The following is a 280716-nucleotide window of genomic DNA, read 5'->3' on the forward strand; positions in this document are numbered from 1 at the left end:
ATTAAAAAACAGAGACATTACTTAGCCAACAAAGGTCCATCTAGTCAAAGGTATGGTTTTTCCAGTAGTCACGTATGGAGAGTTGGACTATAAAAAAAGTTGAGCACTGAAGAATTGATGCTTTTGAGCTGTGGTGTTGGAGAAGACTCTTGAGAGTCCCTTGGACTGCAAAGAGGTCCATCCAGTTCATCCTAAAGGAAATCAGTCCTGAATATTCATTGGAAGGACTGATGCTGAAGCTGAAACTCCAATACTTTGGCACCTGATGCGAAGAACTGACTCATTGGAAAAGACCCTGATGCTGGGAAAGATTGAGGGCAGGAGGAGAAGGGGATGATAGAGGATGAGATGGTTGGATGGCATCACCGACTCAATGAACATGAGTTTGAGTACGCCCCGGGAGTTGGTAATGGACAGGGAGGCCTGGCATACTGCAGTCCATGGGGTCACAAAGAGTCGGACACAACTGAGCGACTGAACTGAATTGAACTGGAGGCTTGGCCAGGTGTAAGGTCCACCTGAAAAAAGAACAGAAGTTTAACTGGCAAAAGCAAAGAAAAAAAAAATGAAGAGAAGAGAAAAACAAAGGGAAAAAAGAAAGGAGGGAGGTGTCACTTGCAGGAGGTGAGTGAGTGTGAAGGACATGGCTGAGGCCCAGGGGAAGGCCCTGGCTCTCACTCTCTAGATCTCATGCAACTGCTTCCTGGAAAGTGGGGGGTCCGACTTCATGAAGTGCAGGACTCTGATGGCAGCCCCGGGCTCCACAGCAAAGAGTCACGGGGCAGGGGTGTGGTTCCTGAAAAGGAACCACCCAACTGTAGGGTTGTGACTTTCCAAGCCGTAGTTCTCCACTGAGGGGGACATTTGGCCAAATCTGGAGGTATTTTGGTTGTGAAAGCTTGGGGGAGTACCACTGGCATCTAGTGGATGGACCCCAAGGGGTGCTGCTAGACATCCTACAAGAGACAGGACAGCACCCCAGGCCAGAGACTGCAAATAGTGCCCACAATGAGAAACCACAGGCCAAACAGATGACCCACACAAAGCAACTTGTGAGTAATTCACAAGTGTCCCGTGGGACAAAGATGGAGAAACAGGGCTCTCTGAAGTGGCTAACTTCAATAGGAAATGAAACAGGCTTTTAAGAAATTCCAACAGTGCTTTAAAAAAATAAACAAAATAAAATGTTAGGAAGCCCCTGTGCCAGGCTCTAAGTCCTGGTTTCAGTTTCCTAACTCCCTGGAGTAGGTCTGCATAGGGGTGGGGTCACACCCTGGTCCAGCCCGTGCAGACTGGGTGATCCTGCACCCACCAGGGAGCCTAGTCTGATACATGAGAGGCTGATCCCTGGATCCAGGATGAAATGAGCTGATTGTGTGCTGACCAATGACGGCTGGTCAGCTTCAGCCCTTTCCCACTTCCCTTGCCCCATGAGTCTGGGACGGGAGATGAAGGCATCTGAGATGGGGATCTCTCATCTAACTCCCTCTCTCCCTCCAGGACCAGTGGTCCGCAAGAGGGTAGGGTGTCTACACCCCAGAAACAAAGGAATAAATAAAAGCACATATTCAGAGTTTTTTGGTATTAACAGTCTTAATACCTGCTTTTTGTGTATGTTTCAGAGTGCAATATTTTATAACTAATATATTAAATTTATTAGTAAAGCAAATATGCAAATATGTGGCTTATATCTGGAGAAAAGCCATAATCAAAAACATAATTGTATCCCATTGTTCTTGGGCTTCCCTGGTGCCTCAGCTGGTAAAGAATCTGTCTGCAATGCTGGAGACCTGGGTTTGATCCCTTGGTTGGGAAGATCCCCTGGAGGAGGGCTTGGCAACCCACTCGAGTATTCTGGTCTGGAGAATCCCCGTGGACAGAAGAGTCTGGTGGGCTACTGTCCATGGGGTCACAAAGAATCAGAAATGGCAGAAAGACAAATATCATATGATATTGCTTATACGTGGAATCTAAAAAAATGGGTTCAAATGAACTTATTTACAAAACAGACTCACAGACTTGGAAAACAAACTATAGTTACCAGAGGGTAAGGGGGCAGAAGGGATAAATTTGGAGATTGGGATTGACATAGAGACCCTACTATATATAAAATAGATAACTGATAAGGACCTACAGTACAGCACAGGTAATTTTACCCAATACTCTGAAATCACCTATGTGGAAAATAATCTTAAAAAAAGAGTAGATATGCGGTGAAGGGCAGGGAAGTCTGGCCTGCTGCAGTTCATGGGGTTGCAAAGAGTCAGACACGACTGAGCGACTGATTAACAACAAAATGTGTATGTATAACTGATCCACTTTTCTGTACAGCAGAAACTAACTCAACGTGGTATATTAACTATACTCCAATGAAAAGGAATTTTTTAAATAAAATAAATATGCAAATGCATGGCTATTTTTAAGTTAATATGCTTACATGAATTAGGATATTGGGAGTACAAAAGCTCATAAAATGTTTGAGGTGCATCATTGAACACTTTTGCTTTGGCTATGGTCTATTTGTTAGCATGGACTCTGAAATGGGGTGACTTGGGAAGTTGCTCTTTTTCTTTCAATGTTTTAAAAGTTTTTAAATTAATTAATTTATTTTTAATTTTTAGCCATGCCTTATAGCACATGGGATCTTAGTTCCCCAAACAGGGATTGAAACTGTGTTCCCTGCATTGGAAGGCAATTTTTTTTTTCTTAACCTAACAGAACACAAATTTCATTCACACGGTTTCAGACTCCACTTTGTAACGACCTTTAGAAAAACTGCTGCTGCTGCTAAGTCGCTTCAGTCGTGTCCGACTCTGTGCAACCCCATGGACTGCAGCCTACCAGACTTCTCCGTCCATGGGATTCTCCAGGCAAGGACACTGGAGTGGGTTGCCATTTCCTTCGGGCTACCTTCTATCAAATTTGGGTTTAGTGTCAAAGAAGAATATCCACAGTAAAGTAAATAGGGTATGAAATTATTCCTCCCTTCTCTAACTATATAACTTTGGTGAGGCATGATTTCCTTCATAAACCTAAACAAAAATATTATAGGGAGGCAGATTCTGAACTACTGGTATGCCTGGGAAATCCTTAACATTTTTTTCAGACCAAAGGTTTCTACTCTCCCCAGATTGAAGGTCTTCTCTTGGGAACTTTTTCAGCAAAGTGGGCTTGAAGCGGCTGTGCACAGAAGGTAGGTTTCCAACAATCAGCCTGGGTCCGCCTCCATCACGGCCTTAGGGACTCACTCTACTTTGGCTGGAGTCTGCTCGGCAGACAGTGAGGGGACCCCTGTGCCCCCAGCAGTGGAAGGGAGCCTGGATTAAAGATGCTGTCTCCTGGCCAGAGATGGAAAGGATCGTTAGTTCATCAAGTTCTTCTCTTTTTGCTTTCCCACATTCCCAGGGCTGGCTGGTGTCTCAGTGCAGGAAAAATAGCAATAGACAGTTACTAGATGAGGGCGTCAGGGTGGAAATGAGTTGTTTCTCTGAATATTTGCTTGGTATGGCTTTACCTGTACCTCCCAGTGGCTCAGTAGTTAAAGAACCTGCCTGCGATGCAGGAGACGCCAGAGACATGAGTTCGATTCCTGGGTTGGGAAGATTCCCTGGAGGAGGGCATGGTAACCTACTCCAGTATTCTTGCCTGGAGAATCCGCATGGACAGAGGAGCCTGGCAGGCTACAGTCCACAGGGTCAGCAAAGAGTCGGACATGACTGAGCATGCATCCGTGGTTTTAACTATTGACTCCTCTATGTTCAATTTATTATGTTTAAAATTGAAAATATTAAAAATTATTGTTGCCAATTCAGAGATTTTAAATTAGTTTTTTAAAAAGAGATGAGCAATTCAGATTGCCAAATTTCTATCCCTCTGGACTTTATTTGTAAAAGCCAGGTTTCTCTGAAGACCGTTTTTCTTTTAATAAATCGGTAGCATCTTTCTCAAAATATCACACAGGCTGATATTCCCTCCCTGTGAAATTTACACAGTGCATGTGCTCCATATTTCCTGTAAAAGACTCAACCTTTAGCTCAATCTTTCCTTAAGCCAAATCGTCTGGTTTCAGTGAATCTTCTTTTGTTCCAGGACTGACCTGTGAAACACATTTATTCTACAGGGAAGCTTTTGAATGAATCAGTCACCTGATCCCTCCTGGTACCCACAGGCGGCTGAGAGCTCAAGGCTCCCTGTTTTCCTCCACTGTTGCCTCTGTCCCTTCCTATGCCTTTTTAGAGGCCGCTGGCTCATTAGGAAGGTGGATCACGTATCTGAGCTGTGTAAGCCCTCCTTTCAGGACACGTTTACCTGTAAAGGGGATTTGGGCAGGTGATCAACTCCCCAAAGGAATCTGAAGCCTCTACTTGCTATCCGAAGTCCCAGATCAAGGGGCCCAACTCCCTGATGTGGAGGGGCAGCCCATGGAACTTATGACGCACCAGTCTGTATCAGACAGGCAGGCATGCCTCCACCACACCCAGATAAAAGGAATCAAAGCCCTTCCCACAGTTTCAGAGGCTGGACCTCGGCTGGCTGTCTTTGGAGGTGATGTGAGCGAGGAGGATTCTGCGTGCTGGCTGGACCCATGGAAATAAGCACAGAGGGGACCTGATGCAGAAGGGAGTTCAGTGTCCAGAGCAGCAGGGCATCTCCCTTTTGTGTAGGACCTGAGGGACACATAAGGTGACCAGGGGACACTGTAGCACCAGTATCCTTCCCCCTGAGGACAGCATGAACTTTTTTTGTTGAAATAATTTCAGAGTGTGATAGTTTTCATGATGCTGAGACTATCAGCCACTAATACTGGAGATATGGCATTAGGGCACCTTTGTAAGTACCTAACCAGGAAGTAGCCAAATTGGCTTGTTTTCATGCCTAGTAAAGACAATTCAAAGGGCTTCCCTGGTGGCTCAGTGGTAGACAGTCTGCCTGCCAATGCAGAAGATGCGGGTTCAATCCCTGGGTCAGGAAGATCCCCTGGCGAAGGAAATGGCAACTCACTCCAGTCCTATTGCCTGGAGAATCCCGTGGACAGAAGCGTCAGGTGGGCTACAGTCCATGGGATCGCCAAGAGTCGGACACGACTAAACAACAACAACAAAGACGATTCACTGGACATGAGTTTGAGCAAACTCCAGGAGATAGTGCAAGACCCGGGAGCCTGGTGTGCTGCAGTCCATGGGGTCGCAAAGAATCAGACACAACTGAGCAACTCAACAATAGCAACCACAACAATTTCACAGACACGCTGAAAAACACCTGTAATGGGAACTAAAAGCTTACTTCCATTGTGTAATTTTTTTTTTCATTAAAGGGTGTGAAGTAATATGAAAATACTTGTCTTTCACCCTGGTTCCTGCCTCGGAGCTCCCGAAACCTTTATAATTTCCTGGGTGCTAAAAGTGTCTTTTGTTCTAATGAAGCAACTCTAGATGGACTCCTGGAGGCTCCTGGGTGACTGATGGTCATCACAAGCCATGATGAGAAGCTTGGAATTTTCAGCACCACCTCCCATTCTCTTTGGAAGGGAGAAGGGCTGAAAGTGAAATGAATGATTAATCATGCCCATATAATGAAGCTTCATGAAATCCCAATAGTAGGGGGTTCAGAGAGCACCTGGGCTGGTGAGCACGTGGAGGTACTGGGAGAGGGCAGGGACCCCCAGACCCCACCCCCCACACAGCTTTCCCTATGCACCTCTTCCATCCGAATGCTTATCTGTATCCCTTATCATATCCTTTTTATAATGAACCAGTACATGTAAGTAAGGGCTTCCCAGGTGGCTCAGTGGTAAAGAATCTGCCTGCCAAGCAGGAGACTCAGGTTCAATCCCTGGGTGGGGAAGATCCCCTGGAGGAGGACATGGCAACCCACTCCAGGATTCTTGCCTGGGAAATCCCATGGACAGAGGAGCCTGGCAGGCTACAGTCCATGGGGTCACCAAAGAGTCTGAAACAACTTATCAACTAAACAACAACAAATGTAAGTAGACTTTTCCTGAGTTCTGTGAGCAACTCTAACAAATTAATTGAACCCGAGGAGGAGGTGGTGGGAACCTCTGATTCATAGCTGATAGTTCAGAGGCGCTGGTAATAACCTAGACTTGTTATTAGCATCTGAGTGGGGCGGAGGGAGGGGAGTCTTGCAACACTGAGTCCTTAACCTGTGGGATCTTAAACCGTCTTCAGTAGATGGTGTCAGCACTGAGTTCAGTGGTGGGCCGCTCACCTGGTTGGGGACCCTGGGCATCGGAAACAATATTCTGTGTCTTATAATCATGGTACATGGAAAAGAATATACATGTGCAGATAGAACTGAGTCACTTGGCTCTGCACCTGAAACATTGTAAGTCAACTATACTTCAATAGGAAAGTTTCTTCTTAAGTGATGGAGAAATTTGAGTCGTCTTGATGGTTAATCTTATGTGTGGGTTGACTCCCCATGGGGTGACCAGCTCAAATGTTATTTCGGGGTGTGTCTGTGAGGGGGTTCCTGGATGAGATTAGCGTTTCAGTGGGTGGAACCTCACCCAGTCCAAGCAAACATTCCTCCCCAGTGTGGGTGGACATCACCTAGTCCACTGAGTGCCTGAATAGAACAGAAGGTGGAGGAAGGAGCCAACATGCCTGGTTGCCTCAGCTGGGAATATTGTGGGATTCCACCTATGTGAGATACCATGCATGCATGAGTGCTAAGTTGATTCGATCGTGTCTGACTCTCCACGACCCCATGGACTGTAGCCCGCCAGGCTCCTCTGTCCATGGGATTCTCTAGACAAGAATACTGGAGTGGGTTGCCATGCCCTTCTCCAGGGGATCTTCCCCACCCGGGATGAAATTGCATCTCTTCTTTTCTCCTGCTTTGGCAGGCAGGTTCTTAACCACTAGCACTACCTGGAAGCCCATGTGAAATACGTAGAATAGTCAGATTCACAGAGACAGAAAGGACAAGAGGGGTTACCAGGGGCTGGGGGGAGAGAGAGAGAGTAATTTGTTGTTTAATGAATACAGAGTTTATGTTGGGGTGATGAAAACGTTTAGGTGTAGACGATGCTGCTGGTGATACAACACTGTGTAATCACGTACTGCCAATGGATTGTATAGTTGCTGCTGTTCAGTCACTAAGTCATGTCCAACTCTTTCCCCATGGACTGTAGCTCACCAGGCTCCTCTGTCCTCCACTATCTCCTGGAGTTTGCTCAGATTCATGTCTATTGAGTCCGTGATGCCATCCAATCAACTTGACCTCTGTCATCTTCTTCTCCTTTCGCCTTCAGTCTTTCCCAGCATCAGGGTCTTTTCCACTGCTTACCTATCCATTGTTAAAATGATAACTACTACGGATATTTGATTGCAGTTATAAACACACAGAAATAGATTCTTTCAGAATTCTGGAGGCTAGAAATCCAAAATGAAGGTATTGGGGGGGAAAAGAAGGGAAAAAAGTAGGTCAGAAATTTTACTTTTTTAGTGAAGTTTATATAATCTACTTCCCTGATGGCTCAGACAGTAAAGAATCTGCCTGCAATGAGAGAGGCCCAGGTTCGATCCCTGGATCAAGAAGATTCCCTGGAGAAGGGAATGGCTACCTACTCCAGTATTCTTGCCTGGAGAACTCCATGGACAGAGGAGCCTGGTGGGCTACTGTTCCTGGGGTCGCAAAGAGTCAGACACGACAGAGTGACTTACACTTTCACTTTTTTTTGTATACAATCTACTGTGATAGAGCCAACATCTTAAATCCCATTGGAAGAAAGTGGGGTGTAAATACATGCATATCACTTCCTCTAAGATATGGGATAGATAAGACGTTCTCTTCCGCGTGCCGCTGTCTTCCCTTCACTGACTCATCCTCTGCGCCACTGGGTCTTCAGGGACCACAGCACTGTGTAAACACACCCCTCTGCTCCATCCTGCCTCTCCTTCACTGGGTCATGCCCAGGTTCAGACACCTGGGGAAGGCCTTTGGGACCTCTAGGTCTTGGGTAGCTGTTCATCTTCCCAGATGTCTTTTGGGCAAGTGGTGTGAGAGTCCCCATCAGTTTCAGGCAGCGTCCCCTTGCAGTGGTAGGAACCAGGCTAGCTATTTTATGCAGAGATAGATCTATTAGCCAATTCATGTGCTTATAGAACTTTCAGAAGGGCTACAGAAGAGGCAGCAGGTGAGTTTACCAGGAATGACTCAGAGAACTAACCCGCCAAGGGAGCTGCCTCTTTGGCATCCAGCAGAAGTCCCAGAATCAGGAGGCTTCTCAGTCTGGGAACCTCCGCCTCCAGGGACAGAGCACCCAATAGATTAAATAAACAGGTGCACCTGACTGCCGCCTCTCTGTGCCTTTAGTCCTCTTCAAAATTCAACTCTCTCCCAGCCCCATCTAATCTGCACCTCATGAATCATGTTCATAGCCCTGCTGGCAAGGCAGGCTGGCAAAGGCAGCTTTAGCCTCTGCAGCCTCTGCAGAAAAGAAAGGCCCAGCGGAAGCAGGGTGGGATGAAAGAATAAGATCACACCTGCCACACCACTTCATGGAGGTGTTGGGGGCAGTCTAGCCAGCATATCCTGACATCCTCATCATTTCATTCATTATTTATTGCCATTTATTGTACCAAGGGAGGCTTCAAGGTGGTGTTAGTGGTAAAGAACCTGCCTGCCAATGCAGGAGCCATGGTTTTGATCCCTCAGTTGGGAAGATCCCCGGAGGAGGGCATGGCAACCCACTCCAGTATTCTTGCCTAGAGAATCCCATGGACAGAGGAGCATGGTGGGCTACAGTCCATAGATTGCAGAGTTGGACACAACTGAAGCAACTTTCACTCCAATCCCAAAGAAAGGCAATGCCAAAGAATGCTCAAACTACCACACAATTGCACTCACCTCACACACTAGTAAAGTAATGCTCAAAATTCTCCAAGCCAGGCTTCAGCAATACGTGAACCATGAACTTCCAGATGTTCAAGCTGGTTTTAGAAAAGGCAGAGGAACCAGAGATGAAATTGCCAACATCTACTGGATCATCGAAAAAGCAAGAGAGTTCCAGCAAAGCATCTATTTCTGCTTTATTGACTATGTCAAAGCCTTTGACTGTGTGGATCACAATAAACTGTGGAAAATTCTGAAAGAGATGGGAATACCAGACCACCTGACCAGCCTCTTGAGAAACCTATATGCAGGTCAGGAAGCAACAGTTAGGACTGGACATGGAGCAACAGACTGGTTCCAAATAGGAAAAGGAATATGTCAAGGCTGTATACTGTCACCCTGCTTATTTAACTTCTATGCAGAGTACATCATGAGAAACGCTGGGCTGGATGAAGCACAAGCTGGAATCATGATTGCCGGGAGAAATATCAATAACCTCAGATATGCAGATGACACCACCCTTATGGCAGAAAGTGAAGAGAAACTAAAAAGCCTCTTGATGAAAGTGAAAGAGGAGAGTGAAAAACTTGGCTTAAAGTTCAACATTCAGAAAATGAAGATCATGGCATCTGGTCCCATCACTTCATGGGAAATAGATGGGGAAACAGTAGAAACAGTGTCAGACTTTATTTTTTGGGGCTCCAAAATCACTGCAGATGGTGACTGCAGCCATGAAATTAAAAGACGCTTACTCCTTGGGAGGAAAGTTATGACCAATCTAGATAGCACATTAAAAAGCAGAGCTATTACTTTGCCAAAAAAGGTCCATCTAGTCAAGGCTATGGTTTTTCCAGTGGTCATGTACGGATGTGAGAGTTGGACTGTGAAAAAATCTGAGCGCCAAAGAATTTATGCTTTTGAACTGTGGTGTTGGAGAAGACTCTTGAGAGTCCTTTGGACTGCAAGGAGTCCCAGTCAGTCCATCCTAAAGGAGATCAGTCCTGGGTGTTCACTGGAAGGACTGATGCTGAGGCTGAAACTCCAATACTTTGGCCACCTCATGCGAAGAGTTGACTCATTGGAAAAGACCCTGATGCTGGGAGGGATTAGGGGCAGTAGGAGAAGGAGAAGACAGAGGATGAGATGGCTGGATGGCATCACGGACTCGATGCACATGAGTTTGGGTGAACTCCGGGAGTTGGCGATGGACAGGGAGGCCTGGCGTGCTGCAATTCATGGGGTTGCAAAGAGTTGGACACGACTGAGCAACTGAACTGAACTGAACTGAACTGAAGCAACTTAGAACACACGCGCACATTGTACCAAGAATTCGGTGATGAGTACAGCACAGGCCCTACCCTCAGAGCGCTTCTGGTCTGTGTTACAGACTGAACTGTGTCCCCACCCACCTTCAAATTCACACTGAAGCCCTTACCCGCAAGGTGACTTTTTTGAAGACAGGTCTTTTAGGAGATAATATAAAATAACTAGATCCCAGTAAAATGTCAAGCATATCAAAGTATGCATGTTTCCCAATAAAAACTCTCCATTCTAATAGCTTGGGGTTGTTTCATGTCTGAAAATCTTCAGTGACAAGGATTAAGGAGAACCTCCTAATCGTATTTTCTGTTCTACGTTGTATTAGTCCAGTTTTTCTCTGTATACGGTTTTCAGATTTTTCAGGCCCTAGGAAAGTGAAGGAGAGGTCAGAGATAAGAAAGAGCTGATTGAAATTTAACCCAATTAAAATCTGGTTTTGATTACCTAAGCAACAGAGTTCCAGAAAAACATCTATTTCTGCTTTCTTGACTATGCCAAAGCCTTTGACTGTGTGGATCACAATAAACTGTGGGAAATTCTGAAAGAGATGGGAACACCAGACCACCTGACCTGCCTCTTGAGAAATTTGTATGCAGGTCAGGAAGCAACAGTTAGAACTGGACATGGAACAACAGACTGGTTCCAAATAGGAAAAGGAGTTCATCAAGGCTGTATATTGTAACCCTGTTTATTTAACTTACATGCAGAGTACATCATGAGAAATGCTGGGCTGGAAGAAACACAAGCTGGAATCAAGGTTGCCGGGAGAAATATCAATAACCTCAGATATGCAGATAACACCACCCTTATGGCAGAAAGTGAAGAGGAGCTCAAAAGCCTCTTGATGAAAGTGAAAGTGAAGAGTGAAAAAGTTGGCTTAAAGCTCAACATTCAGAAAACGAAGATCATGGCATCTGGTCCCACCACTTCATGGGAAATAGATGGGGAAACAGTGGAAACAGTGTCAGACTTTATTTTGGGGGGCTCCAAAATCACTACAGATGGTGACTGCAGCCATGAAATTAAAAGACGCTTACTCCTTGGGAGGAAAGTTATGACCAACCTAGATAGCATATTCAAAACCAGAGACATTACTTTGCCAACAAAGGTTTGTCTAGTCAAGGCTATGGTTTTTCCAGTGGTCATGTATGGATGTGAGTGTTGGACTGTGAAGAAGGCTGAGCACCGAAGAATTTATGCTTTTGAACTGTGGTGTTGGAGAAGACTCTTGAGAGTCCCTTGGACTGCAAGGAGATCCAACCAGTCCATTCTGAAGGAGATAAGCCCTGGGATTTCTTTGGAAGGAATGATGCTAAAGCTGAAACTCCAGTACTTTTGGCCACCTCATGCGAACAGTTGACTCATTGGAAAAGACTCTGATGTTGGGAGGGATTGGGGGCAGGAGGAGAAGGGGACGACAGAGGATGAGATGGCTGGATGGCATCACTGACTCGATGGACGTGAGTCTGAGTGAACTCAGGGAGTTGGTGATGGACAGGGAGGCCTGGCGTGCTGCGATTCATGGGGTCACAAAGAATCAGACACGACTGAGTGACTGATGATCTGATCTGATCTGATTGTAGAATATGAGCTTCCCAGGTGGCTCATTGGTAAAGAATCCACCTGCTGATGCAGAAGACATAAGAAACATAAGTTCGATCCCTGAGTCAAAGGAAATGGCAATCTGCTCCAGTATCCTTGCCTGGAAATTCCCATGGACAGAGGAGCCTAGCGGGCTACAGTCCCTGGGGCCTCAAAGAGTCGGACACGACTGAGCGACTGAGCACAAAGTAAAATGAGGTCATGAGAATAGAGCCCTGACCTTCCAGAGTCAGATAGCATGATCCAGCCCCCTCTTTTTCCCCAGACTGAGGGGGACAACCATTCTGGTTATCAACGATGTAACGGGAAAACTGTACAACAGGCTGCAGACAAGCAGACTTTCAGCAGCTGGTCCTTGACTGGGGCAGAAACAACTGAGCAGAGACCCTCCCTGACTTAAAGGAGCCCAAAGTGACAGACACACCGGACCAAATGCAGCTCTAGTGCACAGGGCAAGGATGTCATTCCTGGGGGACTGTTCTATAAAGCCACTCAGGCAGGGTGCTGTGGACTGAAAGATGACCTGTTCCCAAAAAGCGCAGGTTGAAGGTCTAAGTCTCCTTCCCTGTGAATGTGATCTTATATTCGGAAGTAGGGTCACATTTTGCAGGTGTAATCAAGTTAACGCAAGGTCATATGGGATTAGGGGCTCCTAACGCAATGACTAGTCAAGGCTACAGTTTTTCCAGTAGTCATGTATGGATGTGAGAGTTGGACCATAAAGAAAGCTGAGCACTGAAGAATTGATGCTTTTGAATTGTGATGTTGGAGAAGACTCTTGAGAGTCCCTTGGACTGCAAGGAGATCCACCCAGTCCATCTTAAGGGAAATAAATCCTGAATGTTCATTGGAAACACTGATGTTGAAGCTGAAACTCCAATACTTTGGCCACCTGATGCGAAAAACTGACTCATTTGAAAAGACCCTGATGCTGGGAAAGATTGAAGGTGGGAGAAGGGGACGACAAAGGATGAGATGGTTGGATGGCATCACCGACTCAATGGACATGAGTTTGAGCAAACTCCAGGAGTTGGTGATGGACAGGGAGGCCTGGCATGGTGCAGTCCATGGAGTCACAAAGAGTCAGACATGGCTGAGTGACTGAACTGAACTGAAGCTCCAATACTTGGGCCACCTGATGTGAAGAGCCGACTTATTGGGAAAGACCCTGATGCCAGGAAAGACCCAAGGCAAAAGGAGAAAGGTGCGGCGGGGGATGAGACGGTTAGATAGCATCACCAACTCAGTGGACGTGAATCTGAACAAACTCTGGGGGAGAGTGAAGGACAGGGGAGCCTGGCACACATGGGGTCAGACACGACTTAGCAACTGTTGAACAGCAACAACAATGCAAAGACATTTTTTTTTTAACTTTACAATATGGTATTGGTTTTGCCATATATCGAAATGAATCCGCCACAGGTTTACATGTGTTCCCCATCCTGAACCCTCCTCCCTCCTCCCTCCCCATACCATCCCTCTGGGTCGTCCCAGTGCACCAGCTCCAAGCATCCAGTAGATTAAAAATGTATTTAATTTACTCAAATGGAAGGATCATTGCTTTACAGTATTGTGTTGGTTTCGGCCATACAGAACATGAATCAGCCACAGGTATACATACATCCCCTCCCTCTTGAACTACCCTCCCACCTCCCAGTCCATCCCCCACCTCTAGGTTATCCTAGAGCCCCGCTGTGAGCTCCCTGCATTATACAGCAAACGCCTGCTGGCTACTCTACACATGGGACTGTATATGTTTCCATGCTGCTCCAAAAGGGAGATGTAGAGACAGCCACTCAGAAGAGAAGGCCAGTTAAAGACAAAGACAGAGGCAGAGCCTGGAAAGACACGGGCAGTCACCAAGAAGCGTCTGGAGTCACCGGTAGCTGGAAGAGGCAGGGAAGACTTTGCCCTTGCTGCTGCTGCTGCTGCTGCTAAGTCGCTTCAGTCGTGTCTGACTCTGTGCGACCCCATAGACAGCAGCCCACCAGGCTCCCCCGTCCCTGGGATTCTCCAGGCAAGAACACTGGAGTGGGTTGCCATTTCCTTCTCCAATGCATGAAAGTGAAAAGTGAAAGTGAAGTTGCTCAGTCGTGTCCGACTCTTAGCGACCCCATGGACTGCAGCCTACCAGGCTCCTCCGTCCATGGGATTTTCCAGGCAAGAGTACTGGAGTGGCGTGCCATTGCCTTCTCTGGTGCCCTTAGAGCTTTCAAAACAAACACGGTCCTACAACAGCCTGATTTCTGGCCTCCAGAATGGTGAGAAAGCACATTGCTGGTGTCATAAGCCTTCATGTCAGCAGCCCTTGGAAATGGATACACAGGGCAACCTGGAAAAGAGCAACAAAGGATGACACTCTTCCGGCAGTCCCTTCATAACAGAGTTTTCCTCCACTAAAAGCCAGATCGCCTAGACTCAGCCTCCCATTCACCAGCTAAAACGTTTCACTGGGGCTGCTGAACTCTGCTGCCTGGAAGCAAAGCCAGGGAGTGGCTGACTCGTATTCGCACTGCCTTCCTGCTTCTTACTGTGTGGGTCTCCCCTGCCCCTGGTAACTGGGGTCCCTCTACACTTCCTCTTGGCCAGAAGTCCTGGTTCCCCTTCATCTAGCTCCAGAGTCTGGTCCAGGGGGTGCTCAGTCGTGTCTGACTCTTGGCAACCCCCTGGACTGTAGCCCACCAGGCTCCTCTGTCCATGGGATTCTCCAGGCAAGAATACTGGAGTTGGGTTGCCATTTTTTCCTCCATGGGAATCGTCCCGACCCGGGGATGGAACCTGGGTCTCCTGAGTCTTCTGCATTGCAGCCAGATTCTTTACCACTGAGCCATCGGGAAGCCTAGCTCCAGAACGTCCCACCAAAGTCTCCATTCCTGCTCCCTCTTTGGTACCAGAAAGGTGCCTGCTTTCAGATGACACGGGACATCTGAGTTTAACATTCCCACTCCCAACAAGCCCACAAGAGTACCTGGCCCAGAATAGGTGCTCTAGAGATGCAGGTTTGATCCCTGGGTCAGGAAGATCTGCTGGAGGAGGGCATGGCAACCCACTCCAGTATTCTTGCCTGGAGAACTCCATGGACAGAGGAGCCTGGTGGGCTACAGTCCATGGGGTTGCAAAGAGTTAGACACAACTGAAGTGACTTAGCACGCACACAGAGACCCACTGAATGAAGGGTGGCCCTGCCTCTTGGTCTTCTGCACTCTGTGGGCATGAACATCAAGAGGTGCAGACAGCCAGGACTACGTGGCAGAGATGTTTTTAAGCAAGCAAATCCTGCAGTGCCTTTTAAATCACTCTTCTCTGTGTAGGGCTTCCCTGGTGGTTCACATGGTAAAGAATCCACCCACAATGCAGGAGACCTGGGTTCGATCCCTGGGTCGGGAAGATCCCCTGGAGGAGGGCATGGCAACCTACTCCAGTATTCTTACCTGGAGAATCCCATGAACTGAGGAGCCTGGCAGGCTACAGTCCATGGGGTAGTAAAGAGTTGGACACGGCTGACTAACACTTTCGATATCTGTGCAGGAGCCTCTGGTTCCCCAGAACTGATCCTTCTGCCAGGCTTGATCAGTTTGATGGAAAACGCTAGGTACCTGACCAGGTGGGCAGCCCTGGAGGGCCTCTTTCTCCCTCACATTTGCTTTCTCCCTTCCCCCATTTCTTCTCTCTCCCAGCTTTTATAAAGGGGTGTGGGCCCTTGCCCAGCCAGTGTTAGTGATGTCATCACAGAATCTGACCTGTGCAAAGCCCTTGGCCACGTTTTTGCAAGTCCACAACATAACACTAGGTGGCAGTGTTTCCACAGCTTGCTGTCCCTTACCCAGCCAGGCTCCTCTGTCCCTGGGATTCCCTAGGCAAGAAGACTGGAGTGGATTGCCATTCCCTTCTCCAAGGGATCTTCTTGACCCAGGGACTGAACCTAGGCCTCCCGCACTGCAGGCAGATTCTTTACCGTTTGAGACACCAGGGAAGCCCCCTTCACCTTGAAACTTGCTAGAAACGCTCCCACAGACGCAGGAGGTTGTTTTCAGGTATTTAAGGAGGGAGAGACCCCCCTCACAATTAGCTACTCTATCAACCAGATGATTCCTTTGACCTATGTTTTCCAATATTATCCCAGAGAAGTACAATTTGCAACTTGTGTTTTGGCAAGTTTACTTGACATTCTTGCTTTAAATCAGGTGCTTTGTGTCCATATTATTAGGCAATTAAAAAAAAAAAAAACAATGTTTTTTTAAGATCAGTTTTGCCTTTATAGAAAAGCTGATCAGAAAGGACAGAGAGTTCTCTCTTATCACTTAAAATCACCCCCACACAGCCCAGTCCCCCTATTGCTAACATCTTGCGCTGGTGAGGTACATTTGTTGTTATTGACAAGTCAATATTGACACATTATTATTAACTAAATTTAATATGGCATGACGATTTCAACAGGAAAAGCAGACAGGACTTGGTGATTGGTCATCTGGAGGGAGGGATGGGTTAGGGCTGTGTGTGTGTGTGTGTGTGTGTGTGTAACACAGAGCAGGCAGCCTGTGGGATTCCTGACTTCCTCCCTGGTCACCAGGAAGATTGCATGCAGGATGCAAATTAGAGCAGAGTAGGATGATCATGTTCGATGAGAAAGGGGAGGACTTAAGTTTTGGCCTTTTGAATTTGAAGTGTTTTGAAGACTAGCCTGTTTCTGACCCCCTAGTAATGAGCTGGGAGGAGGGGTGGGAGTGAAGGGATCAGAACTCAGCAGTAAAGCCCAGTAAGCCCCATGATCAAAAGTCACAGGTCCTGGGTCACAGAGACAGAGAGACGGTCCAGGTGGAAGGAGTCTTGTCCATTGTGTTAATTTTCCCTGCTGGTTCAAGACAACTCCCGGGGCTGAATGAAAAATGTTAGAACTTTTGTTCTGTTGGTTACTATCTTGAAAGAAAGAGAAGAAGGAAGGAAGGAGAGAGAGGGAGGAAAGAGCAAGGAAGAAAGGAGAGAAAAAGAAAAGTGTGCTCTGTCCATCTGCCATGTGGGTTGACTGAGGCGCACATTCTCACTGCAGAAGCCAGTCTGGCAGGTGTCATGGGGTGTGCCAGGCACCCGGATGGGAGCTCCAGGTGGTGTGCATTGATGCCACTTCTCAGACCTTCCTTGTTCCAGAATTTTGCTGTTATTGAAGATTCCAAATTCCTATGAAGAGAATGTGCAGATTATATTATCTAGCTTTTAACTAAATGAATCCTCATGAAAATGGACAAAGATGTCCACTGAACAAGGGCGTGAAGGTATTGCTAAGGCAGCACGCAGAGGTGGACAAGAAGGGGGAGGGCTGGCACTTCTCTACTCCAGGGATGAGCCACCGCCAGCCAACTTACAAAGTCTGAACCTTGGCAGGAGTTTTAAATAAATAAATGAACAGATTTAACCCATACATTCAAGGTCAAGGTGACACTTCACTGTGAGTGAGAAAGTAACCACTGCCAGAAACATGTGCTAGGATGAGAATATTCTGAAAACAGAAGTTGGGAAAGATTTCTATCATTAAGTGATTTTATTGCCGACAAATGAAGTATGAATCTATAAAAGCTCTCATATCTCACATTTTAAAACTTGGAAACACCACTTTCTAATATATTAGAAAGCTTCTGAGGGATTCTCTGGGTTTTAAAACCCATTTGTGAAACATATAAAAACAGAGTTTCCTATTAATTTGCAAGAACCATTCTCTGATAGCAAAGAGCATGGAAATATACTAACTGCACCTCAACAACAATAATAATAATAAACTTTTGCATACTTGGGAGATGGGGTTGAAAACTGAATATTCTGAGTTAACAAGCAGAGCACACAATACCCACTATGGTTTTCCAAAAGGATGAAGCATGTTCAATCACACTGAAATGAAGCAGGGCCCTGTGGTCCTTGACCCCAACTGTGTCTCCTGCCTGCCTTTTGTCTGTGCAAACTTTAGTCACAGAGCAAGTTTGATCAGAGGAGTGAGAAATGCGGAAACAAAGGAAACAGTCAAAAGAGACTAAATGGTAACAATGTAGTCATTAAGCGCAGTCAAGGACCTTTAGTTCCCTCTTAAGGGCTGCGGATAATATTCTGTGCCACATCCTGGGAGCTGTCTTATAGACACCAAAACACCGGTGGAGAAGCTAACTACATGACGAGCAGACGGTACCCAGGAGACGAGCTGCCGCGATTCCGAGAACTGATCGCATCGTAAAGAAATGGGGACAAGTGCACCCTGGAACTGAAGATTAGCTGCACCTGAAACGAGCTGATGCTGGTGAGACCACTGGTGACCGATTTAAAGATGACTGCTAGAGACGACTGTGTGTTTCTGCACATACCCCCCTGGCCCCTCTGTCTATAAGAGTGCTCGCTTCCTGCTTGTCAGGATGGGGCAGTGGGCCTTTGGACAGACATCCCCCTGCCTCAGTTGCCAGCGTCTGAAATAAAGCAAACCTTCCTTTCCACCAACCTGGCCTCTTTATGGGCTTTTGAGCGGCAAGCAGCCTGACCCACACAATCCTTTTGGTAACAGATTTTGGTGCTCATCTCTCAGACATTATTAAAAGTAACTAAAAGTAATAGAAGATTTTTGAAAAAACAAAATCATTTTGATTGTTGGTAAAGGCTCTGCCTTCGTTTATCTTCCAAACTAGAGGAGATGAAGATAAAAAAATACAATAGACATTTAAACCTGTGTTTATTACTCCTTTTTTCATACTTGTAAAATTTCTGTTTCTGTGTATATTTTATGATATGCATAACATGTATCATGGATAGAGTTGGGGAGACAGATAATTCACAAATAAATGTTTTTAAATGTATATAACATACAGCTTTGTTGTTGTTTAGTTGCTATATCATGTATGACTCTTGCGACCCCATAGACTGCAGCCCGCCAGGCTCCTCTGTCCATGAGGATTCTCCAGGCAACAATCCTGGAGTGGGTTGCCATGCCCTCCTCCAGGGGATCTTCCTGACCCAGGGGATCGAATCTGCATCTCCTGCATCTCCTCTGCTGGCAGGTGGGTTCTTTACCACCAGCGCCACCTGGGAAGTCCATACACAGCTCAGTAATACATTATTATGCACATTATCTGCATGTGTTTCTATATGCATAGATGAAGAAGGAACATATATTCACATACAGTATTTCATATAATATATACTAGATATTGATTGTGATAATTTTATATTACATGTTACATTATATATTAGATATAAATACTACATTTCTTTATATTAACACATATTATAATTGTCCATATGTATTTACATACTGTAATTTACATTATACTACATCTGTGTGTATGTGCAATCCTCCTACATTTTCCCAGTCTATTCACTCTCCCACCTAGAAGAATTCTCCACCTTTTCTTAACATGCCTTAAACTCTCCATGCCTCATCCTCATCCTCACTCTCAGCTGATGGCATTGCTTCCTATTTCACAGAGGAGATCAAAGCATCCACAGACAACCCTCACCATCCCCATCATCCTCACCATATCACGTCCCCAGCCACCAGCCACCAGGCATCTGTGCTGAGCTTGCTGCCTTCTTTCCACAACAGTGAACAGAAGCGAGTCTTCCATCTAGGGCCTGCCTCTACACTCCTGTTCCAGGTGCCCTCCCCTCCTATCTGCACAGAGAAAGCTTCAGAAACCCTCCCGCCCCATGCCACCCAGTCAGCGTACAAACCCAGGGTTTCTTCTCCCATGTGTAAACATACAACCAAAACCTCTTCCCCTCCTCCCACTTCTTCCAGCTCCTGTCCTATTTCTCTGTGCCCCTCAACAGCACAACCTCTTAAGTCACTTAAAGTCATTGCCTCCAACTGTTCTTCTCCCAATAGGGCATTTGTGCATGCATGTTTGGTCGCTTCAGTCATGTCCAACTGTTTGTGACCCCGTGAACTGTAGCCCGCCAGGCTCCTCTGTCCATGGAATTCTCCAGGCATGAATACTGGTGTGGGTTGCCATTTCTTTCTCCAGAGGATCTTCTAGACCCAGGGATCGAACCCTCTTCTGCATTTCCTGCCTTGCAGGCAGATTCTTTACTGACTGAGCAACCGGGGAAGCCCATTTACTTCCCACTCTTTAGGGCATTTGCTAAGCTATGCTAAGTCGCTTCAGTCGTGTCTGACTCTGTGCGACCCCATAGACGGCAGCCCACCAGGCTCCCCCATCCCTGGGATTCTCCAGGCAAGAACACTGGAGTGGGTTGCCATTTCCTTCTCCAATGCATGAAAGTGAAAAGTGAAAGTGAAGTCGCTCAGTCGTGTCTGACTGTTAGCGACCCCATGGACTGCAGCCTACCAGGCTCCTCCATCCATGGGATTTTCCAGGCAAGAGTACTGGAGTGGGGTGCCATTGCCTTCTCCACATAGAATAAATTTGATTAAAACAATGAAATTTGAAAGTTAGAATTTTTTTTTTCACTGCCACCAAGAGCACTGTGCAGTTTTATTAACCAATCCAAAGCTCACTTCCCAGGGGTTCTCAAGGTCAGCCAGCAAGCCAGCTTTGGACATGGAGGACCTTTCTCTGCTTGAAGCCGTCTCTGGCTTGGTTGCCAGGACACTCCACCTGTGGGTGGTTCCTGGATCTCTGACCAGCCTCCCTGGGCACCTGCTGACTGATGACCGAGCTCTCACTTCTCGCCTCATTCTGAGGCAGTCTCTCTGGACAGCCTCATCCTTTTACCTTCCACCTAGAGTTGCGTTCCCCAGTGCAGGACCCCAGCCTTTCCCACTGAACTCCAGACTCACTGCACAGCTGCCTCCTTGACAACCTTCCCTTTCAGGTCTAAGTGGTCTCTCAAGGCTAAGTTGCCCCATTGTGAGCTCCTGATAAATGTTTCCCTCCATAAGCTTGGCTGGTTCCCTGGTGGCTCAGATGGTAAAGAATCTGCCTGCAGTGCAGGAGATCTGGGTTCAATCCCTGTGTTGGGAAGATCCTCAGAAGAAGGAAATAGCAACCCACTCCAGTATTCTTGAGCTTCCCTTGTGGCTCAACTGGTAAAGAATCCACCTGCAATGTGGGAGATCTGGGTTCGATCCCTGGGTTGGGAAGATCCCCTGGAGGAAGGCATGGCAACCCACTCCAATATTCTTGCCTGGGAAATCCCATGGACAGAGCAGCTTGATGGGCTACAGTCCATAGGGTTGCAAAGAGGTGGACAGGACTGAGCAACTAACACACTCGAGGGCTAGAGCTAGTTCCTTCCTGGTGGTTGGGCAATCCACAAGTCTTATGGTCGACCTTGACTCCCTCCTTTCTCCTAGTGTGGTAGATATAATAACAGTCCCCCCAAAAGATTTCCAGATGCACAAACCCGGAACCTGTGACTGTGTTACCTTTCAGACAACAAGGACTTTGCAAATGTGATTAAAATTAGGAGAGGATCTGTATAGATCATTCAGGTGGACACCACAATGTTATCACAAGGGTCCTTGTAAGAGAGAGACCAAAGAGTGAAGGTCAGAGTGGGAGATGTGATGGTAGATACAGAACTTGGAGTGACACAGGGTCAGAAGCCAAAAAGTGTGGTTGCCTTTAGAACTGGGAAAAGAAAAGAAAATGCATTTCCTTCTAGAACCTACAGAAAAAGCACTCATTTTAGAAGTCTGACCTCCAGAATGGTAAAATAATTTGGGGGTGTTGTTTAGCCACCAAGTTTGTGGTGTTTTGTTACAGCATCAATAAAGAAAGAATAAACTAAGGAAATTCTGTTGTGGTGTTGGAGAAGACTCTTGAGAGTCTCTTGGACTGCAAGGAGATCCAACCAGTCCATTCTAAAGGAAATCAGTCCTGAATGTTCATTGGAAGGACTGATGTTGAAGCTGAAACTCCAATACTTTGGACACCTGATGCGAAGAGCTGACTCATTTGAAAAGACCATGATGCTGGGAAAGATTAAGGGCAGGAGGAGAAGGGGACGACAGAGGATGAAGTGGTTGGATGCTGAAATTTTAAAATAAAGAGAGAATCTTACTACTTTTTCACCACTTCAGGTCTCCTACCCTTATCCAAATCCCTATCACTTCTCACCTGGATTATTGCAGTAGCCTCCTGACTAGTCCCCAGCTTCCACCATTCTCCCCACACAGGGAACTGGGCATGTAACTCTTGAGCGAGCCATTCTGACACTCAAAAGAAAAGTCAGATCACATTAGTTGTTTTCTGGTCAAACTCTCCAGCAGCTCTCTCTCTCAATGGGAGTGAAAGCCAGAATCTTCACTGTGCCCAACAAAGCCCTTTAGGATCAGACCCTTCCACCTCTCTGACCTCAGCATTACTCATGCCCCAACCACTCTCTCCAGCCACACTGGCCTTTGAATGATCCCTTCAACAGCCTAAGCAGCCACTGCCCCAGGGCCTTTGCACTTGCCTCTCTGCCTGGCATGCTCTCTCCTAGAAATGGGGATGGCATTTGTCACAGTGAAAAGTAAAAACAAAGAATGAGTTTTTCTCTCTCCCTTTCCTAAGAACAAAGAAGACAAAGTGAACAGTGAGCAGGCCTGAATATTCCTAGATTTTTTTTTTTTTTACTTTCAGTTCAGTTCAGTCACTCAGTCGTGTCTGACTCTTTGTGACCCCATGAATTGCAGCATGCCAGGCCTCCCTGTCCATCACCAACTCCCAGAGTTCACCCAAACTCATGTGCATCGAGTTGGTGATGCCATCCAGCCATCTCACCCTCTGTCATCCCCTTCTCCTCCTGCCCCCAATCTCTCCCAGCATCAGAGCCTTTTCCAATAAGTCAACTCTTTGCATGAGGTGGCCAAAGTATTGGAGTTTCAGCTTCAGCATCGGTCCTTCCAAAGAACACCCAGGACTGGTCTCCTTCAGAATGGACTGGTTGGATCTCCTTGCAGACCAAGGGACTCTCAAGAGTCTTCTCCAACACCACAGTTCAAAAGCATCAATTCTTTGGTGCTCAGCTTTCTTCACAGTCCAACTCAAACATCCATACATGACCACAGGAAAAACCATAACCTTGACTAGACAGACCTTTGTTGGCAAAGTAATGTCTCTGCTTTTGAATATGCTATTTAGGTTGGTCATAACTTTCCTGCCAAGGAGTAAGCGTCTTTTAATTTCATGGCTGCAATCACCACCTGCAGTGATTTTGGAGCCCAGAAAAATAAAGTCTGACACTGTTTCCCCATCTATTTCCCATGAAGTGGTGGGACCGGATGCCATGATCTTCGTTTTCTGAATGTTGAGCTTTAAGCCAACTTTTTCACTCTCCACTTTCACTTTCATCAAGAGGCTTTTTAGTTCCTCTTCACTTTCTGCCATAAGGGTGGTGTCATCTGCATATCTGAGGTTATTGATATTTTTCCTGGCAATCTTGATTCCAGCTTGTGTTTCTTCCAGCCCAGCATTTCTCATGATGTATGCAGACATAGAAGTTAAATAAGCAGGGTGACAATATACAGCCTTGACGTACTCCTTTCTCAATTTGGAACCAATTTGTTGTTCCATGTCCAGTTCTATCTGTTGCTTCCTGACCTGCATATAGGTTTCTCAAGAGGCAGGTCAGGTGGTCTGGTATTCCCATCTCTTTCAGGGTTTTCCACAGTTTATTGTGATCCACACAGTCAAAGGCTTTGGCATAGTCAATAAAGCAGAAATAGATGTTTTTCTGGAACTCTCTTGCTTTTTCGATGATCCAGCAGATGTTGGCAATTTGATCTCTCATTCCTCTGCCTTTTCTAAAACCAGCTTGAACATCTGGAAGTTCACGGTTCACATATTGCTGAAGCCTGGCTTGGAGAATTTTGAGCATTACTTTACTAGCGTGTGAGATGAGTGCAATTGTGTGGTAGTTTGAGCATTCTTTGGCATTGCCTTTCTTTGGGATTGGAATGAAAACTGACCTTTTCCAGTCCTGTGGCCACTGCTGAGTTTTCCAAATTTGCTGGCATATTGAGTGTGGCACTTTCACAGCATCATCTTCCAGGATTTGAAATAGCTCAACTGGAATTCCATCACCTCCACTAGCTTTGTTTGTAGTGATGCTTTTAAGACCCACTTGACTTCACATTCCAGGATGTCTGGCTCTAGGTGAGTGATCACACCATCATGATTATCTTGGTGGTGAAGATCTTTTTTGTACTTCTTTTTACTTTAACTGCTTCTAACTCAGCAAGTCTGTAACGAAGTTTACTTTTCTGCCACCTAACTCTGCAGGATCTACACTTCACACCAATTTTCCTTTGACTCTATGCTAAATACATCCCATATCTGGTGTTTACCCTTACATTACCCTTCTCCTTGTAGTTACAGATCAGAAAGAAGGCTGCAGAGCCACTGAACTGCCAGACTCCATGACCGAGTTGCTGATGCCAGTCTATGACTGTCTTTGAAACTATGCAAGAGGAAGAAATCAAGATCCTATCACCTTTGTTCCTCATCACCGGCTCCTGACTGTGAGCTCTCTTTTTAAATAAGCCCGTAGACTCCTAATGGGCGGTGTGTGTGTGTGTGTGTGTGTGTGTGTGTGTGTGTGTGTTGAAGGGGGCAGGGCACAGTTCTTGAGGCATGAGCCTACTGTATTCCCCTCTCTGCTGGCTGAGAATTAAAGTCACCTTTCTATTTCCTCCAAACTCTCTCTGAATTTTTTATTCCTCTTCAGTAGGCAGAGAAAGCCAAGATTTCGGCCATCAACACACTCTCTCCCTTTCTTTACTCATGGTTTTCCCTGGCTGACCTAGCTGAGGTCCTTTCCTCCGTCCCCCAACTCTACACACAGTTTCTGATCCCTCTTCCTGCTGCATTGTTTGCTTCTTAGTACTTATCATTGGACAGCTTACATGTTATATTTATAACCAACAACTACATGTTTTCTCTACATATCTTCTTTACGGCCCACCCCTCCCCCTAAAAAAAAAAAAAAAAAAAAAGATCACCACTAGAAAGTACATTTCATGAGGGCAGAGGGGTTTTTTGTCTGTCCTGTGTGCACCCCAATGAGAATGGGAGCCCCCAGAGTCAAAGTAAGGGTGGGACTGGGCCTGAACAAAATGGCTTGGTGTTGTCCCTCTAGCCCTCCTCCTGGTGAGCTCCTGAATCCTGAACACTCAGTTGCTTTATGCTACACACCAGGCACTGTTAGATGTCACAGGCAAATATCATGTGGCTCCTACAGTACAGGGCGAAATCAAAGAAGGAACCCATCACAGTGGTTAAAACTGTTGGGGGAGTTTGTAATTTCCTTGGTTCTGTCCCATTGCAACAAAAATTTGAAGCAATGGATGGAGCAGTGTTACAGCCTCATGTTATAGCTCAGTTTTATTTAGAAAGTAAAGGAAAATACATTTTCGAGGTGAGTGGAGAGGGGCTGACCCAAGAGCTGGGAAGAGAAGAGAAGCCCCCTGACCCAATTTTGGCTCCTCTTCTTATATGTTCTTTTCTTCTCTCCCTGGGCCTGCCCTATGTAAATTGGGCTAGCCAGGAGGCTGTATGTTTTACCTGAGGTCCTCACTCCAGTCCTCGGACCTTCCTTTGTTCTATTTTCCCAGGCTTTTCCCTTCTTTGTCTTTTAGCCACCGCCATTCTGAACTTATTTTTCTTATTCTAACTACCTAACAGACCAGCCCAGAGGAAGGGCACTGGGGAGAGGCACCAGAGATGTCCTACCCCAACCACTAAAACAAATAATGATGACACCAGCTAGATCTCAGGACAGGCTTGCGCACACAGGTGGCTTCCCAGTGAGGCAGGGGGCAGATGGGCTCCAGGCAAGGCATTTATAATCAGCCTCCTGTTTACATTTCCTGAGGAAGGAGGCAGGTGGGCTCGAGGCTGGGTGTTTACAATCAGCTACCTGTTTTGAACTTCAAAATAGAAATAACAACAGGAACAGGGTGAATAGCCAGGCTTTGTCTCCTGAGGACACTTGACGATAACAGTCTTAGCAGAGACAGAGAGGCTAAACCCCATTTGAGTAGAAGATCAAGTGGTCACATATTTCCCCTCCTTGGGGCAAGGGAGACACTGCACAGGTACAGGAAAGGCTCCTTGGGGGTCAAAAAGGAGGGGGCACCATCCCATAATATGTGATGCTAGGGCCGTCCCATAGGCCTCTGGGCTGGCATCCATCTCGGGAAAAAGTGGTACACACATGTTGGGGAGGGTCCTAGGGCCAGCATGTATGGAAAAAGAAACCACAGAATTGGCCAAAGGTAAACAAAGAGCCAGAAAAACTGCCCTATATAAACGATTTAATCACCTCTTTACTGCTCTCCTCATTAGCGGGGAGGCCCATACCCTTTCTCTCTGGGTGTGCATCTCTGTCTTGTTTCAGTCTTAACTGTTTCTCTGTGTGCTCTCCCACTTGTTGTGCTGTGTCTCTAATAATAAACTTTGCACCTGCTTTTACAGTTTTTGCCTCCTTAAGAAATGCATTTTTCAATGGGGACAAGGGTCAGGGGGAGTTTGCTTCTAGCCTCTAACCCCTGGTGGTCTAGTGGCTAGGATTCCTGGTTTTCATCCAGGCTACCCAGGTTCAATTTCTAAGCAGGGAATTAAGATCTCACTTCAAGCCACAGCTCATAGTTGCCTCTCCGAGATCACCAGGACAGGCTTTCGAGAGACTGGGCATGAAGTGGAACAAATCGTTAATGTACCATCCGGTTCCATCCAGTTAATGGTCGAAAGAAGGACTCATAACAATCATAACAGGTAACTTATCCCTAGACCCAGCCCCTGCCCTGATTTCATACCCTAGAAACTGGCCAGAGGGGAAGAGTGATTTACCTGTTAGCCCTTTGTTAAAAGATTTTAACTCAGAAGAGAAGGGGGTCTCCAAGTGGGAGATCAAGAGTAAAACAATGATCTTTCCATGTGTCAGGAAGAGGCTGCACAAGATTTCTAACCCATGCAACACTTCTGAAAGGAAGCAATTTCCATCGCTTATCTATACCAGAGAATTCAGAGACTCCAACAAGTCAAGTGACTTCACCAGCACCACGGAGATAATAAATAAAGGACAGAACTGGAATTTAGACCAGATCTACCTGGTGTCTGGAGCTATAGAGGAGACTGTGTGGTATTATTACAGGAGTGGTCATTTTACATCAACACAAAGGGAGACATTTTGAACCATGAGCGCTCACTGAAAATACACAACGTGTGAACTTTCAAAAGTGGACACACATTTGCTTAAGTGTCCATCTCCCATCTCTGATGGCCTCAAGATGGCCCCCAATGGCAGCCTGGTTACTGGATAACCACTGAGGTCTGGTTTCCAGGACCTTCCCAGGGCCTGGCTGCGTTCTTGCCTTTGGCTACACTGAGATGCCCAACATCCTGAATTTAAACCAGCTCCATGGGTTTTGGTTAGTTGCAACCAGAAGAATCCTAATTCACATAAAATTCACACGAGTGTCAGTACTTCTAAAAGAGAACTTAGACTCTTGAGAGTCCCTTGGACTGCAAGGAGATCCACCAGTCCATTCTGATAGAGATCAGCCCTGGGATTTCTTTGGAAGGAATGATGCTAAAGCTGAAACTCCAGTACTTTGGCCACCTCATGCGAAGAATTGACTCATTGGAAAAGACTCTGATGCTGGGAGAGATTGGGGGCAGGAGGAGAAGGGGACAACAGAGGATGAGATGGCTGGGTGGCATCGCTGACTCGATGGACGTGAGTCTGGGTGAACTCCAGGAGTTGGTGATGGACAGGGAGCCTGGCGTGCTGCAATTCATGGGGTCGCAAAGAGTCAGACATGACTGAGTGACTGAACTGAACTGAACTGAAAGGCCACTGAAATTTCTTTCTAAGCTTGGAAAGGCAAAGTAACCAAATTCCTTTCTCCAAAACATGATTTATAACTCTGGCTTTCTGATTTAAAAGGCACTTAGAAGACCATTAAAAAAATAGGGATTTTTAAGGGATTAAGAAGTACAAACTATCTTGTACAAAATAAGCTACAAGGATATATTGTACAAACCAGGTGCACATAACCAATAATTTAAAAAATAACAGATTTTTAAGAGGGGATTTTAAGAATGAAACTTGAGTAGGAAAAACACTCATTTCTCTAAAATAAACAACAACAACGTATGTATTTTCATTCATTTGACAAGACATAATAATAAAACAGACACTTTCAGTTGGGTTATTTAAAGTGTTTACTCATTTGAGCGGTCTTTGGAAAAGTTTATTTTTTTGTAAAAGCAAACACTCAGAAAGTCAGCTATTTGCCTTCTATCTTAAGTTTTGAAGGGCTTTCCTGGTGGCTCACATAGTAAAGAATCTGCCTGCAATGTGGGAGACCTGAATTCAATCCCTGAGTTGAGAAGATCCCTGGAGAAGGGAACAGCTACCCACTCCAGTATTCTGGCCTAGAGAATTCCATGGACAGAGGAGCCTGGCGGGCTATAGCCCATGGGGTCGCCAAGAGTCAGACATGATGGAGCAACTTTCACCTTTATTTTTTTAAGTATCTTTCTGTAATTACCCAGAATGTGCAGAAATACCTTTGGTTCATTTAATAAGCATTCAGCAGGTGCCTCCTGCATAGAGCCCCCTTCAATTTCCAGAACAATATAGGAAGCCACCTCAAGCAAGTGTCCTGCAGCTAAACTTTCCCACATGGCAAATGAATAGGCTGCTCTATCTGCCTATAAACACAGGCATCTTTGCATAACCAGTCTGCAATCAGAGGTAAGAGACAGGTACTAAGAACACAAATAACCAAAGGTGGATTTCTCAGCACCTCTTCATCTTCTCTGTGTTTTTTAATTGTGAAGGCTGACATGAAGGAAGTATGAGGGGAGGAACATGAGTGAGAAGTGGTAGGATACACTCATTGAAACGTGCACCCATTTCAAAAAAACAAAAATCACTACAAACAACTCTTTACTCACGTTGGTTCTCCTTGAGAAACGGAATATCGCCTCCAGATCAGTAAACAAAGGATGTCAGAGTTAGCAGTGATTGCAGCCTCCCCTGGACAAGCTGGTGAGCCCTGAGGGAACTCAGGAAGGAAGGAATACCTGCCATGTAGCAGCCATCAGACTGCAGCCACTCCCCACAGTGAGCTCTGATGAAACTCAGGATGTAAAAACACAGGATGTTGGCCCTAGAGAGCTGAAGTGCTTATAAAAGGAGATTTCAGTGAGCCCACACATAGAAAACTGCTCAATTCCTTAACTTGGGATATCTGGTTTTCTTTAACTCATAATCATCTTTTTGATGCTCAGACTACCTGCCATTTGTTGCAAAAATTCTATATAACCTGGCTCCGTCCCTCATGTCCTCGGAGCAGTTCTCTCAGGGTTACTTGAGATGCTGCCTCCCAGGCTTGAAGTCCTAAAAATTCCTGCCAAATGAAACAGAACTAAACTTTTCGGTTGTGAAAATACTTTTTAGTTGACACCTTCCTCTCTGGGTATCTGAAGATTTGGATCAAATCTGCTCCTTCTGTTGCAGGAAAGGGGAACCTCTTCCAGGGCCCGAAAGGGGCCTCCTGATTAACATTCAGAAATGAATTGCCTGAGGAGACACCCATGCTGACAAAGTAAGAGACATTATTGGGAAGGGGCAGGAGGGAGAGCAGGAGGGTCAGGGAATCCAGGAGGACTGCTGTGCCACGTGGCTCACAGTCTTGGCTTTTATGGTGACAGGATTAGTTTCTAGGTTGCCTCTGGCCAATCATTCTGACTCAGGGTCCCTCCTGGTGGTGTGTGTATTGCTCAGCCAAAATGGATGTCAGTGAGGAGGATTCTGAGAGGTGGTAGGACACTTGGTGTCTCCATTTGACATTTTCTGAACTATTCCAGTTGATGGTGGCTTATTCGTTCTGTTTTCATTATCAGGACCTCCTGATGTATAATAACTCATGGGAATGGTTTCTATGGTACATGGTCAAGGTGGGCGGTTTCAGTCACTGTTTGCCCTAACACTTTGAACCAATGAGGAGGGAAGTCTCCCTAGTTACAGTCCAAAGCAGGAAGCAAGGATAGATCCTAGATTCCACTGCCACTGCTCAAAAAAGAGGAACAGCAATGAATTCCCAAAGGATGCGTTAGGAATTTCATACTGGCTTTATGGTGAAATAACTTTTAAAAGATCACTCTCGAATTTACTTGATTTCATCCTTATAAACATCCACACTCATATGTAAGCAGCCTGTTTTGCTTAGTTTCTCCCTGTGCTGTTGGCAGCTCACGTTTTCTGTTTTTTTCCCTCCTTGGGAGAGACCATTGATCACTGTTAATTTTTAGAGTCGGTGGTGAAGGGACAGGCACAGTGTCCACCTTTCTTAAAGATGTAAGATACTATAAATTTTTATTTTCTAGACAGAAAGAAGAATTGGACATTTTATTACTAAAGATGTCACCTGCAGTAGGGCAAGTAGGGTACCTTGGGTACCCAGATGTGGAAGGCATGACAGTAATCCTATTTGTGGAGAGTGTCAATGAAAAAAAGTTGCCTGTCATATCAGTAAACAAAGGATGCTGCAACCACCAAGCCATCAGCTGACAGCCACCCCAAAGGTGAGCCCTGAGGAGACTCAGGATGAGAAAGCACAGTACACTGGCCCCAGATAGCTAAAGTGCATATCAAAGGTATGATTTCAGGGAGCCCAGAGTCACTTGCATCTTCTCATACACAGAAAAATGCTCAGCTCATTAGCTTAAGAGGTCTGGTTTTCTTTCTTCAACAGCAGTAATCTTTTGATGTTTCAACTGAGGAAGGAGGTAGATGCCCCCCACCCCCACCCCAGGGTAAAGCAATTGGAGAGTCATTCCCTGTGGATCAAAACTCCAAGATGAGAATAGTAGGACAGTTAAGGCAAGAAGGCTGGGCCCTACTTGGACCACTTATTTCTTGTTCTCGAAGTCAGGAGACCTCCCTGACCACACATGGGCAGAAAAGGCTCCTTGCAGATCAAAGGGAAGTTATGTCAAGGGGTGTTCTATTCAGATGCCTTTTCGGTAAAATCCATCTTGGCTAAGAGATGTGTGTGCACACATGGAAGGATCCTGAGACATACCAAATATGGACTGTGAACCAAGTTAATCATAATGATTGACCAAAGGAAAACTCGGAAGAAATGCCCTATGAGAGTAATCCAAACTGCCACAAAGGCAAGACTCAGCAACTCAGGAACTCGCCCTGTGAGTCTGCCCATGTGTCTATCCACATGTACTGTACTCTTTTCCTCGTAATGAATACTTTACCTGCTTCACTACTTTCTGTCTTTGTGGAAACTCTTTTCTGAAAAGTTGAAGGCCAGAACCTGAATCTGTGCTTTCCCCACTGTGAGCCAGCTCAATCTCTGGCTGGGAACCCAAGCCCTGCTGCAAGTCATTGCAAGTGGAGGCCACTGAGATCATATCTCTCTGATCTTTTTTTTCAAAGACTCCTTTATATTCTGGCTCCTCCCTTATCTCATCAAAGCAGTCTCTCAGAGCAATCTGAGAGGCTGTCTCCCTGGCTGAAGTCCTTAGTATGTTCACTGAATAAAACATAATTCTCAAGGTTTAGGCTGTGCTTCCCTCCCGCCCCCCACCAGTAACAAGAGCTTCCATTATATCACTCTGATATATTGAGAGCTCTCTCAATGGACATGAGTTTGAGCAAACTCCAGGACAGGGAAGCCTGGTGTACTGCAGTCCATGGGATCACAAAGAGGTCAGACATGACTTAGCGACTGAAAAATAATAAGAACAACTTCTTGCCTCAACCAGCTCTCCCAGTGCTGGCCCTGCATCTGTGAGAATGGGCCCTGCCTGGCCAGCTCTCTCTGGCATCATTACTTTGAACTGACACCACCTCTTTCTATTCTCAATCTCCTTTCCTCTCTCTTTCCCCTTCTTTTTCTCTGTCCTTCTCTTTATTTTCCATGTCCTCTACTTTTCTCCACCATGTTTCTTTGGTTCCTTTCCTTTTTCTGTTTCCTGTAGTCCCTACAGCACAAGCTGGAATCAAGATTGCCGGGAGAAATATCAATAACCTCAGATATGCAGATGACACCACCCTTATGGCAGAAAGAGAAGATGACCTAAAGAGCCTCTTGATAAAAATGAAAGAGGAGAGTGAATAAGTTGGCTTAAAACTCAACATTTAGATAACTAAGATCATGGCATCTGGTCCCATCACTTCATGGCAAATAGACAGGGAAACAGTAGAAACAGTGACAGACTTTATTTTGGGGGGCTCCAAAATCACTGCAGATGGTGCTTGCAGCCATGAAATTAAAAGACGTTTCTCCTTGGAAGAAAAGTTATGACCAACCTAGAAAGCATATTAGAAAGCAGAGACATTACTTTGCCAACAAAGGTCCATTTAGTCAAAGCTTTGGTTTTTCCAGTAGTCATGTATAGATGTGATAGTTGGACTATAAAGAAAGCAGAGTGCTGAAGAATTGATGCTTTTGAATTCTGGTGTTGGAGAAGACTCTTGAGAGTCCCTTGGACAGTAAGGAGATCCAACCAGTCCATCCTAAAGGAGATTAGTCCTGGGTGTTCATTGGAAGGACTGATGCTGAAACTGAAACTCCAATACTTTGGCCACCTGATGGGAAGAACTAACTCATTGGAAAAGACCCTGATGCTGGGAAAGATTGAAGGTGGGAGGAGAAGGGGATAACAGAGGATGAGATGGTTGGATGGCATCACTGACTCAAAGGACATGAGTTTGAGCAAGCTCCGGGAGTTGGTGATGGACAGGGAGGCCTGGTGTGCTGCAGTCCATGGGGTTGCAAAGAGTCAGACACAACTGAGTGACTGAACTGAACTGAACGTCCCAAAAGGCAAAGGCAGTGCTGGGATGGGAGAAAAGAAGCTCATGTCCTGATTTGCCATTTGCTGTGTGTTTGCTTGTGGGAAGGTCATTCCATTTCTTTGAGCCCCAGTTCTATGAACCTGGAGTAATAAAAACTGTTTGTGAGAACCTGGTGAACTGGTTTAGGTTCACCTCATTAACTATTTAAGATCCACCCAAATAAAATTGATGTCATTACTGGAGTCATACAAACAATTCCACAGTGATACCCACTTTACAAGGGAGAGGACAGAGAGAAAGACAGGAATCTGAAATCACTGAAGGATTGGGTGACATCGTGTCTTAGTGATGACTCACCGCTTTCCACAGCCAGCTACAGGTAACTTTGTCTTCACCACTTGCCTGAGGTGGAACTTGTTCGTTTGTAACAGGGAAGAGTGAAATCTGACTCCAGGTTGGTTCTATTTCTCTTACTTTAAACTTTGCTTTTCCTTGCTTTTATTATAATCAATGGAAGGATGCTGTCTATAACTGCAAACACTCACAATGGCCTGTCTGGGTGGGAGGGAACCTGCCCACCTGTGAATGGCTACAGAAAAGAAGGAATTAACAGATCCTCATCCCAATTCTGGCCAAGCCAGGAGATATTTTGCAAGACTAATGGTCTTTTTACTTTACTTCCTCACCTCCTCCTGCTCTCTGTTCTATAAAAGAAACTGGTATCCAGACCCCAATAAGATGGTACTCTAGAGTGCCATCTTCTCCAACACCTGGCTTTCTAAGTAAAGTGGCTATTCCTTGCCTCAATATCTCATCTCCCGATTATTATGTGGTAAGCAGTCAGAGCTTGAATTCAGTAATGTTTCCTCTTTTAGTTTCTTTCCTTTGCACTTGTTGTCCAGCAGGTCCAGTTTGCTTGCTGTCAGTGGTCCAGGTAAGGCAGGATTGAAGGAGCTTGCTGTCTTAAGGGTAATGACCACACAGACCTAACCACTACTTAGCTGGGTGTAACTTTTCAAAACTGGTGTCTCAGCCACTTTGTTACCTTTTTCCTCATATCTGGCTGAGCTTTCAGTGGGTTTTTCACTGTGATGTCACCCACTCTGTGACACTCCATCTCTTCCCTCATGGCCTTTATCACAGTCTCATTTTGTAAATATCAGCTTTATTGAAATATAATTTATGTACCATAAAATTCTCCCTTTCAAGTATAATTCAGTGATGGGTGGTATATTCATGAAGTTGTACACACATCACCACAATCCAACTCTAGAGCATTTTCTTCACCCCACAAAGAAAACTTGTGCCCTTTAGCAGACTTCTGTCGACTTAAAAAATATTCACAACTGAAAGTTATCCACAGCCTAAAAGTTGAGAAACTGTTTTATACAGCAGGAATTTTTACAACTTCGAGCCTAGGAGGCAGCATCTCATGTAATCCTTGGAGAACTCATCCAAGGAGGTGAAGTCAGGAAGCCAGAGTTTTGCAACAAAGGGTAAGTAGTCTAAACATCAAAACATTACTGCTAATTAAAGAAAACCAGATATATTAAGTTAAAGAATTTAGCATTTTTTAATATATGAGAAGACACAAGAGTCTGGGCTAACTGAAATAATTCCTTTGACATGCACTTCAACTCTCTGAGGCCAGCCCCTTGTGTTTTCACACCCTGAGTTTCCTCAGGGCTCAGTGTAGGGAGTGGCTGCAGTCTGGTGGCTGTTAGACGGCAGGTATTCTTTCTTTTCTGAGTTCCCTCAGTTCAGTTCAGTCACTCAGTTGTGTTCCACTCTTGGCGATCCCATGGCCTGCAGCACGCCAGGCCTCCCTCCATCACCAACTCCTGGAGCTTACTCAAACTCATGTCCTTTGAGTCAGTGATACCATCCAACCATCTCATCCTCTGTCATCCCCTTCTCCTCCCACCTTCAATCTTTCCCAGCATCAGGGTCTTTTCCAATGAGTCACTTCTTCCCATCAGGTGGCCAAAGTACTGGAATTTCAGCTTCAGCATAGTCCTTCCAATGAATATTCAGGACGGATTTCCTTTAGGATGGACTGGTTGGATCTCCTTGCTGTCCAAGGGGCTCTCAAGAGTCTTCTCCAACACTACAGTTCAAAAGCATCAATTCTTTGGTGCTCAGCTTTCTTTATAGTCCAACTCTCACATCCATATATGACTACTGGAAAAAACCATAGCTTTGACTGGATGGACCTTCATTGGCAAAGTAATGTCTCTGCTTTTTAATATGCTTTCTAGATTGGTCATAACTTTTCTTCCAAGGAGAAGTGTCTTTTAATTTCATGGCTGCAGTCACTATCTGCAGTGATTTTGGAGCCCAAGAAAATAAAGTCTGTTACTGTTTCCATTGTTTCTCCATCTATTTGCCATGAAGTGATGGGATCAGATGACATGATCTTAGTTTTCTGAATGTTGAGTTTTAAGCCAACTTTTTCACTCTCCTCTTTCACTTTCATCAAGAGGCTCTTAGTTCTTCTTCTCTTTCTGCCTTAAGGGTGGTGTCATCTGCATATCTGAGGTTATTGATATTTCTCCCAGCAATCTTGATTCCAGCTTGTGCTTCATCCAGCCCAGCATTTCTCATGATGTACTCTGCATATAAGTTAAATAAGCAGGGTGACAATATACAGCCTTGATGTACTCCTTTCTCAATTTGGAACCAGTCTGTTGTTCCATGTCCAGTTCTAACTGTTGCTTCCTGACCTGCATATAGGTTTCTCAAGAGGCAGGTCAGGTGGTCTGGTATTCCCATCTCTTTCAGAATTTTCCACAGTTTATTGTGATTCACACAGTCAAAGGCTTTGGCATAGTCAATAAAGCAGAAATAGATTTCTGGAACTTTTCTGGAACTCTCTTGCTTTTTTGATGATCCAGCAGATGTTGGCAATTTGATCTCTGGTTCCTTTGCCTTTTCTAAATCCAGCTTGAACATCTGGAAGTTCACAGTTCATGTATTCCTGAAACCTGGTTTGGAGAATTTTGAGCATTCCTTTGTTAGTGTGTGAGATGAGTGCAATTGTGTGGTAGTTTGAGCATTCTTTGGCATTGCCTTTCTTTGGGATTGGAATGAAAACTGACCTTTTCCAGTCCTGTGGCCACTGCTGAGTTTTCCAAATTTGCTGGCATATTGAGTGTGGCACTTTCACAGCATCATCTTTTAGGATTTGAAATAGCTCAACTGGAATTCCATCACCTCCACTAGCTTTGTTCATAGTGAGGCTTCCTAAGGTCCACTTGACTTTGCATTCCAGGATGTCTGGCTCTAGGTGAGTGATCACACCATTGTGATTGTCTGGGTCATGAAGATCTTTTTTGTATTCTGGGTCATGAAGATCTTCTGTGTATTCTTGCCACTGTTGTTAATATCTTCTGCTTCTGTTAGGCTCATACCATTTCTGTCCTTTATTGTGCCCATCTTTGCATGAAAAGTTCCCTTGGTCTCTCTAATTTTCTTGAAGAAATCTTTAGTTTTTCCCATTCTGTTGTTTTCCTCTATTTCGCTCAGGACTCACCAATTCACTGTCAGGTGGCGGTTGCATTCCTGATGACTGTGACATTCTTTGTTTACTAATCTGGCAGGTAATATTCTATTTATCACTTTCCCTTCTTTATTCTCCCATTCCCTGGCAACTGCTACCTACTTTCTGTCTCTGTCAGTTAGGCCATTTTGGACATTTTATGGGCTTCCCTGGTGGTGCTAGTGGTAAAGAATCTGCCTGCCAATGCAGGAAACATGAGTTCAATCCCTGGGTTGGGAAAATCCCCTGGAGAAGGAAATGGCAACCCATTCCAGTATTCTTGCCCGGAGAATCCCATGGACAGAGCAGCCTGGCGAGCCACAGTCCACAGGGTCACAAAGAGCTGGACACCACTGAAGTGACTTGTTACGCATGCACGGACACTTCCTATTAAGGGAAACATACAGTAGCTGGACTTTTGTGACTGGCTTCTTTCATTATCATGTTTTCAATGTTCATTAATGTTGTACATGAATGTACATGAATCAGTACATCTCTTTTTATGGTTGAATAATATTCCATTGCATGGATCTACATCTGGTTTACCCATTCTTCATTTGATGAACATTCAGGTTATTTCTACTTTTTTGGCTATTGTGAATAATAGGGCTATGAACCTTCCTGTGTAAACTTCTATGTGGACACATACTCCCATTTTTCATGGGTCTATACACAAGAGAGCAACTGCTCGGTCAGGTGACAACTGTGTGTTTAAGTTTTTGAGTAACTGCCAATTTTTTTCTAAAATGGCTACATCATTTTACATTCTCACCAGCAATATGTGATCAGTCCAATTTCTCAAAACCTTCAAATGACATTCTATTGTATGAGCTATCTCTGCATGCATATCACTGTTCCTCTTGGATTTAAACTCCTAGAGGGCATGAACTGCACTGAGGCTGTAAAAATAGCAATCACAGCACAGGCCAGGTTCTGAACAAATCTCACCTGTCAGTTGGATGAACTTTTTTTATTATAATCACTTACAGTTTCAAACTAGAGGCTAGGCTTGCTTTAGGAGAAAGTACAGGTCTAATTTCACATCTTCCAAAGACGTCTACACAGAAACCCCACTTATTGCGCCCTTACAGGATACTTGCCATATATGACCTTATTTTTCAGATGAGGAAACTGAAATCCAGGCTACTCTTCCAAGTAATTAAGGGCAAAGCTAGACTTTGCTGCTGCTGCTGCTGCTGCTAAGTCGCTTCAGTCGTACGTGTCCAACTCTGTGTGACCCCACAGGCGGCAGCCCACAGGCTCCCCCGTCCCTGGGATTCTCCAGGCAAGAATACTGGAGTGGGTTGCCATTTCCTTCTCCAACGCATGAAAGTGAAAAGTCAAAGTGAAGTCGCTCAGTCGTGTCCGACTCTTAGCGACCTCATGGACTGCAGCCTCCCAGGCTCCTCCGTCCATGGGATTTTCTTTAGACCCAAATTTTCACTGAACCACATTGCCCTTTACGGTGAAGAAATTCTACCTATTTTGTAATAAAGGGGGAGGGGGCAGGGAGGAGAGGGAGAAAGAGACTTATTTAAAGACCTTTTTTTTCCCGCGTCCATAAACTCCCCAAAGGCAAGGACCAAGATTTTGTTTCTTTTGTTATCTCCTACTGTACACCTGGCTTCCCAGGTGGCGCTAGCAGTAAAGAACCTGCCTGCCAATTCTGGAGACGCAAAGAGATGTGGGTTCCATCCCTGGTTGGGGAAGGTCCCCTGGTGGAGGGCAGGGCAACTCACTCCGGTATTCCCGGTATTCTTGCCTGGCCAATCCCTTGGACAGAGGAGGCTGGCAGTCCATAGGGATGCAGTCATACACCACTGAAGCGACTTAGCACGCATGCAGGAACTCGGTTCATAGCAGTAATTCAAAGACTACTTCTGTGAACAATGATATAATGACTAATAAGCTAAAAATCTAAAAGGAGGGTATTGTTAATCGGGGTCTGGTTCAATCCCTTATTGCGCCTATATCTGACAATATACGGTAAGCATTTAACCACTTGCCAAAGGCAGCAGCCAGGGATATATCTCGCTTAAATCCCCCAAAGTTGGCCTCTGTGCCTCAAAAACGTCACCACATGGGACCCACAGAAGCGCTGCCGCTCTAGCTGTCATCCCTGTGCGCAAGACACTGCCCGGCGCCTTGGGCTGGCGTCCGCTGTCAGAAAAGCGGAACTGGGGAAGGAGCTCTTGGCCCCTAACCAACATGGCCTCTCTGAGGCTTCAGACTGAGGGCGGCAGCCTACGGATCACGTGAGGGAAGTCGCGCTCTTCTATTGGCTTCCTCTGCTGGACGGCCACGGGGACAATAACCCACGTGGGCCGGCCTTAAAGGGCCCGAGGCTGTCTCCGCTGTAGCTCTGCCCTCGGTGGCCGGCTGGGGCCCCCGAAAGGAAAGGCGGCGGGCGGGGCCCGGCGCTCTCCCGGAGCCGCGGTGACCGCCGCCGGCTGCGACGCGAGCTCCGAGGCGGCGGACCAGAGAGGCGCGCGAGGATCCCGCTTGGGGCCGCGCGGGCGCGGGGTCATGGAGGACAGCTCCACCGGGCCCCGGCTCGGGGCGGCGGCCGAGGCGGCCGAGGCGCGAGCGCAGCCTGGGTACACGCTGCGGCCCTTCGCGCCGTTCTCGGGGGCGGCCGGGCCCGACGAGGGCGGCGGCGACTGGAGCTTCATCGACTGCGAGATGATGGAAGAGGTGGACCTGCAGGACCTGCCCAGCGCCACCATCGCCTGCCACCTGGACCCGCGCGTGTTCGTGGACGGCCTGTGCCGGGTGAGGGCCCGGGCGCGGCGGCCCGTCGGGCGGAGGGCGGACACTTGTTGCCGGGACGAGGCGGCGCCGAGGTCCGGGGCCGGCCCGGGGCAGCCTCTTCAAGCTGGGTCGCCGGCGGAAGAACGCAGCGATGTCCCCGGCCACCCTGCCTCGGTCCCCCTCTGTCCCGGCTGGGGTGGGAGCGCCCTCCCCAAGATCCCGGGTCCCCGAGCACCTGCCGGGCCGCGCGCTGCCCGCCCATGGTGGGGATCTTCATAGGGGCTTGCCTTTCACCTAGGCTGGCTGGTAACCACCTCCCAGCGATGCCCCTGCCCCCCGCCCCCGGGTGTGAACTCGGGTGAGTTAGAGGGGCGACATAGCAGGAGACGATCGGAGCATGAATTAGCTGCCCAGATGGCCGGGGATGCGCGTACCCTCACCTTGAGGCTTGGGTTGTTCCGGGCACTTTACTTAACTCCTTTGAGGAGGGGTCGCTTCATTCATAGGGAGGAGGAAACAGAGACATTTGTCCGCTCGACGTTGACTCACTGTATATAAATAGGAAGGTGTCTCCTCATTCTCAATCTGTACGCCTAGGAAGGAAAGCCAATGTTTGGGTGAGGAGCCGCGGTTGCTCTTTATCCAGCGCTTGGCCAGTTTTGGTCGAATGGTGTTGGGGGGAAGGGGCCATTTGCTAGGCCTTGAGGATAGTTAGTCGGGAATCCCGATCCCTGAAAGGGGGTGGGGGGCGCGCAGGGGACACTCAGTAAAGGGGGAATTGGATTTTGTTTTCTGTTTTTATTTTCCCCTCCAGATCCCCACATTTTAGACACGTTGGAGAGTGAGGGGGCAGGTATGAGTAACAGATGGTGGTAGGGAGGAGGGATTTATTTCTGATCTGCAATCAGTGTGCAGAATAAAATGTGTACCTCGGCCAGCGTTGCAGGATAAAGTCTGCCTTTGAGAGAGATGCCCCATTAGGGGAGCAGCTATCAGAGAAAGTGCTGCTTTCGGATGCTTGGCTCTGAGTCCGTAGTTAACTGTCAGTGAACTGGAGTTGAAGGCGGCTGCCAAGAGGGACACCATTGGAACAGAGAATGGTGCCCTTAAGACCCATGTGTTTATCAGGTACAGGCCCATCTACTCTCAGAAAGGATGTCCAGTGCTATGTGCTTAGATAAGGGTCCATGCATGGTTTCTAAAGCTACAGTTGGCACAAATACAGGGTCTAACTCCTTTCACTCTAAAACCTTTTCTCTTCTTGAGGCTGAGGTCTGTCAGCATATGGAGTCTCTTACTGGTTCTAGGCTGTCATGCCAAAGGAGCAAGATCAGATCATACAAGATGCCGCTTGTGTGCCTAGCAGTCTCATAGTTTTGCAGTCTTCCCTGTGTCAGAGACCATCCTGAAATTGCTGCATCTGAAATGTTGCCCACCTTGCAAGCTCTTCACTTTAACAAATGGGTAGAGATTCTGCTTTGAGCCAGGCACTCACTGTTCTAGGCTCTGAGGGCACAGCAGTAAAGAAAAGAGCCTTCCTGTCTTCAGGACTGGCATTTTTGTTGGGGAAAACAAGACAATAAATAAATACATATGAAATAGGTCAGGAGGTGATGGTACTATAGGAAAAAAATGGGCCTTAGGAGATGGGGAGGGGAGGGGGACTGCTGTTTTACCAGAAAACGATTGGGGAAAGGCTCACTCACAAGGTACTGTTTTGAGCAGAGACACCGTTCATTTATTCTTTTACTGTTTAGTGAATGCTTCCTGTGCTTCAGGTGCTGTTTTAGGCCCAGTGGACAGAGTGGCGAACACGATGAGCTTTCTGCTTATGTTCTAGCAGAGGCTGAAGAAGGGGGAGACAGTTTTAAAAAGGGGGTGCACAGGTGGGAATCAGGCTGATGTGATAGGGAGTGGCTGAGGAGAGGACAGGGAGTGGGCTGTGCCAACCAGAGCCTAGCAGGGACACTGCGGTGGTTTTGGAGGTGTAATGAAGAACCGGTTGGTGGGGGCAGGACTGAGGCAATCAGCAGAGAGTGTTGGATGGAGGGAAGTCCTGTTGCTGGGACCTTAGGGAGGAACCTTCTGGCAGGAGCTACAGACATGGAGGGATGGAACTGAGGTGCTGAAGCAGCGAGCTGCAGGTTAAGAAGTACCCCAGCTTGCCCCAGCTTTCTGATCTCATCATTGGGAGAACCAAGCTGGCAGCCAGGAGGCTGGGGACTCCAAGCAATGCAGCTGGTAGGTGGGGTCAGGCTCAGAGAAGGTGGAGGGGGCAGAACACAGCTCTGGGATCAGTGCCGGTAAAGAGGACCTGCAGAGAGAGTCAGCCTGCAGCCCATTTTACACCGAGTGGCCCCAGAAGGCCACTCTGTACTGCTTGGATGTGGCTGGCAGGAAGAAGCTCCTCATGTAGATGTTGTGTGGTGGGCATCCAGGCAGCGGGCATAGCAGATGTGAAAGTTCCAGTGCAGGGATGAGTGAAGGCCTTTCCAGGGTCCAGTGAGGGTGGTGGTGGTGGCCGAGGTTGGATGCAGCCAGGGAATGGTTCTTTGGGAGCCTGGGAAGCCCTGGGAGGGTTTCGGGTCCTGTTCTAATTAAAAGTTAGCTGGAGAATGGCTTTGGGGAAGGAGGTTGGGTGGGCAGGAGAGGCAGCAAGGAGGCCCCTTGTGAGGATCTTAGCTTGGGTTGTCAGGGGAGCTGGCCAGGTGTTTGCACTAGGATGGTGGGGTTGGAAACCATGCTTTCTTCTCTGTTCGGGGCTCAGGAGCCTCTGAATGTGGCCTGGGGGAGCTCTGTGCCTTGGTCGCCCATCTACAGGGTCCTTCAAACCACTGGAGAGCCTTCTAGTAGAAAGCTAGTCTCTCATTTAGCCAACACCACCCCTCCAGGTGGGAAGATGCAGCTTCTGAGATTTCAGTTGGACAACTTTATCGTTTTGGAGGCCATTTTTCCTAAAGCTGGAGTGTCACCTTGGGGTGCTGTAGTGAAAATGTGATTCTACTTGAGGTTGGCGGTGTCTGACCTTTGAGTAGGCAGACTGTTAACTGTGTTGCCCACAGAGGTCCCCTTTGTGCTGGTAGTCTGGCCATGTGGGTGTCTTTACTGAGTCTGTTGGAGGGTCACCTGGGTGAGTGACAGTGTCTTAACCTGTTAAAGCTACTGTAACAAAATACCACAGACTGGTGGCTTCTAAACAACAGGAACTTATTTCACACAGTTGTGGAGGCCAGCATCGCTGGCTGAGGGCCCTCTTGTGGGTTGTAGGCTCCTCGATGCCCTCATGCAGTGGAAGGGATGAGAGAGCTCTGTGGGGTCTCTTACAAGGGCACTAATCCCATTATGAGGGCCCCACCCTCATGATCCTTAATGACCTCTCAATAGCTGATACCATCATCTTTGAGGGGGAGGACATCAGTCTATGAATTTGGGGGAAACAGGCATCCAGAGGGTGGCAGGTGATGTGAAGGAAAAAGGCTGTGTCAGTGTTCTTCCCATGTGTTCATGTCATTCTCTGACCTTCATCTTAAAGGAAAGAAAGAAATTGACCTGAACTATTAGTTCATTTCCTGGTGGCACAGACAGTAAAGAAACCACTTGCGATGCAGGAGATCCAGGGTTCAATCCCTGGGTCGGGAAGGTCCCCTGAAGAAGGGAATGGCAACCCACTCCAGTATTCTTGCCTGGAGAATTCCCTGGACTGAGGAGACTGGCAGGCGACAGTCCATGGGGTTGCAAGTTGTCAGACAGGATTGAGCAGCTAACATCATTTCATTATCGAGTTAATATTGGAAGCCCATTTTCTAACTATCACAGTTGGATCTGATGTGTAAAATGTATTTTTGTTAGCTGGATCATCATCCAGTATTGTAAATTATTTATAATCAACATGTTCATTAATTGTTTATCTAAAAAATGAAGCCATATCATCATTAATTTCAAATAATATTAGTCACTTCAAGTAATATATTAGAGAGATTCACACCATTACAAATAAATGAAAACTTTTATTAAAATAAGATCATTTTTCTGTTGTACAAATGTTTGCTTAGCATATTCCACTGCCGTATTCTTTTTGTGAACCTTTTTGCTTTTTACTGAGAAAGCAGAGCTGTGCTTTGCACCAGTAATTACCTGTGCTTTGGATTGTTGGCAGCGGTTGGCTGGTTCCCTGGAATAAGAGTTCAGTTAGTTGTCACCAAGCTAACCAGAGATTTAGAGTTCTCACATAATATTGTTAGTTTCCAGGCAGTAGAGATGGTTCCACAGAGTAATGGAAACGAACACCATGTTTCTGTTGTCTGAGTCATGAATGAATATTTGATGGACAGGCTAATTTGGATAATGCTAATCAGAAAAATTCACTCTCCTAGTGAATAAACTCACCTTTCTTAAAACAAATGCCCATGTAAGATTTGTGATACTGCCATGCTGCTGCTGCTAAGTCGCCTCAGTCGTGTCTGACTCTGTGCGACCCCATAGATGGAAGCCCACCAGGCTCCTCTGTCCCTGGGATTCTCAAAGCAAGAACACTGGAGTTGGTTGCCATTTCCTTCTCCAATGCATGAAAGTGAAAAGTGAAAGTGAAGTCGCTCAGTTGTGTCTGACTCCCAGTGACCCCATGGACTGTAGCCCACCAGGCTCCTCCGTCCATGGGATCTTCCAGGAAAGAGTACTTGACTGGGTTGCCATTGCCTTCTCCGGATACTGCCATAACTTTCCTTTAAAAACATGAAATATCCTGATAGTCATGAAAGGAGTTGGAGTGGTGTCCTTAAATTCTTTTTATTAGTGAAAGCTCCTGAGCAGCTCACGAAATGCCTGTGCCCAGGCCCCTCCAGACCAACTCCAGTCTCATCCTGGGGGTCTTGGCCTGGGAGACTCCCCAAGGTGATTCTAATTGGGAGACAAGATTGAAGATCACTGTCTAGCCAAAAGGGGTCTAGCCTGACCAGAATCGTTGTCATATCATTAACATATCCTTGAGTCATTGATCACTGGTTCCACTCTCAGCCAGATCTGTGCCTTGGTCTCCTCCAGTCCAAAATGAGAGTCAGGGCCATGCTCTGGGGCCTCCCTTCTCCTAAGTGCCATTTGACCTCGTGGCTGTAAAGCAGGATGACTGGCCATCAGCCCGAGAACCCAGCCTTTGGGACAAGAACAAGAACACCTCCTTGAACATGGGCTTGCCTCGCCTGGCCTCCGTCCTCATCCTCTTGTGCTGCTGCTCGCTCTCCTGCTGCTAAGTCGCTTCAGTCGTGTCCGACTCCGTGCGACCCCATAGAGGGCAGCCCACCAGGCTCCTCTGTCCACAGGATTCTCTCCACCAGACATCAGATCCCAGACTTGTCCTCCCAAAGCCTGTAGTTTGGTAGTAAACAAGTTATCACTCAGCAGTGATCTGATGATTGAAACGTTGGGGAGATCCCAAGTGGCACAGCTGAAGTGCGTGGTTTCCACTTGTGCGGCTGTTATATGCTTGGCCATGTAGCTGTCTGTGCCTGTCCCGAGTCAGTTTGTGGCAGCGTGCTGTCAAATGTGACACTCCGGCAGCAGAGCTGACAGTTGGGCTCCGTTGCAGTGTGGCACCCCCGCCTGCCCGGACCATTGGCACTTCTCAGCCTAATGTCATCAGCTTTCTCAGACTTGAACCGGCCTCACCTTTCCCCGTAAACCTCCTCAAGTGTGGAGAGATCTTAAGCCAATATGGTATGCTTTAGTTTATTTGGGAAAGTTCAGAATGTTCTAAGTTTAAGAAAAGCCCGCCTATTACATACGTGCAAAGTTTACAGTTATCCACCGTTTCCCTAATTTCAGAATTTCTGGCTCATGTATAAACAGAGAATATATTAACATCCACGAGGTTCTTTTGATCTCTCCTCCCTGTTCCCCTCCCTCGCAAGCATTCGATCCCCTTTTCAGCTCAACCCATCAGCACCCTTCATTCATTGCTCAAAGCACGTCTTCTTCAGCGCAGTCGTTTTCAGAACTCTTGTCAGCAACTACAGACATTTCAAGCCCCAAGACAATTACATAAGAGAACCAGAAAAAAAAAAAAAAAGGCTTTGTGATAGAACAGCTAAAGCAGAGGCTGTTTGATTCCAGTGGTAATATTTCAGGCTCTACTCCTTTTAAAAAGGCCAGCAGATGACACGGTCCATTCTTTTTGCCTACAGGCCACCCCCTGTTCTGTGCCGGCCCCTCTCCTGTCACGGTGATGGTGCTTGTGCACGTCAGTGTGTGTTGGCGGTGGGCTGGGGAGTCGCCTCCTCGGTGTATGTTTTCTGCACACAATTGTTAGGACCCGTTTCAAGGGCTGAGGAGTGCTAGTCATTCAAAATATAGTTCAGTTGCGACAGAGAATTTTGTCCTTTGTAAATACTAATCAGCACATGGAGACGCTGGCACTTAATGAAACTGTAAGTGACTCTGCTCTGTCCTCTGAGCTGCTGCTGCTAAGTCACTTCAGTCGTGTCCAACTCTGTGTGACCCCATAGACGGTAGCCCACCAGGCTCCCCTGTCCCTGGGATTCTCCAGGCAAGAACACTGGAGTGGGTTGCCATTTCCTTCTCCAATGCATGAAAGTGAAAAGTGAAAGGGAAGTCACTCTGAGCAGTGATGGGCTCTACCACGGCCATACCGGAGTGGGTTGCCATTCCCTTCTTCAGGGGAATCTTCCTGATCCAGGGATCGAACCTATAACACTATAAAAGAATGCGATTTTAGACTCCACTACTTAATGTAAGTAAAATACCTGATTGATAGGTTTACAGCAAAAGCTGTCAGTCCATATACTTCTGAACTGAAAGTTCAGAAAACTAAAGCTTTTTTTTTTTTTAACGTTGGGAAGGCTCAGTACTTTTCCTTTCATTACTGATTTCAGCAGGTGCAATATGTAGTTCCCATGTGTAATCATAATTAACACCAGAGAATGAGGTGTTTGAGGTTGGCCTGAATTCAGAATTAAAAGACAAAAATGTTATTGGATTCAGAAAGCTAATATTGGAGTTTTTGTTTTTGTTTTTTTTTCATTCAACAATAGCTTGTTTTACTTTGTCACCTTTATCATTTTTGTTAAATTTTCTGCTTTACCTTACTGATAATAAAATAGTTTCTGTTCATTTACGTGAATTGCTTTCTGTGTAATATATACCATTTCATCATTTTACAAGAACTCTATGAAATTGGTACTATTATTCCCATTCTACAGATGTGAAAACTGAGGCCAGGAGAGGCCAAGAAACCTGTCCCAGGTCACATAGTAAGTGCTGGCCCTATGATGCAAACCTGCTTTCGTGTTAATTGCTCAATCATTTCTGACTCTTTGCGACCCCATGGACTGTAGCTCACCAAACTCCTGTCCATGGAATTCTCCAGGCAAGAATACTGGAATGGATAACCATTTCCTTTTCCAGGGGATCTTCCTGGCCCAGGGATCAAACCCCAGTCTCCTACATTGCACAAAACTGGTTTTAGCCAACTCCAAAGCCTGTTCTGGAATCATCTTACAGTATGCAGTAATGCACATGAATTTTTCATATCTTTCACATCTTATTTCACCCCTAGGATAGCTCTATGAATAAAGCTCTTTTATCCACAGGAAACTGAGGTTCAGGTGAATTACAACTCTATTATTCTCTCAGCCATTTATTTATGTTTAACAGATATATTTGAGTGCTTTTGGTACATCAGTTGCAGCCCTGATGACATTCATGGGTTCAAGCAGAAGGCAGTACCCGGGTGCTGGAGCCAGACAGACCTGGATTTAAATCCTGGCTCCATCACTTCACTCATTTATTCATTCATTCAACTCATTCACTCCTTCCTTCAGTCATTCATTCATTCACTCGTTCAACAAGTATTTTTTTAGGTAATATATTGTTTGAATTTTATTTTTATTATTGTCATTGAGTTTATACATTTTTAAATTTAATTTTTTTAAATATAGTAATACATTCACATTGTTCAAAACCCAGAAAGTATTAAAAGGTATATAGTGAAAAGTCTTTCTCCAATCTTGATAGCCAGTCCTCTAAAAATTAACTATGATTTTTGGTAAATTTTCTGCTTCCAGAGTTTCTATATGCATATTTGAATATAACATGGGTATTTCACTAGACTTTCATCTCTTTCCCCTTGACACACTAAAGTTGCATATTTGTTTACTGTTCTGTATCTTTATGTTTTCCCCACATAATAGTATAGCTTGGAGATGTTTCTATAATGGTACATAGAAAGGTCTCATTTTTTCCTGCTGCATAGTATTCCATTGCACACATACTATACTTTGTTTAACCAGCCCCTCTTGGTAGATATTTGGTTTGCTTCCTTATTTTTCCTGTTACACATGACTTTTCCATGAGTCACTTCAGATGGGTGGCAGAGAATTCGTCTAGTCAAAGGGCATATTCATTTTAACACATGTTTCTCAGGGCCTGCTGTGTTCTGAGCACTATGCTGGTGGCAGGGCCCTCTGTAGGACCCCAGATGAGTCAGTCAACCTCCCCAGGCCCCCAGTCTGCCCAGTTGCAGAAGGAGAACAGTAACCCCACCCCCACAGTCTCGGTGAGGTCATTGTGAGAGGTCACAGCCCTTGGTGAATGACAGACAGCAGCCTTCCTCCTGGTGCTCACAGGCCCTGTGAGCGTGATTTTTTTTTTTTTAATTGTGTATGCTATGTAAATCGGAGAAGGCGATGGCACCCCACTCCAGTGCTCTTGCCTGGAAAATCCCATGGATGGAGGAGCCTGGTAGGCTGCAGTCCATGGGGTCGCTAAGAGTCGGACACGACTGGGCGACTTCACTTTCATTTTTTCACTTTCATGCATTGGAGAAGGAAATGGCAACCCACTCCAGTGTTCTTGCCTGGAGAATCCCAGGGGCAGGAGAGCCTGGTGGGCTGACGTCTGTGGGGTCACACAGAGTCGGACACGACTGAAGTGATTTAGCAGCAGCAGCATGCTATGTAAATACAGCCTAAGGGCTTCACGGGCTCCCCAGATGACTTAGTAGTAAAGAACCTGCCTTCCAGTGCAGGACATGTCGGTTCGATCCCTGGGTCAGGAAGATCCCCTGGAGAAGGAAATGGCAACCCACTCCAGTATCCTTGCCTGGAGAATCCCATGGAGAGACGAGCGTGGCGGGCTGCAGCCCATGTGCTCGCAAAGAGCTGGGCACAACTGAGCACACATACACACACACACACATGCAAGGGCTTAACAGATCCATAACAAACCACCTGTCCTTGGGCAAGATGTCCACCCAGACCTCCGCCGCTTCATCTATGAAGTGAGCAGGTTGAGCTGGATCAGCTCAGTGAGGTTGCTTCCAGCTCTTCCATTGGTGGAGTGCGGCCCCTTTGCCCCTTGCTACCCCATAGGATTTCCCCAGCAGGAACTGGCTCAGCAACAGAATGTTCCCTAGTGTGACCCTGACTCTAGTTCTCTTCCATCCGGCTTTCCAGCCTCGCGCCTGTAGGGGAGACAGAACCCTGCCTCTGCCTGTCCTAGGTTTTCAACTGTGACTGTTTAAGAAAAAGATGGATCACAAGAGAAAAACAGTTATTAACGAGTGCAGCGTGCATCAGGGGGGAGAACCCTCAGCACGACAACGTAGAGACTTAGAACTTGGCTTGTACAGCCTCTTCAACAAAGAATAAATTGGTAAGAGAAACAGTAGGAGGGAGGGAAGCCGTTTCAGGCTTCCAGCTCGCTGCAGGGAAGTCAGTTCATGGGAGGAAGCTGATGGGCACGTTGGCACACTCGTCCATGAGAGTCTGGAACATCTCCATTAAGAGGGTCATTTATATCCTACCTTCAGGCAGGAAAGAGAGGGAAGATGGAGGTTTCTGGCATATGTGTTTCGTAACTGCCTTCAGCTCCAAATAACTTTTATGTTGAAGAGGCATACTTAGGGGGTGACATTCTGGCTTCCCCATCCCCACACTCCTGCCTTACCCTGCAGTGGTCCCTGGGAAGCCTGTCTGCCGGTTTGTGGAAGAGAAGGTCAATTTCAGTCACTTAACGCTTGTGTCTGTAATTGGTCTTGGAAATTTCATTGCTCCAAGAGGAACCTGTGTCAGAGACACTCTACTTGACCCCACAGCCAATTCTGTCCAGTTGCCATTTGAGAGTTTGCCAAAGGTTTATCCTTACAAAGCCAGAACACTTGAGTGGAACTTTTCTTTTTTTTAAAGTTTGTCCATTACTAGGGGCTTTTCCAGATCTCCTGATAGTCATTTATTATTGACAGGGTGACTGTATGCTCCAGTTTGCCCATCTCGTCCCAGGAAGGTTACTAGTAGTCCCCTCTTTCATCTGAAGTTTGAGTGATCAATTATATATGTACTTAGTAATTATACAGTTTGTGATAAACACCCTGTTAGTGCTTACCGTTGGCCAAATATTTTAAGTACATCGTTAAATTTCATCCTTCTTGAGCCTAGTTGCTCAATTGTGTCTGTCTCTTTGCAGCCCTATGTCCTGTAGCCTTCCAGGCTTCTCTGTTTGTGGGATTCTCCAGGCAAGAATACTGGAGTGGATAGCCATCCCTTTCTCCAGGGGAATCTTCCCAACCCAACATTGCAGGCGGATTCTTTACTGTCTGAGCCACCAGGGAAGCCTACTCATCCTTCTTACAACCTTCTGTGATAGATACTGTATTTGCCCATTTTATAGATGACAACGTCTTTCTGCTGCCTTTGTGAAGCTAATCAGCACATAGAATCCCGTGGCAACTGGGCATCAGATTCTGGGTGCAGCTACAGAACCATGACAGAAAGGACCTTGGGCTCAAGCCTTCTTCATTTCTGCAGGGAGGAATCAAGGCTCAGAGAGGTGCTGAGGTTTCCTGAGGGGGAACTCACTACGTACTGGCAGAACTAGAATTTTCTCCCAGCCCGCCAGTTACACCCTTGTCTGATTTCCTGTGCAGTGATGTCCTCCCCCGCTCCATCCCCCAGCCCTCACTGAGCACTCAGAGCTGTTGTTTAGTAGGCTGAGTCGTGTCAGAATCTTTTGTGACCCCCTGGACTGTAGCCCGCCAGGCTCCTCTGTGCCATGGGATTTTCCAGGCACAAATATGGGAGTGGGTTGCCATCTCCTGCTCCAGGGGGCACCCAGGGCATGTGGATAATGAGGTGGACATCCAGAGTCTCATCGGCAGGAACAAGAAGAACTGTCACCGTGCCACCGTTAGGGGCCCCCAAAGAGCAAGGTATCTGTGGCCGGTCTTGGTGGAGGGACAGAGGAGATGGTGTCCTGAGAGCTAGTCCCGGGGCTGTTCAAACACCAGCGCCCACCACCAGGGGGAGGTCACCTCACATAAGTTCTGCCATAGAGACTGGTGGTTGCCTTAGACTATTTCTGGCATCAAAGATTGAAAGTGCATTTTCAGAGGGGGATCTCCCTCCTTGTGCTGCAGAAGAAGCTATCGTAATCATCGGTGTGTAATTGAAACCCGCAAGAGGAGAGACACCCCCTCCCCTCCCAGAAAGCTGGCCAGGGGAGGGGACCCTCCCTGCTGCTGGGCAATGGGACCCCCTTTGGTTCCAACAGGGAACAAGGATGCTGTGCCTCAAGGAGTGACCCTCCTCTTCCAGCTGCCCCGAGTGCACACTGTGACCTCCTCCGCCCCCTGCTCTGATCTGTGGTTACTTGTTCGACGGTGACTCAAACTATCAGCGTAAAGAAATACAAAGAGCACTCACTCAGATGAAGCAGGCACTTCACTGTAGAGATAAGGGCAATTTTCTGAGCTGGCTTCTGCCATTAGGTTGCTACAGAGATTAGTTTTCACAGGCAAAGCTCGTGCTGCTGCGTAGGTTGCCAGACCCCTGTGGTGACCCCTGTCCTCCGAGGAATTATCTGCTGCCCGGGCGACAGGGTGACAGTATTGTTCTGGGCTGAAGTCAGGATTTGGGACAATTTCGGTAGATCTCAGCTCTCACACAACCACCTTTCCATCCTAAGGTGCAGATCTCAGATGGTGATGGAGAACCCTCAGGTCGGAGTCAGATGTTGTTCAGTCGCTAAGTCGTGTCTGACTCTGTGACCCCATGGACTGCAGCATGCCACGTTTCCCTGTCTTTCACTATCTCCAAGAGTTTGCTCAGACTCACGTCCATTGAGTCTGTGATGCCATCCAACCATCTCATCCTCTATCACCCGGTTCTCCTGCCCTCAATCTTTCCCAGCATCAGGGTCTTTTCCAGTGTGTCGGCTCTTCCCATCAGGTGGCCAGAGTATTGGAGTTCAGTTTCAGCATCAATCCTTCCAGTGAGTATTCAGGGTTGATTTCCCTTTGGGTTGACTGGTTTGATCTCCTTGCTGTTCAAGGGACTCTCAAGAATCATCTCCAACATCACAGTTTGAAAGCATCAATTCTTCAGCACTCAGCCTTCTTTATGGTCCAACTGACTGTAAACTCCTAAAAACAGACCACTCTCCTAAAAACAGACCACTCACCAGCAAAACTCACTGGGTTACAGTTCATGAACTGGCCAGGAAACCCTTGCAGACGTCTGGCAACATTTCTCCCTCTCTGGAACAGCCCCATTGTAGATGTATCCTTCAAACTCAACCACCTGTTTGACCCTGACACAGCATTTCCAGAGCTGTTCTCATTTTTCACATTAACTCTGAATTTGTGTATTTCTTCCCAGTGATTTATAAGTTTTCAGGGCATGCTTGGACCCCAGTGTGTTCTGTTACTTGTAATTTCCTTGATATATCTTGGGAAATACCATCATCGAATGGTCAGGAAGTCTGTAACCTCCACGTTCAGAGTAGTCCCATTATTTGGAACACATTTAAGATAATGACCTAGTTCTCACTACTGTGAACATGCCTGAGATGGTGGCATAGATGAGTTGGGTGGGCGTAGAGAGGTTATATGTTTGGGGGGGTGACTTCCTGCATTTATTGGAGGGTAGCTGTGCAGAGGACCAAATAGAGTCCAATGTGCTATATCCGTGGCTTGGAATGAAGCAGTAACAGCCAGCCTGTGGCTGAGATTGTGAGCACATTCTTTATCTTATATCGTAAAACAAGGGCTGGGTGTCCTTTACCCTACTAGGATACAGCGAGAATGAAATACAGCAAGGCCATGTTTGTGATAATACTTGAAGGCAGAACATACCCTGAAATGATCTGTTTAGTCTTTATCAAGGACTTTATTACTTACTTTATGATAGAGGTTTTGTATTGAATCAGTTCAGTTCAGTTCAGTTGCTCAGTCGTGTCTGACTCTTTGCGACCCCATGGACTGCAGCACGCCAGGCCTCCCTGTCCATCACCAATTCTCGGAGCTTACTCAAACTCATGTCCATTGAGTCAGTGATGCCAATGTATTGAATAGCCATTTCACTTTTATTTCATTTTCCTTTCTTTTCCTCCTCTGTTTTCTCTCCTAGACAGCACAGGGACCACACTGGCAGGATCACCTACTTGCAGGCTTTCTTCTTGCTTGTTGTTCACTTTATTTTAATGGCTTAGCCCAGAGTGAAAGTGTGCAAAAGAGAATGCACGCATTACCCCCGAGAATGCCCACCTTCTTTATGGACAAATGCCTACGTTCCTTTAGGGCTTCTCTGGTAGCTCGGTAGTAAAGAATCCTCCTGCCAATGCAGGAGACACAGGTTCAATCCCTGGGTCGGGAATATCCCCTGGAGAAAGAAATGGCACCCCACTCCAATATTCTTGCCCGGGAAATCCCATGGACAGAAGAGCCTGCTGGGCTGCAGTCCACGGGGTCGCAAAAGAGTCGGGCATGACAACAACCTACTTTACTTTGGTGTTGTGTGTGTTTAAAAAAAAACAAAAAAACAAAGAGTCAGACACAATTGAGCAACTGAGCACAGCACAGACATGTTACAGAAGCAGTAAGATTCAGTAGTTACAAGGGTGGACTCCAGAGTAAGTCAGTCTGAATTGTGAGACCTTGGTCAAGGAAGTTATCTTCCCTGTGCTTCAGTCCCTTGGTAAAATGGGGTAATAAAAATATAAGATGAAAAGAGCATATAAATAAAGGGCTGAGAATAATAGCTTCTAACTGTTAGCAGTTTTATTTCAGTGATTACTAAAATGCAAAGACTATTGTATCTGAGATTGCTCACTGCTGTAATCCTGTGCCCAGGACAGTGTCTGCCACCAGGTCTCCTGCATTGCAGGCAGACGCTCTATCCTCTGAGCCACCAGGGAAGCCCCAATAAATATTTGTGCAGCAGTGAAAATAAGACATTAACATTATAAGGTAAGTATTGCTCTTTTAAGTTCATTAAAAGTTAAGCCTTATTTTCCCAGGAGTAATTTTAGGCACCTCCAGATGCTGCCTACATTATCTTAGCCCAGTAGGCTCTGCTGGGCTTCCCAGGTAGCTCAGTGGTAAAGAATCTGCCTTCCATGCAGGAGACTCAAGTTCTATCCCTAGTTCAGGAAGATCCCCTGGAGTAGGAAATGGCAACCCACTCCAGTATTCTTGCCTGGAAAATTCCATGGATAGAGGAGCCTGGTGGGCTACAGTCCACAGGGTCGCAGAGAGTCAGACATGACTGAGCAGACTGAGCACACAGAGGCTCTGCAGCTTTAAAATTGTTGCAAGCGCACGTGTGCATGTGAATGTGTGTGTGCACACACACCCACACCTGTATGAAATTGACAGGCTTAGGTTTTCCTCAACATTTAGGCTACTGTTGTGAAATGTATTACACCAGAAGACTACCCTGGCTTGTTATCACTTGTAATGCTTAGGAAACCATGTTTTAACGTGAATGAGTGTTGCCACAATGTTGAAAACAAAGAAAACTATAAACACTTAAAAAAATAAGTCAGTAAGATAATGGACATAAAAACCATCAATTTTATCTGAAACAAAGTCATTATTGATGATGAAAAGAAATCCTAGGCTTCTCCACACACACACATACAATCCTGTAATTGAAAAATATATTGTCATCTTTGCTGGTGAGGTTTTCCCCCCTCCCACCATCCCTCCCTTCTTCTTTCTCTCTCTCTCTCTGCTTCCCTCCCCTCCCTTCTCTCTCCTTGTTCGTAGAATGCCTTTTTGAGGACATATAGATCTTTTCAGAAATTCATTGTCATCTGCTGAATCCCACGTGCTAGCCAGCCTCTGGCCTCCTTGATAGAAGGGAGCAGGTCATTCTTTGCCAAATCTCATACAAAGGGGGCAAAGTCAACTTGTGAGCTTCTTATCTCTGAATGCTGCTGCCCTGGTTTCCACCAGATTGTGCCAGGAAAGATGACCTTCCTTAATGAAATGCATGCTGTCTGCTTAGTACTCAGTAGCCTGCTGTGCTTTTAATTAAATGAACCAGTCTTTAAAAACTTGAGTCTTATCCCCGGAGCAGCATGGCACCCACAGTCTGTCCCCAGGTCAGCCGTTCCAGATGGTTACATCATAGAGCAGCACCCGTAGGGACTGAAGATTGGATCGAAGGGCTTTAGCATGGTGTGATCTGGGCTCATAGTTCTTGGAGCGCTTTCTTTGTGCTTTCGGTCCAGGATAACTCAGTCTTCATCCAGCCTTCCAGTCAGACTTTAGCAAGAAGTTACTCACCATTGTATTTACGTCTATACCTGTGCCTGGGTGGTGGTGTTCAGTCGCTAAGGCGTGTCTCACTCTTTGCCCCCGCCCCCTGCCCCCATGGACTACAGAATGTCAGGCTTCCCTGTCCTTCACCATCTCCTGGAGTTTGCTTAGACTCATGTCCAGCGAGTCGGTGATGCCATCCAACCATCTCATCCTCTGTCATCCACTTCTCCCACCTTCAATCTTTCCCAGCATCAGGGTCCTTTCCAATGAGTCAGTTCTTTGCATCAGTTCTTCTTTGTGCTTTGAAGACTGCTGCTGCTAAGTCACTTCCGTCGTGTCTGACTCTGTGCGACCCCATAGACGGCAGCCCACCAGGCTCCCTTGTCCCTGGGATTCTCCAGGCAAGAACACTGGAGTGGATTGCCATTTCCTTCTCCAATGCGTGAAAGTGAAGTCACTCAGTCGTGTCTGACCCTCAGTGACCCCATGGACTGCAGCCTTCCAGGCTCCTCCTTCCATGGGATTTTCCAGGCATACTGGAGTGGGGTGCCAGACTAATTCTTTATAAAATTTACATTTGGTCATTAAAATAAAAGCATTAATTGAAAATATCTCATCCTTTTCTCTCATTCTGTTTCTTAGAAATAACCTCTAGGTTTTATTGTTCTCTTTCATATATAATCTATATATACCATGTGTATGTATTTATAAATATCATATTATATACACTCGTTTGCTACTTGCTTTCTTAAAATATTGGACATCTTTCAATAGACTCAATGCATTTCTTTTGGTAACTGCCATTTCTTAATAAGAATGCAATGTAATTTAACCAGCAATTCTTTTTTCTTTTTTTGTTAGACTTTTGGCCATGCCATGTGGCCTGACCAGGGATCAAACCCATGCCCCCTGCAGTGAGAGTTCAGAGTCTTAGCCGCTACAGCCCTCAGGAAGTCCCAGCAGTTCCTACTGATAGACATTTAGTTTGTTTCTAGGTTGGGTGTTTTGATTTTGTTTTTTTCTTATTATGAGGAGCATCCTTACACAGACATCCCTGAGTGTCCATGGGGGACCCATTCCAGGACGTATGGTTACCAAAATCTACAGAAGCTCGAGTCTCTTATGGTAAATGACATCATATTTGCACGTAACCTTCTCAGTGTACATGCTCTGTGCATGCGTGCATACTTAGTCGCTCAGTCGTGTCAGACTCTGCAACCCTTTGGACTGTAGCTCACCAGGCTCCTCATTCCATGAGATTCTGATGAGAATGAGGAGAATACTGGGATGGGTTGCTCTTTTCTTCTTCAGGGGATCTTCCAACCCAGGGGTCAAACCTGGGTCTCCTGCACTGGCAGGATTCTTTACCCTCTGAGCCACCAGAAAAGCCCCTACGAAGAATGAAAGCAAAACACAACGACCAAACCTTGTTGGTATTTTGAGTGATTCCTTTGGGTTGATAGTTCCTTTGGGATAATTGACATCTTTATATATTATGTTGTTATAATGTTGTCCTGGGCTTCACAGATGGCTCAGATGCTAAAGAATCTGCCTGCAATGTGGGAGACCCAGGTTCGATCCCTGGGTTGGGAAGATCCCCTGGAGGACGAAATGGCACCCCACTCCACTATTCTTGCCTAGAGAATTCCATGGACAGGATGCCTGGCAGGCTACAGTCCATGGGGTTGACAGAGTGACTAACACACAGTGTTGTTCTACTTCCTTAAGCCATCTTTTATGCCATACGTGCAGGTTTGGCATTTTCCATATGCATGTATATATTCTTCACATAGATCGCCTATATATTTGTTTAGTTTGTTTTTATGTTTTAGATTTTTCAGTGTAAATATTTTCATGTAAGCTTAAGAAATATATTAAACTATGAGATCTCCTTTTCCATTATACTTCCTTTTCCTTTCATGTAAAGGGATTGTTGTTTCCTGCATATTGATTTTGTAACCATCTGCCATACTAAAGCCTCTTATGGTTTCTTCTGCATTTTGCAGGTGTTAAATCACATCATCTGCAAATAGTGACAGTCTCGCCATCCTCTTTTTAATCCTTGTGTTTCATTCTGTTATCCACACGGCACTTAGACACTAGATTCCAGCAGCAGGTGTCATCTTTGTCTTGTGGCCAGCCCCTAGGGAAAGGTGCTGGTATTCCACCATTGACCTTAACCTTGGCCAGGCAGTGTGGTATTTAACTCACCTCTGGTATCTCTGATAAATACTTGCCTGTCCTAGACCTGGTTACAGGCAACAGACACACCCAGCTGTCTCATTGCTTTTCTCTTACCTAGCACTCAGTTCTCCTAAAGAAGTGACTTCAGCCTTTTGGCCAAAGTCAACATCTTCCAGTAGTTCACCAGACTGACCAACAATGCAAAGGAGAAGAGGAAAGCACCAGCTTTGTGTTCTCTAGGTCTCTTAGAAAACACGGATCCGTTCCTTTGGCCACACATGTGCCAGTTTACAAAAAAGGTAATATTGTAGACATCAGGGAAGTTGATACTTGTGGGCACTGTTGACAATGGAATGCCCCCAACTGTTCCCACGCCAAGACTGGAAGAGCCCACAGTGTGACCTGGCGTACTGTTGGGATTGTGGCAAACGAGCAAGTCAAGGGTATGATTCCTACCAGGACAATTCATGTCCACACTGAGCATATTAGGCTTCCTAAGAGTCTAGATAGCTTCCTGAAACATGGGAAGGGAAATGACTGGAAAAAGAAGAAAGCCAAAGGGGAAGGTACTTGGGTTCAACTGAAGCTCCAGCTGGTTCCACCCAGAGAAACACACTTTGTAGAAACCTGCAAAAAAGGAGCTTGAGCTGCAGGAACCCATTCGCTATGAATTCATGGCATAATAGGTGTAAAAAAATAAAAGGTCTCTGGACTATAAAAAACAAAGAAAAAGAAGTGACTTCAAGAACATTAAAAGCATTTTTATTGTAGTATTGTTGATGTACAATATTATGTAAGTGTACAATGTAGTGATTCACAATTTTTGATGATTATACTCCAGTTGTACTTACTATAATATATTGTAATTTTTCATGTTGTATGCCTATATTTCTATATTCCTCATGTTGTACAATATATCCTCATAGCTTATTACTTTTATACACAATAGTTTGTACCTCTTAATCCCCTATACCTTTATTGCTTCTGCCTCTGTCCCTCTCTCCGCTGGTAGCCACTAGTTTGTTCTCTATGTGGGATCAGTTTCCATTCTGTTATATTCACTAGTTTAACTTTCAGATTCCACATGTAAGTGATACACACTATTTCTGTCTAACTTAATTCACTTAGTGTTAAGTGACTTACCCTGCGAGTTCATCTGTGTTGTTGCAGATGGCAAAAATTTCCTGCCTTTTTATGGCTGAGTAGTATTCCGTTGTATACACACGCACCACGTCTTTCAAGAACACTTTCTGAACCCTGTGTCTCTGTCTGCACAGTCTGGATGCTACTGATGGAGCGCCCTGTGTTGATGGAAATCTTCCGTGTCTGCTCTGTCCCACTTGATAGCCGCTGAGCATTTGAGATGTGGGTGTGCCTGTGAAGCTAAATTTTATTTCATTTAAATTAATTAATTTAATTAGAATTAATTTAAATCATGATCAACTATTGAGCACTTAAGATGCAGCTAGTGCTGCTAAGGAACTGAGTTCTTAATTTTGCATAAGTTTATTTTTTATTTTTATTTTTTTATGTTAAGACTCTGCTGCATGGCACATGGGTTCCAAGTTCCTCGACCAGAGATTGAACCTGTGCTCCTTGCAGCAGAAGCACAGGGTCTTAATGACGGGACCACCAGGGAAGTCCCTTAGTTTAGCTGAAATAGTCTCCTGTGGCTATTAGCTCCAGCACTGGGCGGCACTGGCTCTTCAGCCCTGAATAACATGAAAGCCTAGGACGTGAACACAGAAAGGACCTGGCAGCTCCTGCTGTGCCCAGAGAGGTGGAGGCTGGCCTCACATCCTCGCACAGCAAGTTCATGAGTAAACAGAAGAAGCCAGGCTCCCTGTTCTTGTCTCTGGCTTTTCTCACTGTGCTTGACCCTCCTCTTAACTCCTCACTTCCCACGTCCCTTCTTCAAATGACAGCCGAAGTCCAGGTGTGTACCAACTTACACACCTTTGATAAACACGTCTTAACCCATTGACTTCTCCACTAAGTCTGGAGAAGTCTGGCTTTGGGGCTGGTGCAGATGTAGAATTTTCAGCTGTGTGGTCTTGCCCTGCAGGGCCAAGGCTCTCTCGTGAGAAGGGCAGGTGCAGTGGGTCCAAACACTGTGTCTGGCCTCTCTTCCAGTGGGGTCAGAACATCCTTAAACACCTGAGGATGTCTAAGATGCTCCGGCATCCTCAGGAACACTCTTTCTGTGCCCTTTCAGTTCACATTGTCTTCTGGTCCCATCCATAAAAGACTGTAAACATCGGTGCTTCCAGCATGACAGCAGGCATTGCTTCTTGCCCCTTGGCTAATCTAAACCTTAAGAGAACTCAGGTCCTGCAAGTCAGGGCAGGGGATAAAGAAAGCAGAGCCTTCGAGAAGGCCCTCAACTGGGGACTCCAGGGTAGAGGGAGGACCCTGAGTCTTGAAGGGCCCCACGGAAGGCCCTTGGGATTCTTCCCGCCTCTGCCAGCCCTTTCTTTTCCCCGGGGGTTCCTGGTCAGTCACTCAGGCTCACTGCTGGGGTCCTCCTTAGCTGGCCCCTCTAGCCATTCTTCAACGGAGGCAGGAGGGACCCACCCAGAAAGGAACTCTTAAAAAAAAAAAAAATTTGTTGTCATAGTTGATTTACAGTGATGTATTAGTTTCAGGTATATAGCAAAGCGAATCAGCTATATATATTATATACATACATGGAGGTGGCAGTTAAGTCACTAAGTCATGTCTGACTCTTGCAACCCCTTAGACTGTAGCCCACCAGGCTCCTCTGTCCATGGGATTTCCCAGGCAAGAATCTTGGAGCGGTTGCCATTTCCTCCTCCAGGGGATCTTCCTGACCCAGAGATCAAACCCCATGTGTCCTATATTATAGGCAGATTCTTTTTTTTTTTTTTAGAAAAGTTTTTTCACTCATTTATTCCTGTATATCATAAACTGCCAGTATTTTAAAACTATCTAATTAGGTTTCCAAGAACAAATCTGAGACATCCCATGTATCACAACCTTTCCTAAATATAGCACAGAGACTTCAATTTCTTGTAAAACAATGGTTCATCAAAAGGAACCATCAAGTGTCCATTTAACTAAATTTTGCTTTGCTATATTAAAATATACTAGAATTTTTCTTCTTTTTTCATTTGGTTGGGAAGGTTGTTGATAGTGATAAAAATTTCCCTTCCAGGGTTTCTGCATATAAAACTGCATTTATATGCAGACATGGATGCAGATTCTGCTAGGGATGCTTTAAAAAATTACCCAATTTAAACTCCTTAATTTGTCTAATTAATTACAAAATTATTTAACTTGAAAGGTTAAGACTTAAATTTTCAATCTAAGTTGAAGTTATTTCTTATATTGCTCAAAATGATGTAATTACAGAACATGGGCTTATCCATGGTTATGAAAGGCTGTTGTTTAAATATATTTACCAAAACAAAAACCACAACAAAAAATTAACTCCCAAACTATTTACATATGTCTTTTATGTATACACATATAAAAAACTTAGAATGGTCCTCAGGCACATATGAGTTAAATGCAAATTCTAAATTCTGATTGAGTAATGACTATGGAGATTTCCTCTAACATTTAGAAAAACTGTTCTGTAATGCTGAGGAAATAATATACCATGGTATCAAATTCTTTCCTACTGAAGGAGGCAACTACAGAAAGCTTTTATTTGTTCAAAGTAACCAGTGCTACAGATGGAAAAAAAACCAAAAAACCCAATGTAACATCCCCAATATTACTTCAAAGCAAACATATCAAACCTGATTTTCATTCAGTTCAGTTCAGTTGCTCAGTCGTGTCCGACTCTTTGCGACCCCATGAATCGCACTAGAATGTAGTTATTTCTTCACACTAATAAATAAAAAAACCAAGACCCACATTTTATATATATATATATAAATATATATAAAAGGCAGTGCAAACAATTATTGAGCCTCATCTTCTGGACAAGAATGCCAAGTTAGTCTCTCTTCATAAAAAGCAATTACAATTTGAGGACACTTCATATTTGCCTCTTTTGCCAGTACCAAGTCTGCCTCATCGGAATCTTTCCATTTCATGAGGAACATTAATTCTCCACTGCCGTCTGTGGCACCAATTATTCGTTCTGGATCAAGACCTCTGGCAAAACCTCTTGGTTCATCAGCAGCATCTCTTTTCTTCTTTGATTTGCTATCATCAGATTCACTGTCAGACAAAGATTTTCTTTTTGTTCCATCTTTTTCTTTACCAGCTTTTTGAGAATTAAATGCTTCAGTTAACTCTGGACAATCTAAATTTTCTTCAGGTTCCCAAATATTGTCTGCATCTGTAAACCCCTTCCACTTCAGGAAATACTCCGCCTTCCCGTCCACTACACGGTGGTCCGGTACTTTTTCTACTACAAATTCTTCAGGTTCTGCCTCTTCAACTATTTTACTCTTTCCATTTTGCTTCTTTCCCATTTTTTGCAATGTAGTTTTATTGGAGGCCATTTTTTTATTGCAGACTTAAAGAGCTATTATTCACTGCCTCTGAGCTGCTCTGGGTCCCAGGTCTGCGGTGTCTCCAGCCCTGCGAGCCTCAAGCTCCAATCACACCCGAGGGGCTACAGGCGGGTTCTTTACAGCTGAGCCACGGGGGAAGCCCATACATACACATATATCTACTCTTTTTTTTTTCTCAGATTCTTTTCTCATATAGGCCATTACAGAGTATTGAGTAGCGTTCCCTGTGCTCTACAGCAGGTCCTTATTAGGTACCTACTTTATTTGTAGTAGTGTGTATGTGGTGATCCCAAATGTTCCAATTTATTCCTCCCTGCCCCTTTACTGGGCTTCCCCCTGGTGGCTCAGACAGTAAAGAGTTGCCTGCAATGTGCGAGACCTGGGTTTGATCTCTGGGTTGGGAAGATCCCCTGGAGAAGGGAAAGGCTACCCACTCCAGTATTCTGATCTGGAGAATTTCATGGACTGTGTATAGTCCATGGGGTCGCAAAGAGTCAGACACAACTGAGCGACTTTCCCTTCATATGTATATATATTATCATCTTAGAAAGGCTTCCCTGGTGGCTCAGCTGGTAAAGAATCCTCCTGCAAATGCGGGAGACCTGGGTTCGATCCCTGGGTTGGGAAGATCCCCTGGAGAAGGGAAAGGCCACACACTCCAATATTCTGGCCTGGAGAGTTCCATGGACTGTATAGTCTTGGGGTCACTGAAGGAATTCTCCCCTTTCTCTGGTCATGGTCAGCTTAGCTGTTAAGAGTGCAGGACTGCCTGGGGTCCAGCCCAGCTCCACCCCTCCTTCCACGAGGCTGGGCCATGCTTCACCTGGTCTGTGCCTCGACTTGCCTGCCTGGAAAATGAGGGTGGTCACCCTCAGGGCCCCTCCCAGGGCTCCGAGTGAGGAGCGTGTGAGTCCCTAGATGGAGCGAACTCAGAGGGCCTGCCTTGCCAGGACACCCTCCACAGAAAGACATGACGGCTCTCCCCATCCTGAGGGCAGGTGACACACCCCCAGGCCCGGTCCCCCTCTGCCCCTCAGGGAACCTCTAGATGCCGACAGATTTGGGGAGCACTGCCTGGATGTACGTGGATGGCTGAACCCCCCTGGCTCCAGAAAGTCTCCTTTCCTGGTTGCATCACACATACAACCCGGCTTGGCAGAGGGGTTGGCTGGTGTATCTGACCGTGGGTCCCAGGCCCCTTGGGGCGGTTTGTCGTGCCCCCATGACCCCCACTGGAGTTGTTGGGGTGTCAGCTCCTCAGGCAGGAGGAAGGCCTGCCTCCCGGAAGCCTGATCACACCCCCCCCCCACCATGTTTCTCTTTCTTGGCCCAGGCTTCCATGGTGGCTCCGATGACCGCACCCACCCACAGAGCCTGGCCCCCACTTGCTGGAATTTGCGATGAATACATGGCTTGTGTACACTCATCGCAGAGTCAGTAATTTGCTAAAAGGTCAAACTCAGCTTGATCAGAACACAGCATATCTAGGATTCTAGTCCTTCTGTGGATGTTGCTCCATTTTTCCCCCCCCATGATCAGGGAAAAATCTTGGAGAACTCTCTTAAAAACTGGGTAACTTTTCCTCCCTCTGGGATGATCTTTTCCCCTGCCTCTCAGCACCATCCAGAGAAGGGAAATGGAGCTCCAGTGACTTGACCTACTGTCTACGCAGCACCTACTCTGTGCCAATGCCCAGAGCAAGGGGCGCACCTGGGGTGCTGAAGCAAATGCTTGTGTGGTGTGTATTCCATGCCAGGCACTGTCATACATGCTTAGCAACATGAATGGATTTCATCCTCACACAGACCCAGGCGGGAGATGCTGTTCTTGTTCCCATTTGATGGATGCAGTTGCTGAGGCCAAGGAGCCTGCTCATCACTGCACAGCTAAGTTGGGGTGGGGGCAGGACTTGAACCCAGAGTCTGGGTTCTTAACCACTCCCCCCTTACCCGACCGCGTCTCCGCTCTGGTTCCTCACTTTGCCTGAAGCCAGCATCCCTGGGAAGTACTCATTTGCTGTGAGTACTTTTTTTGTGTGAAGATGCTGAGGCCTGGAGAGTCAGTCTACAGGCCAGTAGCCTGCCTGGGGTTCGGACGCCACACCCAGCCCCATGGACGGTAGCCCACCAGGCTCCTCTGTCCACGGGATTCTCCAGGCAAGAATACTGGAGTGGGTTGTTGTTTCCTCCAGGGGATCTTCCCGGCCCAGGGATCGAAACTGCATCTCCTCCATTGGCAGGCAGGTTCTTTAACCACTAGGGCCACCAGGGAAGCCACTCTTCATGCTCCCAGTGCCCTTAAAAGGAGCAGCACCACGGCCCCTTCCCAGGTCTTCCTGGATCCCAGTCAAGTCAGGCCAGTGAGGTTTTCCTGCGATTGAAGATTGACATCGCCTAACGCAGTGGCACCCCACTCCAGTAGTTTTGCCTAGAAAATCCCATGGATGGAGGAGCCTGGTAGGCTGCAGTCCATGGGGTCGCTAGAGTCAGAGATGACTGAGCAACTTCACTTTCACTTTTCACTTTCATGCATTGGAGATAGAAACGGCAACCCACTCCAGTGTTCTTGCCTGGAGAATCCCAGAGACGGGGAGCCTTGGTGGGCTGCCGTCTGTGGGGTCGCACAGAGTCGGACATGACTGAAGCGACTTAGCAGCAGCAGTGATCACTAAGTGCGTAGAAGTCACATAGGAAAAACTGGTCAGGACAAGACGGCCTCAGACCAGAGAACGTTCCTTCTTGGGATCAGGAAACACAAGGAAGAGACAATTGGGTTGGGTTCTGTTCGCTTTTTTAGGCTCCAGATGGCCCCAGAAAGACAGCTCAGATAGAAAAAGCTGGTTGGGGATCTGGTGGATGGGTGTGGGAACAAACTGTCCCACTGTGTTGAAAGTGAAGTCGCTCAGTCGTGTCTGACTCTTTGAGACCCCACAGACTGCATCCCATGGGATTCTCCAGACAAGAGAACTGGAGTAGGTTGCCATTTCCTTTTCCAGGGGATCTTCCTGACCCGGGTCTCCTGCACTGCAGGCAGATTCTTTACCATCTGTGCCACCCCCCAACCCCCCAGCATTGTGTTGACCTGCCAACTAATCCTGGAGCTGGGAAAATGGGACTTACCCCTCCCCTACCCCCCACCCCAAATGTTCATCACCTTCTGATGCAGTGTTGTATTCAGAAGAACAGCAGCCTAAAGACTGATCCTTGGGTTTTATCAAATCTTTTTTTAGCCCCTCAATCGGGGGACAGTGCCAGCTGGGTGTGGCCATGTGCTTGGGTATTATCAGTTCAGTTCAGTTCAGTCAGTCAGTTGCAACCCCATGGACTGCAGCACACCAGGCCTCCCTGTCCATCACCAACTCCTGGAGCTTACTTAAACTCATGTCCATTGAGTCAGTGATGCCATCCACCCAGCTCATCCTCTGTCATCCCCTTCTCCTCCCACCTTTAATCTTTCCCTGCATCAGGGTCTTTTCAAATGAGTCAGCTCTTCACATCAGGTGGCCAAAGTATTGGAGTTTCAGCTTCAGCATCAGTACTTCCAATGAATATTTAGAACTGATCTCCTTTAGGATGGACCGGTTGGATCTCCTTGCTGTCCAAGGGACTCTCAAGAGTCTTTTCCAATACCACAGTTCAAAACCATCAATTCTTCAGCACTCAGCTTTCTCTATAGTCCAACTCTCGTATCCATACATGACTACTGGAAAAATCATAGCCTTGACTAGATGGACCTTTGTTGGCAAAGCAATGTCTCTGCCTTTTAATATGCTGTCTAGGCTGGTCATAACTTTCCTGCCAAGGAGTAAGTGTCTTTTAATTTCATGGCTGCAATCACCATCTGCAGTAATTTGGGAGCCCCCAAAAATAAAGTCAGCCACTGTTTCCCCATCTATTTGCCATGAAGTGATGGGACTGGATGCCGTGATCTTAGTTTTCCGAATGCTGAGCTTTAAGCCATCACCCTGCACTAGTGAAGCTGGGGCTGTTTGGGGAGGGAAGCCCGTGCTGAGCAGGAGAGAGCTACCTGCAGGTGGGGCCGGCAGGGCTGGGGTCCTGGCTCCTCCTGACACCCAGGTGCGATGCCAGCCTGGCATTTCCTCCCTCCTCCCTCCATGCCCACCCCGCTCCCTGGCCCCCATAAGCAGCACTTCTCTTCTGGATGAAAGTTGAGACATTTGGGTGAACTGGGTTGTTTTTCTCAGGTTTCCCGACTCCCTGTCATTTTTCTTTCATCTGTTGACACAGGAAGATTAGGTCAAGATGATGAGCTCTGAAAGCCTGGCAGAGGGAGCAAGGGGGTCAGAGAGAGTGTTCCCCACTTTTGGGGATTCCTGGTCTGCTGCAGCTTGCTGTGTAAACCACCTGTGTTGTAGTGGGGGTGAAGGGGAGTGGGTGGGTTAGATGAGATGGTGGCTTTTTCTACCAACTTGTGTCCACTGAGGGCCATTTGGGTTTTCATTAAAGACCCTGATGCTAGGAAAGATTGAGGGCAGGAGGAGAAGGGGACAACAGAGGATAAGATGGTTGGACGGCATCACCGAGTCAACGGACATGAGTTTGAGTAACTGGGAGTTTGTGATAGACAGGGAGGCCTGGCGTGCTGTGCTCCATGGGGTCGTGAAGAGTCGGACATGACTGAGTGACTGAACTGACCTGACCTGACCATCATTAAGATCCAAGTTGTGGGATCTTGAACCCTTTAAGTAGATTAATTAATTGAATTGGAATCCAGCGGCATTTAAATGACTTAAAACTCTGTTTAGTCTCCAAGTAGTTTGTGTTTGAAGCTCAACTTTGATTTCCATCCCTTTCTTCACATCCTCCAGGGTTTCCCTTGTCCCCAGCATCCAGGGGCGTCCCTGCATTGACCAGTCCGTCTCAGCTGCCTCCATGGGTCACCAGGTCTTTGCTCTCGCTCTTCCCTCCTCTTGGAGGAGTTTTCTTTCAGAAACCACAGCTGGCTTCTCACGTCCTCTAGGTCTTGGCTTACCTGTCATCATCTCAGAGAGCAGGTCTCTGTCTATCCTGTTTCAACTGCACACCCCCCACCCCCGCACATCTTCTGTTCCCCTCACTTGGTTTTCCTTTGTCCCACTTCTCACACACCACGTGTCTTACTTATTATTTATCATCTACTTCTTCCTACCTGCCTGTGAACTGCGCATGGATGGAGGTTTGTTTCAGGTGGTTCACCGCTATGTCTGTGTCCCTTGCTCCTAGAGAGCTGTGCGAGGTACACTGTAGGTGCCTACATCAGTACATATCAAATGAGGAAAGGAATCCTCCAGACAGATTTCCTCTGCCTGGTGTCGGCTGGGCAGCGTCCAGGAGGTAAGCCCTGGGCTCGACTCACTATTGATACCCTGCGCGTCGTAAGGAGCTTCCCTGGTGGCTCAGATGGTGAAGGGTCTTCCTGCAGTGCAGGAGACCTGGGTTCGATCCCTTGGTTGGTAAGATCCCCTGGAGGAGGGAATGGCAGCCCACTCCAGTATTCTTGCCTGGAAAATCCCATGGACAGAGGAGCCTGGTGGGCTACAGTCCATGGGTTCGCAAAGAGTCGGACACGACTGAGCGACTTCACTTTCACTTGTTCATAAGGAGATAGCTTCTGTGTCCTGGTTTCTTCTTCTGAGCCTGCACAGGTGTCACCTGGACACACATTATAAGGGTGCACCTTGATGACTTTTTCACTAAATAAGCAAATCTTTATCATCACCTCCCACCCAGATCATAACAGAGAATATTATTGTGCCCAGAAATTTCTAGACCATCCAAATCCAATGGTCCTGATCACTGTATTACACAGCTGTAATTGGCTAGATAGGCTTTATGTCCTCATGAGGACTCAGTTTTTCTTATCCATGAGGTTCCTAGCTTCTCAAGTGTAGGAGATGAGGCCTCTGGTCCTTTTGTAAGCCTCCTTGAGGACTTGCCCACAGGGACAGACCAGCCTTAGGCCCTGGCTCTGCCATTGAAGGAAGCATTGGCTAAAATCCTGTGGTCCTGGCACACCAGAATGCTTTCGGGTACTAGGTACTGGTCAGATGCTGGGTAGGGGGAGGTTTGTTAACCTGATAAAGCGTGTGTCAGGATAATGTGGAGAAAAGACTCAGTCGAAGGGTACAGTTTAGAAAGGGAATTGAGAAAGTTTTTCCTGGGTTTGAGTTCTCAGCCTCTTTTAGATCAGAGTCCTGAGGTTGCTCTCCTGTGTGGAATGCTCATCAGACATTCATTTATTCATTCACCCAGCCAATATTTTCTCAACTCTTCTGGCCATGTCCTCAGACCCAGGGGAAAACCGAGCCATGCTTTGGCCATCAGGGGATGGACCTTTGCATGGCAGAGACAACTCATCTTTTTTATTTATTAAGTATTCTAAAAGTCATTTATTTGGCTGTATGGGTTCTCAGTTGCATCATGCAGGATCGTTCATTGCAGCGCACGGGTTCTCTCACTGTGGCTGGAGGGCTTCAGAGCACGCTGGCACAGTAGTTATGGTGTGTGGGCTTAGTTGCTCCACTGCATGTAGGATCTTAGTTCCCTGACCAGGGGTCAAACCTGCATCCTCTGCATCACAAGGCAGATTCTTAACCATTGGACCACCAAGGGAAGTCCTCAGATCATTTTAAAATGTCTTGGTTATAGATTATGATTTCTGCTACAAGTAAAGCAAATGGGGAGCTGTGAGGAGCAGGGACAGGAAGGATTTAATGGGGGCCCGGAAGGTTCTCTGAGGAGATGATGTCTAAACTCAGGTCTGAGGGTACAAATAGTTCCAGGCAGGGGGGTGGCTGGTGTGGAGGCCTCAGCAGAAAGAACGGGGGACCTTCACACAGGAAGCGGGTGTGAACAGAAAGTGGTAAGCAAAGGAAAATGGTTAAGTATTGAAATCCTGAATACTCATTGGAAGGACTGATGCTGAAGCTGAATCTCCAATACTTTGGCCACTTGATGAAAAAAGCCGACTCGTTAAAAAAGGCCCTGATGCTGAAGGATTGAAGGTGGGAGGAGAAGGGGACGACAGAGGATGAGATGGTTGGGTGGATCACCGATTCAATTTACATGAGTTTAAGCAAGCTCTGGGAGTTGGTGATGGACAGGGAAGCCTGGCTTGCTGCAATCCATGGGGTCACAAATAGTCGGACACAACTGAGCCACTGAACAACAGAGTATTGAAAAGTGTTTGCTGGACTTCTGTATTATTTAGGGCTCTCCAGAGAAGCAGAACTCAGAGGAGAGATCAGTATCTATAGGAAGACCTCAGACAGTGTGGGTCCCATTCCAGACCCTTAGATGTAAAGCGAATTATTGCAGTAAAGCAAGTCACATGAATGTTTTGGTTTCCCGGAGCATGTAAAAGTAATGTTCACATTTCTTTGTAGTGGTAATAATAGTAATAACTGTGCAATACCATTATATCTAAAAAAAAATCATGCCCTAATGAAAAAATACTTTTTTGCTAAAAAATGCTAACCATCATCTGAGCCTTTGGTGAATCATAGTTGTAACAATGCAGGTCACCCCTCACAGATACTATAACAAACATAATAATAATGAAAAGTTGGCAATATTTCAAGAATTCCCAAAATGTGGCACAGAGACAAAGTGGGCAAACGCTGTTGGAAAAATGGCACCAGTAGCTTGCTGGAGGCAGGGCTGCCGCAAACCTGCCGTTTCTGAAAAAGTGCTGTGCTGTGCTGAGGAGCTCAGTCTTGCCCCGTTCTCTGTGACCCTGTGGACTGTAGCCCGCCAGGCTCCTCTGTCCATGGGATTCTCCAGGCAAGCATACTGGAGTGAATTGCCATGCCCTCCTCCAGGGGATCTTCGTGACCCAGGGATCAAACCCAGGTCTCCTGCATTGCAGGCAGATTCTTTACCCTCTTAGCCACCAGAGAAGCCCTCCCCCCCGACACAAAAAAAAAGTGCAGTCGCTTCAACGTGAAGTAAAATGAGGTCTCCCTGCTCCCATATGTAGCTTATGTCTGTATGTGAATAGAAGCAAACTAATTTGCATATTCATAGTTATAGCTACTGCTGCTGCTAAGTCGCTTCAGTCATGTCCGACTCTGTGCAACCCCATAGACTGCAGCCCACCAGGCTCCCCCATCCCTGGGATTCTCCAGGCAAGAACACTGGAGTAGGTTGCCATTTCGTTCTCCAATGCATGAAACTGAAAAGTGAAAGTGAAGCCGCTCAGTCATGTCCAACTCTTAGCGACCCCATGGACTGCAGCCTACCAGGCTCCTCTGTCCATGGGATTGTCAAGGCAAGAGTACTGGAGTGGGGTGCCATCGCCTTCTCCATAGTTATAGCTAGCCATGCCCAGATGTCAACTCCACAGAGAGCTTCCTTGAATCTCTAGGTAAAGCAGCACACAGTGCCCCTGCCCCTTCCCATCTGTCCTCACAGTTGTCTTCAAACAACTGTATAAGAGTCTAAACCATTGCCCTTTCAGCTCACGCCACTGGTATTCACTAAAGGCATATCAAAGCATGACCCTCAGATAAGACCTAATGTCACATATCTACACGAGGCTCTGGGGACTTATGCTTGGTGTGTGTTTGATTTTTGTCATTGGCATTCCGGATGCTCTTATGAAGTCTCTGGTGAAAGTTGGGCTTAGAAATCATAGAGGTTTCTTTTCAAAACAGACTGTATCCCCAGGCAGGCAGGTACTTGCTTCTGCAGTGGTTTGAGGAAGCTTGGCCTGTGAGCATTTTTAAAAATTTCTAAGCACATGATCCAAAGCTAAAAACAACTTATGATCTTTTCAGTATTTACCTCCTCTGGGCTGATGTCCTCTGCATCCTTTGTAATTTTCCCCCTGCCTGTCCCTAATTACGCCAGCTCACCTAGCAATTTGATGAACATCTTAACGGGTGTTCATATCAACAGGATTATATTTCGTAGGGGAATGTAATTTTCCACTGCAGTCAGCGATGAAAGAAGAGGAGGTCAGTAAAAGAAAACTTTTTGCAAGAAGGATGTATTTGGGGAGTTTTTCAGAAGAACACACTATAATTATGAAGTTTTATTTTTACTGAGTACAATTTTTTTTAAAAAACAATGTCTGTTTTCTTAGATTTGGTAGAAGCATCAGGAAAGAGAAGTACTTTTGGTATTGAAAGGCTTGTTTTTCATCATTATTTTGCTGTGAGGTTTTTTTTGGTGCATTCATCCTGAACAAGAGAGACATTTGGGATATTTCAGGTTAACTGAGTTTCTGATTTCTCTTCAGGTTCTTAATGTCCTCTGAGAGCCCAGCAGGGATATAAATTGAGATTTCTTGAAATAAGGTGTGACTTTTCTACGTCTAGAATTTGGGTAAAGGTGATGTTGCTCAGTTGCTAAGTCATGTCTGACTCTTTTCGACCCCATGGACTGCAGCACACCAGCCTTCCCTGTCCTTCACCCACTCCCAGAGTTTACTCAAACTCATGTCTATTCAGTCGGTGACGCCATCCAACCATCTCATCCTGTCATCCCCTTCTCCTCCTGCTCTCAATCTTTCCCAGCATCAGGGTCTTTTCCAATGAGTTGGCTCTTCACATCAGGTGGCCCAAGTGTTGGAGCTTCAGCTTCAGCATCAGTCCTTCCAATGAATATTCAGGACTGATTTCCTTTAGGATTCACTGGTTTGATCTCTTTGCAGTCCAAGGGACTCTCAAGGGTCTTCTCCAACACCACAATTGAATAACATCAATTCTTCAGTGCTCAGCCTTCTTTACAGTCCAACTCTCACATCCATACGTGACTACTGGAAAAACCATAACTTTGACTAGACGGACCTTTGTCGGCAAAGTGATGTGCCTGCTTTATAATATACTGTCTGGGTTTGTCATAGCTTTTCTTCCAAGGAGCAGGTGTCTTTTTTCATGGCTGCAGTCACCATCTGCAGTGATTTTGGAGCCCAAATATAGTCTGTAACTGTTTCCATGTTTTCCCCATCTATTTGCCATGAAGTGATGGGACTGGATACCATGATCTTCGTTTTTTAAATGTTGAGTTTTAAGCCAGCTTTTTCACTTGGCAAAGGTGAAACTCAATAAACTGTTGCCTGGGGGTGGGCAGCAGGCTGGGCATTCCAGAGGAATCTTGCAAGCTGTCTCAGAGCAGCCCTGTCCTTGGGAATCCATACAGGAGCTGGGGCCACTGCCCCCCTTAGCAGGAAGTTCAAAGAAAAGTTGTCCTGAGGTAATTGGGAATAAACAGGTAGCTCTTGGTTAGACTTCTTAATATATTTAGCTTTGTGTGTGTATGTGTACTTGTTTTGTTTGTTTGTTTGCACCAAGCCCCATGCAAGAGCTTAGTTCCCCGACCAGGGATCGAACCTGTGACCCCCACAGTAGAAGTTCAGAGTCTTAACTCCTAGTTAAGTCCCTGAGAAGTCCCTGTAGTTTGGTTTTTAATGGTCAGCCTTCAGGTCTCCACAGTGGCTGACCCGGTCACCGATTCTCTATAAAATGTGGTTAGGTTTATCAACCTACAGAGATTCAAACAACATAGAGGCTCTGGGTATTTGCCAGGGCTGCTGTATCCAAGTGCCACAGACTAGGCAGCTTAAACAATAGACGCCTACTGTCTCACAGCTCTGGAGGCTGGAAGGCCAAGCTCAAGGTGCCGGCAGCTTTGGTTTCTCCCACGGCCGCTCTCCGTGGCTTGTAGATGGCTGTGCCTTCACATGGCTTGGCCTTGTGCATGGTCTATGTCTTAATTTCCTCTTCTGATAAGGACACCAGTCAGATTGGGTTAGGGCCCACCCCAAAGGTCTCATTTTACCGTAATTACCTCTTTAAAGGCCCTATCTCCAAATATAGTTACATTCAGAGGTACTGGGAGTTAAGATTTCAACATATGAATCTGGGAGGTAAGTCACAGTTGAGCCAATAATGCTATTAGTGTGTGTGTGTGTGTATTTCCCTGATGACTAAGTGGTAAAGAATCAGCCAGCAATGCAGGAGACACACGAGATGAGGGTTCACCCCCTGGGTCAGGAAGATCCTCTGGAGAAGGAAATGGCAACCTGCTCCAGTATTCTTGCCTGGAAAATTCCATGGACAGAGGAGCTTGGTGGGCTACTGTCCATGGGGTTGCAAAGACTTGGACACAACTGAGCAACTAAGCACCCACACACAATGTTATTGTAATCTTCAGTCTCCAGCTGAAACAGAGTAGAATGGTGGTTGGAGGGTGTGAAAGAAATGGGGAGATGTTGGTCAAATGTACACACTTTCAGTTATGAGATGAGTGAGTTCTGGGGACCTAACGCACAGGATGGTGACTGTGGTTGATACTCCTGTATTTTTTGAAATGTGCTAAGAAAGTAGACCTTAAGTGTTCTCATCACACACATGAAAGGGAAGAGGGTAACCCTGTGATGTGATGGATGTGTTAACAGACTTCATTTTCAGTGATCTTTGTCACGTGTAACGGGATTGCCATCTGGGAACGACTGCTCATTTTCTTTGGGGCTCTTGGCTTCTAGGTTTAGAATTTAGCAACTGGCGAGAATCGGGGGAGAAGCAGGGACTGGCAGGGGAGGGAATTTCCTCTTTCCTCCTCTTCCTGCTTCTTCCTCTTATTTTTCTTCTTCTGTTTGAGGAAACTTTTCAAGTAAGAGAGAAGAAGGGGGTCTGAATAATCCTTTCTCAGATTGACAAGATGTTTTAAGGGGTGATACCAATGCATCTTTTGACTTTCCAAGGTATTCATTTTTATTTCATTCTGTTTTTAAGAAGTCTTTATTCCCTGCCTCCCTTGCTCCACCCCAGTCCCGAGCTCTCCAAGCAGAGGCAGTCGGGATCCTAGAAACAGCGTCCTGATTTGAGTGGGATGTTAAAACCACCGGCACCTTTCAGTTCTAAGATGCTCTGACGAAATGATGAAAGTGAAAGTGTTAGTCGCTCAGTCGTGTCCGACTCTTTGCGACCCCATGGACTGTAGCCCGCCAGGCTTCTCTGTCCATGGAGGTCTCCAGGCAAGAATACTGGAGTGGATTGCCATTTCCGCCTCCAGGGCACCTTCCAGGCGCAGGGATCGAACTTGGGTTCTCCTGCACTGCAGGCAGATTCTTTACCGTCTGAGCCACCAGGGCAGCCTGACAAAATGACACGGGAGACACAAACATGCTGGTTCCGCAGACTCTCCAGCCCGGGTGCACGTCTAGTTGCTGTTTCCCACAGAGACCGAGACAACTCTGGGACAGGTCTAGGACAAGACGTCTCTAGAAGGGTCGAGAACTCAGACTCACTGCTCAGCGTTGTTTTTTTTCTCTCTATCCTTCTAGTACTGGCTTAAAAGCTGTATTTGAAGTTCTGGCCTAACACTCCCCTCTGTCCTCCTTCCCTGTCCTGTTCACAAACATCCCATGTCGCTGGCCCTTCTCTGCTCTTCCATGGCTCACAGTGATGTTTTAGACCCGTGTAAAGATGACGCTAGCAGGGTGGTGGGAAGCTCCCAGGTCTCAGGCTTTAGACCCAAAAGGCCAGGGCTTGGGGGTCTCTGCTCCGTACAACCTCAGTCAAGACATTTAGTCTCTGTGCAGTTGGATTCTCTCATCTGTTGTTGTTCAGTTGCTCAGTCATGTCCAACTCTTTGCAGCTCCATGGACTTGCAGCATGCCAGGTTTCCCTGTCCTTCACCATCTCCCAGAGTTTGCTCAAACGCATATCCATCAGTGATGCCATCCAACCATCTCATCCTGTCATCTGCTTCTCCTCCCACCTTCAGTCTTTCCCAGCATCAGGGTCTTTTCCAATGAGTCGGCTCTTCCCATCAGGTGGCCAAAGTGTTGGAGCTTCAGTTTCAGCACCAGTTCTTCCAATGAATATTCAGTGAAAGTGAAAGTCACTCAGTGATGTCCGACTCTTTGTGACCCCATGGACTATACAGTCTATGGAATTCTCCAGGCCAGAAAACTGGAGTGGGTAGCCTTTCCCTTCTCCAGTAAATATTCAGGGAGTGGGGCAAATATGTTACATCTTTTAGGATCACAGTGAGGCTCTCACAATGGTGAGCAGCCTTAGAGAAGACTCCAGAGCCTAGCTGGGTGCTTGGGACCATGAGGAGCACAGGCGGTCACCCTCATCCCCACCCCGCACCCCTCACCTCCCCGACCTCAGTTGTTGGGAGCTTGCCCCCTCCCCCCGCTGCCTGCCTTTGCAAGCGCTGTCCCTCCAGCTGCCTTGAGCCACAGCCCATAATTCCTGCAGCCCAGGAGGACGTGTCTGGATGGGAGCCCGTCAAGTGAGCTGCAGTGATATTTGAACATGAGCCCCTATCTGATTATTCCTCAGTCATTCAACCCCAGGCAAGAATGGATTCATACTTTCCACTGCCGCCTGCGCCAGCCGGTTTCCATATCAGCCGGAGCCTCAAGAAGACGGAAGGACACGCTGTCATTCTTTCCATCCCCGCTGACCCGGCCTGCTGTCAGGGCGAATGCCAGCACGTTCGGCCAGAGGAAGTTGCATCTGTTGACCCGGGTCCGGCTGACCGGCCCCCACCGTGTCCAGCACACTTAAAGAGAGATAAGCTATCTCTGGTTGTTCTAAAGCTGGACTCTGCCTTACCTGGGAAATGATCAAGGCCTTCTCCTTGCTCCTTGGGAATTCTCAGTCAGGAGCTTTCATTTTGAGCCATCAACACTTTGGGTCTGACAATAATGCGATGTGACATTTCACCCTGTGTCCTGTGCTGTTAGTTGTAAAGAATGAGCTTGATAGCAAATTCCATATGGATTCTTCCCAAGAGCCCTGGGAGATAGATGGATGACTATTATTTCTATCTTACAGAGTAGAAAGGCAGTTTAAAGGAAAAAAAAAAAAGGAAAAAAAAACATTCTCCTGCTTGCTTGGGGTCATCACTGCAAACCAGTAGGCCCACGTGGAATTAGAGTTTACAACCCTGGACTTGCCAAACCCTCACCTTCCTGCTCCGAGCCCAGGGACATTCATTGTGGACATTCTATTTCAGTTTTAGAAAATTTCTTCAAGGGAAATGAGAGATGGGTCTATTTTAGGACCCCTGATTACATTTCATTTCATTCCATTTTCTGAAAAGCAAAGAGTTATTCATTGGCAAGCATTAAGCGACATCTGAGTAATGCAAGACCACTGTTAGGTTTGGGGTCACGGTTGTTGAATCGGTCATGAGCATTTGTTAAATACATGCATTGAGTCAAATGTTTTAAGAGCTGGGAGGGACTTGGTAATCATCTAATCCACTGGCTTCCAAATCAGGCTGCTTGTTAGAATCATCTAGAGGGTTTATCAAACATAGAGATGCCCCAGAACTACTCAGGGCCTGGGTCAGTAACCTGCCCTCTGTCTTTAGCACTGAATTTCTTTTGCTTGTCTATTTTTTTCTTTTCTTTTTTTTTTTTTACTTTTTTGCTGCACCTTGAGGCATACAAGATCTTAATTCCTCAACCAGGGATCCACCCTGAGCCCTCCTGGACCCCCAGGGAAGTCCCAGCACTGCATTTCTAACAAACTCCCCAAGTGGTTCCTAAACAGCCAGCCTGAAAGTCACTAAAGAACCCACCTTTGAGAATCACTGAGTACAAATCTTTCTTTTTCGCATTTGCCTGTTTATTTTTCTGCTCATCTGTTTTTGCTGTCCTTCAGGTAAGGAATCCAGGGCCCAAAAGCTAAGCAACCTTGCTTGGGGTCACACGACTAGGCAAGTGTCAGAGTTGGGACTGGAAACCCTGTTGTGTCATTCCCCGGGGCATGAACATAAACATGGCCCGACAGCATGGCTTGCCCAGGGCAGGTGGCCAGGGCACTGTCTGCAGAGCCACCCGGACCTCTTCTGGTGACATGTGCCCAGGCTCCTGCAGAGTCACTCTGGCCAGGATGGGCCTCTCAGAGGACCCAGTGGGTTCAGGAGATCCCTCCCCATCGCTCTGGGAGCATTGCTTGTGGGGCTGTCCAGAAGGCCTTCTCTGTCTCCCGGCAAGCCCACCTCCCTACGGCTCAGACGGGACCCACCAAGACCAGAGCAGGTGCCAGGCTTTGCCTGGAAACAGAGCTGGTCTGCCCAGTTCACCTGCTGCTCTGTGATAGCAGCCTGCCTGGGAACCCTCCTGTTACACAGTCCATTCACCTGTCATAGACCATGAGCGTCACTTGTTGGTGGCTTCCATTATATGGCCCATTTTATTTTATTAAAAACTTTTTTTCTTCCAATTTTTTTTAAATAGATAGATCTACATTTTTATTTTCTCATGGTATTTAATTCTACCAAAGCCCATTTCCATAAATAATTAAGACCTAGCTATCTATGATGGTGAGATTATTAAAAATCATCAATATACATTATTAGGTTGTCTTTCCCACATTTTTTAAAAATAATAAATGCATGTATTTTAAACTGAAGGATAATTGCTTCACAATATTGCATTGGTGTCTGCCAAACATCAACATCAATCAGCCACAGGTATATACCTATGTCCCCTCCCTCTTGAACCTCCCTCACCATCCCACCCCTCTAGGTTGTTCCAGAGCCCTGGTTTGAGTTCCCTCTCTATTTTGTTGAGATGTAATCGGCACACAGCACTGTCTTAAGTTTCAGCTGTACAGCATCATGTTTTGACTTAATACATCATGACGTGATCACCAGAATGTTTAGTGACCATCCATCATCTCATACAGATACAAAATAAAAGAGAAAAAAACATGGTTTTTTTTCCCCTTGTGATGAGAACTCTTAGGATTTACTCTTCATATATAACACGAGACAGTATGGATTATATTAATCATGTTGCGCATTTCATCATACTTGAAATGGCCCACGTGTAAATGATTGTCCAGGAGACTTCAGATAGGGCACTGGCTATCTAATTGCTTTTTTGGCTCAGTGGAGAGGTGATAAGAATACATAGTGTGGTCTGTCTCGGATTTCTAGGGGATCTGGCCAATTGTTACTCACAGCAGGAGACCTCCTAACCTATGATGTAATACATTTCTTAATTTCCTCCTGCAAGAGAATTCTGATGTCTTTCTTCCATCCCTCTTCCTTCCTGGAGTTTCTCAATCTAATATTCTAACTTATTTCCAGATCAAATCAGTGCAGTTCAGTTCAGTTGCTCAGTCATGTCCGACTCTTTGAGACCCCATGGACTGCAGCACACCAGGCTTCCCTGTCCATCACCAACTCCTGAAGTTGACTCGAACTCATGTCCATTGAGTCGGTGATGCCATCCAACCATCTCATCCTCTGTCGTCCCGTTCTCCCACCTTCAATCTTTCCCAGCATCAGGATCTTTTCAGATGAGTCAGTTCTTTGCATCAGGTGGCCAAAGTATTGGAGTGTCAGCTTCAGCCTCAGTCCTTCCAATGAATATTCAGGACTGATTTCCTTTAGGATGGACTGGTTGGATCTCCTTACAGTCCAAGGGACTCTCAAGAGTCTTCTCCAACACCACAGTTCAAAAGCATCAATTCTTCGGTGCTCAGCTTTCTTTATAGTCCAACTCTCATGTTCATACATGACTACTGGAAAAACCATAACTTTGACTAGACGGACGTTGGTAAAGTAATGTCTCTGCTTTTTCATATGCTGTCTAGGTTGGTCATAACTTTTCTTCCAAGGAGCAAGCATCTTTTAATTTCATGGCTGCAATCACCATCTGCAGTGATTTTGGAGCCCAAAAATATAAAGTCTGTCACTGTTTCCATTGCTTCCCCATCTATTTCCCATGAAATGATGGGACCACATGCCATGATCTTAGTTTTCTGAATGTTGAGTGTTAAGCCAACTTTTTCACTCTCCTCTTTCACTTTCATCAAGAGGCTCTTTAGTTCTTGTTCACTTTCTGCCATAAGAGTGGTGTCATCTGCATATCTGAGCTTATGGATATTTCTCCTGGCAATCTTGATTCCAGCTTGTGCTTCATCCAGCCCAGTGTTTCTCATGATATAAGTTAAATAAGCAGGGTGACAATATACAGACTTGATGTACTCCTTTCCCTATTAGGGGGAAATTTATTTTCCAGATGGTACTCATTTAACATGGATTCCAGTATGATGTCCTTATTGAGCTTACCTAAATTATATATATATTGAGGAGGGAGGATCATGAGGTAAGTAGACAGAGAGATACAGGGTCAAGGGCAATGTAAAATTGTCTATTTCCACCGCATGCATCTTTTTTTTTTTTGGTGTCTCTTTATTCCCATCCAGATATAAATGCAATTTTTCTGTTTAATTGAGAGCAAACATGTCAGTATATGTTAGTAACAAAAGAGTCCAAGGTGTAGGAACCATGTGACCTGAACTCTATCCTTACCGTTGTGTGAGCTTACTGCCAACTCTGTTAGCCTTTGCCCCTGCCCTTCTCTGGATTTTAAATTCTCCATATGCGGCATGAATGGCTAATTAAGCAACTGCTAAGATTTCCTCCTACTCTAGCATTTGAGAGTTGCATCTCTCTAAAGATACAGACAACACTACAAAAAGAAAACTGCACACACTTTCAACTCCCATTCAATTGTAAAAAGAAAATTGCCCATTCCAGTAATAAGACAATGAAATCAAATCCAGAGATTCATGTTTACAATTGTCTATTGGAAATTGCAAACTCAAATGTCTACAGGTGACAAGCTTGCATATAAATAGGTGAAGCCAACCATGAGCAAGTATTTTTAGGGACCAAGGAACACATGCCCTGTCTATAGAAGGCAACTTAGCTCTGGTCTCCTGCCACCATGCAGGAATGCAAGTCACCCCGTCGAAGTGCAAGTCGCCTTGTCATCCAAGAGAAGTCAGAAATCCAGACTTTTCTGTTCAGTTTCCTGATATTTAAATCTCCACAGCATACATCTTACTCTTCTGCCTCTTTGAATCCTCAGCTCTGTGTTGGTTGTCCTCAGCACTCTGACCTTAGTTGGCTCAGCTTCCTTACCCTACTTGCCACTCCTGGTGGTCTGCTAATTGGTATGTCTGGACCTGTCTGGAGGGCTGCAGACCAGGCTTGCCACCTTCCTAGGGGACCTTCCGCTCCGACATTCACAGACATTTCTAGCTCTATGGGTCCGAACCTTGTTCACGGTCTTTACTCCTGAACTTACCACCTCTCCTTGGTTCCCTCCCAACCACTCAGTTGTTTGAGCCAGCAACAGGAAAAACGCTGCTGTCTTTTCTTTCACCCTCATTTATTCAGTCAAAAGGTTTGTAGATTTCACATCTCAACATGCTTTCCATCTGTTTCCACTTTCCCATTATACCTGCAAACTGTCTTGGTTCTCAGAACACCTGTTGCCTTAGTTACTGCATCAGCCTCCTACGGTGGCGCTAGTGGTAAAGAACCCACCTGCCAATGCAGGAGACATAAGAGATGTGGGTTTGATCCCTGGGTCAGGAAGATTTCTTGGAGAAGGGAATGGCTACCCACTCCAGCATTCTTGCCTGGAGAATCCCATGGACAGAGGAGCTTGGCAGACAACAGTCCATGGGCTCACACAGAGTTGGGTATGACGGAGGGACTTAGCATGCACACACAACCTCCTATCTAGCCTTCCTGTTCTGCTTCAGCAACCTCCAGTCCACTTCTAGTCTGTTTCCCGAGAGCTTGTTCTAAGAGCCATTCCATCATCTCTCTCTTTCTTTTTTTCATCTGCTTTTACCAACTCTTCTACACTTATTGGGCTTCCCTGGCAGCTCAAACAGTAAAGAATCTGCTTGCAATGCGGGAGACCTGGGTTCGATCCCTGGGGTCGGGAAGATCTCCTAGAGAAGGAAAATGGCAGCCCACTCCAGTATTCTTGCCTGGAGAATCCCCATGGAAAGAGGAGCCTGGTGGCTACAGTCCATGGAGATAGCAAAGAGTCAGACACGACTGAGCAACTAAGCACAGCACAGCACATTTTGTTGTCGGTCAGTTGCTCAGTCATGTCCAATTCTTTGGGACCCCATGGATATATATATTGTTTATATATATATTGTTTTTCAGATTCTTTTCCCATATATGATATTACAGATCATTGAGTAGCATTTCCTGTGCTATACAGTAGATTCTTGTTGATTATCTAATTTCTATATAGTAGTTAATGTTAATCTCAACCTCCTAATTTATCCCTCCTCCCCCCACCCTCCACCACCTTTCCCCTTTGGTAACCATAGGTTTGTTTTCTAAATCTGAGTTGTTTCTCTTTTGTAAATAAGATCATTTGTATCATTTTTTAAGATTACACATAAAAGTGATATCATGTGATATTTGTCTTTGTCTGTCTGACTGAAGGGTTTACTCTTACTGTTGTACACTCTATTGTTGTTTGGTTGCTAAGACATGTCCAGCTGTTTGCGACCCCATGGGACTGCAGCACGCCAGGATCCTCTGTCCTTCACCATCTCCTGGAGTTTGCTCAAATTCATGTCCATTGGGTCAGTGATGCTGTCTAATCATCTCATTCTCTGTAGCCCCCTTGTCCTCCTGCCCTCAATCTTTCCCATCATCAGGATCTTTTCCAATGAGCTGACTCTTTGCATCAGGTGGCCAAAGTATTGGAGATTGAGCTTCAGCATCAGTCCTTCCAGTGAATATTCAGTGTTGATTTCCTTTATGATTGCCTGGTTTGATCTCCTTGCAGTCCAAGGGACTCTCAAGAGTCTTCTCCAGCATCACAAGTCGAAAGCATCATTTCTTCAGCATTCAGTGTTCTTTACGGTCCAACTCTCAGATCCGTACGAAACTACTGGAAAAACCAAATGCGGACTTTTGTCGGCAAAGTGATGTTTGTTCTTTTTAATATGCTTCTCTAGGTTTGCCATAGCTTTCCTTCCTAAGAGCAAATGTCTTTTAGTTTCATGGCTGCAGTCATTCTATGAATTTGGACAAATGGATAATGACATGCATCCACCGTGATGGTATCATACAGAGTAGTCTCACTCCCTAAAAATCCTCTGTGCTCTGCTTATTCCTCCCAAATAGGCTTTCTCCTCCCAAGTAACCTCTGATCTTCTTAAACAAAAAACTGCCTAGCACTGCCAGTGCCTAGCACAGTTTCCTTCCATGTTGTGTATTATTAACAAGTGTTTGACAAATGAATGTGTTAACAAGTCACTTAAAAACTGAGTCATAGAAGTGACCCAAAAGGGAAAGCATGGTTCATTAAGTATCTCTGCATTGTCTTCTCCCACGATGCTCTTGAGTATGATAAAAAATCATCCAACTGCAGTAGATTTCCTGCCGAGCAGCAATTAGACTTCGTGGAAATCTGCCCAGTTTAAATTTTAAAACATTCATGTGCATTTACCAAAATGTGCAGATTTCTTTAGTGTTTCTGCATTATTCTCAAGCTGCCCTTATGTCTTTCTTCTAAAGATGATAGTTGCTGGCTGGTTGGGGTTTTATTTGTAATAAAATGTATTATTCTTCCTTTAAAAGGAAGGCTCAGTTTAAGAGCACAAAAGGCAATCGGAGACAGAGTTAAAGTAAGAAGACTGAACCCCTAACGGCCGCCCACCCGCCACCACTCTCTGATTTGGAACTGGATGGTAGCCCAGGGGCTCTTTTTCTCCTTGTCACGGGCTCGTCTGGAAGGTGGACAGAGCCCTGCCCTTGGAGAGGCCCTGTTGCTGGAAAGAACGGGTCAGGGAGAGGGCACAGTTGAGGCTAGGGGTGCACATGTGAGCCTGCGGAGCTTGTGGTCTTGGGCATCATCCTTCTCGGACAAAAATGGTACAGAAGGAGGAACACTGAGCAACAGAAGGAAGAACCTGGGGCCACGTACTCGGAATCATGTTTTTTATCTTTGGGTGATTCCTAGGGATGTCTGGGCTTCCCTTGTGGCTCAGCTGGTAAAGAATCCTCCTTCAACGCAGGACACCTGGGTTCGATCCCTGGGCTGGGAAGATCCCCTGGAGAAGGGAAAGGCTACCCACTCCAGTATTCTGGCCTGGAGAATTCCATGTACTGTATAGTCCATGGAGTCGCAAAGAGCTGGACACGACTGAGTGACTTTCACTTTCCCTATGGATGTCTACGCTGCTGAGTTCATGGACATGAATCAAAGTCTTCATCAGGCTCTCCCACACATTCTGTTTTTTCTCCTTTAGTCATCCCATCTGGGATGCAGGATTGTGGAAATGTCTGGAGGGCCTTGGCTCACTCACTCACCCAAAGTAACCAGGACTTAACCATCGCCAAGATCGCCGTGGAGAAAACCCCAGCTCAGGTGCTACGCAAGCCTTGTAGGGCCAGTTCAAGTCCTCTGAGCTTGTTTCTTCACCAGTAAAGCAGACCTCAGAGAACTGTCCCGAGGATGAGTGAGCTGGCTAATTTGAGGGTCACATAGTGGCTGCTGTCTCATCTACTCTTCTGGGTCTCAGTTGGTGATTTTGGGGGGCATGTCCTGGGTTCATGGACTTATGCTTTGTTGTTGTTCAGTCACTCAGTTGTGTCTGACTATTTTGCAACCCCATGGACTGCAGCACGCCAGGCTTCCTTGTCCTTCATTATCTCCTGGAGATTGCTCAAACTCCTGTCCATCAAGTCGGTGATGCATCCAACCATCTCTCTCTGTTTCCCCCTTCTCCTGCCCTCAGTCTTTCCCATCATCAGGGTCTTTTCCAATGAGTTGACTCTTTGCATCAGATGGCCAAAGTATTGGAGCTTCAGCTTCAGCGTCGGTCCTTCCAATGAATATTCAGGACTGATTTCCTTTAGGATTGACTGGTTTGATCTCCTTGCAGTCCAAGGGACTCTCAAGAGTCTTCTCCAGCACCACATTCTGAAAGCATCAATTCTTTTGTGTTTAGCCTTCTTTATGGTCCAACTCTCATATCCATACATGACTACTGGAAAGACCATAGCTGTATCTCATAATGTTTATCTGTGTGTGTGTGTGTGTGTGTTTGTCTTAGCACACACCAAGTCCGTCCATGTTGTTGCAGATGGCAAATTTTCATTCTGTTTATCTTTATATGTTTTTATGACATAGGTAATTTGGCAATTTTCTATTAGTTGGAGAATTATAATATACAATGTCTATTATAACGGGAACAAAGAAAATTACAAGCAGCAGCAGTTATAAGATGTACTCAGGCCTCAGAGGAGACAGGGGGGGACAAAATTGAGGGAATGAATGAAGGCTTTCTGTTTGGGAAGAAGGAAGGATGCTTCTTATTGACATGATAGCAAAGGAGCCAAGTCAAGACACAGAAAAATGTTACAGTACAGAGGGGAGAAGTTGATCCAAGTGTCTTGGGCTTGATAAGCATATAAAGTGCAAGTGGAGGGTATCTACTTAGACGGAACACTCAAGAGTATGAAAAGGAATGAGACCTCAGCTGAGGCAACATCCAGTGAAGTTTAACCTAGAGGTCTTGAAGACCCAGCTGAGGTACACAGGATGTATTTGTGGTGGGACTGGTTGGCCAGGTTTTGTAACATCCGGGGCTGTGAGCAGGAGGGAGACTGATGTTTGGTGGCAAGCATGGTAACAGGACTTTGATGAGAGAACTTGATCAAGGCAAAATATTTTCATCAGTGCTGTTAATCAAGAGATGAGCTCAGTAATCCTGACTTTATCCGAGTCCCAGTGTTCTCTGTGTCCCTCCCCCAATCCCCATCCCCATCACCACGCCAGAGTTCGTCCCAGGAAGAACAGAGACCCAGAGGAAGCTGGGAACTTTCAGTCCCCAAATCTGAGGGTCTCTGCTACCATCTTTCCATTTATATCAAGTTCAAACATTATCTTTGGATCCCCATCATAAGACCAGCCATTTCTGTTTGCCCACAGAGTTTTCAGCTTGGATATAGGGGTGGAGTCCAGATAAGCCAAATGCACCCACTTTCATGGACTTTATTTATTTAAAAAAAACTTTTTTTTTAATTATGTTTTTGGCCGTGCTGGGTCTTCGTTTGACGCGTGGACTTTTCTCTGTTGTAGCAAGCGGGAGCTGCTCTCTAGTTGCTGTGCACAAGCTTCTCATTGCAGTGGCTTCTCTTGTTAGGGAACACAGGCTCTGGGTGTTAGGGCATCAGCAGTTGCGGCCCCTGGGTTCTAGAGCACAGGCTCAGCATTGTGGTGCACAGGCTTAGTTGCTCCCAGCATGTGGGATCCTCCCAGATCAGAGAGTGAAAACACCTTTTTCCTGTATTGGCAGGTGCCGGGGTCCAGCCCCGGCTGATCCAGGGTATTCGAAGGAGAGACGGCGTAGGCGAGGATCAGGAAACAACTGCTTAATTAAATGTTAATTAAGGATATAAAGAGTAATAGAATGAGGATAGCTCAGTAGGAAAATTCAGTGGAGAAAAGAGGCTGAGTAGCTTGGTTTTCGCGGGAGACCAATAAAACTTCAAGACAAGAAGTTTGCACCACTTACGTAGGCCGCAGGCGTCCTTCCATTCTCCAGAAGGAGAGAAGACACTGAGGCCTCCCCTGTCGGATCTTAGAAGCCCAGGCATAATTAGCAAGCATGGCGGGTTCTGCGCTCCAGATGGAGACTCAGCCAGAATTTAAGAGAGAGCGACATGGGGAGACCAAGTTTCGGTGAACAAGGCCTGCACTTTATTTTCCAAGTAGTTTTTATACCTTAAGTGGTGCATAGAGGATAATGGGGGAAGGGGTGGAGTCATGCAAGGACAGCAGTTCCTGGTCCTAATCGAAGCCAGGCTTTCAAACTTATCATATGCAAAAGTTCAGGTGATTTACATCATCTTCTGGCCAGGAGGCCTGTTAACATTTTAAGAAACTTATTTTTCTCTAAAGGTGATTATTCCAAAGTCAGGCACCAGCCTCCGCAAAAGCATTGGACAAAGCTGCATTCCTATAGGGCAAAGGTGAGGTGGGCTCAATCAAGAAAAGAATTAACTCAAGGGTCCAAGGTTACAAACATTGAGGCTACTACTTACATTTCTATACACCCATTATATCAATCAGTACACTGCCAAGGACACAGTAGGTAAGGGGTATGGAGACTTAGCAGCAAACATTGGCCCAACAAGTGAAAAACTCTTCACCAATACAATTTCTAATCAATGTTTTAACTACTCAAAGGAATCTGTGTTTAGACAGTTTAGAACATCTCCTGCCTCTCACAGTTGGGAGGCTCTGAACAATCACATGTGGCCAGAAAAGCCTATTCAGGCAGGCTAGAGGATTTCCAAAGGAGTTTGTAGGTTGAAACACTGTCACACCCAGGAATTATTAACTGGAGCTGTTAGCTAACTCTTTTTTCAGAGAGAGGTAGTGGGGACAGCCCCCGTAAAGTCAGAGGTGTAGGTGAAAGCACAAAGCAGCAAGTAGGCAGACTCTGGTTTGGGGGGTAGATGCTCAAGAATTTCCAGGGGGACTCCTGAGGCTTGATCCCGCCTTTGCGTATGCCGAGCCTCCTTCCTCATGACCTTTGTCATGGGTGGAGCTCCTCACGCTGGCTCCCGGCAGTGATAGAATTCCAGTTGAGCTATTCCAGATCCTGAAAGATGATGCTGTGGAAAGTGCTGCACTCAATATGCAATATGCCGGCTCCCGGCAGGCAGGCAGATTCTTCACCACTGAGCCACCAAGAAAGCTCTTTCATGGCCTTTAGAATGTTGAAGCAGGGAAAAACCTTAGAGATCAAGTGTGTTAGTCACTCAGTCGTGTCTGACTCCTTGCGACCCCAGGGACCGTAGCCCACCAGACTCCTCTGTCCATGGAATTCTCCAGGCAAGAATACTGTATCGGGTTGCCATTTCCTCCTCCAAGAAGAAAAATGACTCTTTGCGACTCCATGGACTATACAGTCCAGGGAGTTCTCCAGGCCAGAATACTGGAGTGGGTAGCTTTGTCCCTTCTCCAGCAGATCTTCCCAACCTAGGAATTGAACTGGGATCACCCTCATTGCAGGCGGATTCTTTACCAACTGAGCTATCAGGGAAGCCCAAGAATACTGGTGTGGGTAGTCTATCCCTTCTCCAGGGGATCTTCCCCACCCAGGAATCGAACCGGGGTCTCCTGCCTTGCAGGCAGATTCAAGAGATCAAGCTCAGTGGTTTTGTACTTGTCTCATTTTTGCGGGGGTGGTGGTGTTTTTAATGAAATATTTCCTTAAGATGGACTCTTCCACTGAACCTAGAGCGAAGTGCAGCTGCCCCCCTCGTGGGGCACTGTGGCCACAGACCCGCTGGATTTCCCCTTATTTTATAATTGATGAAAGGGCAGGCAAGGTCAGAGCTTGCCCGCGGGCCCTCTGTGTTCTCTTCTCTGGGCTGTCTTCCTGCCACCGAGAAGCAGCAGGTTCTGGACCTGAAAGGGCCGTGGACAGATCCAGATCTTTGACATTCTAGCCTCACAGGGATGAAAGGAGATAGGTATCTCAGGAGACTTTTAATCCGAGGTTCTTTTACTGCAGCCTCTTATGAAATCCCTTGGTTAGAAGGGTGTTAACTGCTCGTGTTCTGGCCCCACAGATGCCTGTATGCCCTTCAGATAAAGGGCAAGCTCACCCTGAAGATTTTCCAGCCTCTCATCCACAGCAACATGGGGTGCCATATTCCCCTTGTGATAACGAGAGCTCTTCTTGCAATAGGGTGATGGTTCTCTGCCTTTCCTTGGTCACCAATTGTGTTAATGATCATTAAATTAGGTCTTTGATAGGCCTGCCAGTAAAAGCAGTTTGTTGTAATTTACCAAATTAAATAAAGTGTCTTAATGATTAACCATAAAGTCATTTAAAAATTGTATCAGCCGGGACTTCCCTGGTGGTCTGGTGGGTCAGACTCCAGCTCAGACTCCACACCCCCAACGTGGAGGACCCAGTTTCCATCTGTGGTCAGGGAACTAGACCCCACATCCCTCAACTAAAGATCCTGTGTGCCACAGCTAAGACCTGGTGCAGCCAAATAAATAAAATAATAAATGTTAAAAATTTTATCTGTATTCTCTGTTGCTCTCATTGTTCAGTCACTCAGTCATGTCTGAGTCTTTGCAACCCCATGGACTGTAGCACGCCAGCCTTCCCTGCCCTTCACTATCTCCCAGAGTCTGCTCAAACTCATGTCCATTGAGTTGGTGATGCTCTGTGTAGTTTTAACTTAAAATGAATTGGTTGGCAACATTTGATTTCATAAATTAAAAGTGCATTTGAGTTTGACATAATACTTATTGTTAAATAAATGTATGCTTAATTTTTATAGAATACACTAATCACTTTTTAAGTGGTGATTTATTTTTATTTTCTGAGGAGAATTTTGTCAGAAAATCAAACTATGTTTTAGCATGTTTAAACACATTTCAGTCATTTATAAAGCAACTTCCCTCTCAGAACACTTCAAAATCATGGTTAATTTTTGTGGGTCTCTGTTAAAGTTTACAACTTGCTTGAGTCTGTGATGGGGAAAAGGATTTTTGAAAATATATATAGTTTTATATAAACCCATGTAAATCTCTATAAACAGGCATTTTCTAGTGCTTTGCTAACAGTAATTTGTAGGTCTTCTTTTCAAATTGTGTTTGGAGCAAGTTCACTGAGTACATGAGAAAATTAGAGAGGATTGTGATCACATTCTAAGGGTGTCCCTGGTTGCTCAGACAGTAAAGAATCTGCCTGCAATGCAGGAGATCTGGGTTCGATCTCTGGGTAGGAAAGATCCCCTGGAGAAGGAAATGGCCACCCACTCCTGTATTCTTGCCTGGAGAATCCCATGGGCCGAGAAGCCTGGCAGGCTACAGTCCATGGGGTTGCAAAGGGTTGGACAGGACTGAGCGAGTAACATACACACCTGCAATCACATTCTATTTTGGGGTTATAATAGTGTTATTAGGTTGATCATGTACTTCACCATACCAAATTTTGGTTTCAAGTGTTCAAAAACAGAAAGAAAAGAAACCAAATCCACTACCCTTAAAGGGTAGAGATGAGTCATCAGAAAGATGTGTTACAGATGATGCAGAAAATGTGTTATGGATGATACAAGCAATATGGAAAGTGATTTCCAAAAGAGTTTTGAGCCATAAAGCACGAAGAACGTGGACAATGTGCTTTACATATTTCAGTGGCAGAGTGTTGATTCCAGATCCAAGCCAGCCGGGCTGCTCTGCAGTCTAAACTTATTGTTTGAGAAGTTGTCATTTGCATCCTGTTCTTAGGATATTTTTGTCTATTTTCACAAGGGCTCTTACACCACTGGTACTTAAATTAATGGAAATTATGTGTGGAATGGAATGTAGTTAATGGAAGAAGCAAATCACCTAGTCTTTTGGAGAATTCTTGAGCCCGAGAAGAGCTGGCTGGATTTCCCTCCCTCCCTCTCCCAACTTCCTCTCTCCCGAACTTCTTACTTTCTTTCCTTCTTCCTTTCTTTGTTCTTAGTTTATTCCTTCTTTAAATTATTATTTCTTTACTTGATTTATTGTCATTTATCTTCTCCAGAGCATAATTTACCTATACCACCTTTTTCTTTTTTTTTTTTTAACTCTTCATGTTTAGAAAGGAAGAGGTCTTTTTCATGGTTGGGATCCTCTAGCTTGATGGGTTTTCTTTAAAATCTCCTCAGCCACCTGAGATGAAGAGCTGACTCCTTGGAAAAGACCCTGATGCTGGGAAAGATGGAGGGCAAAAGGAGAAGGGGACGACAGAGAATGAGATGGTTGGATGGCATCACCGACTCCATAGACCTGAGTTTGTGCAAACTCCAGGAGACAGTGGAGGACAGGGGAGCCTGGCCTGCTGCAGTCCATGGGGTCGCAAAGAGTCAGACACGACTCAGCGACAGAACAGCAACAACAGGCAGCACACTTCCTGAAATTCCACTCAGATGGGGGCACGTGGTTCTCATGGTGGGGCCTGGAGGACACAGGCCCTCCCTGCCCTGTGTCCTCTCCCCCAGGCTCGGTCTGTGGTTGGACCGTGCTGTGCGCTTCCGGAGAAGCAGCGGGGACCTGCTTCCCATCTCCTCCACGTCCTCAAACTCCCTTAGAGAACGTGCCCTGAGCCCAGTGACCTTTGGCTCCAGAAAGGAACTAACTGATGAACCCAGACAAGGCTGTCACCTCTCTGAGATTGTTTCTTCCCATGTAAATGGAATTAACATGTACCCAGATGAGAAGTTTTCTTCTTCTTTTTTTTTTTTAAATTTTATTTTATTTTTAAACTTTACATAACTGTATTAGTTTTGCCAAATATCAAAATGAATCCGCCACAGGTATACATGTGTTGCCCATCCTGAACCCTCCTCCCTCCTCCCTCCCCATTCCAGAAGTTTTAAAAGATAATATGTACGAGCACTGACACACCGTTGCCACACATGGGATGTGCTTACATTGTTGGTTGCTTTCCCCTCCTTTTCTTTCCTTTTCCCTCCAGCTAACCCCTCCACTCCCGTGCCTTCTCGTGTTCCATCCCAGAGGCTCGGCCTTGAGACGCCCCTGCTCCAAGCAGTGCCCAGAGGGCACACAGCAGGAGGCTCTCTGGGGTGGGGAGCAAGAGGGGTCTCTGCCTTCTGTCTGCAGCCCAGGAAGTTCTTTCCCCCCAGATCATGGTCAGATTGGGTTTCTAATCCAAGATATATTAGTGTGCACAGAGTCACCACAAAATAAAGGCAGCAGTCATTTTTTTTTACCAACTCAATGGATATGAGTTTGAGTAAACTCTGGGAGATGGTGAAGGACAGGGAAGTCTGGTGTACTGCCATCCATGGGGTCACAAACAGACATGACTTAGTGACTGAACAACTACAACATTTAAAAAAATGACTTCAGGGAAATGGGCTCTCTTTTTTGAGTCTCAGTCTTTCAGGATAAGGGAAATTCTTACACAGCAATTCTCCTAGCTTCAAAAATCAGTTTTATTCCAGAAGATTATAAGTCCCGTTTGGGATTTGGAAGGTATTTTCCCATGTGCCCCTGAAAAGGCAGGTGCAAACATGTTCTATTCTGTGGGTTCCATCCCAGCTGTCCATGAGCATAGTAACTTAGAGAAGCAAAGCTCCCTTCTGCCTAGATCCCCTCATCCTTAACAGGCCATCAGTATGGGATTCCTCCCATTAAGGTGAAAAGCGAAAGTCGCTCAGTCGTGTCCGACTCTTAATGACTCCATGGACTATGCAGTCCATGGAATTCTCCAGGCCAGAATACTGGAGTGGGTAGCCAGCTGTTCCCTTCTCCAGGGGATCTTCCCATTCCAGGGAGCGAACCCGGATCTCCCACATTGCAGGAGGATTCTTTACCAGCTGAGCCACCAGGGAAGCCTAAGAATACTGGAGTGGGTAGCCTATCCCTTCTCTAAAGGATCTTCCCAACCCACGAATCAAATCAGGGTCTCCTGCATTGCAGGCGTATTCTTTACCAACTGAGCTATCAGGGAAGCCCACCTCCTGCCCCCCACCCCATTAAGGTAAGGAGATCCATCTAAGGAGCTCCGTGTACCATAAACGTCGAGGAACTAAGATGGCACCAACACACCTTTGCTCCCTGGCATCCCTGCCATTTCCCACCATCAGATGCACATTTTAGACTCAATTACAACTTCACATCATTGTAAAGATGGAAAACAGAATTCTCAAAATTCACCTTTAAGGTTAAAACACACTCTACTCAAGGTCAAGCTCTTAACAGCCAATTGGATTATGTTGGCAAGGTCTTTTCATGGATTTGGTGGAGGGGAGGAAGTGCATCCAGTCTAGAGTGCCTTTCTCCTGCCTAACAGGAGCACAGAAAAGTGTCTAGGTTTCAGGACAGAATTCTGACTTTGGGGGTGGGGTAGGGGGACGACGAGGCATTAGATAAGGCGTCAGCAGCCAGCAGATGTGCTGAAGCAGGAGTCAGCTTTCAGTGTGCATCTCAGACTTCCAACAATAGGACCTCGGTGTGCTTGCAAAGCTGGGGCTCTGGTCCTGAGTGGAAGGCTCACATCCACGTGGACGCTGCATAAGCACATGGCCACACAAATCGGCAACCCCTCTCCTGTTTTCAGAGCCAAGCCCCTTTTATCCATCATGAGAAATTTGGTCCTGACCGTGAGACCAACCAAATGCACGCGAGACAGGCCAGTATCTAGTTCACTCTGATTATCTTCTGCCCAGTAGCAGACGGAAGTCTGGAATATAGACAAAAGAGAGAGCCGCTTTCCCTCCCCTCCCCCTTTTCCTATTACATTACTATTCCATTACACCAGCAATAGCAGCAAGAAGTAGGAAATTCCAGTGCAGCCCATACTTGCTAGACATGTCTCTGGTTGTTAAGTTTATATCCTGCAATGATTTCCCTAAGCATTTTCTCTGTCAGTAACTGGGCTGAAGTTTTCCATTTCAAAGTTGATTTAAAATTAATCCGAATGGCTGGTTACCTTTATCGAAGAGAGGGATACCTCCTAGAGCTTGTGTTCTCCATCTTTCAAGTATTCAGGATTTCCTTTTGCTTTAAAGCCCTTGGTTTGTGCCCACACAGCCTCAGATTGCAGAAACAGGCAGAACCATAACGGGGCTTGGGGGTTGCATGGGAGTGGGAAGATGGCAAAGCTATACCGTTTATCAGATTTTTAGTTTAAAGCCTTCAGGTCAAAGAACACTGACGTGAGGGTGCCTGGTGTGACTCTGACCTCTCCTCAGCTCCCTTTCCAGGTGAGGATGAGGCTCAATGGTCCTGTATATCTCCTCGGGGCCTGATGCTTTCTTACCTCTTGGCCCAGATCTGTGTGCGTGCCCTCATGCACATGAGTGCCTGGGGTGTGCACATGTGCAAGGTGTCTGTGTGTGCCTTGTGTGCATGTGTGCACACACTGGGAAGGGAAAAAGGAAAAGGAGCAGGGAAGCAGAGGCAGGGAGGGTTTGGTTCCTTGTAACTGAGAAGCTAGAGGACAAAGGAACCGTGTTGGTTTGGGAGTGGGGTGCGGAGGCAACCTGGCACTGCTTGTCTCGTAATCAGGACCTCCGCAGACCCCGGCAACGGGCACTGGCCCTGGGCCCAGGGCTTCCCCACAGTAGCTCTCCTTTGTCCACATCCACACGCCCCACAAGGAGACATGTCACCCAGACTCTCCACCCCTCCATTAATGCCGCATTCTGGGTACTCAGTTCAGTTCAGTCGCTCAGTCGTGTCCAACTCTTTGCAACCCCATGGACTGCAGCATGCCAGGCTTCCCTGTCCATCACCAGCTCCCAGAGTTTACTCAAACTAATGTCCACTGAGTCGGTCATGCCATCTAACCATCTCATCCTCTCTCATTCCCTTCTCCTCCCACCTTCAATCTTTCCCAGCATCAGGGTCTTTTCCAGTGAGTCAGCTGTTTGCATCAGGTGGCCAAAGTATTGGAGTTTCAGCTTCAGCGTCAGTCCTTCCAGTGAATATTCAGGACCGATCTCCTTTAGGATGGACTGGTTGGATCTCCTTGCAGTCCAAGGGACTCTCAAGAGTCTTCTCCAACACCACAGTTCAAAAGGGAACTCAGGACCCTGCAGTTCCCTCCCCAAGTGACCCAAATCCACTTCCAAGCTCTGTGTGAGCCTCTTTCCCCAGACCGTGGACTGAGCCACAGGTGATGCCCTGCTGGGCCGGAGGGTGGCTGGGAGACCCAGTCTCCAGAGCTGTGGACAGAGCTTTGCCACGTCATCTTCAATTCCCAACTGGCATGGGGAAGTCCCCTTGAGGTGTCACCCCAGGGTGTGGGGAGCAGGCAATGGTAGGAGAGGTCAATATTCTGTCACACTCCAGTGAGGGACACCAAGGAGTCTGAGATCTTAAATTTAAGCCAAGTACTCCTGAACTCTGTGACTCTCTCTGTCGACTCAAGTTGCAATAACACAACCCCATAGGCTGGGTATCTTATAAACATCAGAGAGGTATTTCTCACAGCCCCAGAGGATAGAAGTATGAGATCAGAGTGCCAGAAAGGTTAGGTTCTGGTGAGGGCCCTCTTGTGGGTTGCTGGCTGTTATCCTTACGTGGTAGAAAGACTGAGTGACCTCTTACCTCTTCTCATGAGTGCACTAACCCTGTGATGAGGGTTCCACCCTCTTGACCTAATCACTTCCTTAAGGCCCCACCTCCAAATACCATCACACTGGGATTAGGGCTTCCACATCTGGATTTCAGGAAGAACATTCTGTGCATTGCAATTTTTTTTTTCAAGGCAGTGATAACTTATGGTGAATGATGTCGGATTCCTGATCTCCAAAGAAGATTCAGCTTCAGGACCAGGGACCAGGTTTGATCCCTCAAGGGTGTTTGTGCAGCAGAGTTTTATTAAAGTATAAAAAGGGACAGAGCAAGCTCCTGACACAGACATCAGAAGGGGGATGGAGACTGCCCCCTCACTAGTCTTAGCAAGGGAGCTATATACAGTTGGTTATTAAGTGAAAGTGAAGTTGCTCAGTCGTGTCTGACTATTTGTGACCCCATGGACTGTGTCCCACCAGGCTCCTCTGTCCATGGGATTTTCCAGACAACAGTACTGGAGTGGGCTGTCGTCTCCTTCTCCAGGGTTGGGTCCTTCTCAGTTGGTTTTTACAGTAAATCAGAAGAATGTCTCAAGGTTGTAAATGAAACCTTAGCTCAATGAAACTAAGCCATGCCGTGTACGGCCACCCAAGACAGACAGGTCATGGTGGAGAGGTCTGACAGAATGTGGTCCACTGGAGAAGGGAATGGCAAACCAGTATTCTTGCCTTGAGAACCCCATGAATAGTATGAAAAGGCAAAATGATAGGATACTGAAAGAGGAGCTCCCCAGGTTGGTAAGTGCCAATATGCTACTGGAGATCCATAGAGAAATAACTCCAGAAAGAATGAAGGGAGGGAGCCAAAGCAAAAACAATACCCAGTTGTGGATGTGACTGGTGATAGAAGCAAGGTCCGATTCTTTAAAGAGCAATATTGCATAGGAACCTGGAATGTTAGGTCCATAAATCAAGGCAAATTGGAAGTGGCCAAACAGGAGATGGCAAGAGTGAACATTGACATTCTAGGAATCAGTGAACTAAAATGGACTGGAATGGGTGAATTTAACTCAGATGACCATTATATCTACTACTGTGGGCAGGAATCCCTCAGAAGAAATGGAGTCGCCATCATGGTCAACAAAAGAGTCTGAAATGCAGTACTTGGATGCAATCTCAAAAACAACAGAATGATCTCTGTTCATTTCCAAGGCAAACCATTCAATATCATGGTAATCCAAGCCTATGCCCCAATCAGTAACATTGAATAAGCTGAAGTTGAACAGTTCTATGAAGACCTACAAGACCTTTTAGAACTAACACCCCCAAAAGATGTCTTTTTCACTATAGGGGACTGGAATGCAAAAGTAGGAAGTCAAGAAACACCTGGAGTAACAGGCAAATTTGGCCTTGGAGTACGGAATGAAGCAGGGCAAAGGCTAATAGCGTTTTGCCAAGAGAATGCACTGGTCACAGCAAACACCCTCTTCCAACAACACAAGAGAAGACTCTACACATGGACATCACCAGATGGTCAACACAGAAATCAGATTGATGATATTCTTTGCAGCCAAAGATGGAGAAGCTGTATACAGTCAGCAAAAACAAGACCAGGAGCTGACTGTGGCTCAGATCATGAACTCCTTATTGCCAAATTCAGACTTAAATTGAAGAAAGTAGGGAAAACCACTAGACCATTCAGGTATGACCTAAATCAAATCCTTTATGATTATACAGTGGAAGTGAGAAATAGATTTAAGGGACTAGATCTGATTGAGTGCCTGATGAACTATAGACGGGGGTTCATGACATTGTACAGGAGACAGGGATCAAGACCATCCCAGTGGAAAAGAAATGCAAAAAAGCAAAATGGCTGTCTGGGGAAGGCTTACAAATAGCTGAGAAAAGAAGAGAAGCGAAAAGCAAAGGAGAAAAGGAAAGATATAAGCATCTGAATGCAGAGTTCCAAAGAATAGCAAGAAGAGATAAGAAAGCCTTCCTCAGTGATCAATGCAAAGAAATAGAGGAAAACAACAGAATGGGAAAGACTAGAGATCTCTTCAAGAAAATTAGAGATACCAAGGGAACATTTCATGCAAAGATGGGCTCAATAAAGGACAGAAATGGTATGGACCTAACAGAAGCAGAAGATATTAAGAAGAGGTGGCAAGAATACACAGAAGACCATATGAAAAAGATCTTCATGACCCTGATAATCACAATGGTGTGATCACTCACCTAGAGCCAGACATCCTGGAATGTGAAGTCAAGTGGGCCTTAGAAAGCATCACTACGAACAAAGCTAGTGGAGGTGATAGAATTCCAGTTAAGCTATTTCAAATCCTTTAAAGATGATGCTGTGAAAATGCTGCACTCAATATGCCAGCAAATTTGGAGAACTCAGCAGTGGTCACAGGACTGGAAAAGGACAGTTTTCATTCCAATCCCAAAGAAAAACAATGCCAAAGAATGCTCATACTACCGCACAATTGCACTCATCTCACACGCTAGTAAAGTAATGCTCAAAATTCTCCAAGCCAGGCTTCAGCAATATGTGAACTGTGAACTTCCAGATGTTCAAGCTGGTTTTAGAAAAGGCAGAGCAACCAGAGATCAAATTGCCAACATCTACTGGATCATTGAAAAGCAAAAGAGTTCCAGAAAAACATCTATTTCTGTTTTATTGACTATGTCAAATCCTTTGACTGTGTGGATCACAATAAACTGGAAAATTCTGAAAGAGATAGGAATACCAGACCACCTGACCTGCCTCTTGAGAAACCTATATGCAGGTCAGGAAGCAACAATTAGAACTGAACATGGAACAACGGCTGGTTTCAAATAGGAAAAGGAGCACATCAAGGCTGTATATTGTCACCTTACTTATTTAACTTATATGCAGAGTACATTATGAGAAATGCTGGGCTGGAAGAAGCACAAGCTGGAGTCAAGATTGCTGGGAGAAATATCAATAACCTCAGATATGCAGATGATACCACCCTTATGGCAGAAAATGAAGAAGAACTAAAAAGCCTCTTGATGAAGGTGAAAGAGGAGAGTGAAAAAGTTGGCTTAAAGCTCAACATTTGGAAAACTAAGATCATGGCATCCGGTCCCATTACTTCATGGCAAATAGATGGGGAAACAGTCTAAACAGTGATAGACTTTATTTGGGGGGGGCTCCAAAATCACTGCAGATGGTGACTGCAGCCATGAAATTAAAAGACGCTTACTCCTTGGAAGGAAAGTTATGACCAACCTAGATAGCATATTCAAAAGCAGAGACATTACTTTGCCAACAAAGGTCCGTCTAGTCAAGGCTATGGTTTTTCCAGTGGTCATGTATGGATGTGAGAGTTGGACTGTGAAGAAAGCTGAGTGACGAAGAATTGATGCTTTTGAACTGTGGTGTGTGAGAAGACTCTTGAGAGTCCCTTGGACTGCAAGGAGATCCAACCAGTCCATCCTAAAGGAGACCAGTGCTGGGTGTTCATTGGAAGGACTGATGCTGAGGCTGAAACTCCAGTACTTTGGCCACCTCATGCGAAGAGTTGACTCATCAGAAAAGACCCTGATGCTGGGAGGGATTGGGGGCAGGAGGAGAAGGGGACGACAGAGGATGAGATGGCTGGATGGCATCACCAACTCGATGGACATGAGTTTGAGTAGACTCCGCGAGTTGGTGATGGACAGGGAGGCTTGGTGTGCTGCGATTCATGGGGTTGCAAGGAGTCGGACATGTCTGAGCGACTGAACTGAACTGAACTACCAGATCCACTCCCACAACATACATTTTAAGGTAACAGGATTAGAACTAGCAATAGCAAGATCTTACCAGACCCACTCCCACAAAATACACTTTAAGATGGCAGGATTAGTCTGAAGATCCTTAAGGTTCATGTCCTGGAGCAGGATACATTGTTGTTACATAATCATTGGTTCAGAATTTAAGGAAAGTTATATCCTGGAGCAAGATGAGTTGTTTTGTGTGTAATCCTTAGCTCTGCTTAAAGAAAATGATGTTGCATATGACTCAGATGTGGGAATGTAGAAAAAAAAAGTTTGTCCCTTTCTCCTCTTTGAGAGCCCCAGACCCCTTTCTCCTCCTCCTCGGGGCACCGGATTTCTCATCAACCAACCTAAGAATTAACTCTCTCAGTGAGAAGATGGAAAGTATTTAAAATTTATTATTGATGTATAATTTCTGGCCATGTAGGTACATGGTATGTGGGCCAGCATTTATTCATGGAGGCAGCCTGCTTCAAACCCCAGCGCTGTTAATCTTGAGCTGCTCTGGAATTCTTCACACAGGATTTGGAGGCCTAGGGTCTGGGAAGGACTTTCCATGGCCAGAAGCCATCTGTGTGGGCCACCTTGCTGTGCCCAGGCCCACCCATGTCTATACCACGCAGCTGCCCGGCCTCTGCACCTGGGAAAGGGCAGCTTCCTCTGTCCCCAGGCTTCTCGCTTCATCTTTACACAGCTCTAAAAGTTTCCCCGTCTTTGAGGCCAGCTCTTCCCATTTACACTGTGGAATTATCTAGAACATTCCAGAAAGGTGGAAGGTTAGGCAAGAAACGGAAAGCTCCCCAATGAATGCAGTAATCAGCCTTCGCTGCCCAGGAGACAGGTTGCAGCTCCCCTGAGACAATAAGCTTGGAAAGCCTTAAAAATAAATTGCTAGGAGAATGAAGTGGAACAGGAAGACATACAAAACATAAGCTTTAACGTTTTGTTGTTAGATGCAGCATGCAATTTTTCTGATAAATTGCTTTAAAAGTTTGTGAACGCTCTCAGTTTCTGTTGTGACCTCATTGCAGATGGGCGCTGTCCGCAGACCACACATGCCAGTCAACATGAGGTCATGTCACTCACTCTGTGGTCCTGATCAGTGCCATGCATGCATGTACAACAGTGAGCAAAAATCTAGACACGAGCCTGCCCTTACGGAGCATCAGTCACATACAAGTACACAGGCATTGTGGAAGGAGACACAGTGAAGCCCTTGGAGTAAAAAGTCCTGTCATCTCTCTGCGGCTAAGATTTATTAAACATAAGTGGCAAAACTTTCAGAGAGCACATAGAGGAAAGACCATCGGATTCATCTAGCGGTGCCCTTTCTTCAAATGGCAAAAGTTAAGGTGTCAGCCAGGAAGAGGTCCTAGTGCTATGTGGTGGGGTCCTTTCTAGTGCAGGCAGTGTTTTCTTTTTTTAAAATTAATTTATTTGGCTGCATCAGGTCCTAGTCGCAGTTGGTAGGCTTTGTTGCCCTGAGACATGTGGAATCTTAAGGACTAGGGAAGTCTTTAGGCAGTGTTTTCTGATCTGTTGTAATATGTGACACACACACACACACACACACACTCATGTAAGTGATCACTATCAGAGTGTCTTTCCCCTACTATGACTGTCTAACTGGATAATATGGCTGTTTCCCAGCTGCTAAGCCCCAGCATCCCAGTCACCATGTAAATGGCGCATCCGTCCAGATTTGGGGCAGGGGCTAGGCTGAGAGGCACTGCTAGCCGCCTCTGGGAGACCCCAGCTGTGCAGTGTTTTTCAATCAGCGTTTCTCAAACTGTCTCTGAGGATGACCTGCTTTGTTTCAACCTCTTGCCAACTAATAAATAGAATATAATACAAATGAATTACTAGAAGTATGCACGGGAAGATAGACAAAACACAAGCCGTAATGTTTTATTGGTGGATGCAACAGATGGGCAGTTTTTCTGATAAGTTGCTTTAAAAGTTTCTAAACACTCTCAGTTTCTATTCTGACCTCATGGCAGATGGGTGCTGACCACACTTGGGTCGCACTATCCGTAATGGCAAGCAGGGGTCAAAGTTTGGACTCAAAATTGTAAACGTGTATTTATCATTATGAGGTTTTCATTAGCTTCTCAGAAAAAAAGAAAATCAATGAGTATCATATTCAATTTGCATTACTCTATAAATTTCTGAAAGAGATGGGAGTACCAGACCACCTGACCTGCCTCTTAAGAAATTTGTATGCAGGTCAGGAAGCAACAGTTAGAACTGGACATGGAATAACAGACTGGTTCCAAATAGGAAAAGGAGTTCGTCAAGGCTGTATATTGTCACCCTGTTTATTTAACTTACATGCAGAGTATATCATGAGAAATGCTGGACTGGAAGAAACACAAGCTGGAATCAAGATTACCGGAAGAAATATCAATCACCTCAGATATGCAGATGACACCGCTCTTATGACAGAAAGTGAAGAGGAACTAAAAAGCCTCTTGATGAAAGTGAAAGAGGAGAGTGAAAAAGTTGGCTTAAAGCTCAACATTCAGAAAACGAAGATCATGGCATCCGGTCCCATCACTTCATGGCAAATAGATGGGGAAACAGTGGAAACAATGGCTGACTTTATTTCTGGGGGCTCCAAAATCACTACAGATGGTGACTGCAGCCATGAAATTAAAAGACGCTTACTCCTTGGAAGGAAAGTTATGACCAACCTAGATAGCATATTCAAAAGCAGAGACATTACTTTGCCAACAAAGGTCCGTCTAGTCAAGGCTATGGTTTTTCCAGTGGTCATGTATGGATGTGAGAGTTGGACTGTGAAGAAGGCTGATCACCAAAGAATTGATGCTTTTGAACTGTGGTGTTGGAGAAGACTCTTGAGAGTCCCTTGGACTGCAAGGAGATCCAACCAGTCCATTCTGAAGGAGATCAGCCCTGGGATTTCTTTGGAAGGAATGATGCTAAAGCTGAAACTCCAGTATTTGGCCACCTCATGCGAAGAATTGACTCATTGGAAAAGACACTGATGCTGGGAGGGATTGGGGGCAGGAGGAGAAGGGGACGACAGAGGATGAGATGGCTGGATGGCATCACTGACTCGATGGACGTGAGTCTGAGTGAACTCTGGGAGTTGGTGATGGACAGGGAGGCCTGGCGTGCTGTGATTCATGGGGTCGCAAAGAGTTGGACACGACTGAGTGACTGATCTGATCTGATCTGATAAATTTCTTTGAAAATCTTTTCCGATGAACAAAGGCAGCGTTTTACATAGTTGTGATCCTTAATTAGGTTTTTGTTCTGCTTTTATTCACTGGCCATTTTCTCACATGTGTGTGCCCGGCACTGCTGCTTGGGTCCTGGCCCTCCTTGCCTCCCACCTGGTGGCTGTCCTAACCTCCATGCGGCTCTCCCCTCTGACCCCTGTTCCCCATTCAGGTCAAGCTCTGCGAGGTGCCTGGAGTGGTCTTCCCGAGTCTCAGGCCTCATCTTGTTCCTTTTAGTGTCCTCCCAGTTCTTTTAGGATGGTGCCTACGTCCCTCCAAGGCCTGATCTGGCCCCCACTTGCCTCTCCAGCTTCATTTCCTTAGACATTTCTCTATCATGAACAGCTCTGACCTAAACATCTTCATACCATTTGTCTTTTTTTTTTTTTAAATACACTAATTATGCGTAGTTGTGTCTCATGCTTTGAGAGCCCATGGGCTGTAGCCCACCAGGCTCCTCTGTCCATGGGATTCTCTAGGCAAGAATACCAGAGTGAGTTGCCATTCTCTTCTCCAGGGGATCTTCCCAACCCAGGGACTGAACCTGTGTCTCCCTCATTAAAGGCGAATTCTTAACCATCTGAGCCACCAGGGAAGCCCAATATACTAATTATTTCCCCCAAATGAAACCATAGAGTCCAAGATCATGGACCTTATAAACATAGTTGGTTACATATTGCCAACTTGTTTTCCAGAAAGGCTGAGCCCCTTTTCAGCGAAAACACCACACATCCTGAATTTCAACTCAAAAAGGTGGGGCTGATATTGGCACCAAACTGTTTCACACCAGAGCGTATAGTGTATTCTTAGGTTTCTAGTGAAGTGTGAAGTGTTAGTCGCTCAATTGTGTCCGACTGTTTGTGTGTGTGTTTGTCACTCAGTCGTGTCTGGCTGTCTGTGACCCCATGGACTACAGTCTGCCAGGCTTCTCTGTCCATGGAATTCTCCAGGCAAGAACACTGGAGTGGGTTGTCACTCCCTTCTCCAGGGATTAGCCTGGGTCTCCTGCGTTGCAGGCAGATTCTTTACCATTTGAGCCACAGGGAAGTCTTAGGTTTCTAGTAGCTCATGTCAAATGCAGTGCCTTTCTGCTTTGGATGTTAGTTCCGAAAAGGCAGGAGCCTGTTCTCCAGCTTTCTTTTCCCCTGAAAACGGTGGACACCCAGTCAATACACGATGGCAGTGGTGATGACCGAGTCTGAGGCTGAAGTGAGTAGAAGTTAAGATAAAGGGTTTGTTGAAGGAAAATGCCCTTCCCTATGTGTCCAGCAGAGGTGAAGCTAGAAAGTAACAAAGGTAGCCAGGCATGCTGGTGGCAGAGGTTGACAAGGATGCGCCATCAACAGCATCTTGGGTTGTTTGGGTTAAGAATATCAGATTAATGTGTGTGCTCATGATAATAGTTCCAGCACTGTGAGCACTTTACACATCTCCTTTACAAATCCCCACAACAACTGTGTGAGCTAGCATACCTTTTTATCAATGAGAAACTCAAGCCCATAGAGGTGAACCCGCTTGCCCGAGGTGGCAGGTGCACAGTCCTGAGAGTGAAGCTGGGGTTCAGTCCTGGGTGGCCCCAACACTACCCTGAGACAACGCTGTGTTGAACTTCTCCATATGTCTGCCTTGTCATTCTTTTTTGTGTTTATTATTGTTGTTGCTGTTATTCTTATAGAAAAGTCACAAATTCAATACAGGCAGCTTTTTTTTCTGAGCCATTTGAAAATAGTTGCCAACTATGTCCACCACCCCTGCCTACAGTAGAATATCCCCTAAAACAAGGACATGCTGCCGAATTATCACAATGAAACTGTAGGGATCAGGACATAAACACTGATATATTGCTGCCGTGTAATCCTGAGACTCCGTTCAGAGTTCTGCACTGGTCCCCCATGGCAGCCTTTGGATCCTGGTGGAGCTCACACGTGCCCAGTTGGTTGTCTGAAGTCTTGAGTCCACTTCGGTTTAGAACGGCTCTCCCATCTTTCCTGGACCCTCAGGACCTGGACACTTTTGATTTGTCATTTCATTGAATGACCATCAGTGTGATGTTTCCTCATGATTAGATTTCAAGTCTCATATCTCTGTTTTGGGTTTTCTTTTAAGTACAGCTCAGCAGTGTTCAGTATACTGACGTCGCTGTGCAGAGATGCTGCTGTCCTAGACATTTCGGGTGTAAGAACCCTGCAGGAGGGTGCGGGCTGTGCCTGCACCGCCGTTGGCCAGGCCTGCTCTCCCAAAGATGCGCTCCCTCTGAGCTCTGCGGGCCTCCCCAGGGCCTGCCCCGGGCCTTTCTTCCTGTGCCACCCGGTTGTCTAGCCTCCCCTAGAAAGTATGCTTTCCTAGGAATGCCTGGCCCATAGTAAGCATTCGTCCAGTGATGGCCAAATATTCAGAACGCTCGGGGGTAATTATGGCGTATAGAGCCATTGGATTGTTCAGAAGCACGAGTGTGTTCCCAGACTGCTGTCACTGTGGACGTGATCAGGGCTTAAGGAAGTCTTTATTGATTTACAGCTAACATGTGACCTTCAGAGGTTACCCCAGTGGGAAACAGAGCAAGACGGTTGTTTTATGTGACTTCATAATGGAATTCACAGAGCGCTCAAGATTTCCTTGAAGCGCTGGTTCTGCCTGACATCACAGAAAATATGAGGCCGATCTGGGAGTGGCCCGCTTTGGTTAATGCAGTCACATTTAAGAGGATGTAATGGAGTGTAACACTAGTGTACTGGAATGACACACGGTGTGGAATTTTCTGGGTAGATCCTTGAATTGAAGAAGATAGGATCTTGAGCCTGTGAAGGAACCAAACCCTGAGCCTGTGGAAAATTCAGTGGGCCAGGAGCCAGTCCGGTGCGCCCCAGCTAGTTTGAACAGTAAGACCATTGTACCCCTCCCCACCCACCACCGATGTGGGGCCAATGTTGACAGAATAGTTCCGAGTTAAAATTCAGCTTTTATTGGTGTCGACACGGTATGAATTCCTGTTTAGCTTCTTTTCATAAATAGATGACTCAAGTAACTAACTTGTATGTAACCTAATCCAGGAAGAGGTAAACATTTTCCAGAGAGAGCTCATTCTTGAAGTTCTGCTGTCAGATATTCAAACTAGCCATGTAGCACTAGCAACAGTATTTTATTATACTCCTGGAGGAAAGGAAAACTAGTCCAATGCATTTTTGTTTACATACAGAGCATCAGAATGGTACTCAAATAGGATACACAGGCAGATCACTATTTTCTTTCTTTCTTCTTTTTGTAACTTTTTTAGTTTTTTTTTTTTTTTTTTTTCTTACCGAGTGGCATGCAGGATCTTAGTTCCCTCATGAGGGATCAAATCCATGCCCCTTGCATTGGAAATACAAACCCTTAACCGGAGTGCCAGGGTAGTCCCTAGATCATTATTGTTGACATCAAAAATAGTCCAGCCATGACTTACAAATACACTTTAGGGATTTTTTTTTTGGTACTAAAAATAAAAGTTTTAAAGTAACCAAGAAGAGTTTCTTGGTGCTGGAGAAAATGGCATGCATTTTATCCCATATTTACACCGATCATGATTTCAGCACAGCATTCGTTTATAAGTATCCTCAGAGAAGCTTTGCTGGATGTTACTCTTTTTTGTTTCGTCATTTCACCATTCTTATTCACCATGTAACTTCACCCAGGCTCTCCCTGTGCTCCCTAAACAGATGTATCCTTCTGATGTCTTTGGGAAATGATGTCAGTTTTTCTGATTTTTCGACATCTTGTTTTTGTTGTCACTTCAACCAGATTTTCTTCTGGTACATTTCAAATTATTACATTAACTATTAAAATTATTAAGGAATTGCAAAATAGTTTCTATTATAAAACCTTGTTTTCATTCTTTAAAACTATTCGACAACCTTCCTTATGGAAAGATGGTTTTTAGTAAGTGGATGTCCTGTGAAAATCAACAGCCTTGAGATGAATATCAATATGGACCTTGTCTGCCTGCAGCTGTTCTTGCTCATCAGTTTTTATTCTTATTCACTATTACCTGTCTCTTCTAAGTACGAAAGATGGAGAAATGGTAAGGACTTTTTGAATTCCTACATAATTCTAGGTTGTAATCCTTATATCAAGTAGTTCACAGAGGTTTTTTAAATTTTTATTTAAATTTTTATTTATATAAAGGAATATATATATATTCCTTTTTAGATTCTTTTCCATTGTAGGTTATTACAAGATGTTGAGTATCATTTCCTATACTCTACAGTGGTTGGTTATCTATTTTCTGTGTAGTAGTATGTATATTTTAATCACAAACTCCTAATTTATCCTCTTTCGTAATTGTAAATTTGTTTTCTATGTCTCTGAGTCGACTTCTGTTTTGTAAATAAGTTCATTTATATAATTTTTTTAGATTCCATATATAAGTGATACCATGTATTTGTCTTTCTCTCTGACTTAATTCACTTAGTATGATCATCTCTAGGTCCATCCATGTGCTACAAATGGCATTAGTTCATTCTTTTTAGTGGCCAAGGAACATTGCTTTGTGCATGTATACCACATCCTTATCCATACATCTACCAGTGGACGCTTAGGTTGCTCATGTGTCTTGGCTATTGTAATTAGTGCTGCTACGAACGTTGGGGTCACATGTATCTTTTCGAATTAGAGTTTTCTCGGGATTTATGCCCAGAAGTGGGATCACTGGATCACATGGTATCTCTATTTTCAGTTTTTAAGGAAACTCCACTGTTCTTCACAGTGGCTGCACCAAATTACATTCCCACCAACAGTGTAGGGAGGGTTCCCTTTTCTGCACACCCTCTCCAGCATGTATTGTTTGTAGCCTTTCTGATGATGCTGTGAGATCTCACTGTCTGGTGTGAGGTGATACCATGTGGTAGTTTTGATTTGCATTTCTCCATAGAGGAGTTGTTTTGTTTTTAATTAATGTATTTATTTTAATTGGAGGCTAATTACTTTACAATATTGTGGTGGTTTTTGCCATACATTGACATGAATCAGAGACACACATGTCCACAGAGGAATTTTAAAACCAGCCCTCATCACAGAAACTTCCAGCCCCTTCCAGTGTGGGTGCTTCCTCACTAGCCCCTTCATGGGCAGCTTGCATCTGTGCTGACATGTGCCTTTGATGAGCCAACACCTTCAGACTAAAGCATGCTTGTCAGGATCACAAATCACGCACCTCTCTTAACAGTTTAGGCTGATCTGGGGTTTGTGCTAGAGTGCTCAAGAATGCCTAGAACCTGACATCTTGGATTCAAAAATAAATTTAAGGAAAATGTTTTAATGGTCTTAACTCTTAGCTCAGTTCAGAACCTGACATGAATGAGCTCACCAACCAACGTCACCTTTAAGACATGTTTACTGACTCACCACAGAAATCTGAGGACATGTGTATATACCTCAACTAGGCCTTTTTTGGTACTGTCTTAAGGATTTACAAGAGCGTGTCTTTGGTTACAGCCATCCTGGGTAATAACAGTCAGAGGGCATGAACGTGCATGTTACATGTTGCCAGTAGGAGCTTCATGACCTTAGGCAACCGATCTGAGCTCACTGAGCCTCGTTTCTGCAAAAGCAAGAATAATAAAATCCTCCTCTGTATCACTGGAGGATTTCAGGCAACTCAGATGAGTTGGTACCTGTGGCGAGACTTGTGAAATGCCAAGCATGGGTTGAATGTAACTTAAAATTGTTATTATTCAGAGCCGGCATAATAAACCGGAAGTTGGGAGCTGTGTTCTCAGAAGGTGGTCAGGCCCTTCTATGGGACCCGGTTCTGGATGTTTCGACTGGCTTAATCCTTGGAACAAGGGAATATTTGACAGAGTGGCATCTGAAGCATTAAGCTAACTAGACCATTACCAGCAGGACCTTTGTGCACCTTACAAACAAGTTCTTTATCGTCTCCCTGCCTACGGAAGTTATAGAACCGCGTACATAATAGGATTCAGTGTGGAGCTTATTAGCTTGAACTTGTCTGAACTCATGTTCACAAGCCTACCCGCCCCTATCTAGAGCAAACAGGGTCAGATAAAGAGTTCTTACAAAAGAATCCTGTGCTGTGAATCAAACACAGATCACGTTTAACTTCCTGACACTACTTAATTTTTCGGGCAAGTTTTCTTTCTTCTTCCCCCACCCCCTTATCCTGACCTTGGATGAATTTTCCAACGGTTCCTGGAATAAGAAGGCTACATTCATCCATCTTTGCATCCTCACAATTTCCAGTGACTCTTAATAGAAATTTCATGCAGCTAGGCTGACAGTAACTTATGTTCTTTTTTTAAAAAAACGATGATGATTACTCGGAAGCCTATTTTTAGTATTCAGGTGAAATGGTTTTACAGTGCTCCATTAGCATAGCTATTAATACACTTGAGTGTTAATGTCTCTGCTTCCCTTCCCCACAGTTTGTCCTGTTCTGAAAGCTGAATTATGTTCCAGGTGATGGATGATCTTTCCTGTCCCTGCTATCATCCCCCTGGAGCTCCTTTACCATTGATTTTGCAACAGGTGGGCCAGATCCAAAGAGGTGAAATGTGCTCCCCAGCGTGGCATAGCTTGTTTTTGCCGAAGCTGGGGCCAGAGACCGAAAGTGACTCCTGGACCAGTGTCCTAAGATGCCATCAGTTCAGTTCAGTGTCCAACTCTTTGCAACCCCATGGACTGCAGCACGCCAGGCCTCCCTGTCCATCACCAACTCCTGGAGCTTACTCAAACTCATGTCCATACAGTCAGTGATGCCATCCAACCATCTCATCCTCTGTCGTTCCCTTCTCCTCCTTCCCTCAATCTTTCGCAGCATCAGGGTCTTTTCAAATGAGTCAGTTCTTTGCATTAGGTGGCCAAAGTATTGGAGTTTCAGCTTCAACATCAGTCCTTCCAATGAATATTCAGGGCCGTTTTCCTTTAGGATGGACTGGTTTGATCTCCTTGTTGTCCAAGGGACTCTCAAGAGTCTTCACAGCTCCTTGGAAAACCAGAGTAAGACCTCGGCTCTTCAAAATCCTTACAACAGCCAGGTTTTCTGTAAGAAAAGGATATAACATTCTGATTGTTAGAAGTTTGATGTTTAACTATTTGGAGATCCTAAAGGAAAGCAACCCTGAAGGATTGATGGCATCAGTGGCTATGAGTTTGAGCAAACTCCGGGTGAAGTTTGCTTCAATGTTTGCTTCAAGTTCACCTATTCATGGTGAAGGATAGGAAGCCTGGCTCGGTGCAGTCTATGGTGTTGCAAAGAGTTGGGTACGACTGAGTGACTAAGTGACAGCCATTTGAAGATTAGTGTCTAATGTTTCACAGTCCACCCTGCCTTAATCTTAAATAGAGATGAAAGGATTTTTTTGTTTTGTTTTTGAGAATTTCCTTTCTTGGTAATTCTTTTTTTTTTAAAAAAATATATATTTGTTTTTTGGCTGAGCTGGTCTTTGTTGCTGCTGTGCAGGCTTTCTTGAGTTGCGCAGAGTGGAAGCTACTCCCTAGTTGCAGCATGCAGGCTTTCATTGTGGGTTCTCTTGCTATGGAGCTTGAGCTCTAGGGTGAGCAGGCTATAGCAGCTTCGGTTCCTAGGCTCTGCAGTGCAGGCTTAGTCTGTGGCACATGGGCTTAATTGCTCTGTGGCATGTGGGATCTTCCCAGACCAGGGATGGAACTCATGTCTCCTGTATTTTAGGCGAATTATTTGCCACTGAGCCATCAGGAAAGCCCCTTTTCTTGGCAATTCTTGGTAATGCCTTTCCTAGCTGATTCCAGCTCATCAATCAGTCTGAGCTTTACTTACTGTGTGTTGCCGTAAGTGGAGGTGATAAGATATAAAATTTTATATAAGATATATAAATTTTTATATAAAAGATATAAAATTTTATGTAAGATATATAATTTTTTATATAAAAGATATAAAAATTTATATGATATATAAATTTTATATTTTATAATATAAAAAACAGCAAGCCCAAGGCCTGCTTTCTTATAGAAGGTCACTGGCCTTGGAAACTTTTTGATGATTTTTTTTTTTTTAGCATGTTCTTTTGTTATTCTGTCAGGGCAGGGAGCCAGCATGGGATAACACCTGCCCTGGAGTGGCCAGGTGTCTTGGTGAACTGTCAGCGGCATTAAGAGAATCAGGCTTTTTCCATCAGTAGTTAGTGGGGCCACAGGCATCTCCTTGATGGCTTGATCTTGTCAACATGGTCTGCCGCCGGGTATAATGGATCAGTCTCTGCTATTTTAAGAATTCGTGTCAGGCCGGGTACGATTTCATTGTCGCTTTGCTTCGGATCCTGATTCCAAGTCAAACATCCAAGAGAATTACGCCTGGCGTTGTAGCCTCGGTTCCTCATCTGTGAGAAAGCAATCTCGTTTTCTGTCCCAGAGAAGCCTGAGGATGAAAGAGCAGGGGCCAAGTACCTGCCCCCCAAACCTGGTCTGTAGGAAGCTGTAGCTTACAGGAGCTGCTGTTTTCCTGCCTCTTCATCATCACCACGGTCGCTGATGGGTGCCAAGGTGATCAGCATCATCTTCTGCTGTGAAAACCAGACACTGCCTTTCTCATCTTTTAAGTACATCCAAGTGTCAGTCGCCCAGTCATGTCCCACTCTCTTCGACCCTATGGACTGTAGCCCAACAGTCTCCTCTGTCCCTGGGATTCTCCAAGCAAGAATACTGGAGTACCCAGTATTCTTTTTCAACATGGTTTGCCATGTTGACAAGGAGAAGTACCCAGTTCCCTTCTCTGGGGGATCGTCCCAAACCAGGGATTGAACCCAGGTCTCCTGCATTACAGGTAGATTCTTTACTGTCTGAGCCCCCAGGGAATCCAACGTGAAAATACATCCAATGTGAAAGTTGTTGTAGTGTTTTTTCTTTTAAAAATTTATTCTGGAAGTTAAAAAACTCACCACTTGATCCATGCTAATACGCATCTTAATATGTCACACAGTTCAGTATCTTCCCCAAGTTTGGAACAAAATTTATGGTGATTTGTAAAGCTGTGTGCTGGGCTTTCCAAGTGTTGGGTTGGGTTTTTTTTTTTTTAATAGTTATTTGTTTATCTCTTTGGCTGTGCCAGTCTTAGTTGTGGCACTCGGGATCTTCTGTCTTTGTTGTAGCATGTGGCGAGTGGGATCTTGTTCCCTGACCAGGGATCGAACCCAGGGCCCCTGCATTTGGGGTTCAGAGTCTTAGCCAGTGGACCACCAGGGAAGTCCCTCGGTTGGGTTTTATTTCCAGGTCTCTTCGTGAGTCTCTCTCTGACTTGGGCAATCACATGATCTGCATCAGTCTTTCCATAGGTGATATAAAAGCAGGTTGCCCCTGCCATACCTCATTGGATTGTTGTGGAGGTTATGAGTTAATGTCTTTGAAGTGGGTGGCTGGAATGAGTCATGCAGGTATGAGGTGTCCACGTGGCTTGATGGTCAAAGGGATGTCGCCCTTACCCGTGGCTCTGGTTTGATCCTCACAGCTTTGAAGTACCATAAAGCATCCAGTGTTTGATCAACTGTGCAGTAATAGCATCCTTCTCAGCATTGACCTGAGACCTTTTGGGTCACGTGACTGACCTGACCCAGTTCTGATTGAACCCAGTTCCTACACAGTAAGAAACAAAAACTTTGGTTCTGTTATGTCCTCCTTCAAAAAATGGGCTGAGATATTCCCTAGTGCCTATTTTCCAGCATTTTGAAGATTGCTCTAAATCTTTACCCTGTTGTCTGTTTGGGGCTGCTAGGTCAAGTTGTGTCCAAGAAAGTTCTGTTGTATACTTTGTGTCAGAGTCTGAAAATTTTCACTGGAGACCTCACTATCTTGAAAAATTGCTAAAAATATAAAATTATGTATTTTCAATTTGTATGAATTATACATTTTATTACGAAAGCCTTCTTATACCATGTCAGTTTACAATGAGTGCGTGTGCGCTTAGTCGCTCAGTCCTGCCCGACTCTTTGCAACACCCTGGACTGTGGCCCACCAGGCTCCTCTGTCCTTGGGATTCTCCAGACAAGAATACTGGAATGGGTTGTCATGCCCTCCTCCAGGGGATCTTCCCGACCCAGGGATCGAATCTGCATTGACTGGCAGGTTCTTTACCATCTGAGCCACCAGGGAAGCCCCAGGTAATGCTGCCCTTATCTTAAATCTCTTATCAATTCTCTGCTACTTTTTAAAAATAACTTTGTATTTATGAAGATTTTCAAACACGTGCAAAAACAGAGTAAATAGTCTAATGAACCCCAAGGACTCAGCTCATCACCCAGTTTCAGCAGTGATCAACACATGGAATCCCCCCTTCCCATCCTTACACCTCAGGGTAGTTTTAAACACACCCCCTAGTTTCATATCATTTCAAGGATATGCATCTCTAAGACATAAGGAGTCGTAAAAGTTCTTTCTTAATATCAAATATCGGTTCTGTATTCGAATTTCCCAAACTGCCTCAAGAATCTGTTTTTGTACTTATCGTGTTTGGATCACAATTCAGATAAGACAGACCCATTCCACTTGGTTGATATTTTGTAACATCTGTTAATATCTGGGTTGTTTGTCTGGAAGAAAGTCCCTTTTAGACACTTCTTGGCAATAGCACACTGTTAGCACATCCCTTTATGCACCTATTTATCGTGAACTCATAGATCTGAGCAGTGGTCAAGTTAGAGTGTTTGTTGGTTCTGTTTTCATTTTCGTGAGCTGTCCTGTTACTGCTGCCCATCAAGAGGCGCACTGTCTTGTTGCCTCCCCTTTTGTGTGTCAGATCAGTCCGTCCCTGAATCGCTGTGTGGTCAGTCTGATCCAGCTTCTAAAATTCCCCATCAGCTTTTCACCTCCTGGTTTTAGCTGCCATTCTTGACCCTGGCCTCCTGAGTCATCGTTTCATTAGCGCTTCAGCACCCAGTGCATAACTTTGAAAGATTTTTCCAAATGTGTCCCTCAGTGGGTATTAGACACATTGAATGATTGTCAACATGATTTTTTTAAAGAAAAAGTGATTGCCTGATTCAAAATGTTTTCACATCTTTATATAGAAACACACATATTTTTCGGGTTGTTAACTAGAAAAATAAATATAATTCTAAGTCTCAAAGATAGGAGATGAGTATGGGCTTCCCCAGTGGCTCAGTGGTAAAGATTCCCACCTGCATATGCAGGAAACTCAAGAGACTTGGGTTCAATCCCTGGGTCGGGAAGATCCCCTGCAGAAGGAAATGGTAACTCACTCGTGTATTCTTGCTGGGAAAATCCCATGGACAGAGGAGCCTGGTGGGCTACAGGGATCGCAGCGAGTCAAATGTGACTGAAGCAACTGAGCACAGCATGGGGCCTGAGAAATAATTAGTAAAGAGTTGGCTTATGTAGTACAAGCCATAAACTCCAATTAAAGAGTTGAAATGTCCATTGTTTCTGAGGGTTTTGGTTTTTTTTTTTTTAGAGAACACAAGTGATTTTAAAGCATTTATCTTCCTTAAAACACAGGGAAATCAATTTAAAGTACTCCACATTCATGTTGATGTATGGCAAACACCAACACAATATTGTAATTATCCTTAAAAAAGTTCTAAGTGCCAAAAAAAAAAAAAATAAAAAATAAAGTTCTCCACACTAAAGGAATAAAAAATAAAGTACCCCATGTTCCTTCTGTTAATAATGTAAAAAAAAAAAAATCAATGATTAAATAGTGCTGTTTTCTTTAAACAAAGCATAATGGTGATCCCATTTTACAAAACATAAGGGCCTATACTCCTTTTAAGAGCTGACTCATTGGAAAAGACCCTGTTACTGGGAAGGATTGAAAGCAGAAGGAGAAGGGGCAACAGAGGATGAGATGGTTGGATGGCATCACTGACTCAATGGACATGAGTTTGAGCAAACTCTGGGAGATACTGAAGGACAGGGAAGCCTGGCATGCTGCAGTCCATGGGGTCACAAAGAGTCAGACACAACTTAGTGACTGAAAAACATGGGCTTCCCAGGTGGCTCAGATGGTAAAGGATCTACTTGCAGTGCAGGAGACCCGGCTTCAATCCTTGGGTCAGGAAATGCCCTGGAGGAGGGAATGGCTACCCACTCCAGTATTCTTGCCTGGAGAATTCCATGGACAGAGGGGCCTGGTAGGCTGCAGTCCATAATGTTGCACAGAGTCGGACACGACTGAGCAACTAACACTATACTCCTTCTCATTCTTTTACATCTTCATCTTGATTTCAGACCTCTTTTTGGTGTGAAAATATTCCTGATTTATAGCTTACTTGTTTCATAGAAAGTAGATCCGATTCTAAATTGAATTCAGGAACTTTTGATCACGAGCCCAGGACTGTGTTACAGCCTCATCTCCTGGAGTGTGTGGTGTCCTTGTGAAGCCCAGAAACATGGGTCCATCTGATGAATTTATGACCAGAACTTCATCTGGGTCTTAGACTTAAGATTATTAAATTGTACCTAGGTCTCTGAATTTTATATATTATTCCACTTTTTATGTGGAATAACGTTCATCAGAATCATTTCAGGAAATGAGAAAAGTAGGATATGGTTATGAGTCAACCTTGGAAAACTACAGCATGGAATGAATTAGTCAGAAGAAGGGTTTCAGTGGCCAACATGAGCTGTGTGCTATCAGGAAGTGGTGTGACTTTCCATGATTTTATGTTCTGCAAATCACGTGGCATAATGCTCCAGACACCTGGAATCTTTTTTTTTTTTTTTTAAGCCATAAGTTTTGAGATAAAATTGAAAAATACCCTGGAGTGAAAGCACAGGCCTTCAGTAGTTGGGCCTCCCTACTGACAGCTCGAATGGGTTTCCACCCCAGTCCCACTCCGTGGGGGATACAGACATTCACCTGGAAGCCCTTTGGGTGAAGCCCTTTTGGGTCAAGTCAGAAAAGCAGTCAGTCTTGACAGAGGCACTGCTACTGAGGGGTGACCTCTGTCCTTTTGTCTCTGATACTTTTTTTCATACTTAGTGTAGCTGGTTATTAAGCAATGTCATTCATGGTCAGCAGGAGAGTTGCTCTCCCAGTGCTGTTCTGTGTTTTGGAAGGGTGCTCTGAAGTTCAGAACCAGGCAGTGTGATCTGGCCTTCAGTCATCCTATTTAAGGGCAAAGGGAACCTTGAGGAAATGGAGTGGATTAAAAGTTTGGATCTTGTAAGTTTCGTAAAACTACCTCGCTAGAGGAAACTGTTGAAAACGGAGTCAAAGAGTAAAACTAAACACAGAGATAAGTCAGTTTGTGGTTTTATTGGCAATAGAAGTCAGTTAAAGACAGTCGAGAGTAATCAAGTCACCTCTGTCCTCTCTGTTAGGCTTGGTAGGTACAAATAGCATTCAGTAATTACAGCTTGGGAGATAGATATATAGAGAGATAGAGATTCAGAGAGAAATAGAGATATCTGTATCCTCCATTAGTTGCTCAGTCATATTTGACTCTTGCGACCCCATGGACTGTAGCTCGCCAGGCTCTTCTGTCCATGGGTTCTCCAGGCAAGAATACTGCAGTGAGTGGGCTGCCATTTCCTTCTCCAGATATATGTACATGAATATATATATATATATATATTTTTTTTTTTTTTAAATCAGCTGATCTAGTGGAACAATTCACTAAGAATAGAGCCTACGCCTGACTGCTCAGCTCCCATTGAACATCAGTGAGACTCCAGTTGACTCTGTTGCCCTTGGCAACCTGAATGATAAACATTCCTCTGGATGAACCCTGTTAACCAGGTTTGCCTTGTTTGCCATACGTGGCCACCTGGCAAGATTCCTGTGGAGAATCACCTGACCCACGTTAACTCCAGGATGGCTCCATGTCCCTGTCACGTGGTATCGCTGGTAACAATCAAACCCTCTCCCTCCTCTTCCAGCCTGGACCTTGCTGTGTGCCACAGATGGATACTGAACAATCTCCCCTGAAATTCACACTTGAAAATCCTAGACCCCACCCCCATGTGACAGGATTAGGAAGGGGGGCCCTTGAAGAGGTGGTCAGGTCAGAAGGCAGAGCCCCCATGAATGGGATTAAGTATTGCTGCTGCTCAGTCATGTCTGACTCTTTGGGACCCCATGGACTCTCACCCCTCAGGCTCCTCTGTCCATGGGGTTCTCCAGGCAAGAATGCTGGACTCTCACCCCTCAGGCTCCTCTGTCCATGGGGTTCTCCAGGCAAGAATGCTGGAGTGGTTTGCCATTTCCTTCTCCAGGGGATCTTCCAGACCCCAAGGATCAAGCTCGCATCTCCCTCCATTGGCAGGCATGGGCAAGCAGATTCTTTACCACCCTGAGCCACCAGGGCAGCACAAATGGGATTAGCGCCCTTATAAGAGAGACCCCAGAAGAGCTCCCCGCCCCGTCTACCACAAGGACACACTGATAAGATAGCCCTCCATGAACCAAGAATGGGGCTCCCACCAGACACCAAACCTGCCGGCACCTCGATCTTGGACTTCCCAGTCTCCAGAACTGTCAGAAAATAAATTTCTGCAGTTTCCAAGCCATCCAGTCTATGGTATTCTGTTTTAGCAATGGAACAGACTAAGTCAGCAGGTGTGGGTGTCACCCGGGGACCTTGTGAACAGGCAGACTCTGCTTCGCTGGGTCTCAGGTGGGGCCTGGTGTTCTGCATGTCTCACGGGTCACAGCTGAGGCCGGTGCTGCCCGCTCAGGGCCACCCCGTGAGTATCCAGGCCATCCAGGGCAGCATTGCATAAATGAACTCTGTCTGCAGAGTTAGCAAGAAGCCCAGCCCCAAAGGGTGTCATCCCCTGATGCTAATACCTACAGAGCTCTGTGTGTCCACAACCTCAAGTCTCTTGACATGACATTCATACCTCCCCCTGCAGGACTGGGAAACACCCCATGATGTTGGAACTTCACAGGCACGTGGCGGGCGTCTCCTGCTGGCCCTTCAGCCAGCATCATGTACTGCCCGCCATGCTCTGAGCCACACGCATGGTTGTCTGCCCCGGACTCTGCCTGTAAAGGCCTGATAATTCCTTCCCTTTCTCCAGTGACCATACTCTTTCTTAGTATGAAGAAGATTTCTAGAACAATTGGTCGTCTAAGTCTTCTCATGGGACCCATGAGCCCTACTCTTTTTTTTTTTTAATCTATTTTTAATTGGAGGATGGTTTATAGTGTTGTGTTGGTTTCTGGCGCACATCAGCATGAATGCTGCTGCTGCTAAGTCGCTTCAGTCGTGTCCGACTCTGTGCAGCCCCATAGACGGCAGCCCACCAGGCTCCCCCATCCCTGGGATTCTCCAGGCAAGAACACTGAAGTGGGTTGCCCTTTCCTTCTCCAATGCATGAAAGTGAAAAGCATGAATGAGCCATATATATATGTATATGGTATACATATGGTATACTTATGTCCCCTCCCACTTGAACCTGCCTCCCACCCACCCTGTCCCACACCTCTAGGTTGTCACAGAGCACCAAGTGGAACTCCTTGCATCATATAGCAAATTCCCACTGGCTGTTTTACATATGGTAATATATATGTTTCAGTGCTCCTCTTTCAATTCATCTCACCCTCTCCTTCCCCCACTGAGCCCACGAGTCTGTTCCCTATGTCTGGTCTCCTTTGCTGCCCTGCAAAATAGGTTCATCAGTACCGTTTTTCTAGATTCCATATATATGCATTAATATACAGTATTTTTCTGACTTCTCTCTGTATAACACAAACTCTACTCTTAATCTTCATTCTAAGATTTTTTTTTTATTACATCCCCTTTGTCTTCATCCACCAATGTACAGGGCTCAGAAAGTTCAGAAGGACGAGAAAGCATTTCAACTTTAGTGGCCAAGGGAGAAACGCTGGACATTCTACCAGTGACTATTTGAGAGGTTTAAGAATTCCTTAAGGCTGATTTAAAGAAAGAAAGAAGAAAGAATGGTCTCCAGGGAGGCCCCCACCCTAGGCCCTGCAGAGCTTGCTGTATTTCAGAGCCACCCATTGTCAGAAGGTGGGTTTTGTGTTTTGGACTTGCTGACGAATCGTTAAATCACAGTATCAGAGCTGCTTTCAGCTGCCTCTTTCTCCCTTGATTGCTCCGATGGAAATAGATTGAATCTTTCATTGGTTATTTTATGACCATGGAATTTTCAAATAAACCAGCAAATCGACATCATTATTTTAAGATCCTAGGAAATATGATTCAGGGTTTGTCATTTTTTTCCAAGGAAGAAACTGTTATAGATATTTTCTGCAAGGGTAAATTTCTGTGACTTTTCCAGTTAGAAGCTGGCCAGCAACCTTTCACACAGCCCGTTTGAAAAGAAGCAGTGTTCAGAATGTAGGAGTAAAAATAGTTACTCTTGGCTTGCACGCACCCTCATGGATGGCTTCCCTTGGTGTTATGGGTGCCTTTGAAAGCCTTGCCTCTGTTTTCCTTGGATCTTTGTTTAGGAAAAAAAAAAAAGCCCCATTCCAAATGATTGCCAAAAATGTGGCATTTGAAAAGGCAAGTGTAATCACTGTCGTCAAGTTGCCTGTCTTACTTTATCAACATCACAGAGTTCTATGGTTTTGCATGTATGTCTTGACTTAGGGCTTGGTCCTGGATGATGGCACGATGTGAGTTCCATCAGATACACAGCAGAGCTTTGCACACACCACTGAGTGTGTCAGAAGAGAGCTGGCTGTACATTCCAGTGGTGACATTCCTGTCCAAATGGTTTTCTTCCAGTGCCTTTTCCTTGAAAACATTCAGGCAAACTGTAGATAGGAATTTGTGCTTCTAAAGAGACTTTATATGAGGATTTTTGGTAAGAGTGGTTATATGGTTGTGTGTGCATGCTCAGTCATGTCCGACTCTTTGCAACCCCCTGGAACTGGAGACCACCCGGCTCCTCTGTCCTTGGAATTTCCCAGGCAAGAATACTGAAGTGGGTTGCCATTTCCTCCTCCAGGGGATCGTCCTGTCCCAGGGATCGAACCACGTTTCCTGAGTCTCCTGGGCGGATTCTTTACCACTGGCCTGGGTGACTCAGACAGTAAAGAATCTGCCTGCAATGTGGGAGACCAGGGTTCAATCCCTGGGTCAGGAAGATCCCCCGGAGAAGGGAATGGCTACCCACTCCAGTATTCTTGCCTAGGAAATCTCATGGAGAGAGGAATATGGAGGCCTACAGTCCATGGGGTCGCAGAGTCAGACATGACTGAGCATACATACAAACACACACACACATACGCACACACACACACACACACACACACCCCATATCCCTAGCTCTCTGAAGGCCCCATCTCCAAATACAGACACATTCTGAGGTTCTGCGGGGTTAGGACATCAACACAGGGATTTGGGAGGGAATCCAACTCAGCCCATAACTAAGGTCTTTGAAACTGCAAAATTATTTCTTAAACTTGGATTCTTTTGTATTCTGTCCACTCTTTTTCAAGAATGGTCCTATCAGCATCTCAGCAGGGGGATGGCAGATCTGGAATTTTACCCTGGAAGTAAGAATTGCAATAGCAACCTCATTCTCCAAGTGTTATTTCTGGTCCCTGAGGAGGGTTTTACTCTGGGAGAAATGGATTAGGATAGACATCCTGAATGCTCCATGGGTAACAGCATGGACCTCTGCCGCTTCAGAGTCCCAGCTGTGCTTCCTCCCTGCTCCCTGGCCCACCTCGCCATGGAGCCTGCAGGACTTCTGGGGGTCAGCCCTCAGACGAACCCCTGGCTTCTGTGCCCAGGAGCTCTTGGGGTCAGTGCGGGAGGTCAAGTCTACCCTGGGGGCCCTGCCAGCTCCTCCAAGAACCACAGTAGAGTCATATCTGGGTCCCGGCAGTGCCTGGCCTGTGGCAGATATTCCCCGAATGGGTGAATTTGAGAAACATGTCAGCCATGGGGGCTACTGACCTCCTTGTCCTCGGTCACGCCCTCCACGCCGCCCAGTCTGTTTAGCAGCAGAGGATCCCACTCGTGGAGTTAACCATCACCCTTTGCTTTGGGTAAGTTGGGAGCAAGGCAGTATGGAGCAGTCCTGTTTCAACCTGGGCTAGAGGAGAGAGTATTCATTTTCCAAATCTACCTCCACAATTGGTCCTCTGGGGGTCTAGCTGCCCACCACTAACACTGATTTTGAGCAACCACAGCCTGTCCTGTAACAGTTACATCTTTAAACCACCTAAACCACCAGATGCCAAAATGAACACTGTTTTGAAGAAATGAAGATAATAATTACACTGAGTTATAGGCTGTCCGAGAAAGTGCCATAGGGGCAGATTTCGCCATTTTGAACATAGGCTACCAAAACCATGACTGCTGGGCGCCTGACTCTAGCCTTTTGCCCAGAAGCCTCAAGAGCCACTGACAGCCTGAGTCAGAAAACGCCAGGACCCAAACAGGGCAGGCATGAACATGGCACATTAGTCACTGGCCAACACAGCTTCCTTTCATTACGTAGGATGGATACCGTAACGCGCATGTGTAACAGAAGAGATGCGTCAGACACACCTAGTGGGTCACATCACCGCATCCGGCAAACGAAATCTCACAGTCCCCCTCCCGGCTGTTGACAACAGGGCAGTTCATTTGGCAGTGCCAGTCAGCAAAATCACCGAACCTAGACAAAATAAGAAACAAGCTCACAGAATAAGCACAGGGAGGAAAAAGCATGCATTTTTTTGCAATCTCTTTATCCTGTGATAGTCCTTTGCTTGAATTTACAATATAAAACTTGGAAGAAAGTTTTCTTTAGATGACACCTAGAGAGAATTTGGGGCTTCCCAGGTGGCGCTAGTAAAGAACCTGCCCGCTAATGCAGGAGACCTAAGAAATGTGGGTTCGATCTCTGGGTCAGGAAGATCCCCTGGAGGAGGGCATGGCAACCCACTCCAGTATTCTTGTCTGGAAATCCCATGGACAGAGGAGCCTGTCTGGCCACAGTCTATAGGGTTGCAAAGAGTCGGATAGGACTGAAGCGACTTAGCACACACACAAGACAGAATTTAACTTTCTTCTGGCAGCCCACAGCATTAGTAGATTTACTAAAAGATACAGACATTCATAACAGCTTTTTAAATTATTATGAGTAATATTTTTCAGTGAAAACTTTTATTTCTCATCATGTTTAGCAAAATATCAATTGTATCACACTATAGAAGACAATGGCACCCCTCTCCAGTACTCTTGCCTGGAAAATCCCATGGACAGAGAAGCCTGGGAGGCTGCAGTCCATGGGGTTGCGAAGAGTCGGGCACGACTGAGCGACTTCACTTTCACTTTTCACTTTCCTGCATTGGAGGAGGCAATGGTAACCCACTCCAGTGTTCTTGCCTGGAGAATCCCAGGGACGGGGAGCCTGGTGGGCTGCCGTCTCTGGGGTCGCACAGAGTCAGACACGACTGAAGTGACTTAGCAGTAGCATAGTTAAAGACAAAGATTTTGATGCCATAATAGTAATTAAATTATAAATACATAAATGTTGTGTTAAAATGTACTGTGCTTGACTCGCTGATGTAGAGCGTGAGCTAGTGGTAACCAGTGGGGCAAGGGAAGGGGGATCGGGCAATATAAAGGTAGGGGAGTAAGAAGTACAAACTATTAGGTATAAAGTAAGCTACAAGGATATATTGTATAACACAGGAAACAGCCAATATCTTATAACAACTATAAATGGGATATAATCTTTAGAATTGTGAATCACTATGTTATACACCTGTAACATATAATATTGTACAGCAACTATACTTCAGTTTTAAAAAAAAATACTATGCTCCTATTTCAAACCTTTCAATAGTGCATAAAATGTAAATCCTGAGCACGTACTGACTTAACCTGTTTGACCACTTTTATCCTTTTGAAGTCTGCACTTTCCAAAGTTTACATTTGAAATCTCAGCTTTCCCAGTCTTAAGAGGTCATTCCAGAGCTTTTGCAGGAATCAGAGAGATGTCATTAAGAGAACTGACTTGACTATTGTATGTTTTTTAAGAAATCTGAATCATCCAGCTCACATCTAACCTTGCAAAACAAGTTCCCTATGTAGTTTTGAAAGCAAACAGTACCCTGTAATTAAAACACATTGAATGTCTTAATCCAGTGTTTCTCACAAAGTGGTAAAGTGTAGTTCTTAGGAACGTGAGCTTAGAACCCATAGACTTCGGTTCACAATCCTGGTTCCAAAGCTGACAGATAGGGAGTCTTCTTAGCTCAGTTGATAAAGAATCTGCCTGCAATACAGGAGACCCTGGTTTGATCCCTGGGTTGGGAAGATCCCCTGGAGAAGTAAAAGGCTACCCACTCCAGTATTCTCGCCTCGAGAATTCCATGGACTGTATGGTCCATGAAGTTGCAAAGAGTCAGACACGACTGAGCGACTTTCACACTTCACATAAATTAATCACTTGAAATTTCTCACAAATATGACTGACTTAAATTAGACACCATGAAAATGCTACTGAGTCCACTCCAAATAATTAGCTCATCTCCCCAAGTAAAAAACTTCTACAGGAATATGGTAGTGAACTGTACGTACTAATTTGCTTCAGTCATGTTCAAGTCTTTACAACCCTATGGACTGTAGCCCTCCAGGCTCCTCTGTCCATGGGATTCTCCAGGCAAGAATACTGGAGTAGGTTGCCATGCCCTCCTCCAGGGGATCATCCTGACGCAGGGATTGAACCTGTGTCTTTTATGTCTCCAGCACTGGCAGATCGTACTTCTGTAATGAAATTCCACAGTCTGGATGGCTTAAATAACAGACATGTATTTCTCACAGTTCTGAATTCTGGGGCGTCTGGGGTCAGGTGCACACATGGTGCAGGTTCTGGTGAGAACTCCTGAAAGCCCACTGGCGAGGCTTGAAGGTGATTATCTTCTTGCCATGTCCTCACGTGGCAAAGAGACAGCAAACTCTGGTCTTTGTTCCTCTTGATAGCTTTTTTTTTTTTTTTCTTTTTTGGCTGCACCACATATATTGTCACCGTGCTTATTTAACTTATATGCAGAGTACATCATGTGAAATACAAGGCTGATGAATCCCAAGCTGGAATCAAGATTGCCAGGAGAAATATCAATAACCTCAGATATGCAGATGACACCACCCATATGGCAGAAAGCAAAGAGGAACTAAAGGGCCTCATGATGAAGGTGGAAGAGGAGAGTGACAAAACTGGCTTAAAGCTCAACATTCAAAAAACTAAGATCATGACTTCTGGTCCCATCACTTCATGGCAAATAAATGGGGGAAAATTGGAAACAGTGGCAGGTTTTATTTTCCTGGGCTCCACAATCACTGTGGATGGTGACTGCAGCCACAAAATTAAAATATGCTTGCCCCTTGGAAGAAAAGTTATGACCAATCTAGACAGAGTATTAAAGAGCAGAGACATCACTTTACCAACAGAGGTCAGATCAGATCAGTCGCTCAGTCGTGTCCGACTCTTTGCGACCCCATGAATCGCAGCACGCCAGGTCTCCCTGTCCATCACCAACTCCCGGAGTTCACTCAGACTCACGTCCATTGAGTCAGTGATGCCATCCAGCCATCTCATCCTCTGTCGTCCCCTTCTCCTCCTGCCCCCAATCCCTCCCAGCATCAGAGTCTTTTCCAATGAGTCAACTCTTCGCATGAGGTGGCCAAATACTGGAGTTTCAGCTTTAGCATCATTCCTTCCAAAGAAATCCCAGGGCTGATCTCCTTCAGAATGCACTGGTTGGATCTCCTTGCAGTCCAAGGGACTCTCAAGAGTCTTCTCCAACACCACAGTTCAAAAGCATCAATTCTTCGGCCCTCAGCCTTCTTCACAGTCCAACTCTCACATCCATACATGACCACAGGGAAAACCATAGCCTTGACTAGACAGACCTTTGTTGGCAAAGTAATGTCTCTGCTTTTGAATATGCTATCTAGGTTGGTCATAACTTTCCTTCCAAGGAGTAAGCATCTTTTAATTTCATGGCTGCAGTCACCATCTGTAGTGATTTTGGAGCCCCCCAAAATAAAGTCTGACACTGTTTCCACTGTTTCCCCATCTATTTCCCATGAAATGGTGGGACCGGATGCCATGATCTTCATTTTCTGAATGTTGAGCTTTAAGCCAACTTTTTCACTCTCCACTTTCACTTTCATCAAGAGGCTTTTTAGTTCCTCTTCACTTTCTGCCATAAGGGTGGTGTCATCTGCATATCTGAGGTTATTGATATTTCTCCCGGCAATCTTGATTCCAGCTTGTGTTTCTTCCAGTCCAGCATTTCTCATGATGTACTCTGCATATAAGTTAAATAAACAGGGTGACAATATACAGCCTTGACGAACTCCTTTTCCTATTTGGAACCAGTCTGTTGTTCCATGTCCAGTTCTAACTGTTGCTTCCTGACCTGCATACAAATTTCTCAAGAGGCAGATCAGGTGTTCTGGTATTCCCATCTCTTTCAGAATTTTCCAGTTTATTGTAATCCACACAGTCAAAGGCTTTGGCATAGTCAATAAAGCAGAAATAGATGTTTTTCTGGAACTCTCTTGCTTTTTCCATGATCCAGCGGATGTTGGCAATTTGATCTCTGGTTCCTCTGCCTTTTCTAAAACCAGCTTGAACATCAGGAAGTTCACGGTTCACGTATTGCTGAAGCCTGGCTTGGAGAATTTTGAGCATTACTTTACTAGCGTGTGAGATGAGTGCAATTGTGCGGTAGTTTGAGCACTCTTTGGCATTGCCTTTCTTTGGGACTGGAATGAAAACTGATCTTTTCCAGTCCTGTGGCCACTGCTGAGTTTTCCAAATTTGCTGGCATATTGAGTGCAGCACTTTCACAGCATCATCTTTCAGGATTTGGAATAGCTCAACTGGAATTCCATCACCTCCACTAGCTTTGTTCATAGTGATGCTTTCTAAGGCCCACTTGACTTCACATTCCAGGATGTCTGGCTCTAGGTCAGTGATCACACCATCGTGATTATCTGGGTCGTGAAGATCTTTTTTGTACAGTTCTTCTGTGTATTATTGCCATCTCTTCTTAATATCTTCTGCTTCTGTTAGGTCCATGCCATTTCTGTCCTTTATCGAGCTCATCTTTGCATGAAATGTTCCTTTGGTATCTCTGATTTTCTTGAAGAGGTCCCTAGTCTTTCCCATTCTGTTGTTTTCCTCTATTTCGTACATCTAGTCAAAGCCATTGTTTTTCCAGTTGTCATGTATGGATGTGAGGGTTGGACCAAAAAGAAGGCTGAAGTCTTCAACATATGAAATTGGGGTGGGGGGTGGGGGAGATACAATTCAGTCCATAGCAGAGGGAGAGATACTTAGTTTTATCTCATTCTCCTGGCCCTTTCACGACAAATTTTTACTTTTTCTGCTGGGACTTTTCCCAGATTTTCTGTATCTGCTGGGGGTGTTTGCCTACATGGCAGGTAAGGGTCTAAGTGTGGAGATGATAGATCATCCAAGAAAGCTTTTCTTTTGGCTCCCCTGGAAACGTCCAGATCTCTCAGGGTCCCTCGTGCCTGGCTCAGGTCCTGAGATGCCAGCTGCTAGGGACCCTAGTCCTTCCCTGACACCATGGCTCCTTGGTTCTAGGAGTGGCCTGCCTGCAGCCTGGTGGCAGCCTTTCTGTGACTCTTTTGGTTCCAAACAAAACACACCACCCAAACCCACTGTGCTGCTCACTATGTGGATGTTTCGAAGCAAGGATCCCAACAGAGAAGGCTGTGGGAGGCGTTCATTCATGCAGACATGTCCCTGTAATCCAGAAGGCCATTTTTACTAAGTCACGCACTTGTGACTCATCATTTCTCCACCTTTTCAATTTTCCAGATAGGACATTGCAATGGGGCAAACGATTTATGCCCTTCCTGTTTCCCCTCTCAGTGGGAAAAAAGACACTCTTTTTCCATATCTAAAATGGAATCGAACACTTATTGTAACATGTACATCTCAAGGGAAAACCCATTGCTATTTTGAACCTGCTTCCTCCTATTCTTCAGTTCCTGGAACAGTAGATGTTGCTTATGTCCCCTGACTTCTACTTACTGAACTGGAAGGTTACAATAACTTAGTTGCTTATTAGTGTTTGAGGACCCTGTGTTTATCTTCAAACTACAAAGACAGTTTTAAGCTACAGGTGGTTTTTCTTTCATGTTCATGTGTGGGCCACCTGCAGACAATTTGTGAAGAACTGACTCATTGGAAAAGACCCTGATGCCGGGAAAGATTGAAGGCAGAAGGAGAAAGGACAACAGAGGATGAGATGGTTGGATGGCATCACAGACTCAATGGACATGAGTTTGAGCAAGACTCGGGAGTTAGTGATGGACAGGAAAGCCTGGTGTGCTGCAGTCCATGGGGTCACAAAGAGTCAGACATGACTGGGCGACTGAACTGAACTGAACTGTAGACAATATATTGGCATTATTGGGATTCTTTTCAAATCTTTTAATGCTCAATTATTGCAGTAAGTGCTTTGTAAGTGAAAGCATACTTAGATTGAAGAAAATAAAATGGTTTTTATGTTTAAAGCAAAACCAAACCTAATGGAAAGGAAGAAACAGTGAACAAGTTACTGAGTCAGGATTTTTATGTCATGTCCTCTTAGAGCCAAAATTTAGTAAGTTCTCCGCCTGCTGGCAAATGTTTGGAGCCGGAGGTTGTTATTAGGCAGAGTTTTGGGGGATTTTTGAATGGAAAAAAGTAAACTTTTGCCTGGTGTGATTTCTAGGCATTTTCTGAGTCACCGAAATGTTTGTTGTTATCCGTTTTATTTCTGTAAGTCACTTTCTTTTACCACTCTTCTGATGATCCAAGAGCATGTTGTATCTCTGAGGGATGTCATCTTATTCAAGATGCACTGAAATCTCCCAAGTTTTCCATGTGTTCAACCAAGCAGTTGAGACTTGGACAATATCTCCTTTGGACCCATTTGAAATGACATGTTCCAAAGGAACTCTCTGTTAAAAGAGGTCATTGTTTCCTGAAGACTCTCAAGAGTCTTCTCCAGCACAATACAATTCTTTGGCATCCGTTCTTCAGCCCTCAGCCTTCTTCATGGACCAACTGTCACATCCATACACAACTACTGGAAAAACCGTAGCTTTGTACTAAAAAAAAAAAATCATGAGTGTAAAAGTCCTGAGAAATGCTTAGACAAGCCATAGGCTCACTTGACTCTTAGGACATAAAGGATCTTCCCACTCAACACCTGCCCCCCCCCAATCCTTCACAGGGGGGCAGACTGAGTGACCTCATCTCTTTTCTCAGTGTTCTTTCACCCGTGTCCCACATTGCAGCAGCTTTCATCAGAAACCACAAGGAGCCCGAGATATACTTCCTCATTTGCAAAATGACCTTCTTAGTCAGGACTCAGATCAGTTCTCAGTGGGGACCCACACTCTCATATGTCACCAGCCCAGCCTTTTGTTGGAAAATATGAAGCTGCAGTTCAGATAGTCTTCCAGCTGGGCTTCGGAAGGGTGGGGGACACGTGCTGACCAGGCCTGCTGCCCACCATGCAGTGCTGTGGTCTCCCCACCCCAGAGCAGGAAGCAAACTTGAGGAGACAGTGAAACAAAGCCAGGGTGTAGGGGAGGGGTGCTGGTCTTGTGACTTTGCTTAGCTCTTGCCTCCTGGTTTAGTTTGTGCTCCACTGAGAAGTCAGGGGGTGCTGCTGAACCAGATTACAGGCACCCCCGGTTGCAGGTGCAGGGCAGGGGAAAGGTGGTCCCAGCGGCTCTCACACCATTGACGGGGGGCCGGAGGAGAAGCTTCGTCCACATATCAAATGCCTCCATCTTATCTCACTGCCCCCTGGCCTTCAGGGATGTGCTGTGGTGTTCACATGGCACAGCCTTATGAGGCTTCCCCGCTCCCACCCAGTGGTACCCTGGGCTCCCCTTCTGCACGTATCACTGGCGCTGCTGTTGGCTAAGACGTAAAGGATAGTTCTCAGGGAGTGAGTGCTAAGTCGCCTCAGTCATGTCTGACCCCTTGTGACCCCATGGACTGTAGCCCTCCTGGCTCCTCTGTCCATGGGATTCTCCAGGCAAGAATACTGGAGTGGGTTGCCGTGCCCTCCTCCAGCGGATCTTCCTGACCCAGGGATCTGATTGGCGTCCCTTACGTCTCCTGCATTGGCAGGCAGGTTCTGTACCACTAGAGTCACCGGGGAAGCCCCCCAGTTCTAAGTGAAAGTCAAAGTGTTAGTCACTCAGTCATGTCCAACTCTCTGTGACCCCATGGCCTATAACCCACCAGACTCCTCTGTCCATGAGATTCTCCAAGGAAGAATACTGGAGTGGATTGCCCTTCCCTTCTCCAGGGGATCTTCCCAACCCAGGGATTGAACTCAGGTCTCCCACCATTGCAGGCAGACTCTACTATCTGAGCCACCAGGGAAGCTCTGATGGAAAGTGAATGTTTCCAGAGAGCAGGGCAGTGTCTCCTTCACTTGCTCTCTCTCAGGGACTAGCATGGCTCCTCCTCAGAAGATGCTCAGCGAAAAAGCTTGATGAATGACCGAGGAAAGGAACCCCAAATCAGATTTTCCTCCACTAATTTACAAGTTTTAAAAGTGCCAGGTATCTTTTTCTTTCCTTTTTTCCCCCTAAATTCCTCTTTTCTGTTCAATATTTTGGAGTTTACAGAGAACACGATCATGAATTCATTCAGTCACTCAGTCCACAGAGAATCTGAGCAGTCTCCCGGGGTCTGGGACCTGGGCTGGATGTGGCAGGCAGCAGGAAGATCACTTTCCAGTCCTAAACTCCAGACCAGTTACCACTGTCAACGTGTGCTAGGAATGAAAAGGAGTGCTTAACAGAGGACTCAGCCATGTCCAAGGGGCAGCATCTCTGAGGAGTCATGTTTCTGTTGTTTTTCATGTGGGACTCAGACTTGGAGCAGACTCGGGAGGCGGCCCAGCAGAGAGCTGCCTGGATAAAGGTCCTGAGATGTGAAGACCCGGCCGGGGCAGCATCCATGAACCAGGGCAGCGGCCAGAACTGGCCTGCGTCGTGGGTGGGACTTGCCCCAAGGGATGGCAAGAACCACTTGTCACGAGGCTGGGTTTTTCTCCTGAGGGTGAATGGAGGCCATAGGAGGGCTCACAAGGAGAGGACGGGTGGGTTCTTAACACCTGGCTTGGGAACATCTCAAAGAAGAGTGAGCCGTGGTGCGTTCTCTGAGGCTCACCTTCCAGCATCCTTCCCCCATGCCTCCTCCTCCCTGTGCTCCAGGTCCCATACGCAAAGCACCCTGCAGCAAACTGGGCGGAGCTTCCAGCCGTCCCTTCAGATAAGCAGGCTGCCCTTTTTATTGTTCAGTCACTCGGTTGCATCTGACTCCTTGCAACCCCCATGGACTGCAGCATGCCTGGCTCCACCGCCCTTCGCTATCTCCTGGAATTTCTTAAATTCACTTCCATTGAATAGTGATGCTCTCTAACCATCCCATCCTCTGCCACCTCCTCCTTCTCCTCCTCCTTCTGCCTTCCATCCTTCCCAGCATCAGGATCTTTTCCAATGAGTCAGCTTTTTGCATCAGGTGGCCAAAGTATTGGAGCTTCAGCTTCAGCATCAGTCCTTCTTCCAGTGAATATTCAGAGTCAGTTTCCTTTAGGATAGACTGGTTTGATCTACAGCATGGCCAAAATGAAATAAATAGGTTAGAGAAAGATAAACCATGTGAACACTAATCAAAAAAAGACAAATTAGAAAAGCTGGGAGAAGTGAGAAGGGTGCAGAAGGATGAACTGGGGGAAGATGGAACCAGGGACAGAGGCAGGACAGGTGCCCCCACCTCCGTGTCCCTGTGCCAGGCCCTTTCCTGAGCCCTGGGGTGTGGCTTTAACAACCTCACAGCCACCCTAGGAGGTAGGCCCTGCTTTTATAGTTTGGGAAACTCAGGTCAACTTGGCCCTGCTCGCAGCCTCTCAGAAGATGATGTGTGGTCCTGCCTTCCCTGGCCCCACTTCCCTTAGGACTTTCCTTCGGTGGCTGTTTTATGGGTAATAGCTCCAACTGCCCTGAACCGTTAGGTGAAGGGGGAAAGAGAAGATTTCACGGCCCCCCTTGTCTGGTATTTGCAGAATGTCTAATGATCTGTCTGATATTCCACCTGAAAAGGGCAAGTCTGGAACATTGTGTGTGTGTGTGTGTGTGTGTGTGCTTTTTAAAACTTTTTCAAATGCAGCAGAGGAGCAGAAAGACCCTTGGAATATATGCTAGGACAGCTGCAGCTGATGCTTACCACATCTGAAGTTGCCCAATCTCTGCTGGGTGGGCCCCTTGTGGACACCAGAGGTGCTCAAACTTGCGTGTGCATTCCAGTCACCTGGAGGGCTTGTTAAAACCCAGAGCTTCTGATTCAGTAAATATATTCTCCGCTGTGTAATGAAATACCACAAGTGGAATGGCTTAACTCAACACCCACTTATTAGCTGGGAGGTCTGGAGTCAGAAGTCAGGGTGTGTAGTCAAGAGTCGAGGTGTGGTGCGGCCAGCTTCTCTGCTCCAGGTCATGCAAGGCTAGCATCAAGTCATGGGTGGGGCTGCCTTCTTTTTTGGAGGTCTGGGGAAGAATCTGCTTCTGCAGACGCTCAGATCCCCATTTCCTTCCAAGGCCACCCTCTCCCCTTGAGGCAACTTACATCCTGACCCCTTCCTCTGTCAAGCCAGTGGCAAGGGATCTCTCTCACATGTCAAATCTCTGACTTCAGAAAGAGCCTGGTCTCTTCTAAGGGCTCAGCCTGGCTAATCGCCCTTTCACAAACTGTGTGGTGTGACACTGGAGAGGGAAATGGCAACCGACTCCGGTATTCTTGCCTGGAGAATCCCATGGACAGAGGAGCCCGGCGGGCTACAGTCCATGGGGTTGCAAAGAGTCATAAGCCAATCATGGGTAAAACCCATCATGGCCATGGTCTTGGAGACAATGTTATGCCTGGTGTGTCCACCGGGGAAGGGGGACAGTGAGCCATTTTAGAATTCTGTTTGGTACAGTAGGTGGGGCAAAACTGCACTTCTAACACATTCCCAGGCAAAGAGATGCTGCTGCTTTGAAAGTACGTTGTGAGAGCTACTTACTTAGGCTAATTGTACCACCTTTGGCTTTTGTAGTTGTTGTTCAGTCAATAAGTCATGTCTGACTCTGTGACCCCTATGGGCTGTAGCACACCAGGCTCCCCTGTTCTTCACTGTCTCCCAAAGTTTGCTCAAACTCATGTCCATTGAGTCAATGATGCCATCCAGCCATCTCATCCTCTGTCATCCCCTTCTCCTCTGGCCTTCAATCTTTTCCAGCATCAGGGTCTTTCCCAATGTGTGGGTTCTTTGCATCAGGTGGCCAAAGTAGTGGAGCTTCAGCTTCAGCATCAGTCCTTCCAATGAATATTCAGGACCGATCTCCTTTAGGATGGACTGGTTGGATCTCCTTGCAGTCCAAGGGACTCTCAAGAGTCTTCTCCAGCACCACAGTTCAAAAGCATCAATTCTTCAGTGCTCAGCTTTCTTTATAGTCCAACTCTCACATCCATGCATGACCACTGGAAAAACCATCGCTTTGACTATACGGACCTTTGTTGGCAAAGTAATGTCTCTGCTTTTTAATATGCTGTCTCGGTTTGTCATAGTTTTCCTTCCAAAGAGCAAGTGTCTTTTAATTTTATGGAAGCAGTCACCTTTGACTTAGACTGTGCCTAAGTTACAGAAGAGAAAACTCAGTTTTACGTCTAGAGGTAATATTCAGAATTTATAGCAACTAGGACCTTGTGGGCACTGACCAGTCAGAAAAGACATCCACCAGTCAGGGCAGATGCTGTCGGTGTCTAACCACTGTGGTCTTCCTGGGTGGCACCCACTGATGGAGGAATCCCAGCAAACGAGGGCTGGAGTCTGTGCTTATATCAGAGCTGGGACTTTGGCTACTCCACAAGCTAAGATTAAAGAGGAAATGTCCCAACAATGCTAAGACAGGAAAAGAGGACTCAAGAGATGTCTTACTGATTCCAAGATTGATTCATCTTCAGTTGATTCATCTTCTTTTCATTCTATCTACTCCATGTTCTATAATGTCCCTCAAGATTAAAATCCGGATTCGTTTCCTATTTCTGCTGTAACAAACTACTACAGTTTTAGTGCCTGCAACCACACAGGTTTATTATCTTACAGTGCTGGAGGTCAAAACGCCAAAATCACTCAGTGGGCTAAAATCAGGAGTTGGTTTCCCTGCCTTTTATCAAGTTCTAGAGGCAAAAGCATTGGTTCACAGGCTCACATCACTTCGACCTGCTTCCATCATCATTTCAGGGTCCAACTCCAACCTTCCTGCCTCCTTCTTACTGTCCCCGGACAATCTCAGGGTCATCTCCCTTGTCAAGGTCCTCAGTTTAGTCACACCTGCAAGGTCGCCTCTGCTCTGTAAGGTCCTGTGTTCAGAGTCCCAGGGATTAGGACGTGGATGTCTTTGAGAGGCCGGTCTTCAGCCTGCCTCCCTATGCAAGGCCCAGAGTTACGTGGATCACAACAGCAGACACTTCCCTAGAACTTCTTCTGTGCCAAGCCCTTTTGAGACATCAGGTCACGACTGTCACAACCACTGTATGAGGCCGGTTCTGTTGTTATGATCCTCCTTTTACAGACAAAGAAACTGAAGCACATGGGAGTGAAGAACCTTGTCCAAGGTCACACAGCTGAGAAATGTCAATGCCAGGGCTCCAACCCAGACAGCCTGGCTCTAGAGTCCATGCTCTTTCCCACTCTGTTACATCCTTCCCGTCCATGGCCAGGTAAAAAGCAGCCACTTTATATAAATGATGAAAAACCAGAGTCACCTTCCCAACCTCAACCTCTAACCTAACCATCCATCCTCTGCCTCTCCCTCTGCCTGTGAAGGATCCTACTCTCAGTGGGAAAGCAGTCCATCGGTTCGGTCTTTCCTTCCCTGCCATCCAAGTCAAATCAGTTACAGAGACCTGGCCACCTCCACCCATCTCTGAAACATTCTTCCAGTTTCTATTTCTGGGAAACAAACCACCCCGCACTCAGTGGCTTAAAACAGCAGCAGTCGTTTATTTTGCTCAGGAATCTGCAGTTCTGCCGAGGTGACTCTTCTCGCCTCCACATGGCGTCTGCTGGGTTTGCCTGGCTGGATGCCGGGGAAGCCACTCCAGATGCCACACTCACACGGTTGGCAAGTTGTGCCAGCTCTTGTTTGGTAGCTCAGCCAGGGCTTTGGGCCAGGGGCCTCAGTTCCTCTCCACAGGCTGCCTGGGCTTCCCGACAGCATGGTGACTGGTTTCCAAGAGAACAAGGCACGAGTGCATGGCCTTTTATGCTCTAGCCTCAGAAGTCATGTGATGCCATTTCCACCTTATCGCATCTGTGGTTGGTGTTCATTCACTACGTCGTGTCCAACTCTTAGCGGACTGCAGCCCGCCAGGCTCCTCTGTCCATGGGATTCTCCAGGGCAGGAATGCTGGAGCAGATTTCCATTCCCTTCTCCAGGGGATCTTCTTGACCCAGGGATCGAATCCAGATCTCCTTCTTTGCAGGCAGATTCTTTACCATCTGAGCCACTAGGGAAGCCCCTAGTGTCTGTTGAGACTCTCACAAAGGCTCACCCATGTTCAAGGCCAGAAGAGACGTAACTGTCCTCTTGGTGGGGGGATGACAAGGTTCTACAAGAGCATGTGGGAGGGAAGGTTTGTGGCAGCTCTCTTCAGAAAATTCCATCTGCCAAAAATGTCTTTATAGTAGCTCTCTGCATCCTCCCCACACTGATGGATACTGTATTCAAAAACCCAAGATTGGGTCTGTGAACTAACAGAAGATCTTATCTAATAAGTTCATTTATTTTGATATTTTTACCAAAATATTAAAAATGTAGCCACACGTACTGCATGGTTGTTTTGTATTTTAGAAATAAATCAAACTAACAAAAGTAGGATTTCCCGAGAAATCCAGGACATCAGGCTAATAAATACCAACACTTAACCAATGCCATTCCAAAATACAGGCACTCAAGTTTCTTCAAAATCACACTGTGTATGTCTTTAATAAAAAGCAACTCCTTTTTTGAGTTCGCATGATTGTGGATGAAGAAAATGTTAACTTTCCTAATACTTTTGATGCTTTCAAACTGTGGTGCTGGAGAAGACTTGAGAGTCCCTTGGACAGCAAGGAGAGCAAACCAGTCCATCCTAAAGGAAATCAGCCCTGAATCTTCACAGGAGGGACTGATGCTGAAGGTGAAGCTCCAATACTTTGGCCACCTGATGCAAAGAGCTGACTCACTGGAAAAGACCCTGATGCTGGGAAAGATTGTGAGCCGGAGGAGAAAGGGACGACGGAGGATGAGATGGTTGGATGGCATCACTGACTCAACAGACATGAGCTTGAGCAAACTCCGGGAGACAGGGAAGGACAGGGAAGCTTGGTGTGCTGTAGTCCATGGGGTCGCAGAGATTTAGACACGACTGAGCCACTGAACACCAACAGTCCTTATATTCAGGTAGTAATGAGAAAATACAAGGCTATATCCTTTTCCTTCTCATTTAAAAATCTAACCCTATTTTTAAGGCCTTAACCCACAGGACTTTCCATAGCTGGGCTAATTGGGTATTGAGACAGGATCATCGCTGATCCCTGCCTCCACCTCCAATACCCTGAGTTTTCACTGCCTGCGACACAGTTGGCTCATGTATATTACCTCATCACGAGAGCTGCAGTCTCGTCTCACAGGCTATGATGTTAAGCCCCTGTAACGGCAGGAACTGTGTCTTAGGCTTCTGAACCCCTCACAGAGTACTGTGTGTGTGTGTGCCTGTGTGTTGGTCACTTAGTCATGCCCGACTCTTTGAGACCCCATGGACTGTAGCCCACCAGGCTCCCCCGTCCCTGGGATTCTCCAGGCAAGAACACTGGAGTGGGTTGCCATTTCCTTCTCCAATGCATGAAAGTGAAAGGTGAAAGTGAAGTCGCTCAGTCGTGTCTGACTCTTAGCGACCCCATGGACCGCAGCCTACCAGGCTCCTCCGTCCATGGGATTTCCCAGGCAAGAGTACTGGAGTGGGTTGCTATTGCTTTCTCCATAGTTTAGTGGAGGAAACCAATTAAAATGTGATCAAGGGAATTCCCTGGCAATCCAGTGGTTAGGACTCCGAGCTCTCACTGCTGAGGGCCTGGGGTTTGATCCCTGGTGAGGGAAATAAAATACCAGAAGCTGTGAGGTGCGGTCAAGAATATGTGATAAAGACTAAACACTGGAGGTTCCCGGTGTTATGAGACTATGTGGTAGGTGTAATTTAACCCAGCCATGGAATCTGAGAAGGCTCAGTGCAGATCCTTAATAAATGGTGGTTGAACGATCAACAAATGAGGAGTTTTCTTCAGACAAGGAAATCTGTTCTTAACTCCAAACAGCCCACACAAGATGCTGCTCAGCGAAGATGCTTGAAAAATAGTGTCTTATCTGCAGGTAGGGAAACACCTGCTGCTGCTCAGTCGCTTCAGTCGTGTCCGACTCTGTGAGACCCCATAGATGGCAGCCCACCAGGCTCCCCCGTCCCTGAGATTCTCCAGACAAGAACACTGGAGTGGGTTGCCATTTCCTTCTCCAATGCGTGAAAGTGAAAAGTGAAAGTGAAGTCGCTCAGTAACGACCCCATGGATTGCAGCCTACCAGGCTCTTCCATCCATGGGATTTTCCAGGCAAGAGTACTGGAGTGGGTTGCCGTTGCCTTCTCCAGGGAAACACCTAGCCCTGGGAGAACCCACCGGTCCAAGGAATTTTATGCTGTAACTGACTTGCTGCCTGGAATTTCCCTCTTAGTAATGCATTCACTTGTGACTGAGACTTTGATCTTCAGAAGTTGATGATTAAATCCAAATTCTCGGGCAGGTCTTATACATTAAACAGCTGTCATTGTGAACACAGTCACGGGGAAAGGTTTATTATGTAATTCCAGTCAAAGCTATGGTTTTTCCAGTAATCATGTATGGATGTGAGAGTTGGACTATAAAGAAAGCTGAGCGCTGAAGAATTGATGCTTTTGAACTGTGGTGTTGGAGAAGACTCCTGAGGGTCCTTTATACTGCAAGGAGATCCAACCAGTCCATCATAAAGGAAATCAGTCCTGAATATTCATTGGAAGGACTGATGTTGAAGCTGAAACTCCAATACTTTGGCCACCTGATATGAAGAACTGACTCACTGGAAAATACCCTGATGCCAGGAGAGATCGAAGGTGGGAGGAAAAGGGGATGACAGAGGATGAGATGGTTGGATGGCATCACCGACTCAATGGACATGAGTCTGAGTAAACTCCTGGAGTTGGTGATGGACAGGGAGGCCTGGTGTGCTGTAGTCCATGGGGTCGCAAAGAGTCGGACATGACTGAGCAACTGAACTGAACTAAGTCTTGTTAGAAGGGAGATGCAGAAGGCAGGATTGTCTCAAGAAGAAAGGAAAAGATTGGATGTGATTCTAGAACAAAAGGACAGAGGGGAAAAAAAAACAAAAATGCAGCTGAGGAAGCAATAGGTGTGGAGACTTGGCAGGGACAGGAAAGAGCTCTGTAGTTTTGCTCTGAGAAGACATTGCCCTGGGGGACATTTGAACGACCTGGATGGGAGATCTTTGCCCCACAATCAGATATTCTGTGCTGACCATACTGTGGAGCCTACAGAACGTGTGAGGTCTGCTCAGCCCAGCGACTCACACTGTGGAGCCAGATAGAATCACAGGACCCTGTCCTGGCCAGTGCATGGCCTTGATTCTGGGGAGACAGGCTCAGTCCACACACTTGGGACATTTCACCAGCTAAAGAGGGCTGGCGGGAGACCTTATCAAAGGTAAACAAAATGAACATTTTCTGGTGAAATCTGTTTGTTAAAGATATTTAGATTAGAAATGGGATTCTTCCCACAGTTGAAACTTCCAAATATTAATGAGGTAAAAATACAAGGCTTGGGAATAATGAATTAAAGGTCATGACACCAGTGCATGCATGCATGCTCAGTCACTCAGTCGTGTCCAACTTTTTGTGACGCTATGGACTGTAGCCCTCCAGGATCTTCTGTCCATGGGATTTTCCAGGAAATGGGTTGCCATATCCTCCTCCAGGGGATCTTTCCAACCCAGGGATTGAACCCGCACCTCCTGCATCTTCGGCATTGGCAGGTGGGTTCTTTACCACTAAGCCTCCTAGAAAGTCTCAGGACACCAGACTGCTATGTTAAAAAAAATAAAAGTAGATTTCCTCTCTAACCTTCTGCCTTACTTAGTGTATCTGTTAACCATGGTCCTTAACCCAATATTGATATAGAACAGATAGTGGGGAGTGGGGGAAGAGAAAAGCCTTTTTTTGTTACAAAAATAATAAATGTGCATTGTAGAAATTCTAATAAGTCCGAAGAAGCGAATAAAAGAAAGCACTGCAGTCTTTCTTTTCATCAAGATGAAGTCACAACAGTAAACACTGCTTTGAAAACTGAGGTTTTTTCCCCCTCTAAATAGCAAGTTGTGAACATCTTTTTTATGTCATTAAATAGTTTTCACTTCCTTCCTGTGAGGTATGAGTGGCTCTGTAGTATACTGCTGAGGCTGCTGCTAAGTCGCTTCAGTCGTGTCTAACTCTGTGCGACCCCACAGACGGCAGCCCACCAGGCTCCCCCATCCCTGGGATTCTCCAGGCAAGAACACTGGAGTGGGTTGCCATTTCCTTCTCCAATGCATGAAAGTGAAAAGCGAAAGTGAAGTCGCTCAGTCGTGTCCAACTCTTAGCGACCCCATGGACTGCAGCCCACCAGGCTCCTCCATCCATGGGCCTCTCCAGGCAAGAGTACTGGAGTGGGGTGCCATTGCCTTCTCCGGTAGTGTACTGATACAGCATATTTATTAGCTGGTTTCTGATCAAATGATTAGTTTGCTCTAGTGTGTTATTTGCATAAAGAACAGTGCAGAGAATGTATTTTCATTGAAATTTTTTCCCACAGCCCTGAGGATTTCATTAGGACAAACTCCCGGGAGGGATTCAGGGTTTTGGTTGACTTGGTTTATACTCAAAGTTTAAACTGTTGGGTTTACTACAGTTCACTTGTGGCTTCCCAAGTGGTGCTAGGGGTAAAGAACCTGCCTGCTAATGCAGCAGAGATGCATAAGAGATGAGGGTTCAATCCCCAGGTCCAGAAGATGCCCTAGAGGAGAGCAGGGCAGCCCACTCCAATATTCTTGCCTGAAAAATCCCATAGACAGGGGAGCCTGGCAGGCTACAGTCCGTAGAGTTGCAAAGCGTTGGACATGACTGAAGTGACTTAGTTCATACAGTTCACTACCATATTCCTTCAGAAGTTCTTTACCTGGGAAGATGAGCTAATTATTTGGAGTGGACTCAGCAGTATTTTCATGGTGTCCAGTTTAAGTCAATCATATTTATGAGAAATTTCAGGTGATTAATTTATTTGAAGTGTGAAAGTTGCTCAGTCAAGTCCAACTCTTTGTGACCCTATGGACTATACAGTCCATGGAATTCTCCAGGCCAGAACACTGGAGTTGGTAGCTTTTCCTTTCTCCAGGGGACCTTCCCAACCCAGGGATTGAACCAGAGTCTCCTGCATTGCAGGCAGATTCTTTACCAACTGAGCCACGGGGGAAGCCTGGTTTGTTGGTGGGTTGAGGGACACAGTTACACACCCAGATCCCTTCAGGAGTGATGGATTTGTCCCCCAGCTGCCCTTGTCAGTTGCCCCCTTTTAGGGCTGGGTTCAGCTGAGAGCCACCTCCCTAAGTCCCCTCCTTCTCAAGGTACCTCCCATCCCAGAGCTGACCAATGCGGGGGGTATCATGGCCCAGGCCTTCTGCTCCAGTGAGGGTCGTCCCATTTTCAGAACTCCCCACAGGGTCTGCAAGGCTTCCACTGGGACCACCTGGTAACTCCACCCTCCCTCTGCCCAGCCTCTCTTTCTCCCCTGCCTTTCCCCTCCCCTCCCACCCCTCCCATCTCCTTCCTCTCCCTGGGTGTTGATCACCAAAGAAAGTGAAAGTGAAAGCCACTCTGTACTATCTTACTCTTTGTGACCCCATGGACTATACATACAGTCCATGGAATTCTCCAGGCCAGAATACTGGAGTGGGTTGCCTCTCCCTTCTCCAGGGGATCTTCCCGACCCAGGGATCAAACCCAGGTCTCTCACATTGCAGGTGGATTCTTTACCAACTGAGCCACCAGGGAAGCCCAAGAATACTGGAGTGGGTAGCCTATCCCTTCTCCAGCAGATCTTCCCAACCCAGGAATCGAACCAGGGTCTCCGGATTCTTTACCAGCTGAGCTATCATACTCCCTAACAAACCTCCTGCACAATAACCTGTGTCTCAGAGTCCAGGAGCAGCCAGTGACTGTTGGGGTTTTGGTTGGTTGTGGGGGGGGTTGGTTACAGGAGCAGAAGTAGGGGCTCAGCCAACCCTGGCCACAGATCGCTGAGTGTGCCATGGAATTTCACCCCCACAAGGGGAGCGCTAGCAACACCGCAGCCTCTGGGGCAGCTCACACTCAAGGATGAAGTCAGGCTCCCTCTTCCTAAGAGTTCTTTTCACATAAGAAGATGGATCAAACTGTATCCGAGAATCTTACAAGACCACTTTAAAACACTGTCTTCTCAAAAGGATCTTTTGAAACGTATCTTTAAAAGCCTAACCCTGAGAATACCCGGATCTCAATCTACCTCTAGATCGTCTTTCTAACTCGTGTTGCCGAATATCAGTGGTAACCAAAACCTTCCGTCTCCATTCATCTATAAACCAGTTCTGTAGAAATCCATCAGTGCTGATTCTCAGCCGTGCCATGCACCTCCCTGGTATGTCCCAATCCTGTCTTCCCTAACAATTGCTAAAGAAACCAACTGTGGTTTGTAAACGTTTGCGCAGAATCTAGGTCATCTCCATACTAGCATCCCCACCATTCACTTGCATAAGAGTATAATTTCAGGAGTGAAGAGAACATACTGCAAATGCCCAGGGAGTCACCCCTAGAAATGCGATATGTGTCAGTAAAAAATAAAGAATTGCTGTATAAGGAGGAAGGGACGTGTTCTCTCTGTGTATTATTTGGAGTAATTATTTGACATAGAACATTTTGAACCTGGGGATGTGGATGGGTAAGCTGCTTTGTGTGTCCCTACCTCTCAGTGTCTGGCTCAAAGCAGGTGACTAATCTATTTTGATGACTTACTAAATTAAGCCAGAGGCCAAAAACTCATGCCTCTGGGGTCTGGAGCATGGAGCCGTTGGTATTTGAAGAGCAGGGGCTTAGCCACGGGTTCGGCCATTGCCACATGAGCGTCTGGGCTCTGAATTGCCACATCTTCCTTTTTTTTAAAACAAAAATTTTATTTTTTATTTTTTTAATACCAAAAACATTTTGTGTTGGGGTATAGCCAATTGACAATGTTGTGATCGTTTCAAGTGAACAGTGAAGGGAATCAGACATACATATACATGTATCCATCTTTCTTTTTTTTAATCCCCCCCGAAAAAGAAATTATATATCTCTGTGAAAACTCCCAATTTTTTAATATTGGCAACTAATAGTTTTATTTGGGGGAAGGGCGCTGCCAGTTCACAACCAGCAAACTAACCTGCAGGAGAAAAAGCAGCTCTTACTTTTCAGACGCTCTGGTGTAAAGAGGGGTGTGCAAATTTCAAGTCACTTGACAGAAACACCCCAGCCTTCCTAATGAACAAGGTTGGCATGACTGTCCTTGTTTTTTCATGGTGACTGTCAATAACCAAGATGTGATGACTTGTTTGTCCTGTGTTTATTGTTGTGAAGTCTGTTTTGAATCATTGTGATACCCACACGGAGGTGACAGGATAGACTTCCACAGGCGACTTATCATCAGATTTTAAAATAATCCTCGATGATGAAAATGCGAAGTGTGAAAAGACAGCATGTTCTGTGGTCCCCTGGGTAACTTCCCAACAAAGTCATGGAAATGGGGCCTGTGGGTGGTAATGGAAAGAGTAGGTAAGAACACATAATGCTTTTCTCTTCTCCCTCACTTGGCAAAACACGATTTCTGAGCTGAGATCCTGAGATTTAAAACCAGGTGCGGATACAAGCTCTGCGAAGCCAAGTTATTGAAAACTGAGTTTTCTCTCTGTTGTTAAAGATTGACAGATTTCGGTCTGACCTCATTCCTTCCCCCTTAGTCTCTCTTGACCTTTGACTCTGCTCAGCCAGCCAATCACCCAGTACTGATGAGGTGTCTGTGGGCCCGCAGACCTGTGCCAGGTACCCTGGTAGAACAGGATCCGGGCCGGTCTTGAGGCAGCATACTTACCAGCCAGAGTTTGAGCTGTGTCAGTTCTTCCAAGATGAGTGTGGAACACGGAATGAGACAAACAAGGCTTTTCCACAGGCATTCACACGACAGCGTCAAACTCATCATTTGAATGTAAAGGGATTTACTGGGTGGGAATGAAGTAGTCTAAGGTTGTAAAAACCGTTTGGAGCTGGAATGGAAAAAAAAAAAAAAAAAAAAAAAAAACAGGCCCTGGGGACTGACTGATGAAGGCTTCCCGGGTGGCTCAGTGGTAAAGAATCCACCAGCAAATGCAGGAGATGCAGGTTTGATCCCTGGGTCAGGGAGATCCATCCCCTGGAGGAGGAAATAGCAACCCACTCCAGTATTCTTGCTGGGAAAACCCCTGGACAGAGGAGCCTGGCAGTCTGCATTCCAAGGGGTCGCAAAAGAGTTGGACAAGACTCAGCGACTGAGCACACACGCATGGTGACTGATGGGCACAGAGCAGCCTGTCGCCAGCCCACCCCTGCACAACTGTTCTGTCCAGGTTTCTGTCACCACGGGGTTGCGCCCTGGCTTGAGAACAGCCTCAAAGCAGAAGTGAAAATCAATCATTAAAGCAAGGTGTGTCTGGAAAGGAACAGACTAAAGAGAGCAAATAAGGAATGATTAGTTAGTGTGGCTTGGGCCCCAGTCATCTCCAAATAAACGCTACCTCCCTTAATCCAAGTCATCAAGTGTAGTTTAGATTTGCCTATGGCTATTTCTCCATCTCAAGAATTGCAAACAGTAAGTTTCCAAGAAGTAACAGAGGGGTGGTTAACCTTCACGTCTTAATGCTAAGGAAAGATTGAGGTAATAAGGAAACAAGTTAATGGGATTTCAAGTGCCCATGGAATTTAACAAGCAAAATGAAATCTTGGATGAACTGTGACCTGTCTTTTAAGGTATAGGTTTGAACATGCTTCTCTCTACTTTTCCCCATCGGTTATTTTATTTTACTTTATGTCTTTCCTTTCTTTCTTTTTTTGGGGAAGGGTGACTGCACGCTTTTCTTTATTTCCACGTAAGCTTTAACAGAGCATGACTGCTGTTTGGCTAAAACACACCTCTAGCATTTTCACCACTGCAGCCGTCACCTTTGGCTAAAAAGAGTAGGAAGTTCTATGATATCCCAGAAATACAATTTATTTGTACACTATCTTATACTAATCTATGAAGAGCATCAAATGGTATTTCAGGCTTTTCCAGTTTTTTCCCAAAGTATCAGAAATGACCAAGGCTGAAATTAAGTTTTAACACATTACTGACTGGGGGATTTTGGCAGAAACTAACACCTGTGGTATGAACACATCTCCAGTCAATAATGTGTTATTGTTTCTTCGTGTTGTCGTACAGATTCAGAAGATTAATGGTTATGAAACATGAAGATGATTTTCATTAAAGAGGGTTTTCTTGGCCCAGATTTAGAATTCATAGGTGGCATCCTCTGCAGAGGGAGGCGAGCACACCCTCTGATCTAAGGGTTTCTGTCTGTGTGTGTGTGTGTCCTCAGTCACTCAGTCGTGTCCGACTCTGTGTGACTCCATGGACTGTAGCCCTCAGGGCTCCTCTGTCCATGGGATTTCCCCAGCAAGACCACTGGAGCGGGGTGCCATTTCCTTCTCCAGGGGATCTTCCTGACTCAAGGATCAAACCCATGTTCCCATGTCTCCCGCATTGCAGGCTGATTCTTAACCCAGTGAGCCATAGAGTAAGTTCTCTTGCCTAAGGGGTTCTGGTTAGAACCTTCCAAGTCCATCACAAAAAAGGCTATCAGTATCAGCTCTGTCTTACATTTCCTTTCACACAAAGGCCCCTCGCTGTGGCCGAGCAGATCTTACCAGTCACAAAGCAATTGCATGAGCAATAAATTTCTAAGCCGCATCTGACTCCTCCCCCCTCCCCTGCCCATCCTCCGCATTACCCCTCAGAGATAACAAAAATGGAAAGAAGAAAAGTTTTCATTCTCTTTTTCACATGTGATCATCACGAAAAAAGCAGGTTGGGAATTTAACCACACTACGTGGAGACAATAGGTCTCCAAACATTTTTGATCATGAACCTTGTAGATAAAAGATTTTTTTTGATAAAAATTTTTGAGTGCAACTGCCAGTAAAAGCATTTAATTTGTAAATTCTAGACAAATTCTACTGTACACTGTATACCTTAACAAAACACACCCTAAAAACTGACATTTTAAAAAGGACAAGTGAACATCTATTAAATTGTTCACTTTCCGCCCAAATGACAAAGGGTTGGTGAGACCCAGTCTGTAGACCCTAAGGAGAGTCACATGCCTCTGGGAGTGTCTATGGGGGGCCTCAGTGTAGAGCTGGCGGTGAGCTGGTGGTGCAGCCCCTAGCCCGGACACCCACGAGCCACTAAGCTGCAAGGAGGGAGGAAGTGCACCCCGGAATGTGATCGACACCCACTGAGCAAATGTGTGCCTTTACCACCTCCTGCAGTGAAAAGGTGGAGAAGGCAATGGCACCCCACTCCAGTACTCTTGCCTGGAGAATCCCATGGATGGAGGAGCCTGGGAGGCTGCAGTCCATGGGGTTGCTAAGAGTCGGACACGACTGAGCGACTTCACTTTCACTTTTCACTTTCCTGCTTTGGAGAAGGAAATGGCAACCCACTCCAGTGTTCTTGCCTGGAGAATCCCAGGGACCGGGGAGCCTGGTGGGCTGCCATCTATGGGGTCGCACAGAGTCGGACATGACTGAAGCAACTTAGCAGCAGCACCAGTGAAAAGGAATGGCATGGTCTTTGTTTAAACCAAAGACACAGGACACCCTCCGGTTAGGAACACAGATGGCTGTGGCTTTTTGATCGCTGGTGGATGCTGGCTCTTTGCTTGTCTCAGATGGAGCATCCCTGGTGAAGTCTTGCAGGGCTGCCAGGTAAGAATATAACTAGGGTATCAGGCAGACTGCATGGGGTGCCTGTTGTGGGGCAGGGGCATCACCAGGATTAAAGGTGGGAGAGAACATGAGGCCTGGAGGGGCACCTCCTAGAAAAGAGGTGTTCAATGATGGGCTTTGAAGGATAAATAGGAGTTGGTAGGCAGAGAAGAGACGAGGGAGGAGCTCACTGAGGGACCCGAGAAAAGCAGGCAAAGCTGAGAGCTGCCTAGAGGAGTCATGAGCTCTGCAATCAGAGAAGGCCTTGTGCCTTAGGGGCAACTTTGCCCCCCAGCCTACATTTTCTGAACCAGACACTGGAGTAGTTTTGTGGCATGGAAGTCCCTTCATGCCCCTCCTCTGCTCAAATCCTTCTGATATCAGCATGCAAGCCAGAGACCTTCCAGTGGCTAAATTCTCACGTGGCCTCACTCCCAACCACTTTGTTCGCATTCCTCCTCTGCGGCCCACCCTGAGGCTCCTGCTGGGTCTGGAATGTGTCAGGGGACTTTGTGCCTTCTGTTCCCTCAGCCTGGAATGCTGTTCCAAGCATTCCACCACTTCACTCCACTACTTCCTTTAAGTCTTGATGTACCCACCTGCCATCTTCTCAGGAATGCCTTTCCTGGGGAGTCTGTCTGTTTTCTCTTCCTTCCTTCCTTCCGTCCTCCCCACTTCTTTCACACTCCTTCTCACTTTCTTTCTCCCTTTCTCAACTTTAATTATTCCTCTTACCACTATCGAAACACACTATGTATTTTACCCCTTTATCTCATTTCTTTCTCTTTTTTTTCATCTAGAATATAAGCTTCATGAGGGCAGAGAGTTTTGTCTGTCTTCACCTTTGAACCCCCAGTACCTGGAACTGTGCTTGGATAAAATATTGGGAAGATGGATGGATGAACGGATGAATACCAAGCGAAAATCTTATCTTTAACCTACAGAGCAACAGGAAGTCACTGAAATCTCTATAGTCTTAGTAGGAGAGGAATGTGAACAAGCTCGGCTCGGGAAGTTTTTTGTTGTGGGAATTACACACTATCTGGGAGCAATAAGAAATTGGCCACAGCGAAGCCAGTTAGAAAGCTACCGAGGTTGCGGAGGGCTGCCTGAAGCGGGGTGCAGGAGGGCCAAATTAGGGCAGGGGGTGGTCCAAAAAACCTAGAGACATCTCCCCTGGCCAGCAGGGCACCTAGGAGAGGAAGCCATGCAAGATGCCAGAGAGACTCAGAGAACGTAGATGGGGAAATACCAAGGGGCAAGGCTTCAGTGCAGGAGTGGTTCCATGGAACAAGCAGGGACTCCGCGGTCAGAGGATCAGGGCGAGTCCTGACTCTCCCCAGCACCGTGAGCCCCTCTGAACCTCAGGATCGTTATGGATGAGACAGGAACTAGAAGCTCAACACATCAACCACTGACAGTGTTTTGGGGACCGTCCTGTGCTCTCTGCCTATGTCACACGGTTCAGTCTTCACAGCCACTCAGAGTTTGACATGAACCTGGTTGACAAGGTGAGCACAAGAACGTCCCTTCGGTGAATAACACCTCTTAGACTGGGGAGTGATTAAGATGAGTCAGCAGCCACTGTGTTTTTCTTTTGCCCAATAACTTAAGTTGAGGGAACCATGCTTCACATCATAGTCGGAAGGACTGTGAATATTAAACAACAGTGAAGCTAGTCCATTATCTCAGAAGCTGAAGGCACCACTAAAATGTGAGTTTCCTTGCCATTCAAGATAAACACTCTGATATCTTTGATCTCAGTTGGGTGTGTCATTTTCCCTCCCAGATCATCTTTGGCAAATGTCTTCATCCTCTGGTCTGCTCTGCTTTGCGAAACACAGTCAGAACTCAGTTTCTCTCTCTGGTCATCCCGTGGAAGGCTTCGCAGGTGGTACATTCTTGGCGTGGTTGTGAACCCCTTGGGGTGTGTAACAGGTGTGATGAGGTCATTTTCACTCAGCTTTAGGCGTGCTGTAATGGGAATGATGAATTTCAACATAAACCTCATGTTTTTCCTTGCTGAAAATAGAAACTTCTTAATGAAAATATGTTCTGACTGCTTGGAGCCAGAAATGCAGGTTGAAGAGCTTCATTTCAAATTTTGAATGGTATGAATGGAAGAAATGCAAACCATCTAAAGCGTTCAATGGACAAAAGCATTTCATTGTGCTTCTCTAACTTCTGGTTGCAGTTTTACTATTTTAAGTGCAATTTTTAGCATGCTTTTCGAGAGTTTTAATGAGACATTTCAGTGGGCACTGTTTTGTTCAAATCACTTACATCCAACTTGAAAACAAGAATTAAGAAGGTAGTTGAGTTTCCAACCACAAGAAATATACAAATACCATGTGTATTAGTCACTCATGTCCAATGCTTTGCAACCCCATGGACTGTAGCCTCTGTCCATGGAACTGTCCGGGCAAGAATACTGGAGTCGGTTGCCATTCCCTTCTCCAGGGGATCTTCCCGACCCAAGGATCAAACCCAGGTCTCCTGTGTTGCAGGAAGATTCTTTATTATCTGAACCAACAGGGAGCTCATACAAATACCATAGGACGTTTAGAAATGCAAGTTTGTGTGTAACAGACATACAGTCCAAGATGGGCATTCCTAACAAGAACTTTCAGGTGAGCAAATGAAGTGCCAGCTGGGGCTTCGGAACAGCACGAGGGTACATGCTCTGTACCTCTCATACCATGGGGTACTTGTGCTACTGGACCCTAGGTGGCTTCTCTCCTGGGTCAGGGCTCAGGGACACTTTGTGACCCAGTGATTTTTGCCAGCATCCAGTCTAGCCTTCCTACAATCAGTGCCACTTTGAGCCCCTTTCCCTGATCTAGGAATGGAAGCACTCAAGTTCCCTAAATATGATTCAGATGGAAGTGAAAGTGTTGGTCGTTCAGTCATGCATGTCCAACTCTTTGCGACCTCATGGACTATATGCAGCCTGCCAGGCTCCTCTGTCCATGGGATTCTCCAGGCAAGAATCCTGGAGTGGGTAGCCATTCCTTTCTCCAGGGGATCTTCCCCACCCAGGGATCAAACCTGGGTCTCCTGCATTGCAGGCAGATTCTTTCTTTACTGTCTGAAATTCAGATGGAGCTCACTATCAATTCAAAGGCAGGTACAGAATGGCATGTATTAGGAGGCTTTAGGGACCGCCTAATGAAAAATCTATCACTTAGCACTGATTTCTTTGAGCAAAGACAGTTGAACCATCTTCAAATACCTCACGAGAACTTTTTTTTTCCATCCATATAATGAAACCATGGACTTCCCCCACTCCCCACCCCCATAGCTCAGAGGGTAAGGAATTTTCCCCTGCAACGCAGGAGACACTGGAGATGTGGGTTCAATCCCAGGGTGGGGAAGATCCCTTGGAGGAGGGCACGGCAACCCTCTCCAGTATTCTTGCCTGAAAAATCCCATTGACGAAAGAGCCTGGGGGGCTACAATTCAAAAGGCTACAAAGGGTCAGACACCCCTGAGCACGAATGCCGTGAAACCACAGTTAAAAATTTGAGTGAGTTCAGTGCTGTTGTCTCAGATGAACAGAAACGTTCCAGGTTTGCCCACACAATTGAGCTGGAGCTTCATGTCATGACTTTTAATAGGAGGGGGAGGCGAGTGAGGAGGAGATGGAGAAATGAACCTCTTCTTCCTCCTCTGATCCCCCTGTAGCTCTTGTTCGCCGAGGCAGACTCCAGGAGAGAAAGGAGAGGAGGGACAGGCGCACTGGGGGAGTAGAGTGCGCCTGTGTCTTCTACCTCCTTGTCCCTTTTCCCCGTTGCCTCCCTCCACCAACGCCTCCCATACCCACGCTGCCACCAAAGCCTGCATGTGCCCCCAGGCCCCCCTGCTTCCTCTGCACTGAAAATGCAGCCAGTCCAAGTGCATGGCCCCTGGAACCAAGCGCCTCCCAACATGGCCCTGTCCTCTTGGTGTTTCATGCATCCCATAAAGAACCTGCCTGCTAATGCAGGAGACACAGGAGACACAGATTTGATCCCTGGGTTAGGAAGATCCCCTGGAGGAAGAGATGGCAACCCACTCCAGTATTCTTGCCTGGAAAATCCCATGGACAGAAAAGCCTAGTGGGCTACAGTCCATGGGGTGGCAAAGAGTTGGACACAACTGAGCGCGCGCACACACACACACACACACACACACTATTTTACAGCATTCAAAACATTTCTAGATTTTTTGCATTTAAATCTCCTGGGTTGGGAGTTACAGGTAATTTGGCAAAGCAAACACCATAACTGGTCTCTTACATAACCCTACAACAGGCAGCAGGGAACCACGCATGGAGATTAAGCAACCCTCACTCATCCAGGAAGACTTTGCGTTTCCTTTTATGGAGGAATAAATACTCCAGCTTGCTCTTTCCTGTTGCATATATTCTTTTCATTACTGGCTGACTTTAAGAATCTTTGAAGTTAATTTTTACAGAATTTCACTTAACTTTTGGAAGCTTAAGAGGTGTCCATGTGTGCCTCTAGACTAGAGAATGTTTTTCATAAATAGCGTGACTGTGTTTAGGTGATAATGAAATTAGAAAGAATGGGAAGAACCTAGCACTCAGACCGCCATAGGGACCTAAACTGGCAAAGTACTTGGAAGTTCAAAGAGTTGCAGCATTTTAATGGGAGTAAGGGCTTCCCTGGTGGCTCAGCGGTAAAGAATTGGCCTGTCAATGTAGGAGACTCAGGTTTGGTCCCTGGGTCAGGAAGATTCCCCTGAAGAAACAAATGGCACCCCACTCCAGTATTCTTCCCTGGGAAATCCCATGGACAGAAAAGCCTGGTGGACTACAGTTCATGAGGTTGCAAAGAGTTGGCCACAACTTAGTGACTAAACAACAATAGCATTTAAGAGAGATAAGCAACAAGGACCTGCTGTATAGCACAGGGAACTATAGTCAATATCCTGTAATAACTGATATGAGAAAAGAACCTGAAGAAGAATAGATACACATACACGTATAACTGAATCACTTTGCTATACACCTGAAATTTACACAACAGTGTAAATCAACTGTACTTCAATTAAAAAAATAATAGTAAAATGAAAACTTGGGGGAAGTTGCAGCCTTTTCAAAAAACTGGTACCCTGCTATTCCAGTGTGCTTCTAGACCAGACCTCTTACCTGCAAAAAGGCCAACTGAACTAGCTTTTCAATTGTGCTCTCCATTCTTTCTATTTCTTCATCCTTTCCTATTTAAAACAAAACCGAAAACACTCAGCCTCTGAGTCTCCAAGCAGACAGCCTCTTAATGTTTTCTTTCTCAGCTTCAGAGGTTCAGATTACTCTAAAATGTTTTCGTATCTTTTTTCCGAATTCAGTAGGCGTTAGAAAATGATCAAAGAGCTGCCTATTCCTAGTTGTTCAATTACAAAGTTTTCCAACGAAAATCCTAGGATCGCTTCCCACATTCTCACTATGAAATACTAGTGGGAATTAGGACATTGATCCAATAAAGTTTCATCAGGAAAAAAAAGAGGAGGTGGGGACGGGGCACATTTCGTAACGAATTCTACTTTTTTTCTTAAAAAAACAGAGGTCATTGACCAAGACAGATTTCCAAATGTTTTCTCTAATATCCAGTATATGAAACTTTGATTTAAGTGTTCAGGAAATTATAGGGATCAAACCATTCCCCAAGACTTCGGTTTCCAGGTTTCTCCAAGCCTTGAAAGTTCCCTGCAGGCTAATTACTGTTTACTGCTGTGGCCCTTCCTGCTTCTGTCTGTAACATTTTCCATCCTAAGAAGGGTCGTCCCATTCAGCGGCGGAGCCTGGTGACTGAGTGGCTGAATGGAATTACTACCAGTGGAAACTATGCTGCAAGAGGGAGAGATAAAACAGCTGCAAAGCAAACTTCGGCCGTTTTTTCCATCCTCCCCAAGCGAAGTTAATTAGCATAGGGAAAGTGACTAAGGTGTTGACGTCACCTCTTTCCAGTAGAAACTTACACTCTGTCCCTGTCCGCCTGCAAGTCAAGCAGGCTTGACTCAGGAATTTGGTGTCCAAACAGGATGCCCTGGAAGCGGTGCTTTTTTTTACCCCGGGGTTGGGGCGGGGGCGGGGGCGGGGGGAGCCAGACCTCATTGCTTTATAAACGCCAGCTCGAGAAAGAACCTGACAGCTTCTGAAAGGAACTCCATCCACTTGGGGCTTCACTGCGGGAGTCGCTGTAGCTCTCACTGTAAGAAAGCAAGATGCACTTTAGAAATTTTAACTACAGTTTTAGCTCCCTGATTGCCTGTGTGGCAAACAGTGAGATCTTCAGCGAAAGTGAAACCAGGGTAAGGCTTCTGATATAATGTAATTTTTTTTTTTTAGAGAGTTTTCAAAGCATGATGTTATTTGGTACTATTAGCTGAGATAGTTGGTGGGGATGTGTGGTTCTCTTTGCGGGTTTTGGGGGGTTTTGAAATGCATCCAGAATGCTTTGAGCCTTCAGAATCAAAAGGTATTGCCTGAGGAATTCGCTCTGAAAGAATTTTTTAAAGCTCAGTATTTTAAAATGTCTCTGTCTCTTGGCCAATTAGTAAGGCAGGGTTCAGCATGGTGTTTGTTTTTTTCATTCTGTGTAGATTGTAAGTAACCTTTTGGAGGGAGGACTTTTCTTACAGTGCACAGAATGTTTCACTTTGACATCTTGAGTTCAGGATACTTTGATTGTATCTTAGAAAATCACTATTGTAGAGATATTTGAATGTTTGAAGTAATTATAAGGGCCTGTCTTCAACTTTGTAGGTTTTTCCAGGTGGAGAAAATGCACCCATAGCAAATAATAAATAGAGATAAGTTAGATATCCTACCTCCTGGAAAGCGGCTGTCATCAATGGTCATTAATGTAACTAGTGATTTTAACTACCGTGCTTCACTTCTTCATTTGATTAAAATGCCAAGATTTCCATCAGTAGCTATGAAGCTATCTAACTGATCTCTAAAACAAGACTGTATATGAATGAATTCTGTGTGTTCTTTTTAGGGGGCAGTGATCATGTTATATCCTTATGCCTAAAGCCATACTGAGACTTGGGAAGTTTTCTTTCTTTCTTTTTTTTAAATCAAATTTAACTCCCTAATCATGTAGTCTGCTTACAAGCCAGAATCGTAGTTTTTTAACTAGATATTAGAGAATAGTCTATGCGTACGTGGGTGCTTGTTAAGTCGCTTCAGTCTTGTCCAACTCTTTGCAACCCTATGGACTGTATGTAGCCTGCCAGGCTCCTCTGTCCATGGGATTCTCCAGGCAACAATACTGGAGTGGGTTGCCATGCCCTCCTCCAGGGGAACTTCCCGACCCAGGGATCGAACCAACGTCTCTTAAGTCTCCTGCATTGGCAGGTGGGTTCTTTATCACTAGCGGCACCTGGGAAGCCCAATCTATGTGTAAACGTTCTACAAAATCTATGTATTTAATATTAGCCTTATGTGAGTAAAATCACTTTTTACTCATTTCAGTAGAGATGCCACCCAACAACTGTAGTAACAAATAAGATTATTTTATAAAAGAACAGTAGGAGAGCAATATGAAATTAACAAGGTAGTGTGGGTTCTCTTGCACTCTGGTCCTCAGCCCTGACTTGCAGTCTAAAAATATCCATCAAAGTCATCTCTCTTAAGTTATGAATCATAACTCGAAACAGTTGGTCACAATGCCTACGGATGAGGTCGTGTGAAATTCCAAATCTGCACAGACACCCTCACGCCCCGGACTCACCCGTGCTCCGCAGAGGGGTGGAGACCAACCAAGTCACTGCACGGCCAGATAAACTCGAAGCTTGACCATCGCTGCGCATTCGCTCTCCTGTTTCTCTGCGACACCTCTCCTGGGAAAGTCACAGGCTTTTCCATCAACTAAAGAAAAGCCAAGGAACTGGAAGAGAGAAACTCTGTGAGCTCTTCCCACTCACCTGGTGGAGACGCCAGCCAGGAGGGAAGGCAGGCCCTGACCAACCACGCATCCATCCGGAGGACCATCCCCTCCTCCACTCCCTAGCACCAAAAAGTCTCAGGGACCTTCTCCTCTTCTGCTGGAATCCTCTCTCCACTTTGCAGAAACAGCATGCTCTCTATAGATTTCCAGGGTCCTTTCCAGGCCTCCTTGTCTCGCCAGTCACCTGGGTAGAGGACACGCTGTCTGCCCCAGCCCTGCTCTCAGCCAACCCCATCGGCCTCTCACCATCCCCAGAGTTAAGTCTGCAGAAAAGATTCAGAAATCTGGTAACTGACAGCACCTGCACAATCTTCCTACAAATTTCAAGACTGTCCATCAACACCTTCCCCTCTGGTTGGAAAAGATGGCAGCGGTCTCCCAGTTCCCCAAAACCACACTCCATTCAGGACCCAACCCTGTGGTGGTGGTGGTAGGGGTTGCTTCTGCAGAACTTTTCCCAGGATCTGACGAAACATTCTCCTGAATCTAGGCTTTTAATCATTGAACTCAGGCATTTCAGTTCTAAGATCTCATGCTGTTTCATAATGTTCACTAGTTCTTAAACACTAGAGCTAAATGCATACCTGTATTAAAGCCAGTGTATAGAAACAGGTTCTTTGACAGTACATTCATTTTTAAAAACCAGTACTATTTTAGAGAGTTAAAAAATGACAGACTGGGAAAATACCACTGGGAATTTTTTTTTTTAAACTGCTTCCTTTACGGTAAGAAATGCAAGACCTTTTTATACAGAGTGAAATAAGTCAGAAAGAGAAAGACAAATATCATATATTAACGCATATGTATGAAATCTAGAAAAATAGTACTGACGATCCAATTTGCAGGGCAGCAAAGGAGACACAGACATAAAGAACAGACTTGTTGACACAGTGGGGGAAGAAGAGGATGTGATGATTTGAGGGAACAGCATTGAAACCTATACATTACCATATGTAAACTAGATAGCCAGTGGGAGGTTGATGTAAGGCACAGGGAGCCCACAGTCTGTGCTCTGTGACAACCTAGAGGGGTGGGATGGGGAGGAAGGTGGGAGGGGCCTCAAGAAGGAAGGAACATATTTACCGCCGATTCATGTTGATGTATGGCAAAAAACATCGCATAATGTTAAGTAATTATCCTCTAATTTAAAAAAAAAAAAACGTAAAAAAAGGCAAACAACCATAGGGAAAATGTACCTTTACCACCTATAGGGCATAAAAAAAAAAAGAGAAATGCAAGCCTTTTTAAATTAACTTTATTGTTTCCCAATTCAATTAAAAAAAATTTTTTTTTCAAACTAGCTCCAGTGTTTGAAAGCCCTAAGTAATATTTGATGGACAGGGCATTGTCCTAAGCGGAGTGCTGGGACTGAAGTTCACTGGATTGGGGAGGATCGTGGAACAATAAGATCTGAAGTTGGAAGTTCTTGAAACAATGAATGATTTCAGTTTCTCCATAAGAACTGTAATGAAGCCATCCAGTCAAAGGTCATGTGCAGGTAGATTCCAATTCCTTTCATTTTTTTATTTTTCAGGCCAAATTTGAATCCCTCTTTAGGACTTATGACAAAGATATCACCTTTCAGTATTTTAAAAGCTTCAAACGGGTCAGAATAAACTTCAGCAACCCCTTATCTGCAGCAGATGCCAGACTCCAGCTACATAAGACTGAATTTCTTGGAAAGGAAATGAAATTATATTTTGCTCAGGTGAGTGGATTTCACTGACACCCACACTTCCCCCTTCTCCCTCTCACCCTTAAAGTGAAAGCAAGTGAAGTCGCTCAGTTGTGTCTGACTCTTTGCGACCCCATGGACTTTAGCCTACCAGATTCCTCCACCCATGGGATTTTCCAGGGAAGAATACTGGAGTTGGTTGCCATTTCCTTCTCCAGGAGATCTTCCTGACCCAGGGATCGAACCCAAGTCTCCCGCATTGCAGGCAGACGCTTTACCGTCTGAGCCACCAGCTTTCCCATAAAACAGCGTATATATCCATTGTTGTTGTTACCGTCACTAAGTTGTGTCCGACTCTTTTGTGACCCCATGGACTGTAGCCCACCAGGCTCCTCTGTCCATGGGATTTCCCAGGCAAGAATCCTGGAGTGGGTTGCCATTTCTTTTTCCAGGGAATCCTCCCGACCCAGGGATCGAACTTGGGTGTGCTGCATCATGGGTGGATTCTTTACCACTGAGCCACCAGGGAAGTTCCTAGACACCCATTACCTATATGTTGATTGAAAACTCCAAGAAATCATCTTCAGAGGGGCAAAATTCATACTAGAAATGTATCACATCCCCAATTTTAAGATAGTGGGGTGTAGTTGATCCCTGACCTCATAGATGAACTTCTTGAGTTGAGTGATGATGGGAAAAAGAGTCTTTTCCTGACTCTGGAAGGTAGAGGACCACAGGGTGGTAGACGTGACTTTGCTAGAACCCCAGACTAGAGAGGTTCTGGCTTTATGCAGGTTCTGAGCAGGACTCAGTAGCCCACTCACTTCTGGAGAGCCTGTATCTACAAACCCACCCTGCACATCAACACGGGGGCTGCCAGGTCCAGTCTGAAACAGGGGAAAGAAATGGGTTCATTAGGCAGGTAGCAAAATGGTAAGAAATCCTTCTAGGAAGAAATCCTTCTGGTAAGCGGGGGTCCGCGTGCCAGGGCAGTCCCAGGTGGGGTGGGGGACTCCAGGGCAGGTTTGCTTTTCCTCGTGCCCATCACCTCCTTCCTGCCCCCTCCCCTCCTTGATGGTAGACCACCCATCTTCCAGGCAGCTCATAAATTTCCACTTGACGATGTTATAGACGTCTTAACAGCTTGGCAAGAGGGCAAAAGCCCTTCAGCTCCTGCTCCCTGGTGAAAGAGACCCCCTTGGGGGCCCTGAGTTCTCGGGGCAGACCCTGTAGAGGGGCTTCCGGACCCTGCGGGGAAGGCGAACTTGCCAGCCCTGCCTGGGTAAATTGGAGCCGGATGCCCTGCCCCCTGGTGGATCCAAGCCTTAGACCTCGGATCCTTGGGAACAAATGCCCTTCTGCATTTGGTACCATTCCATATAAGTGATTGCTTAGACCCTCCCACGACCTTTTCTGGTTTATTAAAGACATGTTCATTGTGAAATTTTTAGGCGGGGGGTGGAGGAGGGGCGGGATACTAAAGAACAAAGAAAATACAAAGTGGCCAGATTTGACTGTAAGATAACTCAAACAGCCCTCCATTCACTGGCATAACTTTTAAGCCCCCAGAACCAGGATCTCGGTTATTGTCCCTTATCATTATTTTTTTTCTTAAAATATGTATCCTAGAAGCTGGGCTTCCCAGGTGGTGCTAGTGGTAAAGAAACTGCCTACCAATGCAGGAGACAGAAGACATATGATTTGATCCCTGGGTCGGGAAGATTCCCCGGGAGGTGGACATGGCAACCCACTCCAATATTCTTGCCTGGAGAATCCCCATGGACAGAGGAGTCAGGCTGGCTATAGTCCATGGGGTCGCAAAGAGTCATACACGACTGAAGCACCTTAGCAGGCATGCACACATCCTAGAAGGTGCATTTATTTTTTCCTTCCTCCCTTTTGGCATCTGATTCAGAGCCCCAAAGGTGGGGGGGGGGGAGCCTGAGAGCATGGCAAGACCCCATCCCTGCTTTGTCCCCCTGAAAACTGATGTCGGTCCTGGAGGTGTTGCTTAGCCTTTGGAGCGTCTGTGATATGTTGTAATGCCTCCGTAACACGAAGAGCTGCAGGCAGTTGGTTCTGAGATCCCTTCTGATCTCGGCCACAGCGCTTTATTTTTTTTCCATCTGTACTAAAATTACCTGTATATATTTTCTATCAGTCTCAGTTCAGTTCAGTCACTCAGTTGTGTGTCCAACTCTTTGCAACTCCATGGACTGAAGCACGTCCGGCCCTCCCTGTCCATCACCCACTCCCAGAGTTTATTCAAACTCCTGTCCATTGAGTCGGTGATGCCATCCAACCATCTCATCTGTCGTTCCCTTCTCCCGCCTTCAGTCTTTCCCTTCTCCCGCCTTTAGTCTTTCCCAGCATCAGGGTCTTTTCCCGTAAGTCCAGGTCAAGCATCCTTCCTCGTGGTCCACGGTGCCTATGGGTCCCTACCCCGGGAGGGCGCTCTACTCACGTTTGCACGGTGATCAAAGTTCCCTCTCCCCTCCGCTTGTGAGCCGTTTGGCGGTTCACCCCGGGCTGAGCCTGTGGACGCAGTTGCCTCCCTGACCGCTGTCTTCCGCAGGCGGTCGTGAGGCGCCCTCACGCTGCCTCAGTCCTTCCCCCTTCGAGAAACATCTCCTCCCTCTCTCCTCCAGACTTTACACATAGGCAGCTCGCACCTGGCCCCTCCGAATCCAGACAAACAGTTCCTCATCTCTCCTCCCGCCTCGCCGCCGGTCGGCTGGAAACAAGTGGAAGACGCTACTCCCGTCATCAACTATGACCTTTTATACGCTATCTCCAAGCTAGGGCCAGGTAAGCCGTGCCCTCGGGTAAGGACTGGAGGTGGGGGGAGGTGAGGACACAGGGAGAAGTTTGCCCAGGGCGTCCATCAGAGCACCCCTCTCACCCCGTCATCGGATGGATGCCAGCGCGTGTTGTGAATTGTCTCTGTTTGGCTTTCTGCCTCTGCATCAGGGTCACCCATTGCTGGGGAGCGTGCACACCCACCAGCCTCTGGCCTCTTCCCTTAGGAAGAGGGGCAAGCTGCCCTGGGGACCCATCACCGTGATCTCTCTGCATCTCATCACGTGACTCCCTCCCCTCACCCACTGAGCACAGCCCATGACCCCCCCCCTCAGAGGTCCTGTCGCTCCAAGCGGGGATGAGCTGTTGGACTTTGGAAAGGGGAAAATGGGCCTTTCCCCACTTCCGTTAAGTTTCATTTTTAGTCAAGGGAATTTTGTTCATCAACCTGGTCCTCACCTGCCCATTTGAAGGTGTGAGCAGTCAGAGACCTACAGGTCACAAGAGGAGAAGGAGCCCCAGACACACAGGCCCATAGGCAGGGGTGCTCACCCGCTGAGCTTGCTGGGGAGGGAGGGGGTCGGGGGCGGGGGGCAGGGTTGGAGAAGAGATCCTGTGCCTCTGAAGGGACAAAGGTGTGAGCATTTGGGAAGAAAGGTACTCTGGCCTCAGGCTTCTCATCCAGAAAATGGGTATTCCCTGGTAGAGTTGTGAGCAATATACAAGATCATCATGTAAAAAGCACTTCATACAATGCCTGGCTCATCGGCAGAGCTCAATACCTGTTTTCTGGAAACAGTAAAATGTTGGTGGTTCCCATCCTATCGATAGGGTTTGGGTGAGCTGGAAGGTGCAGGCAGGAGTCTTGGGGTGACCAGGTTTGAGCCCCACTTCTGCCCTATCCATGGGGCAAATGCAATAAACACTGAGGCCATCAGCTTTCTCCTCGACCAATAATCTGACTGATGTTCCTCTGAGTGGAGATTTTAGTTTTCCTGGACTATCAGCAGTTTCATATGAAAAAGGTGACATTGCTCTTAACGCCTCTCAGACAGAAAACTCCCTCTATGGTAGAAAGCAAAGATCACATTACCCACTGCTCCCCGTGGCATTAAGTTCAAGTTGGAAGTGCCAGTGTTCCTCAGAGCAGCTCCAGGCTAAGGTGCATTAGCAGAGCCCAGGGTTGGAAACTTCTGGAATGTTAGAAAGGGGAGAAGGGAGACGTCCTCCTAGAGAAAGGACTCACACTGTCCCAGGGGCAGGAAGTGCTGTTAATGAACATTCTTTACACTCTAGAACCTACTGCTTTTTTTTACAGACGTCTTGTTTGAGAAGCCCTTTTAGAGAATAGACATCAATTTGCTTTCAGTTTACCCAACAATGAGCTTGAATAGTAATTCATATTTCAGCTGTGCTTTTCAGCCAACAAGACTGCAAAGATTTTGCAAATGTGATCCCGTCCCCTTGCTTTCTGGATTATGCCTCCTTGGCAGGAGATAAGATTTGTAAAGAGGATCATGAGCAAGATTTTGAGTGATATATCTGACCCTCTGCTTTAACTTTCTGCCCCCTGAGAATACTGAAGCTCGTTCACCCTTTCAGTACTCAGTCACTCAGTCACGTTCAACTCTTTGCAACCCCATGGACTGTATGTAGCCCACCAGGCTCCTCTGTCCATGGATTCTCCAGGCAACAATACTAGAGTGGGTTGCCATTTCCTCCTCCAGGGGGTCTTCCTGACACGCAGGGAACGAAGCCCTCTCTTATGTCTTCTGCATTGGCAGGCAGATTCCTTACCACTGGGCCATCTGGGAAGCCCTCACCCATTCAGTGAAATGAAAGTTGCTCAGTCGTGTCTGACTCTTTGTGACCCCATGGACTAATACAGTCCGTGGAATTCTCCAGGCCAGAATACTGGAGTGGGTAGCCATGCCCTTCTCCAGGGGATCTTCCTGACCCAGGGATTGAACCCAGGTCTCCTGCCTTGCAGGAGAATTCTTTACCAGCTGAGCCACAAGGAAAGCCCTTTCAGGGGCAGGTACAATAACATTCCAGTCTCACATGTGGGCTTGAGAAGAGGCAACACTTTGTTTATGATTAAAAGCCCCTTGACTGAGCCTGATAAATTTCAGGCTGCCATACAACAGCAGGACACTCCTGGTTTGAGGGGGTTGATAACTGTGTGAAAAAGGATGCTGTGATCAAAAATGCTTTTGGAGCACCTGGCTCAGAACTCACGTCTGTTTATTTTGGGCAAAGAGGCTTCCCCATGCTTCCCGTCTCTAGCCTGGGCTGTGAGCTTCAGTGAAAGCCTTCGGTGGGGAGAGGTGCCCAAGAGGGCGTTACCTGATGCCTTTATTCATACAAAATCTTTTCCTGAACAGGTGCCACTTTCACCGTACCAGGGAAGTCCCCTGGGTAGTTTAGAGACAGCCTAGTGTACACGCTAAAAAAAGTGAAAGTGTTAGTTGCCGGGTTGTGTCCGACTCTTTGCGACCCCGTGGACTGTAGCCTGCCAGGCTCCTCTATCCATGGAATTCTATCCATGGAATTCTCCAGGCAAGAATACTGGAGTGGGTTACCATTCCTTCTCTAGAGGATTTTCCCAACCCAGAGATCGAACCTGGGTTTCCAGCACTGCGGGGAGATTCTCTACCCTCTGAGCCACCAGGGAAGCCCATACACGCAAAGAGTAATTAAATATACATTCCTTCCATACCTTTCATATGCCTGGACTCAGAGTGTTTGAAAACAGAGTCATTTGCAGTGTTGAGATGTATAAAGAAAGTGAAATTGAAGTCGCTCAGGCGTGTCCGACTCTTTGAGACCCCATAGACTGTAGCCTACCAGGCTCCTCAGTCCGTGGAATTTTCCAGACAAGAGCACTGGAGTGGTTTGCCATTTCCTTCTCCAGCAGATCTTCCTGACTCGGGGACTGAACCCGGGTCTCCTGCACTGCAGGCAGATGCTTTACCCCTGAGCCAAGGAGCCACCAAAGAAATACCAATCCAGAGTGTGTCTAGCTGTGTCCTTCGGTCCCCAGTGGATGCGCACAGAAGCTTGGTCGAGCTGACTCCTGCCTGCACATCCCTTTGCTCTTGCTTTTTTCGGCCCTTACCTCCTTGCCTGAGTTACCCTGCAATTATTCTCTTTCTCCAGGGGAAAAGTATGAACTGCATGCAGCCACCGACACCACCCCCAGCGTGGTGGTCCATGTCTGTGAGAGCGATCAGGAGAACGAGGAAGAAGACGAGATGGAAAGAATGAAGAGACCGAAGCCCAAAATTATCCAGACCAGGAGGCCAGAGTACACGCCCATCCACTTAAGCTGAACCGGCGCCCGGACGAAGACGTGCTCCAAACCATGCTCGCAAGAAGGCATCTTTTACTGTGGAAGCAGCCGGTCACAGCTTTGGAGGCGGCAGCCGTGACCGCTGTGGCGGAAATTCCAGTTCACGTTGCTCAGAAGAGAATCGAGGCCTCGTCCCCTGGTTCTAACGCTGCACCTCAGTCAATGTTCGTGGCTCCTGGCCATGCCCCGAGCCAATCACTGAGTCTGGGGTGATCGCACAAGGACATCTGGGAGCATCGCGAGAAAACCAATAACGATAGTGTTTTGTACTTGTTCTCTTCTGGTAGGTTCTGTCTTGGCCAGGGGCAGATTGATCCGCGGGCCCCCGGGGAGAGCCTTTGTGTCTAATCAGTCTACAAGGTAGACTCACTCTCTCTCCTGGTGGGAAAAGGCACCACGCGAAGCCACAAGGCGTCTGGTGCAGAAAGGTTGTGAAAGCAACATTGCAACGTGGAAACTGTAGCGTTTCATTTTCCCCCTTCATGTTCTGATGTTTGTGCATGTATATTACTGATTTCTCAGAACTAACCTTCGTTCGTATGTAGAGTTGCGCCATTGCTGTTTTACATCTTTTGGGGAGATAAGAAGGCATCTGCGAAGTCTGTCACCTTTCCAGATTCATAACTGTCTTTGCAAGGGCACCCACGACAGGGTGGAGGGGATTCTACACGGAATACACACACCATTCCGCATCCTGTCCGATGCAACCAACAACTTGTGCTTTTGCAAAAGAAGTCGATCTGAAATTCCTGTGTAGCATTTCGCTTATAAAATTCAGAAAATAGCACTTTCACTGCCAACTTATAGTGGGTGAGAAATTTTAGTTTAGATGTTTTAGATCAGACAATACGTGGGTTTCATTTCTTTCTTTGACGTGGTGGTTTATATAACATGAATCATAGCCAAAACCCTTTTCGGGGGGGAATAGTCAGTTGAGATCATTAATTTTTTTACCCCCACTAAAACATCAAGATAAACTTGTAAATAAAGCCGATAGTATATATTCACACCTGTTGTGCACTTGGGTGAGACATATATGGCCATGGAAGACTAGTGTCAGATGTGTTAACCTCCCCGTGAATTGTATGTTGTAGAAAACACCTTTCAGATGTTTGATGGGGCTTGAATTCAAAGCACGTGAAGTGGGTAGTGGATATAAGAAGGGTGCAGTGCCTTTCCCATTACTTCCTGGTGGAGTTGTAACACTAGGTGAACGCTTGTAATTTTTTTCTAGTGTCCTGTGTATGTCTGGTCGATGGGTACTCCCTTTTGGCCTTATGATACTGTAACAGTGTTTGTCCTTTTGAAATACCTAATGCCAAGTAACAGCGCATGCTTTGGAAAAGGGGAAGAGGGCTTTCTTTAAGAAGCAAAGGCATTTGGCTGTTTCTGTCAAGAAACTGACTGAACGGTCTCCAAACCCTGTTTACAGGACCTGGTGGGGCGTGGGGGACAAATGAGCAAGAGACGCTTGCATAGCCGTTCAAGTGTTCCTAGTTCAGTGCTTTTAAACTGGAGAGGCTAACCTCAAGATATTTTTTTTAACTGCATTCTCTAATAAATCGACACAATATGCTCTTTATGGAAAAGCTTTCCATTGTTTTATTTCTAAGGGTCAGCCTGTGAGCCCTTTGACTTCTGCAGTCTCAGAAGGATGCACTCCTTTATCAGTCTGGGTTTGAAAACTCCCAGTTCCTTGCCATGGTTCACAGGCTGCTGGCCACACTAATGGGGCATCACGTAGCAAAGAGGAAAATGGATAAAACTGAAATCAGAAGTCTGGAGTGTTTCCTATGTCCAGGGAGAGGATGCTGAGATGAACATCCCTTTAGCTATCAGCTCGGCTAAACAATGGCTTCCCAGGTGGGGGAGTGGAAAAGAACCCACTTGCCAGGAGGCACAGGAGACACGGGCGGGTTCCATCCCTGGGTCGGGAAGATTCCCCTGGAGTAGGAAATAGCAACTCATTCCAGTATTCTTGCCTGGAAGATTCCACGGCCAGAGGAGTCTGGCGGTCTATAATCCACATGGTGGCAAAGAGTCAGACATGACTGAGTACATGCCCACACACACATACACACACCCCTCTAAACAATGTTTCTGATTGTTAATTTGAGGAATTTTCTTTCCTGTAGAAAATATGCCTGTGGAACATACTAAGTTGCAAAGGCCAGTTAAGTTCAGAAAGTCTATCTGTGAGCCTCCTATTTGAATTCCATCTGGAAGTTTGATCAAAAATGGTGGTGTGCTCCTGGCCAGCCCTCAAAGGTCTAAATAATGTCAGGTTTATTTGCAAATGATATATATATGTGTACACATACATGTATATATCTTTTGGGCTCAGACGGTAAAAGAATCCATCAGCAACGCGGGAGACCTGGGTTTGATCCCTGGGTTGGGAAGATCCCCTGGAGAAGGAAGTGGCTACCCACTCCAGTATTCTGCCCTGGAGAATTCCATGGACAGAGGAGCCTGGCGAGCTACAGTCCATGGGGTCGCAAAGAGTCCGACACGCAGAGTGAATTCCACTTTCACACTCTTATTTGTGAATGATATCTGCTTCTTTTTCAAGATGAACATCAGGCATTTTTTCATGGAAATTCACGTGCTCCTCTGTTTTCCATTGAAGAGCAGCCTCATTCTGTCATTCCTCAAGAGCACCTGCATGTTTTAAATTCATGTATGTTTGAGGTCTAAGCGTTGTAGGAAACTCCTCATTTGCATCAAGTCGGTTGAATCTGACTGTTGAGAAGATTCACTAATTAACCACCAGGGAAGGAGGGTGAGGCTGTTTATTGTCATCTTGTTGAATAACTAGGAGCCACTGCAGAGCAGAACTGGATTGGGAAGTGTGCTGGTCCAGGGTCCTGTTTCATAAATAACCCTGGAATAAAGTCGAATTGTGTTGTCAGTTAACTCAGATTTCCAGCGGGTCCCCTTACATATAACTGGAGAAATATGGGTGGCTGGTCCCATTGCCCAGGAAGCCTTCAGATCCTAGAGTAGAAATCCACACGTCAACAAACAGCCTCACTCCTGATGGACGATGTCTGATGAATGGTTCTGAGTTCAGGTACCTGTGGTGGCCTCAGCTCAAATTCCAAAGCTAAGAGTGCTCACAGTCTGGTCTCCAGGCAGATGGCTATGTTGTTGTTGTTCAGTCGCTAAGTTGTGTCCAACTCTTTGCGACCCCATGAACTGCAGCACGCCAGGCTCCTCTGTCCTCCACTATCTCCCTGAGTTTGTTCACACTCATGTCCATTGAGTTGGTGATGCCATCCAACCATCTCATCCTGTGCCACCCCGTTCTCCTCCTGCCCTCAATCTTTCCCAGCATCACGATCTTTTCCAATGAATGGACTCTTTGCATCAGGTAGCCATATTATTGGAGCTTCAGCTTCAGCATCAGTCCTTTCAAGGAATATTCAGGACTGATTTCCTTTAGGATGGATGGGTTTGATCTCCATGCAGTCCAAGGGACTCTCAAGAGTCTTCTCCAGCACCACAGTTTGAAAGCATCAGTTCTTCAGCAGAGGCCCCTAAATCATGAACGTGCCCAGGACTCAAGCATCTCTGTAGCCCTCCTAGTGAGTGGGCTCAGTAAAAGGCAAAAGGACAGACACCAAACAGGCAGAGTCGTGCAGAGCGCATCCTTTGCCATTGATTGGATGTGTTCCTTAAATAGATTTTGATAGAATATATTTCTCATCTGATGGTAAGTAGCTTAGAGCCATCCATCCCAGAAAAGAAAATCAGCATACTCAAAATGTGTGCTAAATCCAAACAAAGGGTGGTAAATGATGAGAGAAGTATAACATTTCATGCAGCTATTAATACTCAGGCTAAAAACATTGATTTGCATCAGCGAGCATTTTAGGATCTGTCATTTCCAGAATATTGTGAGATTTAGTGCCCAGAGGAGGTTTGCATTTTTGCAGAGCTTTAATTTTACGTGAAATTGTACAGACCTCATCACTAACTAAATACATCTTCTCAAATGTTGCAAAGGATCAAATACACTCTATGGCCATGTTATGACCAAAATTGAATCAGCAGCTGGGGTATGTCCTATTTTATAGCATTTAAAGAATCCTGTGGAATATTTGCTCCAAGTGCCTATCAAATAAAGTTCATCTAAAGGTCAACAATTCAGATGGAAACTACATAAATAATTTACGTTAAAATGATTTGAGCAGTTAGAATACAAATAAGAAATACATTTTTTTTTTCTTTCCCAGTTCTCCTGTCTTCTGATTCTAAAGTAGGACACAGGGAATTTCAAATATGCCAGTGCTTTTGGCAATCTTAATTTACATCTGAAATTCTCACTTTTGTGACTCACCAAACATTACATAGCAATCAGGTAGATGGATTTTATTCTCACATACCTCATTTTCTTCAGCACTCCCTCCCCACTGTTCGTGAAAGGTCATTTTAATCATGACTATGCTTGTGAAAGACAGAGAAGATTACTTGCAAGTGATTGAGATGAGGCGCCTGAAGTCCTCATCTCTGTTTAAAGATTCTGATTAGAGATTAGATACCGTTCTACACAGTGACTGAGAGCCCAGTGATTGCTGTACCCCCTGCTCAAAGTTGTACCTCCTGATTGACTTTCATGCTCTGGTCATGTGGAATTTGCAGTGTTTCTAACTTGTTCTGTCCTTCCTCTCTTCCCTGTGCTCCACTGAGTGTGTCTCCTAAAACATCACTCCACTGCCCAGCCCTGCCTGGGCTAACCCCACAGTGATGTGTATCCCATGAGACCGGTCCCATGTCTTCCCTACTCACCTGTGTCTGAATCTCTCGCAGCTACCACTGTGCCCAGCCTGCAGGGCTCAATAAATAGGCCTGAAATAATTAACCAACTCAACCTTCCTTGCCCTCCTCTCCATTATTAATGTCTCCCTCTCTCCAAGAATCATTCCCAGCCACTCCTGCTATGTCACCCATTGTGCCCCATACTTCCAATGTATGGCTTTCTCAGCATAGTTGTTAAATTGTCTGGCTTCCCTGTTAGAACAGAAATTAAGTGGAGGTGGGATTCCTGGTGACCCGTGGCTCATGGTAGACATTCAACAAAAAGTTGGATGGATGGATAGCTGGGTGTGTAGGGGAGGGATCAGTGGATAGGTGGGTGGTGGGGGGTGGCATGGATGGATGGATGGAGATTTCAGAGGATGTGTGAGAGGTCACTGAGAACAAAATAGAAAAATAATAAGGATATTCCCCTCTGCCTAGTCAGTAGAGCCAATAAGCAGCTCCCTGTTTGAATCCGACAAACTGACAGACTGCTAGAGCAGCAAAAATCAAAAGGAAAGAAAAGGAGACACGAGTGTGTTGGGGTAGATCCATAGATGAGAAAAGAAAAAAAAATCGTTTTTAAAATTTCTTTTCAAAATAGGGTGAGTGACTGAATCGTGAAAGAACTTTTCAGGACAATGAAAAGGATCTCTATCTGGATGGAGCAGTGCAGCAACAGAAGCAGTAACAACAGCCCAGTAGTTGTAAAGCAAGTACATGCATTTGTCCAAAACTCATCAAGAACTGCAGACTTAAAATGGGTGTGTTTCATTTTATGTAAAGCATGTCTCAAAGTTAATTTACTTTTTAAAATCAGGATAAAAGAAAAAAATTTTATATCTTAAGACAAAGGACAAAAGTTAGGGGAAGGCCTTAATGTTCACCATATCCTTGTCATTTTTCAAGTGTGTAATGCTTTGGTAACATACTCAGGGCTTCCCAGGTGGCTCAGTGGTAAAGAATCCACCTGCCAATGCAGGAGACGTGGGTTTGATCCCTGGGTCAGGAACATCCCCTGGAGAAGGAAATGGCAACCCTTTCCAGTATTCTTGCCTAGGAAATTCCAAGGATAGAGGATACTGGAGGATTACACTCCATGGGGTCACAAAGTTGGACACAACTTAGCAACTAAACAACAACAGCAACATTCTTAAACACAGAACTTTACAGCAAGGCAAAGCAGCTTCCCAAATTAGGGTATGTGCATTCTGATTAAGCTTTCCTAGAAGAACTTGATATGTCCATGACAATCTGTTAACTTTAAAAATCAACTTGAGTCATATTTCTTAAAGTTTAATACATGACTAATTTTTCACCTGTTCAGAACCAACCAATTGCTTCTTCAAGAATATAAGCATCCACAAGTAACCAGTGGTATACGAAATTCATTTTAGCAGGTCTCTAATTCATGTATGGATGTGAGAGATGGACTGTGAAGAAAGCTGAGCACCGAAGAATTGATGCTTTTGAACTGTGGTGTTGGAGAAGACTCTTGAGAGTCCCTTGGACAGCAAGGAGATCCAACCAGTCCATTCTAAAAGAGATCAGTCCTGGGTGTTCATTGGAAGGACTGATGCTAATGCTGAAACTCCAATACTTTGGCCACTTCATGCAAAGAGTTGACTCACTGGAAAAGACCCTGATGCTGGGAGGGATTGGGGGCAGGAGGAGAAGGGGACGACAGAGAATGAGATGGCTGGATGGCATCACTGACTCGATGGACATGAGTTTTGAGTGAACTCTGGAGTTGGTGATGGACAGGGAGGCCTGGCGTGCTGCAATTCATGGGGTTGCAAAGAGTTGAACACGACTGAGCGACTGAACTGAACTGAACTGAATGTCAATCCATACTCTCATCAGGCCTCAGGTAGGAGTGACATACTGAACCAGGAAAATACTTCCACAATGATGCATCTGAAAATAATGAGCTATTAGAAAAAGAAGCAAAGTAGCAACAACAAAAACAAAACCCAGTATGTTTCTGCAAGGTCAACTTTCTTTCTGAAGCTTCTAAAACATTTTTCCTGCAAATTATACAAAATGTGCATCATTCTTCTTATAAAAACAGTTAAGCACCACGAGACTTCCTTGGTGGTCCACTGGCTAAGACTCTGCACTTCCTATGCCTGGGTTTGATCCCCGGTCAGGATATTAGACCCCACAAGCTGCAACTAAGAGTTTTCATGCAGTCAAATAAACAAATAAAAATAAATACTACAAAACAAAGAAAAAAATACTTGGTGAACTTGAGAAGCCCATTTGTCATTAACAAAATTTTAAGCACCGTGAGTATTAGAGAAATAACTTTTAAAAGCTATAGAAGATCCTCAACAACCATTGTAAGTAGTGGCTTTTGTCATATCTGAATGCTTGTGCCTTACAAAAATCTAACATTTTATGCAGTTTTATTATAGGATAAATTGCCAAATAACTTCTCTTAACTGTGTTAACTTGAAGGTGTGCTGCTTCAAGTTAATGAGGCAAATTAATCCAAATGCCAAAAGACGTTTCTTAACTGTGTTAACTTGAAAGTGTGCTTCAACTAATGAGGCAAAATTAGTTCCAGCTTCAGTTTTTTGTCTTTCTGGCAGCTCTTTGGTGGCAGAGGTACTAACAAGTAGGTGCGTACGTGCTATCTGTAGCAGAAAGCCCGCATGCGTACGTGCGGCTAAGTCGCTTCAGTTGTGTTCAACTCTTTGTTACCCCATGGACTGCAGCCCACCAGGCTCCTTTATCCATGGGGATTTTCCAGGCAAGAATACTGGAGTGGGTTGCCATGCCCTCCTCCAGGGGATCTTCCTAACCCAGGGATCTAACCAGTGTCTCTTATGTCTCCTGCATTGGCAGGCAGGTTTTTAGCACTGGGGCCATTTGGGAAACCCAGCAGCATATATACAGTCCTGCCAAATCCAGGAGATAGATAGACAAGAAGCAAAAGTTGCTCAGTTGTCTCCAACTCTTTGTGACCCCACGACTATACAGTCCATGGAATTCTCCAGGCCAAAATACTGGAGTGAGCAGCCGTTCCTTTCTCCAGGGGATCTTCTCAACCCAGGAATCGAACCCAGGTATCCAGCATTTCAGGCAGATTCTTTTCCAGCTGAGCCACCAGGGAAACCCAAGAATACTGGAGTGGGTAGCCCATCCCTTCTCCAGAGGATCTTCCCAACCCAGGAATTGAACTGGGGTCTCCTGCATTGCAGGCGGATTCCTTACCAGCTGAGCCACCAGGGACAGAGAGGAAAGGGGTCTTAAAACCCACCCCAAGATGTGGTGTATTTTCATTCGGATCTGACTGCCCATCTACTGTCTCCCTAACCCTAACTGGGCAGCATCTAGGCCCTAAGTGGCTTCAGCTTCAAGTCTGTTACTTCAAGTTCTCTCTGCTGAATTTCATAAATGATTTGCCTTTCAGTTTTGTTGAGACCTGATTCCAGATTCTTGATGGATTTAACCCTCATACTGTTTGTGGCCTCACCAAAGCGGATGTCATATGTTCCCCAAAGTTATGCAATATCTCTCACTGAGTCTAGTGTCATAACCTATTGAGAAGTTATCCTTTGCATGGATGTTTTTTCCTTGTTTTTTTAAACCCCTGTAGGCTTATTAGGAAAACTATGGGAAGAATTTCCCCTTCCAAAGTGTTGAACCAGGATAATGTGCTCCTAACCCTGGGCTCCATGAGCCCCTAAATGATGTCAACAGGATCTCCTGGGGTCCTGGGGTCTGGAGATCCCGTCTCTGAAAGATCAAGGGCTTCCTGGTGGTCAAGCTTCCAATGTCTGAGAAAAGAGCCGGAGTGAAGAGTCTGTGCTCAGAGCTGGGAGGGGGCACGACTGGTTGGAGTTGGGGTGGGAGAAACAGAAGGGGCTACAAAAGGAGAGAGCTGACCTCGGAAGAGCTTGGCTCATCCTGGTGAGGGTTTTAGCTCCAAGTGTGAAGCTAAACTTGGCGAGACCGGGAGTCAATGACGGCTCCCCCTTTAGGAGCCTCTTCTTTGCCTGGGCTGTGCACGCCCAGGAGCAAGGGCAGGGGTAACCCCTGCAGAGAAAGGACTAGACCCTCCCATGGCACAGAGGGCAGGGGTAGGGATGGGGTAGGTGTAGGCAGAGCCCCAGGTTTCCTGCGTTCACCCAAAGAGCCCCCAGCACTGACCTTCACTGATGTGCCAGCCAACCTCTGAAGGCAACGTCCTGAGTGAGTTTCCTTTTACCCTGTTCTTGGGTGTCTGGGTTTTTTTCCATTCATTTCAGTCGTTAAGTCGTGTCCGACTCTTTGCAACCCCATGGACTGCAGCACGCCAGTTTTCCCTGTCCATCACCAACTCCCGGAATTTACTCAAACTCATGTCCATTGAGTTGGTGATGCCATCCAAAAATGTGCCCCAATCCAAAGTTTCACTTTTTTTTTTCTCTTAATTTCCACACAGAACCCTTAGACCTGTCCCTCCTCCCCTGTTCCTTATCTCCCCGGCCCAGAGCACAACCCGCCTCTCTGCGCAGAGAGCCGGGAGGTGGCACTCAGTGAGATGCGGTGGGCTTGGGAGGCTGACACCCCCGACTTCTGGAGCTGCCCTCCAGCCAAGGCCAGCAGCGCCCCCTGCTGCCCGTGTTGAGCTGTACACACTCCGGGAGTAGGGAGCAGAGAGACCACAGCCAGTGCGGACAGGAAATGATGAGGTCTGACGGGGAGAGGAGCGGAGGCAGAGAAGGAACCCAGGCAGGCAGGGTGCCCAGCGAGAGGCCACCCCTGCTCTGATGAGACATCTGCATTGTCCCCAGTCGTGAAGAGAGTTCCCAGAGCTTAGCAGAAGTTGGCTTAAAACGCAGCATTCAGAAAACTAAGATCATGGCATCCGGTCCCATCACTTCATGGCAAATAGATAAACAGTGGAAACAGCGAGAGACTTTATTTTGAGGGGCTCCAAAATCACTGCAGATGGTGACTGCAGCCATGAAGTTAAAAGACACTTGCTCCTTGGAAGAAAAGTTATGACCAACCTAGACAACATATTAAAAAGCAGAGACATTACTTTGCCAACAAAGGTCCGTCTAGGACCTTCAAGGCTGTGGCTTTTCCAGTGGTCATGTATGGATATGAGAGTTGGACTATAAGGAAAGCTGAGCGCCGAAGAATTGATGCTTTTGAACTGTGGTGTTGGCGAAGACTCTTGAGAGTCCCTTGGACTGCAAGGAGATCTAACCAGTCCGTCCTAAAGGAAATAAGTCCTGAATATTCATTGGAAGGACTGATGCTCAAGCTGAAACTCCAATACTTTGGCCACATGATGCAAAGAACCTACTCATATGAAAAGACCCTGATGCTGGGAAAGACTGAAGGTGGGAGGAGAAGGGAACGACAGAAGATGAGATGGTTGGATGGCATCATTGACTCAATGGACATGGGTTTGGGTGGACTCTGGGAGTTGGTGATGGACAGGGAGGCCTGGCATGCTGCAGTCCATGGAGTCGCAAAGAGTCGGACACAAATGAGCGACTGAACTGAACTGACAAGGAGGAGAGGAGGGGAGGAAAGAAGGAACCCGGGCAGGCAGGGGGCCCAGCGAGAGGCCACCCCTGCTCTGATGAGACATTGCATTGTCCCAGTCGTGAAGAGAGTTCCCGGAGCTTAGCAGAAGTCCGGCAGAGACTGCGCCTCCTGGGTTTAGAAAGAATGGAATCGGTGAGAATGCAGCTATGAATTTTGGTGGAGGGGTTGTGGTTGGCAGACTGGCCAAACCGGCCCGCAAGATCCCAAGCCCATCCCCCACCCCCACCCCAGGGGAACAACCCCCTCCCCATGAGTCTGAACAAGACCTGTGACATTATAAATGTCTTCCAATTGGTGAATATCCACAATTAAAACTATGTGCCCATGAATTAGTATCAGTACTTGACAATATCTATCCATTTTTAAAGATGAAATTGGCAAAATCTCAGTACAAATCAGCACTAACAGATGAACATTTGCAACTGATTTTTATTGTAGGGTATACTAACTTTGAACTCCACTTAAGTGAAATGTTATCCCTCCTTCAAAAAGAGAGAATTCCATTGGCAGACCTCTATTACAAAAAATATACTCAGTAGTTTCTGAATTTTGTAAAAAGTGTGTAAATTTGTTTTTTTCTTTTGTTATATTACTGCCTCCACAACGTTCTTATTTTTGCCTGTTCATTTACAGGGCCCAAAATATTTACTATGATGGCCATCACCCCCATAATGATAATCACTTGTTATGGCAAAAGGGATTTCACAGCTAGAACTCAGTACCCAACTCAGTTGACTTTGAGTTAATCCAAAGGAAGATTCTCCTCCCAGGTGGGCCTGGCCTAATCGGGTGAGTCCTGAAAGGCATCGAGAGCCTCAGCTGGGCTCTTCTACTGGCCAGGAAGATGCAAGGTGTGAGAGGAGGGCCATGTGCCAGGCACCCGGGGACAGCTTCTAGAAGCTGAGAGCAGTCCCTGACCAACAACAGCCAGCTGGAAAGGGGATGTCAGTTCTACAGCTGCGAGGAGATGACTTCTGCCAACAACTGCATGAGTTTGGAAGAGGACTCTTGAGCCTCGGGTGAGATGGCAGGCCTGGCTAACACCTTCACGCCAAGGGGGTCTCACCGTGGCACCCCTGGGACAGCAGAGGTCCCAGCTGTCACAGGCCTGGATCCTGATCCACTGAAACCGTAAGGTGATGAATGTGTTGTCTAAAACGTCCACGCTGGTAGCAATGCATTGTGCAGTGATAGAAGGCTAATACAGAGGTGTAGGATGTAACCTCAGAGATGAGGTGTGATGTCTCCATTTGGCTAGATGCACAGTGCCACACGGCATGTTCAAGGCCAGCATCTCTGGGAGAGACCTGTGAGCTGGCAGCCTCTATAGACCTGAACTCTCCCCAGACCATCCCCTCACTGAATGCAGCAGCCCATGATGACTTCAGCACTGACTTCTTGTCTCCTTTATAATGATGCATTTGTAAATATATTGTAATAGTTACATTAAGCACTTTTCTAAGCAATTTTGCAAAAAAGATTTTTTCCCCAAGAATACAATATTCTCAGTACAAAGCATTGTTATAAACTGTGCCAAATAATGCAACTATGATCTTAAGAATCAAGCTTCCCATGATTATCAGAACCAGTGGAAGGGTAAAAGCCCAGAGAAGGCCACACACAGGCCATTGCACTATTATCATGTTTCACTCAAGGCTCATTCAGCAGGGATTTATCCAGCACCCAGATATTCCAGGCACTGGAGATGAGGTGATAGAGACCAAACACACAGCCCACTCTCACAGAACTTGGTAAGAGGAACTAGACAATAAATGTATAAATAAATTAATTAAATAACTTCAGATAGGAGAGATGCCTGGAAGATAAACATGATATTTTTGTTCTCTATGGCTGCTGGTAACAAATTACCACGAATGCAGTCTGGTGGCTCATTGGTAAAGAATCCACCTGCAATGCAGGAGATGCAGGCTTGATCCCTGGTTTGGGAATATCTCCTGGAGAAGGAAATGACAACCCACTCCAGTATTCTTGCCTGAAAAATCCCGTGGATAGAGGAGCTTGGAGGTGTTCAGTCCAAAGGATTGCAAAGAGTAGGACACGACTGAGTAACTGAGCATGTAGTCCCTTGACACCACACCAACTTATTATCTTACAGCTCTAGAGATCAGATTTCTAAAATCAAGGTGTCCCAGGACTACATTGTTTCTGGAAGTTCAAGAGGCTAATCCTCGCCTTCTTCAGCTTCCAGAGGCCACCAGCATTCATTGGCTCATGACCCCTTCTTTGTGTCACTCTCAGTTCAGTTCAGGCACTCAGTCGTGTCCGACTCCTTGCAACCCCAAGGACTGCAGCACGCTAGGCTTCCCTGTCCATCACCAACTCCCGGAGCTTACTCAAACTCATGTCCATAGAGTTGGTGGTGCTATCCAACCATCTCACCCTCTGTCATCCCCTTCTCCTCCCGCCTTCAATCTTTTCCAGCATCAGGGTCTTTTCAAATGAGTCAGTTCTTCGCATCAGGTGGCCAAAGGATTGGCCAAAGGCTTTAGCATCAGCTTTAGCATCAGCCCTTCCAAAGAATATAAAGGACTGATTTCCTTTAGGATAGACTGGTTGGATCTCCTTGAAGTCCAAGGGACTCTCAAGAGTCTTTGCCAACACCACAGTTCAAAAGCATCATTTCTTCAGCACTCAGCTTTCTTTATTGTCCAACTCTCACATCCGTACATGACTCCTGGAAAAACCATAGCTTTAACTAGACAGACCTTTGTCGGCAAAGTAATGTCTCTGCTTTTTAATATGCTATCTAAGTTGGTCATAACTTTTCTTCCAAGGAGCAAGCATCTCTTAATTTCATGGCTGTAGTCACTATCTGTAGTGATTTTGGAGCCCAAGAAAATAAATCTGTCACTGTTTCTGTTGTTTCCTTTTCTATTTGCCATGAAGTGATGGGACCGGATGCCATGATCTTCGTTTTCTGAATGTTGAGTTTTAAGCCAACTTTTTCACTCTCCTCTTTCACTTTCATCAAGAGGCTCTTTAGTTCTTTGCTTTCTGCCATAAGGTTGGTGTCATCTACGTATCTGAGGTTATCGATATTTCTCCCGGCAATCTTGATTCCAGCTTGTGCTCATTCAGCGCTGCATTTCCCATGATGTACTCTGCATATAAGTTAAATAAGCAGTGTGACAATATATAGTGACAATAATATGTGTTACTCTAGCCCTTTGCTTTTATCATCTGTTTTAACCACCTCCCCGTCACACCATTCACGAATGAGAGATTCCTGCCCCAGGGTTATGGGGATTGATAAACACACCACACCCAACATAGGACAGATGAGATGAAAAGAGGTTTATCGATCACAAAAATTCACAGCCCAGGCTTCCCTGGTGGCTCAGATGGTCAAGAATCTGCCTGCAATGCAGGAGACCCAGGTTCAGTCCCTGGGTTGGGAAGATCTCCAGGCGGAGGGCATGGCAACCCACTCCAGTATTCTTGCCTGGAGAATCCCTAGGACAGAAGAGCCGGGAGGCTATAGTCCATAGGGTCGAAAAGAGTTGGACATGACTGAGTGACTGACACACACTACACTCACGGCCCAGGAGAGGGGATCACTGCATACTAGGCAAGAGCACGTGGGGATCACACAGAACAGGGTGAAAAAGCTGGGCTGTGGGATGCAGGCTGTGTAGTAACATGAGAGTGCAGTGGCCCCTGGTTCCCATGGGAAGATGTAATGGCCTTGTTTGGTAATTCTACCAGCCAGGAGGGCAATGAAGCCCACTGCTCAGGGGGTAAGCAGAAACCGAGCCCTGTCTGTTTGATGAGGGAGTGGTGTTTAGTTGGGGGACTTTAGCCACAGGAGCAGACTGGGGAGGGGAACTTGCACTTAGGTCATAAGAGGGCTTCTAGTTTCATCAGATGTCAAGATCACATAATCGTGAGTCTCATTTTATGTCTTACACCACATGGTCACATCTGGTACTCTCGCAAGAAGTGGTCAAGTCAAGATTTCAACCCATATCAATCTGCCTCCAGAGCTGCAGCTCTAACCATCTCACTGCACTTCCCTCCTCCGCAGTGAGCCACGGCAGCCGGTGCGCAAAGCCGGCCCCCAAGGAGCCACGGCTGCCAGCATCCGTGTCCCGGCAACGTCCGCTCCCGCACTGAGTCTGCACTGGCCCCCAAGACTTGGTTTAACCAACAGAACATGGGGGGAGTGGCCCTCTGCCCATTCTGACCCTCAGAGGGCCTGGCAGCCTCTGCTTCTGCCCTCTTGGCAGCCAGCTGTTGGGTAAGAGACAGCAAGTACCAAGAGAGGAGCTGGCAGGCACAGAGCCTCAGGCCAGGGGGGACCCCTAGGACAAATGCGAGCCACCTGGCTACACTCTGGCACAACGGGGCTCCACACAGTGGAACGCTGCATGCGATGCAGGCTGAAGGTGGTACAGAGGCAAGAGTGCCAGCTGTGGGCAGGGAGGGAGGTGAGGATGGCCATGTTATGTACTGTGCTCTAAGATTCTTTGGAAGTCTTTGAAAGATCACTGCAGCTCCTTTTGAAAACAAGTCTCTTATTCCATCATTCTTTTTTTTTCTTTTTAATTTTTACCCTTTTAAAACAATTATTTATTTATTTGGCCATGCTGGGTCTTAGTTGCAGCATGCGAGATCTCCAGTCTTCATTGCGGCATGTGGGATCTAGTTTCCTGATGAGGGATTGAACCTGGGCCCCCTGCACTGGGAGTGCAGAGTCTTAGCCACTGGACCACCAGGGAAATCCCTTATTCCATCAGTCTTGAAAGACTCCTTACACCGTTTTTCATACCGGTTGGCCATGATGAACCAGAACAGACAGCAGGCCAGCAGCATGCCAATCTGCTGAAGGAATGTGATTCCAAAAGTCACTTCAGCGATGATTCCCATGTTGGTCTACAGGAAACTGGTCACCCAATCATAACAACCGTCTGGTTCACATTAGTGGCAGCCATGGTAAGGTTGTGTGGTTGCTGGAGATTATAATCAATTGTGTTCATACAGCAGTTCATAGGGCTCCCCTGGTGGCTCAGTCAGTAAAGAATCTGCCTGCAATGTAGAAGAACCGGGTTCGAGCTCTGGGTCAGGAAGATCCCCTGGAGAAGGAAATGGAAACCCACTCCAGTGTTCTTGCCTGGAGAATCTCATGGATAGAGGAGCCTGGCAGGCTACAGTCCTTGGGTTCACAAAGAGTCAGACACGACTGAGCAACTAACAGTTACTTTTTACTTGTTCATGCAGCAACTCAAGGCGATGCCATGGTCCAGGAAGTGGAGGCTGGAGCTTCGGTTGGTGTAGTTCTGCACGGCCACAGCATCTCAGCTGTTAACAGGGAAAGGAAAAGAATTAAGTGCAGCAGATCAAAGGCTTTGTGGTCCTGCATTCCTTTTTCTTTGACTCTAAATGGAGGCAGGTCCCGCAAACACAATTGAGAAAGCCATGTTGGGGGGTAGAACCTAATAAATATGAACATTTCACACAGGTGTTTTCTCAACGCAGCCTGTGTGCCAACATGGAAACACAGGCCTGGCTTTCCCCAGCTGTATCCAAGAGAGGCCAGTTCCCATCTCCTCACCCCGTGGCTGTGTTCATATTATTATCTGCCCGATCGATCCAACCAGCAGAGTTAAGCTAAAGCAAGAAATCACTGAGTGATGAGAAAACATGATTAGTCTAGATGCTCAGCAGTTTTCTGAAAGGTTTTCCCCTTGGGATCTATAGAGCCTACCATGAAGAGTTGGGACGGAAGGGATGTCCCTGCATCTTTGATCCTGACCTGCAATATGGAACCACTGTTCAGTTGATTGGTCATGTCCAACTCTGTGACCCTATAGACTGCAGCATGCCAGGCTCCCCTGTCCTTCACCGTCTCCCAGAGTTTGCCCAAATTCATGTTCATTGAGTTGGTGAACCATTGCAACCATATAATTCTGAACCTAAAATAGTGATTCATTCCTGAGGAATTCTCTGTAGCACCTGAAAACAAAATAATCTCCAAACATAAGGCATCTTACATACAATCATTCTACAACTCAACTGACAAAGAGTGTATGTTGAAATGACTTCTAAACAATGTTCCATTAAAAAATTACTCCCATTAAAAACTGTTTTTCTTTCCCCTAGAAACTTCTGTCTTGTCTCATGAAGCTCAAGAAACTTGGGAATTTCTACCAACTTGGAGGTGGAAACCGGGTGTGGAAATGACTAGGAGACACACCAAGCCAGGGCCTTTGCAGGGGTGTAGTCTGGCCTCTTTTAAGCTGGAGTAACCAGTGCGAGTGTTTGCATGCACTGGACTTTTTATCAGACAGAGGGGAGATGGACAATCTATATGGTGATGCTGAGTAGTACTCAGGACACATCAGCAAAATGAGTACAAGGAAACCAGTCCATTCCCAGCTCCTAGGAGTTGCGGTATAGATTAAAGGACAGGTTTGCGTCCTCACATGTCGACTGGTCCTGCTTGAGTCTCTAAGACCCCGGAGAGGTCAACCCCCAGCTCCATAACTTAGGAAACCCTGAGCCTTACATGATGCCTGCGGCTTCCAGTCTTACTCTCTCCCCATCCACCTTGGCCTCTCTTTGGATCCACACCTCCTAGGTCACAAAGTGTGCCTCAGTCATCAGCTGCCCAAAGAAACCAAAAGGGCTGAAAGAAGGTCTTTGATTTTGTTTTGCTTGTTTGTTTTAAATGTGTTTGCTATCAGTCACTCAGTCGCGTCTGACTTTTGTGACTCCATGGACGGTCGCCCGCCAAGCTCCTCTGTCCATGGGATTTCCCAGGCAAGAATCCTGGAGTGGGTTGCCATTTCCTCCTCCAGGTCTTCGTGGCTCAGGAATCGAACCCACATCTCCTGCATTGGCAGGTGGATTCTTTACCACCTGAGACATTTTTCTACCACCTGAGACACAGGGAAGCCCTTTTATGAGAGATACAGATGTACAATTCACCCATTTAATGGGTACAGTTCGGTGGTTCTTGGCATATCACCACAGTCAATTTTAGAGCGTTTTCATCACTTCAAAAAGAAATCCCAAACCCTTTAATATCACCTCCCTTATCTCATCCTTCCCCTGCCCTGCCCCCTGCCCAGCCCAAGCAAGCAGGAATCTACTTTCTGTTTGTACAGATTTCCCTATGCAGGAGCTTCACAGGGACAGAATCATATATGTGGTCCTTTCTCACCAGCTTCTTTCACACAGTGTAATATTTATGAGTCTCCCACGTTGTGACACGTATCAGCACTCTGTTCCTTTTTATGGCCAATGACTATTTCATTGTGTGCATATATAGCATTCTGTGCATCCGTTCATTGGCTAATGGACATATGGGCTATTTTCCTGCTCTTATGAATAGTGTTGCTGCTACTGAAAGAGTCTGTGTGTGGGGTCTGGCTGCTCACTACTCAAAAGCCCATAAACAGGCCAGGTTGGTGGAAAGAAAAGTTTGCTTTATTTCCAAAGCCAGCAAGTAGGGTCAGGAGACAGTGGCGGACATCTGTTCAAAGGCCCACTGCCCCATCCTGACAAGCAGGAAGCGAGAGCTCTTATAGACAGAGGGGGCAGGGGGGTATGTGCAGAAACACACAGTCGTCTCTAGCAGTCATCTTTAAATTGGTCACCAGTGGTCTCACCAGCATCAGCTCGTTTCAGGTGCAGCTAATCTTCAGTTCCAGGGTGCACTTGTCCCCATTTCTTTACGATGCGATCAGTTCTTGGAATTGCGTCAGCTCGTCTCCTGGGTACCGTCTGGTCGTCATGTAGTTAGCTTCTCCCCCTGGTGTTTTGGTGTCTCTAAGACAGCTCCCAGGATGTGGCGCAGAATATTATCTACAGCCCTTGAGAGGGAACTAAAGGTCCTTGACTGGGCTTAATGACTACATTGTTATCATTTAGTTTCCTTTGACTGCTTCCATTGTTTCCGTGTTTCTCACATCTCTGATTAAACTTATTCCTTGACTAAGGTTTTCCACAGGCAAAAGGCAGGCAAAGGAGAGGGGGAGTTGGGGGAGAGGGGCAAGGACCATATGGTCCTGCTCTGTTTCATTGCTGTGAACATCGTAGCAGTTTTACACGGACAAAGTGAAAACGTGCAGTAAAACGTTCAGTTTTACGTGGACAAAGTTTTTATTTTTCTTGGAAAGATACCAAGCGTAGAATGGCCAGGTCATATGGTCACTCCACGTTTAATCATTGAAGAGCTGCCTTTCTGTGTTCCAGAGCAGCTGAACCATTCTACACACCCACCAGGAGCGTGTGAACGTTCCAGAGTCTGCAAGTCCTTGCCAAAACGCATTGTTTATTGTTACCTAACTCTTTCCTTCTGGTCATCCTGGCAGGTACGAAGTGGCATCTCATTGTGGCGTGTTTGCATGTCCCTGATGGCCAGTGGTGCTGAGCATCTTCTCCTGTACTTAATTGGCCATACATTTTGACTCGAGAGGAGGTGGGAGGGTCTCATCTTCCACCTCACGCTCCCTGCCCCCTTCCTCACCCTGTATCCTCCTGAATCCCACTCACCCTAAATGCTCACCTAGGTCCAGACTACATGGAGTGACATCCTCTTCCTCTGAAAGCCCCTTGCCAGTCAACACGAGGGCCAGGACTCAGAGCCTGCCACAGTGGGCTCTCCTGACAAAGGGAGGACTCCTGACATCCGTGGCTTAGATGAACATACCTCCATCTTCTTGTATCTGTGTAACTGGACTATGGGAGGGAGGAATAATGAAATGAAATGATATTTCACCCTGAAATGAAAAAGTCAATCTGAGTTTTGGTGTTTATTCCTGGTTGGTGCAAAGAGATGAGAAACTAACAAGCTGGGTGACTTGGTCAAATGGGCAAACCACCCTTAGGCCAGTTTCTTCACCTGTTGAATTCATTCAGTCATTCATCTCTGAAGCTATTGACACCTGCTTGGTGCCTGATACAGGGCAAAATGATGGAGCTAGAGCGATGGAGCTAGAGCGATGAATCTAAATCCTTACTATCTAGCCAGGAGGAAACCAACCAGGACCCTGTGGGGCTCTTCTGAGTGCAAAAGCTTTTCTGTGTCCCCCATTTCTTCTCTGTAGGAAAATGGTTTCAGCCTCCTAGACCTTCCCTGAGTCCCAAAGGCCAGACTGAAACAGTTACTGGTTAGAGGAATGAGGTAAGGCAGAAACAAAAGAAAGGCAATCAAGAAACAACAGGGCAGGGTCCTGATGCTGAGCAGGGCTCCTAGACACAAGCCTTTCTATGGCCCCCATTTCTTTGATCATAGGAAATAACCTTCACTGAGCCTCCGTGACCTGCCCTGAGTTCCAGTGGGCAGACTCAAGCAGATGTTAATTAGGGAAGGGAGGGGATGAGAGACCAGGAAGAAACAGCTAAAAGCAGCCTTGGGGCAAGGTTCTGTTTCCATCAGTGGATACGCACAGCAGTGTCTTTGAGCTGTTTTGTGGTATGCTGCCCACGAGGATGTAGACCGTAGACCAGTTGGACCTGAAGGTTGCCTACTTACCTCACTGCCAACTCCCAGAAGAACATCCACGAGCTGATCACACCCTCTTTGAACAATTACTATAAAACTTCTCACTCTCTTCCCCAAGTTGAGACACATGGTTTTAAGGTCAATAGCTCACTGTGACCCCCTTTGCCTAGCAAAGTAACAAGGTTGTCCTTTTCCACTTCACCCAAAATCTGTCTTTGAGATTCACTTTGGCACCGGTGTACAGAGAAGCTGAGTTTTCAGCATCAGCCCTAGTTCCTCCTGAAAGATATACTTAATGATATATCTCTGAGTCCTTCTACAGGAACCAAGGCCCCCACATAGGAAGAGGACTCCAAACTGGTTGGGATCAGAAGGCTGAACATCACCCTATTACTTCACCACCCACCAATCAGAGGAAGGTCAAATACCCTGCAGCTCACCACCCCCACCCAAATTTTGCCTATTAAAACTCTTCCCCCAGGACTTCCCCAGCAGTCCAGTGGTCAAGACTCCATGCTTCCAATGTAGGGGGCATGGATTCCATTCCTGATCAGAGGACAAGGATCCACATGCTGCGTGGCATGGCCAAGAAAAAGGAAAAAAAAAAGTCTTTTCCTCCAAAATTGTTGGGGACTTTGGGCTTTTCAAGCATGATCTGTCTGTTCTCCCTGCTCGACCTAGCAATAAGCCTTTCTGTGCCTCAAACTCCTACATTTTGGCTTGTTTGGCCTCCCTGTCCATCAAACTTGGGTTCATCAGCAAGGACCAAATGCAAGAGGAAGGGTTGGGCCATTCGACCTGAGAGGACCCAGGAAAGATTCCTGCAGCGGCTTGATGCTAATGGTGACACTTGGCACACAGGAAGGACTCTGCCATGTGGATCAAAAAAAGGAAAGGTGTTTTAGATGGTTGGCACAACAGCAAACTCATAGCAGTGGAGTGTTCAATCCTGTCTGTTCCCAGTTCCCAGGACATCAACATTCACACCCTTACTGAGGTATGCGACTTCCAGGTCTACACCCATGATTGGTGATAACCCCAAGTCAAAGCCCACCTTGGGATCCAGTGCACCCCAAGGCTTACAGAGGTTGTAGGTTACTGTTGAGCTCACTGTCTCTGGAGTTCAGAGTGCAGCTGAAATGTACCTTGACCAGAGAGTAACGGGTGCTGGCCGTCATTAGCTTGTACAAATCACGAACACTCCAAGTGCCGGGAATGAGCACATCATTCAGGGGTGGGTCCTCCTATCTGGGCTTGTTCCTGGGGCACAGACATGGGGCCTATAAACCCATAGCTTTCTTCTGTGTACCTACCTTTACACTCCAGGCTCTAATGACTCTTTAATTCTCCCATGTTCTCACCGACCACACCTCTTGAACCCAAAGACTGTAACCCTTCTCATTCACCTCCACCCAGCCCTCTGGGTCCTGAAACCTATTTTGTAGGGCCTGAAACCTGCAAGGTCTCATGACCTCATCTTCTCTCTCAGACGGTTGAGTATCTACCTCCAGGACAATAACAAGAGTGGAGTCCTGGGCACGTCCTTCCAGACCAACGAATGCCTGTTCCCACTTCTGTCCTAGGAACCCTATCTCCATTCCCAGGAGAGCCATGAGCAGCAGTCATCAAGGTCTACCTTGATGGTAGTCACTCATATCTTCCATTTGGAGCAGGCAACTTCTGTGTTTCAGGATGTGGGGACCCTTTTTTGATCATTTTTTCTTTGGGCAGCAACTTACTATATCAGATAACTTTGACGTGCCTAGTCCCACTCTCTGCTGTGATATGTATATGAGTTCCTGATCCCGCTTCCGTATTTGGGGTGGCCCCCGTCGGTCAGCTCCTGTGTGCTTCCTGGGCCATCCACTTTCCATGGTGGTGCAGCTCCTTACCTGGCATTCACACATGCGTATTCCTCCTTGTCTACACTCCGTGTCGCCAAAACTCAGCAGTGACCAACCAAGGTGAGTCCTGTAGCTTTAGGCCGTGGTCGGCTGACCCTGGAGCCATGTCCCATAGCGTCTCACCTTCCTCATCTGCTCCAAAGGGCAATTTGGCAGGCGACACCTCATTTTAAGGAAACTTACAATTCTCATATCTTAGAGAAAGCAGGAAGTTACAACTTGGGAGTCAGGCACCCAGGCTCACTTCCAAAAGAGACTCAGAGTCAGGGTACCATCTACTTCACTGTTCACATTTCCAGGTCCCCAAGAAAGACGCTTGCAGGATGCAAATCGGTAAAGAACTTGTTTAGTTTTTTTGAAAAGATTACATACATCTTAAAGAGACAGATAAAAGATTATTATTTTTTAAAATCTATGTATTTTATTTTATTTTTAAATTTTATTTTATATCTATGTATTTTATTTGTCTGCACTGGGTCTTAGCTGTGGCATGCACAATCTTGTTCCCTGACCAGGGATCAAACCTGGGCCTCCTGCATTGGGAGCCCAGAGTCTTAGCCACTGGACCACTTGGGAAGTCCCCAGAGAAAGGATTCTAAAGGAAATACCCTAAGAAAGGGAGGGAGGGAGAGAGTTCTCTTTCCCTTCTGGCATCAGGGAAAATCTTTTCCTTTCATTTGTAGTCACGATTACGCTGCCCAGGGATGTCAGGAGCAGAAAGGATCCACTGAGGGGGCACAACTGCCTGGGAGGATGGTCCCCCAGCTGGAAGTGCCCCTTAGACCATGGGAGCACCAGTGGGCTGGTCCTCCTTTTCCTGTTGGCTGGCTGCCTTCAGTCTCAGGCCACTGGCCAGTCCTGGGACCTCTTGTCTCACAAGCCACCTCACCAATCCACGTTCCCACATTTTCCTTTCCTCATCTCCACCCTCTTTTCATCTGAAACATATGGTAGATCGCATGGAGTGACCTTGGAAACACAAAAGTCTTTCTTATTTTTGAGCCACTGGCATCTGCAAGTTCCAGAAAGTGTCACCAGGTCCTGGGGAAATGAACTAAAATCCAGATACCTGGGACCCTGCCCAGGCTGATTAAACCAATCACTGGGTGGTTTTTACAGCTCTCCAGGATTCTAAAGTGTATCCAAAGTGTCAGTTGAAAACCACTGATGGAGGAACAACGTGGAAGGCTGTTTGTGTATTAGTAGGGAGTACAGACTGGACCCTTTGAGAAGGGAGAAGGATAGTAGATTGGAGACTTGAAAAGACGCTCAGCAGTATTTGTCTCTCTGGGCATCCTGGGGAGGGTACCCAGGAGAGGAACAGGTCAGGGACCAGGTAGGAGACTGGTGGGTGATCCTGGTGAGAGTCGTCTGAGCCTGGGCTGGGGTTGGAGCAGCAGGACCAGGAGGAAGAGTCAGAGAAGGATTGAAGAGGGCTTTGACCTTGCTCAAGCTCGTCCTTTCCCTGTCTTTCTACTCTCAGATTTCTGCAGCCTCTAAGTCAGTTTCCAGAAGAATAGGAGTTAGCATGCACATCAAGAGGTGAAGCAAATGTCCCCTCAAGAAAGGGCAGAAATATCTGCTTAGGTCATCCATCAAATTCGAGTGCAAGCTGATTCTAACAGCACAATGGTAGGGGTGAGAGATTCTGGATAATTTTATCTGTACTCATTTTTGTAACATGGTTACATCACGTGGCTAAAGGAAAACCAGATTTATGACAGTAAAGAGCATCATTAAACTATTTCTGCTCGTGGTTAACATTATTGTGGCAGATTTGAAGTTCCTGGGATGGGATGCTTGGAATCAAATCCAGGATTGCTGTCTTCAGTTTTCTTCACCTTGTTTCCAATAATCTGTGAAGGGAAAGGACCAGTTTCCCAACCTACTTGTCAGTGAAATTTTCTAAAATGGAATAATAGAGGCTTTGTGCTCAGTCCCTCAATCGTGGCCAACTCTTTGTGACCCCTGAGACTGTAGTCCGCCAGGCTCTTCTGTCCATGGAATTTTCCAGGCAAGAATCCTGGAGTGAGTTGTCATTTAGTGTGGTGTTTAAGTCTTGGGTGCCTGTTGAGGTTCATGGAAATCTCAAGTGTAATCTAATCAATCACTATTTCTGGCTAGTTCAGTTCAGTTCAGTCGCTCATTCGTGTCTGACTCTCTGCGACCCCATGGACCGCAGCACACCAGGCCTCCCTGTCCATCACCAGCTCCCGGAGCTTACTCAAACTCATGTCCATTGAGTCGGTGACGCCATCCAACCATCTCATCCTCTGTCGTCCCCTTCTTCTCCTGCCTTCAGTCTTTCCCAGCATCGAGGTCTTTTCCAAGGAGTCCGTTCTCCACATCAGGTGGCCAAAAGATTGAAGTTTCAGCTTCATCATCAGTCCTTCCAATGAACACTCAGGACTGATTTCCTTTAGGATGGACTGGTTGGATCTCCTTGCAGTCCAAGGGACTCTCAAGTCTTCTCCAACACCACAGTTTTTTATGGCCAGTAGGGGACAGTGTTTGCTGCTCAGTCCTCCTTGCATCCTTACATCCACTAGGATGTGAGATGCCCCCCTGCAGGGATGAACAGTATCTTCTCTTCCTAATTCATCCTCCTACTTTCTGTTTCCAACCACTGCCATAAAAAATGTTTCTCATGTGTGAGAATTCAGCAAGAATGATGGTTGCATTTCTTTTTAACCTGGAAAACCTTGATTTACTCTTGCATCTTTATCTTATCGGACATTTTAGCAACGCTTGCCAGTTAACCACCTGCTCCGTCTTGAGATGTTTTATTTTCATGACTCCCAGGATGTTACTCTTTCTCGCTCTTCCTCCTACCTCTTGCGGTTCCCGCTCAGTCTCCTCTCTTGCTTTCCTCTCTCTTTCCTCCAGAGAGTCTGAATATACAATGAACAATAGTCAGATCACGTATAAAAAGAGAACCCTGATTCACAGCCTGAGCAACCTGTCCAGAAAGCCAACCCCTTGTCTACAGTAACCAGCCCAGGAAGCCAGCCCACTGTCAGTCAGACATGTAGGCAGTCAGACCGCCATCTCCACTAACGATACAGTAAGCTCATTGATAACTTCAGCAACAATGGGCCCCAAATAGCCGGGACTTAATAACTGACATCTTTCCAATTTTTGTCCCCACCTCCAACTTAAGGTCAACCAGAGAAAGCCAAGTATACACCCTAACCATTCACATAGGAGGCCCTGCTGTAATTACCACCATTCCCCACCCAGGTACTTCTGGCTTCCTTAGTGGTTCAGTTTAGTTCAGTCGCTCAGTTGTGTCCGACTCTTTGCGACCCCATGGACTGCAGCACATCAGGCCTCCCTGTCCATCACCAACTCCTGGAGTCCACTCAAACTCCTGTCCATCAAGTCCTTAGTGGCTCAGAGGTAAACAATCCACTTGCCAATGTAGGAGACTTGGGTTTGATAGATCCCTGGGCTGGGAAGATCCCCAGGAGAAGGAAATGGCAATCTACTCCAGTATTCTTGCCTGAAGAATCCCATGGACAGAGCCTGGAAGGCTACAGTCCATGGAGCCACAAAAGAGTCAGACACAACTTAGTGACTAAATAGCAATGATAACCAGGTACTTCCTTGGTGGTCCAGTGGCTAAGACTCTGTGCTCCCAATGCAGGGGTCCCAGGTTCAATCCCTGGTCAGGGAATTAGATCTCACATGCTGTAACTAAAAGATCACATGAACCCCAACTAAGACCCAGCACAATCAAATAAATGAATAAAATATTTTAAAAATAATAATTACCCCCACACACACACATGCCCCCATAGCTCTCCTAAGCCCACAGCCCCAAATTAGGGCACACTGAGGCCTTCATTTTTACCACTCTGAGGTTTTTGCAGTCTTTGGCCTGCCTTTGAATCTCTGCCAAAGTGCAAGTGATGGTGGCCAACTCTCTTGCTGCAGAAAGCTCTGAGTAAATAACCTTTGCTTTTCTCATCTGGTTGGTCCTCATTCATTTCCACACTCCTCTGCGTAGCTCAGATGGTTAAGAATCTGCCTACAATGCAGGATACCCAGGTTCAACCCCTGGGTTGGGAAGAGCCCCTGGAATAGGAAATGACAACCCATTCCAGTATTCTTGTCTGAAGAATTCCATGGACAGAGGAGCCTGGCGGGCTAGAGTCCATGGGGGTCCCAACAAGTCAGATACGACTGAGTGACTAACACACTGTGAAACTCGAATCCCTGGAGTGTCTCCAGACTTGAACAGCAGACCTCTCTTCTTTAGCTACCCTTTCTCTAGGGGTGGGGGTGGGGTCTCCGCAAGTCCTCTGACATGAAGCATTGTTGGAATACTAATGACATCCCAGAGTGTATATCTCTTAGCTCCACACTCAGTACACAAGTGCCCGCTTCTAGACTTGGACTTTGAAAGGCATCCCTAACTCTTATGTTCAAAAGACAGATTCTTTCCCATCTTCCTCATCTCAGTTAATGAGACACAGCCACTCAGCCTTTGCTGCTACCCCAACTATCTTAAGTTTCTTTTCTCACTTCTTGGACTCTTGGGCTCCGCCACTTTATTTAGAACCATTCAGTGACTTCTGGCAGCTCAGCCTCAGAATGTTTCTATTTATTTAGTGTCCCCACCCTTCTCTGTCTCCTCTGCTACCAGCCCAGTTCAGATCTCACCGTATCTCACATGGCACATGGTGCTGAGTGAAGGAACAAGTAGCCGGGTTGGTCTCTCACTGACCTCCAGTATCTGACTGTCCCCAGGGGTTCTAAAGAGCCTTGTCAGCAGATGTAATTTATATTCCAGGAAAATTTGTGATTACATTTCATGAAAGATGTGATATTAACAAGGGGTTGGTGAAATGTCAAGGTAACTAATCTTTGAGTTGGAACTCTCGATAAAAAAGAAGCCAAAAATTTCCATATTGCAAAGGTTCTATGCATCCATTCCTCCTTAGAAACACCGAAGCCAAGGACTGATCATAAAACACTTATTAATTCTCCTAGGTTATTATTGTTCTATATGGTATGGGTTGCTTGTTCTTATAGTACTTTCTCTCTGTATACATATGTACATATGTGTGTGTTACTAGGAAAAAGAAATAAAGTTATGATTAACCACATAACTGAACCCAACTATATGACAACTTTACATCTTGCAACATGTATTCCTGATGTTTCATATTTATAAAATATTATAAAAACCCTCTACACCCCCAACTTGATTCTATTTCCTTGCCTCTCTGTAGAGGCAACTGCTATCATGAGTTTGCTACTTATAAGTTCATGTGTGTTTGTATACTCAGATTACATTTTATGTCTGTAAGATATAATTTGTTTTACTGTTGGTATATTTCTAAAAATTGGTATATTTTAGGTATTATTTGGCAGATTACTTTTCAAATTCAAATTGTTTCTTATGTTTACCCATGTGGAAATATATTCCGAGTCATTCTTTATGCATCCCTGTTTTCTTTCCATCATTGAGGTTTATTGACTTGTACAGAAAAGTAGATAAATAATGAACACCAGCTCAATCAATTTACGGAAAGGGAACATATCCATGTAACCACAAACTGGATGAAGAAATAAAATGTTAATTGCACCCCAGAAGCCCACACATGACATCACGTAGCCATCATCTGCTGAACTTCCCCAACGGAAACATTTTTTTAAATTTTCATGCCATAGTTTCCAGTTAAAAAACTCTATCTGGGGACTTCCCTGGTGGTCCAGTGGCTATGACTCCTCGCTCCCAGAGGACCTGGGTCTGATCCCTGGTTATGGAACAAGATCCTGCATTGCTGCAACTAAAAGATCCCAAGTGATGCAACTAAGACCCAGTGCAACCAAATAAAATATTTTTTGAAAAGAACTTTATATGGAAGGAATCAGAGTCTATAGCCTTGTGTGTGATTTTTTTGGCTCAACTTTGTATTTGAAAAATTCATCTATGTTTTTTGCATAGCAGTAGTTTGTCCATTTAAAATTTTCCCTTTAGTAGAGTTTATTTTTAGAACCATGTTAGACTGTCAGAAAAATTGGAGCGATAGTACAGAGAGTTCCTATATACCTTGTTCAGTTTCCCTTGTTACTAACCTCTGAGGTTAGTATGTACATTTAACGAACCCATATCGATACCTTATTTAAAAAGTTTGTGATTTATTTAGATATTTTTAATCTTTGCCTAATGTCTTTTTTTTTTTTCTGTTCCAGGGTCCTGCATGACATTCAGCTGTCAGGACTCTTTAGGCTCCTATTGGCCGTGGCAGTTTCTCAGACATTTCCTTTTTTGATGCTCCTGAACGTTTCTGTGAGAACTGCTCAGGTATTTTGTGGAGTGCCTCACTATTGGGGTTTGTCTTGTGTTTTTCTCCTGATAAGACTGGGGTCTAGGTTGCTGGGAGGCAGACTAGGAGGTGAAGTGCTATTCTCATGACACCATATACCCAGCACACGTACTGCCAATATGATTGATGACTGTTGATGGTGGCTTTAGTCACCTGCCTGAAGTAGCGTTTGTCAGGTTTCTTGCTTGTAAAGTGACTCCTTTTCTCTCCCTGTGTGTTGTACAGTTTGGAAGGTCATTCTGCACAGCCCTCACCTACAGAGTGAGGAGTTCATTCCCTCTCCTTGGAGACAGAATATCTACATAAATTCCTTGGAATTCTTCTGTATGGAAGAGTTGTCTCCTTCCTCATTTATTAATTTATGCAATCACTTATCCACATCAATATGGACTTGTAGACATTTACTTTATATATTCTGGGTTACAATCCAATACTGTTTTATTTTGTTACCCAGAAGTTCCAGCTTTGACCCCTGGGAACTCTTTCAATCATCTCCAGTGGTCCTTTGTCCTTTGACATACCCATCAATGCTTTGTTCTGAGCTCTTCCTTACTTTCAGGGACTACGAGGTTATCCAGGCTCATCTTGTATATTTCCCACCCTAGTCTTAGAATCATCCATTTTTCCAAGGAGCCTTGATTCATTTGTCTTAATAGAAAATGGTGTTACAAACAAAAACCTGGGTACTAGACCAAGCTTGTTGATACTGGGGTGTCATTTTTTATGAGACTTCTCAGATGACAGAGCAAAAAATACATGTGTTTGTACTAAGCAGTGTATATATACTTAGCTATAAACGTGTATATGTAAACCATCTGTATCTATTTTAAGCCAAACATGAATTCATATTAATATCTCAAATCCATTACTACACAGATCCTACCCTTGTTATAAACTCCCACTCCAAGAGTGAGACATCTGCCATCCATTGGTGTGAATGTTCCAACCCAGGGTATATATATAACAGTATCAGAATTGTTAACCAATACCCCAAAGGAAACAACTTTATCAACTAGGGCACAGAGTTCCTTTTGCCTGTAGTCTTAGAGATCTCACCCATTTCCAAAGACACTTAGGGTTACACCTCCCCCTGTCTCACCTATCCATCCAACCCTTTCAGTGAGGTTGTTTTGTATGTTTTGAATACAGTTAATTTCTCTTGTCACAGTCTGCATTCCTTTTAGATTTCCCCCAACTTCTAAAATGATTTTTTAATGATTTTTTAAAACTTGCAGTCATCAAATTTCACTCTTTGTTCTATAGCTTTTGACAAATTCATACTATCTTTTATCCACCATTACAGTCATTTTATTGCCCTAAAAGCTTACATTACAATTTTATTGCCCTAAACCACCCCCCATGGTATTCACCCTTCCCCTCTTCCTCCTGAACCCTGGCACCCACTGATCTCTTTACTGTGTCTACAGTTTTACATTTTCCAGAATGTCATATAACTGGAAGCATACTCTATGCACTCTTTTTATACAGACTTCCTTTACTTAGCAATATGCACTTAAGAGACAAAAAACTAACCACCACATCATAGTGTTAATATATACTAATATGTTAATTATACCCACTGATTTTCTTATATTATACTGTGTTAAACCAACCTTGCATTCCTGGAATAAACCTACCTCTATTATGATACAGTGCTTATTTTAGAATTGCTGGATTCCATTTGCTAATATTTCACCTAGCATTTCTACATCTATTTTCAGAAGTAATATTGGTTGTGATTTTCTTTTTTCCTTTTGTCCCTTTTTCCATGTGGTTTGGCATTAGAATATTCGAGGTTCACAAAATGAGTTGAGTTGAGGATTTTTAACTGTTCTTCATTTGAGATTTCTTTACATGTTTCAGAGTTTTGATTTTTAGGTTTGTTTTTATTCTTTTCATTTTTCTGCCCACCTGTCTCCACCCCATCCAACGAGGCTCTCCCTGATGATCATTCTGTGATAGCTTTTCCCTGGACTCTGGGACTTCATCCTGGATTTTATCCAGGCAGTTTGGGGTTTCTGACCCAAGAGATTGTGGACATTTGCACTATCGTGAGACCAGTATATGACTATGCTTAGTTTTTAGCTATGGGTCGAGTCTTCAGCCTCATTGCCCCAGACGCTCATTCTTCTAAAATCTTGGGCTCCAGAGAGTGTAATCCATGATTTCTTTTCTGAGGGCTCCCCGCAGTTCCTGACTTAAGCCATGGCCCGGCTCCTGTCTGCCCTCTCGGGCATTTTTGTCTTGGGTTTGTCCCACAGGGCTTCCCCTTCAGTTTGTCTCGCTGATTTTAGACAAAGAGCCCAGTGAGTCAGAGGCTTCTGGCAGTTTTCTTCTGCCTCTGTTGAGCCAGACATCTCTTTTTAGCTTTCTATTTTTACACCTTATCTGTCATGGCTCTGTGTTCAGAGCAAAAGGATGGATCAAAGCAAGAGCTCATTGAGCTGTCTTGTTCAAAACACTCTTCCCTATCTTTCTTACTTTCAATTTACTGTCTTATGGCCTAGGAATTTAAAGAAGCTATTTTATTTCATGACACCAATGCAATGAGTCAGGTATTCTTATCACCTTGAATGACAAATGAGCAAAGCAAGAAACAGAGTTCAAGTGCTTCACTTCAGGATGGTTGAACGGATGGTTACCTGTGAGCCTGTGCATCGCATTTTATCAATGCTTTCTATCACTCTTGCTACCAAAAGAAAGAGAACACTGAACAATCATGGCATCATTAAAGACAACTCCCCTGACCGATTTCTCAAAGCTTTGATACCTTGAGTATTTTGTGATTTCAAGAGTAGTATCAGAGGGGAAATCTCCCAGCTGCTGTCACGGCACTGGATTTTAATTTAGATACTGTCATTTCCACTTATTCCACCCATTTATCTGTCTTGTCCAAATTTCCACGCTCCAAAATTCTCTTCTATTCCATTCAATTCAGCAAATGTTCACTGAACTCTGTCATGCTCAAATACTACCAGGTGATATGGTCTGGTCTGTGACTGGCCCAGAAAGAGACATCCCCCAAATCATGAGTAGATGTTGATGTTCAATCACTAAGTGGTGTCCAACTCTTTGTGGCCCCATGGACTGCAGCACGCTGGGCTTCCCTGTCCTTCACCATCTCCCAGAATTTGCTCAAATTCATGTCCATTGAGCCCGTGAATAGATGAATATCAAGTCCACAAATAGATGAGCAACCAGTTATCCATTCAAGAATTATCTAGGCATCCCTCTTCCACATGCCAAACTCCTTGATGGTTGCAGTAGAGAACAGAAAGGCAAGTCCATCGGGAAAGCCCATCCTTCTGGAGCTTGTTGCTGGAAGAGAACTGGTAAGGTCATTGATTACTGATGAGGGAGGCAGAAAATGACAAGTGGCAAAGTGGACCTTGCAAGGACAAAGGAAGAGGGGTCAGATTCGACCAGGAGATCAGCCCAGAAACTCTTGCGAGATTCCTGGTAAAAGCTGATACAGGCTGGCCTTTGGTAGGGGCTTCAGAAATGAAAGGAGAAAAAAACAGTCCCGAGATCACTAAGAGGGTGGAGGGCCATGGTCAGAGGTGATGCTCTGTTGCTGCTGGAACCTTCAAAGCCATCCTCAGCAAGGAGAGAAGACTGTTTCTGCTGGGAAGTCTTTCTGTGTGTTTGTGGGGGATGTGGGGAAGGTTAGCAAGAGAAAGGACATTTTCACTCTAATCTGCAAGGTGAGTGGATCTGAACATACCATTGACTGAATGCCCTTCAACCTACCCATAGAGGAACTCAGTAAATACTGAATTGAACTGACTAGTCATCCAAGGAGAAGATTTGGTTATTGATAAAAATTGTAAGGAAAGGAGTCTGAGTTCAGACTAGGACATAACTTAGAATAATGATTCAGTTTCAAGATCAAGATTGTTATCAACCAACAAGGACCTACTGTACACCACAGGGAGCCATACTCAATATTTTGTAATAACCTATAAAGACAAAAGAATCTGAAAAATAATATATAAATACAACTGAATCACTGTGCTGTATATTTGAAACTAGCATAATATAAATTGACTTTACTTCAATAAAAAATATTTTAAATAAAATGAACAAAATGTTTAAAAGTTAATAAATGAAAGATTGCTATCCAAATCTTTTCACTGTTTACAAAGCTTGCGCTTAAAGGTATTTTGGAATTTGCCTTTCTAAAGATTTCCTTTGAATATTTTCCCTCTCATTCCCCTTTGAGTCATGCCAGATACCACTCTCGATTTCTTCACTTATTCCTTCAATTCCCATGGAGGACCCACAGAAACCCACATGAATCTAGACTTCCAGGCTGAGGTCCCGGTTGAAATAACACAGAAACCATGACAATGGCTGTGTTAGAAAGGACAGATCACTTCTAAAACAGTGACCTTCACACACATTCCCAGAAAGGCTGCCTATGCTGATTTTAAATTCAGGCTTGCCAACGCCCTTCCATTTCAGGCACTTTGGCCACAAGAGTGCTTCTGTGTTATCAGGAATTGGAGGTACACCAAAATAATCTCTGACAGGCAAAGAACTGAAGAGATGCTAATCTCTCTCCTGCATCTCCTTGTTCTTTGGCTGAGTAAAGCAGCCAGCACATTGCTACCTTTGTGATCTTAAATCCACAACATTTAAAAAGATTAGACATATGTCAGTGTAAACTGGATGGACGGAGTCTTAAAAAAAATAAACACAAGGGAAATGTTTGTATTCAAATGTCAAACACTTTATGTGTAGATTTAGTGCTCTTTCTTAGCCATAAATAACATTCCAGGCTGTAATTAATTTATCCATGTTCCTATCGGCCCAGCATTATTCCAGGGCATAAAGGGGTGGAGAAAGGCGGGGTGGGGGTGGGGGGTAAACCAACACTGTTATTTCTTTTGGAAAAGCTTTCTTAATTGGACTTGTGTTCTTGTCATAATGAGGTGAAGGTCATTATTTGTCAAATGCAAGGGCAGCTGTGATGCCTGGGTTTGTGGGTCTGTAGCCAGATGTGTCGTCTTGTTTGGATGACTCAAGAGTGACAAAAATTAGCGCAGGTGCCCCCAAGACCTGGACAGCTGAAGCTTAGTGAGTATTTTAGTGGACGATCTTGCCATCCACCCATCAGGCAACACTCAGTGGAACCAGTCACAGTACCACCCCATAGAATTAATGCTATAGAATTGAATTTGTTTTATGGGAGAGACAGTCCCTGCTCTAAATCCTAATGTAACAGCCATGAATCACCCAGCATATCAGGGGTCCATAGGTCTGCAGAGGTATAGGGAAAATATTGCCCATGTGTGCCTTTGAGGTGAGGGTTGGGGAGAGTCATAGCTTTTCTCAGATTCCCAAAAGAATCATGAAAATTCAAGAACCATTGCTCTGAAAGGATAAACAGAACATACACATCAGTTCAGTTCAGTTCAGTCACTCAGTTGTGTCCAACTCTGCAACCCCATGGACTGCAGCACACCAGGCCCCATGTCCATCACCAACTCCCGCAGTTTACTCAAACTCATGTTCATCACATCGATGAGGCCATCCAACCAGCTCATCCTCTGTCGTCCCCTTCTCCTCCCGCCTTCAGTCTTTCCCAGCATCAGGCTCTTTTCCAAGGAACAGCCAGAGAAAAGACTTTTGCAGAAACTTTGTTCTGGAAGGACCTAAAACAGAAGAGACAAACTGAATACCCACAGAACCAGGCAGGACATTCCATAATGTCCTGGAAGCAGGCAGGCCTGCTAAGTATCCTTGTTAGTAAAAGTGTTAGTCAGTTCATGTCTGACTCCTTGAGACCCCATGGACTGTAGCCCTCCAGGCACCTCTGTCCATGGAATTCTCCAGGCAAGAATACTGGAGTAGGTAGCCATTCTCTTCTCCAGTGGATCTTCCTGATTCAGGGATCGAACCCGGGTCTCCTGCATTGCAGGCAGATTCTTTACTGTCTGAGCCACCAAGGAAGCCTCAGGGAGAACACAGAGTTTGCATTTTTCTGGAAAGGGGCTGTGCCATTAACTCCTGTCACTTGCGGTTCTGATAAATACGTGCATAAATTTTCTAGATCCATTGGGTTTGATGAGAGAAGCCAAACGTTTAGATCTTTAGTATAAGAGCTCTCAATTTTTTAAATTTGAAAAACCAATTCAAAATTAAAGCAAACAAACAGACCCTCTGCCTGGAGGCTTGAACTGGCCCACATTCCCTCCTCTAAGACCTTTGCAGAAGATCTGGGATTTGGCCAAGTCCTGAACCCCAGTTGGAGGATGATCATCGACCTGTGGTTTGGGAAGCTGGAAGCAGAGGGCTGAACCCGAGGAAGGGTGTGGGGCAGGGGAAAAGATGGGCCATGCACAGAGGGGCCGCATCTGCTGCTCCGGGAGCTCAGAGGAGCAGAGATGTGGGAAATGAGGTTGGGGAGCTGCAATGGCCTGTTGGCCCCAAGCAGGCTGGGGATGGTTTCTTTTTGGACCAGGAGCATCCCTTGAGAGGGTGTTAGGAAAATGCTGCCATTGGGAAAGATGCATCTTATGGGTAGGACTCCCAAAGAGGAACCCCAGGGGAAAACTGAAGCTGGCCTCCTGTGACCAGATGAATCAGATGGGAGATGTTGGCTAAAGGAAGAGGGACAGATAAGATGTGAGCACCTAGTGGCCAGCAGAAGAGATACGAACAGGTTCACTCATCTGTGAGGGATGCTGACATGGCTGGAGCAGCACTGGGTGGGCGGCGGGGAGTGGTGTCAGGTCACAGATGGCATCACCAGGCTCTCTTCCACCATTCTTCATCTCCCCACCTGTCACCAGAGGCAGGAGAGGGACTTCAATGTCCTCCTCCTCCTCCTTGTCCTTCTTGGGGGGAGGAAGTATTACAATTCCAGCACAATGCAGCACCCAGGTTATGCCCTGCAGCTGCTCAAGAAAAGTTGCTGGCTTTCCAGGCATTCTTATTGAGAGGTGAGAGCTGCACCTGGGGATAGTAGCAGCCCTGGGGAAAGGGTCAAAAAGCAAGAAGGAAGGGGGCCTCAGGGGAGGGAATGTCCCCAGGTTAATGCTGGGGCATCTGGATGCCTATGGGAATGCAGCCAGGGGGAACAGAGCTGTCTGCATGATGCCAAGCTCCATATGTGCATCCAGGGTGAGTTCCAACAAAGACAGTCCTCTCTGGTGAGGGTGGCAGCGTGTGGAAAGTGTTGGGAACGTGACCAGGCTCTCCAAGCTGTGAGCTGAGATTTGTGATCTCGCTCAGAAAGAATGAGAAGTGGCCGGAGCTCTGGCCTCGGATGTCCTCTACATTGAGGTGGAATGCAGGAAGAAGAGGAATAAACTCACTGAAAGGAGAAGGCTCAAGTCTGTAGACCTTCCTGAGACCAAGAAGAAGGGAGAAGGTGGAAGAGCCAGAAGGAAAAAAAATAACGAAATGACTCAAGGACTCTGCAGCTCTGTTGTTAAGATTGTTTAAGGCCAGTCACACCTGTTAAATGGGAAGAGGCAAAAATGAGAGCGTAAAAGAAGGAGGAAAGAAAAGAAGCCACTTCAAGTTCGCCAAAGGCAACAAAAGACACTCTTTTTCATCCGTAATCATGTTTTATCATTACAAACAGGAAATAACAGCAACAGTATCACCAGCAATAAAATGACTCATCACAGGTGGGATGGAGAGAATCGGAGTGAGAAATAAGGACGTCAGCGTTCATTAGAACTCTGCGCTTGCCTCCACACACAGCAGAGCCTGCTGTGCAGCAGAGAGAACTCACCCGTCACCCAGCTACTGTGCAGACTCTATTTGTATGTTTGGGAAGTGTCTTCAAAAAGGTATTCTGTGAATGGCAATATTTTTTTTCCCATGACTCTCGGCATGCAGGATCTTAGATCCTGCACCAGGGATTGAACCTGGGCTCCCTGCAGTGGAAGCAAGTACAGGGTCCCAGTGAGTGGGGAATGTTCTTATTTCTCTCTCTGATTCCATCCCACGTGTGAGGAATTACTTTATTGCTGATAATACTGTCAAAGGTTGAGACATCGCCCCAATCCCTGACAAGAAGGGGTCTCTGCAGGTGTTCTGGGGTGCTCCATCCATGCATGCTTACCTGGTCCACAGGTTATTACTGAAAAGGGGAGCATGTAAGTTCAAGAGAACAAAGAGTTTTGCTTCAATGATCCATTTTTTTCCTTCTTGGTATGGAGTTCTTTGTGAAAAGGTAAGCAAAAAAAAAAAAAATACTACATACATACAGCATGACCTTGAGGGAGTAGAATCTAGGGAATTTTCAGATATAGTTTATGTTTTTTTCCTAAATATTAAAGAATATAGTTGCTACAAAAAAAAAGGAAAGGAAAATACAGAATGGTATAAATATGAAAATGAATCCAATGGAAGCCATCAGTAGCAGATAATAAGATTATGGTATGCTACCTTACAGTCTTTTGAAATAATGCAAAGAAAGTAGGGAAAACCACTAGACCATTCAGGTGTGACCTAAATCAAATCCTTTATGGTTATACCATGGAGGTGATGAATAGATTCAAGGGACTATATCTGGTAGACAGAGTGCCTGAAGAACTATGGATGGAGATTTGTAACATTGTACAGGAGGTGGTGACCAAAAGCATTCATAGAAAAAGAAATTCAAGAAGGCAAAATGGATTTGTGATGAGACCTTACAAACAGCTGAGAAGTGAAAGGCAAAGAAAAAATAGAGAGATATGCCCAACTGAAATATCAAGGAGAAATAAGAAAACCTTCTTGAATGAACAATGCAAAGAAACAAAGGAAAACAATAGAATGGGAAAGACTAGATATTTCTTTAAGAAAACTGGAGATACCAAAGGAACATTTCATGCAAAGATGGGCTCAATGCACCATTTAGGGTTTGCATTTGTCACTTAACAGTACAAACTATTTGTAAACATTGTCCCCCACGTTGTTGCCAGCTATTTGTAAGTATTATGCTAATGATCACATACAATATTCCAGTGTGTAGGATAACATTCTAAAATACCTACCATAATGCAACCACTTTTCTATTTTGAGACACTTAGATTCTAGTTATTTAAAGTAAAACTGCAAAGAATTTTTCTAAGCATAAAGCTATTCTACAACTCAGATTCCCACCATAGAATAGATTTCACACAATATAAGCACACATCAAGGCCATGGACCCTTGAGGACTTTCCAGAGTGGCTGTATGGGTTTAGACCAGCAACCACGGTGCAGGGTAGTGCCAGCTTCACTTGTACCCACTGGGCTGTGTCCTAAGGTGCCACACCCATTGGACCGCTTACCAGAGCCTTCAGTGAGGTCCTCCCCAAGAGAATTCCCAGGTGGAGGTGCAAGAAGTGACTGGCATCCTTGAAGGCTTTAGGCACAGGAGAAAATGTCTTGTATCTCTAGGTAAAGAATCAAATTTCTCTGCTTCCTGCCTGCAGACTGCAAGCCTGGACCTTGTTCCCTAGCACTTTCAAAGGACTGTTATTTAGGAACTGCCCCTCTCAAGCTGGTCTCCCCCACCACCTCCAGGCTAGTGGGCAGCTGCTGGAAGATTTGCCTGGAGGTTACTGGGGCTATGGCTTAGTTTTTGCCCCTGATGGCCCTAAAGTCTGTTCCCCACCACCTCAGGAACTTTGGGTCTGGGCTGCCAAGGCATGGGTGGCTCCAGTCACACCTGTGCACCCTCCTACACTGCCCCCCTCCTGTCTGTCTGGTCCACAGCTGCACCCCGAACTCAGGACAGGGCACCTGGTCAGTGGGTGCTCAATAAAAGCTTGCTGAATAGGTGCATGGCCACTAGTGGGTTTCAACTGATGCGTTTGAACTGTGGTGTTGGAGAAGACTCTTGAGAGTCCCTTGGACTGCAAGGAGATCCAACCAGTCCATCCTAAAGGAAATCAGTCCTGAATATTCACTGGAAGGACTGACGCAGAAGGTGAAACTCCAATCCTTTAACCACCTGATGCGAAGAGCTGACTCCTTGGAAAAGACCCTGATGCTGGGAAAGATTGAAGGCAGGAGGAGAAGGGGATGACAGTGGATGAGATGGTTGGATGGCATCACCGACTCGATGGACATGAGTTTGAGTAGGCTCCGGGGAGTTTGTGATGGACAGGGAGGCTTAGCGTGCTGTAGTCCATGGGGTCGCAAAGAGTCAGACACGACTGAGTGACTGAACTGACTGGGTACAGTTAACAAGGGTCAGCTGGAGTTTTGAAAAGCGTCCTTCAAGTGATTGTTTGGAGCTGTTTGCAAAGGAGTTTAGTGAGTGCCTGGCCGAGAGTAGGGAGGGTCTCTGGGACTGACTTCTCTTGGCCACTGCGGCTTCTTGTTTGCCAACTCCACCCCCAACCCCCCACCCCCAGGAAGGTCTGTCTGGCTGTCCTGCTGGCTGGCAGTTCTAATACAAACTCTCGGCGGACTCTGCGCCTACTCCGAGTGCCAGAGCATTTGCTGGGGCTAAACGCAGGGTGAGGAGGATCGGGGTGACCCCGGGGCTCGACCGAGGTGGCCCGGGGGCCGCGGGCTTGGCCGGGACGCTCGGGGATGGGGCGGGGCGCCCTGTGACTCCGAAGGCCCCGCCCGCCCCGCCACGCGCTCCCTGGCCGAGCGCGCTGACTGCCGCGCGGTTTTTCGGTGCCCTGCGCTCGGCCTGCGCGGACCCCGCTGCGCACCCGGCTCTCTCCGCGCCCCAGACCCGGTAAGTCAAGGGCTCCTGCCTCCCGGTTTCTCGCCTAGCGGCGCGCGATGCCCTAAATCGGGCGACCCTGAGGGGAGAGTCCAGGCACAGGGTCTCAGCGCCTCTGGGCTGCTGCGGGTGCCCCCAGGCAGGGGGCACAGCGACCCCCTTCTTGGAAGGCAGAGTAGATGACCCTGGCTCATGCCTTCTTCCCCTCTGTCCTCTTCACTTCTAAAACGCATGCAGAGAAAAATCATCTCAGGGCCACATAACAACTTCCCCCGTTATTATTAAATGACAGTCGTTCCTGTAGAAAGTTGGGGAAATACTTAAAGACATCCAAAGAAAACTAAAACCGCCCACGATCTTAGCCCCCGCTTGGGTTCAGAGACCTCCAGATCAGGCAAGACGCATATACACCGGCCTCAAAGGGGACTTTTTCCTTTTGGGGGACCAGAAAAGTTCTTGGGCCTTGGCATGTCCCCAGGGAAAAGGCATGGGACACGGAGAACATTACTGATATCTGATCTTGATTTTAAGTTGGGGGGAAGCCTGGAACTTTTAGAAGAAAGTTGACCTGGTACCAATCACCTGTTATGTGCCCAGGCTATCAGGTGCTAACCCACCCACCGGATCCCCATCACTCCCAAGCTCCACCCTCGATTTTTTTAGACTGCTGTACCTGAACTGACCGTTTGAGTCCCCTTTCAGGTTAAGAAAGAGCTTCCAGCTCCATAAAGGAAGGGCTTGTCAATAACCATAGCTGTTACTTATGGTCAGGATGATGGGGAACTTTGCTGTGGTCGGCCACTGCTTTAAATCATGTGATCAATAAATTGCCAGCAGGTGCAATGGACTCTGATCTATGGGCTTCTAACCAGGGTGCAAAACCCTTCGGCTTGCTCTGGTCTGTTTCATGCTGCCCATCAGAGATGAGCTGAGGTTGGGTCTGAGGAAGTCAACCTTGGTTTCCAGAATATTCAGGTTATCTCTGGCTTTTGATAGGTTCTTAGGAAGTGGATTGTTTTGAAAATAAAGTACATCGTGAAGACCTCTAAGGGACTCGCTCTTGTCATCTCAAGTCTCTGAAGGCAGAGCTGGTGAGACAGTTTCTGTGTGTTTTGGGCTTTCTGGGAGTTGAATGTGACATTTACTTATGCAGGTTTTCACACATGCATGCCTGCATCTGTGAATATTTACTCTGCTCCTGCCGTATGCCAGACATCGTTCTAGTCTTTGGGGTACATGGGAACAAGACAGGCAAAGATCCTGGCCCTCCAAAGCCCTCCAAAGATAGGGAAGACAAACAATAAACAATGAACACAAGAAACCAGAAAACTATACTGAGTGCAGTTGATAAGTACTATGGAAAGAGGCAGAGCAAGATAAGTTACGGGAAATGGAAGGGAGGAGTAAAAATTTTGCTGTATTGACAATTACTGATGGTCTTAAACCTTTTTAGGAAAAGAAGAGTTGCATATATATATATATATAAAGCTATATTAATATTATATATAATGCATGCTATATATAATATAAAATACAACTATATTAACATAAAGTTTAATATATAAAATAAATAATGCTAACTATACATAAAAATAATTTAAATTTTATTACATAAAAACAGACTACATTGAAAGAGGTTTTCATTGGGTTACCCACTAAGCTCTTTCCAGTGTGAATTCTACTTTATTGATTATTTGCTCTTCACATTCATGTTGTAATTGATTGCACTTTCCTATTTAATTCAGCAAACCCTTACTGAGTCATTCTGGAGGTGTGAGTGAGGTCAAGGTGAACAAGACAGTCTCTGACCTTACTGAGCCCCCTGGAAATGCACAGAAATGTCTACAAAGGACTGCAACACAACTTAGAATCTGGGCAGTAGAGACAGAGCACTATAAGGGCCCAAAGTAGAGGAGGGGACTTCTTAAAGGGGTTTCACCAGTTGGCACAGACATGCACTTATGGTGGACCCATGGAATTTTGACCATCAAACACGGGGGTCTCACCTTTTTTGCAGAGAAACCAGCAAAAGTAAAAGACAGGAAAGCTGTGGGCTCATTCCATGCCTCCTTTAAACCCTGTAGTACAGTCAGGGGGAATCCCATTAACCTCAGTTTTCAGATGAGGAAACTGGGGCTCCCCGATTCATTTAATTTGCTGCAGGTGAGATTCTTCCTTCTCTGTGACTTCATGTGTCCTCCCAGAGAATGCCCTTCCATTCTCCATGCCAAAAGGCTCGTCTTTTTCACACACAGAGTTTGACCCAGTCCCTCTCATCAGCTCCCTGGTTCCCATCTCCACCCTTCACACCTCAGAGTTCCTCTCTGTAACCCACAGAGAGGTCTGAGAAGCTCTTGGTCCTATGACCAGACTCAAGAGCCAGCAGGGAGTCCTTTTCCGATCTTTGAGGGCAGTCGGATGTCGTGCCTCTGTACAGGTTTCATCCTGATTTTTTGAGACTATGCGAGGGAAGGAGGTAAAAAGCCCAAAACAAAGCCAGCTGACTGCATGGAAGGGTCTGAGCCCCTGTTGGCTTCTTTGCTGCCGAGAGGCAATTTGGACATTCCGTGTTCAGCCACCCAGTCATGTCTGACTCTTTGTGACCCCTATAGACTCCAGAATGCCAGGCTTCTCTGTCCTTCACTGTCTCCTGGAATTTGCTCAAATTCATGTTCATTGAGTTGGTGATGCCATCTAACCATCTCATCCTTTGCCACCCTCTTCTCCTCCTGGCCTCAATCTTTCCCAGCATCAGGGTCTTTTCCAATGAGTCAGCTCTTCGCATCAGGTGGCAAGAGTATTGGAGCCTCAGCTTCAGCATCAGTCCTTCCAATGAATATGCAGGGCTGATTTCCTTTAGGATGGACTGGTTTGATCTCCTTGAACATAGTGTTGTGATAAAGATGAAAACAGTTGACAGTTACTTCCAAGGAAAATTGGAAATTTCTCACCAAATTCTTGACTCAGTAAGATCCTGTTCACCCAAATGAAGCTTATCCATAATTGTTTGTCCCTAGTTCTGCTTCCTGAAGCAAAGAATATTGATTTCAAAATTGGTTGCTCTTTCTAGGAAAGGCTTAGGGAATGCTGTCAAGCGTGACGGGAATGTCACCCCCATCCCACCGCTACGGTCCCCGGGAGCCTCCTGGTTTCACTAGAACTGAGCCAGGGCTGGAATTTGTATCCCTGATCTTCCTCCTTCCTGGACTCCACCCCAGAATTGGGCCCTTTCAGCAGAGAGCTTGGAGTCAGCCACAAAAGCCCTTTCAGTAAACGCGTAGGAAAGGGTGAGAGGTGCAGTGCTGGGAAAACTGCTCTAAAAGCCTGTTATCAGTGCTGATATGTGACAGAGCCAGAACTCCAGGGAAAAATGCGGAAGGTGAGGCCTGTGCCGGGAATACAGTGACATCACTTGCTGCCCCCACTTCCCCCTGCTAGAGGGGGGCAGTGCTGGAGGCCTGCATGGTCTCCATTTGCAACTGTTCAGCTCATCCTAGAGGCCCACAGTCATGAATCCTGAGTGAGTCAGTGGACCAGAAGCCCTGGGACTAAGCTTTGAAAAAAAAAAAATTGCACTAACCTTGACTGGACAGCGAGGAGATCCAACCAGTCCATCCTAAAGGAAATCAACCCTGAATATTCATTGGAAGGACTGATGCTGAAACTGAAGCTCCAATACTTTGGCCACCTAATGAGAAGAGCCGACTCATTGGAAAAGACCCTGATGCTGGGAAAGATTGAAGGCAGGAGGAGAAGGGGGTGACAGGATGGGATGTTGGATGGCATCACCGACACGATGGACATGACTTTGAGCAAACTTCAGGAGATGGTGATGGCCAGGGAAGCTGACATGCTGCAGTCCATGGGGTCTCAAAGAGTTAGACATGACTTAGCAACTGAACAACAAACCTTGATTAGGGGCAATGAGACCTTATGAAAGGTCTCAAACCCAGCCAGAAGCAGAAACTTCTGGAACCAACCCTCCCCTCTTTCTGGGCCCAATAAGGCCAGTTTGAAAATGTTCAGCACAAGCTGAGCATCAAGCTGGTTGTGTTTGGAGTTGGACCTTCCTGGTTCCTGCTGCTTCTGCCTCCTCCAGCCCCATATTCCCTGAGCGAGATACAAAAAGCTGTGGTTCTCCCTGGTCCAGGAGAGGGTTCTTCTGTTTCCTATTTAGATCAGAAGCCAGTCCCCACTTGGGTAGACCCAGTTTTATCTGATATAAGTGGCGGGCTTCTCAGTTTCTTTGAGCCTAAATACAGATCCACCTTCTCTCTGCAAGATCTGGAGAACTCCCTTTTCTGTGCTAATAAAATGTGAGTCCATGGCTAAAAGATTAAAGTTTACAGATGCATTTTTGATAGGAGACATGACCTCGAGCAAGTCAGCTCACCTCTATCCAGCCCAGTTTTCTATAAAGTTCAGGTCGTTGAATCAGCTGGTCTCCAAATCCACTGGAGTCCAGCAGTCTTAACTGTGGCCACCAGGCAGTGCTTTGGTATTATAATGGATGTGAACTTAGGGAGTGGGCCATAAGCCCCCAGCTGTCGTGCAGATTAGGTTCTGTGTCATTTGTACCGTGCTGATTATTAGAGGATGTTGCCAAGCTCATCGTGTGACTCATTATGCAAACACACCATGTGACTCAGCAGGCAAGCCTTGGGGACACAGGAGGCATTTAGCAAAAGCGATACTATAAGTGTAAAGTCAGAAGAGACTTTTCGTTAAAAATAACAGCATTGTTATTTGAAAGGCATTTAATTCACTTGGCTTTTCTGGTTTGCCATCAAGTTCCAACAGGCTCAGCAGAGATGCCAGCATGAGTTTAGACGGGCGCAGCTGAGGTCACGGTGATGACTTAGGAATTTTTCTCCAAAGCTCCTGTTCAGGTTGTATGATGGATGCACAAGACTGAAAAAGAAAATCTGAAAAACAAACAAGATTAGAAAATTATGCTATGAAATTGCTATTTCTCTTCTTAGAAAGTTCTTCCAGGTATTCAGGGAGCACAATACATTGATTGGTCAGTTTCCTAAGGGTTAGGGTTCTCAATCACGGCTACCAAGTAGGATCACCTGGGAAGTTTGGAAAAGTCGCAGTGCCAGACAGGAACCCAGGCCAAGGTCTCTCTTTCTCTTCTTTATAAGGCCACTGCCTTGTCAGATTAGGGCCTTACCTTCAGGACCATACCTAGGTGCTTCAGTGGTAAAGATTCTACCTGCCAATGCAAGAAACCCAGGAGACGCAAGTTTGACCCCTGGGTTGGGACAATCCCCTGGAGTGGGAAATGGCAACCCGCTCCAGTATTCTTGCTTGGAAAATTCCACGGACAGAGGTGCCTGGCCAGCTGTAGTCCATGGGGTTGCAAAGAGTCAGACACAACTGAGCGACTGAGCATACATGCACAATCTTAATTAGCTCCTAAAGACCCTACCTCCAGCCACATTAGGGGTTGTGGCTTGAACATATGAATTGAGGGGGACACACTCTGGTCCATAGCACGTAAACTAAAAGATACACCTATCACAAAATATGTGCATTCAAGGAGCTCTTCCTGCTGATCACCTGCAGTGACAGGGGCTGGAAATGGTGAATAGAAATAAACATGAATCAATTAATCATTTGACCAATCAAGAGAGGGCACTGTGCAGATCCCAGGTGGCACACCCCATAACAGACGAGTGTGGTTAGGGTACGCCGTCACTGGGATTTTTATAAACTCTGTATGGTGTGTGTGTGGTGGTGGTGGGTTTGGGGCCAGTCCATATTTTGTGATTTCAGGTTGCACTTTTCTTTAAGACAGTTTTCCTGGGAAGTTCACCCTCCCGGAGTGAAACCTTGACTCTCAGGATGATCCTGTCTAACGCCACGGCCGTGACACCTGTGCTGACCACGTTATGGCAGGGGACGCTTCAACAGGGCAGCAACACGTCTGGGCTGGCCCGCAGGTTCCCAGGCCATGAGGACGGCAAGCTGGCAGCCCTCTACATCCTCATGGTCCTCGGCTTTTTCGGCTTCTTCACCCTGGGCATCATGCTGAGTTACATCCGCTCCAAGAAACTGGAGCACTCCCATGACCCATACAACGTGTACATTGAGTCCGACACTTGGCAGGAGCAGGACAAGGCGTACTTTCAGGCCCGGATTCTGGAGAGCTGCAGGGCGTGTTACGTCATTGAGAACCAGCTGGCTGTGGAGCGACCCAGTGCATACCTTCCCGAGATGAAGCGGTCGTCCTGACCCCAGGACCAGTCAAAACTGGACAGAGCCTCCCTGATGAGCTGATTTTTCTAATCACATGTTCTTTTTTCTTTATTGTATGAGTATAATTGGGGTTTTTGTCTATCATAAGGGGTGAAAGAGGGATTTAATATCACTATATTTCTAAAATCACATTCCTTCTATAATAGATTGTCAGTCGTTCCCCAGTATCTGTGACTGCCTTGTTAATTGCAGCAAAATCCCTGCAATCATGGCCTCTGAGAATAAGAGACGTATTTCCCTGACTCCCTTGAAGCTAGCAAGGTCATGTGTATGAAATTCTGGCCAGCAGAAGGGGGAGTGATGAGTGCAGTTTCCCAGTGAGCCTTGAAAAGGAAAGGATATGTCCCCTAGCCCCCCTTTCTCCTTTCCCACTGGCTGGGACATGGATGAGGTGGTGAGCCAGCTTTGAGTCTGGAAAAGGACTGTGTTTTCGCAGATGGCAGAGCAACAGGAGTCTGGGTCCCTGGGCAATGGCGTGGACCAGGGTCTGGTCAATCACCAGCTCAAACTTCACAAGAAAGGGAAACCAACTCTGATCTTCCTTAAGCCACTGTCATTTTGGTTTCTGTTAAAGCAACAGAATGAGCTTCCCTAATGGTTCAGTGGTAAAGAATCTGGGCATGGAAATCCACTCCAGTATTCTTGCCTGGAAAATTCCATGGACAGAGCAACCTGGTGGGCTACAGTCCATGGGGTTGCAAAGAGTGGGATATGACTGAAGCAACTTAGCATGCACACACAAAGTAATAGAATCAAAATCCCGATGAACACACCTTTCTTATGGGACTGAGACCAAAGGCATAACATTCCCATATTTATCACAAGCATGCTTTCCCCCTTGTTACAGGACATCCTTTTCCCTTTTCACTTGTACCCTCGCTACAAAGGCTCCATCCTCTCTTTGCTTTCCTGCCTCCCACTCCTCCCTTATGACCATCCTACACACACACACACACACACACACACACACACACACACACTTCCCAAAACAGACACAGGCTCACACCCACAGGCACACACATGCACACAGAAACACACACAGATAAGTAAGGACACACACACACACACACACACACACACACACACACACACATTTCCTACTTACGTAGCTCAGTTTCAGTGCTGCAGGATTGAGATGCAGGAAAAAAAAATCCCACTTCAGAATGTGTGCCAAGGGGGAAGGTTCTCAGGTATCATGGTAGGAGGGATGGTGGCACCCACCACCTCAAGATCCCTGGAAGGGACTTCCCTGGTCATCCAGTGGCTAAGACTCTGCATTCCCAAGGTAGGGGGCTGGGGTTCACTCCCTGGTCAGGCAACTAGATCCCACATACCACAGCTAAGACCCAGAGAAGCCAAATAAAGAAATGAAAAAAAAAAAAAAAAAAGACCAGGGGGAAGGTGTGGGTGTGGGCAGGGGGCAACCCAGGGGACTGGGGTGGCAGGGCCTTTGGAGATGATGTGCCCACCACAGTTGGCCACCACAGCCCTCCCCCCTCCAAAGACACCTTCAAGTCATAACCCCTGCACCTGTGAATGAGACCTTACCTAGAAATAAGGCCTTTGCAGATGTGATCAAGGAAGGTATGCTCATTGTTGTTTCATCACTAAGTCATGTATGGCTTTGCGACCCCCACGGACTATAGCCTCCAGGCTCCTCTGTCCATGAGCTTTCCCAGGCAAGAGTACTCGAGTGGGTTGCTATTTTCTCCATAGAATCTTCCCCAACCCAGGGATTTCTCCCTCCTCTCTGCGTTGGCAGGCGGCTTCTTTACTGCTGAGCCACCAGGTGGGCCCTAATCCAATATGGCTGATGCCTTATAAAGTGAAGTGAAATGAAGTCGCTCAGTCATGTCTGACTCTTTGCAACCCCATGGACTGTAGCCTACCAGGCTCCTCCATCCGTGGGATTTTCCAGGCAAGAGAACTGGAGTGGGTTTCCATTTCCTTCTCCGGGACATCTTCCCAACCCAGGGATTGAACCTGGGTCTCCTGCACCGTAGGCAGATGCTTTCCCCTCTGAGCCACCAGGGAAGTCCCCGATGTCCTTATAAGAAATTCAAGCAGAGACTGGGTGATGCAGCAGCAAACCGAGGACAGCCAAGGACTGAGGGTCATGACCAGATCCTGGGAGAGGCAAGGAAGGGCTCTCCCAGACAGCTGTTAGGGTAAACGTGGCCCCAGGACATTGTGCTTTCACACTTCAGGCTTCCAGAACTTCAAAAACAAGGGGTTTGTACTGATTGAAGCCCCTCAGGTGGGGTTCGTTTGTTCCAGCAGCCACCCCCGCTCGGGACAGCGTGTTCCTCTTGGCTCTTCTCTTCACAAGACAGAGATTCCCTTGGACACTTCCCTCCCAACTGGGGGATAGGGAAGGAATTCAGGGGTGGGGGCAGATGGTACCAGGGACTTGCTCATGGCAGCAGAAAGATACTCATGAGCCTAGCTGAAAAATTCACAGGACATACACCCTTGGTCTCAGCCTTCTTCCCCAGAGGTCCTGGGTCACCTGCCCCGTCCTGAATACTTGCCTGCCTGGGCATAAAGAGGATGGAATCCTTACAGAAAACATACTTGTTAGAAACCTGCATATAAAATAATAAAAATAATATAAATATTTATGTTAAAATAAAAATAAATAAATGCACATAGCATAAATTCGAAGCAATACCCAAGGATTGCAGGTCATCCTCAAATAGACTATTGGTACCCACTCCTTGCTTCATGTAATAGACAGTGATTTCTTCATGAGCTTGAAGGTGGGGTTCCTGACGGAGCATCTCTGAGGCGGAAGCCTGGCAAGGTTACTAGTCTCCAAGAGGAGTGGTTATTTGCATCAGAATACTTTGAAAATCTAATGAAAAGCATGATCACCCCCCTTCCCACCCCCCCACCAAGTTGCACACAGACACATTTTTACCCACCATCTTGGGGTTCTTGGGCTGCTGGAAGCCCACCTGTGATGGCTGGTATCTCCAGCCCCGAGTGACCGCCCTGCTGTGACAGACACAGATGGCCCCTAGTGCAGGAAAGCAGGCTGAGTGTGCAGGTTTGGAGAGGGACCCAGAGCGCACGTGGTCCACAATGTGACCCTCAGCGGCAGGCAGACTCGGGGATTCCAGGCACACAGAATAGTTCTTTATCACCGGTTCACGTTCCCCCACTGAGATTCCTGCCCCTTTTAAGGCAGGATTCCTGCCCCATGAGCTATAGTCCTCCCTGTCCTTGAAGGACCAGGCGTTCAACTCACTTCCCCATGTCCATCAAACCTCTTATAAGCCACACCGTGTTCAAATGCTTGTTACCAAATTTAAAATTTTGCTTTAACATGCATGGAGTGCTAACTATGAGCCAGGCACTGTTCTGAGCTCTTTAAAACCAGAATCTCAGTGTTTCGTATGCAATAGTTAATGTGTCCATTGGATAAGGCAACAGGTGTTTTGTGGTGATAGCATCTTTTAAAAAAATTAGAGTCTTTTAGCATGATCTGTGGCGTGTGTTCTGTTAATAGCATTCTGATACTTTTTAAAAAGTTAATGTGGGTTCTTGGGGGTCTCTGCCCAGGCAGCTCAGGGGCTCTGGAATAAGGAAGTGTGATTGCCTATGGATAAATTCCCATCGACACCCCTGATCCTACAGCGAGAAAGCAAAGGAGCAAAGTCCCAGGTGGAAGACTCCTTTGAAGGGAGGGTTGAGGCTATCATTGGGTCCCAGGTATTCTCAGCCAGCCAGAAATTCAGGCAGAATCTCTCTCTCTTTCTTTTCTTATTGTAGTTGATTTATAGTGTTGTGTTAATTTTGATGTACAGCAAAGTGATTCAGTGTATATATATATATATATATATATATATATATATATATATACACACACACACACACATACATACATACATACATATAGACATTCATTTGGACTTCCCTGGTAGCTCAGCTGGTAAAGAATCCGCCTGCAATGCAGGAGACCTGGGTTCAATCCCTGGGTTGGGAAGATCCCCTGGAGAAGGGCATGACAACCCACTCCAGTTTTTGGCCTGGAGAATCCCTATGGACAGGGAAGCCTGGTGGGCTATAGTCCATCTGGTTGCAAAGAATTGGACACGACTGAGCGACTAAACACAGCACAGCACAGACGTTCGTTTACATGTTGTTTTCCATTATGGTTTATCCCAGGGTATTGAATATAGCTCCCTGCACTCTATAGTAGGGCCTTGTTGCTTATCCATCCTATATATCAGGGTTTGCCTCTGCTAACCCCAAACTCCCAGTCCATCCCTCTCCCACCCTCCTTCCCCCTTGAAAACCACAAGTCTGATGTCTACATCTGTGAGTCTGCTTCTGTTTTGTAAAAAACTTCATTTGTGTCATTTTTAGATTTCATATAATAAGTGATATCACAGAGTATTTGTCTTTCTCTTCCTGACTTCATTTAGTGTGATAATCTTTGGGTACCTCCATGTTGCTACATGGAATGAAAGAATGCCACTTAATTTCTTTTTAGTGATTGAGTAGTGTTCCATTGTATATATGTACCAAATCTTTATCTGTTCATTTGTTGGTAGACATTTAGCTTGTTTCCATGTCTTGGCTCTTGTGAATAGAGCTGTTATGAACACAGGGGTCAGTGGGTCTTTTTGAATTATAGCTTTGTGTATGATTTTTGGGCAGAGTCTTGGTGGACTTACTGGTTTTGAAGAGAAGTTGGAAATCTGGATATCATTTGAAATCTCCTGGTTTTTAAAGGTTGGCAACTAATTCAATTTTTTTTAAAAAATGTGTAGGCCAAACAAAATGTGCCCTTGAACTGAATTCTGCTCAAAGACCGACTGACGTACAACCTCTGCTTTGAGGAGGAAGAATAGCCCCAGGCCAGCCCCACAGCACACTTGATAGAAAGCTGAGTCAAGAAGACGATCCTGCCTCTGCAGGGCTGCCCGCCCAGGTGGCAGAGGCAGGCAGGATCACTGGCGGCAGCTGACGAGGCATGGTCCTGGCCACGGACCCTCAGAGCCCGGTCCCCATGATGAGGGACACTGCATCGAGCTGTCTTCACTGACACCTCCCATTCGGATGCCAGGCCCCTCACTCTCTTTGGTGCTGGTTTAGTCGCTAAGTCATGTCCGACTCTTGTGACCCCACGGACTGTAACCTGCCAGGCTCCTCTGTCCGTGGGATTCTCCGGGAAAGCATACTGGAGTGGGTGGCCATTTCCTTCTCCATTCTTCTGTACAGAAGAGGGCATGAACTCCAGCTTTGCTCTGTAGACTCGGATCCAGTTGTGGAATTCGCCCTGAAGAAGTGGACCCACTCTATGAGCAGACAATTCAGGCTTGTGAGCCTCCTACAGGACTAAGGACTGACCGTGAGCTGGGCTGCACTAGCCGATTCAAAGAATGGCAGGGCACCTCACCTCTGCAGGGGGCACCCAGTCTGGCTAGGCAAATGGCTCCACATTAGGCATGACGTGTGGTTCACTGGACAGTCGGCCTCAGAGAACAAGCTCCCTGGGGGATAACTGGACCACAGCTCTCACTTCCATGCTGGGGAAACCGAGCCTCAGCGAGGTTCAAGGACACACCAAGGCCAGCGGGAGGTGCGCTTCCTTAACTCCTGCCCTCACTGACCAGTCAGGGGCTCCCATGAGCCTGTGAGGTGGGGAAGGAACGAGGGGCCTCTGACTTTATTCTCTTATATACACTAACTCTACTCTATCATTTTTTTTATGAGATATCATTTGGTAATATGAGACAATTTACTCTCAAAAACAACCCCAATACCATCTGTACAGTATAGAGGTCTGCTTAGACAAGACAGAAGATAGTCCAGCATGCGGGTTGGGACATAAAAAAAAAAAAAAAAAAAAAAAGGCAGACTGAGCCCCAAAGAAGGCAATTGCAAATTCTGATAATATGACTTGAAATATGTTTGCACTGGCTTTGAACTTCAGCCTCCCCTGAGGATACTATAGTAATTCGATAGCAGCCATCACAAGAATTAGAAGTAAGCTGACAGGCAGAGAAAATTGTTATGGATTCCACAGTCTTTGAATCTCCAGGCAAGGCTGTGTGGAGAGCAGGTTAATGGCTGTGATTGTCTCCCGAGGGACGCCAGGTCTTAAATCCACATCAGTAGATGGGTTCACTCTGGGCACACAAAAGCTGAAAAAAAAAAAAGAGACGTAAATACTAAGTCAGATTAAGGGAGGTAACCAAAGGCTATGAGGATTTGAGAACAGAAGAAACGTACTGAAAGTGAAGGATGGATTAATAATGGGTAAACTGGTAAATTCTTTAACTGATCCCTTGGATATACAAATCTAAATGCAAATACCAAAAGGAGTCAGGGAGTAAGAGTCACTGGGCCCTCGGTTTCCTTGGTTGTGTCTACTTAAGGCCACAGGTATCCCAGTTATTTCCAGAAATGCTGGGTTTTGTCTGCGAGTCGTGAAGGAAAGCGCTCTGGGTGTGGCTGCCCCCTGGTGGACGCCTTGAGAATTTCTCAACGCGCCGGGATCCCTGAGCACCGGGAGCCAGGTTGGGTGCCAGCTTGGGGCCCGCTGAAGTCCTCCAGGTGGGCTTTTAGACACCTGCAGGAAGCTAGATGTCCACTCACTCGTCAAGTCCAGCAGGACGGGCCCACCGTGGTCATTATTATGAAACAAGAGGGAGAGAGACAGAAACCAGCCTCTGGAAGGGCCTTCCGAGCAGGGGCCTGGGGACCCAGAAATCCTGAGAAGTGGCTAAGAGCCACTTCTCCCTTCCTTGGGGCTAGAACCTCACCCCCTCCTCCTCTCCCACAATCATGTCACGTCTTTTCCAGCCCTTTGGAACCACCTCTCATCCAGACCTAAGGCCTTTCAATGGTCCAGGCCTGTGGCCGCTGGTCTTCGATAAAGATGCAGAGCAAATTTGGGTACCAGTCACCCAACCAGATCTGGTTCAGACACTCTCACGGTAGGGGGAGGGGGACGGGGAAAGTGGCTGCTTGTCTAGGACCCCGCACTGCTCACCCACCCCCTACCCTCACTGGGCATTATCCTCTCACTCCCGACAGTGCCCAGAAGCAGCTCCTCTCAGAGTACAAACTGGGAGGGAGTGCGAGGAGGCCGGGTCTGGGGGCTGGGCTCACCCCGGGGCCGGGGCAGGCGGCTTCCCCCAGGATGAGAAGAGCTCTGGGGTAACCTGGCGATGAAAGACCTTAAGGAAGCATGAAGAATGGAGAATGTGGCTTCTTTGGGGACAACCCAGGAGATCCATAGGAAGGAACCCAGGTCTCCTGACTGCTTTTTAAAACTTTGTTGTTGTTCAGTCGCTCCGTCGTGTCCAACTCTTTGCGACCCCATGGACCGCACCATGCCAGGCTTCCCTGTCCTTCACTAGCTCCCGGAGTTTACTCAAACTCATGTCCAAATGGTCAAACTTGTGTCGATGGTGCCATCCAACCTTCTCATCCTCTGTCGTCCCCTTCTCCTCCTGCCCTCAATCTTTCCCCACATCAGGGCCTTTTCCAATTAGACAGTGGCAAATTAATTAATTTTTTATGTTTTTGTCTGCACTGCGAAGCATGCAGGACCTTAGTCCCCTGACCAGGGATTGAACCCACAGCCCCTGCAGTAGAAGCACAGAGTCTTAGCCACTGGACAGCCAGGGGAGTCCCCCTCACTGCTTTTTAAAGATAGCTTTTCTGGGAGAATTCAGTGACCCGTCGTGTAACTTCCTGTGGCTGCCGTGAACAATGGCCACAGAATTGCATCTTGAAACAACATAAATGAATCCCCTCATGGTTCTAGAGTCCAGAATCCAAAATCTGGTGTTGGCAGGGCCCTGCTCCCTCTGGGGCTCTTGGGGAGGACCGTTCATGCCTCCTGCAGTTCTGGTGCCTCCTTGGCTTGTGGTCACATCACTCCAGCCTCTGTCTCTGTCTCACTTGGCTTTCTGCTCTGTGTGTACCCACCCCTCTTCCTATAAGGACACCACCCTCTTCCAAGATGATCTCATTTAGTTCCTTACCTTAATTATACCTGTAATGACCCGATTGCAAAATAAGGGCATATTTTAAGATTCTGGGTAGACATGCATTTTACTCAATCCACTGTAGTGATTCTGGGCTTCCCTGGTGGCTCAGATGGTAAAGAATCTGCCTGCAATGCAGGAGATTCAGGTTTGACCCCTAGGTCGGGAAGATCCCCTGGAGAAAGGAATGGCTACCCATTCTTGCCTGGAGAATCCCATGGACAGAAGAGCCTGGTGAGCTACAGTCCATGGGGTCGCAAACAGTCAGACAGGACTGAGCGACTAACACTTTCGCTTTGCACTTTCACAGTGATTCGAGGCCATGGGTGTAGACAGTGCCTGCTGCTGCTGCTGCTGCTAGGTCGCTTCAGTTGTGTCCGACTCTGTGTGACCCCACAGATGGCAGCCCTAGCACATAAAACTCTCAGCATATGTCAGTATCACCTGTTTTCACCAGCTGAAAGGTGCTACTATAAACCCAGGTGTGATTTTTCTCCAGTGATGTTATCACTGCATATTTTCCTTCCTCCACCATGGGCCTTATCACTTATTTGTATCTGATCAGTCAGGGTCCAATCAGGAAAAGAGAAACCCCACTGTTTGTTTTGGCAGAGAAATTAATGGGAAGAAGTGGTTAAGCAGGTGTGGAAGAACTGAAAAAGGTGAAAATGGGAAAAGAGACTGAGAAAACAAGGAAGTATTAACAGCACGCAGCAGCCAGCAACCAGAAAGAGTACCCTGTCTCTTCTTGGAAGGCGATTGCCCTGTCAATCCTCACGCAGGCTGCCTGACGCAGGGAATTGGAGGGAAGATTGATTATTTGGGGCTAAAATGTAAACTGACCCATGGGGACTGCTGCTGCTGCTGCTAAGTCGCTTCAGTCATGTCCAACTCTGTTCGACCCCATAGCCGGCAGCCCACCAGGCTCCCCCGTCCCCGGGATTCTCCAGGCAAGAACACTGGAGTGGGTTGCCATTTCCTTCTCCAATGCATGAAAGTGAAAAGTGGAAGTGAAGTCGCTCAGTTGTGTCTGACTCTTCGCAACCCCCTGGACTGCAGCCTAGCAGGCTCCTCCATCCATGGAATTTTCCAGGCAAGAGTACTGGAGTAGGGTGCCATTGCCTTCTCCACATGGGGACTATTCCTTGGATGTCAGAGGCTCCATGCTGGCTATATACTAGGTGAAACTTCTTGCCTGCTTTACTAAAGTAAATGGTGGCCCTTCTGATATTTGTGGACAAAAGGAAAAAAAAGAAAAGAAAAGAAAAACTCCAAAGTTTCAGCTGTTAAGCAACCCCTTCAGAGCTGGCAGGACTGACCCCCTCCCTGTTAGGGATGTGTGAATTCAAGGAGCAGCTAAGGACACACACACAGACATACAGAGACACAGACACACAGACACACACACCCAGGCTCATGCTGCACCAAAGGAGGAAAAGACAGGGAGAAAGAAAAATATCTGAAGATTGGGACTTCCCTGGTGGTCCAGTGGTTAATACTTCACCTTCCAGGGCAAGGGGTACAAGTTCAGTCCCTGGTTGGGGAGCTGAGATCCCACATGCCTCGGGGCCAAAAAACCAAAACATGTAACAGAATCTATATTGTAACAAATTCAATAAAGGCTTTAAAAACGGTGGTGCCTTGTGGCTCAGACAGTAAAGAATCTGCTTAGAATGCAGGGGACCTGAGTTCGATCCCTGGGTCAGGAAGATCTCCTGGAGAAGGGAATGGCAACCCACTCCAGGATTCTTGCCTGGAGAATCTCACGGACAGAGGAGCCTGGCGGGCTACAGTCCATGGGGTCGCAAATGAGTCAGACAGGACTGAGCAACTAATACTTTCACTTTCACATCAGAAAACCTTAAAACAAAACAAAACATTACCTTGCAGTCAAATCAAAGGGAAGGAGGGGGGCCCATGTGGTGCCTGGAGGAAACGAGGTTGCAGGTGTGTTTTCCCTGCGCCCGCATGTTCACAGGATCTTTGGGAGAAATTGAAGCAGGTGTGGAAATTGTGTCTTTTGATGAAACCAGAGGAGGATGAGGACGTTGGAGGACTGCATTTTTCAAGTTGATTTCTGGGATCAAAGACTTTCAGTTCAGTTCAGTTCAGTCGCTCAGTCGTGTCCAACTCTTTGCAACCCCATGAATCAGAGCACGCCAAGCCTCCCTGTTCATCACCAACTACCGGAGTTCACTCAGACTCACGTCCAACAAGTCAGTGATGCCATCCAGCCATCTCATCTTCTGTCGTACCCTTCTCCTCCTGTCCCCAATCCCTCCCAGCATCAGAGTCTTTTCAAATGAGTCAACTCTTCACATGAGGTTGCCAAAGTATTGGAGTTTCAGCTTTAGCATCGTTCCTTCCAAAGAAATCCCAGGGCTGATCTCCTTCAGAATGGACTGGTTGGATCTCCTTGCAGTCCAAGGGACTTCAAGAGTCTTCTCCAACAAAACAGTTCAAAAGCATCAATTCTTCGGGGACTTATAAAAGCACTGAGGCCTTCAGGGCATCACTCCCCCCCAGCTCATAAAGGTTACAAGATGTCAGGACATACTGACCTTGGGACAGACTCAGAGAGGACTCGCTAACAGGGCAAATCGCAGCCACTGACCTTGTGCGTGTCCCGCTGCTGGACTGCGCTCAACTCCATGGGAGTGCAGATCATAAAATTCACACCACTGACAAGGTACAGCATCATCGGGGTGTACAGATGGGGAGGAACATTCTAGACTAGGGTTTGGCCAAGTATGGCCCATAGGCCAAATCTGACCTGCCACCTGTTTTGAAGTTTTTTGTTTGTTGTTTGTTTTTGGTCTGTGCTGCATGGCTTATAAGATCTTATTTCCCTGACCAGGGACTGAACCCAGGCCACAGCTGTGGAAGCACTGAGTCCTAACCACGAGAGGCTTCCCTGGTGGCTCAACGGTAAAGAATCTGCCTTCAATGCAGGAGATGCAAGAGATGTGGGAGACATGGGTTCAATCCCTGGGTTGGGAAGATCCTTTGGAGAAGGAAATGGCAACCCACTCCAGTGTTCTTGTCTGGAGAATCCCATGGACAGGGGAGCTTAGATGGCTACGATCCATGGGGTCCCCAAAGTCCAACACATCTCATCAACTAAACCACCACCACCGCCTAACCACTGGACCGCCAGGAGATTCCTGTTTTTACAAATAAAGTTTTATTGTGACACAACCACACATTTATTTACATACTGCTTAAGACAGCATGCCTGCTACAGATGCAGAATTGTCTTTGGGACAAAGATCACACTGAATCACAAATCCAAAACTATTGACTATCTGGCCCTTTACAGAAAAGAAACAAAGCTGCCGGCTCCTGTTCTGGGGCCGCCCTGTGGTTTCTGGCCGCTTGGCAATACCCGGTAACGTGGCCCCACGGGACCCCGAGGAGACGCATCCTACAACAGGCAAATACAGGAGCCGCAGGTGAGAGGCAGGTGGGCTCTCTCTGGAGTCAAATGGAGGCAGGCGTGGGCTAAACATCCTTCATGATTCTTTGAAGAAGTTTTGCCTGTTAAGCATGGAATAACAGAATTTGCATTTTTTTAAAAAAATCAATGACTGTTGAATTATGCACTTCACAATTTTTTTGAGTGCTTTTGTACGCATCATGTGTAAACTTCACATATCTAGCCATTGTTCTAGAAAGCATGGAGCAGGCCCCACAGTGAACAGGGCTGTCTCATCAGTGGCCTCTATTGAAAACCCTCGGGCCGGCCACCCAGGGAATCCTTTTTGGACCGTGGGCTTCCCTGGTGGCTCAGAGGTTAAAGCATCTGCCTGCAATGCAGGAGACCTGGGTTCAATCCCTGGGTCAAGAAGATCCCCTGGAGAAGGAAATGGCAACCCACTCCAGTATTCTTGCCTGGAGAATCCCATGGATGGAGGAGCCTGGTGGGCTACAGTCCATGGGGTCACAGAAAGTCGGACATGACTGAGCGACTTCACTTGCACTTTGTGGGGATGGTCTGGTGCTATAGCAGCCTCTCAGCACAAGGTGGCAGAACATCCATGGGTACCATGGAGCCCTGGCCCGCAAGAATCCCTGAGTCCAGAGTCCTCAGGGGCCTCCTGGAGTGCCCTTGGAGAGAGCTGGCGGTGGTCAGGACAGAAGAGCTGACATTGAACTACTGAATCAGCAGTTACTGACGGTGCCGAGTCAGAGGGAGAATGAATTACTGCATTTCAAAGGGCAACCCGCACACACAGTTTTCATCCCTCTTCTGAGTCTCCCTCCGTGAGGCAGGCTGTTTCTCTTACACAGTGGGATGTTTCTACAAGAAGATGGAAATCAAGGGCATAGATGGACGTCTAGGGCATTCGATTTTAAAATGTTTGAAGGCTAGTATTTCAAACATCTTTAGCACAGAAATGGCTGCTTCCCTGTAACGAGTTAATATGTTCACTGAAAATTCTACGCTCTTAAAAAATGGATTTGCCTTTTTAATCGGTAATAGAAACATAGTTTAAAAAAAAAAGTATTTTAAAGAGAAACTGCCTAGAGGACAATACCAGGATTCTTAGGTCTTTTCAGAAATATTCTTTGCATATACAAGAATATCCAGCTTTTATATACAAATGGTGAACAGCATGCCAATCAGCCTCTTGCTTATTTTCTTCCTACATATCAAGATGTTGAAGGCTGTCTCTGTTTCATACACAAACATCTGCCTCATTCCTCGACTAGGATCCCCCATTGTGTGGATTTCCATACCATCTTTTCTTAAAGTTTATTTTTAATTGGGGGAAAATTGCTTTACAGTATTGCATTGGTTTCTGCTGTACGACAATGCAGCCCATACCATTTTTTACCCCTCCTCTCTTGATGGACATTTAGATGGGTTCCAGTCTCTTGCTTGCAATGACCAGACCTGCACGTATGTCCTGGAAATACTCTCAAATCACACCTAAGTCCCCTGAACTTCCTGGAAGATAACTGAGTGGTCAGAAGGTTATAAAATTTTATACTTATATTTTTTATATTTTATAAAATTTATGTCATAAAATGTGAATACCACCCTTTATCCTCAATAATGATAGTAATAATAACTGACTTCTATGATCTGTCACTGGGAGTCAGACACCATTCAGATGGTTTTGTATACTGTAGTGAACACACTGTGGATAGACCCACTTTAAAAGTGGTTTTTACTCTCCTGTGTGCTAAGTCGCTTCAGTCGTGTCCAAGTCTTCGCAACACTATGAGTTGCCAGGCTCCCCTGTCCATGGGATTCTCAAGGCAAGAATACTGGAGTGGGTTACCATGCCCTCCTCCAAGGGATCTTCCTGATCCAGAGGTTGAACCTGCATCTCTTACATCTCCTGGCATTGGCAGGCAGGTTCTTTACCACTAGCAACCCCTGGGAAGCCCTTTCCTCTTCTACTAGAGGTAAATGAGATCACTTTATAATTTGAATTTGCATTGATATTATTATAAGTAAGAACGAGTATATTTTTTCTACTAAGTCATTCACATTTGTTTTTCTTTCTTTATATATTTTTAAATCTATTTTTTTTTTGTATTTCTTTTTCTGTGACATAGCTGTCTGTGTCCTTCAACCATCTTTCTGTTGAATTGTTGACCTCTGTTTTTAATGTTAGAAACCTTTTAAATGTTAAGAAGTTTGACATATTACCTTGTATGTTGCTAATGCTTCCCCCAAGTTTATCATTTATTTTTTTGTCTTGACTTGGTTGATAGTATTTTTTTTTTTTTAGGCACAAAGAAATTTTCAGTTCTTATGTAATTGGATTTATCAGTCTTTTCTTCTGTGAATTTTGACTTTTGTGCCATGTTTGGAAAGATTGTCACAATCTGGGATTACAAAAATAAATCTCCCATGTTTGTTCCAGCTCTTTTATAGCTTTATTTTTAAAAATCATAATTTAACTCCATCTGGAATTTATTTTGATATACTAAAGTAGAGATCCAATTTTACTCTTTCCCAGATGTTTACCCAATTATCCCAAGCATTTATGAGATAACTGATCTTTTCTCCACTGGTCTGAAACTTCCTTTTTATTTTATACTCTTTTCCTGAAAGTTTTTGAGTCTGTTTCTGGAATTTCTTCTATTCCTCTTGTCTGTCTGCCTGTTTATGTGCTAGAATCAAGCACTTTTAATTTCTGTGGCTTTACAATTTGTTTTGGTTTCCCAGGTGGCAGACATGGTAAAGAACATGCCTGCAATGCAGGAGACATAATGAAGTGTGGGTTTGATCCCTGGGTCAGGCAGATTCCCTGGAGAAGGGCCTGGCAACCCATTCCAATATTCTTGCCTGGAGAATCCCATGGACGGAGGAGCCTGGCGGGCTATAGTCCATGGGGTCACAAAGAGTTAGACACGACTGAAGTGACTTAGCTTGCACGCCCACAATATGCTTTAACATATTGCAGGGATGTTTCATTACTTTTTTTCCACTAGAAAATTCTTGGCTATGCTAGCATGCTCAATTTTCTTTATAAAATTTAGCCTTAACTTATCTGCATGAATTTGAATGCAGCAAGGCTCTCAAAGTCTTTGTTTACGTAAGAAATTTAGTGGATTTATTTATCTTATGCTTCAGGTGGAAGAAGAGGAAATCCAAACAAAGAAATATAACAATGCGTATAGTGATGCTTTTGAAAAAACAGTTATCCGTTTTTATCTTTGCCAATGTCGACATAAGTTAAGTAAAATGACCAGCTTGAATGATAGCCTTTGGGAAATCGAGTTTACTTTTCTCAGGGCACAGAGGCAACTTTGGGAATCCAGGTGATTCATCTGTTCCTTTGTTGCAATGATCCCTGCAAGGATGTGTGTTGAGGATGAAGGGTGCTCTCTGCTGTTCTCTCCAGCTGCAGGGGAAGAAGGACCGTTTGCTCCTTTAGATTTTGCTGAGATTTTGCTGTGATTTTTTTCAGGCCAAAAAGCTGAAATTCCATTCATTGACGCTGAAAAAATGATGGGCCTGAAAACATGAAATATATCATTGGAAAAGAAAAGAGAAGAAAAAGATCATTAACAAAGGAAGTAAGGGCTCTGAAAACTTGGCATTCAGTATAGTTCTGGAAAACAAAACAAGAATAACAAAAACCCAGAAATGTCCATTGATATTTTACTGGGATTATACTAAATCTACAGAAGAGTCGACTCATTAGAAAAGACCCTGATGCTGGGAAAGATTGAAGGCATGAAGAGAAGGGGATGACAGAGGATGAGATGGTTGGCTGGCATCACCGACTCGATGGACATGAGTTTGAGCAAACTCCAGGAGACAGTGAAGGACAGGGAAGTCTGACATGCTGCAGTTCATGGAGCCGCAAAGAGTCAGACACCACTTAGCGACTGAACAACAACAACAAAAACAACAACAGATGAATTAGAAAAGAATTGTCATCTTTACACAAGTGAGTCTTTCTAAGGATAAGCAATATTTGCATTTAGTCAAATCTTCCTTTTTGTCCTTCTTTTCAAAGATTTTGTCTGTATGAATCTTCCACGTTCATTCTATTCATGGGTGTTTTATCTTTTTTGATTCCAATTTTAAGTAGAATCTTTTCTTCAGTTATATTTACAAAGTTACTGCTGTTAACATAAACTCTCAGATATTGATTATTTTAGAATTTATCTCATGCCCACTCAACTTACTGAATTATCCTCCTGTTTCTAACAGCTTTGCAATTGATTCTTTTTATTTTTCCAATCATACAATCAATGAGAATTTTCTGTCTTTTCTTTTCCACTTTTAGTACCTCTTATCTAATTGAATTGAATAATTCTTCCAGCATAATATTAAATGAAAGTGGTGATAATGGAAAGAAGTACATCAAGGCTGTATATTGTCATCTTGCTTATTTAACTTACATGCAGAGTGTGTGTGTGTTAGTATCTCAGTCATGTCCGACTGTTTGTGATCCCATAGACTGTGGCCCACAGTGCTCTTCTGTCCATGGGATTCTCCAGGCAAGAATATTGGAGTGGGTTGCCATTCCCTTCTCCAAGGGATCTTCCTGACCCAGGGATTGAACCCAGGTCTCCCGCATTGCAGGCAGACTATATATGCAGAGTACATCATGTGAAATGCCAAGCTGGATGAAGCACAAGCTAGAATCAAAATTGTCAGGAGAAGTATCAATAACCTCAGATATGCAGATGACACCACCCTTATGGCAGAAAGTGAAGAGGAACTAAAGAGCCTCTTGATGAAAGCAAAAGAGGAGAGTGAGAAAGCTGGCTTAAAACTCAACATTCAAAAAACAAAGACCATGGAGTCTGGTCCCATCACTTCACGGCAAATAGATGGGGAAACAATGGAAACAGTGACGGACTTTATATTTTGGGGGTCCAAAATCACTGCAGATGGTGACTGCAGCCATGAAATCAAAAGACGCTTGCTCCTTGGAAGAAAAGCTATGACCAACCTTGACAGCATATTAAAAAACCGTGAACAAGCTGTCGGCAAGCAGCCTGCTTCGCCCGGACTCTGGTGAAGAAGTAACCTGGAAGTGAAATTGATCCTTTCAGTGCTTGAGTGACGCAGTGTATTCACGCTCCATAACTTCAGTCGTGTTGCACTCTTTGCAACCCTACGGACTGTAGCCTGCCAGGCTCCTCTGTTATGCCGTCTCACACCAACCTGGCTACTGGAATTCCCAGTAGCAAAGTGAAATACTCAAGACTCTCTTGTACAGATGATGGCTACATTGACCTTCAGTTTAAGAAAAGCCCGCCAAAGATCCCAAATAAGGCCATTGCGCTTGCTACAGTGCTGTTTTTCATTGGTGCCTTTCTCATTATCATAGGCTCCCTCCTGCTGGCAGGCTGTATCGGCAAAGAGGGAGCAGACCAGGCCTTTCCTGTCCTGCTCGTTGGCATCCTGGTGTTCCTGCCAGGATTTTACCCCTGCTACCGGGGATACTCCTACAATGACGTTCCAGACTTTGATGACTAGCAATCACCCCAGCCCTGAAGAAAAGAGTCACAGATGGAACTGAGCCCAGCTTTAAGACATTGAGCAGAAACTATGACTAAGGGCTAAGGAGTTCTCCAGTTTGCAGACGTTTAACGAAACAGTGGCCAGATTTTATGGGTCCATCCTAAAAGATGTTAACTAAGCTCACATGTAACTGTCATTAGGGCATTCTCTATTTTTCATTTCCTGGCCCTGGAAAAATCTCCTGACAAGTTTTTCCATATGAATATGTCAGATTTCTTATTACTAAGTAATTTATTTTGAAAATATCTAAGTGTCTTATCTCCATACTCTAACTTTGCATTCTAGTGGAAGACCTTGGCACAATCAAATATCAGGTGGTGCATCTATAATATTTCCTACTTGCTTTCTTTTCAACAACAACCAGGAATTTTTTAAACCTCAGAGCAAATTTTCAAAATGTAAACACTTTTCTCTGTTCACCCATCCTTGGCCAGCTCTGATGTGGCTCGCTGATAGGTTGGCCAGCATATAATTTGGATCATTTTGTCCTGTGTAGATCAAGAAGTTCTGTATATCATACCTTTACAGACTAGACTTTTAGCTGTTTCCTAAGGGAAAAATGTAGATGAATGGTTATTATTTAGAGTTTATAACCCTGTTTTAGCACCTTGTATTATGATGTCATTCTGCTGAAGATTTTAAGAATTGACCTGAATCTCTGGAGGACCGGACTGCCTTAGCTTGATCTGCCTTCTAGCTTGCAAAAAGTGACTTGTATTCAAAAGAAGTTAAAATGTCAAAATCTAAAAAAAAAAAAAAGCAGAGATTACTTTACTGACAAAGGTCTCTGTAGTCAAAGCTATGGTTTTTCCAGTAGTCATGAATGGATGTGAGAATTGGACCATAAAGAAAGCTGAGCACTGAAGAATTGATGCTTTTGAACTGTGGTGTTGGAGAAGATTCTTGAGAGTCCCTTGGTCTGCAAGGAGATCCAACCAGTCCATCCTAAAGGAAATCAGTCCTGAATATTCATTGGAAGGAATGATGCTGAAGCTGAAGCTACAATACTTTGGCCATCTGATGTGAAGAACTGACTCAGTAGGGAAAAGACCCTACTGCTGAGAAAGACTGAAGGCAGGAGGAGGGGACAACAGAGGTTGAGATGGTTAGATGGCATCACTGACTCAATGGACCTGAGTTTGAGCAAGCTCCCGGAGTTTGTGATGGACAAGGAGGCCTGGCATCCTGCAGCCCACAGAATCACAAAGACTTGGACACAACTGAGTGACTGAACTGATGTCTTTTTCTCCTTTCAGTTTTATTCAGGTATAATTGATGTATTATGTAAGTTTCAGGTGTACAGTGTAATAATTAGACTGACATACATCATAAAATCATCATAGGCTTCCCTGATAGCTCAGTTGGTAAAGAATCCGCCTGCAATGCAGGAGACCCTGGTTCAATTCCTGTGTTGGGAAAATCCCCTGGAGAAGGGATAGGCTACTCACTCCAGTGTTCTTGGGCTTCCCTTGTGGCTCAGCTGGTAAAGAATCCACCTACAGTGCAGGAGACCTGGGTTTGATCCCTGGGTTGGGAAGATCCCCTGGAGAAGGGAAAGGCTACCCACTCCAGTATTCTGCCTGGAGAATTCCATGGACTGCATAGTCCACGGGGTCGCAAAGAATGGGACATGAATGAGCAAATTTCACTCACATCATGAAATGATTACCACAGTAAGTTTAGGGAACATCCATCATGTTATATAAATTCAAAATAAAAGAAAAAAATTTTTCCTTGTGATGAGAATTCTTAGGATTTACTCTAAACTTTCATATATAACATATTAAAATATTGGTGTTTATTATATTTATCACATTGTACATTGCATTCATAGTACTTACTTATCTTAGAATTGTAATTTTGTACCTTTTGACTGTCTTCATCCATTTTGCCTTCCCCCCCACCTCTGGTAATCACAAATCTGATCTCTTTTTCTGAATTTGTTCTTGAAGCATAATTGGCCTGTGACTGTTTTAGTTCCTGATCCAGAAAATAGTGATTTAATCTCTCTATATTTCAAAATGATGACCATGATAAGTTTAGTTGCAATCTATCACCATACAAAACTGTTATGTATTATTGACTCTATTCCCCACACTGTGTTTTTCATACCCATGACTCGCTTATTTTGTAACTGGAAGTTTGTGCCTCTTAATCTTCTGTCCACAATTCCCTCATCTCCGTATCCTCCTCCCCTCTGGAAAACACTTGTCTGTCCTCTGTATCTATGACTCTGGTTCTGTTTATTATGTTTGTTCATTTGTTTTGTTTCCTAGATTCTGCATATAGTCAAATCATACAGTTTTTTCTTTCTCTGACTTATTTTACTTAGCATAATACCCTCCAAGTCTGTCTATTTTGTCACAAAAATAGAAAGATTTCATCCCTTTTATGGCACAAAAATATTCCTGTGTGTGTGTATGTGATCACATCTTCTTTATCCACTCATCAGTTAATGTGCACGTAGGTTGCCTCCATATCTTGGCAGTTGTAAACAGTGCTACAGTGAACATAGAAGTGCATATATCTTTCAAATTAGTGTTTTCATTTTCTTTGGATAAATATCCAGTGGAATTGCTGGATTGTTCAGTTCAGTCGCTCAGTCATGTCCGACTCTTTGTGACCCCATGGACTGCAGCACACCAGGCCTCCCTGTCCATCACCAACTCCCAGAGCTTACTCAAATTCGTGTCCATTGAGTCGGTGATGCCATCCAACCATCTCATCCTCTGTCGTCCCCTTCTCCTCCTGCCTTCAATCTTTCCCAGCATCAGGGTCTTTTCCAGTGAGTCAGCTCTTCGCATCAGGTGGCCAAGTATCCAGTGGAATTGCTGGATTGTATGGTAATTTTTTGAAGAACCTCCATACTGTTTTCCACAGCAGCTGCACCAAATTAATTCCCATCAACAGTTCACAAAGGTTTCCTTTTCTCCACATCCTCACCAACACTTATTAGTAAATTTACACAATTGTGTGCATTGTATTCAATACAAATGATATGAACAGGGATATTTCTGCCTTTACATTTTTTGTGTGTGTGTATGCCCATTCTTTGTCTTTTGATATAATTAAGTGATTTAGATTAGTTAATAACTGGAAGCCGGCTGCAAACATGCCTAGCATGTAGCAAGTGCCAATTGTTTGCCAAAAATAAAAAATAAAAACAAAGCCCTTTTGTATCTCTGAATAGGAATATAATTAGCTATTGTTTGTGTTGAGTCTTTTTTTTCTATGTGCAATATATAGATAGGACAAATATATTTAGTCTTGGTTTATTATCTGGTTTTAGATCATGCTTTTTTGTTGTTAATGTTTTTTCATTTTTTAAAAATTTGTCCTATTTTCTTCTTTAATTCTTCTCTGTGAGCTCTAATGCAGGGTGGGGCTTGATTTCCCCGCCCTGTATTCAGGTTGGGGAAACAGTCTTGATTCAGTAATTACGATGTGCAGTCTCATGTCATAATCAAAATTCTGAGCTCGCTCTCAGGTTGGGGCTCCCCCAGCTCCAGCTCAGGCTGCAGGGGCAGGAGAACTGCGGTGGGAAAGTGGGGCGGCCTTCTTCCTCCCATCACTGCTCTTCCGCTTCTCTTCTCGGCTTGTGACGGTGGCGTCTGACCTCCGCAGGCCTGAAGCTGGGGAAGGAGAGTGGGAGCAAAGGAGAGCAGTCTTAAGTGTCAGTTTTCCGGTGAGGGATTCGGAGCATGACAGATCATTTTTTTTGCTGCAGCGTGTGAACTCTTCCCTGGAGAAGAAAATGGAAACCCACTCCAGTATTCTTGCCTGGAGAATCCCATGGACAGAGGAGCCTGGTGGGCTCCTGGGGTCATAAAGAGTTGGACACGACTAAAGTGACTTAGCACATGTGAACTCTTAGTTGGGGCATGTAGATTCTATCACAGTTTCCCTGACCAGGGATCAAACCCAGGCCCCCTTGCATTCAGAGCCCAAGGTCTTAGCCATTGGAGCACCAGGAAATCCCTTGTGTTCATTTTTTTTTTTTTTAAGTCTTTGAAGATTTGCTCATGGTCTTCTATAACTATGCCAGGACTGTGTTCAACAGCGGCGCCATGTGGCAGCTGCAGGCAACAGCAGCAGAGGATGTTTCCGGGTCCTCTGGGCTTGGCGGAGGAAGTCAGGCTGCCCTCTCCCTACTCTGGACAAAGTTCTTGGGACTCCTAGTCAACTTGGGAGGCCTTAAGAGGGAAAGAAATATGGGAGTTGCTGTGAACCAAGCAGTTGAGGACTGAAGGAATTAACTGGGAAAAGATGAGATTGGACTGTATTTGCCCCTTGGAGTTCCTCATGGCATCACAATTTATCATCCTTTGTTTACAACCGAGGTTCAGGGCAATGAAGTAACTTGCCCAGAGTCCCTCAGTTAGTAAGTGACAAAGCCCCAGCTAGAACCTGAGTCCTCCAATTCCGAAGGCTCTGAGCTCGTCTCTGCATCTCCCTGGACACAGTAGTGACCTCCATGCTAGAAGACACCAGTGAAGGTGAAAGGAAATGCAGGAGTGACCTATACATTCAAGATTTTTTAGAAACACGCAAAACATCTTTTTAAAGTTCTCTGGGAGGCTGTACCCCTCTGCAAAGGCAGACACGTCTGGAATCTGTGTTCTTGGCCGTTGAACTCAGGCATCAGTTTTAATGTCCTCTGGCGGTGCTGGATGTCAGAACTGGTTGGTTCCTTCCACCCTCAGAAAATACTCCTCAGAAAGAAGGTCAAGTGTGGATATGGGTGTTTATTTAATGACACTTTTAAATTCTCCTTCTGGTCCCCTGAAATGCAAAAGCATTGCTTAGTTTTCTTTTTATTTTGGAGAGTCAAATACATGTCACTGCCACCTTGGCTCCCAATTTAGCCATCCTCTGATCTGACGGGCTCTGTGAGTGACAAAAATAAAAAGTCGTGGCCCCCTGGGAGAGTCCAGATTCTAATGTCAAAAGAGCTAGAGGGTACCGGGGTCCTTCTCCCCAGATCTGTAGCTCAGACAAACATTTACTGGGTGAGTGGTTTCACTTGATTGCCTTGAGGTTGGTATTCAGCTAGACTGAACCAGAAGGCCAGAGGAGACAGACCCAAGAGGGAAGGAAATTCTTGGCCCACGTTGGGGTACGTTTTGCTGTTATGTAAGCATTTGGGAATGACAAACACCTCCCAGACCCTGTGACCGTGATCTTGACCACTCCCCCTGCCCCCAGGCACAGGGCAATTTTTCCTTAGATGGTATCATGTGCCCATAGCCATAATGGAATATAGAACCCTTTTTAAAAAACAGCATTTGCATTTTTCTAGGTAAACCTTCAAAACTTTCAACTTTATTTTCCCATTGCCTATAAGGGCTTTCCATGTTAAACAGCAAGGTGAGGTTTGCAATGAAGTATAACAAACATGGACATGAATTTGAGCAAACTCCAGGAGATGATGACAGACAGGGAAGCCTGGCGTGCTGCAGTCCATGGGGTTGCAAAGAGGTGGACACGACTGAGTGACTGAACAGCAACATAACATACATACTGAAAAGTGAACCCAGTTCTAGGAAGTGTCCCAAATCGAATAAACCCCTGAAACCAGGACATGGCCAGCACTTTAGAGCTCCCTTTCTGCCCCCTCTAGTCACCTTTACTGAAGGATATACATTACCTTGACTTTTAACATCATAGTTTAATTTCAGCTATCTGTGGGAGGGCTTCAAGGTCATGGTTATATCTCAGCAGAGACCATTTACAATTCAACCTATACGGCAAGCAGTCAGGAGAATTCTTGGGACTCTGGGTCCAGCTTGAAGGTGAGATTCAGGGTGTGGAAGGAGACTCCTTTGGTGCCAGACTACCCACCTCTGGCACTCAGGAGCTGTGTAACATCAGGCAGGTCTCTTCTCTAAGCCTCTTTAAATGAGGATGGTACTCCTGCCTCTCATGGGTTCTAAGAGGGGGACTCAGGAGGAAAGTGCCATGTTGTTCAGTTGCTCAGTCCTGTCCAGTTCTTTGCAACCCCATGGACTGCAGCACGCCAGGCCTCCCTGTCCTTCACTATCTCCCAGCGTTTGTTCAAACTCATGTCCATCGAGTCGGTGATGCCATCCAACCATCTCATCCTCTGTTGTCCCCTTCTCCTCTTGCCTTCAATCTTTCCCAGAATCAGGGTCTTTTCCAATGAGTTGCCTGGCACAGAGTTCTTTCCTAATGTGAGTGCCCCTTAATGGCATGGATGAGACCAAAGCCCCCCTTTCCTTGCACCTCCCCTATTTTTCCAGAGCTCATTTCTCCCCACATCCCATGCCAACATCCTGCCAAAACTTCTGACTTCCCAGCTGATGCACGCTCCCAAGCCTCCACCTCTTGGGCTCCAGGGGCCTGGATGTGTCCTCCCTGTCCTGGCGCAGCCCGTGCTGGCAGCCTTCCTGTTCAGACACCTCCAGGAGGAGTAGCTCTTCCCTACGCCCTGGGCTTCCTCTCTGTCTCCCTGGGATCAGAGGTTATTTATCCTGCTGATTCTCCACCTTGCAGGTGAGAAATCTACAGGGTGGGTGGGGACTTACCTGGGGTTACACAAGGGCACATTGGGGACCAGAGCGCTGACTTACATCCCTTGTCACTGCCATTAGCCCTTGATCATGAAGGATCTCCAGCCCTTTCTCACCTCTCATGGTCGGTGTTAAAAACCCCTAACTCTGGGGCAAAGTTGGAGGTGCCAGGGTCCAGGCATCCCACAGCCAGGACAGCAAGAGCAGAACTTTGACCAAGATTTACATGAACTGAAGTGAAAGTCGCTCAGTCGTGTCCGACTCTTTGCGACCCCATGGACTGTATAGTCCATGGGATTCTCCAGGCCAGAATGACTGGAGTGGGTAGCCGTTCCCTTCTCCAGGCGATCTTCCCAACCCAGGGATTGAACCCAGGGTCTCCCACATCGCAGGTGGATTCCTTACCAGCTGAGCCACCACGGAAGCCCAAGAATACTGGACTGGGTAACCCATCCATTCTCCAGCGGATCTTCCTGGCCCAGGAATTGAACTGGAGTCTCCCTCATTGCAGGCGGATTCTTTTACCAACTGAGCTATGAGGGAAGCCTCAGATTTACATGAATGGGTGTGTTTAACACAGTTGGAAAGTGTGTGTGTGTGCTTAGTCATTCAGTTGTGTCTGACTCTTTGTGACCCCATGGACTGCAGCCTGCCAGGCTCCTCTGTTCATGGAATTCTCCAGGCAAGAAACACTGAAGTAGGTTGCCAGGGGCTCTTCCTGGCCCAGGGATCAAACCCGAGTCTCCTTCATTGGCAGGATTCTTTACCACTTGTGCCCCCTGAACTTCTTTATATTCATAAGGAATATATAGTAAGAATTCTCCTTCCCAACCTGCCCTCCCTCTAGCCAGTTCTCAGCTCCACAAGTTCCTCCTGCTCTTACTTTCTCAGGCATCCTTAAAGGGGCTCTTCAATGCCCATATGAACAACAACAAAAAAATCTGCATGATTTTTCCTCCTACTTTTTACATAGATGGTAACATACTCCCTTCTTGGCTGTTTTCATTCAGCAAAACATCTTGGAGTGCTTCAGCTTCCCAGGGACTCAGTGGTTAAAAAAAAAAAAAAAAATCTGCCTGCAAATGCAGGAGATGCAGGAGATGCAGGTTTGATTCCTGGGCCAGGAAGATCCCCTGGAGGAGGAAATGGCAACCCACTCCAGTATTCTTGCCTGGAGAATCCCCTGGACAGAGGAGCCTGGCAGGCTACAGTCCATGGGCATCTCAAAGAGTCAGATATGACTTAGTGACTCAACAACAACAACACAAATAACTTCCTCATTCTGTCTCACAGATGCATAGTATTCCATTGTTTACCTATATTATAGTATTAAAATGCAATTCATATCCCACAAAATTCACCCACTTAAACTCCAGGGTTCAGTGGATTTTAGTATGTTTACAGATTTTCACAAATATCACTACAATCAACTATAAAACACTTTTATCACCCCCAAATAAGCTATCCCTTAATTATCATGCCCCAGTCCCATACATCGGAGAAGGCGATGGCACCCCACTCCAGTACTCTTGCCTGGAAAATCCCATGGACGGCGGAGCCTGGTGGGCTGCAGTCCACGGGGTTGCGAAGAGTCGGACACGACTGAGCGACTTCACTTTCACTTTTCACTTTCATGCATTGGAGAAGGAAATGGCAACCCACTCCAGTGTTCTTGCCTGGAGAACCCCAGGGACGGGGGAGCCTGGTGGGCTGCTGTCTATGGGGTCGCACAGAGCCAGACACGACTGAAGCGACTTAGCAGCAGCAGCAGCAGTCCCCTACATCAACCCAAGGCAACCACTAATCTACTTTCTTCCTTTGTAGATTTGCCTGTTCTTGACATTTCAGATGCACAGAGTTGTGTGGCCTGTCCTTTGTAGCTGTTTTCCTTCACTTGACGTGGTGCTTTCACGGTTCGTTGCTGTTGCAGCATGTGTCAGTACTTCGTTCCTTTTTATTGCCAAATAATATTTCATGGCACAGATAGATCACATTTTATTTTTCTGTTCACCAATGGGACATTTGGACAGTTTCCACTTTTTAGCTATTTTGAGTCATGTTGCTTTGTGCATCCATATGCAAGTTTTTTTTGTCTGGATGTACATTTATGTTTATCCTGAATATACACCTAGGAGTGAAATTGCTGGGTTCTATGGCTTATTTCTGGAGAAGGAAATGGCAACCCACTCCAGCATTCTTGCCTGGAGGACCCATGGATGGAAAAGCCTGGTGGGCTACAGTCCACAGGGTCGTAAAGAGTCGGACACGACTGAGCGACTTCATTTCATGGCTTATTTCTAAACTGACTTATCTAGTCCCCTATTGATGAAAATATGATCAAATTACATCTTAAAAGCCAGCGAGCCTCACGAATTAGGCAGGTCAGGGCCACGTTAGTGAGGATTCAGGAACAGTGGCAGTATCAGAGAACCTGCCCAAGTCTTCTAACCTTTCCTCCTGGTGTTCCTATTTCTCCTAGACACTTCTCCTCTTTTGCAGTTAAGTTAATTTTAATTTCAAAGTGGTCCATGACTCAGGGGTGTGGGAAAGAGCAGCCCCATTCCTCATGGCCTGGCTCATGAGTCCATCACCCACTGATCCTGAGGGAACCCCGGGCTCTCAGCTGTGTCCTCCTGCACAGACTCCTTCCTGTCTGGGTTTCTGCATCCAGGACAGTCCAAGAGGAAGCTGGTGACTTCCTCTGGCCCTTGACAATGGGTCTCTGCCACACCTGGCCATGAGCATACCGGCTACAGGTGCGGAACAGGGAATTTCAGGAAACATCCAGGCTCTAAGCCAGCCTCGGAGAGCTTCCTGCCCCCGCAGCCCCAGATGGGACCTGCAGGAGCCGCCGTGTCCTTGGTACTAGCGTGTGTCTAAACAGATCTTCTCAACAGGCCAACAGCAGGAGGTGCTTTTTATTCTGTGCCGATAGAAGACAGATCAACTTTTGATTCTCTGGTTCATTGAATGAGACAAAATGAGTCCAGTTTCTCTCTGCTAAACTTCTATTAGGTGCTGCCCTAAGAGTCTTCGGATATCAAGTTACTCTCTGCTCTTGAAACCTCAGTGTTGACTTCAGAAAGACTGTGATCATTTGCAAAAAGAAGTTGCCCTCTTTCCATGGCAGATGTTTAAACTTGCCTCCCTAAGGGTCAAGAAAAACACCACCTCATGGAACGTGAGTATTCTGCTCCGACACAAGGATGAGCAGTTCTAGAATTTCTAACATGTTTCACATTATTGATTAGGTGTTCAAAACAATGCAGACAGAAAGCCTGGTCTCTTCTACAGGATATAGATGGTACCATCTAATTCATTCTTCTCTATTTTTTAAAAGGTAAAGAACAATGTACTGCCTTAATTAAAATAGTGACAATCTTTCATGTGACAAAGGGACTGGTTTTCAAATAATTTTATGCTCTGTTGTTCTTGGCTTTGTTTTATATATATTTGAACATAGCACATCATTCTGCAACAATTCACAGAAAGGTCTATGAGTTTATCCATGTATTCCAAGTTTAAGCAAGTTCTCTTACTCTAATTAAAGTTTATGATGTTCTTGTTGAGTTGATTTGTTTTTAATAATGATGGGAACATTTTTCTCTTCCTTATTTAAGTTCTCAAACCATGTTATCAACAGCGGTAGGAAAATTCCTGATCACTGTACTGTTTGTTATGAGTGACCAATTTTATATAGTGAAGTCTGTTAATTGGGACTTTGTCACATGTGGTTTGCACAGTTATTTTTAAATGTTCTCCCTAATCTCAAAGTAATAAGATCATTCATTCATTCAACAGTTAATTATAATAATAATAAAAAAAGAATACTGGTCTCCCTGAGCTTTGCATTAGCAAAATGAATTAACAAGCAGATATGAAATAGAAAACACTTAATGCAGCACCTTTGGGGTCCTCAGCAGGTGATGGGATTTATCCTATGACATGTCTGGACACATCTATATGCACATAGAGCAAGAAACGAGAATGTGAACCTATAAAGCTCAGCTGGAAAATGTCTCACAGGATTAGCTACTACTTCTCTGACTTTTTATCATTGCATTTTCACCAGCTTTCCTAGTAGAGAAAACAGTTTTGAGGTAAACAGCAATTAAGATCTTAATCTTCTGGCCTTAGAAGGGCACACAGTGTCCTCACCCAGGGGCACTTCACCAAGGAGACCAGAAAAGTGCCCACTTGCACGCTTCCATTTTTTAATTAATTTCTTTTTGAAAATAAATACACATGGTACAAAATGTACGAAAGGGCTTCGATGAAATGTACACCTCCTTCCCCCAGTTCTCCTCCCCATCGGCAACCCTAGATACCAATTCCTTCTGTATTCTCCCACAAGTATTTTAAATATGCTCAAGTTTCAAGCAAATAGCACAGACCACTTTATATATAGGATTTTTTTTCATTTGTTACGATTTAGCACAAGAAAGCTCTTTGTTACTTTTTTTGGGCTGCATTGTATCCCACTGCATGGAATTTCCAAAATGGATTAAACCATCTCCCAGTTGACTCTATTCAGGCTGTTCTTAAATCTTAGTCATCACAAGAGTGCTACAAGGACTAATTGTAAATATACATTGTTTTGGACTTGTTCTGGCATATTTTTAGGATAAATTTCTACAGGTAGAATCACCGGGTCAAAGGGAAACGTGTTACTAATGTCAATGCTAAGTCGGTTCAGTTGTATCCGACTCTGTGTGACCCCATAGACGGCAGCCCACCAGGCTCCCCTGCCCTGGGATTCTGCAGGCAAGAACACTGGAGTGGGTTGCCATTTCCTTCCCCAGTGCATAAAAGTGAAAAGTGAAAGTGAAGTCACTCAGTCGTGTCTGACTCTTAGCAACCCCATGGACTGCAGCCCACCAGGGTCCTCCATCCACGGGATTTTCCAGGCAAGAGCACTGGAGTGGGGTGCCATTGCCTTCTCCAACTAATGTCAATAGATCTTGTCAATGTGCCCTCCATATTGGTTGTGTAAATTTACACCCTCACCAGTCATTAAGCAAAAGCCTGATAGCCCCGCGGACATATCTAGACTGTCTTCTGAGACATCATGAATTTGCAAACCTGATAAATAACAAAACATTACCTTGCTGTAGTTTTAATTTGCATTTCTCTTATTATGAGTTACTGAGAAGCTTTTCTTATGTTCAAGGTCCATTTCCTTTCCTGAACTAATTGTCCATATCCTTTGCATCGTTTTGTACTGAGGTTTTGTACTTTTTCTTATAGAACTGAAGCTTATGAAGAAGTTCACTGGCGTGGGTATCTATTTTTTCTAGTTTGTCATTTGTCTTTTGTATGCCATCACTTAAATTTTTTTGTGTGATTGGAGTTAACATTTTCTTTCTCCTTTTTTTCCACCTCTGAATTTTTGTGTTATGCTTAGAAAGGGATGTCCCACTCTGAGATGATTAGCTTAGTGCTCAGTCGTGTCCAACTCTTGCGACCCCATGAGCTGTCATGAGCTGTCATGTGAACAGGCTCCTCTGTCCATGGGATTCTCCACGCAAGAGTACTGGAGTGGGTTGCCATCACCTTCTCCAGGGGGACTTCCCTACCTAGGAATTGAACCCAGGTCTCCCACACTGTGGGCATATGCTTTACCAACTGAGCTACATAGGAAGCCCTCAAGAGATGATAAGGGGGAAAAAATCTACCATGTTATTTTATAGTATTTAAATTGTTTTTAATATTAAAACCTTTAAACTATTTTTAATATTAAATTTTTAAAATATTAAAATCTTTAATTTATCTGGACTGTTTTGGGTGAGAGAGATGAGGTGAGAGATGTAGATTCATTATTATCTTGTTTTAATGCTACTTATTGAAAACTCCATCTTTTCTCTCCTGATCACAAATGCCCCTTTATCTACCAAATTCCAATTCCTACTCTACTGATGTTTTACTCTGTTTGGTCTGCCAGTCTATGTATCTTGTCGCACTGTTTTAGTCATTGTAGTTTTACAGGGAAGACTTTTCAGGGAAAAGTTGCACCTGGTTTGGAAGAGCCCCTCATGCCATTTGCAAAGCCCAGTAAGCCCCAGCTGGACTGTGGACAAATAAAGCACTCATTCATTCAAAAAAAACAGTAAACTTATTTTTCTGGCTAGCTAGTTTTAGATTTCTTGCTAGACTAATTTCCACTCATTTCAACTCTTCCTTTCAGAGGTCTCCTAATTAGTCTTGACAGTTGCTTTTTCAGTATGCATAGCTTGTTTATTTCACAAAGAAATCCTATTGATATTTTTATTGCAATCATGTTAATTTGTATAGATTATCTTAGGGAAAATGGATATCGTTATGATGTTGTGTCTCCTCTTCAAGAACTTGATGTTCTGAACTCTAAACAATGATACAGATCAGCCTATTTGCAGGGCAGGAATAGAGAGGCAGACATAGAGAACAGACATGCAGACACAGTGGACAAAGGAGAGAGTGGAGAGAACTGGGAGATTCGGATTGACATACATACACACTGCTGCTGCTGCTGCTGCTAAGTCGCTTCAGTCATGTTCGACTCTATGTGACCCCATAGACGGAAGCCCACCAGGCTTCTCTGTCCCTGGGATTCTCCAGGCAAGAACACTGGAGTGGATTGCCATTTCCTTCTCCAATGCAGAAAAGTGAAAAGTGAAAGTGAAGTTGCTCAGTTGTGCCCGACTCATAGCAACCCCATGGACTGCAGCCTACCAGGCTCCTCCGTCCATGGGATTTTCCAGGCAAGAGTACTGGAGTGGGTTGCCATTGCCTTCTCCATACATATACACTACTATGTGTAAAATAGTAAATATAGTAAAATAGTGCTGCGGTCCATGGGGTCGCAGAGTCAGACACGACTGAGCAACTGAACTGAACTAAACTGAGTGAGAAGACGCTGTATAGCACAGGGAGCTCAGTTCTGTCTCTGTGATGACCTAGAGAGATGGATGGCAGGGGTGGGAGGGAGGTTCAAGAGGAAGGGGATGTAGGTATGCATACAGCTGATTTGCTTCATTGTACAGCAGAAATGAACACAGCGTTGTAATGCAATGATGCTCCAATTTAAAAAAAAATTTTTTTTAATATGTTGACATGTATGTTGTGAGGCTTCTACCTATTGAGCAGAAAAAGCCTCTTTCAGCAGTCCCATTTCCCCACTGACATGAACACACTGCTACTGGCTTGGCCAGGCAGCCTTCAGCCCAGAATGTGGGTCTCACACGGACATCTCTGTTTCTCAGGGGATTGGGCCAACCAGACCCAAGCCGGCGCCATCCTGGGGCACCTGCTGGGGGACCACATGGAGGGAAGAAACAGCAGCAACTCCACCAGGGCCCTGAAGCTTTCAGATGGGACCAGCGCCACTTGGTATATCCTCACCATCTTTGGCGTCTATGGGCTGATTTTCCTCTTCCGATTGGCCAGCAACATCCTCAGAAAGAATGAAAAGTCCTTGGAAGACATTTATTACTCCAATCTGACATTTGAACTTGAAAAGAAAGGGCTCCAGAGCAAGGCAGCCAGATGCTCTTCACTGACCATTAGCAACAGAGCTGTCCTGCGGCCCAACCAGGCCAGCCCGGAGACAAAGGGTGGGAACAGCAGCCCCCACGCTGAAATCCAAGAGATCCCTTGAAAGTCGAGGCAAGGAAGCCTCCACAGTTGAGGTTCAAACTTCTTGCTTGAGGGAGCAGCTTTGGGCTTACCTGGAACCTTGCAAGGCGAGGCGAGCCCTTGAGCGGGGCCGTAGGTGCACAGGGGTGGGCCCAAAAGCCAGCATCCTGTTTCCTTCTCAGGCTTCCTGATGCTCTGAGATGAGCAGGAGTAGTGGCTTTCAGCCTTACTCACCGTTCACTGGAAAACTTTGTGCTCCAGGCAAGGACATGGGACACCCACTGTTCTCAAAGGAATCTGGTAGGCTCCTGGGGCATGTGTGAAGGTAGCCTCTTGTCATGGAAAGAAGGCTGAATTTGGAGTCAAATGCCTTGGATGAAATTCAACTTCTAGAGGGTCACATGAACCTGATTGGCTGGTGGCTCACGTGGAACATGTGAGGGTTGGGATATATGGTCTCCAAGGGCCATTCATTCTAAGACTCTGTCTAAAATATTGAACCAAAATAGTCAATATCAACATCCTAATTTTCAGAAGTTCTTCATTTTCATTGAGAGTGCAGGGTCCATTTAACAAAATGTATTAGTTTTGGAGTCAGAAGAATCAGACTCTACTCTGAGTTAGACTCTTGACCACTTTGATGTCCTTGCACACACCGCTCACCTCTCCCAACCTTAGTTTCCTTACAGATAATGAGGATAACGATGCCAGTTTTCTGCCAACCTTGCAAAGCAGATGAGAGCTCATGAAATCATGTATATGAATGTATTTTGAAAAGTAAAATAAATATGCAAATATAAACCTCATTGTGGTGGTGGTGATGATGGTGGCTGATGTTAAATTATGGTGATGGTAGTATTGGTGGTGTTAATGGTTGTGGGGTTGGTGGTGGCTGATGGTCAGTGTTGATGGTGGTCTTGGTTGTTTATGTTGATGATGGTGGTCGTGGGGGTGGTTGATGGTGTTGGTGTTGGTAGTTGGTGGTGTTAATGGTGTTGGTGGTGGTTGATAGTCAGTGTTGATGGTGGTGGTGGTGGTGGTGGTGGTTGATGGTGTTGTTGGTAGGGGTTGGTGCTGTTGTTGATGGTGGTGGTGGTCGTGGTGATGCTACTGTGGTCCAGGAAATGACTAGCCTACTGGTAATAGCTGTAAGTAATGGCTGCATTACTTGATTCTAGAGGAGAACCCATCTGCATCAAAGTTGATGATGTGTGCTCTGAATCAAGTCCATGAGATTCAAGTTGTACACGTAGACAAAATAGTCACTTTTAATTTGCATTACTGTAGATATCATAGGATTCATTCAAATGTTTCACAAACATCTGTTACTTATATTCTTGTCTCTGCTTCAAAAAGAAATAAGATCTTGCCTACATGACTGATTCATTTAGAGAGATTGTGATTAGCTGAATTTCTACAAGTGGCTTTCAGTAGGCAAAGAGAAAAAGTATGTTTCGTACCAACTTCTGTGAAGTTTATCTGGCTGGGCTTTTGGAGGGGTCCCCTGAACAACAAATAAAAATATTTTCCCCTGTCTATGCGCAGTGGTCTATAATCAACTGCATGATTTCATAAAGGTTAAATTAAATGCCATGCTTTTTTTTTAAAGAATGAGATAGACTTCCAACTATTTTTCTTTTTTTTCATATTTTCCACATGATCATCTTACAGGCTTTCCAGCAAAAGTGTTTGTTGGTTTGTTTATATAGTTAGGGCTGGGCATCATCCACGTTTGAGACTCTTATGGGGCAGGATAAAACAGTAGACACAAAGACAGACAAAAATGTAATCCACAGTGAATAGAAATGTGTGTGTGTGCAGTCCTTTCCATCATGTCTGACTCTGTGTGACCCCATGGACTGTAGCCTGCCAGGCTCCTCTGTCCATGGGATTCTCCAAATCAAGAATACTGGAGTGGGTTGCCCTGTCCTTCTCCAGGGGATCTTCCCAACCCAGGGGTCAGATCCATGGCATCTCCTGTGTCTTCTACATCACAGGTAGATTCTTTACCACTGAGCTACCCAGGAAGCTCGAATAGGAATGCAGAATGCACTAAAATGGGAGCACAAGGTCAGAACTGAAGTGAATTTGAAGATAAAATACATACTCTGTCTTGTTAGTTGCTTCCTTCTAATGGATCTTCCTCTTCCTCAATCCAACACCTCCTTAATTTGCATTTGGGAATGCATATGGCTCTAATCTAATTTAAATATCAATAACCTCAGATATGCAGATGACACCACCCTTATTGCAGAAAGTGAAGAGGAACTCAAAAGCCTCTTGATGAAAGTGAAAGTGGAGAGTGAAAAAGTTGGCTTAAAGCTCAACATTCAGAAAACGAAGATCATGGCATCCGGTCCCATCACTTCATGGGACATAGATAGGGAAACAGTGGAAACAGTGTCAGACTTTATTTTTCTGGGCTCCAAAATCACTACAGATGGTGACTGCAGCCATGAAATTAAAAGACGCTTACTCCTTGGAAGGAAAGTTATGACCAACCTAGATAGCATATTCAAAAGCAGAGACATTACTTTGCCAACAAAGGTTCATCTAGTCAAGGCTATGATTTTTCCTGTGGTCATGTATGGATGTGAGAGTTGGACTGTGAAGAAGGCTGAGCACCGAAGAATTGATGCTTTTGAACTGTGGTGTTGGAGAAGACTCTTGAGAGTCCCTTGGACTGCAAGGAGATCCAACCAGTCCATTCTGAAGGAGATCAGCCCTGGGATTTCTTTGGAAGGAATGATGCTAAAGCTGAAACTCCAGTACTTTGGCCACCTCATGCGAAGAGTTGACTCATTGGAAAAGACTCTGATGCTGGGAGGGATTGGGGACAGGAGGAGAAGGGGACGACAGAGGATGAGATGGCTGGATGGCATCACTGACTCGATGGACGTGAGTCTGAGTGAACTCCGGGAGTTGGTGATGGACAGGGAGGCCTGGCGTGCTGTAATTCATGGGGTCACAAAGAGTTGGACATGACTGAGCAACTGATCTGATCTGATCTGATGGCTCTAAGAAAGATGAAACTACTCCCAGCTCAGGACCTGATCCAATTAGTGCATCTTATCTCCAGCTTCACAAATGTGGACCAAGCTGGGCCCATGACCAAAGTAAGCCCACCCCGTTAGAATGATGGGAAGGACATCCATGGGGAATTATGGGATACAGAAGCCCTCTCTTGTGCTGGATGGTGTTAAATCCAGAGCTGAGTTTGAAATTGCTGGAGCCATTCTGTCACCATGGGCAAAGCCAATGTGAGGGCAAAAGCCAACATAAAGTAGAGACATGAGAAAATTACAGAGCCTAGACTTCTAATCAGACTGTGCCCAAAGCCTTCATTTCCCCCGGACTGTTTTAGTTAATGAGCCAATAAATTTCCTTTATTAAGTCCTTTAGAGATAAGCTTCCTGTCCCCTTCAACCAAAAATATCCTTAATGATACCACTGGAGAAATAATCTCCTGAGGGAAGTGGACCTTGGAGTGGAATTAGATAAAAGCAATGTGATGTGGTAAAGTGGGATCACGTCTTTCACCAAGATTTTTTATATTTATATGATTTTGTGTTTACGGGGAAAACACACTATGCTTATGTCAGCTCACTAGTTACTTGCAAGTTCTTATAATTTGACCTTTCAAAGGGCATTCAGTGAGATTTCATTCCATTTAATCCCCATCCCTGACTCTTGTCATGGAAGCTCCTAAGAGGGCCTGTCATGTTAGACGTGAGGTCAGGACTGGCTCTAAGGGTATTTCCTAAGAACCAAAACCTCTGTCTTCCCGTTGACACCCAGACACAGGTACATGGGATCCAAGCACATCTTCCCTGGCCACTTAACTCCTGCCTGATCCAACTTCATCACTCTCTGGGGAGCTGGTCTGAGTGTTTGCCAGGGAGACGTGTTCTTGGATGGGAATTGTGTACGCTCCATTTTAAGCTAGTCTGGTGGGAAAGAACCTCAGGTATTAAGGATATTTTGTGCCCAGTCCCTTAAATCTAAACTGTTCAGGCTTATAGCAATTAATCACTTTCTGTGCAAAACCTATGTAGTTGAACCAGTAGGGAAGGGACCAGCACCATAGCCTGTGTTCAAGTCAGCGAGTGGGGAAGAGATATGCATGTTTCATCAACCCTGGTGGAGATGAAAGAACAGCAAACTGAGTCCCAACATTCTAGACACTTTTGCTTTCATTGTCCTATGGTAAATTTCCCCCAAGATCAGCAAATCAGGTCAGATGAATGTCTTCCTCTGAAATGGAAATTATTTAAAACTGATGTAGAATGAATCTGGTTCACTGTCTCCAGGAATGGCTTCCTCTTGGATTTGTGGCTTATGGTCCTAGTGAAGTGAAAGACTCCTGTCTGACTCTTTGTGACCCCATGGACTGTAGCCCTCTAGGCTCCTCTGTCCATGAAATTCTCCAGCCAAGAATACTGGGGTGAGTAGCCATGCCCTTCTCCAGGGGATCTTCCAAACCCAGAGACTGAACCCGGGCCTCCAGCATTGCACACAGATTCTTTATAGTCTGAGCCAGGGAAGCCCTGATTTGTACCAAATCAAAAATCGAGGTTACCAGAGCTTTCCTGGTTGATTGGAACACACTGATTCATTTTTTCCCCCACTGTGTCTTGTGGGATGTGGGATCTAGTTCCCCAATCAGGGGTTGAACCTGTGCCCCCTGCATTGGAAGTGCAGAATCTTAACCACTGGACCACCAGGGAAGTCCAGAACATATCTATTCTAAATAAAAGTCTAATCAGCTCTGCTGCATTATGACTTACCTGGTGTGACATAATTATCACAAGATTTAAGTATTAAAAAAAAAATAATGTAGAGGGGAAACATTTGTTAACATGACTCTTCATATAATGGCAGGTGGCTCTGATTCTCAGAAACGATTCTGATTGTCTAGACCTCAACCAGAGCGGAAATGTCAACTCACCCTTCAATTAAAGTTAGAGTTCTTCTCTTGGCGAAATTGAAACCAATTTTATCTCACTCACGAAAAAGAAGGTTATGGAGGGGTGGGGAGCGGATCTGTGAGAAGTCAACTGAGTGAGCTCACAGAATCCAGAGGGCAGCAGCTTTCCAAGGCCTAGGGAAGAAGAGAGGTCAGTCCACCCAAGGCCCTCACTCAGTGGCCCCAGCTGAAGGGCCTTCTCTCCAAGGCCCTCCCAGAAGATGGCGAGCTCCCATACCGTCTCTTTGTGCCTCTGCTTATGTTTCAAATGTTAGAGGAGAGCATTGCATGGGATCAGGTATACCAGGTGTCTGCCCCTTAGACCAAGGAGGACCCAGGGAGTGCAGAGCTCTGATTGGCTGAGGTTGGGTCACGTGCTCACTCACAGGCCCTGCAGGGGCACTACGTCTATGAAGAAAATGCCAATAAACAGAGCCATTGCTCAAATATCACCCTCTGAAACTTTCTTGACCCCAAAGGCAGACTTGTTTGCTCCTCCAGGGCTTCCATAGCACTTGGTAAACACTTGGATGGGTCAAAGAGAAAATTTTATGCAACAGAATTTCTCCAAGGAGGGAACTGCGTTTGTTTACCAAGTATTTGGTATAGGAAGTGAGACCTCAGAGCCTCCTGAGTATGGGTGGGACTATTCTACAGGAGACAAGGAGTGGAATTTGCTTCTCAAGAGTGATGGGAGGAGGAAAAGACAGCGGAGAGATTTAGGGATCTCGCTGGATGGCAGGACACGCTGAGAAAATGTCTTCAGCAACTGGCCCACCATCACACCCACCAGTCCTGATCTACAATGATAGGAAACTCATGAGACAAATGCTTGAAGTGAGTGGTCTGGGAGACCATGAAGGGACTTGGTGATGGGTTGAGTCTGGGGCAAGCGGAGTTGAGGCAGCAGGTGGACATGGATGCTGGGGACAGAAGCACTTTAATTCCAGTTTAGCTTTAGCTGAAACATCAAGAAGTAGCAAATGGACTTGTGGACACACAGGGGTAAGGGGAGGGTGGCACAAATTGAGAGAGTAGCATTGCCATATATTATATATATGCTACCATGCGTGAAGTAGATCGTCAGCCTGAAGCAGCTCTATAGCACACGGAGCCCAGCTCGGTGCTCTGTGATGAAGTAGAGGGGTGGGATAGGGGATGGGGGAGGGAGGTTTATGAGGGAGAGGATATGTGCATGTATATATAGCTGATTCACATTGTTGTACAGCAGAAATCAACACAACATCATAAAGCAGTTATCCTCCAATTAAAAATAATTAGATTTTTTTTAATAGAAAAAGAAGAAACAAAAGTCATGGGGAAGCTGGTGTCAAATTTAACCAAATCCTTGTAGAGTGGGTGCAGGGAAGCAAGAGGGTGGAGTGAGTGCCTTCAGGGGGAACCCGAAAACTCAGTCCATTTTTAGAACACGTATCATGTAAGACTGCAAATATTGGTCCCCAGTCTGTGTCCCTTAGTGGCCCATGAAAACATGACTTTAAGGACAAGAACAACATCTTATGAATTTTGACCTCACCCACTCCTTCCAGAACACACAAGAAATATTTGCTGAATGAGTGAATGATTCATACATTAGTGTGTCAGCTTAGTTATTTACAATGAGTGCTATTCCCTTTGGGACGGTAGGTACAATTTTTTCCAGGTACTTTCTTCTGGTGGAAATGTCCAGTCCTCAAAATATAATGAACATGGAATTTCTACAAGGAGGCTGGTTTTCCTTTAAGGCCTGCTTTCAATAAGCAAAAGGAATTGGGTTATTATTGTTTATAATTTCTATGTTGACAAAGTACACTTATCTTTCCAACCTCATTTTAGTCCTTAGAACAAAAATGGGAGGTGGGTTATCCTCCTGGTCTTGGCCCTGATGGCACCCTTTCCACCCATACTCCAAACTCATACGTCCAAACTCTTCAAACCAGCTCAGACATCCTCTCCTTCAGAAAGCCTTTTCCCTTTGCCCAGTATCATACTGATCTGCTAAAAAAAAAAAAGAAAAAAATAGCAATACTTATTTAAAAATAGCAGCTAAAATGAAAGGACCTGGTGTATACCAGGCATTCGTGTTCTACATGTATTATTTCATTTGCCTTGTTACCCATCCTCTGCATCCCAGGTCCTATACCACCTCTATGTTAACACCCACAAATGAAGCTGGAGATAAACCACACAGTCATTTGATCAGAGGCAGTTTCTATAAAGAATGATTAAATGATGATAAGGAAGAAACTATAAAAATGCAGAGAGAATACTAAAGTATATCTTAGAGGTGAGGGAGAGTGCCCAGGGAAGAGCCAACTTGGAAGGGGGGGGGTCACTTCCCCAAGGCTGGGGTGCAGATCTTGTTATAGAAGATGTAGCTGCAGCCACTGGGTGGTGGACAGGCTCACAAGGTTGACTGGTCCACAGTCTCTAAGTAGCAGTTAACAGTTTCTCTGGCCCGGGAGAGTCAAGGCTGAAGGATGGGTGGGTATGGAGAATCAGAGTGTAGGGAGCCCACTCATGGGCAGGTTTGCACACAGTCTGGTGTGCACTGCCCCCACGATGGGAAGACTACAGAAAACAACTGTCTGGGACAGAGGCCAGCAGAGGCTAGTAGATGGCTGGTAGGGGAGTGGGTCATTGGTACTGTGCATGGACTGAAAATTCATGCCACCTCCCACCAAATTCCTGTGTTGAAGTCCTAACCCCCAATGTGGTGATATTAGAATGCAGGGCTCTGGGGATAAGGGCTTTTGGATGTAGGGCTTTGGGTGATAAGCCTTCCCAGGTGACACAGTGGTGAAGGACCCACCTGTCAATGCAGGAGATACTGGTTTAATCCCTGGGTTGGGAAGATCCCCTGAGGAAGGTAGTGGCAACCCAGTCTAATGTTCTTGCCTGGATAATGCCAAGGACAAAGGATCCTGGAAGGCTACAGTCCTTGGGATAGCAAAGATTTGGACACGACTGAGCATGAACACACACAAGGTTTAGACGAGGTCATGAGGGTGGAACCCGCTACCATGGGATTGTGTCCTCATAGGAAGAAAGACACAGGCTATGCACTCTTTGTAAGAGAAGCATGTAGAAAGTGTCAGTGATTTGGGACAATGTGCTGCAACAGAACTGAAGAGTGGTTAAATGAACCTCAGGTCAGAGCAGAAAAGGGAATTTATGTCATTCACCATCTGCATTAGCAGTATAATTCGACACACTGGCAAATTTAATGAAATGAAACCAACCAGCCGGCTGATGTTGATGAGCCTCCAATAAAAGTCACAAATGTCAAATTAAACCACATAATTTCCATGACATGGATTTTCCGCTCTCATGTGCGCACAAATCCTGAAGTTCTTCAGAGAGTATTGTAATTATTATTTTCCAGGGAGATGCTGAGCTATCTGCCCCCAAGTCGTGTTCCTCCTGGGTTGTTTGAAACCCTGACTGCCTTGTGCCTTCTGCGCTCAGCTAACCCAGAGCCCAGACAAACACTTGCATGCATGCGTGTCTTCATTAGCAGGAAGTGTAGAGCGGAGCCCCTCTAGGCCAGGCAGGGTCCTTTATCACACACCCCCTGCCGTGCAAACCCACTTAGCATGAGTTGTATTAGAAATTTTAATTAGCAGAAAACAAGTAAGTGTGTGTCTGTGCGTGGTGGTCGGGGGGTGGTCCCAGCTAGATTCCAGGCTGTGTCCCTTGCTGGGTTGGATGTGTCTGAGCAAGTGTTGGTGAGGATCTTTGCGCAAAGGACAGAGAACAGATCTCCTCCTGGGGAAAGAGAGATGCAGGGAAGTAAGTGTAGGACTCTCTTGGGTCCTGAGGGCCCAGAAGCCCTAGCAAGAACCCTGAGATATACTGGGGGCTACTAACATCACACCTGGAGAATAAAATGGCAACCCACTCCAATATTCTTGGCTGGAGAATTCCATGGATAGAGGAGACTGGCAGGCTACAGTCCATGGGGTCGCAAGAGTTGGACATGACTTAGCGACTAAACCACCACCACCCCCACCACCACTAACATCACAAGCACTCCCTGAACCACACGGTGGCTGGGGGCTTCCGTCTGGAGCGGGAGTTGACACAGCCTCTTCCGAAAGAGCCTGCACTTCACGGGAGACAGGTGAACACTTCAACTGAACTCAGGGCACTCAGTGGAGGGGGTTTGGAAAGATGGAAAGTGGGAGGCGACCATGTGTCCATTAAAGGTGCCATAGGAAGAGAAGAAAATGAACATTTAATGATCTCTACCAAACACTGGGCACTTTGATGTACACTAGCCCAGGTGGTCCTTTCACAAACATCAGGAGGTGGGTGCTATCAGAGAGCTGAGGTGCAAAACGGGGAAGAAACCTCGTATATTGTCAAACAGCAGGCAAGAGACTCAAAGCTAAGTTCATGCAATGTTTTCCCAAATAATTTGTCCAAAACATGCCTTAATTTTCATCCAAGGTGAGGAATGGGAAGACTACTGCTTCAGGCTAGGATCATTTCTCTCTCAGGTCCTGTGCACATAGTGGGTTGGCTGGGGCTCTGCTCTGCATCCTGCTGGCCTCGCTCTGAGATGTGGGTTTCTGAAGCAGTCACTGTCTCTCTTGATGACTAAATGCTCCAGCCCAGGAGAGACACACATCACATGAGCCCACCACTCACAAGCTAAAGAAGCCTTTGGTCCTCCCAACCGCAAGAGGGGGGGCAAGTGCCCTCCGAGAGTTGGTGATGGACAGGGAAGGCTGGCATGCTGCAGTCCATGGGGTCGCAAAGAGTCGGACATGACTGAGCAACTGAACTGAACTGAACTGATGATTAATCTTAAGCCCATACAGCTGGTCCATGGTAAAATGGTCAGAGGGCATGAAAAGATTAAAGGCAGGAGGAGAAGGGGATGACAGAGGATGAGATGGTTGGATAACATCACCAACTCAATGGACATGAGTTTGAGTAAACTCTGGGAGATGGTGATGGACAGGGAGGCCTGGCGTGCTGCAGTTCACAGGGTCGCAAAGAGTTGAACACAACTTAGCAACTGAACAACAACAATTCCCAGTGCTGAGTGCTCAGAAACATTACCATCATCCCCAGTGGCCAACAGACCAGGGGCTTCGTGACCTCATATGAGAGATGTGTCTCACTGGGGGTGACCCCCCAACAGTGGGTTGGGGGCGGCCCCCCAACAGCAGGCTGGAGGAGGGTGAAAAGTGAGACACGTGCATGTGTGTGCATGCGCGCGCGCGCACACACACACACACGCAGAGTGGCAGATCAGCTGCTGGGCAATGAAGTTAGGTTTCTTCCTAACAGCGTTTCCTTCCTGCCATTTGTAGGGGGTGCTGGACTCATTGCCCTGGAGGAGAATTAAGATGCCAGGCCATAAACCTGAGGGCAGGCCCTGTTCCTGTGAAGCCCAGGCTGAGCTACTTTCCTGCAGAGGGAGGCAGAGGACAGGGCCGACTAGAGGAGAGTGTGCGGCAGAGGCATTCCCATGCCCAGGCCCAGAAAGACCCTCTTTCATTGCGGGAACAGAGGGTCCTCGGCCAATTCACTCTTGGACCCCTCAAGGTGGCTGGGGCCTCCTGGGCCAGTGGCCTTGAGCACACACCTCTGTGGGCTGGATCCTGGCCTTGAGGTTGCTAGCCCCAGCAGGACTCCCAGCAGGACTCCAGTGCCTGGGAGCTGGGGCCACAGGGTCAGATGTGGGCACACCCATAGTTCTGCACAGTTAGCATAGGAGAGTTGGTGGCCTCAGCGTCTCTCCAACACTCTGGCCTTGGAGGTGGAGTAAGGAGCTCCAAACAATGCTAGAGTCCAGTGTGATTGATTTAAAGCAATAAGCCTAATGTTTCCTGCACAACCAACTTTGTGGAATAAGACTCAAGATAGCACATGTAAGCACACATCTATTTATATATATATGTGGCGACTGTTTTAGTTTAGGGAATCTTTCTGGAGTGGGGGTGTTGTGGTTGGTAAAACCAGTTACCAAAGGTTCCCCCTTTTTTTGATGACAAGCATGATTTGTGCCAGGTCTGAACCACACTAATACTTACAACCTGAATTCAGATTTCTGCTACTATCCATCTTTAAACTGACAAGCTGATCTCCCAATTATACAAAATTAGTTTCAGTGAGTTAAATGTGACAGCCAAAAATAAAAGTACAGAAGTATTTTCTAGAAAAGCACATAGTGGTAACTCTTAGGGCCCAGGGAGCAGGCTGAGATTGGGTAGCCCTGTGAGGATCCTGAGAAACCAAGGTTCTATCTCCAGTTCTGGGAGATACTGACAGGGTGTGGCCTAGTAAGTCATCATGGAGACATACACATACTGCCCCCTGGTGGTCCTTCTGCCACCCTGCAAAAATCTTCAAAGGGTCACCAAGTCTAGCAAAGCCTTCTTCTTTCTCCCAAGCCCTTAGTATCCCCCAGTGGAACTTGAAGTAGAGAAGAGGACATCCACAAGGCTCCCATCAGGAGAAGGAGCGAAGGGAAAAGTTCTGTGAGTTTCTCTAGCCATCCATGATGCAATACTTTGCTTCAGTCCAAGATTGGACTGCAAGGAGATCCAACCAGTCCATCCTAAAGGAAATCCGTCCTGAATATTCATTGGAAGGACTGAGGCTGAACCTGAAACTCCAATACTTTGGCCACCTGATGCGAAGAACTGACTCATTTGAAAAGACCCTGATGCTGGGAAAGATGGAAGGCAGGAGGAGAAGGGGACGACAGAGGATGAGATGGTTGGATGGCATCACCGACTCGATGGACATGAGTTTGAGTAAACTCCAGGAGTTGGTGATGGCCAGGGAGGCCTGGCGTGCTGCAGTCCATGGGGTCGCAAAGAGTCGGACACGATTGAGCGACTGAACTGAACTGGACTGAAGCCCCACATTGCTGCCTGGCAGGCTACTTCTTGGTCCTGCCTGGATGCAGGCTTGGCCCCTCCCTGGGCCAGTAAGGGTGGATCCTGGTGGTCTTTGTTGGCTTCCTTGTTGTCAGGCTGAACAAGATGTCCCAAGCTCATCTTGTACATTTCCTTCCCCAGACCTAGAATCAAAGGGTCCCTGATTCTTTCAGTAGGAAATACAAAGTGAAAGTCACTCAGGCGTGTCCGACTCTTTGCGACCCCATAGACTGTACAGTCCATGGGATTCTGCAGACCAGAACACTGGAGTGGGTAGCCGTTCCCTTCTCCAGAGATCTTCCCAACCCAGGGATAGAACCCAGGTCTCCCGCATTGCAGGCGGATTCTTTACCAGCTGAGCCACCAGGGAAGGCCAGGAAATACTATAAATAGACCGTAATCTGGAGGGTAGGTGTATACTTTGCTACTGGATTTGTTTCTTTTGTTTACTGACATGATAAGCAATTAGGTTCATTAGCTTCATTTTTCTAGCATATTGTAGAGATCACTGTTTTAGTTTTCTTTTTTTTTTAATGTAAAATGTTTACATTTTCTAGTCAAAGCTATAAAACAAGGTACATTTAGAAAAGACTTCTTACTTTTTTCCTCCCTCCTGTTATGTCCCTTCCCCTATAGGTAAGCATTTTTATTTAGTGTTAGGTTTATTCTTCTGTTGTTTATATTTGAAGATGCAAGCAAATATGCATATTGTTTATCATTTACACACATGTATTTACACAAAGGTCACATTATCCAGTCTCTTCTATATTTCTGAGCATGTTTCTCATATCCATACATAACTGAAGATAGGATGAGAGAGAAGAAAATAATTATTGTCTTAGAATTGACTTCATTGTATTAAACAATGTTTTCACATCGCTCCAGGCCACAGGGCCCTGTTGGGTAGAGGAGAGAAAGCGGTGGTTGAACAGCGGGGAGCCTCTAGGATTAGCATGACCGCTTCACCCAAGCAAACAGACTTCTCTTCTCCATATTAAGCAACCATATCAATTTTGATCTGAAAATGGTTCCTGTTACTAAAAGAAAAATTCTAAGAGAAAATGGCCACAATTGTCAACCCAAATCTGCTGATTCTATCCTCTGAGAAAGGTGCTTGGAGAGCACAGGATTCAATCCTATTGTCTGGTGTTGCCTAAACTTGAGTCCCAAGAAAACCTTCTTGGGAAGAAAATCCCCATCCATTCAACAGTCAAGTAAAGGACCTGCTAAATCATTTTGTCCATATCTTCATTTGACGGAATCCATTATGCACATTTATGAAACATCTTTAGCTCTAAGGAAATAAGAAAATACAAAGGAAATGCAAGAGGCTGCTGGAGTTTGAAGTGAACTGTCATTTTGTCTCGAGTGTGCAAAATTCAAGTCTTTGCAGGCAGGGTATTGAATTAGCTCAAGAACTGCAGCCCCAGTGAAAGACAGGCACACAGGCTGACTTTCTTTTGCAATTCACCATACCCTCTTTCTGCCACCTGGAAAAAACACTCTTGATTGTTAAAGTGGGCAGGCAGTGGGCACAAAGTCCATATGTTCAGTTCAGTTCAGTCGCTCAGTCGTGTCCGACTCTTTGCGACCTCATGGACTGCAGCACACGAGGCCTCCCTGTCCATCACCAACTCCCAGAGCCTGCTCAAACTCATGTCCATTGAATCAGTGGTGCCATCCAACCATCTCATCCTCTGTCGTCCCCTTCTCCTCCCGCCTTCAATCTTTCCCAGCATCAGGGTCTTTTCCAATGAGTCAGTTCTTCTCCTCAGTTCTTCCAATGAATATTCAGGACTGATTTCCTTTAGGATTGACTGATTTGATCTCCTTGTAGTCCAAGAACTTTAAAGAGTCTTCTCCAATGCCACAATTCAAAAGCATAAATTCTTCAGTGCTCAGCCATCTTCATGATCCAACTTTCATACCCATATATGACTACTGGAAAAACCATAGATTTGACTATACAGATCTTTGTCAGCAAAGTGATGTCTTTACTTTTTAATATGCTGTCTAGGTTTGTCATAGCTTTCCTTCCAAGGAGCAAGTGTCTTTTAATTTCATGGCTGCAGTCACTGTCCACAGTGATTTTAGAGCCCAAGAAAATAAAATCTGTCACTGCTTCCATTTTTTTCCCTATTTGCCATGAAATGATGGGATCAGATGCCATGACCTTCATTTTTTGAATGTTGAGTTTTAAGCCAGCTTTTTCACTCTCCTCTTTCACCCTTATCAAGAAGCTCTTTAGTTCCTCTTCACTTTCTGCCATTAGAGTGGTAGCATCTGCATATCTGAGGTGGTTCATATTTCTCCCGGCAATCTTGATTCCAGCTTGTGGTTCATCCAGCCCAGCATTCTACATGATGTACTCTGCATAGAAATTAAATAAGCTGGATGACAATATACAGCCTTTTTGTACTCCTTTCCCAATTTTGAGCCAGTCAGTTGTTCCATGCAAGGTTCTAACTGTTGATTATTGACCCACATATAGGTTTCTCAGGAGACAGGAATGGTGGTCTGGTATTCCCATCTCTTGAAGAACTTTCCAGTTTGTTGTGATCCACACAGTCAAAGGCTTTAGTGTAGTCAATGAAGCAGAAGTAGATGTTTTTCTGAAATTCCCTTGCTTTCTCTATGATCCAACAAATGTTGGCAATTTAATCTCTGGTTCCTCTGCCTTTTCTAAACCCAATGTGTATATCTGGATGCTTTCAGTTCACGTACTGCTGAAGTCCAGCTTGAAGGATTTTGAGCATAACCTTATAAGCATGAGAAATGAGTGCAATTGTATGGTAGTTTGTACAATTAATCACTTGTTGGAGTTATTGATACTATTCCAATCCATATACATGAAGTCAGTAGATTTTTAGTTTGACTTTAAATAATTGGTTGGACATGAATGCACAGGATGGAGTGACCGGTGAAGCCCACACTCAGGATCCCATTTGATTGCATCTATCCAGCCCTTCTCTGGACCATAATGGAGAATGAATCTGTAAGAAGAACACCATCCCTGGGCAGCTGGAAGATGTTTCAAAGAGCGTGAACTGAAATCTGTGTCCTCCACATACAGGAGAGTGTAGGATCCTATGTAATCTTATTAGATGAGTGCCTAACACATTTGGAAGAGGGGGTTGGGTTTCAAGCTTAGGTCATATTAGAAGCAGAAATGAAGAAAGGCTGTTAGCAGCAGACATACCTCAGAGCAAAAGAGACAGTCTGTGAGCAGCAGACCAGGCTTGAGACCTCGTCTGTACGATCACCGAGCCCACATTGTGACACCATTTATTGTTAACCTGCTCAGGATGAATCTAGTGGTTCAGAAAAGGTGAAAGTTTGCTTAACGAGGCAGAGACATCCATAATGTATTTCGGCAGCTAAATATTTCAAACAAAAAGTCTAGGGTGCTTATTAAAAAGTCACCTCTCGCCAGTCTATCTCTGAAATTCTCATCTCAAGGAAGCATACCTGCCTGAGGACATCTTCCCAGCTACCTGCAGGGGCCCGGGATCTGCTGAGATCCTGCAGGTCTCCTCCACCCCGGAGGGAAGTCAGGGGTGATAGAGCATCTGCAGGGAAAAGAGGATTGAGGCTGGGTTCTTGCACACAAGAGGCTGTTTAAAATGCAGGTTCCTGGGTTGGGCTCCATATCCAATACATCAGAACCCTTGTTGGGGAGACTGGTAATCCATGTACAAATTTGAATCCCCCCTCAGGGGATTCTGAGGAGATGGTCCTTGATCTTCCTTTGGGGCTTTAAATATGGGGAGTGGGAGGTGAAGCAGAAGCCAGGCTGGGAAAGAGCATCTGGAGAGGTAGAATGAGGAGTGGGTGAGAGAAGGGAGCCGCGAATCCTCGTTCAGCCCTTCACTTGAATACCCGCTTGACATCAATGACCGCCAACGGTTGTCATCTTCCCCATCTCACAAATAAGGAAGCAAAGGCACAGAAAGGCTGACCTCTCTGTCAAAGGCAGAGAGGATATGGACCTCTAGATCAGCTCTGAGGCTGCACTTATCACCCCTGAGCAAGGACCGTGAAGGCAGTTCTTGGTCTTCGAAGTTGTGGGTCATCAGGTCTTCAAGAGGACACGCTGAGAACAGAGGCCAGGCTGTTAAGAGCGGGGAGGGCATGAGGAAACAGAAATCGCCCATTTGGGGGACTTCCCTGGTGGTCCAGCAGTTAAGAACCCACCTTCCAAGGCAGGGGACATGGGTCCCATCTCCAAGCAGGGAGCCTAGATCCCACATGTGGGACATCTAAGCCCGGGGCGGAAGACAAGATCCTGACACAGACAAAAATAAAATGAACAATTAAAAAAAAGAAAGAAACAGTGCCATTTGCATTCTTATTTCAAGTGTGTGTGTGTGTGTGCATGTGAAGGTGTGTGTGTATATGTGAAGGGGTGTGTGTGTGTGTAAGGGGTGTGTGTGTATGTGAAGGGCTGTGTATGTGTGTGTATGTGAAGGTGTGTGTGTGTGTATGTGAAGGTGTACGTGTGTGTGTGGTCTGCAAAGTCAGGAAACCAATTATGCCTGAGCAATAGGTTCGTTGTTGTTCAGTGGCTAAGTCGTGTCCAACTCTTTAGTGACTCCATGGGTTGTAGCCAGCCAGGCTCCTCTGTCCACTGAGCAATGTTAGTTACAAATAACTAGTTAGTTTTCAAATATTGGCCCAATATTTTCCTTGGCCCTGCTAGCTCAGTTGGTTAAGAATCTGCTTGCAGTGCAGGAGACCTGGGTTCAATCCCTGGGCTGGGAAGATCCCCTGGAGAAAGGAAAGGCTACCCCACTCCAGTATTCTGGCCTGGAGAATCCCAAAGAGTCGGACACGACTGAGTGACTTTCTCTTTCACTTTTCACTTTTCTTGGCCCAATCCTTGCCAGATGTGTTGAACACTAATATATTGATTTTTTTTGGTACTGTACTTTTTTTTTTTTTCAGATTCGCAATTAGCCCCACTGAATTAAGTTTGCAGGGACTTCACCTGAAAACACAGCAAGCTGGTTATTTGAAAATTGTAAAGAAGTTCTCCCAGCTTTGCTGCCTGCTGCACACCTCACGGGAGGGGACAGAGCCAATGGGAGCCAGAGGGGAAGGCAGGGGACAGGGAAAGGATTTTCCAGAAGGAGTAAGCTTGCATTGGGTCACAGGGTGAGGGAGACGCAAAAGGAATGGGGGGGAGGGAAGCTGGCTGGGTGGGGGTGGGTGGCATCCAGGTGCCTGGGCACTAACGGCCTTGCTAAATGTGGGCCAAGGGGGTGCCCAGGGGAGCTGTGCTGGTGGCCTCAGTTTCCACTTTGCTTGAGGCAACATCTTGGGCTCCAAGCATAGTAAGGGTGCCCCCGGCCCCAGCGGGCAGAGGCTGGGGGCCTGAGGTCTGCAGTCCCCTCTCCCTGCAGGCCAGGGGGACCCTGAGTCCTCAACTACAGCTCCCTGCAGAGATTGCAGGGCACGGCTGGTCTCCAAGTCTGCTGCGGGAGGGCAGCCTTTGTCCCCACGAGCCCTGCCAGGTGACACCTTTGTAACTGCCGCCGTTGGGCCTGGAAAACCACACAAGGGTGTTTAACCAGGAGCTGGACTCCTCACTGGGCAAAGTTATGCTTCCCCATCCTAACCTGGAAACCGTAGCCCACCGCCCTGCTCCGCACCCTGCGGTGGGCTATGGTTGGTTCCTTTCCTTCTAGAAGAGCCCAGACTCCTTCTCACGCAATGCACTGTTTCTTGTTTCCACCCTGTCCTTTCCACACTTGCATTCTTCCTTTCATTCCACTCACACTGCTCCCCACTCTTTATATGCCCCCTTACACACACACACACACACACACACACACACACACACACATACACAGCTTCATGCTCACAGAACCCACGACTAAGGAAGCTAGTAGCCTGGGCACACTTGACTTTCTGCCTGGGCGGGCGGTCCCTTCCCTCTCTCCGTGATAAGCCATACCTCTTCCTCTGCGCTTGGCTCCAGCTTCATTTCTTCCTGCCACTCTGCCCACACCCGCCCTGGACTCTGACCCCTCACTTCCCCCACCTCCAGCGTCTCACTGACCAAGAGGTGCTCCTTACCACCAGCCTGACTGCCCCCAGGACCTGAGCTTGCTCTCTTTGGACTCTTGTCCAGGGCACAGACTATAGGCACATAGAAGTTGCTCTCATTTTTGCTGAGTGGACGAGTGGTCACATCCAAAGGAAGGAAAGCAGGGATGCTGCCTCACCACCCAAAGTAAAGACTACCTTTCCCAGCTTCCTTTGAGCCTAAGTCTGGTTGGTGAGACTTCCTGGAAAGTCCTTTAAAAGAAAAAGGATAGGTCCTTCTTTCCACTTTTTCTCCTTCTCTTCTGCTGGAAATGCTAATGCAATGACTTGGTCAGCAGCCATTTTCGACTAGGAGTTCAAGGACGAAACCAAGTCTAGGACAGTGGAAGAAAAAGATAGGACGCTGAACTCTTTATGGCGATGGATCCATCCTATTAACCGTGAACTGCCACCTTAGAACCTTAGGACTTCTTGTGTTGGTTGCAGGGTTAGGGGGTTATCTCCTACTTTGTTTAAACCTCTGTGGTTAGGGCTCCACTACTTGTAGCCTGGCCTGATCCTGCCTGACCCATACAGCCAGCTAGAGAGGGATGTGAGGGCTTCCCAACAGGAAGACGTGGATTCTAGCTTTGACCCTCCCGTCCCTACAGGGGTGTGTGCATGCCCCTAGGTGAGTCAGTTACCACCTGGCCTCATCTTCATTTGTAAAATGAGCTTCAAGATCACTGCCCTGCCTATATACAGGGTGGTTGTCTAAACTGAATGAGGTCAAGTATGTAAAAATATTCTGTAAAACAGTCACAGATGGAAGGAGTTTGTACTGCCTGGGGTGGGGGAGCAGCTTGGTCCGTTGATTGGCCAGGTGTGGGCTCCATCAACCCAACTGAGCCTGGACCTTCCTTGAGTGGTCAAAGCCAGAGCCAGGAGGCATCTGGCTCCGTGTTCCTATTTACTTCTGGGCTCATCCCAGGGCAGGGCCATTTTCCAACATCCCACCTCCTAGAGTCGGGGGCGTGTGGGGGAAAGCAGTCTGGCCTGTGGAAAGGGAGTGGCAACGTGGTTGTTGGTGATGGTGAGGACCAAAGAGGACAAGAGGGTCCATCAGCCAAGCTCTTGGAAGGAATCAGTGCCACCAACATCACAGAGTCTCCTCCAGGGGACGTGTCCACACGCCCAGGGCTGCTGTGTCTTGACACCCACCGTTTATTTCATACAAGTGCTGCCCCCCCCAAAAGATTCCAGGCTATCCTCACCATCCCTTCTGGTCCACCCCACCAGGAGAAACTTTATTATCCTTATTTCCCTAACCTATCACAGATGGTCTGAAAAGAAATGCCAGTGAACATCATTTCCTTTGATCAAAGTATCTTAAGATGGCTGTGTCTACCCTTATTACAACCAAATGATAAAAAGCAGCAAGAGTTTTCCTAAAAGAGTGAAAAGGAAATGAGGTCAGCGACAGTAGGGCTAACCGTGGCTGTGTTTCTGGAACCCCAGCCTGTACTGTAATAACGGGAATTCTTGAGGTAGTGGCATGGCTTGTGCTAAGCATTTAAAGCCCTTAACTCTAGTTTGCAAATGAGTTAACTGAGCCTCAGGGAAGTAAAGTAACTTGTCCAAAGTCTCCTAGCTAACAAGCTGGAAACTTGAGCTTCTACCGAGGTCCATCTGATTCCTGAAGCCCAGTGCGCTTCCCATTCTCTTCTGCTGGGAGTTCCCATGCTGGGCATAAAGCAGCATTTCTTAATGACGTGTCTGATGTTACATACCCCAATGGCACAGTGACAGTGGCCCTTTGATCTCCAGTTACACCAATGTTCTCTTTCCCCTTCTTGTTTTCCTAATGATTGAACAAATCCTTGAAGGAATACAATCCTAATCTCACTTTATTCGATAATTTTGGCTTTCAAAGAAAAATAACTCCTGTTGGTCTATCTCGTTCATTTGATAACCTAAAACCTTCTTTTTTTTTTTTTCCTCACTGCAAAATCATGTGTCTTGAAAAGGCATCTCCTCTGGCTTGATTGTGTGCTGAAATACATTTTATTGTGGTGTCCAGTTAGAGGCAGTTCTTTTGTTGGCTGATGCCTGTCTGATGTCAGAGAGCCTTATGCCTTGTGAATTGTGCGGTGAGAAAGAAAAGGTGGGCTTCATTAACCAAGCCAAGCATGCAGCTGGACACGTAGGCTTTAGAATCTGACTGATCCAAGTGTCTGCTCAAGGTCTCAGTTTCCCCATCTGTAAAATGGAGGGACTGTTATGAGAATGAATGAATGCTCATTGGTGGAGGGGCTGTGTGAATAGTGACTCTTAACCGGGAACTCTGGATTTGAAACTCAGCTCCTCCACACTGGAGCGAGTTATGTATATTTCTGTGCTTCAGTTTACCCTTCTGAGAAATGGAGACAATGGCAATTCCTACATCACCAGCTGTTGTGAGGATGAAATGAGGTAAGTTTGTGTAGCTCTTAGTGCTTTTCAATACAGAACTCTGGACAGGTGTGAGAGAAATGTGAGGTGGGGGCATTCAACATCCCCACGCTCAGGCCCCTGACACTGAAGTCACCAAGCAGGTCTGAGTCCTATTACTTGTCCTCAAGAAAAAAAAAAAAAAGAGGGAAACAAAGATTTGACACGAAGAGGAGAAAGTCATGTGACCACCGAAGCTGAGTTTGGAGTGATGTGGCCACAAGTCAAGGAATGCTGGCAGCCATCAGCAGCTGAAAGAGGCAAGAAATGTATTTCCCCCTAGAGCCTGTGGAGGGATGGTGGCCTTGCTGACAACTCGATGTTGACTCAGTGGAACTGATTTCAGACATCAGGCCTCCAGAACGGGGAGAGAATAAGTTTTTGTTTGTTTAATCTAACAAGTGTGTAGTCATTTGTTCCAGCTGTCACAAGAAACTCATACAGCGCAGTAGGCTGTAAAGTTGGAGGTGCAGCTGAGACTGTCTGGCTCCAAGTGACTGGCAGTGCTGGGTGAAATTCATCCCCAGATAAAATGCATGAAAACAAAATGCTGTGGGAGTCCACCACTTAGTTGCTGAAAATCACTGAACATCTCTTTTCTGACAGAATGTTTCTGCATAATCCAAAGACTTTTAGGAAGTAGGTAGGGCAGGGCAACAAGCAAATATTCAGGTTTGGGGCTGCTGTTGATGGTAGTTGTAAGGATTAGTGGTGGCATTTTTCACTTTTATATTGGCTAGCAGAAACCTAGTCTCACCATCTGATGTATAGGCAAGTCAGATGTTGTTTTCAACATACCCTAGCATAATCACTTCAATTGTAAAATTAATGCTTGAACATACATAAACAAGAGTGAGTTTTGTGATATGTTTAATAGGAGGCAGGTGTTTTTCTATAAAAGTGAAAAATGCCACTACTAATCCTTACAACTACCATCAACAGCAGCTCCAAACTTGAATAGGATGCTGTTGTATCAACCACAGGTGGCTCAGCAACCAGGGTCCAAAGAGGCAAATGCATGATGCTGCCGGGGTCCAGCCCCGGTGGATCCAGGGGTTTCAAAGGGGAGACAGCATAGGCGAGGATCAGGAAACAATTGCTTAATTAAACGTTAATTAAGGATATAAAGAGTGGTTAAATAAGGATAGCTCAGTGAGGAAATTCAGTGGAGAAAAGCAGCTGAAATAAGGATAGTTCAGTGAGGAAATTCAGTGGAGAAAAGAGGCTGAATAATTCAGCCAGAAGGTAAGAGAAAGAATGACATGGGGAGACCAAGTTTCGGTGAACAAGGCCCGCACTTTATTTTCCAAAGTAGTTTTTATACCTTAAGTTATGCATTGAGGATAATGGTGGAAGGGGTAGAATCATGCAGTAAGCTAGGCTTTCTTCCTGCAAACTTATCATATGCAAAAGTTTAGGTGATTTGTATCATCTTCTGGCCCGGAGGCCTGTTAACATTTTAAGAAATTTATTTTTCTCCAAAGGTGATTATTCTAAAGTCAGGCGCCACCCTCCAAAAGCATTAGATAAAGTTGCATTCCTATAGGGCAAAGGTATGGTGGGCTATAACAAGAAAAAGAATTAACTCAAGGGTCCAAGGTTACAAACATTAAAGCTACTACTTACACCAATTATATTAATCAATACACTGCCAGGGACACAGCAGGTAAGGGATATGGCGACTTAGCAGCAAACATTGGCCCAACAAGTGAAAAACCCTTCACCAATACAATTTCTAATCAATCTTTTAACTGCTCAAAGGAATCTGTATTTAGACAGTTTAGAACATCTCATCCCTCTCACAGTTGGGAGGCTCTGAGCAATCACATGTGGCCGGAAAAACATATTCAGGCAGGCTAGAGGACTTCCAAAGGAGTTTGTAGGTTGAAACACTATCACACCCAGGAACTTTATTAACTGGAGCTGTAAGCTAACTCTTTTTTCAGAGAGAGGTAGTGGGGGACAGCCCCCCCCGTAAAGTCAGAGGTGTAGGTGAGAGCACAAAGCAGAAAGTAGGCAGACTCTGGTTTTGGAGGTAGATGCTCGAGAATTTCCAGGGGGACTCCTGAGGCTCGATCCCGCCTTTGCGTATGCCAAGCCTCCTTCCTCATGACCTTTGCCATGGGCGGAGCTCCTGCTCCCGGCATGATGCTCTAATGACCTCCTGTTGAGATTCTGCAGATGGTGAGTGCAGCCATGAAATTAAAAGACGCTTACTCCTTGGAAGGAAAGTTATGACCAACCTAGACAGCATATTAAAAAGCAGAGACATTACTTTGCCAACAAAGGTCCGTCTAGTCAAGGCTATGGTTTTTCTAGTAGTCATGTATGGATGTGAGAGTTGGACTATAAAGAAAGCTGAGTGCCAAAGAATTGATGTTTTTGAACTATGGTGTTGGAAAAGACTCTTGAGAGACCCTTGGACTGCAAGGAGATCCAACCAGTCCATCCTAGAGGAAATCAGTGCTGATTATTCATTGGAAGGACTGATCTGAAGCTGAAACTCCAATCCTTTGGCCACCTGATGCAAAGAACTGATTCATTGGAAAAGACCCTGATGCTGGGAAAGATTGAAGGCAGGAGGAGAAGGGGATGACAGAGGATGAAATAGTTGGATGGCATCACCAACTCAATGGACATGAGTTTGAGTAAATTCATGCAGTCCATGGGGTGGCAAAGAGTTGGACATGACTGAGTGACTGAACTGAACTGAACTGTTTGGACTCTTGCAGTTGGAATAGGAGATGAATTGGATAAGTAGGTGCTGTAGACACTCTTGTTTATGTCACCTGGTTGCCCACCAAGTCCTACTTGAACCAACTACTGTCATAGCTTCCCAGGTTCCTCATGGGGATCACCAAGTTGCCTTGGAGGATCTGCATGGGATTTCACTTCCTTGGGTGTCTCTTGCTCACCCCTCTGCCTCCTCGCTTTCAAGCAATGGGAGGAAAAAGCCAGTTCAGCCACCATCTAGACCACAACTGTCGATGGTAAACTGCCTCCCCGTGGTTACTCTGGTGGACTGAAACCGGTAGGCACACTAGTTAATTTCAACTTTTTGTGACCACACACTCGGTTCTCTTTTTCTCCCAGACCTAAATTTTGACCATACAACCTTCAGCTCTGTTCACCTCAACTGACCACCAGGCTCCTTTGGACTGGGTTAACCTGAATCCTCCCAAAGGATTCAGCCCTCAAAGTGGCCTTGACAAGAATGAGAGTCAAGATTACTAATTCACCAATAAGATTTAATGAAACCCCTCAACCCATAAGCACTTTACCAAAGCTCTTAGGAACCTCAGTTCTCACAGGATCCCTGTGAGGTCATTATTAGAGTGTCTTTGGCCACAGTGGTCCAGAATCAAGGCCAACAGAATCGGTAAAGATCATGCCCACAGCACCGTCCTACCACTGGTTGGAGGGATCACCACCCTTAAGAAAGTTTACCAAGATAGTAATTTTCCCATCTTCGTACTTTGTTAGTTATTGTCCTCCATTTGCTGAGGTTTATCCTTTCAATTCCTTTGCTGATTAAATCACTGAAGAGTATATACTGGTAAGAATAGACACCATCTACAGACTGAAAACAAAACTCCTTCCTGTTATTGATGATGAACCATTTCAGAGAAGACCAGGCTGAGTCTAAAGGGTTCAGGTAATTGTAAGGAGAAGGCAGAGTGAGTAGTTTATGGCCGTAGGACTTGGCTACCTCAGGACAACATGTGACGCTTGTTAAGTTAACCACCGAAGGGACATGGGCCTGGGCCTCAGTCTCTTCGCCCTCCTTCGGCCTCGTCTCATCCTGCTGCCTTCTCTCTTTGACCACAATGGCGCACTTGCCATAGGCCTTCTTCACCACATCACAGAACTCGAAGAAGAGGTTGTCTTCCTGTCTGACGCATAACTCATCCCTTAGGAACATTCGATATTTCCACGGCGCCCATCCTTCACTACCACCAGCATGCACAACACACCAGGTTGGAGTCGGCATGTAATAACCATCACTAAAATCTTCCCCAGTTACAAGACTCTCAGGGATATCAGTTTCCCCAAAATATACTGTTGTAAACCCATCGTATTGCAGTGTTCTCAGTGTTTGCAAATACTGGAGACATTGCTTCTTTTGGATGCTATTGAATAGATTTCTGGTAATGATGTTTCTCAAAAGAGGTTTTGCAAAGTGAGGCATGGGAGGTCTTCAAGAGTTTTTCAAAACTTGCCTGTCTCCCTCTGGCCAGAGTAGGGTGATGACCTCATAAAGGGCTTTCTTACAGCTGAGCTGGTCCCATGGATACACTTTGGATTTTAAAGCATCATGGAACACACTGAGAACAATTCCTGTCTGGCTTCTATGATACGGGAATGGGAACTGCTGGCTATCCATGATGGTGCATCACATCTGCAGTAGGTCTGGAGAGAGACTCACAGGTGTGTTAGTTTGCTAAGGTTGCATAACAAAATAGCTGAAATTAATTTTTTTGCAGTTCTGAAGGCTGGAAGTTCAAGATCAAGGTATCAACAGGTCTGGTTTCACCTGAGACCTTTCTACTTGGCTTGCACATGATCACCTTCTTGTGTTCTTATTTGGACTTTCCACCTGTCTCTGTCCTAATCTCCTCTCTGTATAAGGTCACCAGTTCTTTGGGATTAGGGTCCATCCCTTGAACCTCATTTTACCTTAATCAGCTCTTTAAAGACCCTATCTCCAAATACCGTCACATTCTGAAGTGCTGGGAGTCAGGGCTTCAACATGAGATTTGGGGGAGACACAGTTCAGTCCCTGACAGCAACCTGTTAACAGTGATGAGCCAAGCTCCTGACTCATTGCCACGTGGGTCATGAGGGTCATATTTATATTTACTCGTTCATCCATTCTGAGCACCAGTGGCACGTCATGACACATCTAGTGAGGCCTGAACATGCATATGGTTTCTGTCCATGTAAATAGCAGAGACATTACTTTGCCCACAGAGCTCCCTATAGTCAAAGCTATGGTTTTTCCAGTAGTCACACATGGATGTGAGAGTTGAGCCAAAAAGAAAGCTGAGCGCCGAAGCATTGATGCTTTTGAACTGTGGTGTTGGAGAAGACTCTTGAGAGTCTCTTGGATTGCAAGGAGATCAAACCAGTCAATCCTAAAGGAAATCAACCCTGAATATTCATTGGAAGAACTGACGCTGAAGCTGAAACTCTAATACTCTGGCCCCCTGATGCAAAGAGCCAACTCATTGGAAAAGACCCTGATGTTGTGAAATATTGAGGACAGGAGGAGGAGGAGATAGAGGATGAGATGGTTAGATGGCATCACTGACTCAATGGACATGAATCTGAGCAATCTCCAGGAAATAGTGAAGGACAGGGAGGCTTGGAGGGCTGCAATCTGTGGGGTTGCTGAGTCAGACACGACTTAGCAACATTACAGTGATTAATTATCTTCTCCGAGTGGGCTGCCATCTATGGGGTCGCACAGAGTCAGACACGACTGAAGTGACTTAGCAGCAGCAGTGGCAGAAGAGAGTATCAGAAAGAAGGAGTTAAACCCCCAACGGTTTACAGAAAACCCATGGGCATGGTCAGTGGTTTATTCCCATGCTTAGATCATCTGCTACCCAGTTTTCCAAGAAGATGGCAAGATGTTCCACAATTTCCAAAACTGAGGTTTAAACCCCAAAGTCTAGGCAATCACCTGTGTTTAAAATAAACCTGAACTAGGTAGGCATAGATTCTCCATGAAATGTCAGGGGAAAGTCCCCCTCTGATTATTTTGGGATTTGTAGCTTATAGAGTCAAAATCTCCGATATTTAAAACTTTGTGTGTGTGTTGTGTGTTCAGTCGCTCAGTCTTGTCTGACTCTTTGCAACCCCACGGACTGTTGCCCGCCGGGCTCCGCTGTCCATGGCAAGAATACTGGAGTGGGTTGCCATTTCCTTCTCCCGACCCAGGGATCGAACTCGTGTCTCCTGCATACATAGGTGAATTCTTAATCAGTGAGCCACATGGGAAGCCATTTAAAACTTTGATTCTGTATAAATTCTGTTTTCTAAGTTGTGACAAGGAGCATCCAGCACTCATAGCAAAATGTAAGAAAAATGTAATTCCTTTTATCCCTTATGCTTAAAAATCCAAGTTCTACCAATCTGGGCCAGGGTGGCGTGGGGGTCGGGGTGGAGATCTACTAATATTGCAAATTGCAAATTGCCCATGTGGCTGCAAGCAATGAGACCAAATATTCCACCATATCTATGGCTTTGGTTACTGTTTCCTCATTCCCCATCCTCTCCAGTATCTTGAGAGAAGTGAAGAAACAGGAACTTTTTAGTAGAGACCTCAATCTGTTAGATGCAGAGAAAAATACTTATGGGCCCTGCTATCTCAAATCTGAAAGTCTTCTTGGCATCCTGTCCTTCATCTCATGCCAGCAAATCCCAACAAGCAAACTGGTGGGAAAAGGACAAAGCACACCTGGGCCCCTCTTTCTTCTTCGCAAAGGGATTCGGCAGCCTGACTTCTTCCTAGACTTGGTACCCACCCTTGCAGGCGGGTCTCACCCCAGCTCCTCCCTGCAAGAACCTCATAGGCTCAGCAGAGGTGCCAACGCCGCTGGAGGGGTGAACAGCCTCCCTCTACCCCAAGGATGCAAACATGAGAAAGGGCCACAGTGCTTGCAGGAGGAGCTAAAGAGACAAGGAGTGGATGCGCCAGGGAGCAGATAAGAAAGATGGAGGGCTGGATGATGGGGACTGTCTACAGCCCAGTCCTCTCCAGAGGGGCACCTCTGATCTGGCGCCCACGGCAAGGAAATGCTGGAAACACAAAACTTCCTCCTCCTCTGACTACACAGAAGACAGCGAGGGGGAGGGAGAGAGACAGGCACACATGTACTCTGGCTTATTCTACAAAGGTTATTTTATTTTAGCAAACAAAATACTGGTTCTTCTAAAAGCATATAAAAATTCACATCATTTTCAGTTAGGCTAGAGGCTGTGAGTTTGTCTTCTGACATATCGTTCAATAATTAAGACTTTCTTCTCAGCTGGAGTCCACTCGAGCTGACAGTTACACCACAAAATCTAGAAGGAAGACCAAAGGGATGGCGATGACTGCCTGGCAGAATAACTGTGAGCGTTTTACTTGCTCAGCATCTATGTTTATGCTCAGCTATTTAAACTGAAACAGAAACCGCAGAGGCTTCTCTATCGATGCATGTATTTTTAGCATCACGATTTCCTTTCATCTAAAAATCCCTTCAGTGTAAAACAAGGCTCCGGGCTAAGCGTTGATAAGCCCCCAACCTGGGAGGGTAACCAGAGCTCCCTGGTCAGTTCTGGGCTGGGTGGGCAAGCCAGGCATCTCTCCTTCACATTGGGCTGCCATGGACATTTGGGGAAGGGAAGAAGTATCTGTGATCTCACATCTAATCTCTGCTTCCTCTCCACAGTTAACACACAAAATGATGACTCTGTCTGGATTAGAAGTCCAGGCAGCACTTCAATGGAAACTGCCTTCCCTCACCTTTTTTAATTTCCAAGTACTCCCATTTCCCTGCTCTAGTGCGTGCTAGGTTGCTTCAGTGGTGCCTGGCTCTTTGTGACCCCATGGACTGTAGCCCGCCAGGCTCCTCTGTTCAGGGGGATTCTCTAGGCAAGAACACTGGAGTGAGTTGCCATGCTCTCCTCCAGGGGATCTTCCTGACCCAGGGATCGAACCCATGATTCTGATGTCTCCTGCGCTGGCAGGTGGGTTCTTTATCACTTGCACCACCTGGGAAGCACCCCACCCGCTCCCCACCCCCACTCTAGTGCTTGCTCCTAAATTTCAGTCAATAAAAATGCTTTTTTTTCCAGAAGGCAAGGTTTAATAACAGTAACTTCCTTTGCCTGTAACGCGTACAGCTCGCCAAGGCCCAGGGAGCAGTGGGTGATGAGAGGACCATCCCCTATCCTGAGGGAGGACCAGGAGCCCAGTGTTTCCCACGGCTCCATCCTGAGGATGGACACAGTGCAGCCAGGGGTGAGGCCCTGCGGTTGGATGTCTGACCTGGGTTCAATTCTGCTTGTCTGTCCTTGACTGTGTACAGGGTGGACCATGTTCTCAGTCTGAATGGACCACACAGGGCTGCCAGGAGTGGTCAGTAACGTGGCTGTCTGTGAAATGCTTAGGAAAATGCTAGCACAGATCATGTAAGACATATTGCAATTATTATTAATGAAAAAATCTATGAGTCCTGTAAAGGAAATCATCTCTACAGAAGCCTATCTCAGGGTTAACAGGGCTTTTGGAGGTCACCAAACCCAGCTGCTGAGAAGACAGTGGAAAAATCACCTGAGAGGTTTTCAAAGAACAGGTGCCCAGATCCAGCCACAGATGTAACGGAGTCGCTCTGAGGCTGGACCCTGGGAATCTGCATTGTAACAAAGAACCCAGGCAACCTGATCATTAAGCAACTTTGGAAACCACTGATCTAGGATTCCCTGCTACCATATGTGAGTCCTCTCATTTTTTAGAGAAAAGCACAGACCTCAACCCGAAAAGTGATGAAACTGGGTGAGCACAGGACAATGAAGGAACCTGCTGACTGTCATTAGTCCAGCCTGTAAGCTGGGGGGTGAATAACTTCCTCCTGGTGCCTTAAAAACAAACACGTTCTGGGCAGCCCCTGTGCTATGGGACAGCTCCCAGATGGCTCAGCGGTAAAGAATCCGCCTGCCAACGCAGGAGACCTTGGGTTTCATCCTTGGGTCGGGAAGATCCCCTGGAATAGGAAATAGCAACCCCCTCCAGGATTCTTGCCTAGAGAATCCCAGAGACAGAGAAGCCTGGTGGGGGTCACAAAGAGTTGGACACGACTGAGTGCGCACGCGCACACACACACAGAAGAGCTCTGAGACAGGCACCAGGCTATAGCAATGAGGAAGATTTTGTGCCGGTGGAGTGGTCATAAGGAAGGCGTCCTGGGCCAGGGGACTAACAAGCAAAGGCCAAGAGAATCTACCATGGTCAAGGTGGTCTGCAGGAGCGTGGGGAGAGGCAGCAGCGGGGGACACGTGACCTGGGTGAAGACGAGTGGAGAAGGACTTAACATGCCAAATCTAGGAGTCGGACTTCATTTTGAGGTCAGCAGGGTTTCTTAATCTTAGGTACAGGTAGAGGTCTTACGTGACCTGCAATCCCACGTCCTCCTCATCCCTGTCTGCAATGTTAGGTCCAATTTAGGTGTTTCTAGTATGTTAGCTTCTCCAGGGAGAAGGTCCACAACTTTCCTGAAAGTTTCAAGAGTCCTGTGACCCAAATTCTGTCAAACACCCCTGCTCCTGTGAAGGGAGAACCGTTGCAGGCTCGGAGCAGAGGCGAGGACTTGTCCATCCCCTGTGGCCCCCCAGCAGACGGGGCTCAAAGGTCAGGACCTGCACTTGGACCTGACACAGAGCTGCCCGACCTCCCGGGGCAGGTGGGGCCCTGCGCCCTCCCAGAGCCTCAGGCCGGAGGGAGGCAGAGTTCTCATCACATCCAGGGGCAGGCCCGCCCTAACCCGCTGTGTAGTTCAGTCTGCAAAGCCCATACCTTTCACTCCTCTTTAGCTCTCCTTCTTCTCCGCCTGCTTCCTCTTCTCAGCTTCTATCTTTTGCTGCTTTGCTTCCAATCGTTTCCTCTGGTAGACTTTGACTCCGGCAAACGCCAGGCAGAGGATTAGTGTTTTCGCTGCCAAGATATACAGCAGCAGGGGGAAGTGTTCAAGCACCTTAAAGAAGAAAGAAAACTTGTGGAGACGTTCGATCATGGATAAGGAATTTTCTTTCACGTCCCTTCACTCAGCACACATCTCCTGCGCACCTTGTTAAGCATTGGGCACTAGGCTGGTTGGGGGGCCTCCCGGGCACAGGAGAGATGAGGGCCCGGTTCCAGGTTGTGGGCAGCCTGGTTTCAGGTGCCCTTCACCACCCGCTGGCTGCCGGCTTCACAGATGCCATGGCTGTGCGCTCTCACAACCTGACCGTGCACTTTGCCCCTCACCCCGAGCCTGAGGCAGCGGCACGGCCTGCAGTGAGCAGCTGGAGCCAGGGGACTGGGCACAGCCCCGCTCGGGCCACTCACTGACCTGTGCCCAGCACATGCGGCCCACATCGGTCACTTGACTTTCCCCAGCTTCTGCCTCTTCTCTTGCAAAGGAGGCTGGACCGAATCTTCCTTCTGAATCCCCACCCGTATGGGATACCATGATTGGCTCTTGGTTCCAGCTATGCGTTAGCACTGGTATTTGAAGGTAAAATAAATATACAAGTAAAATACAGTAAAACTTTACTGTAAAATAAAGTAAAACTTAAAATGTTATAGCTTAGCTACTTAATTCACTGTTCCTGTAATTCTTTTGTTGGAGGGAAGTTTTAACCCACTGGCTAAAATGAGATCTGGGGAATAACTAGGGGATTGGAATTACTCTCTTTGTGCACGAGCAGGTTTTATTATGAAATTCTATATATCACAAGTATCTCAAGGCAAATAGTATACTAGTTTGGGAAACACGATTAGTAGAACCTGAATAATAAGTATGAGCTTTTTGTGTGTGATTAAAAATTCCTTCCCAGATGAAGTAAAAAGCTATGCCTTCGTTGAGAGATCATTATTCCGGAGGACCGAGTAGGATTTAGTCCAGTGAACTCCTTAGGTGAAATGCCAAGCATCACTTATCTATATGCAGCACTGGGACAAGGAGACTCCTCCCTGGAGACTGCATTTGTCCCTCCCTCTGACGGTTTAACTAAAGCTGATCTGAAATGGGTAAATGAAAACTTCAGCTGAGAACAGTCCGCTCCCAGACATGGAGGGCTGTGAAAGGATCTGAACAAGGACTTGGTCTACACCTCGTTCTACAAAGGAGGCGAGTAAAGCTCAGGGCGGTGGCGAGCCCCCCGTGTCACACAGCTAATTCAGGAGGCGCGAGAGTTGGAACCGAACACTCTGACTCCTACATCAGCCGTCTTCCCACTGACTCTTGATTTCAATGAAGTGGAATTAACCGACATCAACAAATTATGTCCCAAGAACACTCTGAGTAACTAGATAATAGTTTTCAACCACAGAATTGGGTTAAACAGTAAAGAATAAGCACAACCTATACACTTCATGGGAAATAGATGGGGAAACAGTGGAAACAGTGTCAGACTTTATTTTTTGGGGCTCTAAAATCACTGCAGATGGTGACTGAAGCCATGAAAGTAAAGGACGCTTACTCCTTGGAAGGAAAGTTATGACCAACCTAGATAGCATATTCAAAAGCAGAGACATTACTTTGCCAACAAAGGTCCGTCTAGTCAAGGCTATGGGTTTTCCAGTGGTCATGTATGGATGTGAGAGTTGGTCTGTGAAGAAAGCTGAGCGCCGAAGAATTGATGCTTTTGAACTGTGGTGTTGGAGAAGACTCTTGAGAGTCCCTTGGACTGCAAGGAGATCCAACCAGTCCATCCTAAAGGGAATCAGTTCTGAATATTCATTGGAAGGAATGATGCTAAAGCTGAAACTCCAGTACTTTGGCCACCTCATGCGAAGAGTTGACTCATTGGAAAAGACCCTGATGCTGGGAGGGATTGGGGGCAGGAGGAGAAGGGGACGACAGAGGATGAGATGGCTGGATGGCATCACTGACTCGATGGACGTGAGTCTGAGTGAACTCCGGGAGTTGGTGATGGACAGGGAGGCCTGGTGTGCTACGATTCATGGGGTCACAAAGAGTCAGACACAACTGAGCGACTGAACTGAACTGATACACTTCAGAAAGCTCACTCTGGCAAACAAGTATAATAGACTAAAAAGGTTACAAAAGCAAAAACCTTTTACCCTGATGAATACAAGCTCTTTAGAACACTGACTTGGTGTCCAGGCCCTTCCTGCCTCAGACCTATGGCTAATCTCCCTGACTTCCCCCAACAGCCCTCCAACTCATCTAATTCATCTACTTTCTGGAAAGGTCACATCTTAGAGGGGAGGCTTGGCTCTACATTCATAAGCCAGCTAAGAAAGAAAAGATGCTAACTTTTACCTCCTTGGAGACAAAAATCACCAGTGTGGAGATATAAACTTCATTTTACGTTCACTGGCACTTTTCCAGGCTGAGTCCTAGTTAGCCCTAGACGCTGGCAAGTCACTCTCTCCCAATTCTCTCCATCCCTATGAATGAGCCCCCGGAGTCCTGTCATAATCAGACCCCTATCACAGCCCACAGTTCATGCCTGAGTGCTGAGTCGCTTCAGTCGTGTCCAACTCTCTGTGACCCCATGGACTGTAGCCCGCCAGGCTCCTCTGGTCATGGGATTCTCCAGGCAAGAATCCTGGAGTGGGCTGCCATGCCCTCCTCCGGGAGAATCTTCCAGACCCAGTGATTGAACCTGCATCTCTTGGGTCTCCTGCACAGGCAGGCAGGTTCTTGACCACTAGCGCTACCCGGGAAAGCCCAGCCCACTGTTCTCCAAGATCTACACCCAAAACTAAGCTCTACCAGTGACAGGATGTACATGGAAATCAGAAGCTAGAAACCCACCGAAATGGAAGCATGTCAACAAACAAACCCAGGGAAGTGGTTTCGGTATTTACTTTCTTTTTAAAGGCTCTGGGGAGGAGGCGGCAAGAGGCGGAAGTTTGGGACTGAGAGTGGGCAGTGCAGTGGGAGTCAAGGACACTACACGGGCTAAAGTGAAAACTTTCAGGGCCACTGTTCCTGCAACTCTCAGGCAGGTGTGCCAGATCTTTCAGTTCAGTTCAGTTCAGTTGTTCAGCCGTGTCCAACTTTGCGACCCCATGAACCGCAGCATGCCAGGCCTCCCTGTCCATCACCAACTCCCGGAGTTCACCCAAACTCCTGTCCATCGAGTTGGTGATGCCATCCAACCATCTTATCCTCTGTCGTCCCCTTCTCCCCTTGCCCTCAATCTTTCCCAGCATCAGGGTCTTTTCCAATGAGTCAACTCTTCACATCAGGTGGCCAAAGTATTGGAGTTTCAGCTTCAGCATCAGTCCTTCCAATGAATATTCAGGACTGATTCCCTTTAGGATGGACTGGTTGGATCTGCTTGCAGTCCAAGGGACTCTCAAGAGTCTTCTCCAACACCACAGTTCAAAAGCATCAATTCTTCGGCGCTCAGCTTTCTTTATAGTCCAACTCTCACATCCATACACGACCACTGGAAAAACCATAGCCTTGACTAGATGGACCTTTGTTGACAAAGTAATGTCTCTGCTTTTGAATATGCTATCTAGGTTGGTCATAACTTTCCTTCCAAGGAGTAAGCATCTTTTTAATTTCATGGCTGCAAGTACCATCTGCAGTGATTTTGGAGCCCAGAAAAATAAAGTCAGCCACTGTTTCCCCATCTATTTGCCATAAAGTGTTGGGACCAGATGCCATGATCTTAGTTTTTAGTTGTATGAAATCTCTTCCTTTGATTTCCTTTCTAACAAAACCCTCAGATTAACTCCCAAACCTTCAGGGAAGTGAATCAAGAAAACACAGTTGGGTGGTCTAGCTCTATATCAGTTTTTTAAATAAACGCCGATACTCGTGTAATGAGAATGACTGCCTTTTAAAATTTATTCTTGGCCACGCCCTGCGGCATATGGGATCTTAGTTCCCTGACCAGCGATCAAACCCCTGCCCCTGTGTTGGGGGCTCAGAGTCTTAACCACCGGACCGCCAGGGAAGTCCCTCGAAACCCCCGGTTGCTGAGGTACTAAGGCACTGGTGCTTGCTGTCACTGACTGCTGCTCATGGCCACAGGCTGATGGAGGTAGGTAGGGAAGCACAGGATGTCTTGGGGGTCCCACAGTCCTTTATCTCCTGCAGGGGGCAGGGGGTGTCACTGCAGTTTGGGCAGAAGGCCATTCCTTTCAGACACTGCCTGGCAGGGCTCCCTGGTAGCCCTGGAGCTGTGTGTCTGCCCAAATGTCGCAAAGGTACAGGCGGTTTTTGTACAGTTTTCTGTACAAAACTGTGTTCCTGACACAGGAAAGGATTCCTTCTGTGACAGGTCGGGTTGGCCTGGGCGGTCAAGTGGGTTGCTGTCACTCCACAACTAAAAAGAAAGCTTTCTCTGTGCAATGGCTCACCGGAATACATCAGCGCCACCCAGGAACTCGTTCACCCACAGGCCAACGCGCTCAAACTCCAGTAGGTGGGACCACAACTCATAATTTAAATTGTTGAGGTGGTTTTGAGACGTGCTCTGGCCTCGGAGCACCAAGCACACACGCTGGCCCTTGCTGATGCGGCCTCTGGTACCAGCTGCCACCCCATCACCAACTACTCGCTTCAGCCTCTGCCCATGCTACAAACCCTTCACTACGTCTCAGTGCACGCTGAGCCCGGCCCCCATCGCCCCACATGCTTTAATCCCCCTGTCTTTCCTTCCTGGCCTTCCTATGGGCAGCTCTGGAACACCCCACACATGCGACATGCGCGTTCCTACATCTCTAAGCCCTTAGAGAGTCTTCACTGCACCTCCTGAACCTTGGCCAGGCTCCTCCTGGAGAAGAGCCCCCAGAACCCCACTGTGCGGCCCCCAGGCCCCATGGGGCTGGGGAAGGAGGGGGTCCGAAGCTGAGTGCTGAAGAATTGATGCTTTTGAACTGCGGTGTTAGAGAAGGCTCTTGAGAGTCCCTTGGACTGCAAGCAGATCCAACCAGTCCATCCTAAAGGAAATCAGTTCTGAATATTCATTGGAAGGACTGATGCTAAAGCTGAAACTCCAATATTTTGGCCACCTGATGTGAAGAAGTGACTCATTGGAAAAGACCCTGATGCTGGGAAAGATTGAAGGCGGGAAAAGGGGATGACAGAGGGTGAGAGGTTGGATGGCATCACCAACTCAATGGACATGAGTTTGAGTAACTCCGGAAGTTGGTGATGGACAGGGAGGCCTGGCGTGCTGCAGTTCATGGGGTCACAAAGAGTTGGACACGACTGAGCAACTGAACTGAACTGTAGTCTCCTGACTCCCTGATCCTACTTCCAGATCTTTCCATTTCCTGTGATGAAAGCCAGTGGCTGTTCTGAATCAGAAAATGCTTATGATAACTGAAAAAATACATATAATGAGATCCTAAGTTTGGAGATATACACATTACATATATATATATGAAAAACATGGGGAGAAAATGCACCAAAATTGTTAATATTAATAGCAGCCATCTCTGGATAGTGAAAAGACATATGATTTTGACTTGATCTGATCCTTTTCAAAGCATCTATTTTCATGACTACCCTAGTAGCCACCCTGCACCTACCCCACGCCACTTCCTTAAAGGACATAATGTGACACCCCCCTGCCCCTATAAGACCCGCTGACTGTGGCTCACAGCCTTATGCAGGCTTGCAGCTCACAGGACACTCTTTGGTTGCCCTTGAACTTCTGCTTCCACCAGCTGTATTGAAGGTTTTACAGGAGTCAGCTGTGTTTATGCCAGTCAGTATATTTAAGTAGCACTTGATGTCATAATGGATAATCTATTTAAACATGGCACTCATGAAATATGACCACAGAAAAGAAAGGCTATTTCCATGAAAACTAAGGTGTCTGCTTTGAAAGACTCAATTTGAATTAGAAAAAAAAATGTTGTTGGCAACACAAATGGGAAAGATTAAGGAAGAAGAGTGTAAAAATCAGGAAGGATTTTGTATGTCGATTGCTTCTTAAGATCTTTTTCATCCATTTTGAAGAAACCAAAATGTGAGATTATAGGTGAAACTTCAAAGGGGTGGTTTTTGCGAGCAGGGTGAGGCACGTCTGAGGGCAGTCAATGTCCTCCCAAAGAAAAGGCCTTCCTCCAAAAGTCTGGTGAAAAAAATGTACATTTATGTGTTCACTTAAAGTATCATGATTCCTGCATTTTCTTCTTTTGTTTTTTTCTTAGTCCACTTATCTCTACAGAACTATTCTGAATTTTTACAATCAGGAGAAAGAAAACCCGCAAGCCATAAATGTTTGATGATATTCTTACCTTCCAGTTCATGCTGGACCAACTGGGGCTCCACTCCTGGTCGTGTGGGCCACGCAGACAAGGAGGAGAGGGAACCTGGTTGGGGCAGGTCCCACTGTTCTGATGGGGAAGAGAAGAAACAGGTCAATTTGAGTTTTCTAGACAGACCACCTTAGGAAGACTTTTCTCTGATGGGGAGAGGGCCCTTGAGCCAAGACAACAAGCTCTGCAGAGAGAAGGGTTAGGCCTCCCCAACGAGCGAGACAGCCTCGGCTCTTGCTGAGCAGAACGATCTCCTTGGCTGCTCTTGACCGGGGAAGGGAGCACAGCCAAGCAGAGGTATTGGCCCCACTCCTAAGGGAAAGCGTGCTCCCACTCCATTCATCTGTGGACAAAGGTGCCCAAGCCCTAATCTGACCCTCTTCCCACCTCCTGCCCTGACCTGAACAAGAGCTGGTCCGTGGATGGGGGTATCATTTTATGTCTCGGGTCCTGTGAGTATTAATAAAAGGAATACTGTTTTGCTTTAGTATTCATTTAATTTATTGGTTTATTTATAAATTTGGCTGCATCAGGTTTTAGATGCTGCATATGGGATCTTTTATTGTGGCTCTCAGGCTCAGCAGTAGAGGTATGTGGGCTTAGCTGCCACATAGCGCGTGCAATCTTAGTTCCCTGACAGGGACTGAACCCTGCACTGGAAGATGAATTCTTAACTGCTGGAACACCAGGGAAGCCTCAAGGTAATATTGGTTTTCAAAAATATCTGGTGGGAAGGGACTCAAGGATGGGGGGGAATGGTATTAAGAAAGTCATTCCAATCTTAAAATTCCCTCTAAAACGTCAGGGAGACGGAGGGGAAGGTGAAGCAGAAGAGACAAGGCAGGGACCCGGCCAGGACACAAGATTTGCTCTGGGGCCTCCCATGTCACTATTTTAGACCAGGACACATACCCCACGAGTCAGAAGACCTGAGCTCTGGATGAAGGGCCTACACACTCTGGTAAGTGACTCCCCTCTGGGGGCCTCCATCCCATCTGTAAATGAAGACAGGAGTGCCAACTACATGGGCTCTGGGGGCCTCTACTTCTACAATTTGGAGACTTTCAGCGTTAAGAATCACAGCTTCACTTTACTGCACCCGGCCATGCTAAAGTACACTGCGTGCCAATAACTCAGCTAGTCTTCACACCTGTCCCAAGAGGTGTAGTTTACTGTCTATATTCTGGAGTATCTGTGTGTGCGCATGCGCATGTGCACAAAGTCGTGTCCAGCTCTTTGCAGCCCCATGGACTCCTCTGTCCACGGGATTCTCCAGGCAAGAACACGAGTGGGTCGCCATGTCCTCCTCCAGGACCTTCCTGACCCAGGGACTGAAGCTGCACCACTTAGGTCTCCTGAACTGGCAGGCGGGTTCCTCACACTAGTGCCACTTCAGGTGACAGTGACACGTCCACAGTCACAGTAAGGCTGGGGTTGTAACTCCTCCAGTCCGGCCCCAGGGTCTGACCCTAATGCAGACAGAGAGCTCTGCATTAAAAAGTCATGGGGATGCCTTTCTTTACATGGACTTACAATTAGGATTAAGAAAAATTCACAGGCCTTTAGAATGGGGAAAATGAGATAAACTTCAGACATGTTTTTTTGAAAACTTTCACTTACAAAAGCATCTAAACTTCACATCCAAGGTCATAGTATCTTGAACACAAGTGAGCAGCTGGCACAAGATAGCCAAGCTTTCCCCAGGACTTTTTCAAAGTCAGATAAGCTCATGACAGGAATTTACACCATAAATCTGTTTAAATGAGATGACCATGATTGAAGGCACTCATGGGCTAAGTTGCTCAGTCATGTCCGACTCTTTGCGACCCTACGGACTGTAGCCCATCAGTCTCCTCTGTCCATGGGATTCTCCAGGCAAGAACACTAGAGTGGGTTGTCATGCCCTACTCCAGATTTTCCCAACCCAAGGTTCAAACCCAGGTCTCCCACGTTGCAGGTGGATTCTTTACCGTCTAAGCCACCAGGGAAGCCCAAAGGTGCTCATTACCTTCGTGTATAAAAGATTTCTTTGTCTATAAGGAACAGTAGATTCTGACCCGCCCTGGAGAAATATGTTCCCAACAGGTTACAACCTGTTGCTGGAATTTTCACTTTGAATAATCTCTGATAATCTCAGGAATGATCCATGTTGTAAATTAAAATGTCTATGCTGGAAAAGATTGAAGACAGGAAGAGAAGGGGATGTCAGAGGATGAGATGGTTGGATGGCATCACCGACTCGATGGACATGAATTTGAGTAAACTCTGGGAGTTGGTGATGGACAGGGAGGCCTGGCGTGCTGCAGTCCATGGGGTTGCAAGGAGTCGGATGTGACTGAGTGAACTGAAGGTTGTATCAATTTTATTTTTCTCACCTCTATTTTTATTGAGTTGTCTACATATATAAGTAGACAGGTTTGGCTGTTTCCCACACATTTTCTGAGACCAAATGACTCACTTAGTGAAGTCGGTTAGATATTAATTCCCAAGGTCAAGGACCACAAAAAGGTCCAAAAAAAACTTATAGGAGGAAGTAAAAAGAATGCCAGGTGGTCTGGCCCTCTGGCAATCGTGCTAAACTGACTAGTAGTATGACCTTGGATGAGTCACTGGGCCTCTCTAAACCTCAGCTCCCTCTGTAAATTCTCCTTCAAAGACTAGATTATAAAAACATTAAGCACCAGGCTCAGCACATGAAAAGCATTAAACAAATACCAACCATAACTGTTATGATAAATGTCTTTCCAGTAACGGACATGGTAAGCTGATGAACATAAGCAAGTGGAGGTCAGGGCAAATGAGACAGCAGGGATGGGATAAAGAACCACCACCAGAGGACCAGAAGAACTGGAGATCTGTACTCTATGCTTGGGGGCGCCGATGACAAGGAATCTGACCTGGGGGCAATCCATTAGCCTCTCCAAGCCAAAGTGTTACCATTTTAAAAATTCAAAGAACAACGCTGCAACTCTGAAATTCCTAAGTCACATTCTCTCTGATATCAGAGCATCTAACTGTAAAAACATTACTGGCAGCTGCCTCATCGTCATATCTAGAGTGACAAAATTCCATCTCTTCAGGAAAGAAAAACGTTTAAAAGTCCATATGCAAAGCAGTGGAAGGAGTGTGTTGAGGGTGGGGGAGAGGGCAAATTAATCAAACTCATTCCCATCCACTGCCTCCAAATGGTAACTCTTCCCCAGTCAGTTCAGTTCAGTCGCTCAGTCGTGTCCGACTCTTTGCGACCCCATGAATCGCAGCACGCCAGGCCTCCCTGTCTATCACCAACTCCCGGAGTTCACTCAAACTCACATCCATGGAGCCGGTGATGCTATCCAGCCATCTCATCCTCGGTCATCCCCTTCTCCTCCTGCCCCCAATCCCTCCCAGCATCACAGTCTTTTCCAATAAGTCAACTCTTCGCATGAGGTGGCCAAAGTACTGGAGTTTCAGCTTTAGCATCATTCCCTCCAAAGAAATCCCAGGACTGATCTCCTCTAGAATGGACTGGTTGGATCTCCTTGCACTCCAAGGGACTCTCAAGAGTCTTCTCCAACACCACAGTTCAAAAGCATCAATTCTTCAGTGCTCAGCTTTCTTCACAGTCCAACCCTCATATCCATTCATGACTACTGGAAAAACCATAGCCTTGACTAGATGGACCTTTGTTGACAAAGTAATCTCTCTGTTTCTGAATATGCTATCTAGGTTGGTCATAACTTTCCTTCCAAGGAGTAAGCATCTTTAAATTTCATGGCTGCAGTGATTTGGGAGCCCAAGAAAATAAAGTCTGACACTGTCTCCACTGTTTCCCTATCTATTTCCCATGAAGTGATGGGACCAGATGCCATGATCTTCGTTTTCTGAATGTTCAGCTTTAAGCCAACTTTTTCACTCTTCTCTTTCACTTTCATCAAGAGACTTTTTAGTTCCTCTTCACTTTCTGCCATAAGGGTGGTGTCATCTGCATATCTGAGGTTATTGATATTTCTCCCGGCAATCTTGATTCCAGCTTGTGCTTCTTCCAGCCCAGCGTTTCTCATGATGTACTCTGTATATAAGTTAAATAAGCAGGGTGACAATATACAGCCTTGACATACTCCTTTTCCTATTTGGAACCAGTCTGTTGTTCCATGTCCAGTTCTAAGTGTTGCTTCCTGACCTGCATATAGGTTTCTCAAGAGGCAGGTCAGGTGGTCTGGTATTCCCATCTCTTTCAGAAGTTTCCACAGTTTATTGTGATCCACACAGTCAAAGGCTTTAGCATAGTCAATAAAGCAGAAATAGATGTTTTTCTGGAACTCTCTTGCTTTTTCCATGTTCCAATAGAAGTTGGCAATTTGATCTCTGGTTCCTCTGCCTTTTCTAAAACCAGCTTGAACATCTGGAAGTTCACGGTTCACGTATTGCTGAAGCCTGGCTTGGAGAATTTTGAGCGTTACTTTAGTAGCGTGTGAGATGACTGCAATTGTGCAGTAGTTTGAGCATTCTTTGGCATTGCCTTTCTTTGGGATTGGAATGAAAACTGACCTTTTACAGTCCTGTGGCCACTGCTGAGTTTTCCAAATTTGCTAGCAGATTGAGTTCAGCACTTTCACAGCATCATATTTCAGGATTTGAAATAGCTCAACTGGAATTCCATCACCTCCACTAGCTAAATTACAGGTTGCAACTCAGCCATTTTTGAGTTGCAATGGCACCCCACTCCAGTACTCTTGCCTGGAAAATCCCATGGAAAGAGGAGCCTGGTGGGCTGCAGTCCATGGGGTCGCTAAGAGTCGGACACGACTGAGCGACTTCACTTTCACTTTTCACTTTCATGCATTGGAGGAGGAAATGGCAACCCACTCCAGTGTTCTTGCCTGGAGAATCCCAGGGACGGGGGAGCCTGGCGGGCTGCTGTGGGGTCGCACAGAGTCGGTTGGACATGACTGAAGCGACTTAGCAGCAGCAGCAGCAGCGGACTTCAGCAAGTGAGAACAACTGAGAAAGCTAAAAATATCAGCAGGCTAGTGCTCTGCTGCCATATGTACACCTGATGCAATCTTAGAACCAGGAGGCAGCTGGTGTCTGAGGGCTGAACTACAAAAGCCAACCAGATGGGGACAGTTTTGAGAGACATAAAATCTACGAAGTGCAAGAAGTTTTAAACTTCCTCTGGAACTATCCAGTCTTAGCTTTAAATTCAAAGATAACAATGGCTTAGAAAAAGATGGCTCTGTTTCCTTTCCTGCAAAAATATCCTGATTTTTCCTTTGCTAGATTTCTCCTAAAGAAAACAGAAAAGCTACTGGCTTATCTTGATTAGGCTAATTATAGCAATATGAACAAGGTATAGTCCACAGTTTTATTCTTGCTCCACCTAACAGACCCAAGGGTCGGTCAGTCTCTTGGTGTCTCACTCCAGCCATTCATTAGGCTGTGTCCTTAGTCTGAACTTCCCTAAATTGCTCTCATTCCCAGCCTCTTTCCACCCCAACCCTTCAACCCATCATTTGAAGTAGCGATGGGTGCGTGGAGGAGGTGGGGTGGTGGGGAGTTCCAGATGAAGCGGGTTTTATCAGTTGGGCTGACTTCTGAACCCCACGCCGGGGTCGGCTGGGGTTCCCAGGACAAGGGGCTGGGCCTCTGCCCCTCCGTGACTTGGAGGGCCAGGTAAAGGTCCTCTCCAGCCTCCACACTGGGGTTGGGGGCAAAACCTGCCCCGCTCAGAACCCAGGATGAGGGCCAAGGGCGACGACCGCTTACCCCACCTACACAACAGGGCGTCTGGGACATTCGCTCGCCCCCAAACCTCTCTCTCTTGGAACCACATCTGGGTCCCCCTCTTCGGCCTGCGTGCCAGTCTCCACACGCCGCCCCCCTCCCACCCCCCGCCACTGGATCCGTGCATTTTGGGGTGCCTGGACAAGCCAGCCAGGCCGGACGCTCCGCGGGGGTGGGCCGTGGTGGCTGGCACCCCCGCGGTCCCGCTGGAGAGCGTCAAGGAGAGAAAGCGCGAACGCGATGCCTGGGCGTCCCCCAAAGAGCAGCCGGATTTTGTGTCCGGATCCCGCGGACACCGACGCCGCCCACTTACAGCTCAAGGCCGCGGAGGATCCAGCTCCGGGGCCGAACGCAAACCACCACTCCCACAATGCCGCGGGGAAACTACACGTCCCGAAATGCACCGCTCCGCGCACCGGCGCAATAAGCCTGCGCAGGGAGCCTGCGCCACCATAGTGGGTACGGCTCCACGCCATGGTGGGTAGGCGGGGCCGCACACAAACCACGACTCCCACCATGCCGCGGGGAAACTACACGTCCCGAAATGCACCGCTCCGCGCGCCGGCGCACCTGCGCCGCTATGGCGGGTAGGCGGCTCCTCTGGGGCACTGGGCCCGGGCCGCGGAGACGGTTTCCAACTTATTGAATCCGCGCTATGGCCCCGGGCGGCCTTCGTGCGGCCGCAACATGAGTCACCGGACAGACTTGGCTGGGCCAGGGGCGAACTTCCGGGGCGTGGGCCAGGCGTTTTCGTCCACGCCGGGGGCGGGCGGGGGCACGTTCTTGTTCTTCATTGACCGGAGCTGGAGGAGGAGGACGGCGGCGGGAGAGCGGGGCGTCGCGGGGCCCCTCCCCCTCAGCTGTCTCTCATCCCTGGGTGGTCCTCGCTGTGTGCCGCCGAGGGCAAGAGGGTCCCCAGTTCAGTCGCTCAGTCGTGTCCGACTCTTTGTGACCCCATGGACTGCAGCATGCCAGGCTTCCCTGTCCATCACCAACTCCCGGAGTACACTCAAACGCATGTCCATTGAGTCGGTGATGGCATCCAACCAGCTCATCCTCTGTCGTTCCCTTCTCCTCCTGCCCTCAGTCTTTCCCAGCATCAGGGTCTTCTCCAATGAGTCAGCTGTTTGCATCAGGTGGCCAAAGTATTGGAGTTTCATTCAGCTTCAGCATCAGTCCTTCCAATGAATGTTCAGCACTGATTTCCTCTAGGATGGACTGGTTGGATCTCCTTGCAGTCCAAGTGACTCTCAAGATGTCTTCTCCAACACCAATTCAAAAGCATCAATTCTTTGGTGCTCAGTTTTCTTTGTAGTCCAACTCTCACATCCATACATGACTACTGGAAAAACCATAGCCTTGACTTTGTTGGCCAAGTAAATATGCTGTCTAGGTTTGTCATAGCTTTTCTTCCAAGGAGCAAACATCTTTTAATTTCATGGCTGCAGTCACCATCTGCAGTGATTTTGGAGCTCCCCCCCCCCCCCCATAAAGTCTGTTACTGTTTCCAGTGCTTCCCCATCTATTTGCCATAAAGTAATGGGACTGGATGCCATGATCTTAGTTTTCTGAAAGTGAAAGTGAAGTCTCTCAGTCGTGTCCAACTCTTTGCAACCCCATGGACTGTAGCCTGCCAGGATCCTCTGTCCATTGGATTTTCCAGAAAAGAATACTGGAGTGGGTTGCCATTTCCTTCTCCAGGAGATCTTTCCAACCCAGGGATTGAACCCAGGTCTCCCTCATTGTAGGCAGACACTTTACCATCTGAGCCACCAGGGAATGTCGAGCTTTAAGCCAACTTTTTCACTCTCCTCTTTCACTTTTATAAGAGGCTCTTTAGTTCTTCACTTTCTGCCTTAAGTGTGGTGTCATCTGCATATCTGAGGTTATTGATATTTCTCCTGGCAATCTTGATTCCAGCTTTTGCTTCATCCAGTCCAGCATTTCTCATGATGTACTCTGCATGTATGTTAAATAAGCAGGGTGACAATATACAGCCTTGACATACTTTCATGATTTGGAACCAGTTTGTTGTTGGAACCAGTCTGATGTAGGTCCTCAGAAGTTTCCAAATTTAGCCTTTTATCTTCTCTGCCAAAAATGCATTCCTTTCCCTTTGGGATAGTTGTAGGGTGACAGTTACTAGGTTCCCAGATTCCTTCGTTCAACAAGCTCTTAGTAAACCCGAGTGGAATTTGAGCCCACTCCCAAGCAAGGGTGCAAAGTGGACACCCAAAATTCCAGGTTAACAAGAGGGAAGTTCACCCTTTTTTGGTTGAGGAAACCGAGGCAGGGGGAGATTAAGTGGTTGATTCAAGGAAACGTGTGGATTGGAGTGGCAAAATTGATATCTGAACCCAGGCAGTCTCGTGGAATCCCGTTGGGAGTGCAGAGGAAAGGACAAACTGAGGGACTGGGGAGTAGGGGGTTAATTCTGTCAACAAGTTCTGCCAAGTTTTCCTGGAGAGAGTAACAAAAATAGCTTTGCCCTAAGCACTTTGCAGCTATTGTCTAATAAAAGTCTTACAAGCCTATAAAAGACATGATGTGACCATAACAATTTCACAGATGAAGAAACGGAGACACAAACTGATTAAACTGTCCAGGGTTTTAAAGCCAGCAAGTGCCAGAGCTGAGACCTGAATCTGGGTAATCTGAACCTCGACTATCAGGGCAGCCACTGCCATGGGTTCCTTTTCAAATGGCTTCTGAGCTCTGCTGTAAAAAGTGAGTGGGACTCAGTTTATATGGATCAACCGGAAAGAACTCTAAAAGCAGATGGGTGGGAAAGAAAACCAGCAACTTGTTGGAACTGGCGTTTTTTTTAGTTGCCAGGTTGAATGTGGCAAGGCTGGGTTCGGTGGGAATTGATGCTGGAGTGAAAGTGGAGCAGGTACCAGCAGCTGTAGACCTGAAATGCTCGTAAATATTGGGCTTTTCTCCTATTCCCCCAAAGTAAAGTTGGCTGCTAACCATCTGTGTTGGCCCCAATATACTTTAAGTGATGATAGTAAAATGCACTTAATTAGGGGAACCTAGATATTTTCCCCCTTATTTTTCTGTGTCAAAGATAAAAGCTTGACACCATTGAAATGTAAAGGATGGACTTTATTCAGTAACTATCACAATAGGGAAGAGAACCCAGCATGAACCAAGCTCGGTTTGTACAGAGGTAACTGAGCATTTTAAAAGGAGAAGGAGGGGGACTTCCCTGATTTGATCCCTGGACCAGAAACTAGGATCCCACCTGCCTTGGGGGAACTGAGCCCATGTGCTGCAGTAAGAGGAGTCTGTGTGCCTCAACAAAGACCCAGCTCAGCCAAAATTTAAAAAAAAAAAAATGATAAGAAGGGGTTGGACAGCAGGTACTTGAGCAGAGTCAGTGGAAATTTATAAAAAGTGAAGGGGACTAGGTCAACTGCATCTGAGTCTATCAATAGACGCTTAGCTGGAGGAGAAGCAAAGTTCAGCCTTTATGACTGGAGGCAGTGGTGCAAGTTAAAGCTCTTTGAATGCTAGCATATCAAAGAAACAAGGCAGTTCTGGGTGGTAAATGATTTATACCTCAAAGGAGAATAAAAAGGATTTATAATCGAAAGGTTTCTAAAGTAAATGCTCTAGCAGGGAATCAGGGGCTGATTTGCCTACCACCAGGTTTTGGCCTGAACAAATAGTACGTTCTCCTGGCTCCTTCTTAAGTTTTCCTAGGCAGGCACCTTAAAGCATGCCAGGATCTCCTTGGGGATGTAGGTAGTGTTTGTTCAAGTCTCTCAGTGTGGGGAGGTGGATGGTATCTTTTGTGCCAAGAGTCTGCAGGGTTTTTAGGCCAAGGTTGAGGTCAGTTCAAGAAGAGGGTTCAAAGGAGCCTGACCAGGGTTTGGTCAAGGAGATAAATTTGTTCAGTTAGTAGAAACCTTGGATTCCTGTCTGGATCCAGACCCAAAGCTGAGATTTTGTTGCCCGAGTTGCTGCTCTGGTTGTTGTTCAGTCACTCAGTCATGTCCAGCTCTCTGTGACCCCATGGACTGCAGCATGCCAGTCTTCTCTGTCTTTCACTATTTCCTGGAGTTTGCGCAAACTCATGTCCATTGAATCAGTGATGCTATCCATCTGCTGCTCTGGGCACGTTGATTAAAATGTTCTGGAGACTTCCCTGGCAGTCCAGTGGTTAAGAATATGCCTTCCAAACTACGCTCTTCTTTTGTAAATGTTTAACACAATTTTTCATAATAAAATTAAAAAATAAAAAGAATCTACCTTCCAATGAGGGGACACAGATTTGATACCTGTTTGGGGAACTAAGATCCCACATGCCACAGGGCAACTAAGCTTGCATGCCACAACTAAGACTGAATGCAACCAAAATAAATAAACAAATACATTTTTTAAAAATTGTGTGGCTCAGAATTTCTGGGTTTCTCATCTAAGGAGAGAAACTACTGTTGTCATATATGCTCTTGGAATATGGGTGGCTTTCCTCAACAGTGTATTGAATGCTTCTGTTGGCATAGT

The 280716-nt window shown here is 46.1% G+C and overlaps 7 protein-coding genes and 3 non-coding genes across 17 annotated transcripts; 5 read left to right on the forward strand and 5 right to left on the reverse strand.

The window, feature by feature from the left end:
- The first annotated feature begins 38411 nt into the window (after positions 1-38411).
- RCAN1 (regulator of calcineurin 1) lies at positions 38412-158898 on the forward strand. 2 transcript variants are annotated; one of them, XM_055567612.1, is made up of 4 exons: positions 38412-38839; positions 151608-151781; positions 154397-154556; positions 157707-158898. In XM_055567612.1, the coding sequence occupies exons 1-4, from the start codon at positions 38594-38596 to the stop codon at positions 157877-157879; spliced, it is 753 nt and encodes a 250-aa protein (XP_055423587.1). In that variant the 5' UTR covers positions 38412-38593; the 3' UTR covers positions 157880-158898. The 2 variants fall into 2 exon arrangements, with proteins under 2 accessions (XP_055423587.1, XP_055423588.1); XM_055567613.1 differs by lacking the exon at positions 38412-38839 and adding an exon at positions 148240-148430.
- LOC129643301 (chromobox protein homolog 3-like) lies at positions 60472-61030 on the reverse strand. The gene has a single exon (XM_055567615.1). It carries the CDS (start codon positions 61028-61030, stop codon positions 60482-60484), a length of 549 nt encoding a protein of 182 aa, XP_055423590.1. The 3' UTR covers positions 60472-60481.
- Positions 158899-183228: 24330 nt separating the features above from the next.
- On the forward strand, positions 183229-183301 carry TRNAG-CCC (transfer RNA glycine (anticodon CCC)). The gene has a single exon. It is a non-coding gene; the product is annotated as a tRNA-Gly (tRNA).
- Positions 183302-196371: 13070 nt separating this feature from the next.
- KCNE1 (potassium voltage-gated channel subfamily E regulatory subunit 1) lies at positions 196372-203056 on the forward strand. 4 transcript variants are annotated; one of them, XM_055567621.1, is made up of 3 exons: positions 196373-196644; positions 197629-197723; positions 202432-203056. In XM_055567621.1, the coding sequence occupies exon 3, from the start codon at positions 202483-202485 to the stop codon at positions 202870-202872; it is 390 nt and encodes a 129-aa protein (XP_055423596.1). In that variant the 5' UTR covers positions 196373-196644; positions 197629-197723; positions 202432-202482; the 3' UTR covers positions 202873-203056. The 4 variants fall into 4 exon arrangements, with proteins under 4 accessions (XP_055423598.1, XP_055423600.1, XP_055423596.1 ...); XM_055567622.1 differs by having other exon boundaries at positions 202436-203056; XM_055567623.1 differs by lacking the exon at positions 197629-197723 and having other exon boundaries at positions 196372-196644.
- A 1802-nt stretch (positions 203057-204858) lies between these two features.
- Positions 204859-204930, reverse strand: TRNAR-ACG (transfer RNA arginine (anticodon ACG)). The gene has a single exon. It is a non-coding gene; the product is annotated as a tRNA-Arg (tRNA).
- Positions 204931-208812: 3882 nt separating this feature from the next.
- On the reverse strand, positions 208813-276710 carry SMIM11 (small integral membrane protein 11). Of its 4 annotated transcripts, none has more exons than XM_055567618.1 (4): positions 271351-271433; positions 270418-270516; positions 263995-264172; positions 208813-209051 (listed from the first exon to the last, which is right to left on the reverse strand). In XM_055567618.1, the coding sequence occupies exons 1-3, from the start codon at positions 271426-271428 to the stop codon at positions 264008-264010; spliced, it is 342 nt and encodes a 113-aa protein (XP_055423593.1). In that variant the 5' UTR covers positions 271429-271433; the 3' UTR covers positions 208813-209051; positions 263995-264007. The 4 variants fall into 4 exon arrangements, with proteins under 4 accessions (XP_055423593.1, XP_055423595.1, XP_055423592.1 ...); XM_055567620.1 differs by lacking the exons at positions 208813-209051; positions 271351-271433 and adding exons at positions 261322-261503; positions 276518-276665; XM_055567617.1 differs by lacking the exon at positions 208813-209051 and adding an exon at positions 261322-261503 and having other exon boundaries at positions 271351-271412.
- Positions 219532-219864, forward strand: LOC129643305 (transmembrane protein 230-like). The gene has a single exon (XM_055567626.1). The coding sequence runs from the start codon at positions 219532-219534 to the stop codon at positions 219862-219864; it is 333 nt and encodes a 110-aa protein (XP_055423601.1).
- Positions 233644-234072, forward strand: SMIM34 (small integral membrane protein 34). The gene has a single exon (XM_055570059.1). The coding sequence runs from the start codon at positions 233644-233646 to the stop codon at positions 234070-234072; it is 429 nt and encodes a 142-aa protein (XP_055426034.1).
- On the reverse strand, positions 238705-238777 carry TRNAG-UCC (transfer RNA glycine (anticodon UCC)). Its single transcript has one exon. It is a non-coding gene; the product is annotated as a tRNA-Gly (tRNA).
- Positions 255634-260799, reverse strand: C2H21orf140 (chromosome 2 C21orf140 homolog). Its single transcript, XM_055567616.1, has one exon. It carries the CDS (start codon positions 258619-258621, stop codon positions 257866-257868), a length of 756 nt encoding a protein of 251 aa, XP_055423591.1. The 5' UTR covers positions 258622-260799; the 3' UTR covers positions 255634-257865.
- Positions 276711-280716: the final 4006 nt, after the last annotated feature.

This window comes from Bubalus kerabau, chromosome 2 (assembly GCF_029407905.1).
Source record: "Bubalus kerabau isolate K-KA32 ecotype Philippines breed swamp buffalo chromosome 2, PCC_UOA_SB_1v2, whole genome shotgun sequence".
Taxonomy (NCBI): domain Eukaryota; kingdom Metazoa; phylum Chordata; class Mammalia; order Artiodactyla; family Bovidae; genus Bubalus; species Bubalus kerabau.

Excerpts from the sequence above, each read along its gene's own strand:
- RCAN1 (XM_055567612.1), top strand. The coding sequence starts at position 38,594 with ATGGAGGACAGCTCCACCGGGCCCCGGCTCGGGGCGGCGGCCGAGGCG. Across the intron at positions 38,840-151,607 it reads TCGTGGACGGCCTGTGCCGG|GCCAAATTTGAATCCCTCTT; the intron begins GTGAGGGCCCGG and ends TTTATTTTTCAG. Across the intron at positions 154,557-157,706 it reads TATCTCCAAGCTAGGGCCAG|GGGAAAAGTATGAACTGCAT; the intron begins GTAAGCCGTGCC and ends CTCTTTCTCCAG.
- LOC129643301 (XM_055567615.1), bottom strand. The coding sequence starts at position 61,030 with ATGGCCTCCAATAAAACTACATTGCAAAAAATGGGAAAGAAGCAAAAT.
- KCNE1 (XM_055567623.1), top strand. The coding sequence starts at position 202,483 with ATGATCCTGTCTAACGCCACGGCCGTGACACCTGTGCTGACCACGTTA.
- LOC129643305 (XM_055567626.1), top strand. The coding sequence starts at position 219,532 with ATGCCGTCTCACACCAACCTGGCTACTGGAATTCCCAGTAGCAAAGTG.
- SMIM34 (XM_055570059.1), top strand. The coding sequence starts at position 233,644 with ATGTGGGTCTCACACGGACATCTCTGTTTCTCAGGGGATTGGGCCAAC.
- C2H21orf140 (XM_055567616.1), bottom strand. The coding sequence starts at position 258,621 with ATGCCTCACTTTGCAAAACCTCTTTTGAGAAACATCATTACCAGAAAT.
- SMIM11 (XM_055567619.1), bottom strand. The coding sequence starts at position 276,680 with ATGGCGTGGAGCCGTACCCACTATGGTGGCGCAGGCTCCCTGCGCAGG. Across the intron at positions 271,434-276,517 it reads ATCCTCCGCGGCCTTGAGCT|ATGGGATGGAGGCCCCCAGA; the intron begins GTAAGTGGGCGG and ends CTTCATTTACAG. Across the intron at positions 270,517-271,350 it reads CAGGTCTTCTGACTCGTGGG|AACAGTGGGACCTGCCCCAA; the intron begins GTATGTGTCCTG and ends CTTCCCCATCAG.